Raw genomic sequence first — 288,358 nt, 5'->3', positions numbered from 1 at the left:
TTGAAGTTCATCGCTTGATAGTGGAAGCATTGATTTCGATTGACATAAGAAGCTGCCAATGTTCTCAACCTCCTCCACCATCTTTTTGAAAAAGAGTTCAATAACATTCGGTCCGCGATATATATATGGTTTATCTATCCTATCTTGCCAAACAACAATATATCCAAAACTATTTGGATCATGAAGCTGGTACGGTGTTGTGGAAGAAAATTCGGGATCCGGATCGCAATAAGACAATGGTTTGAGAAAAGCCTCAAAGTCCGCAATGATAACGGCCGGATGTTCCAGCAAAGCCTTGTGCATTTTAAATTCTTCGAATTCATTTGCTTTGGGCATCAACATGCGAGCCGGTCTGTTGACTCCACAGTAGACTTTATGTTCAGCAAGTTTTTGTTTGGCAATTTCTTGATTTTGGAAATCTTGGTAATTACGTTGGTCACGATCATCGAATACGGTTAAACACCTTGGACAAACTTCGATATGTGCTTCAAGCTTGGTTGTTTGGCTTCTGACTAAGCGGGGGAGTGAACGAATTAGTGTGAAATGATGAACATCATCGTCAGCAATAAGAAGCAGATTGATTTCTAAGGCTTCGTCATCAACAATATTAGTTATCCTAACAGGATGCACAAAATGCTTAATTGAAATATACGAATATACATTTATAGCTAATCGTTTTCCTTCTCTATTTCGTACCCTGTTTTCAAACTTTGTTATGTCGGAAATAGCAACAGGGTATTCGATGCCTGTCATAGCATATTCAATCTCATCAATATATTGTGTGTAGTGACTAACTTGTTCCGGATTATTTGAACAATGAATCGGGTGAAGTGCTGCTAAAATGCACCACATAAAACACTTATTGTCGGTGTTATGAATGTTCAGCACCGCTCTCTTATGCTGAATTTCTACCGGAAGTGGAATATAGCTCCAAGCAGAGAAAGGTGTAAATTTGTTTACATAAGCGATTAACCTGTGAGGACTTCCACATAGAGACCAACCTGATCCCTTAGCCTCGAATTTATCGTGTTTCCTAATCAATTCACTAGTAAGATTAGAATAAAAAACGTTCAAATTATCAATGTCTGCCAAATAAAAAACTTGGTTTCTCGTTTTGTGAAAGAAAATATTTCTTGTACCATTGGGTTTTTCATATTCACAAATTAGATCAACATATACTTTTATGCAGTTGTTTTCCAGTTTATTTTTCAGAATATTTATGATAGATGTTTTAATTTCACTCAAGAAACTAGAAATATCACAGCGTGGGTTCGAAGTAAAACAGAAATCCTGGAGTTGGTTGTTGAATGCAGATCTAATCGGCTTTTGGGCATTAGACATCTTAATTTGTTTAGAAGTAGAAGCTTCAGTTTCAGGATGATCAATTTTTCTTTTCAATGTTCCATGTCCGGATGATGCTTTGCAAATTTTCATGTGTTTACTTAAATTAAATGCTTGCTAATATTACTTTTGCAGATTAATTTCCCACAAATAGCACATTCGATGAACTTGGTAGATGACACTTTTTTTAATATGCTTTAAGTAAATAACAATAAGCCGCACAATCAACTCAAAATTCAATAAGATTCTTTTAAACTTACGATAATTGATAGAATGTAACTTAAAAAACACAATAGTTATAATTATAATAATTATTTTTTTCAGCTCAGGTATTTATATATAAATTTTCTCGGAAAAAAATACAAAATTCAATACAAATACAAATTCAATCTGTGTGAAAAACAACTTGAACCACTTTCAAAATAAAATAATTGTAGCTATTACGATAAAATATTCAGCCATGTTATTTATACAGAATTTCCACAGACAACAAGTAACGTCCGATCACATCAAAACTCAAGCTGATCGAAATTACTATGAGATATGTAGCTTTTAAAATAAATTGAATACTTAACTTTTAACAAAAAAATTATGATCAGCACTGCAACAACGCGTCCGCACTCTTCAAACACTCTCACGATACTCACTGACCTGTAATGCTTTCGCATTTAAGTAACCTAAGCGCGGACCGCGTTGAAAACATCAGAAACAGTGAGCCAATCAGAAAACAACACGGCATCGCATTACGACATAATCCAACCAATCAGAAGACACCACGTCATTGCTTTACGTCATAACCAACCAATCAGAAAACAACACATCAGATACGGGGTCATCATAATATTGCGTAATAACTTGTTGCGCAACATGATGCAATAGTTTACCCTTACGAGCCATCGCAATGTAGCGTAATAACTTGTGCATGGGTGGGTGTGGGTTGGCGGGGGTGTGCGTGGGTGTAGGCGTGCATGGGTGTGCGTGGGTGGGTGTGGGTGTAGGTGTGCATGGGTGTGCGTGGGTGGGAGTGGGTGTAGGTGTAGGTGTACATGGGTGTAGGTGTAGGTGTGCGTGGGTGGGTGTAGGTGTGCGTGAGTGGGTGTAGGTGTGCGTGGGTGTGCGTGGGTGGGTGTGGTTGTAGGCGTTACGTACTTTAACTCGAAAGAAATTATGACACTCGTACGAAGTATGAGATGAAAAATCACAGATTTGCAATACTATAAAATCGACAAAAACATCATCAAAATAGGTTTTCCACTGTGCTAAAATTAATAAAAATACTAGGCCTCGTACCAAGTATTACTTTGAACCCCCCTGATTACCCAAATTACCCCCAACTTTTGTTCCTGCAGTAGAGTTGTGCGGGATCCAGAAAAGTTGGGACCGGGATCGAGAAAAAAATTCCTGCCCCGATACCGACTTCGGGAAATAATTTCCCTACTTTTCGGGATTCCAAGCAGTAGAGAAATACCGAATGGTCATTTTGAGAAGTCTTCAATTCTCCACATTTTCTTCATTATAAATGTATGTCTGGAAGGTATCGGAAATTGTTAGTTTTTGTACCAGAAGTGCAAAAACAAGCACTTAAGATGAAAATTACGTGTAGAATTCAAGATTTCAAGAGCTCCGGAAAATTTCGAACATATCCCGTCCCGAAAATTTCCCGACTTTGTCGGGAAATTGAGAATGTTCCCCGTCCCGAATGTCGGGATTTAAAGAATTTCCCGTTCCGACCCAAAAAATTCTGTCCCGTACACCCATACACAAGTCGGGAAATTTTCGGGACGGGAAATGTTCGAAATTTCCGGAAGCTCTGAAAATCTCGAATTCTACACGTCATTTTCAACTTAAGTGATTGTTTTGCAGTTCTGGAATAAAAACAAGCAATTTCCGATAAGTTTCAGACACTTTCAATGCAGAAAACGTCGAGAATTAACAACTTTTTGAAATGACCATTCGGTATTTTCCGACGGCTCGGGATCCCTAAAAGTCGGGAAGTCATTTCCCGAAGTCGGGATCGGGACGGGAATTTACTTTCCCGATCCCGGTCCCGACTATTCGGGATCCCGCACAACCCTACTTATCTCCAAAGGGAAATAAACTGTCCTTGCCGTCACTGTACTTCAGTAATATAGTTTCATAAAAATGAGTTTTTTTTCTTTAACGACTTTAACTATAATTTACTGGGAAAAGGTTGACTTTATTTTGTTTAAAACATGTTTTTTTAGCTCATGTTTAAAACTATGTTTGAAACATAAAAATATATTTTAAACAAAAAAACATGTTTTAAACAAAAAAACATGCTTTAAACAAAAAAAAACAGTTTGTTTTGTTCTTTTTTTTAAAAAAAACACAAATTTTGCCAACCCTGGTGACCAGTCAATAAGGTTAGTTTTCCAGCTTTGAAGAAGGGGTGAATTTCGCGGGATCTACATTATACATAAATCTTCCTTGAACATGTATGATTAAGTGATCACTTCCACGCATATCCTCATCCACAAACCAGGTAAGTTGGGGGAAAATTTCATCAGACACTTTGGATAGGTCTATCACAGAAGGATTATTTCCGGATCGAGGAATATGTGTTATGGAACCATCATAAAGTATGATAAAATTATTTTGTTCTATCCAGTCCACTAAAATCTGGCCTAAACGATCTGATCGTGAACGGCCCAAATTGGGTGATGCCCGTTAAAATCTCCTACACAAATATAAGGACCTGGAATATTGTCCAGAATACCTTGAAAATCTTGTAGTTGTATTTTTTGAGATAACGAATTCGAAGGTATGTAAAAATTAATAATACTGTGTTACGTTCCTAGTAACTTTCCTCACCCTTTACTCCTATAGCCGGGAGCATTGAAGCTCTAAGGGTCTACACTGAAACCTATCTTCAGGGTAGGTGCAGAACAAATCCAACCAACGTCGTGAAGTTTTAATGAAATGTTTATTTATTGCTTGAATACTTACAGCCAGTGGTTAGGTAATTCATAACTGGAAGTTGGAGATCAATTGTTAATAGATAATTTCAAACTTACTGGAAAGGTCAAACTAGGGTGGCCCAAACCTAGGTTTTACAGAAGAGCGGCATACACCTATTCACTTCTTCCTAGACTTGGAGTTATCTCCCGAGATTGCCAATTTAGGTTTTACAGAAGAGCGGCTTCCACCTATTCACTTCTTCCTAAATTGGAACTTATATCCCATTCGGCTAACCTAGGTTTTACAGAAGAGCGGCATACACCTATTCACTTCTTCCTAGATTAGACCGTTCCTATTTGGCCAGTCTAGGTTTTACAGAAGAGCGGCTTGCACCTATTCACTTCTTCCTAGACTGACACCAGAACAGACCTCCTTACGGACCAAACTCCTTCGTATTTATACCCAAAGTTCCAGCCTCGAACACCTGTCTTTAGGTAATTTTTATTACAATACTCTAAATTACAACAGAAAGATATTTGAAAAATACATAGTTTGGCAATTAATAATTAACAAAGAAAGTTTACATATTCATTTGAGTTAACAATTATTTCTTTAACGTTGATAAAATCTTACATTTTGGAAATATACAAATTTAAATGTTCCGCCATTATTTAATTACAATTAGGTTAGTTCATCAACCATGGATAATCTTTGATTGGCAAATCTATATTTACATCATAATAAATGCCCGTTGTCTTAAGCGAGCTGTCTTCATGAGATAGTTACAGAAAGGTGAATACATTAGTTCAACAACGCCTTGATTGGCGCGTTCATATTTGCGTCACAACATGTAGTATCGCGGACATTAACAATGACTTGAGGTAACACTATATCAATTTTTCTTTTAACATGGAATCTCAAAGTTACAAAATAAGTAAGGTCGTAACAGGTTCCCCCCTCTGTAGTTTAAAGGAAAATTTGAGAAACGAAAGTGAAACAAATTTTTCTTTGTCTAAACTCTTAGCCTTTCCTATACACTTTATATATATATATATATATATATATATATATATATATATATATATACATACACCAATTGCGTTTATTATTTCAAATTAAATGGTTAGTTCAGTAGAACTAATAATCATATTGCTTTATCAACATTTATAACAACACACTAGAAATCATATGGTTAGCTTTTCAATTAAGAACATTTCTTAAATACAAAGTTATATTCAAATATTAAATAGAACTATTAAATCAACATATCATACAATTCTCAAACGTTATTACATGAAAGAGAAATATTTGAACACAACTTTTTAAACTCCTTTCTTCTTTTATCAAATAAACTTTTGTTAGTAACTCATATCTGAAATCTTTAACACATTTGGATTAATTAGAAAATTAGTTTTTAATCCAACACAACAGTTTTAACGATTTAACAAACAAATCCAACATCACAAACCTTTCGAATTATTGAAAATAACACAGAAATTGATGTTAACTTATTCAGTCATATCAGTTACAGATCAATCATCTTTGTTATGAGAAGTTTACAGTAAACAATAAAGCTTCTTTGTTACATGTTCAAGTTCAAAATTAGGACAAATATTTCCTTTGAATATCTAATCTTATTAACGTAATAAGCCTATTCAAAAACAATTTGGCTTTAAATATCATATTTTTCAGTTTATCCACATAATAGTTAACAAAATTATTTGATTCGTCATAATTTTGAATCATTCTTTTTCAAACCTTTGATCTGGTAATTATCTCAAACTTTATCTTTTACATAATAGGAAATTCTAATTCTCTCATTAGTTCTTATTCCTTTCTCAAGACTTAGCCCTTATAACATTTTTGACCCTTTTTTATTTGCGTAGCACAAAAGTAACATCAAATATATACTCATCCGTACAGGCTAGACCATTCAGTATTAGTTAATGACCCTTTAATGTCACTGTCCAATAGTAATTTTAGAGATTCTCACATTTCTTCAACATTAGACCATTCTTTATCAAATCTGGCCTTTCTTACAAACGTTTACAATTTAAGCCATTTTTGCTAACGCTATGAGGACTCAGCCTCTTAAATAACAATTTCTTCCTTTAAATTGTTACAATAATTTTCTCTTCTATCCTCGAAGAGTAAGGGAATCAACCTTTTCCCCTGGTAGCCTTTCCTTGGCTTACCAAGCAATAACGCTTACTCGGCTTATGGAAACATCCTCAGTTCCCTGTGATCTGTTTATAAGGTCTTTCTTTTCATTCCGGTTCTTCATTATTATTGAATTTCTGTTTTTCTAGGTTCCAGTCCTTCTCGGCTCGAGCTCCACTTCTCCATCAATTCCTTTTTACGATCGGCTGAACAATTAATTTTTTTAAGGTTGTGGAAATTCTCCTTTCCTAAAACTTCCTTCGTCCAGGGATCCCTTAGCAAAGCCACATTTTTCCCGATTTCTACTAGTTCATAGGGACCTAGGAAATATTCGAAAAATTTGGCGATTTCTTTGTTTGGTGCCGAACTCAGTTTACGATTTCTTTTTAACACTAAATCTCCGGTGTTCAAAATATATCCGGTTTGCCCGCCCTTCTTTTTCTGAGTTCTGGGTTTATATGAGGCCAGGAACAATTTGGTTTCCCATTTGATCTTCCTTCGTCTCCTTCGGGCCATTCTAAATGCTTCAATAAATAAGAAGGTACCGGCTTGTTATAAAATAGTTCAGCTGGGGCGTATCCTGTAGCTTCGGATACCGAATAATTAATCAGCCAGCATACTTTATTTACGTATTTGTGCCAAGAATCATGTTGCTTCGAGCAGAAAGTCCTCAGCAACCTTACGATTTCTTGGTTTACCCTTTCTACGGGATTACTTGCAGGATGATAGGGAGTGGTGAACCACGGAATTATCCCATGTTTCTTCAAGAAATTAGCCCACTTATGAGAAGTAAATTGAGTCCCTCTGTCTGATAAAACATATTTGGGTTTAGGATAATGAGCCATATATCCTTGTTCAAGTTTATTTTTTACTTCTTCAGTTTTAGCAGTCCTTAAAGGGTAAGCTATAGCGTATCGACTGCCTACATCCACCATGGTGAGGATAAAGTTAAAAGTCCCGGATCTAGGTAGCTTTCCCACTATGTCAATAGACAATACTTCATGGGGAAGTTTATTCATAATGCTAAATTGTTGCCTACAGATTCCTTTCCTGTCCGGTTTGTTTCGGGAGCATACCAAACATTCCCGCACATATTGCGCAATCTTCTCTTTCATTTTGGGCCAAATGAAATGAAGTCTTAGCCTTTTATACGTTTTGGTGAACCCGAAATGACCAGCCTCGTCGTGCTCGGCAACCATTACCTTAGGAATCAAAACGTCTGGAACTAGTAATCGGTAAGTTCCTCGTCCTTTCTGATCCTTGTAAAACAACAAGCCTTCATGTAGCAGGTAACCGGAATTAGGTTGCAATCGAACGTCTTCAGAGATGCTACGGCACCATTCATCCTGAAGTTGGGCGTTCCGCCACTCTTGCATTTCTTCTCCTGCTAAACTGGGTGCTCTCGTCAATCCCACTGAGTAAGTGACTTCATTTTCAGGATCGTTATCCACTAAATTTTCAGCTTGAGGATATCTACTTAGGACGTCGGCTATCCCGTTTTGCTTTCCACTAATATGAAAAATGGAGAAGTTAAATTGTTGAAGTTTTAAGGCCCAACGGGTTAACCTAGCACTCCAGTCACGGCTATTCTCTAGCCATATCAAATTTTTATGGTCAGTATAAACGTAGAACTTGGTGCCATACAAGCAGACTTTGAAATGATCTATTCCGAAAAGTACTGCTAAACATTCTAATTCTTGTACGGTATAGTTTCGTTCATATCCCTTTAGTTTCCGACTGGCATACTGTATAATGGCGATGTTTTCTAAGTCCGGAGTTTGTTCTACTTTCCCTTGGAACAACACCGCTCCTAATCCAGTCAGAGACGCGTCACACAGCAGGCAGAAAGGCTTGGTGAAATCAGGCTGCGCTAGGGCAGGTAATTGGACTAACTCCTTCTTCAGAATTCGAAAACTAGCTTCATTTTCGTTAGTCCATTCCCATTTGACATTTTTTGCTAATAATTTCTCCAAGTTTGCTGTCTTTCGAGATAGATCCTTTACGAACCTTCTTCTCCAGTTTAATAACCCTAAGAACTGTTGAAGATCCTTCTTATTTCGAGGTCTAAAAAATTTTAAGATAGCTTCATCCTTTTTAGGGTCGACTCGAACCCAACTTCCAGATATAATATGGCCAAGATACTTAATCTCTGATTTCACCCATTGGCATTTTTTCAGTTTTACTGTAAATCCTTCGGCCTTTAGCTTGGATAAAACCCACTTTATGTGCTGGAAATGATTTTCCAGAGTTTCATCAAAGATCAGCAGGTCATCTATGTAGATGGTTAGGAACTCTTCAGTCTGAGGTTCAAACAAAGATTGCATGGCATGCATAAATACAGCCACTGCGTTCGATAAACCAAAAGGCATTCTCGTAAAACACCAGGAACGTCCTTTATATGAGAAAGCTGTATATTCTTGATGTCTATTGTCTATAGGGATTTGCAGATATCCGGAAGCTAAGTCTAGGCAACTAAAATACTTTTTTCCTCTGAATTTTTGCAAGGCTTCCTGCAAAACTGGTACCGTGTTTTTTGGAGTTATTATCAACTTGTTCAACTTTCGGAAATCAATACATGGTCTCACCGAACCATCAGGTTTATTGACCACCAGCAAGGGGTTTAGATATGGAGACTGACATTGCCGAATTACACCCCACTCCTTCCATCGTTCCAACTCTTCTTCCAACTTCTCTCTTTTAGCCATCGGAATGGGATACGGACTAGAGTATACTGGTTCCTGGGACGTCAGAGGTATTGTACATTTAGCATTTTTTGCTAGTCCCGGTTTGCAGGAAAAAATCTCCTGGTATTCCAATAACAACTGCAAAAATTCTTCTCTCCTTTCAAAGTTGAGTATCTCAGGAGAATAGGCTTTCTGTCTTATTTCTTCTTCATTGGCCATCCAGTCATCAATGATTACTTGACTAATACAGTTTTCAAAGTCCGACGTATCTTTTCCCGTCAAAGTATTTCTTCCTAATAATTCTTCCACCAGCAGTCCTTCTTTCATTAAATACAGTCTTTGGTTCTTTGTATCTAAATTTGCTTGATATTTCTCCAAAAATGAGTAGCCCATCAATAAGTCAGCATCTAAATTTCGACTTACATAGACCAAATCTTCAAATACACATCCCCCAATTTCAAAGTGAATTCTTCTACATCCTTCTATTCTAGAACTTTCTTTTCCAGTAAAATCTCGTAGTTTCACTCCGGGACATTTCTGAAGTTTAAGTCCGGGTAACCTGTCCCGTAACTTAAGCCAAATTTTATATTTCATTATAGTGCATTCACTCCCTCTATCTATAGTGCACTTAATTTTTAATCCTAAAATTTGGGCGATAATTTCTGGTTTCTTGGACGACAATATTCCCCTATGTTCAGGTTCTTCTATCTTTTTCCATTCTTCATTTTCGACTTCTATTTCTAAATGCAATACTTCTAAAATATCTTCGGTGAGGAAATTGTCGGTACTCTCATTTTTGTCCGATGCAGTTTTCCCTTCCGTTGTAAATGAGAGAGCTTCATTTACAACGAGGGTTGGTTTAAATTTTGATTTAGGAGCATTGAACCTTCCCAAGCTGGAGCGACAGGATTTAACTCAGTCGGGACTTCTTCAGTTTGGCAGGAGATTTCCTTTGTATTAGAATTTCTATTGAAGTGGTTGTTGGGGAAACGGGATTGGTTCCATGGTCGTCTATATGATTGACTTCTATTGCCGTTGCTATAGAAATTCCGCCCTTGGTAACCCCTCTGGTTTCTATTATTGTTCCTATTAGGATTCTGAGGTGTTCTGGTCGCTCCTTCACTTTCGTTGTTAAATCTAGAAGAAACTATTTGAGTCTGCCTAACTCTGGGTTGAAACTGCCTTCGGTCTTCTATCTTGGGGTTATCTCCCCTACTTATCTCCAGTTGTTCGGAGGCTTCATATCGACTAAGATAATTTGCTAGTTTTTCCATGGTTTTTGGATCTCGAGTCAACACGAGTTGTCGAACTTTCACCGGAAGTTGGCTGATAATCAAATGCAAGACTTCACCTTGATTTACTACTTCCACCAGATTGCAGTTGTTTCAATAGACTTCCCAGCAGTATTCTTCTAACGTTAATCCAAGGGACCTCTGAAATTTCTTATTTCTCAACAGCTGCATTTCTCGTTGTTTAGCCTCTAAAGAAGCATACTGCTTTCGAAATGTATAACAGAACTGATCAAAACTCTTCCACTTCCTTTCATTTGCTATAAACCAGGATTTGGCCTTTCTTGTCATTAAGGAAGGTAAAATTTTCAACCTGTAAAATTCTGAAACTTGCATTATATCTAGATAGGTCTTTAAACTTTCGATGTATCGTTCGGCCGAGACTGAATTTATTTCTCCAGAAAACTTCTCTAAGGCTTTTATATCTGCCAGTCTAAAATACTGACACTTGGATTTCCTAACTCTGTTGTTAGTCTCTTCTTCCGAAAGGTGATTGAAGAATTCTTGTGACTTCTTCACTTTCTTCGAGCGCCGGCTTCTATTCAACTCCGAACCTTCGTCGCACGTAGCACTAGAGGATGAGAGGTTACTTTTTTCAGTATACTTCCTCTTAGATACACTAGCGATAGGAGTGGCCAAATTAGCAGAGTGAATCCTCTGACTTTGGTCTACTGAATTAGCACTCAATGGTAGACGTTCTAATTTCTTGGCTAAAGAATCTATTTCACTAGAAGTTTTGTGAAATTGCCATTGTACTTCCTTTCTTTCGTCTTCCATTTCCTTTCTTCTTTGCTGTTTTTCTTCCATCAAGCTTTTGGTACTTTCAAGCCTTAAACTTTCAAATAAGCTTGCTAATTCAGTTTATTTTGTTTTCCTCTGACTTTTTTCTTCATCTATTTCTTCCAATAAGGCTTTCTGGGTTGCTTCCATCTGATCTTTCAGTTCTTGACTTGTTACTTGTTTAAATTCTTCCATTTCAGCCCTCATTCCCTTTTGGCATTCTTCTACAGTTTTTTGTAACTCATTCTTATTGATTTTACACTCTAATCTTACTTGCTCTATTAATTCTTTCATCTTTTTACTATCTTCTTGTCTTTCTTTCTGTCTCTTCTCTTCATCTTCTTGTCTTTCTTTCCGTCTCTTCTCTTAATCTTCTTGTCTTTCTTTCTGTCTCTTCTCTTCATCTTTCTGTCTTTTCTCCTCATCTTCTTGTCTTTCTTTCTGTCTTTTCTCTTCATCTTCTTGTCTTTCTTCCTGTCTCTTTTCTTCATCTTCTTGTCTTTCTTTCCGTCTCTTCTCTTCATCTTCTTGTCTCCACGTTTTCAATAAATCTATCATTTGGTTGGCAGATTCAGATTTGTTTTGACAACCTTGACATTTAAAACTAGTTCTATCAACATCTTCATTCGTGGCATCCATATTCAAACAACTCAAGTGGAACAAACACTCGCATTCTTGACATTTGACTGTTCCTTCTTCGGACTTGGAGTCATCAGTGCAGCACTTGAAGGTCACCATGGTTAATTTTCTTTGTTCCCCCCTTATATACCTTTTAGACATAACTAAGTACTAATATTTGAGTTTTCACACTTTTAAAATGTAAGTCGTTTTTCTTGAAGAATCTTTTCAAACTAATGAAGTCTTTAAGTTATTGCTTCTTATAGTAATCTTCTACTCGTCGTTGGTCATCTTCTTCAACTGCAGCGGTCAGGATTCTTCAGCTTCTACGGCGCTACTGCAACGTCGCTTCTAACGAGGACCTCTTCCGTAATAGTCGTCTGGCTGGATTCTTCAATTGTCGAGCCTCTACGTTGTATGCCCAGTATCCAACGTCGGTGGTTGAAGTTCTAAACTGTCGTGGCCATCACGATGGGCGCCAAAAAGGATCTGTTACGTTCCTAGTAACTTTCCTCACCCTTTACTCCTATAGCCGGGAGCATTGAGGTTCTAAGGGTCTACACTGAAACCTATCTTCAGGGTAGGTGCAGAACAAATCCAACCAACGTCGTGAAGTTTTAATGAAAAGTTTATTTACTGCTTGAGTGTTTACAGCCAGAGGTTAGGTAACTCGCAACTGGAACTTGGAGATCAATGGTTAATAGATAATTTCGAACTTACTAGAAAGATCAGACTAAGGTGGCCCAAACCTAGGGTTTTACAGAAGAGCGGCATACACCTATTCACTTCTTCCTAGACTTGGAGTTATCACCCGAGATTGCCAATTTAGGTTTTTACAGAAGAGCGGCTTGCACCTATTCACTTCTTCCTAAATTGGAACTTATATCCCATTCGGCTAACCTAGGTTTTACAGAAGAGCGGCATACACCTATTCACTTCTTCCTAGATTAGACCGTTCCTATTTGGCCAGTCTAGGTTTTACAGAAGAGCGGCTTGCACCTATTCACTTCTTCCTAGACTGACACCAGAACAGACCTCCTTACGGACCAAACTCCTTCGTATTTATACCCAAAGTTCCAGCCTCGAACACCTGTCTTTAGGTAATTTTTATTACAATACTCTAAATTACAACAGAAAGATATTTGAAAAATACATAGTTTGGCAATTAATAATTAACAAAGAAAGTTTACATATTCATTTGAGTTAACAATTATTTCTTTAACGTTGATAAAATCTTACATTTTGGAAATATACAAATTTAAATGTTCCGCCATTATTTAATTACAATTAGGTTACTTCATCAACCATGGATAATCTTTGATTGGCAAATCTATATTTACATCATAATAAATGCCCGTTGTCTTAAGCGAGCTGTCTTCATGAGATAGTTACAGAAAGGTGAATACATTAGTTCAACAACGCCTTGATTGGCGCGTTCATATTTGCGTCACAACATGTAGTATCGCGGACATTAACAATGACTTGAGGTAACACTATATCAATTTTTCTTTTAACATGGAATCTCAAAGTTACAAAATAAGTAAGGTCGTAACAACTGAAATGAAAATTTTGTATTTTTATGCGCACTGCTCTGATTTCTACATGATATCTGTTTACTATATTAATTTTTTGGTATAAAAAAAGAGTTTGGTTGGCCACGCTCTCATAAATGTGTATGCTCACACCTCTTTCATTGTGTTGAAATGGCGGACCTAGTATTATAATATTTTAGATTGTAATTCTCGTATTGCTTCTCTTTAGTCTCTTGTAAACAGAGAATTAAAGGAAGGGATTCCTCAATTAGTTTATTTAATTCTAGTTTACGTGGGGAAAAACTATTTATATTCCACTGAATTAAAAATTCCATTCCCTACAATATACTTTTTATTTTTTTTATTTTTTTATACCTGGATTTATGAAGTTAAGTTTTGTAAAACAGTCAAGAGATTTCCTGTTAGCTCATGAATATGTTGAAGTAGTGGTTGTTGCCTTCTAAGTTATGATATATTTATTAGTGCCGACCACAGCTCTGGCAAAGTTTGCGTTAACGATTTATACAGTGCCTGAAGATTTTCCGCCGGAGGATTTGAAATGATCTGTCTATTTGATGATCTATGCTCGTGTAAATGTTGCGCAATGTGGTTAGATCAAGACTGGAGTTGCGCATTTCGTCTAATCGGGGATGATGGCGTATTCTCCTCGTCGTCGGATAAACTATCAGGTGATGAAGCGTCATAAAATAGCTCTTTAGGTGGTTTTGGAGTATCTTGTGTCCATGTATTACTTCTACGTGAGTGCAGCCCACCTTTGCTCACACTCGTGTATTTTTTCTGTTTTCGCACCGATGGTTGCGAGGATGTAACTATTTTAGGAGTTGTTGACTCTCTAGTTGTCGCAGATATTGATGGACGTGTCATTGTACATTGGATGACTTCAGCGTGAGAGGGGAGCGGTGGAAATTGTTTAGTAGTTAATGGAGGTGCCAAAATGTCTCTTCTGGTCAGAGGTGGTTTATATGTCTCCAATATTTTTGCCTTAGCTTCAAAGTAAGATAAGTTTTCCTCCGCCATCCTCGTCTGTATTTGCTGTTTGTCTTTGAGGGCAATCTGGGGATGTAGCTCTATGATTACCTCGACATATGACACAAAAAGAACTTCTGTGCAGGAATCTCCATGTTTTTCTTTTCCACAGTTGACGCAGATTGCTTTTGAACGGCAATTCTTACTTTGATGCACATAACGGAAGCAAATTTGACATTGTAAGACAGACCTCGTTCTAGGCCGGACCTCGAAGATTTCACTGTTTACTAGTATTCTTTCTGGTAAGACATTACCCTGAAAGGTTATACATATTAATTTTGTATCTCTCAGATCGAAAGAACCCGCATTATTCCATACTTTCTTCTGCATGCGCCTTGCACTGATAACTGGGATCGCCGATTGCACTCCATCCATTATATCTTGTACACTGATATCTATGCCAACCCCGAAGATGAGACCGTCTCGCTGTACAAGAGCTTGATTAATTCTAGCTCGAACCTGTAAATCCTTATGATACATTTCATTTTGTGTGAAAGCATTTGTAGCTTTTGCATTTGGAAAAGTCACACGGACTCTATTTTTGCCACACTGTTCGATCAATTCTATGTCTAGCCCTGTTTTTCGAAATTTATTCCCTAAACTGCCACCGGGCAGTTTTCATATATTTTTTCCTGTTCCCTCTAATAGTACTATACATGGACCAGATTGTGCATTGTCATATGTGTACTGTCGTGATGGAGAACTTTCATTCTCGTTCGATCGGATAATTTTATCTGGTTGGGCAGATGATTCTGAATCCGCCGATCTCTATTGTGCAGGATGTTCTTGTTTTTCTTCCACCCCTTTCATGATAGCATTCTCATCACTCACTCTTGGTATGTTAGTATGAAGAAAGACGGGAGTTTCACCACCGCTTAATGCTAATAGGTTATCAGCAGCACATAGGGCTGCTTCTTCCCCCATTACATTGATTAATAGCGTTCAGGTGAGTCAGTTTATCGTTACCTCTACTATACTCTTATTTACACAAATACACACTCTAGGTTAATAAATCCAAATGGAATGTCACTTCGAATACCTCACAAGAGGTATTTTATAGCCAACCACGTAATAACTACGAACAAAAACCGGATAACACAATCCCGATCCGAAAAAACCTCGTAACTGAACACAAGCTCACGATCGGAACTCACGAGATTCCGTTCAACTGATCCGAGATTGATTTGTAAGGTTATACCTTGGTTGGCTAAAACAAATTACAATCAAGAACCGCATAGAGTAGTGTGATGTGTTAACATCAACATGTAGGAGAAGGAAGTAATTCGGGCTGCAAACTTCTCTGCATTTGAGAGATGTACTAATCAACCTGGTCGACGAGTACAAGGATGAAGTAGAGTGTAAAAAAAAAAAAATAGAAAAAAGAACTGACGACACCACACTGATGTCTGTGGTAAGAATTTGAGTTTTTCATTTCTTAATTCTTATATATTTATATTGTCCTGTCGTGTAAATGGCCAGTAACATGTATTTTCGTAAATTTATACAATCACATTTCCAACACCATGTAGCGATATCGTAACATTGCTCTGTTCTACAAGACCTTGCACTTGCTTGTTTCATGTTCTGGGGTAGAAAGTATTTAGAAACATTACGACTTTGTACCACAGAACCACAAATTATTATTATTATTATTATTATTCTGGCAGCTTTTACACAGTTCAATATTGTACATCCAACATCTCTAGCGTTTGCACGCCCTCGATATCACGTTGCACTCTTTTTATATTAAAAACCAACAGCCTGCAGTCGAAGGGTCAGTATTCCGAACCAGGATCAGATAACAAAACGTAAGCGATTGGCCGATGAGAAGATGAACTCGTTTTCATGTTCCTAGATCGCGATCAAGTGTTGAACTGTCTTCGTGCAATGGAATTTTCCAATGATCCTTTCCCGCTCCGTGTTTACATTTTGATCTTCGTTGGGGCACTCGGCCATAAGTCGTTGAATGCTACTGAACCCCTTGCTTGATGTTCCTGCCCTCGGTTTCTCGCATCGGCGACGGTCGGATGGAGACGGGTGCACGCTGGAGAGATTGTTGGCGGCGATACGAGGCGGCTGGTGATTCGGCGGCTTAATTGACAGAGCACTGATTCTCCAGACTCGGGCTGGCTTTCGGCTTAGGGTTCTCTGTAGTCTGGACTGCTTCTTGAACTGCTCCCTCGTTGCCGCCTCGTAATGTCGCGATCTCTCAACTGGCAGATGTCGTGGTCTCGTCGATCGTGTAGCTGATAATATGGAGATTGGTTGATTGTCTCCAGGGGTTTTTATACATGGAATTTACGCCGTGATGTGGTGGACTTTGCACTTCCAACTGTTCACCTGGGGTATCCCTTGGTGCAGGTGGAAATTTATAGTGGAGGTGCACTCACAGCTGGCGAGGTCCTTTGCCTTGCTGACTGTGCAGAGCCGAGTGGAAAATTCTTGTTGGTCGGCTCTGCATCCGGTGGAATTTGGGGTGAATGAGCGTTCAACTGGCGAGCTTGAGGATGATGTTTTAGTAAAATTGATATTTCTACCTTCAAGCTCCCAATTCCTTCATCATTCCCATGGCCAAGATGTATCCGCTGTGAGTGCCACACTTTTTATTTTTAAAGCAGCTATTTTAAATATTAAAACCTATTTTGATCAGTCTTTGCGATGCTTTTGGTTTGCTTCATAGGCTACTGTTGAAGTTTCAGAAGCATCTTCTGAGAATGCAAGACGAGGTTGTTACATTCTCGCATTCAGAAAGTTTTTAACTTTTAAAAATTACTTTACATCTTGTTCTTGGAACTAACAAACATCAGAGAACAAGTTGCAACTCTGAAAAGTAACTTCGACTTTGGAAAATTGGCTTGAGATAGAAATCTACTTTGACAAAAAATGTTTCAACTTTTATAACTTTTCACTTTGAAACAAAAATTTTCTACCACTTTTTCTGTTATCAAAATGTTTAACTTTTAAAAATAACTTTTTACTATCTTTTTGCGACAAAGAAACATCAAAAAACAAGTTGCAGCTTGAAGAAAAAACTTCGACTTAGGAAAAATTGTCTTAAGATAGAAATCTACTTTGACAAACATTGGTAAATATTGGTTTTACAATTACATAACCAAAACATTTCAATATCTTACTTCCATTGTGCAAAGTTAAGCTTGGTTGCCTACGTTGCCTAGCACACGACACCCCGGCTCGGACCCCTCGAAAGACCAAGACCGGGCGTCGCGGCCTATCAATTATCTTTCTGTTATAATGTATGCCACGACTAATTCTCAGTTTCTGCGGATCATGAGAGTCCACATCTCAAGGTTCGGGTAAGGGTCTACTTTTTGAATAATAATAATAAAAATAATAATTTATGCTTACTTATCTAAGAACTCCAAAATAAGGTAACCATTCTCATGCTTAAACTTCCATCGTGATCGCACCCGCATCCCACTGACCAGTGAGGATATGCATGCGAGTCGCGAGTGAAATCAGCATAATCGAAACTGACGTCTTATGGATTGATAAAGCCTTTTCCTCACTGACCAGTGACGGCGGGACACCTCACCAAACCAAAAGAATGCCAGTTAATTTGTACTTATGAACCAAATTTACTATAAGGAAATATCTATTAACGACTACAAGTTTATTTACAAATCCAAACATAGTTAAGATAAAAGAAAAATATACAAACTTCTGATCAAAAGAAAACTACAATGCCAAAAATAAATTTAGATCAATAACGACTCCGTAACATAGACTGAAACTTGCTTTAGAGTAAACATAAAACCCAGAGAGCTCTCTCTTATATTACATGTCCATATCCCATCATAGAACTAACACAGCTTTAACTTGGTTTCAATTTACGGGTGACAAATTATTAACTAAAGGTCGACATACTATTAACCAAAATCAAAGAAAAATTTGCATAACATCTTTCCGTAAATTTCTATTCGTGCTTCTGTCATATTTTCACATCTGCATTATGTTCTCTAGAACTCATGAGGTAAACTACCATCTTCAGGGTCAACCTCCAAAAACATTCATAACAAAATATAAGGGGAGCCTTTCTCTACCCAATATCAAAGCCATATCTCGGCCACAAATTACAAATGTCCACGTGGAATTCCTTAACATAATAGGGGACTCTATGTCTACCCTTTTTGGTTACTCACATTGCAAAAGCAAAAAACAATAGAATTTTACATTAAATGAATTTCTATAAAAAACATATACTCGACCGGTCACCTATTTTAACTGTTTCAAAATTACATCTAATATAAACCTAAATAAGAGAAACCAATAAACTTTCCTTAACGTTCCGGATACTCAGACTTTAAAACGGACATGAAAATTATATATGCTATCAGATTTAAAAGACACCCTCTGACCAGAGGTATGCTCTCGGATTAAACTAAAAAGAATCAAATTTATTTAATTGAACCTCCTGACCAGGAGAATTCAGAATGATTTAGAATAAAAATTAACTCGACGAGAAGGATGTATATCTTTCATGAGTCTAATTTATTTAACTTGAATTTACATCGGAGCCACACTGACCAGTGACAACTCCGACAGAATTTATGAATCAAAATTTTAAATTATTAACATTAAATATTTATATATGAATCAAATTATTTATATGCCCGCTAAATCCCCTTTAAGGATCATGCTGACCAGCACAAATCCTGAAAGGTGGCTTACGGAAAACCTCGGACATTGTGGAAGGGAGAGCTGACCTCCCCACACAACGCCCGTATTCTCCCAGCCATGGACTTCGACAAGTGATTTAATCACCTAAAGATTCCGGAATCTACTGATGTACTGATTATGTTGCCAGCGAAACGGCTGGTATTTATACTCGCGGGATTACGCAATCCTATTCCCTGAACAAAAGATTTAGACCTATGTAAAGTTATTTTTAGCTTTCAACAATTACCCCGTTGAAAAAGCATATCGGGAAACACAATGCAGCAAAACTTACAAAACAGCGCAGCGCCGAACGAAAAAGAACCCATTGTTGTTAAGAAAGAAAATAATGCAAGCTTCAACTTGCTTTGCGTTCTTTTCCGCTTGGCAGAAACTGCGTTACAAATTTTAACAAGGATGAAATATACATTCAGAAAGATTAGACAAAAAAAAATTATACGAGGGCTATTGAAAAGTAAATTGAATAATAAAGAATTTACCAAAATTTATCAATCGTTACAATTGGGAGGGGAAAAACAAACTGAAACGAGTGCATGCGAGTTTGTGAAATGCTTTTATTAATAATTCGTTGAGTAGACAATAAACTAAGATACACATTTGTGAGATAGAGTGTTAGTGCAATATTGCAATACAATGGAATATGTAATTGACATAAAAGGTTTCAAAACTGAGAACAAAAACTTCGGTAGGCCTTGTTCATTCATTATATTGTCCAGAATCACAAAGCAAGCTTTAGATTCGCTCAGTTTGTTATAATCCGGGATTCCACTGCAATGCAACACTCCTGGAATTCTAGGCAGAGTCAAACTAGAATTTGTGTACGACACAATTTCTTTAAAATTGATCATCAATACATTTAGTTCTGTTTCCAAACAAATTGGAAACAAATGTTGATTTACCGCAGCCACTGGTACCTGCTACAGTTGTTTCCACTTCAGCGTCATGTTGTTGACTGGTTGTTTCGTTGATGTTTATTATTTTTTCTGTGAATTTTACTGGTACCCGTATGGCAAAGTATCGAAGGTGGATTCCAGCATTCGCCGCTTTGTGTTAACCACCTGGTAAGTCTTCTCCTGACGTTCGCTGACAAGAATAAAACGGCGTTTTCGAGAGATTTTCTTCAGGTAGAGGATGGTTATCTTCTTTTTCTCGAGCATATGCAGTACAAAATCTTTCACTAGGTTAAAATCCAGTTTGGCACTTGTGGCGTAGTCCAGGGTAATACTTTTGACTTTCACCACATGGTGGCGACTGGATCTTCAAAGCGTAGTTTTTTGACCCTCCTGTAGCTAATTCTTCGATGTAAGCATCATCGCCAAAGTCCGCCAATTCATCGGTCAAGTCACCGAGATAATAGCCCAGCTGCAGCTTCCCTTTGGATCTATCTGTCTCCTTGAAGATCACGCTGTCTGTGTCGCAGTAGAGACATCAAGCAGCTTGTACAATCGTAGTCTGGCAAACGTGTATGCCCCTATAGCGACATTGACCTTGTTGTTCTGGGATACGCACTCGTCCCGGTAGCACCAACTGACAAAAACGGTGTTGTCGTTGACGAACAGAAGCTGCTTGACTTCGACACCTGGTTCCGTCAACTTCTCGAATAAGTCCTTGGACTGTTTAATAATAGATGTCTGTGTCTTATTAATGTTCTGGCAGAACTTGCCCTAGTTGAGGCAGAGTTTCGCCACAGCACGTAAACCTGGATTTTTTTTTATCCGTTCCCGACGCAGTTCGATCCCCTCGTGGTGTTTGTAGGAGCGAAGACAGTCTTCTTTCTTCTCCTCTTCGGTACACCAGGCTGGCCAGTTGCTGCTTTCCTGTTTGATCTGCAGAAAGGTGTTAACATATTCCGCAAACAGTCCTCCTTCTTGGATCTCTTGATCATAGACGCTGACTTGATACGTCCACAGCTTGTACACATTAAGAATTGTGTACCCCTTCTGCACCGCGAGTCGCACCTCGTCAAGCACCCATGTTCCAGTGATAGCCCTCTCCTGATCTCTATGATGACATTCTTCTCCTTGGCAAAGCGACATGGCGCAGCTGCAGCATAATGGGAACAGAAGCTTACCTCTAGTTTTGAACGGCAGCACAGGTATATATAGCTGTCTTGGAGGGAGCACTCGTAGTTTTGCAATGCCGATCATCTATGGCTAGAACTGTGGTGCCGAAGAGTACCTCTGGATGGCCTATAGGTGTTTTGGAGAACTTGTTCACCGTCGGATACAGCGAGGTGATATCATAGTATCTGATTTTCACCCGGAAAGTGTATTTGAGGAAGATGAAATCTGAAGCTGTAGGGCATGCTTGTACTCAACAGAAGCGTCATGGGGGCCATGACCCCTCCCCCCCTTGAACTATGAAATATTATAATGTGGAGATATAAAAACGTACGAAAATAACATTCACGATTTTTCAGATTGTGCAACAATTTCGATTTCGTCCTTGCATATACCACCTTGGGGGGTGGCCGCGGTGCTCAGTCGGTAACGCGTCTGACTACCATGCTCAAGGTCCCGGGTTCGATCCCCGGCCGGTTCAAATCCGGGAACTTTTCTAACGGTGGAAGTGGCCCCGGCGCCAACCCAGCGTCGAATAACATGGGTACCTGGGGGGTAAAGGCGGTCAGGGGCACCTCGTCAAGCACCCATGTTCCAGTGATAGCCCTTTCCTGATCTCTATGATGACATTCTTCTCCTTGGCAAAGCGACATGGCGCAGCTGCAGCATAATGGGAACAGAAGCTTACCTCTAGTTTTGAACGGCAGCACAGGTATATATAGCTGTCTTGGAGGGAGCACTCGTAGTTTTGCAATGCCGATCATCTATGGCCAGAACTGTGGTGCCGAAGAGTACCTTTGGATGGCCTATAGGTGTTTTGGAGAACTTGTTCACCGTCGGATACAGCGAGGTGATATCATAGTATCTGATTTTCTCGCTCTCTGTTGTTGTTTCGGCGTGCATCTTGAATACTTCAACCCTACCCCCCTACAAAGCATCCCTCACAACAAGTGGCGACGACTCGAAGAGAGGATGCCTTTCCAACTCTCTGTCAACATCGGGGCGTTCTTTCAGGATGCGTCGGAACTCACACTCCCACATCTCAACGACAGTGTAACTCAGCCTGCGTAATTGAGTGGATATCCGCTGCGTTTTTTCGTACCTTGCACCCATAGTGTCCGAAGGATCGGCTTGAACTTTCTTGGATACTGGACGCGTTCTTTCCTTGTAACAGTTTGTACATCCGTGAAAGAAACAACCATGAAATTGATAGATGGTTCTGGAACTCTTGTCGTAACCGTCCACAGAAACACCATTGACCAACTTCTGCTCGCTAATTTTGCCAGCATACTGGAGATCCAAATTCTCGATCTTTTCCAGGAACAGCAACCATTTGAGAGCAATCTTCGACTTGTTCCCCATATGTCTGTACCCACCGTGAGGAATAATTCCAACTGTGTTTTCAGGAAGAAATTTCTTCCGGTAGACCAGAGAATAAGCGGAAGTGATAGTGAAACAATCCAGAAGAATGTCCACATCAGCTATATTTACGAAATGTTGACGGAACTTCAGCACCCCTATTCGAAACACGGCGACAACCTGAATGCAGAACTTCCGACACTCATGTGCATTGTCGTACACTGCACACTCCCTCCACTCTCGGGCGTACCACTTGTGGAAATTCTCCCTCTGCTGCGGCGACATATGATCGGATCGAAGAAACGTTCGTGAGGAGATGGACCCTTGTAGTCTCTGTTCGCCTTTGCGTTGAAGAAATGCGGGTAGAACTCTTTACTTTGTTGTAGATCAAAGGTCTTTGAGAAACTCGCTAGAGGCATCTGTAGGTAATTGAGCGAGTCTAGGAAGCATAATTTCTTGCCAACGCTCATATACAGTATATTTGTGCCATCCATAATAACTTCAGGTGCCTCTACATCCCTCTTCATCAACTTACCGAGCACAAACATACCGTCGTACGCTTTGAAATTATGAGCCACCAAAACAATTTTCTTGAAATAGGGACGCTCTACAAACAGATAATCGATAAACGGCTTCACAGGATCATCTTCGAAGCAGTGTTGCCGGATGCCGCACATAGCACAACTGTTCTTCATATCAGAATCAATCATGCAGTGACTGCAAACGTGCTGCACAACGCAAAGACACGCTTCGTGAACAACTGTGTTTGTTTTACCCACAAATGGAGTGCACTGTGTCGCCTCGAAGTCATAAAACATGAATAGGTATCATTTTATGTTGTGTCCTTCTCTATGCCCTAGGTGCGGTTGCATATAACTAGAGCCCGGAAGTTTGGTAAAATGTCTCTTTTTATCTACTGCATATATTGATAAAATTTTTCCGGATATACGTTTCTTATGTTGTTTCGAATGTTTTGGAAGCCTTTTCATTTTGCCTATTTTGCCTATTTCGGACCCCACTGCCTATTTTTAATTATAATGCCTTTTTTGGCCTTTTTCAATGAAATTTGACATTTTTTTAAAAAAAAATTTGTATATAAATTATTTTTCTCCCAAAAAAAACGTTGTTGGCATTTATTTTTCTTCCGTTTATTATGTGAATAATTTTCGCCTTATTTAAGTAATATTGAACTCACGCATGTTTCAACATTGCTGAAGGAGAAAAGTGTGACAAAAAAGTATTTCATGCTGAGTCAGGATATTGCCTTTCGGTTAACATTTCTTGTGCATGATTGACTGCTGAAGTGGACAGGGTGATTTCGAACACAAAGAAAATATTTCTGAAATCTCCCTTTCGAACCCGAAAATTTAAGGAAGTTGCGATTGAGCTTAGTTTACTTCAGCAACCAGTCTTGACGAGATAGGGAACTTGGATATCAGCAGCTATATATTATGTATTTTAGCAAAATACATATTGACGTATGTGGACCACTGACTTCAACATCTGACACAGGACATAAATACTTTCTATCCGTTATTGACAATTGTACCATATTTGCCATAACTACAACACTGCCCAACCATAATGCCAACTCAATAGCTAACGCCCTTGTATCATATGCCTTTCTCATTTTTGGTCTTCCGGAGACGATTATGCTCGACAGGAATTACCCGAACTGTAGCAAATTAATACAGGAATTATCAAAAATTACTGGTGTTACATTAAAATTCATTGACACTGCTGCCCACTTGACAAATGGTGTAGTAGAATCATCCTTTCACTACTTGAAATCCATTATGAAAACTTATGTGGTGCAAAAACAAGGAAAATCGCATGAACTCTTACCTAGCTCGAACCATGCTCACAATGTAAATAGGTATACACATCTTGGTATAACAACCTCCCCCTATGTTTTTGCTATTTGGACAATACCCTACACTAATTGTAGATGCAGTTCTCCCTACTAATCCAAACCCCACTATCCACTGAAATGAACACAGAATACAACAACTACAAGCCGCACGAGAACTAGCACACAAACATTTAGCAAAGCGATTTGAGCAGCAATAACAATGTGCCGACAAAAAGATACAACAAACAACCTATTCCCCTGGACAATTAGTGTATATTTTGGACCCGACCCCTCACCTTCACGTACCCAGGGCATTTTCCTCCTTCTACAAATATCAAGGGAAGATAATTTCACAAGACGACGTCAAGTCCTATTTGGTGGAGTATACAGACGAACGTGGCAAATGGAAAACCGACGCTTGAAAACAAGGTACCTCGACTCGGACGAGTCTGTCACTTAAACTCTTCCGAGTCTTTTTACAACGCTGTACAGTTCATTCACAATTTATAGATATTATATTCACACACACGTGTCAATTTACATCCGCTATTTGCATTATTTCATAAGCCGCGGTTTCTCAGTCGTTAGGGCGTCTGACTACCATGCGAGATACTCGGGTTCGATCCCGGCGGGCAAGAACCAGGACTTTTTCAACCTGTTCAAGCGGCTTCGGCGCCCACCCAGCGTCGTATATAGTGGGTACCTGGTCACATCACATCACACCCAGATCAAGAAAGTGTAGGGCCCTGACCCCACACCTCCTATTCGCCTTCATGGCGTCGTGCAAACCAGAGGGGAGCACTTTACACACTTACATTTGCATTTCAGCCGCACAAAAGAACGATCACATGTGAAGAACGGAAGTTCCGCCATTTTTTATTCAGGTAGTGCTCTCTCCATCCTGTCCCTTCCCTTTCCTCAACGCTGCACACATTGTCACAAATCTAACGAAGAAAGAAGAAAAGAACACTCAGGAATTAACTTTCAAAGCAAGTTCGAACACTAAAATAAACCTTTTAATATTTTACTTTGAAATAATAAAAAGGAAGTAAAAACTATAAATGGCCAACCAGGAACGTGATCTCTAAACTGACTACAGGTTGAGTACGTAATTTTCCGTTCGTTAGAAACAACGCGAGTTTTACTGTCTGCAGCAAGCAGATTGTCAAAAAAAAACTCGCACAAATACACGCGCATGCGCGAACTCTCCGTTGACGAATCTCGCACAGCTGACGATGTAGTAATCGCCTCGGCTCGAGCAAATAAATCGCGGAGCCCAAAACGTAATCAAAAGAAAACTAAAAATTCAAACAAAGCAAACATGCACAAGGCTATATTATAAACTATTCAGTCTCGAGAATCTCTTGCATTACCGCTTGTTATTCCTTCTCTTTTCTACTTTTATCATTAGTGACCCTTCCCATTTTTCGTAGTTTGAGTAGCTAACTCGAAAAACAAAACATGCTTAATAAATGCTATTTTTTATGTGCAAACTCGCTTTTAAAATTGTTTATTTGTCCCTTTCAAGGTTCACTAACGACAATGGCTGTACTCTTACTACTTTATCTGGAATCATTCCTTATGATTACATCATTCCCATATACTATAATGTGAGATTAGAAATGCCTGAACACCAACACTTCCCATCAACACTACATAATGCAAAGTGAGGAACATTCCAACCAGTATAAACTTGCACATACCACCTCTTATCTCTTCTTAATTTTCAGAGCTTTCCTGCTTCCTTGTATTTGCGTTACGTAAGCGTACTTACATCTAAAACGTCGCACTTCTTGCTGTCCATGTTGACACTAGCAAATCCCCATCTCCCCTACAACATGTTCCATCCCTAGTCCTCCTATTTCCTTATGTGTTATATCTCAACGTCCCACACATTCACCACCATCCCCTCCGACTCTTCGTCAAGTTAAAACTCCAACTAGACTAGCTCCTCCTCTTCCCATACATATCACCTTCGATAATGGCTACTGTCTACCCAAATCTGTCATTACCTATATGTCACCTTCCTTCGTCACTGACCTTTACTCTTCCCCAGTTAGGCGACCACCTTCTGTTATAACTTCTCCTTCCCTTCGCCTGTCGGCTACCCCTTGCACAACGTCACCATCTGGCCATGCAACACTCAGTTCCTTTCTCAGCCATCTCTTCGGCAGTTCAACATTCAGCCAGTCAGCCAGCAGTCATCCTGAAGCCGTTCCACATGCAGCCAGTCAGCCAGGAGTAATTCTGAAGCTGCTCAACATGCAGCCAGTCAGCCAGGAGTCATCCTGAAGCCGTTCCACATGTAGCCAGTCAGCCAGCAGATATCATGAAGCAGCTCAACATGCAGTCAGTCAGCCAGCAGATCTCATGCCGCAGCTCAATATGCAGCCAGCAAACATCATGTTGCAGCTCAACATGCAGCCAGCAGACATCATGCAGCAGCTCAACATGCAGCCAGCCAGTCATTCCAGTTCTTCATCATGCAGCCAGACCAGTGCAGTATCAGATATACAGACGGGATTAATATTTATATTTAATATTCATTTTGACTTTAGTTTCATAAAAGTTACATGAAAAAAAATCGACTTTACAAATATTTTCCTTTCGGTAAATATTGATTTTAAAAATGCATAACACAGAACTTGTTTTATTTTAGACTTCATCCATTTCGAAACACATGTCCCCGAATATCCCCTCTCAAGGTACACCACTGAACAAGCTGGTCGGCATCTTGCTTCTTTTCACTTCATTTTATGTTTATATTGGATAAACATAACCAAATCTACAGTTAAAATTGGAACTGATTCTAATCTGAAGTTTGCCTCCACGAGAAATCGAACACGCGGCCTTTTGAACCCATTAAATTTCGATGCACAAACACTTTCACACATCTCTTAGGTTATATATTCTCATTTCTTTGCGTCAATTTTATTATGCTTAGATAGTTTTATCGGGATCAGATCTACAAGTTAAATTTGAATTCGAACCACTATACAATTTTTCATCCACCGACAATCTCTTGATTATAAGAGCACTGAATTAATCAATAAGCTACTGGGAGACCATAAAACCACTTTAAAGCGATAAATAGAATCGAACCCATTTTCATCGTTACTATTTTAATTTTACTTATAACGATGCACATATCCTCTAATTTCCCTCTGTGAGTACGTTACTGGACACATTGACCGCTATTTTAATTGATTCAACTCCATTGTATGCTCAGATAGAATGATCGGGACCGTTTAGATTGCAATCAGAAGTATTGTGTAATTTGCTAAAACAAGGATCAAAGTTTTGGTGATAAATTAGCTTGCATTGTCAACTAGAATTGAATACACTTTTATTTATTCTTTGAACTTCAACCATTTTGAAATACATATCCCCTAAATTCTCCTCAGAGTACGCCACTGAACATGCTGGTCGCCATCTTAATTGTCTCAATATCATTTTATGCTGATATTGGTCAATCATAACTGAATATACAGCTAAAATTGGCACCCAGAACATATTTCCGTTAGTATTTTTAGTTTAAGCTTTCGAAATCCATTTAGATCATTAATTCCCATCTGAGGTATGCCACTGGACATTCTAGCCGCCATTTTCTTTATTTCAACTCCATTTAAGAATAGTTAACCATGAGCCCTGGCGCCTCTAGTGTGTACGAGACCAAATCTATTTTTATTTTTAAATGACTCGGCAGATATCTGACACATCCGATGTTATGTTACATCCGGTGACCTTGACGACATCCGATGTAATTCAACTTCTTTGACCTTGACGACATCCGGTGATGAGCGGAAGTACCAATGGAAAATTTTGACTTACCGTTGACCTTGACGACATCCGGTGATGAGCGGAAGAATCAATAGAAAATTATGACCTACCTGTTCACCTTGCAGACATCCGGCGAAGTGTAGTGTGGCGATGTGGAAGGGGGAGGGTTGAGTTGAGTTGAGTTGTTGTTTTAAGTCCACTTTATGCACAGTAAGGCTAATCGGGACTGGACCTACAGTTTAAAGTGGGATCCGAACCACTTGTGCCTCCATCGGGTATCGAACCCGGGACCCCTTGATTACAAGGCGACGACGCTACCACTGCGCCATGGGGGAGGCCCGGAAGGGGGAGGGGGTAATTGGTGTATGCTAACCTAATATGTGTGTATGTTTGTGTGTGGAGGATATACGCGCGCATCTAGTGTGTAAGATGCAAATATAGTGTTTTGCGTGCGGCGGCGCGGGAGCGGGTGCGGGCGAGGGCGAGGGCGAGGGACGCGGTCTACGGCGGCGGCGCGGATGATTTTATTACCCGCGAAATATTTAATGTCTTAAACATAAATTGGGTTTGCTTTGGGTCAGAAGGTCTAAGAATTGGTGCGGAAATAATTATGTCTTTTAATGTCTCAAATCTTTTTTGGTGCTCTTCATGCTAATGAAAGTTTACATTATTTTTTAGCAATTTAAACAAACATTCTGCGGGTTCCTCGAACCCTTGTATATAGCGTCTGATGAAAGGATATGCCTAGGAAAGATTTCAAATTCTTCTTAGATTTAGGTGGCGGAATTTCTTTGCGCGCAAGATGTGATCAGAAATTTTAAATCCCTTTTGTGACACAAGATGGCCTAAGACTGGAATTTCTTCAAAGCAGAATTTACATTTGTTCGGCCCTATTTTCAAATTAGCTGCGCCTAATTAAGAAAAGACTCTATTTAGAAGTTGTAGCATCGCGTCAACTGAGTTTGTGAAGCAAATTATGTCATTCGTATATGCAGATATCTCGGAACTATCTATGCCAGACAAAGCAATAGACATTGCATTGTTCATGACCTGGCTACTTGTCTTGAAGCCCATTGGCAATACTTCATACTCATAGGTTCCACAATTGAGTGGAACAATTTGTAAGTGACAAAAGCGAAAGTGTTGGGAAATCGCATCTTTCACCACATCCGCCCGTAAGAACGTCCACACTAGTGAACTCTTTACACGCCCTTTGAACTACTTAGAGGGCTACCAGCCACATTTCACGTTTACCACATTATGAAGCATGGCACATTTCACAGTATAACGTGGAAAACGGTGTTTGAATTATTGTGGCACTTACATCGTTTACCAATTTTAGTCTTCAATTACTAATTGCAAATGAGGTCATTTTCTTTTACTGTTCCGTTAGCTTTATTTGAAAGAATGGGGACTTAAGGCCAAGAGTTGTGTGGTATTTCTTACCTGCCATGTCTGCTAGAATATTATCAGTGTTAGGCGTTGGGGGAGAAGAAGGCTGAATAATTTTATTCAGCGCCCTAAGACCAGAAACCACGCGGAACGATGAGTCTCGCTTGCGTTCTAAGAGAATCGGGTGTCGGAATGGACTGCATTCTGACCTACGAATGATACCATCTTGTAAAAGGTTATTAATCTCAATTTTCATTTGCTCCCTAAGGTTCAGAGGGATGGGCTATTGTCTCATATAGGGAGGCGGATTGTTTCCAATGTCAATGTCACCAAGCTAAAACATCAGCGTAATCAAATACTAAGTTTCTGATTTTTTGTTTGTCTGCCTCTGATAAGTCAGTGTTAATAATGAGGCAAGAGGGATCAATTTTTTCTGACATTCCTTCAGTCTTGTGTTTTCTGTATTGTCTTCTGTGCATGTGTATGTAGCAGTAGTCATATCAGTGTTGGTCATGTCGACTATTGTCACAGGGGGTGGCTTGGCCAAGTGGGGTGTTGGATTTGAGTGTGATTGGTTTGTCAGAGGGGTTATGAACTAGTAAAGGGGGAAGTAGTGTTTAGGAGAGAATGGGGTATAAGGATGTTGTATGTTAAGAGTGTTTCCTGAGAGGGTGTCAGTAGGATATTGTGAGGGGAGGGGGGAGTAATGGTAACTGAAACATATGTTCGGGTTCTGGGTTTTAGGGTTACATTTTCTGGGATTGTTACTACACTGTGTTGGTTGCTAGGAGGGTCTAGTTTAGTAAAAATTACATCAGGGATGGTGTAGGTGTGTGATTTTGTGGGAAGGTATCTTTCGAAATATGGCCTATGCGTCAAAGTGTCAACAAGTTAGTATTGAGTGAAATGTCACATTTGTGTATTTTCAGTAAGTCATTACCAAGAAGGGGTGGTAGTTCTTTGGATTGCACAACACTGAAGGGAGTACTTTTATCTTCCTATGTGCAGGGGGAGTATACCAATTTCTGAAATAGGAAGTCTGTTACCAGTGACGCTGCGAACTTGCAAATATTTCCCGTCCCGGACGTCGGGATTTTGAAAATTTGCCATCCCGATTCTTTCCGAACAAAAAAAAATGTTTCGCCCACCCCTACCCGAACATGGGGGAAGATAATGTAAACCATTTGTTACATCTGTTATGTAAAGAAAATTGGTCTCTGGTATTCCAAGAATGTAGAACCGAAAATGCATGGGAGAAGTTTATGAACACTCTAACATACTACATGAACCTTGCATTTCCCATAAAAACAAAGCAGGTTCAATCTAATAAGAAAACAAAAACTTCGGTAAAAAATGAAATAATACACAAAAAGAACGACCTCAAAGACATTTATGACAAAATGCATACATATAACGAAAAATAAATGTGAGTTATACAAAATGAAGAAAAATGAATATAAAAAAACTAACAAAACGTGAAAAATCTAAACACCTCACAGATAATATTAGGAATAATAGCAATAATTCAAAGGCAATTTGGAATATCATAAGTGAGCAGAGAGGTAAAATATTCAATAAGTGCTATGAAAGTAGCACATTAGTTGATAATGAAATAGATATAACCAACATCCAACAATTGCTGATATCTTTAATAGGTATTTCACAAACTCATATGTAAACTGTCCTATTGACTCAAAAAAGTGCCTATACAACCGAAATTAAATCAAATACAGTATTGAACTCCATTTTGTTAGATGAAATAACCATAAAAGAACTAGAAACTACTATAGAAAATAAATAATAAGAAATCAGGAGGTCCAGGTGGTTCGTCAAATTATCTAATTAAAAATTGTTCATAGTACATTATATTACTATTACAATATGCAATAAACCCCTGAATAAGAAGTGGAATTTTTCCAAAAGTACCAATACTCAATAAAGGACTGGAGACTGAAATAAAGAACTACAGACCAATATCGATCACATCATCTTTCTCTAAATGGCTTGAGAAAATCATTTGTAATAAAATATAGTATGATTTCTGTGCCAAATATAACATAATAAGTCCACTACAACATGGGTTTAAAAAGGCAAATCGACAAGTACATCTACTTCACAATTTATTGAGATAATTATAGATGCTTTAGAAGATAATGTGATACCTTGTGCTTTTTTCTTGGATCTCTCAAAAGCCTTTGACTGTTTAAACGACTCTATTCCAATGTAAAAAACTGTACAATCTAGGCATTAGAGGAAACACACATAAATTGATAAAATCTTTTATCAGGGATAGACCACAGTGTTAGCAGATACACCACACTGAAAACTCCGTGGTTCATAAAATTGTATCTGAAACTGAATAGCAGTTCCTCAAGGCTCCATACTAGGCCCACTACTGTTCATATTATATATCAACTCCAGACAACACAATATTTTAACATACGCAGATGACACAACCATAACTTGCAGTGCCAAAACACAAGAACAATTAGAAATACAAACCTACACATCAGTAAATATAATAACTCAATACTTAAACTCATATAGCTTGAATATAAACTACCAAACAACAAGGTATATGGTTTTTCACACTGAAAAGAAACACAATTTTCATAATATAAATGTACGAATAGATGACAATGAAATCAATTATAAAAATCCAGTAAAATTTTAGGTTTAGTTATTGATGATAACTTAAGATGGACATATCATATTGACCATGTATGCACAAAAGTAGGGAAAAATTTATATATGATGATGTGTGTGAATTAAACAAAAATTTGTACTATGGACTTGTATATCCGTACCTAGTATATTACATAATAGCATGGGGAGGAGCTGCACAGGGGTACACTCAAAGATTGCTTATTCTGCAAAAAAGAGCAATACGGCATATGTTTAAAATAGCGATAAGAAGCTCATGTAGAGAATCATTTCGAGAAAACGAATTATAACTATATATTCCCTACATATTTATAAAGTAATTGCATACGCACCACTAACACATGGTGAAATGGATAAAAATTAGATTGTCTATCAATACAACACACGCTAAAGCGAGAACTTTCATATGGAAGCGCATATACTTGCTCTTTTAAACAAAGCACCTCATGTTGCACACACATCAAACAAATTACTGATACATACAAAAGACTGAAATAAATAAAACAGTACCTAATAGACAAAGAACTATACAATGAATTAGAGTAGTAAACTGGATCATTGAAATAGTAAATTTTAAATTGAAATTTGGTAATGTATTTTTATTTTTACAAATTTAGGATTTGTGATCTGGTCTTGTATAAATTATGTTAACTGTACTTAACAGACATATAACTGTTAACTGTATAACCCTAACGAATATTTGTATTTTTTCTTGCCTTTTCCTCCTTATTGTAATTTTTTCTATTCTGTAACTTTGGCATTGTATGACGTTTTCCATACCCATGTAAATGGGTAGGGGTGTGCGGAATCCCGAAAAGTCGGGACCGGGATTGGGAAAAAAATTTCCGTCCCGATTACCGACTTCGGGAAATGATTTTCCGACTTTTAGGGATCCCGACCAGTCGGGAAATACCGAATGGTCAATTTAGAAAGTCATTAATTCTCGATGTTTTCTATATTGCAAGTGTCTGGAACTTATCTGAAATTGTTAGTTTTTATTCCAGAAATGCAAAAACAACCACTTAAGGTGAAAATGACGTGTAGAATTCGAGATTTCTAGGACTTCGGGAAATAGCGAATTTTTCCCGTCCCGAATGTCGGGATTTAAAAAAATTCAGAGCGAATTTACAATACCGGACCCTCCCCGATTTTCGTAATATTGCGCATACTCACTAACTGAGGCATCCTAATCATGAATTCGAAGTTAGAATTTGGCAGTCACGTCTAAAAATTGCAAAATAAGCGAAATTGAGTGATTGCTCATCATTTACCGTAAAATGCCGATCGCACACCATTCAATTTAGCTTATTTTGCAATTTCTACACCTGACCACCAAATTTTAACTTCAAATTCGTGATTGGGAGGCCTCAATTAGTTAGTATGCGAACTTCGAAGCACCCGTACCGATCGATGTATGTCGAAGTCGGTTTTTCACAGGGACGTAGCTAGGTTCATCACTTTGGGGGGGGGGGGCAAACGTAAGATTTTTCTATCAAACTATTATAAATTAACAAACTATTTATACACCATCTGGGATCTTTCAAGATGCGAAAGAGAGAGTGGTGTGCGGAAAGCAACGGGAAGCTACCGCATATATCTTTTCCCTAGAAAAGCTGCAATCATGATGAGTCATTCCAAGGCAAAATATTCCGGACGTAAACTAGCCCCCCATTCGGATGTCCGGGAGGGGGATGTCTGGGAAGGACACGTTATGACAAATGACACTGATGGGGAAAAGAGAAGCAAACAGAAGGTAAGATTAAGGATTGGAACGTGGAATGTCAGAACCCTGTTACAGTCGGGAAAGCTAGAAAACTTAAAGGCAGAAATGAGAAGAAACAAAGTAGATGTTATGGGAATATCAGAAGTGAGGTGGGAACAAAATGGTGAAATAGTGAGTGATGAGTTCAAGATGTTTTATTCTGGAGGTGATCAACAAGGAAACCGTGGTGTGGGAATAGTGCTAGGACCACGTGTGAAACATAAAGTTATAGCAGTGCGTTATGTGGATGACAGGATTATAATGGTGAAACTTCAAGGAAAGAAGAAAGACTTAGTGTTAATTCAAGTGTATATGCCACATAGTGGGTTGTCAGAAGAAGAAGTGGAGGAAAACTATGAGAAGATAGAGGAATTGATGGAAAAAGAGAGAAAGGGTTCGTGCATTATCGTAATGGGTGATTGGAATGCTGTAGTAGGAGAAAGGCAGGATGGAAGTACAGTAGGAAGATATGGATTAGGCGAGAGAAATGAGAGAGGGGAAAGCCTGGTAAATTTCTGTAAAAGAAACTCCCTAATTGTTGGAAACACACTGTTCCAACAACATAAGAGAAGGAGGTACACCTGGATATGTCCAAGAGATTGTAAAAGATACCAGATAGATTACATACTGGTACAAGAAAGATTTCGAAATTGTTTGAAAAATGCGAAGACATTGCCAGGAGCTGACATTAATTCAGACCACATCTTGCTAATAGGAGAAATCAATCTTACATTGAAGAAGATAACCCAAAACCAGGTGAGCAAGAAACCCCACTTAGAGAAGCTAAGGGAAGAAGACGAAAGACAAAAATTTGCAGAACATTTCCAAGGAAACTATAATAAGTTTAAAGCTAGTTGTAACAATAAGGATGAGATGTGGGATGGAATAAAAAGCTGCTTACAGAAGGCAGTGGATGAAACAATAGGCTACAGGGAAAGGAAAAGTGCAAAGAAACCATGGATTACTGAAAGTATGCTGGAAAAAATGGAGGAACGGAGAAAATGGAAGAATGTAAATACAGAAGAGGGAAGACATAATTACAAGATACTGAATAACCAGCTAAGAAGAGAAACTGACAGGGCAAAAGTACAATGGATGAAACAAAAATGTGAAGAAATTGAAGAACTGGAAAAAAGAGGAAGGTATGACTTGATGTATCGTGAAGTAAACTGCTTGGGCTTCCAAAAGAAGAAATGGAAAACAATGTGGATGATAGAAGACGAGGAAGGATGTGAAATCACAGACAAAAAAGGAATATCGAATGTGTGGGGAAAGTACGTTGAAGAGCTCTACCAGAAAGAGAATCGCCCAGACAGTCTGAATGTAGAAAATGAAGACGACGTGCCTGACGATGAGAAAGGATACTATATCCTGAATGAAGAATTTGAGCAAGCACTCAAAGAAATGAGGAATGGGAAAGCAACGGGCACTGATGAAATTCCTGTTGAACTTATCAAATGCCTGGGAGATGGAAAAAGAGAAATACTGCACTTATGCAATGAAATCTATGAGAAAGGGGATTGGCCACAAGATTTCACGGAGACTGTTTTGGTACCTCTGCAGAAGAAAAGCAATGCCAGAAAATGTTCTGAGTACAGGACAATCAGTTTGATATCTCACTCGGCAAAAATTATTCTAAGAATTCTGAACAGACGCCTATACTCGAAGGTCAGTGGCGAGTTAGAGGGAGAACAGTTTGGTTTCAGGAAAGGAAGAGGTACAAGGGATGCAATTGGTTTACTGAGGACCATTGGGGAAAGATATTTAGAGAAAGGAAAGGAGGTGTTTGTAGTATTTGTAGACCTGGAGAAAGCCTTTGATAGAGTGAATTGGGTTAAACTTTTAGAAATTCTGAAGAAAATTGGTGTAGATTGGAAAGAGAGAAGACTTCTAAGCAACTTATACATGAATCAACGAGTTAAAGTGAGAACAGGAGACGAAATGACAGAAGGCTGTGAAATTGGAAGAGGAGTACGACAAGGATGCTGCCTATCGCCTACTTTGTTTAATATTTATTTAGAAGATATAGTGAAAACTTGTTTCCAGGGCACAGGAGGTGTCAAATTAGGAGGAAGAAGAATAAACTGCATAAGATTTGCTGATGACATGGCATTATTCGCTGAGGATGAAATAACCATAAATAGTATGTTAGAAGAGTTAAACAGCAGCTGTGAGCAGTATGGGATGAAGATTAATGTAAAGAAGACAAAGGCAATGGTTATAGGACGGAAACCAAGGAATATTAATGTAAGAGCAAACAGTGAAAGAATCCAGCAAGTGGATAGCTTCAAGTACCTCGGATGCACTATAAGCAGTGACATGAGCTGCAACCAAGAAGTGAAAATGAGAATCGCAATAGCAAAAGAAGCTTTCAATAGAAGAAAAAATGTTTTTTGTGGACCCATGGACATAGGTCTAAGGAAGAGATTAGTGAAATGTTTTGTGTGGAGTGTAGCACTATATGGTGCAGAAACCTGGACGTTGAGAAGAAATGAAGAGAAACGACTCGAAGCTTTTGAAATGTGGACATGGCGAAAAATGGAGCGTGTAAAATGGACGGACAAGGTAAGAAACGAAGCCGTACTGAAAAGAGTTGGTGAAAAAACATCTATACTGGAGACCATCAAGAAGAGGAAAAGAAACTGGTTAGGACACTGTCTAAGAAGAAACTGCCTGCTAAGAGATGCCTTGGAGGGAATGGTTGAAGGAAGAAAAGTCCGTGGAAGAAAGAGATATCAGCTTATGGATGATATTAAATTAACTGGGTCGTATGCTATTACGAAGCGTAAGGCAGAGAACAGGGAAAGCTGGAGATTGCAGTGAAAAACCTGCCAATTAGGCAGAAAACAATGAATGAATGAATGAATAGGCCTATACTGTATACATACATTATATATGTATGTATGTGTGTATGTATATGTATATATATATATATATATATATATATATATACACACACACACACACACACATACATACAGTGGCGTAGCAACAGATCGCGAGGCCGCCATCCGTTCATTAAATTTGAAATCTCAATGTAAATCGATAGTAAATGTTCATGGATACGTCAGCAATTTATCATATTTAAATTATAATAATAGATTACTGACGAAAATTATATTTAATAATTTCACTCACCCGGAAAGTGTATTTGAGGAAGATGAAATCTGAAGCTGTAGGGCATGCTTGTACTCAACAGAAGCGTCATGGGGGCCATGACCCCTCCCCCCCTTGAACTATGAAATATTATAATGTGGAGATATAAAAACGTACGAAAATAACATTCACGATTTTTCAGATTGTGCAACAATTTCGATTTCGTCCTTGCATATACCACCTTGGGGGGTGGCCGCGGTGCTCAGTCGGTAACGCGTCAGACTACCATGCTCAAGGTCCCGGGTTCGATCCCCGGCCGGTTCAAATCCGGGAACTTTTCTAACGGTGGAAGTGGCCCCGGCGCCAACCCAGCGTCGAATAACATGGGTCCCTGGGGAGTAAAGGCGGTCAGGGGCGTGATGCTGATCACATCACCCTCACTCACGACCGGATCAAGAAAGTGTGGGGCGTTACCCCCACAGCCTCTGTACGCCTTCATGGCGTGGTGCTATGCACAGGGGAACACTTTACCTTTTTATATAGGAATGGGTTGTCTGAGGAGAGAGAGTCAGGCTCCAGAAGTTTGCAGTCTGCAGCATTGAGTAATTTTTGTTTTATAACCATTGATACAAGGATAAAAGACATCCCCATTTAGTCGGGACAGTTCATTCATGTTACGCCCGTGATTTGACGTATTCATTCAAATTATAACGTTTAACTAGAATTTATAACCAGAGAAAAGCAGAATATTTTAATTTTATTACGCACAAAAATTAGCCTTTTCCATATTTTTTCTCACTTCCATTTAGGCTATTAGGCCTATAATTTTCGTATCAACCGTTTGGGACGGAAGGGCACTTTAGGCGCGAAGCTCCGGGCGGTCGCCCACTTCGCCCACCCCTTGCTACGCCACTGTGTGTATATATATATATATAGTCTTGGAAAGAAAAGGAGCAAGGGCCTCCTTGGTGGCGCATGGTAGCATCGTCGCCTTGTAATCAAGGGGTTCCGGGTTCGATACCCGATGGATGCTCATAGTGGTTCGGATCCCACTTTACACTGTAAAACCAGTCCCGATTAGGCATCTCATGTATACAGTTCATACCGGAATCAAATCCGGTATCTCTTAGTTCAAGGGGACCGCGTTAAGTACTATTCTGTATGGCGGGCCCGAGTCTTCTATGCCATCTGATTGTTCACTTGGGAAATGATGACGATAAGAAATTATATGCACACATCTAATTTCTTAAAATTAATCTTATTTGTGTGTGGAAAACTGAATATATGATGGCACTGGTTAAAACAAAGTTCGCACAGGCTCAAATGATTACGCTCTCGTCTTTGGTTCGGCAGGTTCAACAACCTGCCCGAGTTCGATTCCCGATGGAGGCACATAGTTGTTCGGATCTCACTTTAAACTGTAGGTCCAGTCCCGATTAGCCTTACTGTGCATAAAGTGGACTTAAAACACTAATTCAATTAATCAATCAATCGAAAGGTTCAAGGTTCGTTCCATGGTGGTCAGGCCGGTAGCCAGAATTTGATTTCGGAAGTGGCTTGTCACTAATCGGCAGCCGCCATCTAAAGAATAAAAGGTTGGGGGGAGGAGTAAATGCGCTGAAGATGGATTTCTATATTGTATATTGCAACTTACCATATACAAGATGTTTAATCCTGTGACTGAAGTAAATTTAATTACTACTACACATTATTAAAATTAAATATTTGTAGGATTTCGGGAAAGGACTGCAGCCCCGGAGCCCCTTCCCTGCGTATGTGCCTGCTTGTATTAGTTCCAAGCTTTGTATGCTGTTCCAACATCGTGAGGACAATTTGGGATGTACTTGAAAGCTATATGGAAGCAAATTCTGCTCTCGAAACTATATGCGACTCTATGAGATGACCACGTGCAACCGAATGAAAGAACTTTTCGCAGGCCTTGTCCCTCAATATTAATTTAACTGACTAACTGTAAGTTTTTCTCGGCCTCCTCGATGACTCAGTGGTAGCATCGCCGCCTTGTAATCAAGGGTTCCCGGATCCGATACCCGGTGGAGGCACATAGTGGTTCAGATTCCCAATTAGCCTCACTGTGCATGCAGTGGACTTAAAACATGAACTCGATAATTGGAAGGTTTTAGAAGAACTAAACATATCTTTTTATGCATTGTACAACTTTGCTTCTTTTCACCCTACTTTTACAGTTTTTCTTCCTAAGAACTTTACTGAGTATAACACGCTACGAAACCAGAGGTCCAAGGTTCGGACATTGCACAGGTATGGTTGTATCATGTCTGTCCCATCGCCATTTCTTCGGCTCATTATTCATCGTCATCGTCGCATTTAACCAAGGATTAGCAGGGGGGGTTGAGTGCATGTGAGAAGAACCGCTATGGCATTCATTCCCGCGCCGAAAAACGGACAAGCAATAGAATTCTGTTCTTGGAATTTGAAACTCACGGGGATTTCTTTTCTGAACCATAAAATAATTAACCCAGAAAGTTCTAGCCACCCGTAGATAAATCTTCCTGTTTGTGTCGTCCTTTCGGCGCCCATGGAGCCAGTGCAGGGCCAGATGAAGAGAAAGTGCGGGTTTTGGGGGGATCCTGGATCTGGTGTGCAGCAGAGAGGAAAAGTGCATTTTCAATAGGACTTCCCTGACCGGGGCGGACCACAAAACCATTAACTGCATCCTCTGCCAATACATCTGTTTGTGTTCAACAAGCAGGAAAGAGGGAAATAAGAAAGAAATGCCTTGCTTGAGTTCTTGCTACTGAAAATTGAAGAAGTGTTTCAAACTGCAAACAAAATTTACTGAAGAATTATTTTGCAATATTTGTCATCAAAGTAAAATTTCCAGCAAATACAGAACAGTTTCCCGGGGCCACGTGGGCGTTTGCCGGGGCCAGTGCCCCCGCGTGCCCCCCCCTAACGACGTCCCTGGTTTTTCATGACTGTACCCCAAGAAATGTCATGAAAATTGCTGTCAAAATTTCCCGCCGATTCCGGGCCCCGCACTTGGGGTAATAACCTGCCGCCTGCAACCGCTGTCGCGGCAACGCCTGTCTCTATAGATACGTTGGTAAGGAATTTAAATATTTAAAAAATGTAAGTTTCATGGCACGTAGAACTCCAAAAATTACTTTCCGCGCTCTATAATTTCTTTCCTCTCACTTTTCTAACCTAACCTTACCGAGAATGTTCAGTGCGCGTAGCAATTTAACCACAAACGTTACTCACCGAAGACGCCATTTACGATCCATGCACTGTTGCCAAACTCACCTGTAATTAAATCAGTTCGCATTCCACATCATCTTCTACATCGTGATTGTCACTTTCACTTTAGTCCTTCGTCCTCGACGCACCTTCCTCCACACTCCGACTAACGATCAATGCAACATTCGCAACTTTTTTACTACTGTCTTCTAACATCCTAACACGATCCGTGCTCTCTAAGTATCAAATCAACACTGTGCCAACGCTGTAGAGTGTAGACACAGCAGGGTGGGCAAAATTTGTGTTTTTTTAAAAATAACAAAACAAACGGTTTTTTGTTTAAAACATGAGTTAAAAAACCTTTTTTAAACATGTTTTAAACAAAGAAAGTCAACCTTTCCCCAGTAAATTATAGTTAACGTAGTTAAAGAAAAAAATACTCATTTTTATGAGTACAGTGGAGACAAGGACAGTTAATGATCAATTTCTGCACTTGACCGCAACATCTTAACCTTTAGAAGATCCACCGCGACTAAGTATTCCGTGACTATAATTACTATTATGGAAATTACAGAAAGGTTCGTTATTGTAAATTATAGCAAAAAAGACCCGTCCCAATCCAGTCCCGGCCCCAAAAGCAGGGACGGCGACAGGGGTGGGCACGGGTGGGCAAGCGCCCACCCAAAAATTCCTGTGCCCACCCGATTGCCCACCCAATCAAATTCAATAAGTACATATACTCGGGGATATATGAATGATTAAATATTCAAGTGTAACCTGGTGTTCATAACATGTACATTTTACTTGTAAATATTATCTAAGCTGGAAATGTTCACATATTATTAACCCATAAAAAGCCACTTTTGTCATTGTTGAAACAAAAACTGTGATCAAATTAATACTTCCATGTTTAAAAGCAGCTAGTAGGCTTAGGAGGCTCAAAATTATGCAGGATATGATCAAGATTAAATCAGAATTGAGGGTGAACTTGAGGGCTGCAGCTTCGGGCCTCCACTACGTATAATTATATATTCCGGCCTGGCTATGGTTAAAATAATCTCCAAATAAACAAATCTAAACATCATCTTAGCGTTACTTCCACCTACAACACAATAAATTATTTCGACTTTCTAATTAATATTAGAATAATTTAATCAAGAAGACTTAGTTAGATGGGCAGGCCATGTGACACGAATGGCAGAGGAAAGAATAGTTTACAGGATTCTTGTTGGGAAACCTGATGGTAAGGGACCAGTAGGAAGGCTAAGACGAGGATGGAGGGATAACGTTGAGATGGACCTAAAATAAATCGGTAAGGATGGGAAAGATTGGATTGATCTTGCCCAGGATAGGGACAGATGGAAGGCTTGTGTTGCTGCAGCCATAAACCTTCGGGTTTAAGTATGCTATAGAGCAGGCATGTCCAACGCGTCGATCGCGATTGACCGGTCGATCGCGAGGCGTTTGTTGGTCGATCGCAGTTATCTGTTGTAATTATACGAATATACGTTATTTGAATTCAACTTCTATAATGTATAATGGCTGAGTAGGTAAAAATTTTTGCAAGGATTAACGATTAATAGTAGCTCACTGCCTGTTGTGACAATAAAAAGTAGATAAGTGCTTGATTGAAGTTGGATATGCCTGCTATAGAGTATAATATAATTTTAATTAGCTCTGCATTGAAATTCCAGAAGTGTCCCTTTTATTTTCATTACAATTTTTATATACCTGTCATCTTCAAATATCAATATGATATACGAAATATCAACTTTATATTCGTTCTACTAATAAGAAGGAATCACAACAATCACTACAATACCGAAGTGAATAAATTTTAATAAATCAGTTATATATGGAAAAAGCTACAGAATTATTCAATTGCTAATGAGTGGCTTATCCTATTTAGAAATCCTCGTTCCACACATAAATTTTGTCACATGAATCAGCCGAAAATGTAAACAGAATCTGTAGATGCAGCTGAAGTAAAGAAAACAAAGTTATGTCACGAAGTATATAGAAGACGATTTTGATAGTTTGTTTCTAAGCCCACTTTTATGCTCAGATAGGCTAATCGGGACTAAACCTACAGTTTAACGTGTAGTCCGAACCCGTGTGCATTGTGCTTCCACCAGAGGACGGGGAGTCGAAACAGGACCTCTTCATTATAATGCGACAGCGTTATGCCATTGGGGGAAAATATACAGAAAGAACTCGCACCAAACGTGGCATTTTATCACCACAGAAGATGCGTCTATTTTAAGGGGGTGATTGCCTGAGACAAATATTTGAGACTTTCGGAAAACAACGTCATTGTTCACGGAATTAGCTGCCTTGATCCACTAATGAAACGCTGTGCAATTGAAACTAAAACCTCAACTTTCTAAGAGGTATGAACTAATGAAACTCCATTTTTGGAAGAGTAAGTTCTGGTTGATTTGTTTTGTTTTAAGTCATTTTTCTGCCAATTTTAATAATGACGACGTTATAAGGTTCAATGGTGATTAGATGAAAGTAACGAAGGTACGAAAACAAACGCACGCTGACACTCAAACTACAAATCCTCAAAAATTATTACTTTGACAGTGGTTCCAGGCGCCAGGGACTCGTTACCCTGAAAGAATAAAGTTTCCAGGGTATGCTGCACAGGATAGAGGCTAACATTCTAGTGTGTTCGAAATGGTCACGCCATACAACCCAATGAAAAATAGATGAAGTATTACTGGTACGATGATCAACTTCGATGAATTCCTTGTGTCCTAAATCATTTTGTTACCTCAAAAAATATGTTCATGTAACCATACGTGTATTGCTTCTCCCGCATTAGTAATATTACAGTTCTTCAGAAAACGAAGAGCAACTTAGCTAATAATCTCTTAAATTCTGAACAGATTTCTCAATCTTACTTGTTTATTACTTATGACGAGTGATATTTTGTCAAAATAGCCTTTCATTAGCCTAGAGATACTTAATGGACAATGAACAAATAATTTGTTTTCCGTGTGTGTTTTAAATCATTCCTAATAAAACGTTCATTTTAATCCAAACATTCAGTGGCGGCGATTAGGAGGAGCGGGAAGTGGGGGATGCAGTTCCCCAGCCACTTTTTACCCCCGCACTATGGCCTCTTTATGCTAAGCCTTTTATACCAAGAAAACGTATATTCAGGGGTGCCCACGGGGGGGATTATCGCGCAGGTTGCGCCATCGAGATTCTTTGGGGGATTTTTTCCCTTCAAATAACGTAAAATTGAACATTTACGTATTTTTCCAAAATACAGGTAAAAATTTTACACCTTAAATTCACCATATTTAATCCATTAGATGAAGAAAAGGAAGCGTTTAAGGTCATTATTGAAGGTGCGGGGGGGAAGGGGGATAAATATCCAATTCCTATATATTAGGCCTTAATTGACACGTGGGTTCTGGGGGAATTCTGAATTATACGTTGGCGGGGACAGTATTCAACTCTAAGTCTTAGATTATGGCGGGTATTTTAGTTAGAGGGGCATTGAGCATTAAGGTATCCAATTCTTGTGTATTATAATTGTCTTAGAATGTTACAGAAATTCTGGTGTGGAGACTGAGAATTATTTTTTTGGAGGAGGCAATATCCAGTCTTATATATGAACAGTAAGTCTAAAATCGGCATGGACATTTTTGTGGTAGGATTGAGTAAGAAATTTAAAGGGGGAGATAGGAAGCTCTTGATAAAGTGTTAAATCTTAGATTGTCAAGGGATTTCTGTAGTGAAGAGAGAGTTTGAACATTACATTTTGGAGACTGTATTTAGCGATATGGTATCCACACGTTTTCGATCACGAACGTGCCAAAACAGAAGTTGGAAAAGACTAAATATCCCGGGATCCTAAGAAAGTATTGACACCCCGTTAAATTAATATTCTTGAAAGCCTGCAAAGACATGGATGTAAAAATGTTCTTGCTTGCTTCGCTCGCAATAATGTGTTTGTTACAACAATGCGTGTTTGGCGCTTTACTGAGGTGGATGTGAATTTTTATGCTATAGCTGCATTACAAGACATGAGCGATATTCTCCATATTCATGAGTAACATCACTTCTTAAAATATAGTGCTTAGTGTTGGTATACTCCTTAGAGATTACGATATAGTTTCAGGGCGCAAATGATATGATTTGGAGGGGGACATGATTTTTGTGGGGATGCGCCATTGGCCTTGGGGGGGATGGGCACCTCTGCGTATATTGTCTTTGCCCCTCAAATGTTGGCACCCAATCGCTGCTACTACAAACATTCAGATAGATTTGTCAGTTGTACAAACCTTGTAAGCTAAGAAAAGTAACTCCCAAGGAGTAAGAAAACTCTTTCAGTCAAAAACTCATACGATAAAAATACTATGCTCAGGAACATGCATTTAAATTACGAGAAACTTCACGATTGTCTGCCATCGCACTTTCTATCATTGTCACCGAATACATAAAATCAAGTATGTGCCTTGTATTTGCAACACAAGCTTAAACCTAATTCACATTTATTTCACTGTATTAACATGCATGAAAGAATGTGATTAGAATGTATGGCTGGTGTATGGCTGCACATATGTAAACCAGGGTTGGCATGTTTAAAACAAAAGTGTTTAAAACACTTTGCTTTAAACGTTTAAAACACACGGCTTTGTTTTTTTTACAAATGTTTTAAACGTTTAAAACAATGTGTTTAAGGGCCGTTTTTTCAATGTTCAGTTAAGGTTCATGTTAGCACGTAACTGGAAGTTAGTGAAAATTTCTGTTTTTCAATGTACAGTTAGCTCGTAACTGGAACTCTGGTGGCGATTATCTTTACTGGTGCTTCTTCTTGCAGTTACCAGCCTAACTGGAAGTTACGAGGAAACATGGATGCCCCATGCAGCCAGGGTTGGCAAAATTTGTGTTTTTTTTTAAAAAAGAACAAAACAAACTTTTTTTTTTGTTTAAAACATGTTTTTTGTTGTTTTAAACATAGTTTTAAACATGAGTAAAAAACATGTTTTAAACATGTGTTTAAACAAAAGAAAGTCAACCTTTTCCCAGTAAATTATAGTTAAAGTCGTTAAAGAAAAAATTAGGGGTGTGCGGGATCCCGAAGAGTCTGGACCGGGATCTGGAAAAAAAAATCCCGATTTTTCGGGTTCCCGAGCAGTTAGTTTTTGTACGAGAAGTGCAAAAATAAGCACTTAAGATGAAAATTACGTGTAGAATTCGAGATTTTCAGAGCTTCGGGAAATGGCGACTATTTCCCGTCCCGAATGTCGGGATTTAAAAAAATTCCCGTCCAGTAGTATGATTTGTGATATAACCAGGACGAGAAAGTATGAACCCCCCTCAGGCAGATTTGGCTACACTTAAAACAAGCTCAACATGCCCATATGAGCTTTTTGCTCAAGTGTGGAACCCTGTCTAATCCAAGATTTTTGTAAAAATTCCCTCGGGAATTTCCTGTGAAATGATGACCCCCCCTCAGATTGATTTGCCTACACTTACAAAAGGCACTTCTGTGAGATTGTTGTCCATAAATTTGTTAAAAATATGCCCCTCTTGATATATTTTTTGGATACACTTAAAACTAGGCCAAAGGTATTAACACACACACACACACAAACACACACACACACACACACACACACACACATATTTACTTCCGGTTCACTTCCGGTTTAACTTCAATTGGGCACCAGGCTCAACTTGTATATCTAGTATTAAGATAATGTAATTCTTCTAGAATTGCTCTGTGACTCTCTCATTTCTTACATCATAAATATATGATTTTTCCCCTATAAGAATAACACTACATATGGTGTCATCGGGGAGTGTATCATGGAATTCACAGATAATTTTAATGTTTGTCCTGTCATTAACCACAACCTGTTTTCTTTTTGAAGTGTTGATGACAAACATGGGTCTCTGTGCTTTGAATTCATCTGGTGTGTAATACATGTCAGTATTGCCAGTAGTGACCCTTTTGTATGCTGTAAATGCTTCATATAATTTAAGAAAATCATCCTTGGACATGTCTTAATTATAATTTTCTCTAGGGAATACCTCATTTCTGCCATTTTTAAGATATATGTTCTTGATGTTGCAGTTATCAAATCTACTTGAATTTTTTTCCTGATTATTGTGTCTTCCAGTCTGAAACAGTACCACCACAAAATCCGGCATGTCATATTGTATACTGGAGAATGAATTTGTAGCATCAAACTCATAATAAGTACCAGCGGCAGGCTTCTGTACACATTGATATGTATAAAATTGTAAAGGAATATGTGGATTTTTTATTATATCTGCTTTGTATTTAAGAGCATAACTGGATTCATATTCAACAACCGGGATTCTTAGTTCCATAGTCTGAATAATGCATTTGCCCTCATCAGGTAGGGTATTAGGCAAAGCTTCCCCTGTAGAGTTTAATGTGCTGTACCTCATCAAAGCATTATTATCATTGGCAGCTCTTCTAAATGTGATTCTTAAACCACCCTTCCACATAATATCTTTGTAATCTGAGAAGAATCCTGGCAACAGGCGCATTGGGAAGAGCACTGTGTGGCTCTTGGATAATATTTTATCACCAGCCTCAAATCCACCTATTTTGTAGTATGATGCCTCGGTTTTGGATAATTTTAGTGTGGCCAAAGCTGTGGAGGTAATGCCGGGATAATCCACTCTGTTTATAACAACACCATGCTTTCTGATCTCAATTTCAGAGAACAGATGCGGCACAAAATTATCTACCAATCTTATATTTAAATTTGCCGGATAATCTGTTCCATCGAGCTTTACAACATCAAATTTGATGTATAGATCTGCTCTGTGGGGGTGTATAAAGCCATCCCCTACATCAAGATCAACCTCAATTTCTGTGTTGGGTTGATTTAAATTTGCAAATGTCCTCCTGTTTGGGGGGAATGATTGTAGCTCATAACTCTCAATATTTTCCATTTTTTTTTGTATGTATTTTTATTTAAATATTAATCTCTATGATAGCAGTTGTTGTGGCTCTAGCAAAATCAACTATATCTTCTTTTTCATTAGTGACCATCAACTCAATATAATCTATTCTATTATGGCACACAGGCAAATATAATGTTGGTGATGGAGTGTAGATGATGGGCTCCATAAATTCAGAGTTAGGTTTCAATGTTGCAATGATGCCAGTTTGTTTGTGAGTGCCTATGCCATTTGATTTGGTGATCATACCCTCGGCCACATTACAGTGAATATTCAGAGTCTCTATGGCTAAGAATTTAGGTATATTAATAGCAGTGTGTTTGATGGCTGGTTCAAGTTTTGTGTTGTTCTCAAAGCCTAACAGCTCTCCTATAGTACCCAGATCCACTGTTTCTGTAGCAGATACAATCTCTACTCTGTGAGTGACAGAATTTTGAGTTAATACTATACCTCTGGGTAATTGAGCATTTAGAGTGGACAGATTATATTGCCCTGGAGTGATGACAATATTTTTATCACCAACTGCAATTTTGTTGTTGTGGTGTGTAATATTAGGGATCAAGTACATGCCATAAAATGCTCTGAGAGCTATTGTTTTGGGATATACTATATCATCATGTAATTTGAGTTTCAATATTGAATTTTGGCTGGTGAGATGGAATACTCCCATGATGTTGTAAATCCACAGGGCTTTTTGAAAATTTTCAATTGATGGTTTATTTATTTGAAACATATATCTAAGAACAGATAAACACAAATGTCCACAATTAACATCTTTGAAGTTTTGAACACGGGCATTATTGTAATAAAGATTAGCTGATTTTAGATATTTTACTAAATTTTCAGGTGGAACACCTCCAAATGAATCAAACACAAATGCCTCATTTTTTAAATATTTAAGATAACAGATCCAGTGAGTGCCCTGATTTTTGTACTTATCCAAATTAACTATGCCACACTCTTTGTTGAGTGGTTGTTCTGGTAAAGAATCAGACATGTACACACCTCTAAAATTTTTGATGCCCAGTGGCTTGATTAAAGCTTCAATATCTTGGTTTGTAAGCGGCTCTTGTTTTTTTTAAACTTATTCATGGCTCTCTTAACACCTTTGCCTTGTTTCTCCATGGCCAGGTTATGGCGCTTCAATTCATCTAATTCTGCCCTATTTTTCTTGGCATCTATTACTGTTTTTGCTATGGCAGCTGATCCCCCCAGCCAAGCTCCCCACAGCCCCAAGTGCTGCTAAGATGGCCGGGATAGTAAATATAAATCCACCCACATGTGATTTTTTCCTGGATTGCTGTAATTTTTTTAATTGGGGGGTACTAAGCAACAATTTCATACCATGGCCCTTGGCAATACAAGAGCTTTTTTTCTTGCGCTGCTTTTTGGTTAAAAGACTATCAATAGTTTTAAGAGATTTAAGACCTGCATAAGGTATTTGATACATAACACCCTTGGCCTTCATTGTAGGTTTATTATATACATATTCACAGCCCCCACCCCAGTTTTTGTTTGGTGTTCATAGCTATGGTGGTTCCCAATGCTGCTATTCTCTCACTCAAAGAAGCATCTTTGCTTACAAATCTACCAAATGCAGCCTCTTCTAATTTCTTGTCTGCAAAATGTCTCTTGTCAAGATCAGAATGTGTGTTGTATGCTATGTCATGGTCTCTACAAGCAGCATCTAGGGGATTAACACCAGGGTCCCCTCTGTTTAATCTATGGTCCAATTTTGTGCCTGGACCACAATACTGATAGCCTGGAATGTGTAGTTCAAATGGCAGCTTGTTTATAATATCATTAACCAACCCCCGACCCTCAGAGATATTCCAAAATTTAGGTGGTAGAGTATTAATAATTTTTATAAGATATCCAATCCCCTTAGTGTCATTCACTATAAAATTAGACAATTTTGTGCTTATCATGTCCATAATTCCAACCTTTTCATTGTAAAAATTGTGGTTGCCAGCATTTTCCTCCCCAGCTATCACCAATAACCTATCTACAAGTTTCCTGACATCATCAACCCAGACAACTTCTTTAGGCAGGGTGTTGTATTGTTTGATTCCACTGCCTGTCTTAATTTGTGACCATATGGGCTTGTTTAAGTTGTTATATTTTGCTCCACTGCTAGACTTGACTCTTTTTTGTGTGGGATCATTGTTCTGGTATAGAGCATCTGATTTTATTAATATTTCTTTGTAATACTCATAATCTTGATCTGTATAGTTGCCAGGCCTTTTCCTAGTCATCAGTTCCCATAACCCAGGTGTGCCGGGATATTTAACAAAAGCACCTCTTTCTCCAAGATGAGATTCTGAATATACAATTATATCATCTCCCATAAATGTTACTCTGAAATTGCCAATTCTATGTATGATGCTACCATCACGCTCTGTGTCAGCATATAAGCCAAAGACCTCATCTTTGTTGTCTTTAGGTGTGCTTAAATATTTTTGAGCAAGAAGACCCAATTCAATAGGATCCAGAGTAGCTTCAATTCTTCGAGGAGCAACAGGTCTAGGTGTATGAATACTAGAAAGTGGGGTGATTGGATAATCTAATATGTTCCTAGCAGCTACAGGTACAAGCTCTGTGATCAAATTTTGATTTTGCTCTGTAACAGTTTTGATATTTTTACCTAATTCACTAATGGCATCAATAATAGGCTGTTCTGTTTGTTTGTGTTGTTCATAAATTCCTCGGTTCTATGATTTACATCCCTTAAATCTTTTTACAAGATAATCTCTTAATTTAAGATCATCAATGATTGGCCTTTTCATGGTTATTTATATATGTTTCAATGTCTAGAAAATTGTTGATTTTATTTCTGTATTTGCCACTATTGGGTTTTCTTGTCATATCAATTGTGACAAACCCATAACTGTCCTGATTCCAGCACCTACTGCAAAACTTGGAAAAATCATTGTAGCTCAAGTCCCCACCTACATATTCATCATGTATGTGTTTGAGGTTGGTATGATCTTGATGAAACACACATATAAAATTGCTGTTGTCTCGGATCAGCTGCTTCGGTATTTTAGAAAAAGTCTGTGCCAGGTAGAAGCAATCAATGTTTTTGTGTCGGCCCTGTGTAAAAAAAATTTCTAACCTTGTTTTGATTATCCAGTATAATGTCATCAAACACAACAACAGAATTATCGAGACATTCATGGAGTGGCTTCACATCTGATTCAAAAGTGGCAATATCCAATCCATCATATAGCTTCATCAGCTGCTGATATTTTAATTGTTCCAAGCTCTTAGAGAAAACATACAAGTGCCTGTTTTTCCAGTCTAACCAGTTGGGTGCCAATAAAAAATTATCAATCATTAGTGTAGTTTTACCACAAGCCGATGGCCCAACAATAAGACATCTAATATTATCAGGCAGCAACTTGCCATTTCTCTTAATCTGCTGTTCAGGTTCTGGCAGCCTCTTTATAACATCCCAGGTGCTCATATTATCACTTTGTCTGCATCGATCCAGCTGTGTTCTGGGAGTCCTAGCCATTTGACAAGTAACTTGTTGCCTTTTCTGCGGATGATTTTTTCTATGAGATATGTGTCAGGCTGTTTAGTTTTGTTGAGTTCTTCTTCATAGAACCGGCCTTTGAGAATTTCTCCTCGGTGGTCTTTTATTATATATGTGTTAAGGGTCCCAGGTTTAACTTGAACCACTATAAATAATTCTGTGCTCCAGTTTCTTGTAAAGCCTCTTTTGAATAAGTGCTTATATTTGCTGATTCTTACTTGATCACCCACCTTGTATTTGGCTTTTCTTGTTGTTGGCTGGTATCTAGGATAATAAACAGTCCTGATCAATTTTTGCTCATTAGATGAAGTTACTTCAGAGGGTTTCATGTTGATTGTGGAATGAACCGAGTTGTTATATCTATCTAAAAGTTCTGGAAGAATATTAAGCCATTTATAATTACCTTGAAGTGTAAATTGTTTATACATAAGATTTTTTAGGGTTTTGTTGAATCTCTCTACAATTGAGGCTTTGAGATCACTGTAACTCGAATAATGTTGTATTGACTGGCTTTTAATAAATTGTTGGAACACAGAATTATAAAATTCTTTGCCATTATCTGTTTGCAAATAGCGCGGTGATCTTCCACTCTGATTGATGATTGGCCTGAAGACTTCTGTAACACATTTTCCAGTCTTGGATTTGAGTGGCACAGCCCAGGCAAATTTTGAAAATGTGTCTATTACAGTGAGTAGATACTTGTAGCCCTTGTTGGTTTTGTCTAAGTTTTTCAGCTGTCCACTTGCCATCTCAATCAAGTCGCTCTGCCATAAATCATCTATGCCTTTTGTGACTACTGGTAGTCTCTTATAATTATGTCTGGCTTGTCTGTGTAATTCATCAACAATAATTTGTCTAGACATAATATGAAAACAGGAATATTGCAACTATGGGATGTTCAGCAGCTGACACTACAGGATTTTCTAAATATAATTTGTCTCCTATTTGTATATGAAATTCCAGAGAGCCTTCATCTTCAGCATAAGATGTTTCTAATGTATCGGGATCTGTAAAATCCTCTAACTCTACACTGGTGATTTTTGGTTTGTTGTCAGCATTTGTTATTGATAAGGTGGGGTAGTGGTGTGCCTGTGGTTGAAGCCAATATTTGATCTTGATTGGTCTCAGTGTGCCCCAACAAAAAACAGGTAATAAAATTGTGCAGGGGATAGCATATATATTTTGCCTCCTGGTGTAAATGGTGAATCATATTCTTTGTTGGGGATGCTGTACAATTCAAGAATTACTGTATGTTTAGGATTCTCGATTATGCCTGTTATTTCTTTTTCTGCTGTAAGCAATCTGCTTGTTACAGATTCAAGGTGCTCATTGATGGTCCTAACAACATCATCATGGCCTGGCTTGATTTTTATGTCCACAACAAGTTTCTTGTATTGTTGCACAATCTCTTGAAGCTGGGTGGCAAAAACAGACAGGGCATTTGCTTGATTGGATTCCATGGTCCCTAGCTGTTGCTTGATATTAGCTACAATTTGTTGCAAATTTTCAATAACTGCCAATTTTGAATTTTGAGCAGTAAGATCATGGACTTGTCTTCTGATATCCTCAAACAGGGCATGCAGTTTATTAATATGTTGATTAGTTGGTAGAGTGGCCACTGTCTGAGTAAGTTGTTTGATCTCTGTCTGGATATTCTTGATATCTTCTGATTTCAATATGCGATTCACTGCCCTCTTTATATTTTTAAGTTCCTGTGATGTAGGCAGATTTGATACAGTATTCTGCAAAGATTCAAGTGCCAATTTCACATTATTTAATTCAGAAGCATCAGCCACATTTTGCATAGCATTTTGGAGCAGGGCTATATCTGCCTGAGTGGGTGTTGATTGTTGTAAAATTTCAAGTTTTGTTTGGATATCATCGATCAAGTGATGAAAATGAGATAGCTCAGATTCAGTGTTGAGGTTTTCAAGCTTTGTGATCTGTTGCTGGACACTGACAAGTGTGTCTACAATACCAGGCAGGCGGGATTCTAGAGATTCTTGTACATTTGTCAAATCACTTTGCACTGCTGCTATTGTACCCTCAAGATGGGTTATGGTACTTTGAATTTTTCCAAAATCTTCATATGTTTCAAGTTGCAGCTTAATGTTGGCAACACTCCGAGTTATTGCACTCAAAGCATCAAAAGATGGCAAGTTGTTCATAAAATTTTCAAGTGTCTCAATTTTTTCTTTAACCTCGGCTATGGCATTGTTCAAGGGGTCCAGATTAGGTATCTGGAGTGATTCAATCTGTTCCTTTAGAGTGGAAATCACTAGATCAAAATCTTCTTGTGATTTTATGCTTTGGACAATTGTTTGAAGCTGTGCCTGGACATTATTTATCTGCTCTTCCAATTGCTGTTTCAATTGCTCAGAGTTGGTGGCCTGGGTCTTAAATTTGGCTTGAAGAGCTGCTACAGCTTCTTCTAAACTTTGAAAATTATCCAATGTGGCCAAAACAGTATATTTCTGAATCAATAATTTGAGTTCTGAGTCAATTTTAAGAAGAGGGTCCATGCATTGTGATTGCAAATTTGTAATTTCTAGTTGAAGACTGGCATTCAGTGTGGTTTGTAAAGCTTGTAAATCACTTCTTAATTTATTGACTCTGACATCAAGCATCAGAATCTCATCACTGTGATCTTCATGTCTTGTATGGCCAAATATATCATTAGGCATTTTGTTTTAGTGGTTATTTATTATTGAATATCTAATTCTTAATTCTATAAAAAAAAGTATAAGCTTGTCATAGGATCCAGGGACCTCAATATATAAGCAGTCACCAGCAGAAACAGTATATACAGTGCCAGAAATCATGTTTGAGTGCTTTATTCTATAAATATTTCTCCCTACTGAAATCTTGACATTACCCTCAGGGGTTGTAATAAATTGCAATTGACCACCTACAGGTAATTGGTAATGATTTAAATTATTGTTAAATATGTACAATAGTTTACCTGTTTCATCATCAACATCTGTAAGTATGCTGTTCAGATGAATAATTAACAAACCACTTAGTTTAGATATTACAGATTGTATATCAGAAGAGGGTGCTGGTGTTGGCAGGTCCATAATAGCCTGTTTTTTGAACCCAAATAAGTTCATAGGCATGTTTATTTATTTCAAATCATGCTCTGTAATTGGGCATTGATTGCCACTTTTCAAATCACAATGACTCCATGGTAGAGTATGTATGCCACATGATAAAATGCATCTCTTATCATCATGTGGGTCCAGAGCCACTTTTCTTACAATATTGCTAGTCAACAAGTGATCCACACTCTGAATTCTGGATTCTGATGTTCTGATTAAACTCTGGGATTTGAGACAATTTTTGTAATCTTCAAATTCAAGCTCTTTGTCCACAATTACTCTGCCAATGCCCTTGGCCTTTTTGGCAACAGCGCCACTACATGTTTCAAAGCTGTACATCTTGGCTCTTAACCCAGCAAATGCCACAATAACATCACCAAGTTTCTCATCTTTTAACTTGCCAGGCACCTTTTTGTTGTGGTGTTGAATCTCTGTATGTTCACTGGTATCAAAATATTTAAACAATTCAAGCTGTGTTATATCTTGATAAACATCTTCTGTTTGAATATCAAGAACAAAACTATCTGTGTCCATGTACATCAGTTTTACACGATCCTTATAAAAAGGCTTCAACACATTATAATACAATTTTAACATGTGTAATTTGGCCAATTCCAATATCACAGCCCCTACATAAATAGGCTTATCAAACTTAATTTTTGTTTTTTTCATATTAAAAAGTGCCATATTTTCATCATAAATTCTTCTGTAATTGAAGTTGGGCTTTGCTATCAATTTTTTGCTCCGGCTGGGGTCAGTAATTATTTTAACATCAATATGTTTTCTGACATTTTCAATTGTTTTGCCATACACTGAATTGACCATCAATTTAAACAAGGTCTTATCAAATTGGCTCATTGCAGATGTTCGAAGCTCTGTGTTTGTATCAATATATGGCTTCAACCATCTTGAGTGCCTGAACCTCAAAACTTTTCCAATTTTGGTTACTTGAACACCATGATGCATCATAAACTGGAGGTTTTTGTAATATATGACATAATCCTGTTTTGGCTCTAGAGTCATCATCAATTTCTTTTGTTTAGAGCCAGGTGAGCACTCAACCTCAGGAATTGGGGGCAGATCAGAAAATGTGTTGTGTAAATCATCAGGAATTGTCAGATCAACCTCTAAGAAGAGGCCATAGTTACTGTCATCAAAATCCTGAAGATCTTCAATATTAAAATCTTCAACCCACTCAAGCCCTGCATATGGCAATTTATCCATCATAGCATAACCATAGAGGCTGTTGGCATCTACATACAGTATATAATTTGATGGCAGTGCTGGATCATAATCAGGAATATACTTGTTATTTGCTCTGGCATATCTTTGAGAACATTGCACCATGCCTCCTCTTATACATTGTTCCATAAACAGATACATATCTTGATCCTGGATCAGATCCAATTGCATTTTAGTGTTTAAAAACATTGCAGACCATGCTAGGCCCGGAGCACTGTAAAAATACATTGGATCCAGCTTATAATTTTGCATGGAAGATTTTCTAAATGCCTGAAGTATATCAGCTAAGAGAGTGACATCAAGTTTTAAATAAGCCTTGTGATAATCACCAAATGTCTGGCATTTTAAATTGTTCCACATCAACTGGGCATGGTGATAATCTTCATCAGTGATTCCAGATCCTCTGATTTTGCTGTAAAACTCTTGTTGTGGTGGCAGAGAACACTCATCAAATTTAGAGAAATCTGTAACATAATCATATGGATATACACCCTTCTGCCTAATTAATTTCAGGTCCTGATTTGGAAACAAAGCACATGTGATTTTGAATTGATCATTAGATAATTGGCCAGGCTAGCAGACAGAATTCTGTATGAATCAAGAAATCTTAAGTGAATAGGAACACCATTAACTTTAATTATTTTGCTAATGGCAATATATTTCTCATTATTTTCAGCTAAAATATTTAAATTCTGCTTGTCAAACCCCTCGTACCTGATCAAATGATGAAAATCATAATTGGATGCACCATGGCAAAATATGGGGACAAATTTTGGTCTCTGGATCTTAATATTACAGCTATTACACAGGGCCATTAAGAATTTACCATCTGTATGGGAATGGTGTTTCACCTTGATATTTGCATCTGAAAATTCAAAATCTCATACCGGGCATTTTTCTGCATTGTTGAAATCTTCAATCTGTTTCTCTGTTAAAGGCAACATAGGTTTTGATTTTAATAAGACATTAGATTCTATGTCATGGCACTCATTTTCTATTCTATGTGCAAATTCTTTGATGGCATCTGCTCCCATGTATAAATCTTCTTTACTAACAACCCCATCCTGTACAACCACATAATAAAAACTAGAAGGTTCATGTAGCTGGTATGATGTAATTGAAGATTCATCAGGATCTGGGCTACAGAATGCAAGAGGTTTGAGATTTGATTCAAAATCACAGACTATATATGCTGGGTGTTCCAACAAGGCTTCAAATTTTTTGAATTTGGCATTTTCACTTGGATTAGACATCACCATATGAACAGGTTTATGGTTGCCACAGTATTTCAGATGCTCAATTAACTTGTTTTTAGCAATTTCTGCATTTTTTCACGAACCCCATTTACCATTTTTTGACCATCAAATACAGTTAAACATCTTCGGCACAACTTGAATATTGTCCTAGATTTGTCTAGTTGTGTTCTCACTAAAGCTTCAAGATTATGTATCAGAGTGTAATGGTGTGTATCATCCCCTTCAATTAAGAGCAGATCAATCGGAACAGCAGAATCATCATCAAATGTACTGATTCTGAGAGGTGCTATCAAGCAATTGCCACGGCCAGTAGAACAAATAAATACATTAATAGATAATTGTTTACCATTGATATTGCTGGCCTTTTTTTCAAATTTATCAATATTCTGAACAGACATTGGATATTCTAAACCCTCCATTGCTTCATCAAAATCATTTTCATGTTGTTTATAATAACTTATTCGCTCAGGATGCCTTGAAACTGGATACAAAGCAGCTAAAATACACCACAAGAAGCATTTCTCATCATTATTTTTTATATTAACCACGGCTTGTTTGTTTTTAATATTGGCAGGTAATGGCACATAAGTGGAACCTTGTAATGGGCTGAATTCAGAAATATTAACATAGAGCTTGTGTGGAGATCCGCATAGGCTCCATCCAGACTCTTTTCCAGCAAATTCAGAGTGTTTAATATTCAATTGATCTATCAAACTGCTTATTATTTTGTCTGAATTTGCATCTGAATAAATGGGTATAGTTTCTGTTATGTGGGGCTGTGTAAATTTTGTGCCATTTGGCTTCTTATATTGTGTAAACAATTTGAGGGACAGCTTATAAGAGCCATTTTGTGCATTTAGAATTGCCTGCACATCAGGATTTACACTGTTCAAAAAATTCTTAATATCACATCTTGGCTCTGATACAAAACGGTGATCCCTAAGTTGGCCGCCAAAACTGCTATGGATGGGTTCATAGCGTGGCTGCTTTGCTGCTCTAGCATTAACAGGTGCTCTTCATGCTTCCTTTTCAGACCAGATGTAGATGGTTGTGGGGGCAATGTTGATGACTGTGCAGAACAAGTACCTTTATGTTTATATGTGAAATATTCCAGACTATATTTTCTATGGCATTTTGGGCATATTTTTGTGGGAGTTCTGCATTTGTCTGGATTACAATTCTTTTGATGCTTAGCCCAATTGGGGCTGGTTATATTCTTATTGCATTGATTACAATATTTTTGATTTGGCATTTTTGTTGTTGGTTTATTATATATATTTCTTGGGATTCAAATCAAAATTCTATACTTAATAAAAAATATCAGTTGGGTTCAGCAGTGTGCTTTGTATATTTTGTGTGTGTATATGTGTATGTGTGTGTGTGTGTGTTAATATTTTTGGCTTTGGTATTTATATAAAATTTCTTGGGGTTCAAATCAAAACTCTATACTTAATAAACCTAAGACAGGTTGTCAAAAATTCTGTATATTAAATCAAATAGATTTGTAATTCAATTTATACAAATCTGCAATATTTTTGTGTTTAAAAAAATATGAGCAGCACTGCAACAACACACCCTTACTCTTCAACAACTCTCACAATACTGGCTGATATGCAATGCAAAATCTCTTTATATAGCCTAAGCACAGACCGCATTGAAAACATCTGAAACAATAAGCCAATCAGAATATAACACATCATCACATTATGTCATAACCAACCAATCAAAAAACAACACATGTCTAATAATTTGTTGCATAATATTGAGTAATAATTTGTTGCAAAACATGATGCAATATAAATAAACCAGAAATAGGCCACAAGTGGACCGGAAGTAGGCAAACCGGAAGTGGACCGGAAGTGGACCGGAAGTGAACCGGAAGTGAACCGAAGTGGACCGGAAGTAAATATGTGTGGGTGTGGGTGGGTGTGGGTGTGTGTGGGTGTATGTGGGTAGCTCTTATGAGCATCTTGGCTTAGTTTTAAGTGTATCCAAAAAAAATATCAAGAGGGGCATATTTTTAAGAAATTTATGGACAACAATCTCACAGAAGTGCCTTTTATAAGTGTAGGCAAATCAATCTGAGGGGGGTCATACTTTCACGGGAAATTCCCGAGGGCATTTTTACAAAAATCTTGGATTAGACAGGGTTCCACACTTGAGCAAAAAGCTCATATGGGCATGTTGAGCTTGTTTTAAGTGTAGCCAAATCTGCCTGGGGGGGGGTTCATACTTTCTCGGGTTTATAATATCACAAATCATACTACTCCGTCCCGACCAAAAAAATTCTGTCTCGCACACCCCCTAGAAAAAATACTCATTTTTATGAAACTATATTACTAAAGTACAGTGGCTGCAAGAACAGTTTATATCCCTTTGGAGATAATGTTTACCATACTTCAGGGAAGGGGTGTGCGGGACAGAATTTTTTGAGTCGGGAAGGGAAATACTTTAAATCCCGACATTCGAGACGGGAAAAATTCTCAATTTCACGACAAAGTCGGGAAATTTTAGGTACGGGATATGTTCGAAATTTCCCCAAGCTCTTAAAATCTCGAATTCTACACGTAATTTTCATCTTAATTGTTTGTTTTTGCACTTCTGGTACAAAAACTAACAATTTCCGATACGTTCCAGACATACATTTACAGAAGAAAATGTTGAGAAATGACGACTTTTTAAAATGACCATTCTGTATTTCCCTACTGCTTGGGACCCCTAAAAGTCGGGATCGGGACCGGATTCCCCCCCCCCCCGATCCCGGTACCGACTTTTCGGGATCCAGCACACCTATACTGCAAGGACAAAAGTAGGGGTTAATAGCCCCCTTTTTCCGCCACTGCTGAAGTAGGTTAGGATTCATATTCATCTAAATTTCAAGAAACTAAATATTATAGAATTACTATCTTCGTCGTGGAAAAGTAAGGGTGAAATATTTCCTGCTGTCTGAACAGTTTATAGAGGAGAAAACAACCTGCAGTGTCATAATAGATTCTCCAGATCAATTTATCTATCGAAAGACAAAATTGTGTTACCAGATGTAAGCGTCTGCGCTTCATTCAGTTATACAAACCAATGAATCATATCGCATGAGAAAAAAAATTCACGTCATGATCAAAATCACGCATTGTGTATTCAGATACTTCCACCAGTCTCAAACTTACAGAACGGTACGAAACAAATAACTGAGAAGTTTCGATTTCTACAGTAAAGCACGGGCCCTTCTTGTCGCACAACAGTGTTGCTACCTTGTGCCTAACCTAACAACGTAGGCATTTAGCCAAAATTAAAGGTAGTGTCTGCTGCCACGTTTTTTTTCTGCTGTAACCTCAAAGAGACATGCGCGTGGCAGCAGAGACTGTTTTATCGTGATTTCATCATGCTATGTATGCAATTACGTCCGTAACACATACTGTGAAGTTTTAGCAATTAATTACACAAAAATGTTTTAAGATTAGGTCCCTTAGCATTCTTCTAATAATAAACCTAAATGCTCTCGTAGTTAGGTTAGGTTCTGTTAGCATTAAAATAATATAACTAAATGCTTTCTAAGAAAAGGGTTCTAAATTACCTGTACAGTGGGATCCATGAGTATTACCCTGCAAATTGTCCATCACCATGTTCGTGCTCTTTATTTGACCCAATAAGAGCTTCAAGAACTTAAAGAAAACTCAAAACAAACTGTTGACAACTTCTGCACCAGCATACATAAAAATCTGTCGCTTAAAAACACACAGGATACAAGAGAAAAATTAATGAAAATAGTCATGGACAATTTGCACGGTAATACTCATGGATCCCACTGTACATTGATTCCCACTGTACATTGATTCCCACTAGTCATATACTTGCATTTTTATCGTCTTCATCTGTTCTTAAGATTTGTAACATCCTCTTAGCAGACGAATTACGTGGCAGGAGCAAATTTGACGCTTATTCTTACTGCTGACACGCGCGTGACAGCAAACTCGGCCAAAATTATAAAGCTGTCTCCCGTGATGTCAGAACATAGGTTGCTCAAGTGTTGTGCGATAAGTGAGACCCGTAAAGCACGGATTAATTAAATGATGGACAGGGTTGCCAAACAAAAAAAATATCACAGACTATAACATATCAAGTACCAAAATGTGTTTTAAACACTTTTTAAAAAAACATGTTTAAAACACATTGTTTTAAACGTTTAAAACATTCGTAAAAAAACAAAGCCGTGTGTTTTAAACGTTTAAAACAAAGTGTTTTAAACACTTTTGTTTTAGGGCCGGTTTTTCAATGTCCAGTTAAGGTTCATGTTAGCACGTAACTGGAAGTTAGTGAAAATTTCGGTTTTTCAATGTACAGTTAGCTCGTAACTGGAACTCTGGTGGCGATTTTCTTTACTGGTACTTCTTCTTGCAGTTACCAGCCTAACTGGAAGTTGCGAGGCAACATGGATGCCGCGTGGAGCTATCGAAGTTCCACACTCGCAACTTCAATGTCAGATTAAACAAGATATGATTCATAAAACTTTCAAATTGGCACAGAAAAAGACTTGTTTTGTTTGGCAGAGTTTACCAACGTCCATGCAAATATAGAAATTAAGCAGCGTAGTTGCTAGAATTCGCGGGCAAGGTTGTGTTAGAGAATTTGTGGCCAGGATATCTGGTCTACTAGGCGTGATAACCTCAAATCGGTAATTTGGTGTAGTTGTTAGCGGCACCAGCTTTCGGAGCGGGTTGTGTTTTGTAATACGAGTTCGAGTCCTGGTCACGGGTATTTTTTTTCTTGTCAATTATTTATTACGTGTGTTGCATTCAATTCACGCTTTATTGCTGAATGATCTTCTCGGATAAATACAGTAAATTTTAAAATTATTTTTACTCGTACTTTCATATGTTTAGAAAGCATGCTTACTGTTAACATGTTGTTTTTTCGCTCAACAACATGCATAGAGAGGTACAAAGCATGCAGTCAAATGTACAATATTTACATATTAATAATAATAATAGTGTTTATGTCAACAAACAGTTATTATTAATGTCTCGACTTTCGAGTTCTTCACGTTTCTTCTACAAGAAAGTATCTGGGCTTGCGCCTCATAACATCATTTCCCCCACGTGGAATTGGCCTTTATTAGAAGAAAACCAAATTTGTAGTGTTGTCTTTCGTTAATTTATTTCGTAAGCATACAAAATGGATGCGCTGCCATTGTTCATATCGTTTCACAATGCAATAATGTGCTTTCGAGCGCGCCGTGCTTGTAGTTTTACATTTAAACGCCAGGCTGTGTGCCAGGCGACGCGGTTTGAAACTATACTAACAGATGGCGCGCAGGTCGATTTCCTGTAATTTCCGTGCTTCAGAATTGCCAACACACTGTTTCGGAGAACGAACCATGGTTTAATTAACTGGTAGTTACTTTCACATTGAAAAACCCGGTGCTGGTTAAGACTGGCTGTTATCTCCAACTGGCAGTTAGTTAACAGAAAGATTAACAGGACATTGAAAAACTGGCCCTTAAACATGCCAACCCTGCATGCAGCTATCGAAGTTCCACACTCGCAACTTCACTGTCAGATTAAACAAGATATGATTCATAAAACTTTTAAATTGGTACAGAAAAATACTTGTTTTGTTGGGCAGAGCTTACCAACGTCCATGCAAATATGGAAATTAAGCAGCGTAGTTGCTAGAATTAGCTTGGTAATGTTGTGTTAGAAGATTTGTGGCCAGGATATCCGGTCTACCAGGCGGGACAATCTCCAATCGGTAATTTGGTGTAGTGGTTAGCGGCACCACCTTTAGGAGCGTGTTGTGTTTTGTAATACGAGTTCGAGTCCTGGTCATGGGTATTTTTTTTTTCTTGTCAATTATTTATTACGTGTCTTGCATTTAATTCACGCTTTATTGTTGAATGATCTTCTCGGATAAATATTAGAGTAAATTTTAAAATTATGTTTACTCGTACCTTCATATTTTTAGAAGTTTAGAAAGCGTGCTTACTATTAACATTATGTTTCTTTCGCTCAACAACATGCATACAGAGGTACAAAGCATGCAGTCAAATGTACAATATTTACATATTAATAATAATAATAATAGTGTTTATATCAACAAACCGTTATTATTAATGTCTCGACTTTCGAGTTCTTCACGCTTCTTCTACAAGAAAGTATCTGCGCTTGCGCCTCATAACATCATTTCCCCCACGTGGAATTGGCCTTTATTAGAAGAAAACCAAATTTGTAGTGCTGTCATTCGTTAATTTATTTCGTAAGCATACAAAATGGATGCGCAGCCATTGTTCCTATCGTTTCACAATGCAATAACGTGCTTCCGAGCGCCGCGTTCTTGTAGTTCTATATTTAAACGCCACGCTGTGTGCCAGTCGACACGGTTTGAAACTATACTAACAGATGGCGTGCAGATCGATTTCCTGTAATTTCCGTGCTTCAGAATTGCCAACACACTGTTTCGGAGAACGAACCATGGTTTAGTTAACTGGCAGTTACCTTCACATTGAAAAACCCGGTTCTCATTAAGACTGGCTGTTATCTCCAACTGGCAGTTAGTTAACAGAAGGATTAACAGGACAATAAAAAACTGGCCTTTAAACATGTTTTTTTTACAAGTGTTTAAAACACATTTTGGTGGTAGATATTTCATAGTCTGTGATTTTTTTTTGTTTGGCAACCCTGTTTTTCATTTAATCTGTGTCAATTTATTCCGTGCTTTACAGGTCTCACTTATCGCACAACACTTGAGCAACCTTATGTTCTGACGTCACGGGAGAGAGCTTTTTAATTTTAGGCTAAATATCTATGTTGTTAGGTTAGGCAGGCTAGCTATGTATGCACAAGGTAGCAAAATTGTTGTGCGACATGAAAGACCCGTGCTTTACTGTAGAAATCGAAACCTCTCAGTTCCTTGTTTCGTATCGTCCTGTAAGTTTGAAACTGGTGGAAGCTTGAAATGGAAACTAATTATCTAAATACACAATGCGTGATTTTGATCATGACGTGATTTTTTTTTTTTTTGCGATACGATTCATTGGTCTGTATAACTGAATGAAGCGCAGATGCTTACTTTGGTAACATAATTTTGTACTTTCAAAAAATTCATCTGGAGAATCTATAGTGACACTGCAGGTTGTTTTCTGCTATATAAACTGTTCAGGCAGCAGGAAATATTGGAGGGCTCGAGCCCCCCAAGCCCCATGGAGTCTGCGTCTATGCCTGCAGTAGAGGTGTGCGGGATCCCGAAAAGTCGGGACCGGGATCGGGAAAGAAAATTTACGTCCCGAACCCGACTTCCCGACTTTTTGGGATCCAAACCAGTCTGGAAATTCCGAATGGTGATTTTAAATCGTCGTCAATTCTAGAGGTTCTCTGCATTGTGGTTTTGTACCAGAAGTGCAAAAACAAGCACTTAAGATGGAAATTACGGGTAGAATTCGAGATTTCAAAAGCTTTGGGAAATTTCGAACACATCCCGTCCCTGACAATTTTCCGACTTTTTCGGGAAATTGAGAATTTTCCCCGTCCCGAATGTCGGGATTTAAATAATGTCCCGTCCCGACCCAAAAAATTCTGTCCCGCACACCCCTACCCTGCAGTATCTCCTTATACCTTATATATATACCTTAGCTCCAAAGGTAATAAACTGTCCTTGTCTCCATTGTACTCATAAAAATGAGTATTTTTTCTCTTTAACGACTTTAAGTATAACTTACTGGGAAAAGGTTGAATTTGTTTTGTTTAAAACATGTTTAAAACATGTTTTTTTAACTCATGTTTAAAACTATGTTTAAAACAAAAAAACATGTTTTAAACAAAAAAACAGTTTGTTTTGTTCTTTTTTAAAAAAACACAAATTTTGCCAACCCTGATGCCTACCCATAAAAGTTTGAAACACTGAAATCGATTTTTAACAGGGTTGGCATGTTTAAAACAAAAGTGTTTAAAACACTTTGTTTTAAACGTTTAAAACACACGGCTTTGTTTTTTTACAAATGTTTTAAACGTTTAAAACAATGTGTTTTAAACATGTTTTTTTACAAGTGTTTAAAACACATTTTGGTGGTAGATATTTTATAGTCTGTGATAATTTTTTTTGTTTGGCAACTCTGTTTTTCATTGAATCTGTGTCAATTAATCCGTGCTTTACAGGTCTCACTTATCGCACAACACTTGAGCAACCTTATGTTCTGACGTCACGGGAGAAAGCTTTTTAATTTTAGGCCAAATGCCTATGTTGTTAGGTTAGACAGGCTTGCTATGTATGCACAAGGTAGCAAAATTGTTGTGCGACAAGAAAGACCCGTGCTTTACTGTAGAAATTGAAATGTCTCAGTTCCTTGTTTCGTATCGTCCTGTAAGTTTGAGACTGCTGGAAGCTTGAAATGGAAACTAATTATCTAAATACACAATGCGTGATTTTGATCATGACGTGATTTTTTTTTTTTTTGCGATACGATTCATTGGTCTGTATAACTGAATGAAGCGCAGATGCTTACTTTTGGTAACATAATTTTGTACTTTGAAAAAATTCATCTGGAGAATCTATTATGACACTGCAGGTTGTTTTCTGCTATATAAACTGTTCAGGCAGCAGGAAATATTTCACCGTGATTTTTTCAGGACGAGGATAGGAATTCTATAATATTTAGTTTCTTCAAATTTAGATGAATATAAATCCTAACCTACTTCAGTAGTGGCGGAAAAAGGGGGGCTATTACCCACAACTTTTGTCCCTGCAGTCACGGGCGCCGACTTGTCAAAATTATTGGGGGGGCTCTGCTCACTGAAATAAATTACAGAATGACTCACTCTCTTCCTTTTTTAGGTTTTGGCCTCAGTGTTCGGAATCTCATAAAAGCTAGGGGTGTGCGGGACCCCGAAAAGTCAGGACCGGGATCGGGAAAAAAATTTCTCGTTCCGATCCGGACTTCGGGAAATGATTTCCCGAATTTTCGGGATCCCGTGCAGTCGGGAAATACCGAATGCTCATTTGAAAATGTCGTTATTTCTCGACGTTTTCTGCATTGTCAATTTCTGGAACTTACCGTCAATTGTTAGTTTTTAATCCAGAAATCACTTAAAGTGAAAATGACGTGTATAATTCGAGATTTTCAGAGCTTCGGGAAATTTTGAACATTTCCCGACTCAGTAGGGAAATTGAAAATTTTTCTCGTCCCGATCCCGTCCCTCACACCCCTAATAAAAGCCCATGAATTCCTCAAAAATATCATTTTTTTATTCACAGTTCGAATGCAGAATATTAAATGTCCACGGATGGATATGTCACAAGTTTCGTCAACCATAATAGCAAAATATTCCCAACTTTTATTATCTGTTACCACGGAGCGCAAAACAGATCTCCCTTTTATATCAATGATCTCGTTCAAATTTCATGCGAGAGCCATTTGTAGCCCGAACGTCCCATCCACTACCCTACTTCATGCACATCGTCTTTTGAAACTCCTTTTTAGTAAACATTTTAACAATACTCATAATTACATACTTAGTATATACTAGTAATAAATCATGCGTTTTGCTGTCTCTGGTCATAGACTTCCCAAAGTTGATGGTCTAGATAATTTTAAATGTATATTAGAAGTTAAGTTCATGTGGCACAATTCAGAGTAAACTTTACAAGAGAAGCAAAATAATACATTAGATCCTCTTAAGCAAAATTATTTGGGGGGCTCTGCCCCCACATTGTTAATATTGGGGGGCTTGAGCATCCCCAAGCTCCATGGAGACGGCGCCTATGCCTGCAGTAGAGGTGTGCGAGATCCCGAAAAGTCTGTCCCGATCCCGACTTCCCGACTTTTTGGGATCCCAAGCAGTCTGGAAATTCCGAATGGTCATTTTAAAACGTCGTCAATCCTAGACGTTCTCTGCGTTGTGGTTTTGTACCAGAAGTGCAAAAACAAGCACTTAAGATGGAAATTACGGGTAGAATACGAGATTTCAAGAGCTTTGGGAAATTTCGAACACATCCCGTCCCGAATGTCGGGATTTAAAGAATTTCCCGTCCCGACCCAAAAAATTCCGTACTGCACATCCCGACCCTGCAGTATGGTAAACCTTATCTCCAAAGGTGATGGCCGGTTCGCTCAACGCGCGTTAAATTTTAAAGAAGCGTTAAATCAAGTTAACGCTACATTAGCACATTGAGGCATTTCTCCAACCTTCGTTAAGGCTAACAGACCTCTAATGTCGTCGTTAAATCTAAAGGCACTCTTTTGCTTCATTAAAGTGGTTAACAGCGCGTTGTGTTGTGTCGGAAATAAGATGGCGATATTGCGTATGCCAGCTGTTGTGTTGAAAGGTTATCCCAAACCGATTTGAACACATTATTTGCATACCATCGCAAAACATACACTAGTTCGATTTCTTTCTACAGCAAAAATAATTTTCCCATTTCGTATTTCATATTATAAATTCGTACTGCAAATCAGAAATCACATGTAAGTTAAATGAGAAATATTGTATCAATGTACTTTTTAAAGTTTTGTCAATAATGGCATCGTGATCATCTCACATTATTCAAATTTTATTAATTTTGCCTGTCTAGCCAAAAATATATGCTTATAGTTAATTATACGAACTTGATGTTTTTAAAATGCATATTGGGCTTCCACCTTCAATGCACTGTAACCATAAACACAAAATATCGCATGACTTTTAAAAATAATGTAACCTCCTTTTACATATTTCAATTTGTATAATGTGAAGTTATTCACCAAAATATTCGGTGTCGTCGTCCACGCCGTTTTCCAGTGGATCACATAGAAACTGGAGAAAGTCGTGGTTTCTTGTGTTTATGCTTATGTCTGCTTATTCCAATTTTATGTTGTTTTTAAACTGAAAAATGTCAGAAAACGTAAGAGATAAAATTAAAATGAAGCAACTGTCCTAGAAATAGGCAATACACGTCCTGTACTCTCATTTAGTGTAAAATAAATTTGTGACATTAAACAATGTAGCCTGCAATCTTTCAAAGTAGTAGGGAATTGTTCCTTCGAACTTTTCAAATTATTATCCACCTATTCCAATTAACATAATGGGAAAAAATGATTTTGCAGTGACGAGAATGCTCGACACAAATGTTCATCATTCTATATTCTGAATCACAAGCGGCTAGGGATAGCTGTAGCAAACTGGAGATGCTAAAAGCACCAAACCTGACCTACCTAACCTAACCAAGTACAGAAATAAAGAAAACCTGCCTAACCTATTTACTTATTTAGCTCGTAGCTGTACGTAAGTACTGTAGAATAAAACATGTTGTTTAATATAATGTGAGTCTTAATATAATCACAAAATCAAAACAATTATTATGCAGTATATTGAAAATGGGCTGACATATAACGGTGCAAATGGAAATTAAATCGTATTCATAACAAACTGAAAGAGCACTTAAAAATTGAAAAAAATCATCAACCGTTACATGTACAAGGTACATTTACGAACGACTACCATCTCATCACGCAATATAGCTTACATATGTTGTTTCATTAAGAAAAAAAGCTTCGAGGTCCTAAGCAGTTTCAGGTATATTGTTTCGTGCATGGACATTGTAACATTTTGACATTGTGCAGTGACATAAAACACACTACCATCCATTCGGAAATTATTCCTTGTACATACGTACAAGTGGTAATGATATTGTGTGAGTGCACTTGTTATATTTTTTACCAGTTGTGATAAATTAAATGTAAAATATCATATTAATCAACCGTTCCATGTACAAGGTACATTTTCTGAATGACTACAATTTCATCACATAATGAATAACCAAACATATTGTAAAAAACCGTACTACACATGTATGTTTCATTAAGGAAAAAAGCTTCAGGTCCTAAGCAGTTTAAAGGTATTGTCGTTTCGTGCATGGAAATTGTAAGAGTATACATATTTGTTTGAAAAACACACTACCATGCATTCGGAAATTTTTCTTTGTACATACGTACAAGTGATAATGGTACCGTCTAACAGTGCACTTGTTTTTTTGTGCTTTTTTACCAGTTATGAAAAATCAAATGTATAATATCATATTAATCAACCGTTCTATGTACAAGGTACATTTTCTGAATGACTACAATTTCATCACATAATGAATAACCAAACATAATGTAAAGTATTACCGTACTACACATGTATGTTTCATTAAGAAAAAAGCTTAATCCTAAGCTGTGTCTGGTAATGTAGTTTCGTGCATGGACATTGTAAAAGTATGCATATTTGTTTGTAAAACACACTACCACGCATTCGGAAATTATTTTTTGCACGGTACGTTCGTACAAGTGGTGAGGATACTGTCTAACAGTGTACTTGTCCTTTTTACCATTTATGATAAATCAAATATAAAATATCGTATTGTATTGTATATTTTTTCTTTGAAAAATATTTGTACAAAACAAAAACACAACCATTCAGGAACGTCCCTTGTACATACGCATGAATGGTAATCATACTGGTAAACATTTTACGTGCCTTCTTTTTTTGTCAGTGATTATTTGGAAACAGTAGATTTCTTGTTTGCAAAGCCACATTCACATCAATCCCAATAGAAGTGACTTGCAATATTTACATATTATTTAATTGCCATGGCACAGTAAGTAAAGTTATGCATGGTGTACATTTCGTGAAATGTTCTCTTTTGTTGAGGAAAATTATTATAGCAAACACACGTTCATTTCCACCTTTAGGCCTCTTTTGCAATGCCATTTTCATATAATTAAATTTATCAAACTTCAAACAGATTACCCTAACCTAGAACAGTAGTTTTTATTTACATATTTTTGATCTTGTATTGGCAGTCGGTAGGCACTCATTTAAATCTAACTTACGAAATTACAATGTAACTGTTAATCCTAATACATAACATTTTCGGTGTGCGGACGTAAATACCTAACTAACATTCATTTCTTAAACATATGTTTATGTGTTACACATTATTTATTTTTGTTCCTGGGATTTCATACAAAAAAGCCCAAATCCGCTTATGCACAGTCTACTGTCCACGGTGCAACCAATGAAAACGTTGCATTTCTCGTATCAAAGTATGAGAATAGCAAGGCATCAAAGCAAAACGTCCCTAACATGTCGTTAGTTAACAGGCCTATGGCCGTGTGCACGAACGAAGATCAAATTTTAAACTCGGATCGGGAAAGGATCACTGGAAAATTCCATTGCACGAAGACGGTTCAACACTTGATCGCGATCTAGGAACATCAAAACGAGTTTATCTTCTGAACGGCCATTCGAGACCGTTTTGGTGGCCGATCCTGGTTCACGATACTGACGCTTCGACTGCAGGCAGTTGTTCTTGAATATAAACAAAGCGGAAAGTGATATCGAGGGCGTGCAAACGCTAGAGATGTTGGATGTACAATGCTGATAATTCGAGAGTTGTGTAAAGTAAACTAAAAACTGCCAAAATAATAATAATAATTTGTGGTTCTGTGGTGCAAAGTCGAAATTTTTCTAAATACTGTACTTTCTATCCCAGAACACAAAACATGTGCAAGTGCAAGGTAAATTAGAACAGAGCAATGTTACGATATTGCTACATGGTGTTGCTACACGACATGACAATATAAATATATAAGAATTAAGAAATGAAAAATTCAAATACTTACCACAATACAGTAATAATAATAATAAAATATCTTTATTGAGCGGGCGAGTTTCAGCGTACGCTGTTCTCTCGCGAATGCATTTCGTACGGCATTGAAGTCCCGTAGAAGAAGGTTCCATGCTTTCTCCTTATTCTTTTGTCTTATGCCGTCAGTTCTTTTTTAAGATTATTATTTCTTTACACCCTACTACATCCTTGTACTCGTCGACAAGGTTGATCAGTACATTTCTCAAATTCAGATAAGTTTGCAGCCCGAATTACTTTCTTCTCCTACACGTTGATACTTTAACACATCACACTATTCGGTGGGGTTCTTGATTGTCATTTGTTTTAGCCAACCAATCAGGTATAGCCTTACAAATTAATCTCGGATCATTTGAACGGAATCTCTTGAACGTCGTTTTTCGTTGGTGCAATGCAAATCTTTAAACCAAGTTCATTTAGAGTGGATCAAAATTGATCCCGCTCATCTGAACTTCGAAATAATCGGCGTTGGTGCACTCGGCCACTATAAAATCGCTTGAGCGAACATTAAAAGTTTAACAGGCTGCTAAGATTTTAGTGGTGCGTTAACTATCAACTCGTTAAGAACGTTTTAAAGATGGTTGAGCGAACCGGGCATAAATGTCGCCATTGTACTCATAAAAATGAGTATTTTTTCTCTTTAACGACTTTAACTATAATTTTCTGGGAAAAGGTTGAATTTGTTTTGTTTAAAACATGTTTAAAACATGTTTTTTTAACTCATGTTTAAAACTATGTTTAAAACAAAAAAACAAGTTTTAAACAAAAAAAAGTTTGTTTTGTTCTTTTTTTTTTAAAAAAAAACACAAATTTTGCCAACCCTGGTGTAAACACTTAGTTGAAATAAATGTGTCCATTAGAGACAAAACGAAAGGAAATGGAACAAGATGCGAGAATAGATTAGAAAAGAATAAAGAGGAAAACAAGGAAAGGGAAAAGAAGTAAGAGGAAAAACGGGAGTGTAAGAGAGAGGGGGGGATACATATTTCTTACGTACACAAACATGGTCTTACATTTATACTGCCCACCCTAATCTATCACTTTGGAGCTGCTGCCCACCCGGTCGAAAATTTCTGGCGCCGCCCCTGCCCAAAAGTTCTGTCCCGCACATCCCTAGAAATGGGTCAACTGAAATATTATCATTCCCCGACGAAAAATTTTCAGACCCGTACATCCCGAGTGAGTAAAGAAAGAAGGCAAAATACTTTCAAGGGCATGTCGTCATTCGCGGAAGAGTCGCCAGAGCGCGCACAAGAGGTCAGTTGTATCTATGCTTGTATTCCCTGGATAGTGTCAAGCAGACCGACTTTGGTAAGTACAAGTTATTGCATTTTTCAGTTAACTATAACTGTGATATCGATAAATTTCAATATGTAACGTTTCGATTTGTGCGTAATTTCTGTGGTACGTTTAATTGATACTGTTATACGTAAAGTTATTAGCTTAACGGCGTCAGACTTTCAAATTGACGTAACGTTCACAAGTCTATAATATTGCGCGCGCAGTCTTGCTTGTGATTTGCTTTACATATTAAACTTGTAGGTTATTTCAAAAAGCTGCGTAATGAAAGTTGTTTGTGGTGGGCGTTTTGTTTCCTATTGTTGGTTTTCATAGTTTCACTTCGTTAGCAAGAAATTACATGCACAAGGGGTGTGGCAATTATTCAATAATTACAAAAGTTAACTGCTAAATTTTTCAAGTATCTAATAAATGTCCATTTTTGTCACTTTTACTGTGTGAGATGTTCCAGATGAAACCTCCTCCGAATTCTTTTAAAGTATTAAATTAAATATAATTACGTATATGCTATAGAGCTGATAATATTTAATAGCATGCTCTTATTATGAACATCACCCCATAAGTGCACACGAATTCTTATTAAAGATGCAGACAGTATTCATTTGTGAGCATCAGGTGGAAGTGGAAAATGTTTTTTTTTTTTTTTTTGGGTCGAGCCTTGGTGTTGTCAAGGGGAATGCTTTGGGAAGTTTTTGCTAACTGGGTGTGGGGATATCATCACCTTGCATACCCGTCACCTCTAGTGCTGTTTGTGAGGAATGTATTATTAAAACGGTAACGGTTCCGAACCCCTCTCAGATTTTCTTCATATTTGACATACTCACTAATTGAGGCCTCCTAATCACGAATCTGAAGTTAAAATTTGTCTGTCAAGTCTAGAAATTGCGAACCTTTGATGCTAGCCTCACAAGCCATTGGCACGTGGTTAGGTTAGTTTCGGTTAGGTTAGGCAAACATAGTTGAAATTTGGTGTCGTGGTAGTATCAGGATCTAGAAATTGGAAATAATTGCGAACCATTGATGCTAGCCCTACGAACCATTGGTGCTAGCCCGACGAACCATGGACGGCAAGGTAAGGTTAGGTTCTGTTAGGTTAAGGAAACCTAGTTAAAATTGTTTTTTAAAATTAGATTTTTTTTGGGTTCGAAAACCCCACGGACCATGCATGTCAAGGTGAGATTCTTTTAGGTTAGGAAAACAGTTAAAATTGTTTTTTAAAATTAGAGAAATATTTTTTTTCGGGTTCAAAAACCCCACGAACCATGCACGGCAAGGTTAGGCGAACAGTTAAAATACAGTTTTTTAAAGTTGGAAATATTGAAGATAATTTATTTTTTGGGACATTCCAATTCATTCACAATTCCATGGTGAATTACAGTGAATTCTACTGGATCTTCAACGCTGTGCAATTTCACCACGCATCCTGTGCACGTCATGTTGTCGCAAGTTCGTAATCAGAAATAATGAACAGTAACGCACGTTTATTTACGTTCTACAGGGTGGCTCAAAAAGTCACTTAACACCCTCTGTACAAGGCCACTGCAGCACGCAACGTGGTGATGATCAATCCTTGCCACGCCAAGGGGGAACAACATTGACGCCACCCGTACGGTCGGCGGCCATCTTGAATTCAACTTCAGAATTTTAAATGGGAATGGGATGATATATATCAAATCAGGCTAGAATTTCACGAGAAATGCAATGGTGAAGGTTTTTTTTATGTATCTTTAACCAGTAAAAAGTTATGACTGAATTATTGTACCAATTTTCTCCTTTTCGAGGTGTTAGATAAATATATCTCCGATGCACAATTGCCGTTGCTTGTATTTGCTTCCTCTATGTGAACCGAATGTTGTGTATGTTTGATGACATAACCCCCTGCCAGTGTTTCCAACCACGCCATGATTTTCTGATATTGAATTCCACTACAAGCTCTTTTTTTATAACTATGGTTACCGAACCTAACCTTACCGTGAATGGTTTGTAGGGCATTTGTAGTTAAGAAGGTGGGAAACATTGAATTCCACAATGCTACTTAAGCTGTGCCTGCCATATTGTGTGTTACGGAAGCGAAAAAGGAAGAACAATAATTACTGTTAATATCAAAAAATTAAATTATTTTCGCGAAAAAAGCTAAATTCCACCGTAAAGAATGTTTAGCAATGTATGAATGTTAAAAATGACTAAATAAAGGAGTGAGAGGTGTTACCCCAAGATCAGACTGGTAATGAATATATTTTTGTTTTAATTTCCTTGTGGTTATCAACTTTAACTAATTTGGACAAATAAGTTATTCTTCTCAGTTCTTACTTACTTACTTCCATGTTGCTACAGCCCAGGATGGTCCTTGGCTTTTCTCAAGAGATTCTGCCATTCATCTGATTTGGCAGTTACAGCTTTCCAGTTCCCGACACGTAGCTCTTGCATCATCATCTTCAACTTGCTCCTCCAATCTCAATTTTGGTATTCCTTTAGGTCGGCTACCTCCAGGTTCTGAAAGAAGCAAGTTTCTTCCTGGATCGTGTTCATTGAGACACATAACATGCCCTGCCCACCTTAGTCTACTTAATTTTATAAATTTAAAGTCATCTTGGTACAGCTGATTCGGTTTGCCACCCTGATGTAAGGGTGTGTAGGTTTGATGTAGGATTTTCCCCTCAAAATAGCCTGTGATTCATCCTATTTTGTGAAGGAATTCTGCCTGATTTGACAAAGAGAGTGAATGGATGAAGAATTTGTCAAGATTGTTGAAGTTTTGCCAACTAGATGAAAATAGTAGGATGTTGCCAGGAAAGGACTATTTAAGTTGAACATCCAATTTAAAAACTAGAATTCTTATTATAAAATTGTCTTTTGTAAGTTCTGTTTTCTTTGCCCAATGTGATACATCTTGACTGGTCCCTCTGGCACCCACAGTGCTTGTGATTATCACCAAAATGTAAACTTGATGATGGACGGATCAAAGTTTAATATGAACTGTAAGGATTTGCTTGAAATCATTACTTGCAAGAGAGTTATGCATGCATGATGAATAAGTGTTTAAATTGTCCTGTTCCTGGTGTTGATATGAATATGGAACGTCTGTGAGGAGAAATGCATCAACTCACTGATCACAATGAAACTTCCCACAAACAATCGGTAAGCACTGACCGCTCCAGCATGGCAGATGTTGTTTAGACTATTGATGAATTTGTTGAAACACTGAAAGTAGAAAATAATTAGTCTTGAGGAAACATCACAACTTATCTAATTTTCAACCACAAACTTTAATAGAGAACCAAAAGAAACTAAGTGAAGCAGTGTGTTTAGTTTTGGTGGACTTTGCAAAGAATTATACTTTCATTGTGCAAGATGAGTTTCAAGGTGCTCGCTGGTCAAAGGATCAGTGCACATCCCATCCATTTGTTTGTTACTTCAAGAGCAATGAAAATATCAAAAGTGCAAGCATATGTGTTGTATGCAATTATTTGGACCACAACACAGTGTCATTCTATTGTTTTCAAAAACATCTGATGGAATATATCTAAGAAAATTTCCCTACATTAAACAAAGTAAGTGTACTCCGGTGATGGTGCTACAGGTGATTACAGAAATAGAAAGAATTTTGTTAATCTGTGCCATCATAAAGGGATTTTGGTTTCGATGCTGAGTGAAATTTTTTTAATTCTGTACATGGTAAAAATGCATGCGATGGCATTGGTAGCATCACAAAGAGAGAGACAGCCAGAGCAAGCCCTCAGCGGCCTTATTCAAACCAAATCCTTACACCTCAAGCACTGCTCACACAATATTTGAGGGGTGGAATATATTTATGTATCCACAGTATATTTATGTATCCAGGTTGTAGAGTGAAATTTTCTTAAAACAAGGGTTTGAAAGTTGTATTGAAATATCTCACACAAGACAGAAACATAGGTTTGTTCTTTGAGCAAATCAGAGATACGGTTTCTACAAAACATCTACAGCTGCAGATTATGATTACGTTGCTCCATCTGGATCACTTTGCTCCTGAAAAAAATATTTCAATACAGGAGAGTATATAGCTTATGTAGTATATGTCTAGAATGGTAGCTAGGAGATTATGTGAAGGTGCAGTTTTTAAAGGCCCAAGGGTTTCATTCAAAAATACACTTGAATAGACATGGGTTCCAGTAAATAAAATGTTGAGGAAGCTCACAGTTGTGGAGCTGACAACACCAACTGGACGTGGGTATCAATTAAATCAAACCCTTTGCAATAAGATTTCGCAGATGTTAAATTGTCATACTGAACGGCGCTAACGTCTTGTGAGAGAGGCAGTGTGTTCATCGAGTGTACCAACTTTACGTTTGAGACAATTTCCTATATACTATCGACAACAGCCAACTTCAATCTCTGACGTGTTGTCATGCACTTGTCATCTGAGTTGCGTTAACAAATCTTGATGTTCCTGAAGGGCTTGATTTGTGGTATTTATGGTCTCCGAAGTACAGTAAGTTCATCAGGAATGCATTGAACAGTTTCAACAATATTTGCAGAGTCTGGTTCCTAAAATGTCTTTGCTACTCCCTTTTGATAGTCTTCATGTCTTGCGTAATAGGTGGAGTACTGCCAGCGTTGCTGTCATGCTTTCAACACGAGTGGCTTGGTTCGATATCGCAGTTACAGCTTCTTGCGGTTGTGTTTGGCTTGGATTTCCGTGAAATCTCAAGGTTGCGTTTCATGTCATCGACGAGTGGTGAAAATTCGGTGAAATTTGTTTCGAGTTTGTTCTCCAATGCATGGATTTGCTTCTGAGGCATGCCAAGCTTATCTAGATGCTAACAATGCGGATGTTCGTTGTTTAAGTCTGCCGAAGGCCATGTATAAGCGCATCTATGATCGCGATTTAGTTATTAGCAGTACGTCACCGGCTACAACTTTATGTTCGGTAGAGGAAGGAAGGTTATTGATGGCGCCTCCAGCGTCTGCAACTTGCTTGAAACTTCGTGTATACTGTGCAAAAGTTCTGTGTGGAATTGCTCTTTTATGGTGTCTGAACAACCATGTTTTGCTGAAAAGCATACAATGCTTTGTCAAAATATATACGACAGTGTTTACTCTTGCAAAAGCAGTCAGGGGCAGACTATCCGGCAACCCTGTTATGCATAGTGCCATGCAGCTCTGTTAAGTTTATCTGGATGCTAGTTGCATGGTCCTGCAACTCTTGCTTTAAGAGCTCGACGTTTTGTATCTGGTCTTCCTGCAACTTAAAACTGTTGGCAATGCTCTGGGTTACATCTAGCAGACTGTAGACATGGTTTTGCAAGTGTTTTGAGTTTAGCGTGGATTTTGAGGACGAAGTCTTATAGTTGTACTTTGAAGTGAGCTATCCCCGTTCGATGGCTCGTGCTCAGGAATCTTTGTATAGTTTGTAGGTTGCTCTGGAGTCTTTCGTAGTCTGAATAGTTCAGAATCGGCGTTGTGATGGTTGTTGTGAGCAAAAATGTAGACACAATTTCACTCATTTATATAATTACGCTCGTGATAGGAAAAGTTATAAAATATTGAGGGAGCCCACAGGAGAGCTCGGCTCTCAGGAGCGTCAAAGTGTACTCAACATGCATTGTATACTACTGTAATTCCCCTAGCTTCCAACACATCAAACTTTATTCTGTACATACTGGCACTGATAAAGTGAAGCACACCTCATGTGACTGACACCATAATTCAAAATGTACCATTGATGGGCGTTTTATAAAAGTTGTCCGTGGTGTTGCTCGTTCTGCCTCCTAAAGAATGGCAATTAAGTGCATGCTGACAAAGCCACGGAGGGAGTCATGAAACTTATGCAGAGAAATTATCAGTAAATTTGGATTCATGAGAAATTTGCATTCATGGTGGTATTGGCGTAAGTATCCAAACTACGATCCTTCAAACCGAACACATTCCTTGCAGCTGGTAATCAGCGATTAGCATCCAGTACCATCGCAGGATGCCACATACACTGATTTTTTAATATAGCTAAAGCACGTCACACCATATCCCCTATCCATTTAGACTAATCAGATCAAGTTTTAGTATGGTTATTATTTTAGGAATTTCAAGGAATCTGAGTATGCGATTCCATCATTGCAATTGAGTATTGAGTCAATAATTTTTTAGAGTAATTTCCCCCTCCCATAACCAGCTCCACATCCTCTATGACCGTGATGCCATGCATGACGTCAACCTTCCTGGGACTCGAGCATCCTTTACACCAGTAGTTTCCAACATCAAAAGGTCCGAGGGCCAAAATTATATCCAGCAGTTGATTGGCGGGCCGAATTTTTTTGTGTGGTGGGGGGTTAAAAATTACAAAAATTGTAAGTACTGAACTGAAAATGTACTTTCGCATGACCTAAATTTCTAAAATGAGGCAATAAAAACAATGGAATCACAAATCAAAATTGTATAATTACAATTTATTTCACAAAAACTCAATACTTATGGATGAATTGAAAGAAATTAAAAACACACCATACAAATAAGAATCCATCATAGTAAGTGTTGAGTGTGAAAATTGAGGCCGATCTGCTTCTTTTATTAAAGTTGGAATGTCCACTTCAATTTCTGTATTTGAAAGTCTCAGAAGGTGAAGCAGTGAAGAATCGGCTTCTGTAGCGGTTCTTGATGAACTACTTCTTCTTATGGCGCTACAGTCCACTGATGAACCTTGGCCTCCTCTGTGATTTGTCTCCATCTATCTCTACCTTTTGCCACAACTTTCCAATTTCTATACTGGAGCTTCCGAACATCCTCATCCACTCCATCCACCCATCTTAATTTAGGCCTTCCTCGCTTCCTTTGTCCACCTGGGCTATCCAACATCACTCTCTTTGCAGGGTCACTATCACTCATGCGTATCACATGACCTGCCCATCTTAATCTAGCCGCCTTTATTACACCAATAACTGTTGGTTCTTGATATAAGTCGTAGAGCTCCTTATTAAATCGCTTTCTCCATTTTCCATTCTCACATACTGGTCCCAATATTCTTCGTAATAGGCTATCTTTCTTTCAAAGGTCTCTGATTCATTTCAATTCATCTTTCCTTGAATTGGTCCAAGTTTCCGCAGCATAGGTCAATACAGGTCTTATCAGTGTCTTGTAAAGTGTTAACTTAGTTGTTCTGGACAATATGGTGCTCTTAAAATGTGTCTGTAGTCCATAATAAGCCCTATTCGCTGCTATAAGTCGTGCCTTTACTTCCTCCTGTGAATCATTTTCATATGTCACAACAGAACCCAGGTAGATAAAGGCATCCACTCTATCAAAGGTATAATTAGCCATTGTTATGGTCGGTGATGGATTATATCCGTGTGCTTTGCCTGCTGCCATGTACTTAGTCTTCCCTTCATTCACCACCAATCCCATCTTCTTTCCTTCCCTTTCTATGGCCAAAAATGCCTCTTCTACTGCATGTAGAGATCTTCCTACTATGTCCACATCATCTGCATATGCAAGTATCTGGATTGACTTATAATATATGGTACCCCTAATTTGCACCCGAGCTTCCCTTATAACCTTCTCTAAGGCAATGTTAAACAACAAACAGGACAGCACATCGCCTTGTCTTAGTCCATTTTCTATTTCAACAGGTTCTGAGAGTTGTCCTCCTACTCTTACTATTGGAGCCCTCCATAGTTATCCTCACCATTCTTATTAATCCTATTGGAATTCCAAGATCTTTCATTGCCAGATATAGTTGGGTCCTGTTTATACTATCGTATGCAGATTTAAAATCAAGAAATAGATGGTGCGTTCCTATCCCAAACTCCAGAGTTTTCTCCAGTATTTGCCTTAAGGTGAATATCTGGTTAATTGTAGATTTTCCTGGCCTGAACCCACATTGATATGGTCCAATGCACTTTTCTACATATGGTAGAAGTCTTTTATATATAATTCTTGCAAATACTTTATATGCAACGTTCAACAATGTAATTCCACGATAGTTTGCACACTCCATCATGTCCCCTTTCTTGTGGATATGTACTATGATACCCGTCCTCCATTCACTTGGCATCTGTCCCTTTTTCCAGATTATGTTTATTATTTCCTTCAAGCCTCTAATGACACTCTCGCCTCCATGCTTAAGCACCTCTGCTTGCAAGTTATCTATACCAGGTGCTTTACTATTTTTCAATATCTTGTCTGCCTCCCACACTTCATCTAACTTTGGACTTTCTATGCCCTCTTCTCCTTCCTCTTCTTCATTTAATCCTTCTTCCAGCATATCTGCACTGCCATTCAATACATCATTAAAATGCCTTCTCCACCTTTCTAAAATTTCACTACTGTCACTAATTATATCGCCTGTTTCATTTCTACAGACTGTTGTCCTTGGTTTAAAAACATCTTTTGTATTATTTACCAGCTTATACATCTGTCTTACATTCTTCTGCTCATGCAGGCTTTCCAACTGCTTCATCTCTTGCTTCATCCATTCCCTTTTTTTTTTTCCTATGGACTTTCTTCTCAATCCTTCTTTTCTCTTGATATTCATCCCTAGCTCTCCTTGTTGCACTTCTTTGCTGCATCCTCTTATATACATCATTATTTTCTTTGGTTACATTTTGACATTCCTCATCGAACCACGTTTCTTTCTTTACTAGCTTTTGTGTTTCAAGTATTTCCTTTGCTACATTACTGATCCTCAGTTTATATCTATCCCACCTCTCATCTACATTTTCCACTTCTGCCGGTTTCATCCCGACGAATCCCTCTTGTAGTTTACTTCTGTACCTCTCAACCACCGTTGGATTTCTTAACTGCGTGACATTAAATTTAATCAGGCTAGTCGCCTTCATTTTTCGGCTATTAGATATTCTTGCTCTAATCCTTCCCATAATCAAATAATGGTCGGAATCGATATTAGCCCCTCTCTAACATCAATGATATCTGATCTATGTCTACAATCTATCAGCATGCGGTCAATTTGATTGCAAGTTTTTCCATCCGGGGCTCTCCATGTTATTTTATGAATATCCTTGTGCTGGAACAGAGTTGTTGTTATTACTTGATTCCGAGATGCTGCAAACATTATTAGCCTCATATCGTTGTTATTTGTTACTTTATGCATACTTTGTTTACCAATTGTTGGTTGATACACGTCTTCAATGCATATCTGGGCATTAAAGTCTCCAATTACTATTTTTATGTCATTTTTTGGGCAATCATCAAATGCTTTCTCTAACGCATCATAGAAATCTTCTTTTACATCATCTGTGGATACTTCCGTGGGTGCATGTGCATTGATTATACTGTAATTAAAGAACTCTCCTTTAACTCTTAATGTCGATAATCTTGAACTTATAGCTTTAAATCCTATCACTAGATGTTTTAGTTGTTTATGTATTATAAACCCAGTTCCTAGCATAAGCAGCCTTTCATCACAGCTATAGAAGACAGTTGCTTCTCTCTTTTCCAAAACTCCTTTTCCGATCCAACGTACTTCTTGCAATGCCACTATCGCAGGCTTATAATTATTTAGTTGATCCAGCAACATCCTCAATGCACCTGCCCTATACAAAGATAGCACATTCCAGCTCCCTACATATAGATCCCTTCCCTTTCCACAATTCGCTTGTCCATTGTTCACGCCAGTCCGTCGTCGGTAGATCTGTCCGGCTACATTTCTTTGAGGTCTCGTAACGTGGTTCCTTTTGTGGGATGGGGTTGTCGGCCCCACGCCCAACCCCCATTCTTGGAGGACCAGGATTTGTTTAGGGTTTACTCCCGTAGGGCAGCTGGCTTCACTATGCCTTACGAGTCTGCCCCACCCTTGGTTTTCTGTCAGGGTATCCTTCCCTTAGCCTTTGGGGATCCCTCCCCTCCCTGCAAGGCAGCAGGGGCTGAGCTTAGTTAGTGGCGGCTCTCCTCGCCACATCACAGGATTTTCATCGGAGCCTTGCAGTATTTACCGAGATGAAGTTGCCACTCCACATCTCACTGCCTCCTCCAATCCTGCTGCTGCTTGTCCGCGACTGTTTCCAGCTAGCCAACATATCTGCTGGCCGTTCCCCTATCCGCAACCTGGGGACGCGCCTGGTGGCATACAGCTCTGCCTCTGGGAAGATAACCCAGCCCAGGCTTGATGAACTTCATTGAAGAAAAAAACACTTTCACACATGTATGCACTGCTGAACATAGATGTCATTCTTTGCCAAAAAGTACGAAGGTTTGGAAAGCGTTCCTTTGAAAGGTATTTGAAAATCTCTGGTCCCATTTCTTGCCTAGTTTGAAGGAACACATCGCCTTGCAAATCACACAATTCAAGTTGGAGAGAAGCTTCCTGTTCTTCGATATTAACGCCAAGAGGATAGCTAAATAGCTGGATGCTGCTTTTAAGTTCATCAAAATCTTTAATTCTGGAGTAAAACTCATCTATTATTTCTTTAATATTTGCACTGAATTGAGAAAAGTCCAGTGTCTCTTCATCTTCTGCTAGCAGCCGACAGCTTGGAAAATGGACCAGGTCATTCCTCTTCAAAGTAACGTTGGAAATCTTCAGTTGATTACGAAACCCATTTATGTTTCCCTTAAATCTGACACCAGCTGGTTTCTTCCCTGCAGTTTCAAGTTCAGTTCGTTCAGATGACCTGTGATATCTGTTATAAACGCCAGTTGTTTAAGGAAGTCCATACTCTGAAATTGTTCCAGTTGTCTTGCGTCCGATGAGGCAAACTGTTCAAGGAACGCATGGATTTCATTCCTTACTGCAAGAAATCTCTGAAGGCATTTTGCTACGCTCAACCACCTCACATGCTTAAAAAGGACTAAGTCGTCATATTCTGCCTCCTTATCCTCCAAAAACTCACGTAACTTTCTATGTAGAAGGGCTCTCTTCCCCCCTCGAATCTCGTTTATTATTTGTATAACTGTGTTAAGTACTTAATTTAGTTTCACTGATTTCCCACACAAATCCAGATTTTTCTCCTGTCATCGATTTTGCTCCATCTGTTACAATGTATGAACGATCACTTATCAAAACCTCCATTCTTATCTACCGAGTTTTTCTTACCGCATCATATATGTAGTGGTTTTCCCTTTAGTGGTTCCATGAAGAGAGCAGAGAATTTTTCGTTTGTTGAAAAATCATCCTGCGTTATACGTATAAATATAAAGAGCTGACTCACATCTGTTTGATCTGTACTTCCATCCAGACACAACGAAAAATAGGAACTACTTTTAACCATGTTATACATTTTTCTGTTACTTGTTCTCCCATATCCATAACCCGTGTTTGTACAGTCTGGTTAGAAAGTGACACTGATTCAAATTTGCTAGCAACGCTAGCGTCCCCGAAAGCCTTTGCCATTTCAATTGCGCACATTTTCACTCAGAAAAAGGTCTCTTTGCCTTAGCAAGTTCAAGTGAAACTGCATAAGAAGCATGCAGAGCTGACGTCTGCCCCTTTGTAATACTGATAAACATACCTGTCTGCTGTTTGACTTTCTTCTTCAGGACCACAATTAGCAAATCCCTAGACTCTTCTTCATTTTCCGTATCTTACTTCATGCTTAGTTGAATAATGTCTCTTCACGTTATATTCCTTGAGCACTGATATAATTTGCAAACACACTAAACACTGCAGCTTTCCAGTGTTGTTTTTAACAAGGTAGTCTTTTTCCCAACGTTCTTGATAGGTTCTATTTTTCAATCTTACGTTTTTTGGAGATATTGCTCATTTCTATATTTGCACAAACTTGAACAATCAGTCACAGTACAATCCGAGTTGGAACACTGGAAATCTCTTCGTGCGTAGTAAAACATATCTCTATAGCGCCGCTCTACAGTTTGTTTCTAAACACAAAGAGTGAAGCGTTCGCGGAAGCGGGCGAGTTCATTCCGCATAGCGAAGGGGAGGAATGCATGGCGTGAAGAGAAATTTATGTCACTTTAGATTCTTGTGATGATCATTATTGACTGCAAAATCAATTCTGCCTGTGATATCGTCTTTCTTCACAAAGCTTCCGTTTCTTCAGTAAAAATAGGACGTATTTTAATAAAAATACAGAAAATTAATGTATTTTGCAAACTGGCTTCGCGGGCCGCCAGTTGGAAACCCCTGCTTTACGCGACAGCGCTCCAAGAGAAACTTGTCGCAACTTTCAGCTGGCCACAGAAAGGTCATGGCGCTTCACCACTGTCCCTTCCATTTTCTATGAAGAAGGGGAGGGACGTTGGTTCCCACACAAACTTGGTCACGAGGACATTTGTCGTTATGCGATTGAAACGTTCGTGCCACACTCGGACCACCCGCTTCCTGGTCCAATCAGCTTTTTGACTCATGCGATCGTGTCCGCAAAACACCAGGCGGCAGCTGCGCAACGCATGCGCATGGGCTTCCACAAAGGAAATAGGAGTGTCCCGCAAGACAAGTGAAGGGAAAGGGTAGCGATCGAAAACGGTAGGGACCGGACGGGGAATGGTACCTGCCAAGGAGACAGCAAATGCGTACTATTCCTATCTGTAAATGCACTTTTGCTTGGCAATAAACCTCCTGTGCCCGTAGTTTGCTGTGTTTGTGCTGCTGGCGCACGACCTCTGTGTGACATCCCCTCGGTGCTGCTACGGGGAATCCCTCGTCCCGCATTTGCTGTCTCCTTGGCATGTACCATTCCCCGTCCGGTCCTCTTTCTCTTTTGTTGCACCGTGCTTTGTTCTTGCTGCGGTATCTCCCCAGGCGCTGCACCGCCAGCGCCGCCATTTCTGCCCCGAACCATGTACGCGTCTGTTGCCTGTCGAGTGTCACGGACCACTTTGCTTGCATTCTCGGTGTGTTTCTTCGTCCTACGTCGTCCTCCCGTGGTTCTGCAACCCCGCACTACTTTTCTCGACTGCACTGCTTCAGTCATGGTGTTTGTTTCCCGCTGTGCAATTGTTACTTCATGCTTCAATGCTTCCTTTGTCCCTACCGTTTTCGATCGCTACCCTTCACTTGTCTTGCGGGACACTCCTATTTCCTTTGTGGAACCCCATGCGCATGCGTTGCGCAGCTGCCGCCTGGTGTTTTGCGGATCGGCGACTTTGGTGTTGCTTTTGACTTCTTTTGTTCCGCCTTTGTATCTTCACTGTTACTGGCTGTACAGCGGTGTGAAGTTCATTTTCACACGTTTTCGGCGTTGTCTAGCTCCTCACGGAGGCATCTCGACAAAGTGGAAGGGGCACTTTCGTCTCTATTTCATGGGAGGTATCTGTGGTTTTCGTTTGTACCCTACCTTTAGAATCACCCTGTATATGCAGTATTCGAGCAAGATCTCAAAGAAATTGAAATATTTTTGTAAGTTTAATTTAATTTTTATATTTAGAAGGCTTTAATTAAAAGTAAGTAGGAAAAACTCAAATACCCGCTAGAAAGACAAAATTGGAATTTGCAGTTCGATTATCTGCTGCTCGCGCAGTTCAACGAGCCTGTTTGGCATGATGGCACCACTGACCTTCAATTGACCAGTGTTCGGTACTTTTTGAACCGAACGCCGTGCATTTTCTCCCGTTATTTCAAGTAGAAGTTGGCTGTGATGCTCTGGCCATCCATGAGTATCGGGCGCTCATAGTTCCATCCCATAACAAGATGCTTTTATATTCGAATGTAGTATTTCTGTCCGATTCTCGAATTTGGTTGTGGTCGTGTGCTACTGGTACACAAACAGGCAGGCGCTTGGTATGTCTGCGTAAGCCATACATATTAAAGGAATTCCGATATTTGCGGAAATTACATATACCTTACATATACAACAGTGTTAAACAAGACGATAATCTGGAACAGTCAAATCTTGGCCTCTTCTCGAATTTACATACTTCTGTATTGTTCTTAGCTTCATCTTAACCATCTTGAATTCTGTCATTCGCCTTAAGCTCAAGATGAGTAATGTATACGACCATTCTTTGTAAGAATTAATTTAAAAAGTTTATGGAGTTTGGAAATGTGCAAGAAGGCAAAAGGTTGGATATTTACTTTCTTTGTAGTTCGCTTTCGCTTAGATATTCTCAAACGTTTAATAGCTAGTTTAGTTATTAAACGTTTGAGAATATCTAGATAACAGCGAGAGCAAACTATACGAACATTTACGTCAATACTCTAGAATAAATTCAAAGCGTAAGTAATTTTTCATATTTTGGAATATCAGCGGTTTTTCTAATGAAGAGGAAAATTTGAAAAATTCGCCCTTACGGCTGCCAAAGGTCTAGTCGAGCCTTAACGCTTGTCTACCAAGAAAAAGTAAGCTGTCCTTGCCCCTCCAGTTTTGGCAACCAATCACCGCTGTTGCTGGGATCTATGAATAACGACAGATGAAGTCACCACCTGATCTAGGTTCTAATATGGGAATTTACCTGCTGATTCATAAATACCATATATCACTGTGAATGAAATAGTGCTGTCATAAATACCATATATGACTAAAGGAAGTAGTGCTGACTTTGGACTTGAGCTGTGGTGCTGCTCAGCATAGTGCGAAGATTTACTATGCAGCAGAGTCAGCGTAAAAATAGCTTCGCACAGTTAACCATTGAGATTAGAGCGAAGACTAGACGCTCACATGAAACTGAAGGTAAAGTACTTCTTGATCGAATTGATGTTAGCTGGAGACAGGTATCAGCTGGAACTTGTTCAAAAGTAACGAATTATATATTTGCCACTCACTCGTATTGACCTGTTGCCAGCCATCGATAATAAATAATGCGGACTTTTGATCGTCATTGTTACTTACTATATATGCAATAGAACAACGGTAGAAAATCTATATTTGACAATTCCACCTCAATCTCCGCTCCTCCCACACTTTGTTTTTTCCGGTTACCACATTGTTGTAGCCTAAATTTTCAAATAGGCAAGGAATCAATAGTAATGTTGCCAGTATGGAGAAGATAGGGAATAATATTTGGAATTGCAAAACAAACCCAGATATATTCATAACAACAATGGATTTAATTCAAAATTACGATTTTTCTCTTAGTTTCCTCTTGTGAAGACACAAGCACACACAGCAGCAGCGTAACTTTGAGCTTAAAGTTGTGAGGGAGCGAGCAGCAAAACATGAACCTGAGGTCCCAGGAGATTAACGATTTATGAATAACTTCTAAATTTAATAAAAAAAATGTGGGGGAGTGGCCCCTTCCAAGTTATACCTACAAACATGCACTCTCTTATAGATGTCTGCAAATACGATTTATTACCCTCCCCTTCACTCCCAAAGCAGGGGTCTTGAACCAACCGGACCCTCTGTTCCGAAGGGAAAGTTTTTCACCTCCCATCAAAACTTGGAAGTCTGAAATGTATGTGGCGAACCTAACTTTAGTTATTATCATTATTATAATTTTAGTCACATGGTTTATCTTGATTGCTTGTCTATGCTTTTACAGTTCCATTAAAAATTTAAATAATCGTAATTTCTACAAAATTACAATATTAGGAATATTTATTATTATTATTTCAATTTGCAAATTCGATTTTATACATTGACGCTGGAAATGAAGTGAAGGGCTGGAGTGTAAAACATGGTAAGTGACATTTCAGTAATTTTTGAGTTGCAAAGTAAAATGTGCCATCCTTCAATTTTCGAGTGAAATTGCTATGTCATACAATTTGCATTGAACTCAGTGAAGCCTCCTGAAATTGGTAAACACAACACGAAAACAATTTATCTACTGTATAGCTTCAAATAACCTTTTTTCATAACAGTAGGTATCCTTTATTTTTATGGATTTAGCCTCAGTTGTATTATACAGTGTGTCCGAAAAGTCATGCAACCCGGTGTTTACGACCGTATAACGGAATAGCGAAACTGAATGAGAAGAAACTCTTTCTGCCAAGATAATGCCCTGAGAGAGAGAAACATTTGTAAGAACATGCATGTTTTAATAACAAATAAGCAAAGCGTTCCCAAAGGCGGAATTTTTTTTGTTGTAAATCTTGTGTATTGATGCACACAACTCACTGAGGTAAATTATTGCAACATTTCACAGTACCAACGAACAATTTGGATGGCCATCTATTGAATTTGGCAGAAAAAGAACTTGGACGAAGTTTCAAAAACATTGCACAAGGGAATAAATGGGCTGTTCCAAAAATCGATGTTTTCACAATATTACGAGGGACACTGGCAACACTGTTGCTGTCACGTGTCACTAACAGACGTGTTTACATACACCTTGCAACCCTGAAATGTGGGTATCCGTACAAATTAAAGCAAATGTTCGTAGTGTCCACACCTTTTTCTTAGATACATAAGTTGGATCGCTTGATCATGTTCTCAGATACCTTCCTGAGGGTTGCAGCACCGATATTATCAATTTCCTGTGTAATGTTTCGTTTCAGCTCCTCCAATGTTCTGGGTCTCGTTTGGTATATTTTCCCCTTTAAGTAACCCCACAGAAAAAATCTGCAGATGTTAAATCGGGCGAGCGACTGGGCCATAAATCCTTGGATAGTAGACGATCACCAAGAAATTCTCTCAGTATACGAAGAGATTCATTAGATGTATGACAAGTTGCTCCATCTTGTTGTAGCCAAGCATCACGTTCGTCTTCTTCCACGAAAGCAATGAATTGCATTGAGTTCCCCGTACACAGCGGTATCTACTGTGTTCTCAAAGAATAACGGTCCCACAATACGACGTCGCGATATTCCACACCATACACCGATTTTCGGAGAGTGCAAGGGTAGTTCATGCAACTGATGTGGGTTTTCTGTCGCCCAATGCCTGGAATTTTGGCTTTTCAATTCATGAACAACACGAACTCTATACGGGTAAAATTTCAATTTCCATATAGCCTTGTGAGCAGTTGGCTTGCGTAAGTCCAATTCTGAGGCGAGCTTCCGAACAGACTTTTGTGGCGACGTCACCGTTCTTTGTTCAACACGCTGCAGAACACCAGTTCCTAACACAGAAGGGCGCTCTGAACGTTGCCTGTCATCTACTGACCCAGTTTGGCGAAACCTTTGCACAAAACGAACAATTGACGACTTATATGGAGAGGAAGTAGTCTGAAACTTGACACTAAATGCTTCTCTTACTCCAGGATATGACGATGTTCGGATATGTTATTTAACAATAAACACTCTTTCCTGTGTAGAATATGGCATTTTGAAAACACACACACGTCGTCAGCATAAGTAGACACAATCTGGAATGCCGTACGCGGCAAACAACAACCACTTAAGGCACAGAAAACATAACAATTGATACACGTTCTTCTGTACCCACATTTCAGGTTTGCAAGGTGTATGTAATTTATTGCATATGTTCGAGAATAACCAACTTTTTCCTTTGTCGTCTGCTAGTGACACGTGACAGCAACAGTGTTGCCAGTGTCCCTCGTAATATTGTGAAAACATCGATTTTTGGAACAGCCCATTTATTCCCTTGTGCAATGTTTTTGAAACTTCGTCAAAGTTCTTTTTCTGTCAAATTCAATAGATGGCCATTCAAATTGTTCGTTGGTATTGTGAAATGTTGCAATAATTTACCTCGGTGAGTTCTGTGCATCAGTACACACGATTTACAAAAATCAAATTTCCGCCTTTGGCAACACTTTGCTTATTTGTTATTAAAACATGCTTGTTCTTACATATGTTGGTCTCTCTAAATTTTCCCAATATACAGGGCATTATCTTGGCAGAAAGCGTTTCTTCTCATTCAGTTTCGCTATTCCGTTATACGGTCGTAAACACCAGGTTGCATGACTTTTCGGACAGTCTGTATTATGACGATTTTTTTGTGGATTTTATGGCGTTCGACGACGTTCCAGTACAATTTTCACCGCAACTCTGTTTTCCCCAGTAGAAGGGAAAATACTTAGCGTCATTTTTTTAGATGTTCTGTCATTTTTAATTATGATTGATGGGTTTTTATGTTAATTATTCAAGCGCCACGTGTCGGGGGTGGGGGAGGAGATGAGTCATCGATGACTCATGCAAACGTGGGAGTTTGGAATTAATGGTTTTCCATTAGTGCACAAAAGATACTATTATGTATCCCGTTTTTACCCTAACCTAACCCTATTGTTGTACTTTATATATGCGTTACAGGCGGATATGAGTCATGGGTGCCTCATGCACACGTGGGAGTTTGGAATTAATGGTTTTCCATTAATGTAAAAAATACACTATTATGGAGTCCGTTTTTACCGTAACCTAACACTATTGTTGTACCGATGATTTATACAGACGTGGAGCTTTGTTTTAAGGGTTTTCCATTAGTGCATAATAGATACCATTATGGTACCCGGTACCGGCCTATTCTAACCCAAGGAACCCCACTTCCGGCCTATTCTAACGCAATTTATGCTTTTTTATACGTGTTACACCCGGATATGAGTCAAGGCTGATTCATGCAGTCGGGGTACTTGAAGTTAATGCGTTTTATTCACTAACGAGGAGACGGTTCCGGCCTATTCTAAGTCAATTGATGTCGTTAAGCAAGGTTTGCAGTCGCCGATGACGTCATGACCGGCCATTTTGACATCGGTGCTGGATCATATTAGGTATAATTAAGGATCTGGATTTATCCGGATTCAACCGGCCCTGAAGGGATCTGTGGTAGAAGATATTATAACACAATATATAGCGTTAGTCTATGTTCGCTTTAAAGTCGAAGAAATTGAACGATGTAGCCTATATGAAAACGAAGTATACGGGCAGAATGCATGTTATTAATAATAATTGCTTTTAAAAAAGGGAAGAATACGTTGACCGCAACTCCCCTCTAGAAGGTCGCGCACGAAATTCGCACCAGAAAAGAAGAATATTTCCCCCATCGTCACCCCAAACCGCGAGCGATCATAGCCCGCTGAGGGTGAGTAAGGGTCTCCATTGTCAGTTCCCGCGGCCCCACTACGGGAACTGTATGGGATAATAATTTGTAGTGGAAGTCATGTGCCGCCAATATTTTAACACGTTTGTATTGATTTTTTGTGGATCCAATTTTATTTTGCGGAAGTAATTTAGGAGGGTTATCTTCCCCCTTTCTTAACATTGTAAAGACTATTTGACCTAAAGCGTATGGGATTTGTCTGAACTAGGAACAATCAGTCCCAGTGTCTACAGATTGAAGCGGTTTCGAACTACTATTTGCCCTTATTTCTAGGTTTCGAACCATGGACCCTTTGATTATTGCCTTATAAACAGCAGGATTCACGTAAAATTGACCAGATTTTGACTCTTAGGGCCAATATGTCACATTTTTCGCGTATTTTTACTCAGAGAACGCTATTTGAACGATTCAATCAAGAGCTTGTATGGCAATTAGGCACTCCAACTGTGTTTCTTCAACTTTAGCTGAAGTTTAGGTTTATTTTTACTAAAATAACACTATTTATACTATTCAGGTAACATTTTTTTTATTAAATTTTGGACTCACAAGGACATTTTTCAACTTTTAACTTATTATTTTAAAAGTTTATTTCCATTTTTACTCAAATAACAATTTAAGCTATTCAGGCAGGGGTGTTTATTACATTTTGGACTTACAAAGAGATTTTTCAACTTTCAACTTATTTACAAGTTTAGGCTTATTTTTTACTCTAATATCACAATTTCTTCTATTCAGGCTACATTTTTTATTGCAGTTTAGACTCGCAAATATAATTTTTTCAGCTTCTTTTATTAATTTTTCTATTTATTGCCTTTTGTATCTTATATTTATTAATTTTTAACTTTGAGTTTTGTTTTTTATTTAAAGAATTTCTCTAATCACTAAGGAAGAAGTCCTTTTAAGTAAAACTTTAGCCACAAACTTTATTATTATTATTATTATTGTTGTTGTTGAATGTTGTTGTTGTTAGGGTTTATTGACTTACACTAAGCTATTTTTGGTTTGCTTCGTAGGAAAGTTTGTTTATTTTAGAGTTTCCTCGGTATTTTCTTACTGTTAGGGTAGGTAAAGTTTCATAAATATATGAGTAGGGTCCCATATATTCTTGTTCTTGCATGTTTTTCATATGATTTGATCAGCACGACTCTCCAAGTGTTTTTACTCTATGTTTCCATTTTATTGAGGCTTAGTGATTCCTAGAGCCACTTTATGCATGAGAGAAAGCTTGAAATTATCGATCTCTGATAACCATCAACCATATGTCAGAGTATTTTCGAGTATATTTTAGGCTTATTATGTTTCACTAGAATATCACTGCTTTCATAATTTTTAAGTATGTTGCGCAGTTATTGTATTTTTTTGCTTTTGCTTACTAGATAAACTGTACGAAATGTTTAATATTTGTACTTTTTTGCATTTATAAGAGGTCAAACTTTTACTGAAACTAAAAATATTGTGTGTCTTAGGACTGAAATCCCTTTACCAAGAGGTGTATAACTGGATGTTTATTAATATTGTTTATTTTCCCCCTTAAATATAACAATATAATGACAAATCACAGGACAAGTCGATGTTAGCAGATGACTACATGGCTCTCAAGTCCATCGGCCAAACTTTTTTTACCATTCTATATAGCCTTATTGTCTTTATTCAGGGTAATTTTCAAGTATTAATGACTTTTTGAAGTGATAGACTTAATATCAGGGGTTATTATTTGTATCTGTTATATCATGCGGCTAATTTTCTAGTATTACTGACATTTTGGAGTGATAGACTTAATATCAGGGGTTATTATTTGTAATCTGGTACAGTTGCAATGCAGCCGTTTTAGGACAGTTCTAGGTTAAAGATTGCAGCTCTCATACAGTATCTCACCAACTGCGATGTAGCCTACATATAGTAATCAGATTTTTGCACGCTCAAAATTTGGCACAGAGCCACCAGCAATCGCGTGAGGTGTACAGACCGGACGTCGTGAGTGATAGTATGGTCAGACGATGGTGCAGACAAGTGAATGTGCACAACCCCATACAGCTGAGTATGCATGGACCCTTTGCATCACTTCAGGTGAGAAATCTTGGACCACTCCCTGAACAGCCCTGGCTTTCAATGTACAGACTTTCACTTCTTTGCTTAACTGAAGAGGTTTCTGGCAGGGCAAGGATTTGACAGCTACACTGCGGTAGAGATGGTTCCAGTCTTTACTGTCAGACACATATACCGTGAACATACAAAATTTAGTGCCATGCTATGACAAATACCAGAACAACGGTGGTGATTATGTCAAAAATTAGGTTAGGATTCACTGTTACTAATGCAACAAATTACAACTGATATTCTTGTATTATTTATACCTAATCGGCAGACTCTTTGATTTTTTTTTTCAAATTGGTGTATTTTTTTATTTTTTACTATACGGTGTTATTTTTCCCAAAATTCACATTTTTATTTTAGCGCATTTTCTTGCAAATGTCTGAAATTATACCTTCATGGTGTTTTTAAACTACTGTTTCAAATTGTAAGTCACATGGCTTACTATTCTTCGTGAGAGTTTGATATCTTGAAAGTTATTTTGTGAAAGTTATTTTCCATACCCCTTTTTAAATTTGAAGGTAAGGATTTTACATAATAGAATTTTCCCCCTATATACTGAAGGGTGCATAATGACTAAGTGGCGACACACCCAAAAATAAAATCAATCAATCTCACGTGACAGATACCGATATATTATGGCACCAAAAATTGGCATTCTCTTTTTTTGACTTGTTAGTGTTAAGTTTCCCAAAATTCGCGTTTTTGTCTTAGAACATTTATCTGCCAAATATACCGAAACTTAATACTCCATTGTGCTTTTAAACTATTATTTTAAATTGTAGGTCACATGGTCTACGTATTTTCGTGACAATTTGATATGTTGGAACAGATTTTTGAGGAAGTAAAGGTAAAGTGCTCCCCTGCACTTCTCCATGAAGGTATATAGGGGGTGTGGAGTTAGGGTTCCACACTTTCTTGATCACGGCCTAAGGTGGGGGTGGTGTGATCAGCACCACGCTCCTGGCTACATTGATCCCTCAAAGTTTTTTCAAGGTACCAGCTTCATTTGATGCTGGGTGGGTGCCGGAGCAATTTGAATAGGTGGAAAACATCCCGGTTCTCCCCTGCAGGGGATCGACCCCGGGTCTCTTGCATAGTAGTCAGATGCCCTAACGACTGAGCTCCATTATTACTCGCTCGACAAATGCCGATGGTGCGCACTTAGCTTGGTAATTCAAAACATATATCGTGCGACAAATACGAAGATTTGGCTCTCGTGTGACGGTAGATACGCTCTCGATCTCCTGTTAGAACCCTGCCACTTTGCTCTGTGATGCAAATGGTTTCGATAGAAGTGGAAAAAATCATGGGAAATACATGATTTAAAGTGGCAGTCGGAATTATTTCATGTACGTATAAGTATAACACTATAGTTTACTCTTGAATAAAATATTGGAAAACATGCATGTTCTATGTACACAAAAATGGCCTAGAAAAGACAAGAATGTTGGATTTCATGGAATTTTTCGTTGTTTTAGGACATTTCTTTTAAAAAGAATGCTAGAAACGCCAACAATTCGCATTTTATGTCAAATTCGCATTATTTCGATATTTCGAACAGGCGAGAAATGTGTCCAGACATCACTGCACATTCCTAAACATATCTTCGCAGCGGTTCCCTACTAATCGGAAATTACTTTCTGGCCACCCCTTGTATAAATCAGTAGATGGAAAGTGAAAATTTGGCAGGGCTGGCAGAGAAAAGTTAAGTCTTGAAGAAAGAGATTTGCTTTTATGTTTGAATGATTCGAGTAAATATGATATTAAAATATTTACGTATTTATTATTAGTATTTTATTTCATAATATTGGACATTAACTTCACTCAGTGAGAGATTAATGACCAACTCTCATGAGTTTAAACAGACAAGACAGCGAGTGGCGTTAGTTTCATTGCAATACTAGTGTTGCAGTAAATTTGAGGTTGGGAGCATGCACTTGCCAATTTTTATAACGTTCACCAATGCAGATTTATGTTTCACTTTTTCGTGATAGTATTCAATATATATCCCGTTGTGTTGGATTCTTCTTGATATCTAAGAATAGTGCAATGTCATTGTAAACGTATGTTAACTTGTGCGAAACCAGTAATACGTCAGGATGATAAAAGAAAACCTTCGTAAGCACTGCTGCATTAAATAAGGTGAAGTGAGCCAGAAGAGTAATAAAATTCCAGCAGCATATTTTCAGTCTAAAGCTCTTCTTAATTATGCATGCGATTTTTGTTGGATGTTGCAGTCCAAGGAATTTCTGTCGCATGTTTTAGTGAGATACTTTGTCGAGTGGCGATATTCGACAAAAATAGTATGTATCAATAGAACTTATTTTTTTTTCCATGATCCTTCAGTTTGCCCAACAAAATGCCTTACTATCGAACGACGCCACCCGCTCTTATCCCCGCCATCTGTTGACAAGTCCCCTTACTACTCCCATACGGACAAGAAAAAATGATAATTCAATGCATTTTCCACGTAATATTTAGAGGCTAAACTAAACCTTTACTTCCCCGATGATACCATATGGTATCATCAGAGTAAGGTCGTACTACCCCGATGATACCATATGGTATCATCGTGCTGATTACGAAATGAATGTCGTTTTGGACCTTCGTACTCTTATGTTTGGGTGGAAACTCTGACACAGGTCTGGAGCAAGCCTGGGAAATTCAAACCTCGCCCCCTCTCCATGAATGCCACATTTCCGAACAGTTTCACATTTTGGCTCATTCAACTTGTATGGCACCCAGGAACATGAAACATGTTTCAATCAATCTCTTTGGAAACGTCCATTCCGAGAATACTAAGGTTTGCGCCTTCTCCCCAAAATAGCGGGAAAAGAGGGGCAAACTCCAGATTTTTATGTTGTTTTTTTTTCATTGAAATTCGGTGGTCGCACCCACCAAACCCTTCCTCGGTTCGGTGTTCTGAATTGTACACGGTTGCATGCTCTGATGTTTTAGCTGAAAAACAAAACTTATCCGAAGTAGATTGCTCCGATAGTGCCCAAGTTGTAACAATTTTCCTCCAAAAATGCAAATTACCTATTTTTCGTAAAAAAAACAATACCACATTTCGGCTTATTATTCAACTTGTATGGCACACAAGAACATGAAATATGTCTCATTCTCTTGTGAAATGTCCATTCTTTGAAAAGAATACAAAGTTCACGCCTTCTCCCCAAAATAGTGGGAGAAGAGGGGGCAAAGTCCAGATTCTTTTTTTTTTTCCATTAAAATTCGGAGGTCGCGACCACCAAACGACCCTTCCTCGGTTCGGCGCTCTGAATTGTACACAGTTGCATGCACTGATGTTTTAGCTGCAAAACAAAAGTTATCCGACGTAGATTGCTCCCATAGTGCCCGATTTATAACAATTTACCTCCAAAGAGTGTTCGAATTTAAAATTCCCGCCGAGAAAAATTTCTCTCTCTCTCTCTCTCTCTCCTCCTGCCATCACTGGTTTCTGGCGCCGTGGTTATGTTGCGCATAAAAGGGGCCTAAAAGTTGAGGCCGAAACTTCCGAACGAGATTTCCTGTTCCCGTGCAGTGTTCCATAACGATATCTTTAAATAAAAAATAAAAAGTCAATGAAGACGAAATTCCCTGACTTTTTTTGACACCTCAAATTCCCTGACTTTTCCCGGTTTTCCAGGTCTGTCGCCACCCTGCCAGGAAGACGGCAAAATTCACTAAACAGAATACTATAGTGTAGATGATTGCATGATAAGTAGAAATTATATCAACCACAAGATTTCGCTTTTTGCTTTTGTGAATAATCGCGACGCTGAGGATGAATGGGTGGCCAAAAATCTTAAGGACTGGATATATGTATTTTACCACTACAGACGCCTATGTAGAAACACTGGAGTGCTGTTAGCTTTCAAAATTGAGGTTATACTGTACTGTTTCTTAAATATTGTGTGTTTGGCACGCTTAACAAGTTACACTTATATCCATTTCAGGACAAATATTGCTAAAACTCTCAAATTTACTGTGTACAAGTTGATATTTCTGCTATCAGAGGAATTAACAACCCTATTTTACAAACAAAAGGTATTGTTTTCACTTTATTTACTTCAATCAGAGACTAATATTTTACAGTAATTGAATCATTCAGCCCGAGTCTCAATACTTTACTGCATCACAACGTTTGTTATTAATCTAATAAGTATGTTATTTTGTGCTATTCTAAGGCAAACGTTGTTTAATTTACTGGTTATAATGCAAAGTTTTGCACAATATTCGATATATTCACTACCTATAAACCAAACAATTGTACTTATTTAGCGCATTTCATTTATATTTCTTGTAATTTACTTATGTTTCTTATAATTAACAAACTAAACTAATTACTTTGTCATGTTAAAAACCTTATTTTTTTTTACTATTGCCTATTCTATCAGGTTCTATATTGCTGTTTATTATCAATTTATGTAAGAGCACACTCTGGTAAATACACATATATATTCTCTTTTATACACACGCACCACTTACACGAACATACATCTGACGTTTTTCAATATTTTACTATGAAGTTTGCAGGCAATGTAGTATTTATGAGTATTAATAAGCCCAAAGTTTTTTTTTTTTTTTTTTTTTTTTTTTTTTTTTTTTTTTGTCGTCTAAGTTCAGATGAGAACTGAGCTGAGAGTCTGCTATGTGCCTTTTTCATGGGATTGCATGTGAAGTGTATGCATATTAGGGTGGAGTGAAAATGGGCTAAAAGAATTATGCATTGCATATTGAGCATTATTGAGTGTGTATGCTTCCAAGTTTTGCTGTTATTTTCCTATAATTCTGCGAGACTGTAGAGAGTTCTCCCTTTTCAAGCAGTTTTCTTTCATTGATTGGATACTTTTTGGGAACTTAGCAGTTTTTTATATTATGAAACAGATTGTTGTAGAATATTTTGCATGGTCTTTTGAGATATTGAATGTCTGCTATAATGGTAGTAATTATCTTTCCCTCTTGTGTTGTTGTTCTTGTGTAGCTTTCCTATTTTCGGTCAAGTTGCAGTACTTTCGCTATTGTCTTATTGATCTATGAAGCTCTCCTGAATAATCATTTGCATGATGCCCTATACTCCAGGCTGTACTTTGTTCTGAGTGCTTTCTTTTGAAGTCTTAGTATTCTGGTAGTACAGTATTATTATCGTAGAGGTAAATTAGTTCGTGAAAATGTGTATTTTTCTGATTAACTATAGTCGCTTAGTTGATTTAGCAGGTATAAGTGGTTACTGCTGATGTTAATTTCCTATTCACATGTGCTATATATGATGTAGCTTATTTGGGTAATTATAATTCTGTACTGTAAACTGTAACTGTGTAACTGGTAAAGCACTCAAAAAAATCAACTTCGTTTCGTCGTAGTACTCCCTGAAAGTGCTTCTTGCACGCTAATAAGGCTCTGGCGGGTGTTCCTATGCCTCCTACAAGCCTCTGTAATGTTCATATTGACCTGTGATGAACAATTCTACATGCTATAGAGCCTAAGCTTTAAGCTTCAGTCAGTGGAATTTAGTCCTGATTGTAGCAAAATAAGACTCGCATGATATAACAGATACAAATAATAACCCCTGATATTAAGTCTATCACTCCAAAATGTCAGTAATACTTGAAAATTACCCACATGATATAACAGATACAAATATAATAACCCCTGATATTAAGTCTATCACTCCAAAAAGTCAGTAATACTTGAAAATTACCCTCAATAAAAGAAAAATGAGGCTAAATAGCATGGTAAAAAAGTTTGGCCGATGGACTTAAGAGCCACGCAGTCACCTGCTAACATCGACTTGTCCTGTGATTTGTCATTATATTGTTATATTTAAGGGGGAAAATAAACAATATTAATAAACATCCAGTTATACACTTCTTGGTAAAGGGGTTTCAGTCCTAAGACACACAATAATTTTAGTTACAGTAAAAGTTTGACATCTTATAAATGCAAAAAAGTACAAATATTAAACATTTCGTACAGTTTATCTAGTAAGCAAAAGCAAAAAAAATACAATAACTGCGCAACATACTTAAAAATTAAGAAAGCAGTGATATTCTAGTGGCATATAATAAGTTTAAAATATACTCGAAAATACTCTGACATAAGGTTGATGGTTATCTGAGATCGATATTTTCAAGCTTTCTCTCATGCATAAAGTGGCTCTTGGAATCACTAAGCCTCAATAAAATGGAAACATAAGAGTAAAAACACTTGGAGAGTCGTGCTGATCAAATCATATAAAAAACATGCTAGAACAAGAATATATGGGACCCTACTCATATATTTATGAAACTTTACCTACCCTAACAGTAAGAAAATACCGAGGAAACTCTAAAATAAACAAACTTTCCTACGAAGCAAACCAAAAATAGCTTAGTGTAAGTCAGTAAACCCTAACAACAACAACATTCAACAACCACATAAAACAACAACAACAATAATAATAGTAATAATAAAGTTTGTGGCTAAAGTTTTACTTAAAATGACTTCTTTTTTAGTGATTAGAGAAATTCTTTAAATAAAAAACAAAATTCAAAGTTAAAAATTAATAAATATAAGATACAAAAGGCAATAAATAGAAAAATTAATAAAAGAAGCTGAAAAAATTATATTTGCGTATACAGTATAAATAGTGTTATGTTGGTAAAAATAAACCTAAACTTCAGCTAAAGTTGAAGAAGCACGGAGTGTCTACATTGCCATACAAACTCTTGCTTGAATCGTTCAAATAGCGTTCTCTGAGTAAAAATACGCGATAAATGTGAAATATTGGCCCTAAGGGTCAAAATCTGGTCAATTTTACGTGTCTTTTCTAAATTTTGAGCAATTTGTGTAAACCGTTTTTCCAGTTCCGGTAGCCATTTTAAAAGGGAGGACACAGAGACGATGCTAACGCAAAAATCCCGAGCGATGAAAAAAAAAATCCTCAATTGATCCCCTCCCCCTTGAAGTTTGGACTCTAAATCACCAAAATCGACATGGAGTTCCTACCGGGGAGATTTTTCCATTTATTTATTTTCGTCCTATCTCTCACCGTTTTGGTGCGGAATTTGAGTTTTTTTAACGGTGGAATTGGAAAATATTTTTAGAAGGGGTCCATGACGACCTACGCCATTTTGAATTTTCAGCCGGAGAGGACATGCCAACGCAAGAAACCCCACGTCTCTGCGATCGTCCGTTCGAAAGTTACAAAAATAAAATTTTCGGCAGTCGACCCACCCTTGACATCAGGACCTCCAAATTTTCACTGCGTGCTCTACGTCGTCGAAATCGACAGGGGGTTATTTAGGAGGGATTATTTGAGTTATTTTCGCGATATCTCGCACAGTTTCCGAGATACGTCCACTAACGGTCGCCATTTTTATGATTTTCGAATTTTGAAAAGAAATAATTTCAGAAGGTTCGAATTTTTGATAGACGACGACTACAGAGCCATCTATGAGCAAACAGTTGGAACTCTCTGATGTTAGAATTTTGATAGGCGACGACCGAGCCATCTATTTTTTTTTTTTGTATTACTTACAAGGGTAAACTATTGCACAACATTTTGCAACAAGTTATTACGTAATGTGGTGACTCATATCTAGCGTGGTCTCTTCTGATTGGTTGAAAAACTATTGCACAACATTTTGCAACAGTTATTACGTTCCAGTGGCGAAGTTGAAAGCAAAAAGCGGACACAGAGTTTCGAGCATGCATGTTATACACAGGGTGATTCTAAAGGTAGGGTACAAATGAAAACCACAGATACCTCCCATGAAATAAGAGACGAAAGTGCCCCTTCCACTTTGCCGAGAGATGCCTCCGTGAGGAGCTCGACAACGCCGAAAACGTGTGAAAATGAACTTCACACCGCTGTACAGCCAGTACCAGTGAAGATACAGGGGCGGAACAAAAGAAGTCAAAAGGAACACCAAAGTCGCCGATCCGAAAAACACCAGGCGGCAGCTGCGCAACGCATGCGCATTAGTGTTGCCCACGAGACGAGACTTTGGTCTGTCTCCTCCCGTCTCGTTTTGTCTCGTATCGTCTCGTAAAAGTAATGCAGGATGATATGCCAACACAAGTTAAAACTGGAAGACATCACAAAATATTATTCCCGAAAGTGGGTAAAACCTTAACATATTTTGTTCACTGTATAGTGAGAATAAATAAGGTTTGTTAACCATAAGGACATTAATCTAATATATTAATATATATATAAAAATGGATGTGTGTGTGTGTGTGTGGGGGGGGGCGTGTGTGTATGTTTGTTCCGGCATAACTCTCGATCGCCTGGAGCGATTTCAACCAAACTCGGTACGCTTATCACTTGAAATCTCGAAAGAAATACTGTGGGGGTAAGACAGCCCTGGGGGTGGGGGTGGGGAGGGGGTGACATGTAAAAATAATCGAAAACGACCGATATTATTGTGGAATCCATAGTTTTCGGGGTGTCTAAGATGAATAGCGACACTTCTAATGCCGTTCAACTCCAGTTCATCACCTGTCGGGATGGGGGTTGAGAGGGGGTAAAAATTATAATGTCAAAAATTACCGAGATTAGTGTCGAATCCATAGTTTTTTGAGTCGTTAAGGTAATTAGTGACATTAACGATGGCCAAACTTAGTACACATATGAACTACACTCTGGAAAGAAATACTGTGGGTGTAAGACACCCCTGGCACTCCTAGGGTCGGGTGTGGGAAGGGGGTGACATTTAAAAATAATCGAAAACTACCGATATTAGTGTGGAATCCATATTTTCCGGGGTCGATAAGATGAATAGGGACACACCCAATGCCGTTCAACTCCCAAGACATCCCTGGCACCCCTAGGGGTGGGGTGGTAAGGGGGTGACATGTAAATATAAACGAAAACGACCGATATTAGTGTGGAATCAATAGTTTTCGGGGTCGATATGATGAATACGGACACTCCCAATGCCGTTCAACTCCAAGACACCTCTGGCACCCCAAGGGGTGGGGGTGGGAAGGGGGTGAAATGTAAAACGGCCGATATTAGTGTGGAATTCATAGTTTTCGGGGTCGCTAAGATGAATACTGACATGTCCAATGTCTTTCAACTCCAAGACACCCCTGGCACCCATAGGGGGTGGGGTGTGAAGGGGGTGACATGTAAAAATAATAAAAGAAAATGACCGATATTAGTGTGGAATCAATAGTTTTCGGGGTCGCTAAGATGAATAGTGACACTCTCAATGCCGTTCAACTCCAAGACACCTCTGGCACCCCTAGGGTTGGGGGTGGGAATGGGGTGAAATGTAAAACGACCGATATTAGTGTTGAATCCATAGTTGTCGGGGTCGCTAAGATGAATAATGACACTCCCAATGCCGTTCAACTCCAAGACACCTCTGGCACCCCTAGGGGTGGGGGTGGGAAGGGGGTGAAATGTAAAACGACCGATATTTGTGTGGAATCCATAGTTCTCGGGGTCGCTAAGATGAATAGTGACACTCCCAATGCCGTTCATCTCCAAGTTCATTTTACACTATAGTTAGAATTCAATGTTTTCCTGTTTAATACAAGATTGGTATAAATAAATACCCAAGCAACGACGGGCAATCAGCTAGTATCTAATATAATGTTTGTTAATTACCAATAGGTAGAGAATGAAATCTACTTTGTCGTTTCTCTGCCTTCAATCAACTCTTTTATCCATCGTACACTAAGGGAGCTTTCAGACCGAAGCAACAAGCGACAGGCGATAAGCCGCATGGGGAGTTTGCACCGAAGTTACGATCAACACTAGCCCCTTCCGTATATAGGCAAATATTCACCCCATAGTATGCTCTACCAACTAACAGACCGAGGCTACACTATGCACGATATTAACTTTCAGCGATAAAGAACACGAACACCTTGTCGTGTTACTTCGGTTCGGGAGGTCACATTTACTGAGTGTTCGATTCCAAGCGGTTGCTTGTCGCTTCTCACCTGTCGTGTGTCGCTTTCGTCTGCAAGCTCCCTTGAGGGAGCGTTCACACGTGACACAGACAACTTCAGTTTATTAGGAAGCATTCACAGTCCGAGGCAACATGACGCACGGTATTCAGAAAACTGTCCAATCCGTTCAACACACAAGCGACAATCGACCCCGAACAGTTTGTTGCGTCGCTTCGGTTGCAAGGTTTCATGTAAGGGAGAGTTCAAACCGATGCGACACGCGACACATGCTGTTTGGGAACTAGCCCATGAACAGCAGCATTTCACACCATGGCGGCATGAGACGCCGTGCAAGCCTGCGTTCGATCGGTGGAATCCCCAAGCGACACAAGGGTTTTGGCACCGAAGCGACAAGCGACAGAAGCTCCTTTAGTCTCTAAGCAGGCTTTCCCCACGCACGCGCTACCAACGGACAGAGTCGACACGATGCACTACATTAGAAAACTGTCAAGTCCGAGCGACACGAAAACGACAAGCGACACGTCCCGCTCGTCATGTCGCCTCAGTTCTGAAGGTTATATTTATTACTGAGGGTTCATTTCCAAGTAGCAGGCGTCGCTTCTTGCCTCTTGCATGTCGCTTTTTACTCCTTTAACTTCAGGCAATATAGATTCTTTACGTCAACGCAGAGTATCTAACTATATTGGCCTATTACCAGGTTTTTGGTGCGAAATCTTTAAAGTTTGCAACCAGTACCGAGGATGGAACTGTTGATTTTGAGAAGAGGGGTCGCAATGAATGAACTGTTTGTGCTGGCGAGAATTTTATGACGATTGTCCCCAATAAGGCTGGAAGAGGACAATAGCAGTGGCTATAGATCGACCACAAGGAAAAAAACCTTGGGAGGACAAGTCCCCGCGCAGCTTTCCCTTCTTCCCTCCACCTCGGCCATAAAGAAGCATGGTCCTCTCTCCCCCTCCCCTACTCGCGGGGGTACGGTGCACAGGACTCGCGGGTCTGCGCAGGTTGTTTTGCTCGTGGTTCCACTATACCTCCACATCGTTTGGAGCAAGGATGAATGGAAGGAAGCCCTTGGGGTAGCAGTTGTTGAGGAAATTTCAGGATTTTGCAAGTAAAGATACCTGCAACACGAGGCTATAGCCTGGGCAAATTCGATACGGGCATCGTGTGGCGAATTACGTTTTGCGAGGGGGAATCTTACAGAAATGATTCGAAAGAGCTTGCTAAAGAATCGAAATCCAGAAATATGGAGAAATAAGATAATGCTTAACCGAAGCAAGAAATTAATTAGAAATGAGATGTTGATATGGGCAGTGATAAAAAAAATACCTTTTCCCAGTGACACGTGCAGCTGGTCGTGCTACTTAGGTTCGGAAATTGACATATGATGTTACTTTGGTCTGGTCACTTCTTACTTGGGTCTGACTTATGCGATCAAATAAAACGCGGAATATCGATTACGGAACAGGTTCCTCTAAATAGAATAAAGCACCGCCAAATTCTTTGAGTTTCAATTGCTCCTGCTAGAACTGGCAGTGATAATAATAGGAGAGCAACACAGGACAGGCGAAAAGCGAGAAGTGTTGCTTGCGAACGAACCAACAGTAATAAATGCAATTCTTACTGCCGAAGCGCCGCGACAAGCAGGAGAGGATAACGATCACCCAGGGAAGTTATGTCACAAATTGATTACATTTCCTCACAGAATTCAGGTGTTTTCTTGCTCCAATTTTAGTTTCCATGTCTTCCCTTTTTTCCGAATCCCGTTTCGCCCAATTACCCAGAGGCGCAATATATCATATTTCCCATCCAAGTAAAAATTTCGGCGAAAGGGGAATTCCCGTTCCACCGATTATTTTGAAGGGAGGGAATTCTCCCTCCGCTGGGAAATTTCATGTTTAAACAGACAGAATGCTTAATAAAAAGTTAAAAGGTGAGAGATACCTAGAGAAAATGATTACTGACCGCGAGGGGGCTTCGATGGGGAAATATTACAATTAGCAAGGGAGGTTACATGTCAAAAATCACATCACTTCCATGAGAAGACTGCAAAAGTTGCTTTAGGTCCGTTCCTTAGGTGGCACGATTTTATGTGGAACATTCCTTATTCCTTGTGCGGGAATAATCGTGTTGTGAAGATAACAACTATTGTATGTCTCACTTAACTGTTCAGTGTGGTATTTAAGAATTTTCCAGTGGTGGGAGATTCTACTGACTGTCTAGGGACAGCATGAGATAATGACTTTATGCTATATAACATTTCCCCCCCACATGGTTCGGGAACTTTTCTAGCGATGGAAGCGACCCCGGCGCCCACCCAGCGTCGAATAACATGGGTACCTGGAGGAAACCCTGGGGTGTAAAGGCGGTCAGGGACGTGATGCTGATCACATGACCCCCACTCACGACCGGATCAAGAAAGTGTGGGGCGTTACCCCCACACCCCCTATACGCCTTCATGGCGTGGTGCTATGCAAAGGGGAGCACTTTACCTTTTTACCTTTATGGATAAAATTTATCAAGCAGAGGGGGATACAAGTACCAAGAGGGGGGGAAATCCCCCATCTCCCTACAAATACCATCCTGCGCGTTATAGCAGTAGTTTTTACTTTAAAGGCGATAAATATATTTAAGCTGTTTTAAGGATAAACAAATAATAAATTTCGTTACTATGGAAAAGCAAACAAAACCCGTAATTTTCGTAAGGTTTACAATATTTTTCATAAATTTTCTATTCAGAATACTTCTCTATCACAATATTTTTATACAGATAGATATCTGAATGTGTATTTTAGCAAAGTACTTCTATCTGGAGTACTATTACAGCTTAAAATTACTAAGCTTGAATACATTGAAAAATGGAAGTAATACTGGATTTCGGAAGAGTATAAAAACTAAATAAGATAGCCAGCCTTTTTTTATGTATTTTATAATAGACGCTGATTTGGGTTTCCAATGAATATCCTTTACTCCGAGTAAATAAATATTCGCGACTGATTAATTATTTTGTTTGTATTCTTTCGAGACATTCGAGACGAGACTTTTCACGAGCCATCTCGTCTCGTCCTGTCCCGTGTCTCGTCTCGTCTCGTCCCGTGTCTCGTCTCGAAAACGAGAAGAGACTGGTGGTCAGTCTCGTCTCGTCTCGAATTTTGAAACGCTTGTCCCATCTCGTGGGCAACACTAATGCGCATGGGGTTCCACAAAGGAAATAGGAGTGTCCCGCAAGACAAGTGAAGGGAAAGAGTAGCGATCGACAACGGTAGGGACAAAAGAAGCAATGAAGCATGAAGTAACAATTGCACAGCGGGAAACAAACACCATGACTGAGTAGTGCGGGGTTTCAGAACCACGGGAGGACGACGTAGGACGAAGAAACACACCGAGAATGCAAGCAAAGTGGTCCGTGACACTCGACAGGCAACAGACGCGTACATGGTTCGGGGCAGAAATGGCGGCGCTGGCGGTGCAGCGCCTGGGGAGATACCGCAGCAAGAACAAAGCACGGTGCAACAAAAGAGAAAGAGGACCGGACGGGGAATGGTACCTGCCAAGGAGACAGCAAATGCGGGACGAGGGATTCCCCGTAGGCAGCACCGAGGGGATGTCACACAGAGGTCGTGCGCCGAAATAATTTCCTAAGGATCTTATTTTCAAATACTCTAAATTTATGTTCCTCTTTCTATGCAAGGAATCAAGTTTTCGCATCCATATAATAATATAGCTAAAATTGTTTTATATATTTTAATTTTTAGTTTCTTAAATATTAAACGAGAAGACAAAAGTTTATGAACAGAAAGCAACATGCATTTCCCGAATGAAGCCTTCCTTTCATTTCCTCTTTAATATCATTTTCATTTGTTATTACTCATAAGTATTTGAATTTGGAAACTGATTCAAACGAGTTGTTACCACTTGGTCTCGGCCTGTAAGCATATATTTTTAGTTTACTCATTGCTAACTTCCAAACCTTTCTCTTTAGCTGCTTTGAAAATTTTTAGCATTATTCTTAATTATATTTACATCATTCCCCAGTAAGTCTACATACATCATCTGCATATGCTAACAGCTGAGTCGCATCGTTTAATTTTAGTACTTCGTTAGTTTTTTTTACCTTCCTAACAGCATATTCTAAGGCAAAATTAAAGAGCAATGGAGATAATGCATCTTTTTATCTTTTTTTTAAATCCATCATGAATTGTACATTTTGTCAGACATATTAACACCCACACGAATTTTACTTTCTGTTTAACTGGTGCATACTTTTATCATATTAACAATCTTCTTAGGTATTCCAAACTCGACTAATATATTATATACTTTATCTCTTTTGACCAAATCATATACTTTTTGAAATCAATGAATAGCTGATGGACACTTTGATTATATTCCCACTTCTTCTCACGTGTCTGTCTGATGAGAAAAATTTGATCTGTTACGTTTAAATCCACATTGATAATCACCTATAATTTCATTAGTATATGGGGTTAGTCTTGTTAAAGGATTGTTAGATAATATTTTATATGTTGTTGAGAGTAGAGAAATTCCACGGTAATTATTGCAGTTCATTTTACCACTTTCCTTAAACACAGGAACAATTATGGATTCTTTCCACTGTTGAGGGATTTCTTCTTTATTCCATATTAAACAAATGAATTTATGAATTTGACATATTAACGAATTCCCACCATATTTAATTAACTCAGCTGGTATTAAATCAATGCCAGGTGCTTTGTTATTCTTTAGCCTTTTAATAGCATCTTTAACTTCAGTCAAGTTAGGTTCTGGAACTAAAGGTTCTGCTGTGTGCCCTTAATTTACTTCTGATTTATCTCCTACATGAAACCGTTATTATCTTTTATCAAGTTTACTGTAGGTTGCCACCCCTTTCTAAATTCATTTACACTTTTGTATAACTCTCTGATATTTTTGATTTTTGCTCATTTTTACTTCTAAACTTGCAGTTAACTACTCGCTTTATTCTATTATAATTGCTTAGATTTGTCTAGCCTGATTTCTTATTTCTATTAAATTATGACATTCGTTATCAAACCATGGCTTTCTTTTTCTTGGTTTATGGTATTCTACACTTTCTTTAGCAGCTGATTCTATTGCATTACGTATGTGCTCCCAATTCTTATTTACGTCTGTTTCATTTATATTTTTATCATCATTTAAATCCTGCAAAACATCAAATCTATTTGAGTTTAATTTGGTAATCTTTCTTAATTCTTTCATCAACAAATTTTCCTGTATTATATTTTAGAACTTTTAGATTTTGTTGCTTATGAGTCTTTCTCTTAATTTAGGAATTACTAAATAATTATCACTGGCACAGTCAGCACCTCTATGTGAACGAACGTCAATTATACTCGTATGCCTTCCCTTATCAATAAGAATATGATCTATCTGATTATTAGTTTTACCATCTGTAGAAGACCAGAAGAAAATGGTACTTTCCACAATTAAATTTTTGAGGTTGCAAAAGTAATTAATCTTATACCATTATCATTACTTATTTCAAGAAGACTTTCTTTACCAATCGTGGGTTTAAATGTCTCATCTTTACCAGTCTGTGCATTATAGTCACCTAACAGAATTTTCATATCATACTGGGAAAATTGATCAAAGATCTGTTCTAACTCTGCATAAAAGTAATCTTTATCTTCCGTTGGTGCATGTATGTTTATTAAAATAATTTTACACCACCTACCCTGTAAAACTGCATATGATATTCTATTCTACTGTTTTAAGAGCTGAAATAATTCTATTTATGAAGAAGCCTGTTCCAAAATTTGCACACATACAGAAGTAGTTAATTTACGTTACTGGGCACTGTTAGTTCAGTTGTTAGAAGACTATACAGTGAGACACGACGCCTCGTTCACATCAACGCTGTTTACAATGGTAAAGGAAATGCAAAAAAATTGAAGAAGAGAGCAGTGGTGTAAAACCTTTTGTTATTATTTCAATCAGAACAAAAAATTATAGTCTATGCATTGATTCTGGACACCAGTTATTTTTTTGCACCTCTTCAAAAAAACATTGTCCAAAAAGCTCGGTCCTATCTGGAGAGTGTAGATGAATGTACAGAAGCAAAAATATTGCAACATTGATATGTGCGTTTATTCAGAGAACTGTGAAAGTTTTAACATCTATGGACAATTCTGTAATGCGACTTTTGGAAAGAGTCGCCCCCTTATGCAAAGTGTAAAGTGTTTACTTTTTTGTCATTGGCGGAACGTGAAAATGAGGATTGGAAGATATATATAACATCCATGCTCGAAACTCTCTGTGTACCCCTTTTGCTTTCAACTTCGCCACTGGAACGTAAAAACTTGTTGCAAAATGTTGTGAAATAGTTTTTCAACCAATCAGAAGAGACCACGTTAGATATGAGTCACCACATTACGTAATAACTTGTTGTAAAATGTTGTGCAATAGTTTATCCTTGTTAAGTAATGAGTCACCATATTACGTAATAACTTGTTGCAAAATGTTGCGCAATAGTTTACCCTTGTAAGTAATACAAAAAAAATAGATGGCTCTGTCGTCGCCTATCAAAATTCGAACATCCCCAAGTCCAGCGTTAAAAAACCTAAAATTGCAAATATCTCGAGAACAGTGAGATATAGGACGAAAATAAATCGAAAAATCTCCCCGTCGATTTTGGTGATTTAGAGTATGTGTAAAAAATTTGGGGGTCCTAACTTCAAGGGGGAGTGGGTCAATTGCCGATTTTTTTTTTCATCGCTCGTAACTTTCGAAAGGATGATCGTAGAGAGCTCGGGTTTTTTGCGTTAGCATCGTCTCGGTGTCCTCCCTTTCAAAATGGCGACCGGAAATGGAAAAACGGTTTACACAACAAAATTTAGAAAAGACATGCATACGTAGGTTACTTTAGTCCGTAATAGGTCGTAAAAAAAATGTTCTCGTGATAGATTACAACTGTGGAGTGAAAGAGAACGACCTGTATGTTACCTAACTCGTGAACGATCGTAGAAAAAATATTATAGGTTAAGTTATATCACGTAAGATCGTAAGAAAAAATAGACGTAACCATAAACAACCCTTGTAGGTTAACTTAGCCCGTAAAAGGGCGTAAAAATGTGAAAAGGTTAAGTTATATCACGTAAGATCGTGGCATACCTACAAAGGATGAGATGGGGAAAACCGAGTTGCGGTGAAAATTGTACTGGAACGTCGTCGAACGCCATAAAATCCACAAAAAAATCGTCATAATATAATACAACTGAAGCTAAATCAATAAAAATAAAGGATACCTACTTGGGATGGCGCAGAAGGAATAAAAATACACTACTCATAATGAACTCAAAAATGACCGAAATGTCATTTACCATGTTTTACACCCGAGCTCTTCAATTGTTTTAGAAATTATTAGCGAGTCACGGTTTGAGACTTTATGTAGTATAATGGTACTGGACTCGCGAACTCTTCACCGACAGTCCAGGTTCCAGTCCTCGTGTGGAAATGGGTGTTCTTTGTGAATGTTCCTTCATAAAATTCATCTAACTACCATTCATCGCCATTGTCTCAATTAACCTAAAGAGGCAGAAAGGCGTAATAAAATACGAATGATAAAAATGTGTATGTAGTCATGCATGAACACGATCCCGGATATTTGTCATCCCTATTGCGCCTCTGAAATATCTCGATTCCAAGGCGACAGCGCTATCAACTGTGCTCTTGAGAAGGTCCAAGTTTTTTTAATGGCACGACCGCATTTCACAAATCAAAGGAAAATTCCGAAAATTGCACGAGTTTAATCCGTTATGCAAGTTATGGCAAATTGACCGATTCGTAAGGCCCCACGTGAAGATTGTGAAGTTCGTTGTATCGTTCTATAGTTGCCTTTCGTGCGACGCGTCAAGTTCGTTCTCGCAGAAAACGCACATAGTGGAAGGAAAGTGTTGCTATGTGAAAATTGTCTTCTTTCTTAAAAATAATTCCGTGCATATTGACTTAAAACTGCACAAATATAGCATATTTCGAACAGAAAGCGATATGAAACAACATGCAGAAAATGGGCGTGCCTAAACTTTCTAAAATGTAATTAAGGTGAGCGTCTGCAATAGAATGTTCGAGGGTTATTTTTTAAGTACGGTCAGTTTTGCAATAAAAACGAAGTAAGTAAATGTTTTTTTTTAAAAAAAAACATTTATTTTCTAAATTTACATACACTTCTCTATTTTTCTATATAATTTCCTTGCCGGTTTAAACAATTATCGTAATGAACTACGAGTTTTTGGATACTTTTGAGTTTTAGAACTCATATATCGTAATTTCTGCTGGAACCAGAGTTTGCGTTAAAGTTTGACAGTAAACACAGTTTCGTGATTTTTGCCCAGTCAGTTTGTGTGTTTTAACTATCAAAGAAATATATGACTTCATAACGTTCATACATTATATCCTCACTCTGTTTAACTCCAGTCGCTAGAAAGTAAGGTCCGGGAACTTTTGGAAACATCTTGAATATAAGAATCCAAGTTCTGCGTATATAACTGTGTAAACAGCCAGGTGATACGCATTACCAGGTATGCTACATGATTCTCTTGCATTGGCCACTGGAATTTTTTTGCCCCTGACTGAGAAATTGTTTTCCCGTGACTTGGTGTGTCATGTAAATAGAACTCTTTATCGCGGTTTCGGAGTGAGGAATTTTATTACAGTGCCATTGTCATTTCCGCGGCAAATTCTTGTACAGAAGCTATTCGCCGGATGTTTACAAATTCCAATACAGAAGTACATGCTAGAGCAATATCGCGTTTGTTAGAATCTGTCCCGTTTCCCGCGCTAGCGATCGCTAGACAGTTTCGGTGCCAACGAGGAAAAAGTCGTCTGCTGGGCAGCGAGGAGCGAATGGAAGTCAGAAGAGGAGCTTACGTAGACGCTGTTGCCACGTTGGGCATTTTAATTTGTTGCCTGGCTTTGGCTTTCCCCAGCACGGAGTTCACGCGGTCTGCAGCAGCAACGCCTCGTGGTTTATGCTAAAAAAGCCAGCGATCAGCTAGCGCGGGAAGCGAGACAGGTTGTAACAAACGCGGTATAGGGTCGTCATTCCATGTCAAATCATCCAGAATTTTGTGAAAATGTCATCCACCATCTCCGATTTTGATGAAATTCGGTATACTTATAGAACTTTTGATGCTGATTATAAAAACGACAACTTTTTTTGAGTTTGGTCAAGGGGTTCAGAAATTACGCGTTTTTGAAAATCTCCGTGTACGCCACTTTGCGGCTCCACTTTGAATGACACGCATTAGGTTATAAATGATAGTGTCTTCTCTCAGGTTTGGCGTAGAAACTTCAAGTTTGTTTTCGTTTGCTCAGGATAGTGTAAGCTTTCATTTACATAAGGTTTCAGATCAGTGTATCAATAATCATGTATTTTATGTATAGTTTCATGTATTTTTTTAGAAAAATAAATGACTAACTTCAAGAGCGAATTTCGTGCAATGCCCCCCCCCCTTTCAATTTCCGCCAAATTTTATATACAGGTAACTCAGAGTGTGTACTAATGCCTGATGGAAAAATTGGGATGGGCGGTTCAGAGACAGGGTGATAAAAAATAATTTGCATTAAAAGTTAATCTTATTAGAAATGCGTATGTATTTAGCACAAAGTCTGAAGTACAATATGTTTTAAGGTATAATATTCAAAATTTCTGCTCTTTCGTGCACTCGTTTGACTGTGAACTGTGGCACCCGCCCTCTGCCCCACTATGATGCCACCACTGGCTCCGGCCCATAAATACCAACTTTTGCCATTAGTGTACATTTTACACGTGACGTGATATTCGTATAGCTATAGGCTGCGTCACCCACCTCTTCTTTCCTCCGCATATATTTTTATATATAGCGCTGTGGCTAAGATGAAGATGACAATTTTGTTATCCGGGAACCCTTTATTTTCGATTTTATACTAACATCATTGAATTATTGAAATAGGTGATGCCGCCAAATCTAGGCGGTGAAAACTAAGAATAAATTGCCATCACTTTAAAGCTAACGGTAATAGCAGAACCCCCACCCCTCTGACAACTAAAATTACCCTAGTAGGCACTTTATGCAGCCTTCGTTAATCTAGCTCCTTGAAAGTCCTCTTTAGCTATATTAATGGTGAAATTTAGCTCTATTATGCACATCAGGTTTGGCAACACTGCCAGGATGGCCGTAGGAGGCAAGGAGAAATGCACTAGGCTTATGGGACCATTATTTTATTCGTTCTCTCGGGAATATCAAACATCCGATGACGTAGAAAAGTACATGGACGGAAGAAGGACACGTTGAACTATATCATAGTAGTAGGAAAAGTCGAAACTCCCATTTGATGAGCCGTAACTTGAAGTTGATTTCCCATAAGGAATACATGGGATTCGGTAAATACTAATTCATCATATTTTTCAGAAATCGTATAAGGCTTAATAATCAACTTAGAAAACCGCTTCCACTTGCCACATGTGGAGAAATTCATGCTCTTCATTTCTGGCGGAGATTTAAGTAGCATTCCTCATTCCGACGATATTGGAATAAATGCGTGCCTGGTGCGTAATTGTCCCTCTTCGCCTTGACACCACAGGAAGTGCGAAAATTGGCTCATCTCTATGCAGTCTAGTTTGATATAAGTGCTCCTTCATCATGGTCGGTAAACGGAATGGCTGGTATTGAATGGTCCAGGGGATTACTGCCGAGAACAAATATGTTTCCGTGCTTTTGTCTGAATCAACGTCTATAGCAAGAATGTCCAGTTTCAACAAAGAAAATGTGCTCATGTTTTTTGACAAAGTTTCCGAAGTTCTGTCCAGAAACAATTATTCATCCTCAAGAATTTGGAACATGGATGAAACTGGTGTCACAACTGTTATGAAACCAAATAAGGTTGTAGCTTCAAGAGGAACAAACCGGGTTGGCATAGTGAGCAGTGAAGAAAAGGTGAACTTGTGACAGTAAGTGCTCAAGGGACTTTTATACCTCCAATGCTAATATTTCCACGTAAAAACGTTTGGAACCATTTCATTCGAGATGGCTCAACAGACTACATTGGAACATCTACTTGTTCAGGTTGGATGATTGAGGAAACGTTTGTCCAATTCATTCGACACTTCATTTCTCAGGTGAATCCTAACGAAAACTCCCGTGTGCTTCTTTTTATTGATACTCTTCCCATCTCAGCTGTGAAGCTTTAAATATATGCAAAAATAATAATATTGTCCTTTTGTCATTTGCTCCACACTGTTCTCTTCGACTACAACCCTTAGATGTCAATGTTTTCGGCCCATTTAAGAAAGTGTGTGGCTGAGCAATTGATTTTTGGCATAAGAATCATCCAGGAAAAACTCGTACAATCTACGACATACCACAGATAGTCATTTTTGAATGACGTTACCCCTACCAACATAACATCAGGTTTTGCTCAAACAGGAATATTTCCCTTCAATTCTGAGGTATTCCAAGAAAGCTACTTTGCGTCGTGTTTCGTTTCAGATCGACCAAATCCAGCAGGACAAGTACCTCCCGTATCTGATGACATAGTCCAAACTGCCAAGTGCGATAAACTGCCAATTACATCATCTTCAGGTGATGTTCAAAGTGAACCTTTGCATTCGCAAATTGAAATGTCGGGTCCAAGTGGCACACAAATGTCTTCAGTAGTGAGTAGACCTAAAGTTTCCTTCTCTCCTGAAAATGTTCGTCCAAAGCCAACGGCTGAACCCAGGAAAACTACGAATCGTAAACGTAAAGGAAGTACCATTCTAACAGACACACCTGAAAAAAGGCTTTGGAAGATGCAGAGAAGAGTAGAGCAAAGGAAAAGGGCAAGAAGAAAATAATGTGAAAGAAAACATTATTCCAAAGTTCTTGCAGAGAATTTCACTGTTTAGTGTGTGTTAAGAATCCTACAAAGAGGAAGAAGACTGGGTGCAGTGCAAACAATGCAAAATGTGGTCCCATTGGCTGTGTGCGGAGAGAAATCCTTATCATGTGTGCATTGATTGCAAAGAGTGTCATTCTGTAATTGCATAATCACTGTTGCAACGTACCCCAAACACTGTTTCAACTTACCCCATGCATGGGGCACACTCGGACCTGCTTTAAATTAACAGACTTTTATCGCTTGAGGTTCAAAATTACAATTTCATATTTGTTTCTTAAGTAGCCAAAAGACGTACCATTTCATAGCATATTTGTAACTTGTTCCAACTGTAACAGTTTTTGAAAAAAAAAAAAATTGAACTGAAAAGTGTTGCAAAGTGCCCCACCTTCCCATACATGTCTAAAGAATACCGTGACAGCCTTGTAATCAAGGGTCCCGGGTTCGATACCTGGTGGAGGCACATAATGGTTCGGATCCCACGTTAGACCCGATTAGCCTTACTGTGCATAAAGTGGACTTAAAACACCAAATCAACCAAATCTTTTAATTATTCAAAGAGTAAACCGTATATGTTTCATCCAATAGTATATTCGCATTTTCGTGTGCCCGCCATAGGAAACTTGATTTAAAAATGACCTTTTGGTATCAGTATCATTAATGGGTTTAAAAACTTACTGAACTATTCTAAAGACAACCTCTTTTTGTTACTACCTGTATATAAATAAAACACACTACTTTCTAGCTATGTCCAGAGCAAATCAAATATTCAGGTATTATATTTTAGGTGTATTGGTAATCACACACACTCACACTCTCTCACTCACTCACTCACTCACTCTTGTACTTTGAAATCGCTATGGCAACACGTTTCTGAAAGTGTCACTTTTCCCATCATTTTGCGAAATCGCACTTTTTCTGTAGTATCAATTATATCAATACATCTAAAAAATCATTAGAATATTCCTACATATTTGTTGCACTCAGGACATAGCCAGAAAGTAATATATTTCGCTTTTTCCTTATTATACATAGGGCAACACCTTCGGCCGTAGTTTTAGCTGTCACCTGGCAGGAATGCAAATGTGAAAAGTAGCACATAGGGGCCAACCTACTCTATTAGTAGGTTACATTAAATACCAGTAGTGTTTAATTCTGAAAGCCCGGGAAAGTTTTTCTTTTTCACATAGTTATTTACAATTACATATCATTTTCATCTGCGACAAAAATAAATTTCAAACAAAAATTCACATACTTGCTCAATATTTGTTGTCCAAAAGGAAAAGATTGCACACTTTAGAAAACAATAAACGACGTTGACAATATACTTATTGACCACGGTAAAGAGGACGCGCAAACCGGAATTGTTCTCTACTTTGTAAGTTCCATCCATTAATAAATATTAATTTCGCAGCGATTTATTGAAGATAAGTTATTTACCTATCTATTCTCTGAGATGTAACATCAATTTTGTCAGATTAGAAAAATCTTTCCCACCTAGATTGGTTTCCCGGGCCAGTTGAGCCGCTAACAAAATGGGAAGAAATAATACTAATTTAGGGAAAAATTACCACTCAAAGAGTAGACCCGTATAAATAAATACCTATCTATATGTTTGTATTAAACTTTGCGCATACTTGGCAAAACTGAGTTAGAACATGGACGCCGACATATAGAAAGTTGGAGATAATGGACATACTGGGTCTTGGACTGTGATACGTGTCGTTTTGTGCAACTTCAGCGAAAATTTCTCAACATTTCACAGCGTTGAATGCCCTGACCTATCATGAACTTTGATAGCGTTGCTCTTAGAAACGTATAAACAACACGGGGTGGATTCACTGTGTAAGTTATATTTGAAAGAACAGAACGTAGGTCTTTTCTATATATGTAACAGAAGCCTGAACGCTCTCTCGCCTGCCCTCAATTTGCGCAGTTTTGCAAAGTGAAACTGCGTGTTCGAAAGTAGGGCAGGAGAACGGTGTGCAGTGTTGCAAATGGAATGAATCTTTCATGAAATATGGTGTTTTTTCGATCTTGCCTTGTCGGTCGCGATTTCGGGGCTGGTTTGATGTATGTGATTGTACCATTGTGTTTGTTCTTTAATATGTTTCACCTAATCATCATCATCATCATTCTCATTGTTGTGAGCAAGAGCAATTTGGAATGACATAAAACTAATCGGTAAGGCGTGTCTCATTTAGCAAAGCTCGGTTTCAATCTCAAGGTGATTGGCCAGAAATTTTTCCGTCGAGGGCTGACCGAGCGCGGCGCTGAAGAAGCGCGGTGCTGATCACACCCCTTGCACTATTACTTCATGACTTGTGTGGAGCCTACCCTCCAGGTACCTTCATGGCCCGGTGCTATTCGAGGTGTAAGGGGTGAACTGAGGAGACCGAAATATCAACGGCGAAAGTAAATAGTAGGCGAACTGCCCATCACCATTGTCATCTTTGCCGTTGGCTTAACATCCCAATAACAGCAATCTGGCGGGTGGACCCACATCCAGTATAATCCTCTGTGGGGCTCGTGTTGTCCTGTGTTTGCCCTTAACGTGTAATGAGTGCCCCTTCACAGCCTCAGCCTGGAGATTTTATCCTCAAGGACAATATAGTTTTAGTTGTTGTAAAGAGTCTATGGTAGTGTTCGTTTCAGAAATTGAGGACGCTTTTAGCAGACATTTTATTTTCTTGTTTGGTCCCTATCCTCAATTTTGTTTTATTTAAGAGTCTTATTCCCGTATTGTGTGACTGATACAAATAGCCCACATGCTGATGTGCTCATAATTTAAATATCAATAAATCAATCAACCTTTACAAATGCAGATGTCCATGTAGACTACACGATCGAATTACTAATTGAGTATTGGAACATTGTCTTGTTTCGTGTCCATAATTTGTGGAACAGACTAAAATAGAATTGATCATTTTTTTAATATAATTATGATCCATGATGTACTATAAGGCTAATCGGAACTGGACGTGCAGTTTAAAGTCCAATCCGAACCACTATGTGCTTCCACCGGGTATCGAACCCGGGACCCCCTCGATTACAAAGCGACGACGCTACCACTACTATATCGGGGAGGCACATGCACATAGGCCCCATTTGCTGATTAGTAATAAGAAATACTAGTTTTTTTTTGTTTTTTTTTTCCTCGCGAAATTGGGTTATTGGTACTTCAAGTTTCACCTCACAAGACGGCGTATTTCAAAGCATAAAAATGACTAGAGACCGATTTTAAAGGGAAGTCCTTTTTTTATTTTTCAACACGAATCATGGAATAAATAACAGTAGTGTTGATGATTATCTTCCACCAACAAGATTACATGTTTTTGACTTTCCTTCCCCCCTCTTTTCAGCCCCCATTTTCCTTTTTAAAACATTTTCCTTCCTGGTCCTAGTTTTTCAGCCTACATTCCTTCCCCCCCCCCTAATTAAAAACCCAACATATTCCTTGGTCCCTTTATTGAAAAGGTATCAATTATTTTGAACGACTATTCTTTCCCAGGAACAAAACATTCAACAATTGTCTATTTCGTGCAGTTTATAGGGAAGAAAGAACAAGAGCCTTCTCCCATCCCTCCATGAGTGTTCGGAGTACTTTGCAGCGATTCTTGCAACAATGCGATCTGGGCTTAAGCAGCAACAGACGCATTGTAACCGGCACTCTTTTGGGTTGAAAATGTATTTATCTGCTGGATTTAGACTTTTATTGTGAAGTTTTTAGACTAGGGTCATTCCGCGCTAAATCACCCAGAGCAGGTTGCTTCATAGTCATGGGTTTGTTTCAATTTTTGCGGTAATTATGATAGCTCAGCTAAGAAAAATGATAGAAAGCTGTGGCAAACAACATTGTTTTCAGTACATTTCAAGCATTATTTTATGTTCTGTGAATTTTTTCACCACTCTAATGAAAATGGCTGAAATTTAAGGTCAAAATTGATATTTATGTTGATAAATTAATAATACAGCAACTTTGTACCAGGCAACCGTTAAGAGAGAAGCGTTAACTCAAGAATAACATACGGGCAAGCGCGTTTGTTTCTTTAACTCACAAGAGCAGTACCCCCAGTAATATACGGTATTTTCTTTGAGAATGAACAATATACAATGTCGTTACCCTTTCCTAATTTTTCGTTGAAATTTCTGCATAATAAGTGATGTATTTTTGGTTGTAACACGACGAATTATTTTGCGAGTCAGCCGCGCTGGTGTAGGTTTTCGTTTGAACCCCCTACAGGACAACTCCTGCCATAGTGAAAGCGACAGGCAGAAGCTCGAGTTGTGTTCACGGCCAAATACATGCAAACGGATGCGGGGTGCCGCGGGTTCCTCCCACACAAAATTTTATCCCCGACAAAAGAATATTATTTTTACCCCTGCCAGGGATGTTTTAATCCCCCTCAAAGAAAATGGTATTGAAACCATCTAGTATATCATGTACAATTCAGAACGCAGGACCGAGGAAGGGGGGCTTGGAGGGCGCGACCCCCGAATTTCAATGAAAGAAACTATAAAAATCTGGAGTTTGCCCCCTCTTCTCCCGCTATTTTAAGGAGAAGGCGCAAACCTTAGTATTCTCTTCAAGGAATGGACGTTTCCAAAGAGAATGAAACATGTTTCATGTTCTTGGGTGCCATACAAGTTTAATAATAAGCCAAAAATGTGAAACTGTTTTTTACTACAGCTAAAACATCAGAGCATTCAACCGTGTACAATTCAGAACACCGAACCGAGGAAGGCGGGTTTGGAGGCGCGACCCCCGAATTTCAATGAAAAAAACCTATAAAAATCTGGAGTTTGCCCCCCTCTTCTCCCACTATTTTGGGGAGAAGTCGCGAACTTTAGTATTATTTTTAAAGAATGGACATTTCTCAAGAGAATGAAACATGTTTCATGTTCTTGGGTGCCATACAAGTTGAATAATAAGCCAAAATGTGATATTTTTTTTCTTCGAAAAATAGGTAATTTGCATTTTTGGAGGAAAATTATTATAACTCTGGCACTATGGGAGCAATCTACTTCGGATAAGTTTTATTTTGCAGCTAAAACATCATAGCATGCAACCGTGTACAATTCAGAACTCAGGACCGAGGAAGGGGGGCTTGGAGGGCGCGACCCCCGAATTTCAATGAAAAAACTATAAAAATCTCGAGTTTGCCCCCTCTTCTCCCACTATTTTATAGAGAAGTCACGAACTTTAGTATTATTTTTAAAGAATGGACATCTCTCAAGAGAATGAAACATGTTTCATGTTCTTGGGTGCCATACAAGTTTAATAATTAGCCAAAATGCGATTTTTTTTTCTTTCGAAAAATAGGTAATTTGCATTTTTGGAGGAAAATTATTATAACTCTGGCACTATGGGAGCAATCTACTTCGGATAAATTTTGTTTTGCAGCTAAAACATCAGAGCATGTAACAGTGTACAATTCAGAACACCGAACCGAGGAAGGGTGGTTTGGGAGGCGTGACCCCCGAATTTCAATGAAAAAACTATAAAAATCTGGAGTTTGCCCCCTCTTCTCCCGCTATTTGGAAGAAGTCGCGAACTTTAGTATTCTTTTCAAAGAATGGACATTTCTCAAGAGAATGAAACATGTTTCATGTTTCATAGTTGTTGGACGTCGTAGTAAGGCATTTTATTGGGCAAACTGAAGGAACATGGAAACAAATAGGTTCCATTTATACATACGATTTTTGTTGAATATCGCCACCCGACAATGTATTTCACTACAACATGCGACAGAAATTGCATGGACTGCAACATCAAAAAAAAAAATCGCATGCATAAACAAGAAGAGCTTTAGACTGCAAATATGCTGCTGGAATTTTATTACTCTTCTGGCTCACTTCAACTTATTTAATGTAGCAGTGCTTACGAAGGTCTTCTTTCATCATCCTGACGTATTACTGGTTTCGCACAAGTTAACATGCGTTTACAATGACATTACACTATTCTTAGATATCAAGAAGACTCCAACCAAACGGGATATATGTACGAGGCTTGTCCGGAAAGTAAATATACAAACATAGTTGCACGTTAGGGGAAAAATGTGTACCAAAGTTGGTAACACTGGCAGTAACCGTGATCCATACGACGAGGATTGGGAGTGAGACGTGCTGCGCTGAGTCTTGTGCGAGGAACACGCGTTGGAAATGGCAGCGACGGTAGAGTCCAGCGCAGATATTTCTGCCGTGCGATGCGCGAAACAACTAAAGAAGCAGTGTTGCTAACGGAGCAGATAGAAAAATCGCTGCAGTGCGCCGATGCACAGCTGTTACGTACAACAATAAAAGTAGAAAATTCAGGTCTATCTAACGTTGAGTTTTAAACGTCATGCATTATATCAGGACTAGGATTAATATGTACTAACAAGTGGCTTTGTATGTAGTTACATACATATGGACTAAAAATTCGCAAAATATGAACTAACACATAAGTAAAATTACCAAAAATGCTGCAAAGAAGACTTCTTCATACGATTCCTTATTTGAGTGATTTCAAACAAATTTAAAAAAATATATATTCATTGCATTAATGCACTGGTGGCGTTCTAACTTTTCACTCCCAAAACCCGTATACACTGGTATGGAACTGCAACGGCAGATAATAACATGCCAACGTGTTAAACCGCTACAATTGCACCATAACACTCCTCCTCAAGCAGTATTATTATTTCCTCTCTGAGATCGGCGACAGTCGGTTGCCTTTGTTGTACATTTACAAAGGATGCCGGCTTCCACAACAATAACAAGTACATATACTGCCACTAGACGATAAGCTGCGCGGCTTTTTCTTTTGTTATGAACCAGGGCCGGCGCTAGTCATTTTGCCTCCCTGGGAGGTGGCGGCAGATGCCGCTCTATTTCGACCCCCCCCCCCGGTCATTACGCAGCAACGGAAAATTGAAAATCAATATATTCCTAACTAAAACATCAAAATATAAAATAAATAATGAGACTTATGCTATTTCAATACTATTCAGCGCAAAAGAATATCTCGCTCGATCACAGTTTTCAATAGGCTTATTTTTTTCTTCTCTTCAAATTTTGCCGCTCTGGGCGATGGCACGGTTCGCCCTCCCCTTCCGCCGGCCCTGCTATGAACTTGGTCACCCATCAGAGCATGGCAATTCTAACACAGAAAACAATATGTATCGCATTAAGTAGCAAAAATGACAGCCTCCTCTATGCAATTTCTACAAGAACACGTGCCGGAGCCAGAGTTGAAATGATGTTGGAGCCACATAATTTATTTATTTTGAATAATTCCAAAATTATGAAATATGAACAATTTGTGAATTAAACCTGTTGAAATATGTAAAATTAAGTATATTTTCCTTAAATATGTAAAAGTAAGTATTTATTAAAGTTAGAAATATGGAAAAATATTGACAATAAAATGTACCTTAAATCACTACAAACATTACTATTCGCACAGATATCACAAAATTTCAGCGATATTTCGTCAAACTAAAAGTATGTAATTTACCTATAAATCCTAGCCCTGATTATAACCAGTAGATAACATTGAACACAGCTATGGGTTCGGTAAATTGTCTACAGTTCAGAAAAAAAAACTGGGAACTTACCTCCAGTTATTCAGAAGAGAGTAGTTCCTCAGAACTGGAGGCATTATGGAATTTAACGTTCATTAGCAAACACACACTTTTACATACACACACGCAATACACGCACACAACGTCAAACCGGTCAAATACTTAGTATAAAATAAAAATATGGTGCTTCCAATCCAACAAAACTCACCGCCACTTTACCTGCCTTTCCCCTTCCGTGACAGAAACAGTGCTTCATTATTACAGTTGGCAACACTAGTTACTAGCTAGCCAATGAACATGCACTGCATAAAAGAAGCAACCACTACGCCGTGCTATATTGCCACATTACCGTCCCTGCCGAACGGTGGGAACCGCGAGCTGGAGCGCTATTGAATTGTTTTCAATTATGTTTGCGCGAGTGTGTCCAGGAATGGAATGACAATATGGCAACAATAGCGAAGGTTTTCGAGCAGGGTAGAACACGTGATGCTAAGAGAGAGGGAGACGAAACGAAAATTCGTTTCTACGCAACGGCAAATTTATGTGTGATGCACTCTACCGAATCCTGCCAAGTGCGAAGTGCGCGCCGTGATCAGGTTTTTGCAGTCGCAAGGAAAGCGTCCATCGGAGATCCACCGAGAAATTGTGACTGTGTACGGCAACTAATGAATCGTCAAAATGTGGCGAAATGGCGCCGTGCCTTCGCAGAAGGTCGACGTGATGTTCATGATTAAGAGAGAAGTGGGAGGCCGTCCGTGATCACTGACAGACAACCTTCGCAATCGTATTGAAGCAGAGGTGCCTGCGAATAGGTGGGTGACAATTCGAGAATTATGTGTGATGTTTCCTGACAGTTTGAAAACCACTATTCATGAAGTTGTGAGTGGATTAGAGTACAGAAAGTTGTGTCGACGCTGGGTCCCAAAACATTTGACTGACGAACACAAAACCAAACGACTGGGATATGCACTGGACTTTCTTACTCGCTAAGCAGAAGAGGGAGATGCATTCCTGGACTCCATTGTGACAGGTGATGAAACATGGGTGTTCAACCATACCCCTGAATCCAAGCAGCAGTCACTGCAGTGGCGCCATAACCATTCTCCAAAAGAAAAAAAATTCAAAACGTCAATTTCAACCCGCAAGCTGATGACAACCGTTTTCTGGGATCGCCACGGCATCCTGCTGGTGGAATTCATGCCGCCTGGAAGAACAATTAATGCTGAAACCTATTGCCAGACGTTGAAAGATTTTCGACGTGCAATTCAGAACAAACGGAGAGGCATGTTGTCAAGTGGAATCAGCTTTATTCATGACAACGCCCGCGGCCAACGCCAATTTGGCATAAAATGCGAATTGTTGGCGTTTTTAGCGATTTTTTTTTAAAAATGTCCTAAAACAACGAAACATTCCATGAAATCCAACATTCTTGTCTTTTCTATGCCATGTTTGTGTACATAGAGCATGCAAGGTTTCCAACATTTTACTCAAGAGTAAAGTATAGAGTTATATGTACATGGAATAATTCCGACAGCCATATTAAGTCATGTATTTCCCACGATTTTTTCAACTTCTATCAAAACCATTTGCATCACAGAGCAAAGTGGCAGGGTTCTAACAGAAGGTCGAGTGCGTATCTACCGTCACACGGGAGCCACATATTCAGTATTTGTCGCGCAAGATAATTGCACACCATTGGCATTTGTCGAGCGAGAAATAATGGAGCTCAGTCGTTAGGGCGTCTGACTACCATGCGAGAGACCCGGGGTCGATCCCCTGTGGGGGAGAACCGGGATGTTTTTCACCTATTCAAACTGCTCCGGCGCCCACCCAGCATCATATGAAGCTGGTACCTTGAGGAAACTTTGAGAGGTAGCCAGGAGTGTGGTGCTGATCACATCATCCCCACCTTCAACCGTGATCAAGAAAGTGTGGGGCCCTAACTCCACGCCCCTATACACCTTCATGGAAAAGTGCAGGGGAGCACTTTACTTTTACTTCCTCAAAAATCTGTTCCAACATATCAAACTGTCACGAAAATACGTAGACCATGTGACCTACAATTTAAAATAATAGTTTAAAAGCACAATGGAGTATTAAGTTTCGGTATATTTGGCAGATAAATGTTCTAAGACAAAAACGCGAATTTTTGGAAACGTAACACTAACAAGTCAAAAAAAGAGATTGCCAATTTTTGGTGCCATAATATATCGGTATGTGTCACGTGAGATTGATTGATTTTATTTTTGGGTGTGTCGCCACTTACGGTCATTATGCACCCTTCAGTATATAGGGGGAAAATTCCATGATCTAAAATCCTTACCTTAAAATTAAAAAAGGGGTATGGAAAATAACTTTCCCAAAATAACTTTCAAGATATCAAACTTTCACGAAGAGGCGTAAGCCATGTGACTTACAATTTGAAACAGTAGTTTAAAAACACCATGAAGGTGTAATTTCAGTTATTTGCCAGAAAATGCGCTAAAATGAAAATGTGAATTTTGGGGAAAATATCACCGTATAGTAAAAAATAAAAAAATAAAAATACACCAATTTAAAAAAAAATAACAATATCAAGGTCCCTACCGATTAGGCATAAATAAAACAAGAATATCAGTTGTAATTTATTGCATTAGTAACAGTGAGTCCTAACCTAATTTTCGGCATAATCACCACCATTGTTCTGCCATTTGTCGTAGCATGGCACTAAATTTTGTATGCCCATGGTATATGTGTCTGACAGCAGACTGGAACTATCTCTACCACAGTAGCTGTCAAATCAATGCCCTGCCAGAAACCTCTTCAGTTAAACAAATAGAAGAAAGTCGGCACATTCAAGGCCAGGACTGTACACGGAGAGCTCCAAGATCTGTCACCTGAAGTGATGCAAAGGTCCCGTGTGTACTCAGCTGTATGGGGTTGTGCACATTCGATTGGCCTTCCGTGAATTGTCTGCACCATCGTCTGACCATACTATCACTCACGACGTCCGGTCTACACACCTCACACGATTACTGGTGGCTCTGTGCCAAATTCTGATCATGCAATGTAGGCTACATCGTAGTCGGTGGGAGACTGTATGAGAGCTGCAATCTTTAACCTAGAACTGTCCTAAAACAGCTGCATTGGAACTGTACCAGATTACAGCTGCATGCCACTTCCTGCCTGCATGTGTGTGTGTCGGTCTCCGACCACGAGTGCTGCGTATAGACACGATTGGAGCTTTTTTCAGGATGCCCCTCGTATATGAACTTTCAGAAGCTTTTATTATTATAGTGTTCCTGTTTTAATGTGTGGTTAGCTAAATCATTTACCTATACAATGCAATTCTATAAATTCCTTGCGTTAAATTTCTAATACCTACATACGGTTTTCGTCAGCATTAATGGTATAACTGCATTTTGTCAGTTTCATAGTACTTCACTTGGATATACTGTACTGAAGCAGAAATCCCATTGATAATGTAAGGAAATATGACACATTATTTTGTTCGATTCAATTGTTTCACTTATATGAAAGAGTTAAGTTGTTTGCTTTACAGAGAACAGGGAAGTAGCTTTATGCATTGAAAAATGAGTCCGTACTCATGGTTCTTGCAAGCAGAGGGTTCCAAACCTCAGTGAAAATATCAACATATAATACCCAGAATGTATAAGGAGACTGATAAATTACAAACTGTATTTCTTAATCAATCACTCTTCACTCTTATCTCATTTAGTCGTAACTTTAAAAATAATCAAGTATTTTATTTTAAACTTACTGCACATGACAAAATTCCGTAATCCTTCCCTAGCTTGTGAATTGTAATAATTTTCCAAATTCACTATTTTGCAGTTTGAATTCAAATCATAGAGAATATAGAAATTAAGTCAATTTCATAGAAGATAATATTGATACTTAACAAAATGATACGTGGATCTGTATGAGTTTCGTATTTCCATTTGCAAGAACATCGATTTAGTTTAGTTTGTAATTGTCAGGGGAAAATGTAAATTTTGTCCTGGAAAAGTCAGGGAATTTGATTTCTGCGTGTTTGTAGCCACCCTGATACAGGCTTGTGAATTAAAGGACATCATTCTGCAACTGACCAACCTCACCGAGCCGAGACAACAGCAGGCTTTTTTACACTTTAAGTTTTCGTGGCATAGTGCTGATATTTTACATGTATTAGTGTTTACAAGAAACTTGTAGGTAGGTTAAATTTGAACTTGGCAACAGAAATTTGGTCAAGTTTTCGGTGTTACTAGTTCGATAGCTCTTTTCGTGCATGAGTTTGGGTTTTCTTTTAATGTAATTATACTAAGTGTTTCTAAATTACGTGTAAATGTTACCATAACATTAATTTAATGACCTAGTTCTAAGTAAGGTACTTAGAACCGCAAGGCAATAGTTTAATTTACTGACTGGTAACATACAAATTTGCTTACCCCCCAAAAAAACTGCCTCCCGAAATAAAATAACAAATACGCCTCCCAAATAGCATAAAGCTTAATTCGCACAGTGCTGCTGAACCTTGATATCCAAAAAGTACACATGTGCAGTTCATGCTCTCTCAGAAGCTGTAGCACCGTCCTTGCCGCTTTCCCCTTTGCAGTGTTGCCCTGTGGGCTTCAATTTTGAAGCTGAAACAATACACACATGGAATATTACTTTTGTGCCACATTTCTCTGAGTAATTGCAAGATTGTGGCGGAGAAAGTTTGAATTAGAGACGATAAATTAAATGAGATACATTACCAAAATAACTCGCGAATGCATTCAGACGTTTACTCTTGAAGGTGGAAACACTTCAGATAAGCAAAAGTAAAAGGCGCAATCCTAGACAAGAAGAAGACGCGAATAACCCTGTGTCAAGCTTGTTCGTTTTTGAAGTGCTTGAATACTTGTTGGAAAGTGTTAGATGATGAGTTCAGCGAATCGAGGGGTGATGAGGTTACATAATTTGATGCAATGTAGGTGTTGCTGTCTGCGTAGGTAAGAAATGACCCCTACAAATGGGTATAAATTAACGTAACAAACTTTCTCCTCCATTGAAAGGAAATCAGAAATATTGCGTATGGTGGTCCACCTACCCCAAACTTGAACAAAGCTGTCGCGTTTTAATCTGTAGGTCTCAGGTTCGATTTCTAGTGTGCGCATGGCATTGGAATAGTTCTGATTAGTCGCTTTTTTGCTTACAGGTATAGTTCATAATTGATATTTTGTGCATTATAAATTGGGATATATTAACGGATTTAGGTCAGTGATCCATCCCTCCAACACCTTCTTAACAGCTTGTCGTTCTTTTTCAAGACCACATATTTTTTCTAAAGGCTTAATTTATTGTCATTTCGTATACTACCGTATACTCCCAGATAAAGAAAATATCTGGATAAACCCTTCCAACCCCCCCCCCCTCCCCCTGTTTGGTGGATAAAATCTATTTGCGTGAAATGAATATGTATCACAAAACGTCGGTGAAACCCCAGGAAAACAATGGACGATCCGCGCCTGCATACGGGATAGCATTCTGGGGCCTATCTCAAAATGGAAACCATTTTCAAAGTCCAGAAAACAATTGTCAAAATAATAACTCAAGGAACCACTAGAGCACCAAGTAAATCGATCTTAAATTCTCTTCCGCATATTACCAGTGCCTTGTTTATATACAGCGTGTTCGGCTTAAAAGTAAAATAAAAGAAAAAAATCATTACGTGTATATGTAACCAAGAGCACCTTAAGCCTTGCGTAGTTTGAAAGGTAATCTCAAAATGTTTTTTTTTCTCCCGCGCTTGCAAAACGTCAGCACTCGTTGGATTGCGCGCGCGTGCGTGAACTGAACTGAACTGAACAGTCGTAGCGCCAATAGCCATGTGGACTCCTTGGTACTCCGCATCGAAAGGTGTGGTGTGGTGTGTTCTTGCTCTCGCCGAGTTGAAGTCCGTTAATAAGCTAGTGCAACGTCGTTTTCGACAAGAGTATCAACTGCGACCAGCAGACGATGCTCCGACGTACAATTCGATTGTGAAATGGGAGAAACGCCTTCGGGAAACTGGAAGTTTGCTTTCCATGTCCGGTAAACAACCAAAACGCAATGTTTCCGATTATGTTGTGTAGGAAATTCGTTCTGTCTTCCTGAGGAGCCTCAGGAAGTCAGTCAGACGAGCTAGCAGAGAGTTACATGTACCTCGTTCCACCATTCACGATGTTGTGTATAAAAGATTACGGCTAAGAGCCTACAAATTACAACTTCACCAAGAAATCTAAATGGGGGATAGGCCACTGCTCAAACAATTTTGGCAAAAATCGACGACATTGAGGCATTCCTAGAGGGAGTTTGCTTCTCGGACGAGGCAACATTCCACATTTCCGGGAAGGTGCATAAGCACAACTGCCGAATATGGGGAACAGAACCTCCCCACGAAGTGCGTGAATACCAACGTGATTCCCTCAAGGTGAATGTGTGGTGCGCATTGGCCCCTTTTTTTTTTTCGCGGAACGATCTGTGAATGCAATAATTTAACTGGACATGTTGCAGTTGCATTCTGTGCCTCAGCTTCCACCTGATGTAATCTTCCGGCCATGCCATTACACGCAAGAAGTAAGGGATTACCTGGACCGTGAGTTCCCTGGACGCTGGATTGGGAGAGGTTCTCCTTGTATCCCTTGGCCTCCTATATCCCCGGACATTACTCCTCTTGATGTTTGGGGGGGGGGGGGGTAAAGTCACAAGTGTACCAGACACGAGTTCATGACCTTCCTGATCTACAACATCGCATTTGTGTTGCAATTTGACTCCAGTAATGCTGTACAACACATGGGCGGAGCTTGAATACAGGTTGGATATCTGTAGAGCAACTAATGGTGCTCAGATTAATGGGAACTAGGTATGTAAAAAAAAAAAAAAACTTTTTGAGTTAACGCTATAGGTAGAAGAAAACTACGGAAATATCTTAATAAACTTCAAACTTATAAAATTTTCTTTTATTGTACTTTTAAGCCAGACACACTGTATATTAGAAATACTTTCATTTGTATACGAGCATGCACACTTATTTAACCAAAATTCCACAAACCTAATAGAAGAAAAAAAAGGTTTAATTTAGAAACTGTAAGATTACAATTAACAAAAACAGTAGTTACCACATAGGATTCAAACTATACAATAAATTACCCAATACACTAAGGAATTTAAAAAAAATAGAAATCGTGTAATTTCTCTTGAAGAAAATGTATTATAAAGTAGATGGATTTTTTAATGTGTAAAGATCAATTAAATCCTACCAGTGTCCACTTGTTCTGAGTGGTTCTTGAAGCGGTGACGAGGCAATGAACGTTTTTGCTGCTTGGAATAAGTTTGAAGTTAGTACAGAGCATTCCCTGACATTCGCTACGAGACTCGGCGGCAAAGTGCCCGGCGTCAGCGCTTGTCTTTTCCGGTGAACGGGGTCCGCGACAGTCGCACGCTACAGTCTGTTTTTTTTTCGCTCTCCCTGCCTTCGCTCTCTTTCCGTTTCTGTTGACGTTGCAGACTGACGCCAGTATAATCCTCCCTCAGAAGTTGTGTTGTGTTGTGTCCGCGTGTTGAAGATTGTGGCTTACTATGGCACCACAAAAATTTACATTACAACAAATGATTTATCTTGTCGAGTGTTACTTCGGAAAGAGGAATTGTGAAGAAGTGAGACGACGTTTTGCAACGAAATTTCCTGGTGTTCCAGTTCCACATAGGACCACTATATTAAACCTCGTAAAAAGTTTAGAGTAACAGGGTCAGTTCTGAATAAAAGTGGGGGGAAAGAAAAACCCACGTGTACTTACTGAGGAAAAACTCGATGAGATAGGACAAAGGTTAGAACAGTCTCCTCGGAAATCTATCCGCCGCCTCTCACAAGAAATGGGTGTTTCAAAAACCCTCTAGGGCCCCCGATTTGTCAGCCTGCTATTTTTATTTATTGGGAAATCTAAAAAATAAAGTATACAAAGAAAATCCGCACACCATCCGTGAGTTAAAAGAGAGCATTGTACGAGAAATCGGGAGAATTACAGTAGACGAACTTGCACATGTAAATGCCAATTTCCTTCGGAGATGCCAGGAATGTGTTGCAGCAGAGGGACACAATTTTCAACACCTTCTGTAGTCAAGGTTAGTACACAATATGAAAAGTGTAATTTTAATAGCCGACTCTAGCGACTGTCGCAGACCCCGTTCGCCAGGAAAGACAAGCGCTGACGCCGGGCCGCATGCCGCCGAGTTTCGTAGCGAATGTCAGGGAATGCTCTGTAGTATTTGGAATACGGAAATATCAACGACTATTTTACTAGTTCTTCTTAATTGGTTTTAAAATTAGTGTCGCTTAACGTCAATGATTTGTTGTGGAGTTTTCGCCCTCGCAATAAGCAGTAACGGTGACCCCCAATGTTGTGTTTCGGTGTGTTGCACAGCAGATGTTCAAATGCGTGCGTGGTGGAACAGTCTTATGCTTCGCTCCACGAGGCAACACACTCGCCGTAAATCCCATACCGTATTCCTAACTGGTGATCGCCAATCTGAAGACTGCTTCAAATCATTCAAGAATAGAAAACAAATATGGTCTCCACGCCGGATTTGTAGTAAAATCACAGGTCCATCGCAGGTTCGATAGTGATGATAATAAATTTGTTCACCTGAAGACAAAGCAAGACGTCCTCGTTCGAAACTTAATTTCCAATCAAGATTGGATGCTAATAATAGAACAGATTGTTCTCTTTACTTGAAGAATTCAATAACATTTCCATCAGGGTTGGCCTGGGTGGGCCCAGCCCAGTTTTCCCCACGTGGGTTTTTCAGAAAAACCCACCTCGAAAAAAAAAAACACAAAAAAAAAGCCAGTCAAATGTGTTTTTTTTTTTTTTCAGAAAATGTTGTAAATTATTGCTTTAAATACTTGTGAGGTTTCAATGATTGTCAATTTGTTTTGGAAAACTTGTAAAGAAAAGTCTTATCAGAGCTTATAATACTAGAAATAGTGAATGTAGACAAGTCATAGTGGGTTTTGCAGGTTGTTTTCCTCAAATCATGCTAGAAATGAACATTTAACACAAATAAAAAGATCATATATCCAAGAAACCAAAAAGAAAGAGTATTAGAAATTTTTAGATAAATCGTTTGCATTTATTGATGCAGCCTACTTGAAAAATGCTTATAATTTTGAAATGTGGGAGCACTTTGGTTATCAGTCAATTCCTTATGTGGGGGAATCCATAGTGGCACATCATAGTTTCAACTGTGATGATCAATTGATACAAGAAATTTTTGCATGTTCAAATATTACATGGGAGAATTGAGTACATTTTATTGAAATGTCGTTAATTGTGACAGATTAAATTGGAACACTCTTTAAATTATTTTTGTCATTTCTCATCCTAATGGGTTGCTTGCCTATGCAGTAAAATATTATTTTATGTCTGGTTAGGAGCTCTATAGCCATGCAAGTCGTGCATCTTCATAATTACTACAATGTCACCTTTGTGCACAAAACTTACAGCAGCATTATGTACTTGCACTATAATTTGACAATAAAATTATCAGAATATAGTGCATGATTTAGGAGGAGGATGAGTTAGGGTGGATGGGCAGAGAGGGATAAGTCATCTATTTAATGATGATGATAACTGCTGTAAATTTATATCATTTAGGTAAAATTATTTCTACAGTTACAAAAAAAAAGTGTGAATAAATTTGAACAATTTGTTTCAAGATGGTGGATGAAAAACTTATTTTCCACATGTTGCAGGCAGGCTCTACAATGTTTTTTTCAATGCTCTAGAATACATTTTCAGAGTATAAGGAATTAAACTTGAGTAATTTTAGATATATAATTGGTCCGAAATTTTATTTTCAAAAAAATATAAGCATAATTTAAAGTTGTCGTAAGACATATTAAACCAGTCTGTTGTGTACTATCTTTAAACATGATGACGAATATTTCTCAAATACAATGTGCTATCAATCCTTCAAGTTATGTTGCAACTCAAAAGCTTTGCATTTATGGCGGTTATCAAAAATGGAACGTGTGTGATTTTACACTCCTCTCCTAAGCTATGAAATACTAATATTACACGACTTTTATTTTAATTATCCAGTTCAACAGAATCCATTATGAACCGCATTTTATACTTTTTCCTTGCACTAGTCCTTCTGTTTCTCTAAATGAACCCACAACTCCTTGCTTATTACAACAGTTGCAGCTGTGTAAGAGACCAAAATATAAAAGCAATATTTCAGGTGGAATGTATACAGGTAGTAATACGTTAAATGCTGGAACCACCACCTCTACTCGATACAATGCTTAAGTGAATTTTGCGACATACACACAATTTACATCCATTTTGGCTGAAAATATGTCTTAAAATGTTAGTTGGCGTGAAGGCTTCAAATTCGCATTTTAAATATAATTCTTATGCGTTGCTATCGCTAGTACGCACCTCGCTATGTTTCCCTTGCTTATGAAATCGCTGTACATAGCAGGTGCGTTATTATTGTGTACAAGGAAGCCTGGATCTCGCATCGAACATCGTTGCACTCAATATTTCTGTTTAAATGTGCGACATAAAATAATACTATGAAAACGACGTTCATATATAGCTAAGTGGAGTTGTTTTCTCTCTCTTAAGTTCACTTTATGCATATGTAGGCTAATCGGGACTGGACTTAGTTTAAAGTGAAATCCGAACCACTATGTACCTCCACCAGGTATCGAAGAAGACTACGTTCATATGAAGTTAACAGCTAGAAGAAATCCCCCCCCCAAAAAAACTTGCAGTACAGCAGTACTCCATTTGCAATATGAGAAATAGTTCATTAATTATTTAACGCTGCAACAATACTGTCAGGAAGTCGCCTGCAGCCCGCGGAGTCTGAGATTGGCCGCACCCGGGCATACGTCATGCACCCGTTTACCATATTAGGAGTGTGAAAGAATAATTAATATCTGGAACCATATTTGAGGTACACACGCCAAACTTCTGGAATTTGATCATATGCGTTATATCAACAGTTTTTTGCAATTTCATTGAATTTGTAATTATGAATTTCAAGTTTGCACGTTTCCCTAAAACGCCAATTTTTGAGGCATCTAGTAAAAATATGCATTTAATTTTTTTCTACAGAGGTGCATAAATAATCAGACTTCAAGTACACAAGATCTTAAAATTATATGTACAGTCGATTATGAACTGTATGGTGTTAAGTTCCCCGTTCGTGAAAATTGGAAGAAAAAGCTACTTTTCAGTGATTTTTTTATTTAGCAAGATAACAAAGTTAAGATTAATTTTCAGATAACGCGTATTATAAAGTAGATACTTGAATCTTCCAATGATGTATATTTGAATTTTTTCCTCCCACGGAGTATAATTTTACAAGCGCGTAAACCGAGGGCTCAATATTTTTGTCACGGATAGTAGACATTGCAGTGCCTTTCATTGCGTTGCTGATTTTGCTGGAAGGCCTTGGACTTCGGAACGAGAACAGATGAAATGGCTTCACCGAGGAAAGAAACAAGAACACAAAGCATACACTTGCAAAAGCCTACAATGCTTCCCCATGTTTCTCAAACATCATTGTTCTTGTACCACTAATATAGATTCTGCCACACTACCAACACAGCATAAAGATCATTCTCAGCGTCACGTCGCATATAAACCTTATATTCGCATGCTTGGCGTTAACAGACGTAAGTATCTCCTTCATAGCAGAAGGGGTGCTAGAGCTGTTTTGTTAAAAATGTATGAGAGAAGGAGGGCCAGTCAAAGGTAGTTGCAGTAGCATGAAATAAAATACGGAACCTTTGTGGCCAATGTATTTATTTGAGAGTACGGGTGTAGAGTTATTTTTCTACATAATTGTAAATGCTCATTGTAGTGGGTAGTATTTCTATGCCTTCTTCGAAAAGTTCCTGTCCAATGTGCGAGTATAATATCAGTGCACTTCTAGTGTTGCCCACGGGACGAGACGGGACAGGCTTTCAAAAATTCGAGACGAGACGAGATTGACCATGTGTCATAAGACAAACGATTATTTTCGAGACGGGACAGCATTTCCACGAGACTCCACGAGACAGGCCAAAGTCTCGTCTCGTGGGCAACACTATGCACTTCCATGCAAAATTCCCAATTCATCCTCATTCTCGTCCACTGTGATTCGTCTGCTTGCAAATTTGTGATTTCTTGTTGGGGGGGGGGGGGGGGCAAATTTTTAATATATTGTGTCAAATTGGCAGATATAACGGTACACAGAGGCACTTGCCCCTTCCTCCAAAAGAGATAAGTAACAGAAAAGGGATCATATATTAAAACTGCAGGGAACAAAAGAAAAATTCGACCAACATCAAATATCAATGTAACGATAATGACCTTTCCAGATTGCCAAAGAATATAAAGTTTAACATAAATAGGCTAATAGGGACTGTATCTACTTGATATTTATAGGTCGATAATGTTAATAGACGATTAATATGTACCAACAGCTTTGGGCCTCTTTGCAGAACTGATTAAGAGAACCCTTTATAATTCATGCTTCATAATGATTCCCTCTAGTTTCCAGTATGCAAGGTTTTTACGCACAAAGGAATTAACGAGAATCCAACAACACCATTGTGTTGTATTATGCAAGAAAAATCGAATTAAATAATAATTGTTACATATTATCTACACTTTGATGAATTGTGCAAAAATTTGAAATACATTTTTTGTAATTGCTAAAACATTAAAACATGGGTCCCTTAGTCCACCACGGATCCTATTTCCTTCAAAGCGGAGACTCTTGCATCACTACAGACAATGTTTGCCTACTGGTTACATGAACCATTTGGCAAAATACTATTGTGTGAATTGTATTATATTATAGTTGAAATACATGTTTTGACACCTGATAAACAAATAGGAATCCCTTGATTGATCGATGGCTTCTTGGATTACAGTGTCATCATTAATATTTCATATTAAGTTTCATAGAAAGAAATTGTTTGAATAGGACGTAAATAATTTTACGGGGCGCAATGGCATTTTCTTTAACATTTTTTGTCATATAGATCGTTTGGCTCCCAGGGCCGACTCCAGCCGCTCCTCTGAACTTTGACCATAAGAATAGCAGATATTGCGAGCGAGAAAATTTTACGCAATGTATTTTTATTTGTATAAAATTTGAAATCGAGGGGGGGGGGTGCAATTGCCCCTTGCAAGTGTCCTTGGCCGTCTGGAAGAAAAATGCAAGAAACACGTAAAAACTAATTCCATCATGAGTATCCCCCTGTAGTTGCTGCACTGTTTCTGAGTGTCTCTTAATCAATTTCATGTCATCACTCATTGTTGCGATTAGCTAGAAGTGGCAGAAAAGCAACGCTAAGTAACAAAAATCAAATATCCACTCCCTCTCTCTACCACATGAATCACTATTACCCAAAGGTAGACTTGGGAAACAAACATTTAAGCAGTGTGACGTCATAGCAACACATCCAAGAAAAACATCCAAACACATTAGGCCCCTTTAAAACAAGACTACTCAACTGTTCTAGATACTGAAAATTGCGATATCATTTCCCGAAGTCTGAATCTGGAAGGGAATTATCCCCCCTCCCCAAATCCTGATACGACATTATACGGAATACCATACACCATAATTAATCACAAAATCAATATCTCTCTTTGTTATGTTGCTAGAGTAACAATTGTAAAGATTATGAGAATGCGAGGTAGGAATGTGTTCTTTATTTTTCACAGGGGGGCAGGTGCCCCCCTTTCCCCCTCTAGCTACGGGCCTGGGTTCATTCGTCGTCTAAACTGACATTCTTCGCCTTAAATCGTTTCGATATCTGGGCTACTGCGGGCTCGGTGGCAGAGCGTGTTTAGTGGTCTAGTTCCGAACAGCGAAAAATAGAAAATGGGCGTGGATAACTCGAACAAAAAGGACTGTTTTGAGTCTCTCATGTCAGGAAGTGGACACGGCCACGATCACGTGATTCGACGCTGAGTAACTCCGTGAGCGATATTATTTCCCTTTTTTCATTTGTTGGGGGAGCGCTGTGAGTCGACGCAGATTGCTCCCCCTTCCTCCATAAGGGAGTGGGGGAGGTTCCCTCAGAGAGAGAAAGAGGGGAAAAGTGAGAGGCTTGTGACCTACTTCTGTGTCGGGACAAGGCTGGGTGGCAAAGTCCACGTTCTTTCCGCAGCTAGCTGCCAATGGACTCAGTTAGTGTGACGTCACAGCAGACGAGGAGCTGGGACTGAGTATAAACAAATAAAAACGTGCTTTTTTCCCCTATTCAAATACATTGAGTTTCCCATTGCAAAGGTTAACTGTAAGAATCGTGACAGCAATTACGAGACAAAATTGTGATGTACATCATACATGCCTGCCTAGTCGATCTACGGCTCTCACGTGTCTAGTGCGTGGGTTGCGGATGACGCTGCGCATGTCTGAAGGTCGAACGAGGGTGAGGAACTCATGTGTTATCGATCTGCTCGATGGCCATGGGGCGGGGCGTCGCATCGATTGGATGACTCTGACTCACTGCAGTCTCAGTTTGGTTGCGCAGTAAGATGCAACTCTGTTCGGCGAGAGGAGGTATAAATACCACCGCAGACCAGCATACATTCACTTGTGCTAGAAAGAGGAGAACACTGAAGTTGTATCGTGTTGAGCGTGCTCCTTATCAACTCTGTATCTGTCAACAGGTAGGCTACTTTAATTTAAAGTGTTATTTAATAACATGCTGTTATACCGTGTACGCTAGAACACGAGTTCAGTCAATACTCGGCCAGTGCTATTACGCTGTTGCCAAACTAACTGCTAGCGGAAGGGAAACGCAGAGAATTCGCTGTCCAATATGTAACTGTAACTAAGTAGCAACTATTTTTTTATAAAGCATACACAGTATTGTATGAGTACAGTGAAATAATATAGCGAATATTTCTACACAGGATTATGTATATCATCACTGCAGCATATAACTCAAACTGACTCAAGACTCGTAATCTTCGAGTTCAACCACAACAATGAAAGGTCATTGTGTATATTGAGACGAATGTAACAACCCATTGTTTTCCCAAGATACAACAACTCAGCTGTGTCAACACGGTGACAAAGAAAGAAAAAAAACACAAGGAAAATGAAAGGGTCATTGTCTGTGTGTGTTGAGACGTGTTGTTTCACAGTGTTTCTTCAATAAACGATATAACTCCGGATGTAGGCGACGGAAATTTGTGGGGCTTGGACAGTCAGGTTCAAAATACCTTGCCCCATCTTATGATGAACCTTAAAGTGGCGAGTTCTGTCGCGTTCAAGTACGAGGGAGATGTGAAAACAAGTTGCACATGGCGCCACGTTGTGGTAGAATTGCGCAATTAGTGTAGCGCATGCGCAGAATAGAGTTCATATCCGTTTCACGCTAATGAGTCAGTTTCGTTCGCGTTGCGCCAGCAGTTTCGGCTTAGCAACAGTACACAATGGCTGGTCAGCTGGAAACTTACTCCAATCTCGAGGTAAGAGGAACTGTACGATCTCTGTGGACGAAATGCCAATCGTTCATAGATTCATCGTGAAATAAGGACGGTGTACGGGGCAAATGGCATGTCTCGTTCAGTCGTAGTGAAGTGGTGCCAGCAGTTCGAACGCGGTCATGCGGACTTCACTAATTCTGATAGCCAAGAAATGCCAGCAATCGCAGAAGACAACGTTATTCGCAATAATCGCAGAATGACTGTCACTGGAATTTATAAGAAGTTCGGTGTTTCGAAAACGATTTGCCAGTGGTGAGCAGGTGGAAACTGCAGTTTTACGATGGCTTCACAACTAGCGAGTAGATTTTCATAGCCAAGGAGTCGAACGGTTAGTCGTGTTTACACCAACTAGGTGACTGCGTAGGAAAATAGTGCAAGATATGTGCGTTCTATCATAGTATCATCCATACATCTAAAAAAATTAAAAACCTACAATTACAATATGTCTTCATTTTTTGTTGAGTGAATCACATGATCACATCTCCCTTGTGATCAGATCTAAAGAAACAATTAGGCCGTTTTCTAATTTCTGTGGTTCTTCCTGCACGTGGCAGTGACTTTTGCCAGTTGAGTGTTTGTTGAACCACTTAAGAACCAGTAGGCACCACCAAACTAATTTTACTTCTTCTAGAATGTATTATTGCCTTAAAATGGTATTCTAAAATTAATTCATCATAATTGCTTCAATACAATGTATTCCCAAAGGAAAAAAACCTCAGATTAATTGAGATACCTAGTCATATCATAAATACTGTCACAAGGTTTGCAGGAAATAGAAGACGGTTAGCGATAGTGTAATATCCCTAAAATATGTGGTACATGGATATGGAGGAACACAAAATGCCTATAGCTACTGAAAATGACATTTAGCACGCAGACAGTCCTTCAGTCTTTCTGGCCACACATCAATTGCATTAAGCACGATATCTGCAGGGAAGTCAGTCACTGCCTTCATGAGATAGCGCTTCAAAAAGGCGATGTTGGGATGTCTGTTCTTGCACGCAATTTCGTGAAGCACAGCCTACAATTTGTAGTCCAGAGGATGAAGATCGGGGCTACCAGAGGCCAATAAGACGGGGAAATGGAGTACAGCACATTCGTCTGGAGCCACTGCTGGGTCGTCTTAGCCTTATGGGCTGGTGCCGAATCCTGCTGGAAACTTCAGGCCTGACCGCGAAAGAGGATGTAAGCGAGACCCTTGACCACACCCTCAAGGACCTTCTCTTGGTACACCTTGGCCGATTATTTGATGCGATGATCGCAAAATGTAGCTCAGTGGTGCCCTCGCAGCTCAACTCCCACCACACCATAACAGACACTGGATGATGGCCCCTATGGAGCCTTGGAGTCATGTCGGCAACTTCTCATGAACTCGTCGCATATACCCTGTCCTTTTGGGCATTGAATACCTACAACATTGAACAGTTTTCCATCGCTGAAGAGCCCATTTTGCTGCGTACCGCGTGAGTAGGCACTTTGCTTTGACCAAACTCTGCCACTTTAATGCATCAGTGAGGAAAAGACTTGTACGTCGTTTGTAAGCTTGCAGTCCCAGGTCACAACGCTACACACGAGACATGGACATTTTGGATATCTTGTGGTCCCAAGCCAACACTGACTGTACTAACAGGATTTCGTCGCGCACACGCCACCACTGTTTTCACAACCTCTGACATCCGTACTGTTCGATGCAGCCCTGCCCTGGGCCGGTCGTTCACAGTTCCAGTGTATCGCTGAGTATGCGATACACAAACCTCTTTCACATTTGAAGCTTCTGAAGAAGTTTGAAAATCTAACCTGCTGCTGTCACTACCTTATGTAGTGCAATGAGAGCCCCTCGATTTTCATACTCTCACCATTCCATCCTGACCTGTATCATAATCACCTTCTCCAGTCCCCAGCTCACCACACAATGACTCAGGTGTTTCAGCTCCCCGTTGGCAGGTGCTGCCCATGGCCTGACTGTGTCCAGCCAGCCTCCAAAGCTGTGACAGTATTTATGATATGACTAGGTATAATCTTCCGACCTGCAACAGGAAATTTCTGCAAACGGTAATAACTCAAATTGATCCACTGCATCCAGTTTCCAGTTTAGTGGTCGATATAATAGATTTTTCCTATGATCAAAGGTTGATCAGTAATAGATGTAGATATACCAGTATAATTTAAAGTGCAAGTATGTTCTTCTTCATACTATTCTAATTGGGAAGATAATGAAAGCGGATAACAATAATGAACTTCAGATTAGACATGCCGCGAAGTTATTTATATTATTATTATGATAAGATTTAGGCGCGCCGTCTTTCATGTTAATCCGAACAAACTAGCCCACGTTCATCCGCGCCTTTCGTTTACTATTTCTTCATGGACAGAAGAGATGTATTCTTTACATGAAGGATACCTTGAATCGAAAGATGGTTCATTTGACCGTTGACAACTGGGGAGAAGAATATCCACAATTACCACATGTAGTGTACTATTGGCATGAGACAGCTAAGAGTTAAGGTGCACTGGAAATTGGTGTCTTAGCTGTTCAGTTCGGGTAGGAAATTTTGATATTGACAATCTTGAGTTCCTCGATTTTGGAGGAAATTTTGAGTTAACTGTACCATTACGTCTGCTGTAACGTTTATTTTCTGTATAGGCTAGGTTTCCCAAAAATATTATTCCTAATAAAAATCATCGATTTCTGGCTGGATTTTGATTCTTAGTTTTCAGAAACAGATGGAACGTGGTATCTTGATTTTTCTATTTTCATCGTTAGAAGATACAGAATTATACTATTGTTATATCTTACAACATTACGTGTTGCGCTTCGATCGCGATTTGTTTGATCTCGATTCGAAATTGACGAACGTTGAGCAACACTTTGAATTTTCAATTTTTCTCCTCCACTGTAACTATCGGTAAAATGTTTAAAATTACTTCATTCGTGTCGGAAATTTTTTGAACCTACAATGTCTCGAACATGAAAATCACTTTAAATTTACTAAACTTTATCTCTTTAGAGCAGCAATACCATAATCTATTTTACCTAGCCTGGCAGCTGATACAATTGGTGTATAGGTGTGGGTAATGGATTACGATATCAATGACTTCTTCCATCGGATAATATGCCAAATGCGTACGTAGAGCCAAAATTTCCATAGCACTCGTAAACTTAGGATTACGTTTACGACTTCTAAGTTCAGATTATTTAATGTGAGTTAACGAATAAGATGTGTTGTGTTTCAGGAATTCGTCTAAAAACTGTCTATGATCTGAACGTATCGACATGCGTATTACCAACTATCTGCAGGACCTTTGAAACAATTAATAATACACTCAAGCCTTTGCATGTGAGGAATTTGAAGAAAATCAGTTTTATAAACTTGATTTTTCAGGATCTCTGATTATTTAGGAAGCATGGTAAGTTCATTCTGGAGTATAAGCGATCGCACACAATTGTCAGGATGATCATAGCGATGAATTTTGGTTTACTTGCCTCCTTTTTTTTCTGCTTAGAACCATCGGAATACGGGTAACGGTGAATTGACATAACTTGTTCTCATTCGTTTATTTCTAAGGCGTTTGTGTCTGACGCAACGCGATCGTGTTCGTAATCGGGAACACCACACGCTTGCAGAAATACCAGATAGGCAGTTACCGTTCGCGTGAGAGTCCTAAACATGTACAATATTACTTGATTCAACATTAATAGAAATCTTACATGGTGAGTTATTATCCGTCTCACATGCTTCCATGCGCTTTATTTAGTCTTTGTTCACACAATCTTCAAGCATCTGCAGAAACAATCTTGGAACATTGCTCTTGATATTCTGTGACCGTAGTCAGAGCCACGGTGGGTGCCATTTAAATAGGGTGTTTCCGTGACCTTGAATCAATCCCCGATCCGGAACGTCGTTAAAAAAATATAGACCAAAATTATTTTGGGCTGCTTATTACAGTTGAAAAAGTCAACTGAAGGACGCGGCTTGTAGATTTAATATGGATGTGACTACAGTGTATCTTAGCACTCTACAATGAAAATGCTACAGTAGGTGTTCAAAATGGCACCCCCCTTAGTCCATGACATTGTCGCAAGAAGCTTTGTCACATCCGCTCTAACATGCCTGGAGTCGTTCTGAGGCAGCATGGATTCTTGCCGTCAGATCTTCTCCCACACACTACCGATGTCTCGTAGACAACATTTGACATAAGACCACAAGGAAAAATTGAGTTGAGAAAGATCAAGCGAACGAACTGGTCAAGAAACAGAACCTCCTCGTCCTATTCACCGTCGAGGGAAAGTCTCATTTATATGGCCACGATCACCATGTGCAAAGTGAACTGGGTCCCGATCATGTTGCACCCACATGCGTCGACGATCAAGTGGGACAGTTCCAATAACTCGGGCAGTGTATATCGCAAAAACAATGTGCACTGCTACAGTTAAGCGGCCTGGAGGCAAAAATGGACCTGTAAGTAATCATTGACTATGCCCGCTCACACGTTCACTGAAAATAGTTCTTGATGGCTTCACAGAAGTATAGCACTGGCATTTGTATGGACCCAGACGTGACTATTGCGACTATTCAGTATCCCGTCTCTGGTGAAACAGGCTCCATCGAAAAATACATAGGCATGAAACTTACGATCAACCACACAACACCGCAGTAACCATTCTCTAAACACGACGCGAGATTGGAAGTCTGTTGGACTCAAGGCGTGGTGGACTCGGTGTGGATGATAGGGGCTCAGCTGCTGTTCCCGTAGTACTGTCTAAACTGTGGGCTACACTCATTTAACCTGCTGCTGCCCTAGTGCTGATGGAGGGTTGTTCGCCCACGCGATCAAGCACTTCTTCTTCCTTGGTCGTGAAATTGTCGTCGCAACTGCCCAGTTTCCCGCAAACGTTGTAAAGTCTTTGAAACATTTTATTCGTTGGATGTCGCCTACGTGGATATGTGGTCCGATACAACGTTTCTTCGTCTCTACTGTTTCCATTTGCCTGTCTGTGCACAAACACTATGTCGGCAAGTTCCGCAATCGTTCACTCCATGTCACTGATAGCGTGTTCGCTCTTCAACAGGTAGACACAGACTACACTCGTGCCTCAGAACTGACGACGTCGCGATTGACGTCATGCCTTCTCCTGTGAATTGCGTGGCGTGCAGTGGCGGTTCATGCTACTTATTGTTAGGAGGGCTGCATTCATTAAAAAAAAACCAAAAAAACAACTCTACCTCAACTATTTGAAGATGAACTCCATGCGGCGGTCTTTCATTCAATTATTCATTTTTACTTGTACGATTTACCATTCTGAACACCAGATTATATAACTTACTGCCAGAAAACAAATAACTCTTGTAATCGATTCGAAAACTTAAACTATCACGCACTTACTGACAAACGAAACGGACGCTTTACATGGCCAGCCACCGTTTCTCTCAGTAATCGCATGTTTATGCGCGGTGGCCGCCGTCATAGTGAGAGCTTTCTATTTCTACCACTTGGCAGCGCCACCGTACATTGGGCTGCGTTGAATGCAAACCGCTTTTTAGCATTGACAAGGGCCTAGCAGGGAGGGAAGTGGAAGCAGTGCTTACGTTAGAGTTAACATGGAGATGTACTGGCAGTCCCCGAGGGGGAAGCGGCTTCATATACCAGTTTGCCGCTTGTCGCGCGCCAAGTGAATTTGAAAGCTCCACATAGCGCAATGGGACGCAGTAAGATAGCTGAAGTATAAATATTTAATTTTTGCACTTATGACTGCAGCCTCTCTTCATCGGCCGCCACTGGTGGCGTGTACTTCCCTCACCCCTTGTGATGTACCCCTACATTTTGGCGAGGTTGCGTTCCTACTGTTCGTACCTCCTGCTACCGACTCATAACCGGTTTGGCTTATAACTTGTGTCTGTGGCACTCCCGCCACGGGTTTTCCTGTCCCATAGACGATGCTTGTCATTCTCCATGAGCCCTGCACGTTCGCATCATGAGATCTGGAGGTTGTGCAGAGGATCTGGCACAATGACGCTTATAATGATTACAGGTGGATCGGGTACGGCAACACGTAGGCTATTTGTATCCGTCTATCACAGCAAGGCACAGTCCCGCCCCAAACAAGAACAGCAACTATTCAACATTTAAAAACTAGAAAACAGCTCAAACCAAGCGAGAACTAACATATTGTCACACACACATTTACAGTTGGCGGTTTAGTATGTAGAGCACACCAGCAAGGTACAAGAGACCATAGAGAAGCATCTGGAATACATCGGAGGTTCCGCTGGCGATGAACCCGGTTGCCATATTCCTATGAGCCTGCAATGCGTTGCAATTTTCAGGGTTCACTGCCTGGCAGTAACGGCTGACGATCGGATGCCGAACCGAGGGACATCCATTGAAACTTGAAAACCACCTACGTGCGTTTTATGTTCCACGTTTTCTACACCACACGCTGTAATCTATGCCATATTCAATCAAATTTATAACATCTTGCATGTAACAGCTCATCTAACTGCCTATTGAAAAGTGCCGTCAACAAATCATCTGAAAAGGGAAGCCTCTTTACCCACACATACATACATATTTTGGATTTTTTCCCCTCCATTAAACGGCAAAGTTGATGAACGATTGTTGTAATCTGTGCAATTTGGCATATTGGTTGTTGAGAAAAACTACTTGAAAGATAGCACTGCACAAAATCCAATATGGTGCCAATAATATTTGTGCCCTACCTTCAGACTTATTTCTATGTATGTGTAGATGAAATTTGGAGATTCATAATTTTTTTCTTCAGGAAGGAACTGTTTTCTATTACTACCTGTCATCATGGGCGTATGCGCGGTTCTTGCAGAGGGGTCAAGCAAAGCATTCCCTCCGCCGAACACTGCTTCAATTTGAAGTTGTCGTGTTTCTGCAACGCGCTGTATCAGTTTTAGTTCTAATCATCGGTCCCTTATAATAATAGATTTCAATTACTGTGCCCGAGATGAATGTGTGAAAGATATTTTATTCTGGCATTAATTTTCTATTAGCTTCTCCCCCTTCCGGATGCCAGTGCCTGCCGTGGATTTGTCTCAATGCACAAGGTGCCCCGATAGCACCACCATTGATGTATCATGTGACTAAAAATATGCTAAGAGTACCAAAACCTAACCTACAACGTGCATTACTTTTTGAATTGCATCTGGTTCTAATTAACAACCCATTTTAGTAACATGTCGACGCATCGTTTTCGCGTAGGTGGATCGACTCCCATATTAATTATGCATTATCATCATTATCTCTAGAGTCTGAAAACTGTACAGTCAAGATCACGCAACCTACCTACAGTGTTGCCAATAAGCAACAATTTCAACTTTCAATAATAATTCCGAAAAAAAAATGTTAGAAAATGTTACTTAATGTAAAGAACACGATGTATGTTTACACTGAAATACTTGCTTGCCCATTCAGAAATAAATGAAAACATGTTTGCACGAAATTCACTAGGAAAATATTATTTTTTACGTCAAACTAAAAGAATAATGAAAGCAGTGACACAATAAGGTTGGAGAAAAAAGTGAAACATTCTTAAGGTTTGTGGATGCCTACAGTATATATTTTATACACAAAATGTATAAGCATGTGAAGTAAAAAAGTAATATGTTCCAAGAATCGCAAAAAATTTCGGGTTATGTATTGCAAAATATCGTCGCTGGCTAATTCGCGTTCTACTATTTGATCACGTAAAAAACTTTCAGCAAGAAAGTTTGTAATAGAACATTGAAATTATTTTTATTTATGTTTTATTTTTTTGTATGTAATTTGAACGAATTTTGATGCGCATCGATCTTGCGCTCATCTGAGCGCTGCCTGTGACGTATGCCCGGCTACATTTACTTACTGGGGAAACAAAATATTTCCCTTAAGTCCACGTATTTTTAATTGGTCCACAGTAAGAACCATCACAATCTCTCTCTATAATAGTGGCGGCACCAGGATTAATCATCTAGGGGTGCTGAGGGGAATGTGGAATCAAAATAAGGAGCATACTATGTTATGTTAAATATAATAAAGAAAAGGGGAAATAATTCTTAACAGGAATGCTGGCGAAAGTGATGCAGCAGCCGCTGATCTTTGTAAGAGACCGCCGCTACCACATCAAAGCAAATGTTAAAATCTTCCAGTTCAGTGTTTTTGCGTTCCCGTTTGTAACTCTTTCTTGGTGACTCGGAACACAACATTCACACCTCGAGCCTCTGCCGAAGTTAAAGCACTGCTGATGCGTTGTACAGACTTTTCAGAAATCCCACAAGCTTCCGCCGTCAGTTTTTCTACTTGTGCAAAGTTGATGTTCTTCCTTGCTTCTTCGTTATGTGCAAGATTTCTGAAAAACTTGTAAACGTTTCCAGTGATTACCTTACTTTGTTTTTTAATGTCCGTTCGCCAGGCACGTACACCACCATTACTTCCACCTGCTATTGTACCGCACGTAGGACATTGCTTCTCAATGTCGTTCATGATGAATGCAAAACCAAATTATCCGTACATAATACACCATCAAAGACGCAATCGGCCGCATACGTACAAACCGCAAAGTGTCGACTGAGCAGCTTAGAAGACGTGTGGCAACCCTGGAGGTCCAGGGGTGTGGAGGACTCTAGTTCCGTTAAGCTCGTACACGCGAAGTGCGACAAAGTCATGTCTTAACTACTACCGCGAATTGCCTCTTTTCCGCGCACTTTAACAGGATGTTCTCTGTTAATTGTTTTCCAAATTTACGGTGACATTAGATGTTTAATATGTCCTTCTGAGTTAATTAGTGGAACTGATGTGCTAATATGGAAGACAGAAAAATAGCAAAAATAGAGGGAGAGAACTAAGGGAAAGCGTAAAATGTTAGTTTCTTTCAAACTAATTATATCAGTGTGTGCAGAATCAATTTATCCCGGCAGCTGTATGCTTGAAGCAACCATGTCACCCATCTCCTTACGTGTTTTTCATTCGTAGTTGATAGTCTCTATAGGAGGGGAGATTGTTATTGACGTTTTCGCTTTCATCATATTGATTTTTTTAAAAAGGTGTCTGAATAGCACATTTTTACGTAACAATGGTAAAATTATGTAGGCGTAATTCCGTATTGCATGCACTGAATCAAAGCTTGATCTTAAGTGAAAGGGTCATTTGCCTCGAGCGAAAGATCACTAAACCTGCATCTATTTGCATGCGTAAGGATAATGCGAAGTCACAGAACGCAGGAAGAAAATCGATCGTAGCTCCCTTACGTGCCGAAAGGTTCTTCTGGTTCAGTTAAAATTTAAATTACATGTAAACGACGGAGAGCAGTACTATTGTAGTTAAGGTAAGTGTTAAAGGGCACCAAGAGTTTATTAAAACGAGTTGGACTGTAGTATGTTCATGGGTGTTTTACTTGGAACGCACTTGACTTTGAAAACATTTTTTTAGACTGCTTTAAAAGATTGTTTCTTTCCATGTATTAAATTATTACATTCATAATAGTCTGATGTCATACCGCCTCGGGACTTACTGTACGGACGCGATAAGAAGCGGCGTGCAATCAGAACGCAGAACGGCAGAACGTGACCAAATTCTGTCTCCTCGTTGGCTGCCATCTGGCTGGGGGGTTTCTACGTTGCCACGTTCGCACAAACACATGGACAGGCTAGTCAGCTGTTGGCAAGCTCGGGCATTCTGGCAAGCATGAAACATTTTATCTTCCTGCTCTACACAGCAACCGAAAACCTTCACTGAAAGAACCTTTGTTGTGTTTTTATTATGCTACATTGCAAGCATCAGCTACCGGCATCTTTTTACTTATGTTGTATCGTATCACAATTACCAACAAAAGAAAAGGCTAGAATGTACAATATAAAGAAAGTCTCTAATTCACTTCATACTTCTTATACTTACTTCTTATGCACTCCAAGAGAGGTATCTCGAGTTACGAGACGGGGGTCGCGTGTTAAAATTGTATATTTATTTGTAGAAGTTGTAAAATAACGTTGTTAATTACCGCGATAATTATCCATAAAGAAACACGGGCACCATCTTCCATGTCAGAACAAATGACGTTCGAAATTCCTTGCGCCGTCTACAGCGTTGCCACACTGTTCAGAGCATTGGTCGTTGAAAGTGATAATTTAGGCGGGAGAGAAAATTATTAACGTGACATAGCCCCACGAACCATCACGGGGACGAGGTATGCCTACTAGGTTAGGTTAGGCCTGTTAGGTTAGGTTCCATTAGCACTCCTTTCGTTCAATTTAGCATATACGGACAACTACAGGTAAGTTTGGCAACAGTGTTTTAACGTTGCTTCCATGTCAGAACAAATGACATTCGAAATTCCTTGCGCCGTCTACAGCGTTGCCACACTGTTCAGAGCATTGGTCGTTGAAAGTGATAATTTAGGCGGGAGAGAAAATTATTAACGTGACATATCCCCACGAACCATCACGGGGACGAGGTATGCCTACTAGGTTAGGTTAGGCCTGTTAGGTTAGGTTCCATTAGCACTCCTTTCGTTCAATTTAGCATATACGGACAACTACAGGTAAGTTTGGCAACAGTGTTTTAACGTTGCTTCCATGTCAGAACAAATGACATTCGAAATTCCTTGCGCCGTCTACAGCGTTGCCACACTGTTCAGAGCATTGGTCGTTGAAAGTGATAATTTAGGCGGGAGAGAAAATTATTAACGTGACATATCCCCACGAACCATCACGGGGACGAGGTATGCCTACTAGGTTAGGTTAGGCCTGTTAGGTTAGGTTCCATTAGCACTCCTTTCGTTCAATTTAGCATATACGGACAACTACAGGTAAGTTTGGCAACAGTGCTTTAACGTTGATTTCAGGAAAGTATGGCGTCTCCTGTATTGATGAAACGTTGTTGGTCAGTTACGTGCTACAAAACTATAACTTTCTAATTGAAAGTGATCATTGGTTCACAAATCATTCACGGATAACCATTTCAGGTAATGTTAGGTTAGCTTTAGATATGTTAGGCAAGCATAGTTATAATATTTCGTTTGTAAAAATACGCAAATACTCCACCGCTGATTTTAGGAAAAATGGCATGTTTTGTGAAACATTGTTCGTCATTTACGTGCTACAAGACTACGAATTCCGTATTCAAAGTGATTATTCGCCCAAAAACCATTCACGGAAGGTTCGGTTAGGTTAAGTTAGGTTAGGCAAGCATAGTTATAACATTTCGTTTGTAAAACTTATAAAATTTCGTTCGTAAAACTACGGATATAAACCTTCATAAAAATTTTAAAAAAATATTTTTTTTTCAAATTTCCGACTTCGCCGCCGAGTTTTAACAACAGATTCGTGATTAGGAGGTCAAAATTAGTTAGTAAACCGAAAATTAAAAAAATTGGAGACTTTCTCTATATTGTAAATTCGCTCCAAAGAAAATGCGTCTTCTGTTATGAACAACACTGTGGCAAATCGTTCTCCTTTGATTTCATGCCGCCTCTTTTTGCCTTCTTTGTCACGCCGCGATTGTTGAAGCTTCAGAACGTACAAATGAAATGTATTTCTTGAAAATTACGTATAAACAAATTACGTACAACTTCGTTTCGTTAACACGTTTTTAAATTATATTTTGAGGAACCTACAAAAATTCACCTCCAAAACAGAATTTTACAGAACTGAGTTACTGTATTACGGAGAAGAATTTATCAAGAACAAATCAATTGTGTGTGAATTGATTGATTGAGTTCGTGTTTTAAAGTCCACTTTATGCACACTACGGCTAATCTGGAATGGACCTACAGTTGGAAGTGGGATCCGAACCACTATGTGCCTCGACAGGGTATCAAACCCAGGACTACTTGATTACAAGGCGACAACACTTACTGTACCCTACCACTGTGCCATCGCGGAGGCGCATGTGGGTGTGTGAAGTGAGATAATTTGGGAGCTATATGAGAATACAGGCTCTGGCAATACAGAGTTCAATAAATTACAACGAAACGCTTGGCAATTGCTCGATTTCCTTAACATTAATGATAGATACATTTGGTACATGTGTTATTAATGCTTTGAGCTACCTGTATGTAAAAACATAAAAAATGAATGAAAGAACAGAAGTAGTAGTTAAAGAATCAGTTGTTTTTGCTTACCGGCTACCATTGCAGTGGCGCTATCCCAATATCATCTTCATTGTTGGTTGGTAAAGGAACATCTTCATCTGAGCTACTACTTTCACTGTTGTCTTCCCGCCCAAGTGAAATTACAAAATCCTCCATTTGCTGCTCTTCAACTCCCTTCTTTTCCCATGCTTCGGAAATAATCTTCCTTGTGTGTTCTATAGCCGAACGCCACCTATCTGCTGTCACATCCCCGATAGCCTGTTCTGTCAATTGCAACATTTTAGACGGTGTAAAAGGTGGCAAAGTGTTCCTCTGTGCTACCAACCCTTTGACCTGTGCCCAAATAAGTTTGATTGCATTGTACATACAATGATAAGGCGGGAGACGGACCCCCGTATGTCCCGCTTCTTCTGCAAGCTTGTCTATTCGATATATGGGGAACTGGGGTTTGTGTAACATAAGGAGCTGCAGTAGTTCAGCCTTCCTCATGTTTCTGTGGGCTCGCGAAAATCCTGAAGTAGGTCAATCCGGCAACAGCGCGTCGCTACCAGAGTGGGTGGTCCCACGCCGCTTGCTATCGCGTCCCGACAATAACGTTCTCGCCATCGACTGTCCCGGGTTCGGGCCCTTTCGTGGGCACACTTGATCTTTCTTAGTGTCTTGTCATCATTTATATTTGTTCATACTTCACCTTCATGTTCACAATTAGCGTAAAGAGTCAGAAAAGAGAGGTAAAATAAAATTCAAATGCATTAATTTACATTCAAGTCCTTGCTACCGAAGGTTTCAGGGTTCGAGTCGTGGCATGGCCATTCCTTTGTGAGTATCTCTCTTCGTTCATCAATTTCATGCAATCACATTTACAGCCTCATTGTTGCGACTGCTAAACGCGGAAGAAATACGACTTAAAACAAAATACAAGCAAGACTTTCACATGAAAATGTACCAAGCTTTGTTTTGATCAGTGTGGGCCCTGCTTCAGTTCGTTCTTATATCATGGCGACTTGTAGTCTTGCAAACAAGAAAAAGAAGTGGAAGCAGGAGAAAGGAATAAGACCTACGAAATTTCTGAAATTGCCACCTTTATTACTTTAGAAAAAGAAAAAAAGCTTAAACCGGCAAACGGAGATAATCAGGTTAGAAAACTTTATTCCTAAACTAGTGAAAACGTTGCGAGACCAGGAGATAGATATTATACAATACAGAAGTGTATTTTAAGAGATCTTCAAACTCCCAACTTTTTAAGAATTGGTGGGTAGCTGAATAATTTGTACGGTAAATACAGTAGTCGTCAGACAAGTGCAGTAGCATGTAGATTGCTATTCATCCTTTACCCAGAGCACTTTAAATTATGGATTTTTCAGTGTAGTTCATTTTCCGAACCTAAAAAAATATATTTTTTTTCATGAAATTTCCCACTCCGTTAATAAGTGTGTGTACTTTTTTCTGTGCTGATAACTTCTTTAGGCGAATTTCACACCGAAGTGTCGCTTGTCACTTCTGGGTGTAATCTCCGTAGAGAATCAATACTATTTGACTCAGTGACGTACCTACAATTTTATTTGTGGGCTACCTTGACTCGAATGTTCTAAATTCATTGTGGTGGTTCCAACACTTTCATTTCTCTTAACTATTCTCACTAAACATCTCAAACCTACACTAAATAAGAGAGAAACACCGAACTTTTTGTTGCTGATGAGCTCTGCTCGTCAATGTAGTAGACGACCTTTCCGTTGTTACCCTTGAAACATTCAAGCAGTTCTCAGTTGCCACACGAGCATAAAGTTGTTATTGCGTTTTCAAACTCCAAACACACTGAAATGCAACATGATAAAGCCTGGAATCGACGCTTAATTTAAGAGCAACGCAAACCGATATTGATTAGTGGGAGTGGGTAGGCAATCAGCTAAACAACGAATAGCGGAGTTCACACCTGATGTCCTTGGTCGCGTATGGCAATACACAAGCTCTCTAAATTAGCAGATCTTAATCTCCGGTCCGCGGATCCCCAATGGGTTTCACTGAGTCTTGAAGAATGTTTCGAATTGTTATTCTTTCCGCAAAGGTTTGATGAAAATACGTCGTCTGTTATTTTAAAACACTATGAAAGAATTAAATATGTTCCATAGCTTGTTAGAGCTAAAAATGTGACACTATAAGAATATATGTTGTCGGTTTCATATTAGATGTTATGCATATAATACAAAACTTTTTAACGTCGTGGAGCTTTCATACGGAAGTGACAAATGGCACTCGTAACTAAGGGGAGGAGGGGGCGAATCGATACCACCACAAAGACTACACACCTGAATAGACACTTTCCCCTCCATTCTGTAAAAAAACATTGCACCTTGGTTTTAACTATAAGGTTAAAGTATTTCTCAGATACGCCAAGAAATTGCCTTGTCCACGACTTCAATTACTTATTCTATTTTGAGCTACTCGGCGTCAGTAAAGGAGGAAGGGCCACTACATGGCAGAGGCCATGGACCCTGTCGACAGGGCTGCGGCAAGCTTGTGTCAATGGCGGTGGCTGGTTCGATGACGTGATTGGTTTTCGCTGACACAGACCCGTATTGTCGTCTGTTCTTTTGGCGGGAAGCCAGTACAGCTGCTCCTATTGCCATATAAATGCATGCGTGCATAATCAGGGTTTCCTCACTCGTTGAAACATGCTGGGAATGGTGTGATGTTGCGTTAGGAATAGATGTTTATGTGAGAGAGAGTTATGTATCTACGTGGTCCCGTCCAATTACTAAAGAAAAAGTAAAAAGCAGTGCCAATACTGAGTCTCCCGAGAATAGAACAGGACATCACTGAAACAGAGATAACTGTAGTTGCGGTTGCTGCTACCTTGACCTCTAAGGCCGTTTGAAGAATTTAAGTGTCGCAATTGCCGTTTCTCTTGGGTCCAGTTAGAAGTGAAGCTGAAAGCTTCCAGCGCAACTTTTAAAACGTCCAATAACTTGGACACGTTTGAGAGAAAACGTATCTAACTGGCTGCTCCAAACGACAGCAGTCACATGCAAAGAACGCATCCACGTACCGACGAAACACGACGCGTACTTCCTTCCTGTTTTTTTACGCACGCTGCTTTGAGGAAATGGTGGGTTCACATTGATTTAAAGTATAGCTAGCTCTTTCTCGTTTCACAATTTCAACACAAGATTGTCATATCCCAAGATACTCATTTATGAAGAAGGCTACAGTAGTTAGTAGATTGTAACATAAAATAATTCGTTATTGTGTTATCATATGTACGACTAACAACGTGAGCAAAGATATTCTACATTTAATTGGATCCCTGAAAGCGGATCGCTTGCCAACGATATTGAATTTTTGTAACTCCTCATATATTTATTTTAATTAACATATTTCACATTTACAAGTAACCACGTACTTTTGTCACAGATGCTGTTGGAAATTTTTTGACAAAGTATAAAAATCGCCTTCTCACACTTCTCCACGGGTTTGTTTTCAGATAAGAATCTTACATAATAGTTATTTGTTCTAAGTGTGATTATTTTGCGGCATTGTATCAACACAAATAACACTCATCAACACTCAACACTTGTCGGTTTATCACTTGCCATGTTAGCAAACCACAAAAGCGATTATAACTTTTTCTTCAACACTGCACATCCACGTTTGTGAAAGCAAATACTGGCATTCACAGCAGATACAGAGCCACGTTGCAACGACATGGGCCTGTTCTCGATAACATGCCGTTGATCAGGTTGATCAGAGTTGGTTTTATTGCACAGTTCCGCAGTGTGTTTCTCGAAGATAAACTTAACGAATCTTTGGCTTGGCAAGGTACAAATGCTCTATGCACTTGAGTTTGGGATATGCATATCCGATTTCGTCGGCAAGCGATGTGTTTCCAGCCGCTACACGGGCACGCGTTCGAGTGGCACAATTTCCAAAGAGAATTGGCACTATCTAACAATGCACGATAATATTTCAGAGCTATTGGGAGATGTGAGATATAGAATGCATACATACTATTATTTTGAAACTTGAAAGATATGAACCGCAGCTAGTTGAGACCTTAAAAAATATATATGAAGGTGCAACCAAGTGTTCCATTTATGTTAGTGCTTTCTAGTATGAACAGAGGTGACAAGATATGAGAAAGTGAACATTTGTGCCTATGGCAGCTATCTTGAGAGCACTTATCCAGAAGTTGAAATCTAACTTTGACTGCTAAAATTTTATCGCGCATTGTCTTTTCTGTAGTCTATTATGCCTTTCTAGGCATGTGAAATAGACCACGAGGATTTTATTAAGATGGCTTGTCGTCTCTTCCAAATGGTATTTCTCTGTATCCAATCCATCTTGTCAAGGGCACCTGAAGATAATTTTTTCACCCAGACGAGATGTATTTTTCTTTACACTTCCAATAAATACCTTGACCATGTTACATATTTACGGTTTTAAATAAGAAAACTAACAGACTTATTTTTAAATTCCCAATAGTAACATGTATTAACACTAATACTTAGTGTTAGAATATGTGTTACTATTGGGTCATTCCATGTGAAATTAACAAGGTCCTCAACCTTAGTTTTTGATTTCGCTTGAAATTTGGCATACTGGAAAAGCCACCTGAGGTAGGAAAATGTGCAAAGTTACAAATCCGTATCTTTTGTATTTCCGAAATTACAGTGTTGCAAACTATGCGCATTTGACTATTTTTTCCAACATCTTGTTAGCTTTATATTGCAATATTTCGGCAGTCAGGTCACCTACAGAAGTGATTCTGACGGCGTTGGAAAGGTCTTGAAGGGCTCTTTTTTTCACGAGACATTGCAAGTCTATATCAGGGTAAAAAGCAATTGAAGGTGGTGTAAAGAAAGCTTTTGTATCAATTTTCTCAAAAACTTGTCTTTTCTTTTTTTTTCTTTTTCAAAATTTTACAGGTCACCTACACTATTACTCAATAACTGTACAAAATTTTAAAATGGAACGCCAATGGGATCCGGAGTTACGTTAGATTTACGGTAAAGGTAAATTCCTAATATTCAAAAGTAAAATTGTAACAGAAATTAGATACAATATATTAGGGTGGATCAAATGAAAACTTAGCAATGGATGTATTGGGTTATATTTATGTATGTGTGTGGCGACAACCCTGTGTAGAGGTAGAGCGGGAGGTAAGGAAGGAAACCCCTACTGCATAATGGACTCGCCCTAGATAGTTGCGCGTGAGCACGTAAAATGCGTGGGCGGTCAGGCAGCAGTTTCGTCCGAGAAGGCGAGCACAGGAAAGTGAATGCACAGTGGATGCCTCACCATCTCACAAATGATCAGAAGAGCCTCCGTATGGGATTGTCTATGCAGCAATTTCTGAGATATCGAACATATAAGAATTTCCTGGAACGGGTTGTGGCAGGTAATGAATCTTGGTGCCACTTCTTCCAACCCGGAAGCAAACGACAAAGCCAACAGTGGAGACATCCGAACTTTCCACTGCCGAGGAAGTCCAAGGTGCTGCTGATTAGTGGCAAAGTGATGCTGACATGTTTTTTCGATCATGAAGGACCCCTTCTCCTTGAGTTCCTGGACCATGGTAAAACTATGAACGCTGCTTGTTACTGCAGTACCCTCCACCGTTTGCGCGCAGCCATTAAGGACAAACGGCCCAGCCTGTTGTCATCTGGAGTGGTTTTGGTTTTGCTGCATGACAACAAATGATCATTTTCTAATATCCGAAACACATCCTATTTATGTTCACTGTTGAATATCCAGTCCTGGAACAATTCTAGCTATGTATTGGATATCCAGAATTGGATGTGTTTTGGGATACCAAATTTTGGACAAGATCTAGATATATTTTGGATATCCAGAATTTGTTGTGTTTTGGATATCCCTTTTTGGACAAGATCTAGATATGTTTTGGATATCCAGAATTTGAGGTGTTTTGGATTTCCCTTTTTTGGACAAGATCTAAATGTGTTTTGGATATCCAGAATTTGATGTGTTTAATACAAGATCTAGATATGTTTTGGATATCCAGAATTTGATGTTTTGGATATCCCGTTTTGGACAAGATCTGGCGATGTATTGGATATCTAGAATTTGTCGAGTTTCAGATATCCAGTTATGGATATCCCATAGACGTCAAATGGATGTCCAGAAATATATATTCATAATATCCATGGATCTGATCTGGACATTTTGGATATTCACCTGATATCCCTTGGAGATTTGTGCTATATGGGAGGCTTCCGGATAAGATTATTCTTAATTATGAAATCAAGGAGGTTCAACTGCGCATTAGACCAGTATTACAATGTAGACGCTGTTACAGATTTTCCCATGGTGCTAGTCAGTGTAAATCCAAACCAATTTGTCCCCTGTGGAGCTCCACAATATGGCGAATCTTGCAACAATCCTTCCCAATGTATAAACCGTAAAGGACAGCATAACACTTTAGATAAGAATTGTGCATCTAGGAGGGAAGCTACTGCCATACATATTCGTATGGCAGAGACAGAGCAACAGACTATGCTGAGCCAAGATACCATTTCCTGTATCCCTACCCTCCCTGTTACCATCTCCTTCTCCTCACACAATGTGGATGTTGTATGTTCTACACCTCCAGATCCTTGATCAAGAGTGCCACATACCTTGACCAAGAGTACCACATACCTGGCAGTGAGCGTCAAGAAGAAGAAAACTGCTAAAAGGTTTATTGTATCAATGAGAAGAATAAGTTGCTGAGCTAAGTACTGGTTATAGAACTGAATCCTCTGTTCAGTTGGATAATAAATGTTCAGCATAATAACCTGCGTTAGGGGTGCTAAAGTTAGTGCTACTTGCGATTAGGGGGCGTGGGAGGGCCCCACTTTTTGAAATGTTTACCCCAGCACTATGCTAAACTTTATGTATAAAGGGAAAGTAAACTGCCCTTGCCTTCTCAGTTTTCGCACATTGTCCCTGCAGTTTTGGAATCCATCGCCACTACTGGGATGGATATTGCTGACACATTTTGTTTATTGTTATTTTACTTAGTTCAGTGACGTTAATTAAATCCATGTATGAGTTGCAGCTCATGTTTTACCCAGTATTCTAAATATTGTGCTGTCTTGATTGATTTCCAATGGTTGCTTGCTGGACTATTCTACCTATGCTTCTGAGGACATTTTACAGGGTGGCGACAGACCTGGAAAACCGGGAAAAGTCAGCGAATTTGAGGGGTCAAAAAAAGTCAGGGAATTTTGTCTGGTTTGACTTTTTTCTTTTTCTTTTTTTTCGTCGTTGTCGTTATGAAGCTCAGCAAGTAAACAGTAAATTTTGTTGCTAAGTTTCGGCCTCAAATTTTAGGCTCCGTTGATACGTACATACGATTTTTGTCGAATATCGCCGCCCGACAAAGTGTCTCACTACAACATGCGACAAAAATCGCATGTACATGGCACTCATATGGAATTGATTTTTGTTGGATGTCTTTGGACTGCAACATCCAACACAAATCGCATGCATAAACAGAGCGTTAGACTGCAAATATGCTGCTGGAATTTTACTTCGCTTGTCTCACTTAACATTATTTAATGTAGGTAGCAATGCGTACGAAGGTTTTCTTTCATCATCCTGCCATAATACTGGTTTTGCACAAGTTAACATAAGTTTACAATGACATTGCATTATTCTTAGATATCAAGAAGAATCCAACAAAACGGGATATATATTGAATAATATCATGAAAAAGTGAAACTTAATCTGCATTAGTAAATGTTATAAATATTTGGCAAGTGCCTGGTCCCAACCTCAGATTTTCTGCAACATTCGTATTGCAATGAAATTAATGCTCCCCCCCCCCTCTGTCCTGCCCGGTTAATGTCCAATATTATGAAATAAAATACTAATAATAAATACGTAAATATTTTGATATAATTACTGGCGTCATTCAATTCTAAAATCATATCACTTTCTTCAATAATTGACGTTTCTCTGTCAGCCCTGCAAAATGTTCACTTTTCATCTACTGATTTATACGAGGGGTGCCCAGAAAGTAAGTTCCAATTAGTAGGGACCTTGATTTTTCGAATCAAACGCGAAAACCGTGAAAAATGTTAATTGCTGCGAAGTAGTGTTTATGAATGTGCAGTGATGTCTTGACACATTTCTCGCCCGTTTGAAATATCGAAATAATGCAAATTTGACATAAAATGCGAATTGTTGAAATTTTTCGCGAACTTTTTAAAAATGTCCTTGAACAACGAAAAATTCCATGAAATCCAACATTCTTGTTTTTCTAAGCTTAAAGAAACAAAATGTGTACATAGAATGTGCAAGTTTTCCAACATTTTATTAAAGAGAAAATGCTAACGCATGTTATGCATGGAATAATTTTGACAGCCACATTAAATCATGTATTTCCCACGAGTTTTTCAACTTCTATCAGAACAATTTGCATCACAGAGCAAACTGGCAGGGTTCTAACAGGAAATCGTGTGCATATCTACAGTTACGCGGGAGCCGCATCTTTAGTATTTGTAGCACTATTTACCGAGCTAAGTGGTGCGGTTTTGGCGGAGATAGAGTGTTCACCTATCACCACAGGGAAGTCGCAACATCGGCATTTGTCGAGCGAGAAATATTGGAGCTCAGTCGTTAGGGCATCTCACTACCATGCGAGAGACCCGGGTTCGATCCCCAGTGGGGGAAAACCTGGATCGTTTCCACCTGTTCAGGCGATTCTGGCACCCACCAAGCGTCGTATCAAGTGGGTACCTGGAGGAGAAACTGGGAGGTAAAGGTGACCAGGGGTGTGGTGCTGATCCCATCACCCCCACCTTCGGCCGTCTTCATGATGTGGTGCAAAGCACTTCTCAAGAATCGGTTCCAACATATCAAACTGTCACGAAAATAGGTAGACCATGTGACCTACAATTTAAAATAATAATTTAAAAGCACAATGGATGTATGAAGTATAACTTTTGGTATATTTCGCAGAAAAATGTCTAAAATATAAATGCGAATTTTGGGAAACATAATACTAAAAAGTCAAAAAAAGAGAGTGCCAACTTTTGGTGCCATAATATATCTGCATCTGTCACGTGAGATTGATTGATTTAAAATTTTTGGGTGCATTGCCACTTATGGTTATTATGCACCCTTCAGTATGTGCGGGGAAAATTCCCTTATGTAAAACCATTACCTTTAAATTAAAAAGGGGGTATGGAAAATAACTTTCCCAAATTAACTTCCAAGGTGTCAAACTCTCATGAAGAGGCGTGGGCCATGTGACTTACAATTTGAAACTGTAGTTAAAAGAAGTCCATGAAGGTATAATTTCAGGTATTTGCTAGAAAATGTGCTAAAATTAAAATGTGAATTTTGTGGGGGAAAACTTCAAATAGTATTAAGAAAATAAATAAATAACAAAAATCAAGGTCCCTACCAATTAGGCATAAATAAAACATGAATATCAGTAGTAATTTATTGCATTAGTAACAGAACCCTAACCTAATTTTTGGCATAATCACCACCGTTGTTCTGGCATTTGTCCTAGCATGGTACTAAATTTTGTATGCCAATGGCATATGTGTCTGAGATCAAAGACAGACTGGAACTAACTCTACTGCAATATAGCTATCAAATCCTTGTCCTGCCAGAAACCACTTCAACTGAACAGATTGAAGTTGGTACATGCAAGGCCAGGCCTCTACAGGGAGTGGTCCAAGATCTCTCACTTGAAGTGATGCAAAGATCCTACATGTACTCAGCTATAAGGGGTCGTCACATTTGATTGGCCTTCCGTGAATTGTCTGCACCATTGTCTGATCATACTATCACTCACGCCGTCCGGTCTGCACACCTCGCACAATTGCTGGTGGTTCTATACCAGAATCTGAGCCCACAAAAATCTGATTACTGCACGTGCCTCGCAGTCGGTGGGAGACTTTATGAGACCTTCCATCTTTAACCTAGAACTGTCCTAAAACGGCTGCACTGCGACTGCATCAGATTACAGCCACATGCCACTTTTCCCTGCCCGCATGTGTGTGTCGCTCTCCGGCCACTAATGCCGCGTACAGGTGCCATTGGACCTCTTTTCTGAACGCCCTTCGTATATGAACTTTCAGAAACTGTTATCAACAGTGTGTTCCTGTTTTAATATTTGAATATCTAAATCAGACACCTATACAAAGCAATTCTATAAATTCCTTGTGTTAAATTTCTAATACCTACATACCCTTTTCATCAGCAATAATAGTACAATTGCATTTTGTCAGTTTCACAGTACTTTACGTGGATATACTGTACTGAAGGAGAAATCCCGTTGATAATGTATGGAAATATGACACTTTCTTTTGTACAATTCAGTTGTTTCACTTATGTGCAAGGGTAAAGTTGTTTGCTTTACAGAGAAAAGAAAAGTATGTTTATACATCTATAAATGAGTCTGCACGCATGGTTCATGCAAGCAGAGGGTTCGAAACCTTAGTGGAAATATCAACATATGAGAATGGCTAAGGAGATTGATAAATTACATTTCTTTCTTCATCAATCACTCTTCACTCTAATCTCATTTATTCGTAACTTTAAAAATAATCAAATATTTTATTTGAAGCTGACTTTGTATGATAAAATCCCATAATGGCTCTCTAGCTTGTTAAGTGTAATAATTTCCCAAATTCACTATTTTGCAGTTTGAATTCAAATTATAGAGAATAGAGAAATGAAGTCAATTTCTTGGAAGATGAACACAATACATACCTGGATCTGTATGAGTTTATAATTTCCACTTGCAAAAACATTGATTTAATTTAGTTTTTTAATTGTCAGGGAAAAATGTAAGTTTTGTCCTGGAAAACCTGGAAAAGTCAGGGAATTTCATTTCTCCTTGTTTGTAGCCACCCTGTTTTACTGAATTGTTTATGTTGTGTATTGCCACAGACTAAATATGACAATAGATTCCTTTTCTGCATGTAGCTATACTAGGTGAATGTCAATGACAACATTAAGAAATGTTGAGAGAACAAAGATAAATGAAACATCAAAGCAGGATACGAAAAATGAAAAATTTCTACTTCCACAACACACTGAAATTTCTGCAACATATTTCAATGGCATTTTACAAAATTTAGCATTTTCTTATTATTTTTTTTTTTTTATGATTGTAGACAGCAGCAGCGATTGGGTGCCAAAACTGGGTGGTAAGAACAGTTTGCTATAGTGCGGGGTCACAGTTGACCCCCTATTCGCTGCCACTGATTTGGCAGCAATGGCTTTGTGGCAAAAAAAGTTGACCAGGCCTAACGTACTCACTTAAGTAGGTCCTGGAATACAACAATGTTTTATTCCCCCCCCCCCCCCTTTTGGGAAACAGTTTTGTTTCACCACGCAGTTGCCGACGAGTTGTGCCATGAGTTTTGCCCGAGCTATCTGGTGGACTGACACCTGGCGGGAAAGAACGGAACCAAATCGCATTTACCACAAGCTGTCACTTGCTGAAAGCAGACACTGCATTGTCGATGTCTGTCAACGCCTATTGCTTGAAGAAGAATATGCTACACAGAGTGGGTATGCACAAATGTATTTAAAAGAGAATACCACGCTAATTGCGCAAAATGAACATCTTAAATGACTTTAAAAGAAAGGCTAGCACGGGAAAGGTGACCGGTTGGAACAAATGCAATTTATGCATGAATTCTATGTGAATTTTTCTCTGTAGACGTGAAAAATTTCAAATTTTATTAATCCAAATCCCATTAAATTTATACATATTTATTAATGCTCTGAGGCACATTCTTCACAGTTCAGCTTTTTATCAAAGAAGGAAAACAAAATAAAGCTATGTGGAAAATAAATAAAAATTCTCTCAATCTGTTTACTTTCTTAGTGTCCTTTGCAGAACAGTCTTATCTGACAGACAGAAGTTTATTGCAAGATATCTTGAAGTTGATTAGGTAAATTTCAGTTTGAAATTCTTATATAAAAAACAATGTTTTGTTGAGGAACATATCCTGTAACATTTGTGACTTGTGTTGTAGATGTATTGTGGGTCTGAGTATGTGACATGGCAAATGTAAACTCCATACCTTAAATTAAATAAATAAATAATACCGTTGAATTGAATTAAAATTTGTGGATACATTGGAATCACACAGACCCCCCCCCCTCTCTCTCTCTCTCTGTCTCTGTATGTGTGTATATATATATATATATATATATATATATATATTGTAAGGTGTGCATTCCAAACCGATGAGGACATTCCATCTCTGTAATATGCTTTTCTTATGAACACCTTCTAATTTTTACTTACAAGTCAACAATATTGTTAATATATTTGTGTGTGTCTATGTGTAGGTGAGAGGCTGCAATATGTAAGGTTGAAATTGAAGAAATGGGTGTTATTCAGTCGCCTGATATGTGTTCTGAATAGACATGGCCTTGGAATTGTTTCCATGTAAACTTACTAGGTGACAGGGCTGAGCTTAGCAACCCACTGTTCGGCTTGTTTGCACATTTAGTTGGAAGTTACACGAGTGACATGATGGACGTGGATTCCGAGTAGAGAGTTAGCATTAAGTTCTGAGTTAAGCTAGAAAAAACTCTAGTGAAACATGCAATATGATACTGCAAGCATATCGTGACCAGGCATTATCGAGAAGCCATATCTTTGAATGGCACAAAAGGTTTCGGAAGGGCAGAGATTCAGTGCAAGATGATCCCAGATTGACAAAGACAATGTCGATTGCATTTTTGATGCTAAAGGTTTGGTGCACCATGAATATCTGCCTGAAGGACAAACGATAAATCAAAACTTGTATATTGATGTCCTGAAATGTTTGCATCAAGCAAGTCGGCAGTGCAATCCTGATTTGTGGCATCTGGGCAGTGGTTATTATTGCACGTCAATGCAAGACCCCATACTGCTTTATCAGTCTAGGAATATGTGGCCAAGCATCGTATCTCCTGCTCTACCACATTCCCCATATTCACCCGAACTGTCGCCATGTAATTTTTTTTTGTTTCCCCGTGTAAAAATGCCGCTCAAAGGGAACCGTCATGAAGATATTGGAGCAATCCAAATGGCTGTGACAGATGTGCTGAGAAGCATCCAAGATGAAACTTTCTCTGCTTGCTTCATCACCTCCAGAAATGGTGGCAGCTGTACATAGATGGATAGCCGAGGGGACTATTTTGACAAGACCTAGGACCATTATTAGTTCATAAGTTGAATGAATTATTTATTTTTTACAAGCTCAGTCCTGGAACGTTTCTGACAAAGGTTGTAGTGAGCCTAATTATTGCCTGTGTTTGTGCAGAGAGTACTCGACCTATATGGATAGCACTTTCATTCCTTTGTCAGGCTCTTTTCTCCACTTAGTATGCAAATAGGTTCATTCTTCCAAGCAAGACCTCGTAATTTCATTCCTTTTATTCAAAGATATTTTTTCTCTGGTTTATGAACAGGTTCATCTCCATGAGAGTAGCCATTGCATTGTTTGTTCATATGCACTGCACTAAACAAGTAAATTTACAGTGACTACTCACTGGGACTTCCTTGAATTCCAGGAATTATGTGTGAATTATTTGCTCCTGGAATGGAGCATGAAAAATTGCAAAGTTTTATTAATCCAAATTCCATTGAATTTGTACACATTTATAAATGCCCTGAGGCAAGTTTTTCACAGTTTAGATTTTATTTTATCGAGAAAGGAAAGGTGTGTAGAGAATAAAACAGAATTCTCTCAATCCATTTACTTTTATAGTGTCCTTTGCAGAACAATCTATCTGACAGACAGAAGTTTATTGCAAGAAATCTTGAAGTTGATTAGTTAAATTTGAGTTTGAAATTCTTATAATAAAGAATGTTTTGTTGAGTAATATATCCTGTAACATTTGTGACTTGTGTTTGTAGATATATTTTGAGTCTGGGTATGTGAAATGGCAAATGTAAACTCCACACACACACTTATGTACATACATACTCTTTAAGTATAATTGATTTGAATTAGAATTTTCTGATGCAGACCTTTTATATTAATAATATATTTGTGTGTGTATGTATATGGGTGGTCAGAAGCGGTAATACGTAAGGCTGGAACAGAAAAAACATCTGCTTGAATACCCTTGAATTTTTGGAAAGTTTGCCTTGAAAACTGGGAATTTTACTTGAATTTTATCATGGTTCTAGAGTGGCCACCCTGAACATTAGTTTCAAAATGCGCAGTTTGGTCTTCATGCATATTGTACTATTTCCCCATGCTTCATTAAGCCTCACAAAGGTGTTTACATTTTGAATGCACTGCAAAGCATTGTCAGTCCCTCCATTTTCAGCAATCACACTACCCAGGTACAGCCAACGGCAAAGATAATAGTAGGCAAATTGTCCATTAGTATCTTAGTTGTCTTTTATTCAACATCCTGCGTTGTTTTAAGATATGGAATTCTGTTGATGCAAGATAGATATTGTCCTCTGGTTATAATTTCAATTCGTGATCATCACATTGTTGAAAATGTAGTGAATGAAAATGGTGATGTTGGTGTACGTGAAGCTATCCACATTTTCAATATCCTCTTAACCGATGGTTTTATGATGACCATCTTCTTCTAGTTAATTACAACCATTAGTTTCTTTGCTTTCTCTATTAGACTTTCAAATTTTGTCTGCATATCAACATGTACGTCAGAAGACTCAAGTTGTCTGCAAAATCTAGATCTTTCTTATTGAAACTCCACTGTATACCACATCTCTTTTCTGCTGTCATACTTTGCATTAATATATCATTCCCAATCACGAGCATGGTAGGTTATAATATACAACTTTGTCTCATGCCACACTGAGCTACAGAACCACAGGCCTGTGTATTACTCTATACATGTAATCATCATTCATTTCTCAAATGAGATTATAAATAGTGTATGGAGTGTTGGTACTCCATAACATTTCACTTATGCCTTTTCTTTGACCGAGTTAAATGCTGTTTTGAAACTAACCAAAAATGTATAGAGATGATATGACCATTCTCTACATCGTTCCGCAATTATTCATAAGGTCTTGATTTGATGAATGTTACATAACATCCCACGTGAACACAGTTCAATGGTTCAAGTCCCGCTGAACCGATCTGTACATAAAGTGGACTTAAAACAAACTTTGTCAATTCTTAATTATCATTTAATTTTATTGTACTTTCTTTATTTTATACAATGTTCTGATATATGAGGGTTTTGTTTAATAGTTATACATGAATGCATGAAAAATATTTTAATCAAGGCGTTCGATATATCTTCTTAATTTTTGATTTGATTGTAACACTTGTTTTTTTCTGTTTTTCAGATATAAAGTTCCTGGAGAAGGCAAATGAAGTCAGTGTAAACCAAAAAAGAAGCTTTTCTTAGCTGCAGTCATGCTGAATTTGCCATGGTGCACAAAGAGTGAATAGAAAACAGTTAAGAGCATCAGTAGATGCAGACATATTTTATTAGTGGAAGGGAAACCATGTTTGTGCACAGATATTGCACAAAACTTTTTAAATACATCAAAATGGAAAGAGGTCTACGTGGTGTTGTGGGAGATAAGATATTGTGCTAAAATGAATAGATGGGAATTTAGCACAGTAACAGAGAAAATTTTAGCATCACGTTTACCACTCTTGATTGCAGATGGTTACCCTTCAGATTTGAAAAGGATAACATTGGTAAGTAAGAACAAAAGGAATATGGTATTTTTCTTGAATTGATTGTTAGTGGCATTGTGCCATATTTTATGGTAGTTGTAGAATATCATCTGTACTTTTCTTATTTTGAGATGCTTTTTTATTTGTTTTGCTTCCTTTGGCTAATTGCAATGATAAGCCTGAATGATGATTATCTGAAATTGATTGAAGGGGACTTACCATTTGAGGAGATAAAATGAAACAATTAACATCCTGTGTGAAGTGCACATGTTTTAATATATAATACAGAAAGATTACTAAATATATTTATGGAAAACTATAATTTATGTTTAATAATAATAAAAAAAAAACAGTTTTGAAGCAGTGATGCTAGTGTCAAATGGGGCAAGGAAGCCTTGGTGCTTAGGGACAGGGGCTGCTGGAACCTGATTTTTCTAGGAAGGTGAAATTTTGGAGCCGAAAATTACATAAGAGGGGAAAAATGGTTAAACACCACACCAAAAATGTGCAAGAAACAGGGAAGGGAAATTAGACACTATGCATTAATGTACTACACAATTGCTTATTTCTGACTCATGATTGCTTCCGTTTTTATCTTCTAGTGTAATATAAACACACACAATATTGTATTTAGTTTCTTTCTGAACTTAGCTAATTAATTGTAATGAATGGTGTAAGAACCTTCGAGTTATAAGTTCATTAATATTGAAGACTCAAGGTAAAGCAAATTTTTCCAACCTCCATGGCAGAGCACAGTGTGCTACGATGCCAGGGGTCCCAGGTTCAAATCCCAGCTTGGGTTTGTGAGTGTCCCTTCATCTCATAATTAGCCAAAAGTGGCAGAAAAGCGAAGTATAAAATAAATCAAATTTTGTAAAATTTAATATAGAATTCAAAAAAAGGAAATAAAGGGTCATTCCGTGTGAAATCACCCAATTTTTTAGGAACTACTTTCTCGACCATTTTATTATTTTTTTTATATTTTCACCATAGGCACCCTGTTAGTAACTTACTCAAAAATATTTTTATTTTTTCTTCTATCTTGGATTTATGCTTGCTTTTCTTTGCCGCAGCAAGCAAAAATAAGCATGCTACCGCATGGGATCTGTTAAAGATAAACAGTTCTGGTTTTCGCTGTCTTAATGCAGAGGTCCTACCTAACCTTTCAGAAAGTGTATATACATAAAAGATAAGACTTAGGTGACTGTAATTTTACAGGCAGTGAAGTTAGTCATCAAAAGGAAGAAATTTGCTGATTTAGATGGCCTGTAAAATTCAAAGGGCTTTAAACCAAAGAAAAGGTCTGTAAAATTCAAAGGGCTTTAAACCAAAGAAAAGGACTGTAAAATTCAAAGGGCTTTAAACCAAAGAAAAGGCCTGTAAAATTCAAAGGCCTTAAAACCAAAGAAAAGGCCTGTAAAATTCAAAGGGCTTAAAACCAAAGGTTGGCAATTTTTGTGCAAGAACTATGACTGCCGACACCTGTGGCAGAGTGGTTAGCACATCGTGCTCAAATGCCAGGGGTCCCGGGTTCGAATTACGACCTGGGTATACATGTTTGTGAGTGTCCATTCATCAATTTCATCATATAATCACTCATCCCCATCTTCGCAAATTAGCCAAAAGTGGCACAAAAGTGGAAGTAAAATAAAGCAATTAAAAAAGAAAAAGAAATATGACTGGAAAAGTTTTGAGAAATGATGAAATGGAGATCAGGTTCAAAGTCAGTCATGGCCATTTTTCACTCCGAAATAGGGAGTTTTTTAAAATGTTTAAATTTCAAGGTCAAATATCTCAAAAGGGGGACCTGCCAAATATTTGAAATTTTGACCATGGATAGTCCTACTAGTACTTAGTAAAACTCGAGATTTTCATTTTGTGGTTCACACTGATGTACATTTTACATGCTCTTAAAAAACTGTAAAAATGGCAATGCTAAAACAAACATGATAAAAGACTTAAAGAGGCCTCATTCAATTTTATTTTTAATTAATGATTTTATATCACTGTAAAGAACCTTGGATTATTGTATTATTGATCATAAGAGAAGTTAGACCATGTGAACTCGGGCTCAAGTTGTTCATTCTGGCTGGAGGTAGTGGAACTCATTCTGTGTATGTTTGTGTCATTCATAAAAAATGTGTGTCATTCATAAAAAATGTGAAGTTGATGGCTTCGATACCAAATATCAATGACTGGAAATCTCTACTTGCAAAATTAGTACGTGATGTTAACAATGAGAACTGCATGATAGGTGAATGTGCAAATTGCCCTGGTATTTAAGGATTACAGTTAGAAGAACTGAACCCTGAAATTGAGGATTCTGTTGAAGATGATGATGAAATTAATTCTTACAAACGGTGGGTTACAACAGGTTGTTGCAAACTTAATCACTGCTGTAGAGACTGTGAAAGAGTTTGAAGAAAATTTTTCATCAAAATTACGAGAACTAAAGAGTCACCACTTTATTGCCCAGAGTCAATTGACGTTTCTGAGAACTACAAAAGAAAATCTCTGCAAGGATGATGTATAGTGATAGCAGATTTCTCTGAAATAATAAATGTAAGCATAAATCCAAGATGGTGTCAGATAGAAAAAAAAATAAAAACATTTTTGAGTAACTTGTGGTGAAAATATAAAAAAAATTAAGATGGTCAAGCAACCAACCCTACTATCGAATTAAATATTATAGATACTAGCGTTTAGACTGCAATTAAAAATTAACCAATAGGCCTACAAAAAACTAATTACATCGAAATTTAGCTTATTCAATTTGTCGTTAATCTATGCAAATCATTTTTTTTCTTCGAGTATTCTTTATATTTTTAATCATCATGAGAACAAGAATAGGGCAGGTTTCTTTTTTAGTTTTGCAAACGATTGCTCTCTTTGAAATTCTATAAATCAAAAATGGCTTTTCTGATCATGATGACATTTTAGTATGGTGCAGGCAGAAAGGTTTTGAACACAATTATTAATTTTCAGATTTTTAAAATTTGTCCAAAAACAGTTTTTCTCAATTTTGCGAAACAACTTTTTCTTAGTATTGGTTCGATCGATCTGTTTTTAAAATCCATGATCATTGTCAATTCACATTGGGAAACCGATTTTATACAAATGTGTATTCAATGGAACGTGGCAACATGGCACACAGCGATGTCTGTTGAACCGTGCAAACTGCAGGCTGGCATTGCAAGTAGGTGCTTGCGATGTTGCCACGTTCCACGTACATCTTTACTCTGCTGAGTAAAAATCTATTTCGCAATGTGAATTGACAGTGACAATGGATTTTGAAAACAGATTCAAAGAGCTTCAAAACAAGACCACTATTGTATTTGTACAATGAACTGTTTTTTCACAAGTTTTAAAAATCTGAAAATTAATAATTGTTTAAAACGTTTCTTCCTGCACCATACTGAAATTTCATCTTGATCAGACAAGCCATTTTTGATTTATACAGGGTTCCCACATACCTGGAAAACCTGGAAATCTCAGGGAATTTGAAAAAAAATACAAATCTCAGGGAAAATCTTGTAATTGATTAATGGTTCCCAATGAAGCAAAACTGAGGGATTATAATATGCTCCTGTCTGTGGATAATCCAAGCTGTTGTAGCATTTCTCTTTCAGCAAGGAACTTGTATCTATTTGTTTGTCTGTTTCTTGTTTTTAAATGTGATTCCAGGGCTGGTGACCAAGTGTATACCCCCATAATTTTTGCACTTTTTAAAATTTAATTAGCCGATTTCGATGTTTTACATGACGTAAAGTATATTTCAAGATGTGGAAAACGCATAATAAAGATATCCAGTGTTCATCTGATTTCCCTTATTAGGGAGTAGTTTTAAGTTTTTTCTTCCTTCTTTTTTTTTTACAAAATAGTAAAGAAATGGAGTGTCTTGTTTAGGGAAATATTTATTTTCTGCCATCTTTTGTGTACAATATTGTTGATTGTGTATTTACTGCATTTAGAACAGAATTTTAAATATTTACTTATGAATTATGTATTGTTCATAAATACTTGTCCATATTTTAAGTTTTTGATCATGTTCAACTATTGTTATAGTCAGTGCTCGAAAAATCTTCTTCACAGCTAGGTGCCAGCTCTGAATATCAGGCACCAGGAAACAACCTACTTGCAATTGTGCACACTAAGGTGTTTCAAAAGTTGCGCAACCCAAACTTTGAAAATGTATATCTTGAAAACCGTACGAGATATTTACACTGGTTTTCCTGCATTATAAAGCCTCATCCATTTGAGATATTTTTCAATGCTAAAAAATTATCAGTTTACGCCACACAGAAAATTAGATAAATAAATAACTGGTGAAAGGCAGTGTTAAAACTTTTCCAGAAATGCATTTTTGAGTGAGAAAAATATGTAAGAAATTATCAAAGGGTCATAATTGGATGTCTGATGCCATGTCAATCTGTCATTTGCAAAAAATATTGATCATGTGCAGCATTTGATTGATTTTTGACTGGCGATTTTATGGGTTGAGTGGTAACATTTTTGGGACATATCCTTCGTAAATAGCACCACTAGCAGGTCGAAATTTTGTCAACAGGCACATGCAACATGTGCTTAAATATTGGCCATACTCCATGACATGGGTTAGGTGGTAGAACAGCCTCAGGCTGAACCTCGCCCACAGAAATAAAGAATGAAGAATCTTCAAAATTTTGTACATAATAGCAAATGATCACAGTCGCCAGGCTGAAAATTTTAGTCGCCATGGCAACCTGGCGACCGTGATTTTTCGAGCCCTGGTTATAGTCATGACATGAAATGTGAATTTTTACATGCCTATCACATGGCAATGCATATATGGAAAGTGGGTTTTCTGTAAATAAGCAGGTTTTAATAGAAAACTTGAAAGAAGAGTCTGTTGTGGCTATTCGGCAAGTTTATGATGCAGTGAAAGTTGTAGGAGGAGTGTCAAATGTAGGAGTAAGCAAAGATATGATCCAGAGAGTTAAAGGTGCACATATTAGATATGAAGAAGCATTGCAGAAGATGAGAAAGAAATGTGATCACAAAGAAAACAAAAGGAAAGAAATGAAACGTAAAGCAAGGAGATCCGTGCTTTACAAGCCAAACAACAAAAGATGCAAGAAGAAGCAAAGGCTATTGCAAAACAATTAAAAAAAACTTGAAGCTTCTGAGAAGTAAAGTTTCTTAATTTGCTGTATCAGACATTAAGTGCATTTCTTGTTTTATATTTCAGTCTCGGTAACTTATTAATTCCTTTTTAAATCGGTACTAATAATTGTCACTTCATTTTTATATGTTTTAAAAATTCCAATAATTTGTTTGTCTTAACTATTATTGTACGCATTACAGATAAATTGATATTGTATCCATTTATAAACATGTATGAAAAGTGTGAAAATATTTCAATGTTCTATATCAGATATGTTAGAAATTGTTTCAGAGTTGTTTAAAGTTCTAGAAAACTGGTGATCTTTGTTCTTAATTACATGCAAAGAAGTGTAATGTTATTTTATTATTGAACTAGTTTTGTTATTTGCATCACAAAACAACAGTAATAAAGAAGGTGAGGATTGTATGGCTATGAGGGGAAATGGAGGAGCCAATTGTAAAATTATAGTAGTCATTTACTGTGCATTCAATACTCTGGAAAAAATATGAGGATTCTGGAAAACTCAGGGAAAATGGATTTGGAGTTTGCGTGGGTACCCTGTTTATAGAATTTCAAAGAGAGCGATCGTTCACAAAACTGAAAAAAAAGGACAGCCTATATTTTGTTCTCACGACGATAAAAAAAATAGAAGACTTAGTACTTGAAAAAAGAAATGGTTATCATATATTAACGCAGAATTGAATAAGCTAAATTTTGATGTAACTAGTTTTACTATGGGCTACTGGTTAATTTTTATTTGGAGTTCACTCTAGTATCTATAATTTTTAATCCAACAGTAGTTGATATCACGTGGAATGACCCTAAATTAAGTACATAGTATGGTACAAATAAAAGATTTTTCCACCCCCAATTAACATACCAATAAATTTTCTGTGATATGCACCCATAAAAGTGTTCACAAAAGTCTAATTTGAAGCTGAATTTGCCTCCACCACCCTAAAATCATTCATATCCCTCCTAGATCAAAATCTCTGGATAAACCCATAGTAAGTGGTTTTATTGTATTTTTTGTTTGACAGTGAGGAAGTTTTTAAAGTCAAAAGAGAAATTTCCTTCTGGTCCAGGAACATAACTGGCTGGAACGTATCGTATCCTTTTGTGCTGCCAAATCTACTGTCGGATTAAAAACTATTTTTTATTGTCGTGAAAAAAAAGTGCAGTTTTCTTAAAATGTTTTGCAAACTATCGCTCTCTGAATTTTTTAAAATAATAAAGGGGTTGTCCAATGATGACATTTTAGTATGGTGCAGGCAGAAAGGTTTTTTTTAAAAAAAATATCTTAATTTTCAGATTTTTTAAATTTGTCAGAAAACCACTCTTTATCAATTTTGCGAAACAACTTTTTTCTTAGTATTGGGTAGTCCTACAAATACAATATTGGTCTTGTTTTGAAGCTCTTTGCATCTGCTTTTAAAATCCTTTATCATTGTCAATTGACATTGTGAAACATATTTTATAGAGATTTGTATTCAATGGAGTAAAGAGGAACGTGGCAACACTGCACACAGCAATGTCCATTGAACCATGGAAACTGTGGGCTGTCAGTGTGTCCGTTGTTGCCATGTTCCACATACATCTTTACTCCGTTGAGTAGAAATCTGTATAAAATCAACCAGTTCTTTTTATTTGTAGAATTTCAAAGAGTGATTGTTTGCAAAACTAAAAGACTGCACTTTTTTTGTTCTCGCGGTGATAAATAAACTAAGGCATACTTCAAAAAGAAATTGGTTAGCATAGATTAATGCAGAATTGAATAAGCTAAATTTTGATGTAACTCGTTTTTATGTAGGTCTAATGGTTAATTTTTAATCGAAGTCCAATAGCACAGATGTATTACTGTAAAATTCATTGTTATGGGGAAGATACACACACTCACTCACTCACTCACTCACTTAAAAACACTCTCTCTCTCTCTCTCTCTCTCTCTCTCTCTCTCTCTCTCTCTCTCTCTCTCTCTCTCCCCTCTCCCCTCTCCCCTCTCCCCTCTCCCCTCTCCCCTCTCCTCCCCTCTCCTCCCCTCTCCTCCCCTCTCCTCCCCTCTCCTCTCCTCTCTCCTCTCCCCTCCCCTCTCCTCTCCTCTCCTCTCCTCTCCTCCCCTCTCCTCTCCTCTCCTCTCCTCTCCTCTCCTCTCCTCTCCTCTCCTCTCCTCTCCTCTCCTCTCCTCTCCCTCTCTCTAGACAGAATGGTCTAGAAATTGAAGTAAGTCTTCAAGCTTTCCTGGCGACAAGTCTCACCTGGTCGATAGTCCGAGAAAATCTTATCATCGCTGTAGAAATTGTTTTGAAGACACCTGAAGAAAACTGTAAAAGCTAGGGGAATTTTTTTTAGCAAAATGAGTTGGAATCTTGCTAGACTTACTCTATATGTACCATTCTCTATGATGGTGTCAAAGTATTATTATTATTAAGTTAAAGTAAGCATGGGGAGATGGTTATTAACAATTTAGAGTACACTAAAATAATTTAAAAAGGTCCTTCAGGTGAGGAGCTTCTTTATGACCATTTCCAAACCCGATGTTTTCTTTCTCAGGATCCTGGACAACAGCTTGCCACTCATCTCATTAAAAACATTTTAGATCTACATGTAATTTTTTTTCATATTCAAAGTTCCATGAGAAAGAAGAAGACATTGGGTTTTCGAAACAACATTAACAACAACTTGATAAAGATACTGAAGACACTAAGCACCTTTTTAATCCTTCTAGTAGACTCAAATTGTGGAGCAGTGTGCACGTTCAGTAAATTTTTACCATAAAAATTGAAAGGCAGAACAAGTATTAAAACAGGTAAACAAATGCAACTTCAACTTGTTTTCATCAGAATAGAAGTTTATCTTGTATGTATGTATTGTTTGCATTGTAGAATTATTTTATTATTAAAAATAAATGTCTGATGAAGGGAGCATATGTTCTCCCGAAACGTTGCAACAAGACTGTTTTTATGCTTGTAACAGCCATGAAGTACAGGAGAAATTATAAGAAAAGTTACATCTATATTCCAATTTTTCACCTATTAATAATAATATATTTTTCAGAATCATTTGCGGAGTTTCATTTTCTTTATGATCAATTGCTCCTCCGGATATGACATAAAAAGGCATTTTGTCATTGAAAAACCTTTGTGGTGGCCACCAAACTTGCTGTTCCCTTGTGGCCTGTTTTTGTATAAGGATGCCCCACCTGTAAGTATTTTGAAACACAATTTTTGTTTGTATGTAAATCCAATTTAGTGCACAGTTCTCAGTTGGTATCTTATGGCTAACTAGCATGCTAAAGATATATATTTTTAATGGCTCTCTCATTGCTAAGTACTAATAATGATGAATTTCTTCAAGTCCAGTACTCAAGTATATGTGGGGTCTCCCTGAAGACATGGTGGTTGGCACTCTGAACTTATAATCAATAAGTTCTGAATTTAGTTCAGGGTAGTGGAACATTTCATTGAAATTGATACTATTTTCAACTGTAGGACTAGCTCTTATAACTTTTCTCTTTGGAAAGGGGCTAAGAAAACAAACTTTGAAAGTTGTTGTTGTTGCATTTCTCATGTATCGGAAAATTAAATTCTGAGGGTGGATCAAATGAAAACTGAATAGTGGATGTATTGGGTTATATTTATGTATATGTGTGGCGACAACTCTGTGTAGAGGTAGAGTAGAAGGTAAGGAAGGAAACCCCTACTGCATAATGGACTCGCCCTAGATAGTCTTGCGTGAGCACGTGATATGCGTAGGTGGTCGGGCAGCAGTATCGTCAGAGCAGCAATCAAAGCCTAACGGCCCGGCCTGTTGTCCTCTGGAGTAGTTTTGCTGCATAGCAACGCACACCAACATACACCAGACGTTACAAAGAACACATTGGTGATGTTTGGGTGTACAGTGTTGGAACACTCACCGTATAGCCATGATCTATCGCCATGCAACTTCCATATCTTTGGTGTGTTGAAAAATGCATTGAAGGCTTGGGGCTTCCGCTCGGACAATGAAGTCGTGGACAATGTTCGAAACTGGTTCCAATCTCAGCCAAAGTATTCACCGCTTGGTGAAACAGTGAGAAAAGTGCTTGTGTAACTTTGGAGATTATGTTTGAAATAAACCTTGTTGATTTCATTCTGTGGCCCCTGTTCCATTTTAATTTGATCCACCCTAATACTACACATGTTTACAGTGAATAAAAGATCAAAATGTGTACGTAAGATGGCATTTTGGTGTTCGGTAAATGAAATCCCAAATTTGATTTTAAAACTACTTATTATTATATGTTTAGAAAATATAAATTACCATTCAAATAGCACATGTGTGTAGTTATTGGAGAATTATTAAGTTTGTTCCTGTGCACAGTAGTTCATTTTTCCACTCCAAATTTAGAGCAGAATGAATCAACATCCCAGTATTGTGCATAACTCTCAGAATAATTTTGAAGTTGGAATCTCACATTTTGTGTTTTGGAGGTGGTGCGAGGGTGGGGGATGCTGTCCACACGTAATGTATGAGGTATTGGTCATACATATACAAAGACATATTGTACTGTAATTGCTATGTAATTGATAGCGATAAATCTTTATTAAACCAGTTGTGTTTTCATCAAGGAACACTCATAACCATGTCTATGGAAAGGAAATGTATGAAACTCAGAATGTGTAATAAATGTGTAATAAAACTTACGTTAGTAGCAATATGATGACAATAACAATACAGTGGTGGAGTATTTTTAATTTGAACTTTGATATTTCAAGTTACTCGGGAACAGAAGTTCATTCCCCTTAAAATCATCATTAATGATGTGATGTTTTTGTTAATTTAAATTGTGGATAATTTGAACCTCTTTCATGTCCCCTTGGAGTTTGAATTAATTTAAAAGATTCCACTGTTATAGTAGAAAGGAAATATAAACAATCTAAGACCAGCATCTTGATTACTTTCACCTTTTTTTAAGTAGACTTACTTTGGGCTCAAAATACTAAAGGCAAGGAGGCACGATGTGAGAACATGCACATATTTAAAAAATGAAAAACAAAGCTTTATAGCTTATTATTTTCTTTCTACGTGGAAAGTTGTAAATAGGTGTTCTGTTCTTCTGTAAGTATGGAATCAGGTCTTGAATTTTTCCCCTTACTCATTGACAATCACTGTAGTGTTTGTAAACTAACCTAAGAAATTTATTTTCCTAATAATCACATTATCTTTTACATGAACTCATCTAAAGTTAGGAATTTACTAAATAACTGAGTAGCATGTTACAGAGGAATGTGACTAAGCTTATTAGATGTATGAATATCAGCCAAAATTGGCATATTTGAACCTGTATCAGCATTGGTAAAAATCTGATGTTTATACTGATACTTATACTATTAAATTTCTTTCCTTCAAAATTGTATTATTATTATTATTATTATTTAGTCACATGTCACATTAAACTGTGGTTCATCCATGAACAGGATTTAAAATACATAAAAACAACACAAATCCAATTAAACATAAGTAGGATAAACTTGATGGATGTCTTCAAAGCTAATATGAACTTGCACTGTTGCAGAATCTCAAATTTGTTTCAATATGTTGCATTGGTAAGTAATTTGAGGTGTATAGTGTTTTATTTATAATTTTCAAAATTCAGGTTTTATTCATTTCTCATATTATGCGAATTACACATGAAGGATATTTTTATAGCATATCTATTTTTGTCATTCTGATAATGGCACTTAATTTCTAATAAACAGGGTGGCGACAGACCTGGAAAACCGGGAAAAGTCAGGGAATTTGAAGTGTCAAAAAAAGTCAGGGAAATGTCAGGGAATTTCGTCTTCATTGACTTCGAACACTCTTTTGACGAAAATTGTTATAACTCTGGCACTATGGGAGCAATCTACTTCGGATAACTTTTGTTTTGCAGCTAAAACATCAGCGCATGCAACGGTGTACAATTTAGAACACCGGACCGAGGAAGGGGGTCTTGGGGTCACGTCCTCCGAATTTCAATGGAAAAAACAAAAATCTGGAGTTTGCTCACCCTTCTCACACTATTTTGGGGAGAATGCGCGAACTTTAGTATTCTTTTCAAAGAATGGACATTTCTCAAGAGAATGAAACATGTTTTTTGTTCGTGGGTGCCATACAAGTTGAATAATAAGTCAAAATAAGATTTTTTTTTATGAAAAATAGGTAATTTCCATGTTTGGAGGAAAATTGTTATAACTCGGGCACTAACGGAGCAATCTACTTCGGATATGTTTTGTTTTGCAGATAAAACATCATAGCATGCAACCGTGTACAATTCAGAACGCCGAATCGAGGAAGGGGGGTTTCGGGGGGGGGGGGGTGCGACCCCAGAATTTCAATGGAAAAAACAAAAATCTGGAGTTTGCTACATTCTTTTCAAAGAATGGACATTTCTCAAGAGAATGAAACATGTTTTATGTTCTTGGGTGCCATACAAGTTGAATAATAAGCCAAAATGTGAAACTGTTTTTTTTACGAAAAATAGGTAATTTGCATTTTTGGAGGAAAATTGTTATAACTTGGGCAATATGGGAGCAATCTACTTCGGATAAGTTTTGTTTGCAGCTAAAACATCATAGCATGCAACCGTGTACAATTCAGAACGCCAAACCGAGGAAAGGTAGTTTGGGGGGGAGCGACTACCTATTTTCAATAAAAAAAAATTGGAGTTTACCCCCTCTTCTCCCGCAATTTGGGAAGAAGGTCCGAACTTTAGTATTCTTTTCTAAGAATGGACATTTCTCAAGAGAATGAAACATGTTTCATGTTCTTTGGTGCCATACAAGTTCAATAATATGCCAATTTTTTTTTATTTTTTTTAACGAAAAATAGGTAATTTGCATTTTTGGAGGGAAATTGTTATAACTTGGGCAATATGGGAGCAATCTACTTCGGATAAGTTTTGGTTTTCAGCTAAAACATCATAGCATGCAACCGTGTACAACTCAGAACACCGAACCGAGGAAGGGGGGTTTGGGGGCGCGACCACCGAATTTCAATGAGAAGAAAAAACATAAAAATCTGGAGTTAACCTTCTCTTCTCCCGCTATTTTGGGGAGACGGCGCAAACCTTAGTATTCTCTTCAAAGAATGGACGTTTCCAAAGAGATTGAAACATGTTTCATGAATAATGAGCCAAAATGTGAAACTCTGTTCGGAATGTGGCATGGATATGTTGCGGAGAGGGGGGAGGTTGTCATCAATATGAATTTCCCAGGCTTGCTCCAGACCTGTGTCAGAGTTCCCACCCAAACATAAGAGTAGGAAGGTCCAAAAAGCACATTCATTTTTTAATCAGCACCATGATACCATATGGTATCATCGGGCCAGTACGACCTGACTCTGATGATACCAACCATTTGGTATCATCGGAGGAGTAAAGGTTAAGCCTCTAAATATTACGTGGAAAATGCATTGAATTATCATTTTTTCTTGTCCGTATGGGAGTAGTAAGGGAACTTGTCAACAGATGGAGGGGATAAGAGCGGGTGGCGCTGTTCGATAGTTGTCGGACGTCACTATTTATATTTTGAGGCTTGGCAACACTGATTGAAGTTAGGCGCGATTTGACGTTTGCACGGAATCGTCTGGCATTATTGACCATAACGTACTTCAAATGTTTTGTCAATAGCTTCATTTGTGTTGTTTATGTTGCCTTGGAGATTGCGTGACAACAATAAAATGGAATTAACTCGTGAACATTTTCGTGCGATGATTTTTTACGATTTTCGACGTGGATTATCAAGACAAGAGTGCATTGATCAACTTACTTCCACATTTGGCGATGAAGCCCCATCCTTTGCCACTGTGAAACGCTGGTATAACGAATTTAATCGTAGCCGCCATTCGCTCACCGACGAGATTCGCGAAGGTCGTCCAAAATCAGTTGTTGTTCAAGAAAACATTGATGCTGTGCAAAACTTAATACTGCAAGATCGTCATGTGACATACTGTGAGATTGAGGCAACCATAGGCATTAGTTCCACCAGCATATATAAAATATTACATGATCATTTAGCTGTGGGAAAGGTATGTTCTCGTTGGATCCCACACAATTTGACAAAAACTCAAAAAGACGCTCGCGTCAATTGGTGCAAACAAATGCTCAATAAATACAATCGTGGTGCTTCAAAAGGCGTACAGTATATAAGATTGTAACAGGTGACGAATCATGGATATACGCATATGAGCTGGAACGTAAACAGAAGTCGACTGTATGGGTGTTTCAAGATGAACCCAATCCAACGAAAGTTGTTCGCGCTCGAAGCACATCGAAACAAATGGTCGCCTGTTTTTTCGGGAAAACTGTTCATGTGGCAACTGTGCCTTTAGAGGAACGTAGAACGGTCAACTCTGAATGGTACACAACAATTTGTTTGCCAGAGGTCTTCGGTCAAATACAGAAAACAAACAAATGCCGTCAGATCATTCTTCATCAATTCTTCACACATCTCGTCTAACAATCGACTTTATGAACAGTCAAAAAATCGAATTGATGGGTCATCCGCCGTACAGTCCTGATTTGGCACCCAATGACTTCTTCTTGTTCCCGAATGTCAAGAATAAATTGCGTGGACAACGACTTTCGTCGGCGGAAGACGCCGTTGATGCGTTCAAAAACCATATTATTGAGGTGTCTCATGAAGATTGGAAAAACTGCTTTGACAAATGGTTCGAACGAATGCAAAAGTGTATTGACCATAAAGGAGAATACTTCGAAAAACAATAAAGCAGTTTTCAATGCCAAATTCCTGTTTTTTCATTGCTAGGCTCAAAATATAAATAGTGACCCTCGTAGTAAGGTATTTTGTTGGGCAAACTGAAGGAACATGCAAACAAATGTGTTCCATTGATACGTACGATTTTTATCGAATATCGCCACCCGACAAAGTATTTCACTACAATATGTGAAAGAAATTGCATGGACTGCAACATCCAACAAAAATCGCATGCATAAACAAGAAGGGGTTTATACTACAAATATGCTGCTGGAATTTTATTACTCTTCTGGCTCACTTCATCTTAATGAATGTAGCAGTGCTTACGAAGGCTTTCTTTTATCATCCTGACGTATTGCTGGTTTCGCACAAGTTAACATACGTTTACAATGACATTGCAATATTCTTAGATATCAAGAAGAATCCAACCAAATGGGATATATATTGAATACTATCACGAAACAGTGAAACCTAAATCTGCATTGGTGAACGTTATAAAAATTGTCAAGTGCATGCTCCCAACCTCAAATTTACTGCAACACTAGCATTGCAATGAAATTAACGCCACTCTCTGTCCTGTCTGTTTAAACTCGTGATAGATGGTCATTAATCTCTCACTGAGTGAAGTTAGTGTCCAATATTATGAAATAAGATACTAATAATAAATACGTAAATATTTTAATATCATATTTACTCGAATCATTCAATCATAAAAGCAAATCACTTTCTTCAAGAATTGACTTTTCTCTGCCAGCTCTGCTAAATCTTCACTTTCCATCTACTGATTTATACAAGGGGTGGCCAGAAAGTAATTTCCAATTAATAGGCACATTGATTTTTCGCAAACGCCAAAACCGTGAAAAATGTTAATTGCTGCAAAGTTATGTTTAGGAATGTGCAGTAATGCCTGGACAAATTTTTCGCCCGTTCGAAATATCGAAATAATGTGAATTTGGCATAAAATGCTAATTGTTTACGTTTTTAGCGATTTTTTTTAAAAAATAAATGTCCTAAAACAACAAAAAATTCCATGAAATCCAACATTCTTGTCTTTTCTAGGCCATATTTGCGTACATAGAACATGCAAGTTTTCCAACATTTTACTCAAGAGTAAACTATAGAGTTATACGTAAATGGAATAATTCCAACAGCCACATTAAATCATACATTTCCCACGATTTTTTCAACTTCTATCAAAACCATTTGTATCACAGAGCAACGTGGCAGGGTTCTAACAGGAGATCGAGTGCGTATCTACCGTCACACGGGAGCCACATCTTCGTATTTGTCGCACGAGATATGTTTTGAATTACCAATCTAAGTGCGCACTATTGGCATTTGTCAAGCGAGTAATAATGGAGCTCAGTCGTTAGGGCATCTGACTACTATGCAAAAGACCCGGGGTCGATCCCCTGCGGGGGAGAACCGGGATGTTTTCCACCTATTCAAACTGCTCCGGCACCCACCCAGCATCATATGAAGCTGGTACCTTGAGGAATCTTTGAGGGATAAAGGTAGCCAGGAGTGTGGTGCTGATCACATCACCCCCACCTTTAGCCGTGATCAAGAAAGTGTGGGGCCCTAACTCCACACCAAAATTCCATTATCTAAAATCCTTACCTTAACATTAATAAAGGGGCATGGAAAATAACTTTCCCAAAATAACTTTCAAGATAAGGCGTAAGCCTTGTGACTTACAATTTGAAACAGTAGTTTAAAAACACCATGAAGGTATAATTTCAGATATTTTCCAGAAAATGCGCTAAAATGATAATGTGAATTTTGGGAAAAATAACACCGTATAGTAAAAAATAAAAGAATACACCAATTTGAAAAAAAAAACAAAACAAAATATCAAGGTGCCTACCAATTAGGCATAAATAAAACAAGAATATCAGTTGTAAGTTATTGCATTAGTAACAGTGAGTCCTTACCTAATTTTCGGCATAATCACCACCGTTGTTCTGGCATGTGTCGTAGCATGGTACTAAATTTTGTATGCCCATGTTATATGTGTCTGACAGCAAAGACTGGAACTATCTCTGCCGCAATGTAGCTGTCAAAGCCTTGCCCTGCCAGAAACCTCTTCAGTTAGACAAAGAGATGAAAGTCTGTACATTCAAGGCCAGGGCTGTACAGGGAGTGGTCTAAGATCTCTCACCTTAAGTGATGCAAAGGGCCCGTGTGTACTCAGCTGTATGGAGTAGTGCACATTCGATTGGCCTTCCGTGAATTGTCTGCACCATCGTCTGACCATACTATCACTCACGATGTCCGGTCTGCTCAACTCACACGATTGCTGGTGGCTCTGTGCCAAATTCTGAGCGTGCAATGTAGGCTACATTGCATTCGGGGGGAAACTTTATGAGAGCTGCAATCTTTAACCTAGAACTGTCCTAAACTGGCTTCATTGGAACTGTACCAGATTACAGCTACATGCCAGGTCTTCCTGCCTGCATGTGTGTGTGTGTCGCTCTCCGACCACTAGTGCTGTGTATAGGCACCATTGGAGCTTTTTCAGGATGCCCCTCGTATATGAACTTTCAGAAGCTTTTATTATTAGTGTGTTCCTGTTTTAATGTGTTGGTTTGCTAAATCAGGTTCCTATACAATGCAATTCTATAAATTCCTGGCGTTAAATTTCTAATACTTGCATACCTTTTTCGTCAGGATTAATGGTATAACTGCATGTTGTCAGTTTCACAGTACTTCACTTGGATATACTGTACTGAAGCAGAAATCTCATTGATAATGTAAGGAAATATGACTCTTTTGTACCATTCAATTGTTTCACTTATATTCAAGAGTTAAGTTGTTTGCTTTACAGACAAGAGAGAAGTAGCTTTATGCATTGAAAAATGAGTCCACACTCATAGTTTTTGCAAGCAGAGGGTTCCAAGCCTCAGTGGAAATATCAACATATAATACCGAGAATGTATAAGGAGACTGATAAATTACAAAATGTATTTCTTAATCAATCACTCTTATCTCATTTAGTTGTAACTTTACAAATAATCAAGTATTTTATTTTAAACTTACTACGTATGATAAAATTCCATAATCCTTCCCTAGCTTGTGAATTGTAATAATTTTCCAAATTCACTATTTTGCTGTTTGAATTCAAGTCATAGAGAATAGAGAAATTAAGACAATTTAATAGAAGATAATATTGGTACTTAACAAAACCATACGTGGATCTGTATGAGTTTATTATTTTCATTTGTAAAAACATCGATTTAGTTTAGTTTGTAATTGTCAGGGAAAAATGTAAATTTTGTCCTGGAAAACCTGGAAAAGTCAGGGAATTTCATTTCTGCTTGTTTGTAGCCACCCTGAATAAATAATTATACATATTTCAGTTGGTAAATATTTTCCTTTGTTGCATCACTAACGTTACACAACTCATACTTTGTACTAACACTATTTGATAATATAAAATACTCAATTTTATATGTAATACACACACCAAAACCTCTGTGCTTAGTTTGGCGTAAAACCTATTAATTTGAAAGATGCTAATAAAACCTCAGATACTGATATAATAGGAGTATAGTTGCTTAATAACAAAAGGTGGACTTGTTTCCTCACTCAACTTGAAATTATTTTGTCACTTTCATTTTATCCTGTTGATAGAAGATGGCACAAATTTATTTATTTGGGAGCTTCTATGTGTTTCATAATATTGCATACTTTAATGGCCACTAATTGACCAATACATATGGTTTACTTGCACAAAATTGTGATGGTCTGCAGTACAGACCTAGATTCTTTAGTGAATGGTGCATTTATGTTGCCGTTTGGGTGTGAATTAACGTAACATACAGTGTGTTCAGATAAATATCAACTAATAAGAAATTAAAATATCTCTGGAACCAATAGTGATAAGGCCCGACCCTGCGGCCGAGTGGTTAGCACATCGTGCTGTGATGCCAAGGGTCCCGGGTTCGAATCCCGGTCGGGCTTGGTTGTTTGTGAATGTCCATTCATCAATTTCATCACTCATCCCCATCTTCGCAAATTAGCCAAGAGGCACAAAATGCGAAGTAAAATAAACTAAATCAAATCAAAACCAATAGTGATAAGATCGTCCAGTTTCATTTTTCTGAAACAGAAACTCATATAAAGTTCTGTCATCAACAAAAAATTCACTGCACTCACCTCAACAGATCTCCACGTGCGCTTCTTTGGTTGCTTGACAAACATGAAGGTGGTATCAACTTCCCTGTAGGTGTTCTGTAACATTTGAGGCATCACAGATTCACACATTAGTTCTTTGTCGAAGATCATCCTAGACTTGCACTGCTGTTCGTCACACAAGAGTCTTGATGTACCCCCATAGAAAAAAGTCTAGCGAGATCAAATCAGGCAGCCTGAATAGGGCCTGCGCTTCCAATCCAATTTTGTGGGAAATTGTTATCGAGGAAATTTCTGTCATTCTTGGCATATTGAAACGTGTATTCAGCTTACAGCATAATGTTCAGACATTTCCAAGTACGTTTCTCCTGTAACTGTATCCTTTGCAAAGAAAAAGGGCCCGATCACAGAATCATGAGTCAATAATAAATGATAACAATAAACACACCACACATTTAATTTGAAGCTGTTCTGTTCATGTCCCATCACAAAGTCAGGATTTTCCTCACCACATATCCTGCCTATTCACTTTACCTGATGTATGGAAAGAAAATGCTAGAAGTTTCAGGAATTCACTATCTTCATCAATTTGCGATAAGATTTTAATAGTGAACTCGTTCCTTCGAAGTCTGTCATTACGCTGAATATTTTGAACGAGCTGTCTCTTTTAAGCTCTAGGCTGCAACCTTTTGTGCATGTCATGCACAGTCGATCGAAGGATTTTAAGTTGTGCACTCACCCATCGAATCAATTTCTGTGGGCTACATTGAAAAGCTTATCAAACTGCCTCCATTTGTTCCTCACTCACTGGTTTCTTGCCACTGCCTTCCTTCCTCAACACAGAACCAGTTTCCAACAATTGTTTATGCCACCGAACAAAGGAATGACTTTGTGTCCGTATTGTGGTCTGAATTTTCTCTGGATGGTAACAGGAGACTTGAATTCAGCAAATCAGAAACAGCACTCGACTTTCTGATGCACCATAAACAATGCCATTTTGCTCCCTTGTAAACAAACTCAAAGCACATGCACTCTAGCAATGTTACCATCTTCCACCTCTTGGTGAAAAACATTTTTGCATGTTAAAAAATGCATTCTTTATGGTTTTGGTTTACTTTTTTAAGAAAAGAAATTACTTGTGCTTTACTGAAGTATGTATACTAGTGTGCTAAGTAGATATTACAAAAAGAATGCTTTACTTCTGTCTCTATGAGGGTCAGCTAAAAAATTATTCAGACCAACCCACTTGTAAATGTTGCATGGCAATTGACTTTATAAATATTTGCACACCTTTATAGCATGTTGGTGAAAAGTAGAATCCATATATGTTAAAAAGATACAAAGATACAAAAGATTTCATTTGATAAATGAAATTCCCATATTTTATATTCCCACAATATACATCAAGGAGTTATACATGGTGAAAATCGGGTACCTGTATCAGAGCCACCTGCTGAAAATAAAGTGAACCATGAAGATGACGGTACCCAGCCAGTCTGCCACCTACACAGAGATTACCACACACGAAAACCATACATAAATCAGATGACTGCTTCCATTGCATTTCAATTGCTGAAGATGAGTGATGTTACAGGAACATGTAATTAGGAAGACAGCAAAATGGTTCCTCTCAAGTACATGAAAATCAAGCAGATAGTGGTCGAGCCCTGTTGTCCGTTTTTCACCCTATTAATGTAAGTGAAGGGGAAAAAGATAAAAAAGGACCCCACAGTTCTTGGGTTAGGTTGTGTATACTCAGATTTTAACTCGACCAATGAAATGCACCGAATGTAGCAGATGACAGAATCCTGCCTCTGGATTGCGAATATGTGTGGCATTTTCTACATCTCATCGTTACCTTGATTCAGTGCCAAGTGTTGTATCGTCATGAAGCAGAGACGTAATATTTAACATTATTCATTTTCTTGACGGTAAAGCAAGGAAGGAAAGTTATAAATATGGTAGAATGGGGACACCATGGAAGGGGAACATTTCCATCTGTTGTGACTGCGAGTAAGAAACAAATGACTGTCCATTTTAGTTCAAGAGTTGGGCCCATTCTTTCTCTTCTTGGTATGACTGTGTTCTCATTTTCGTATCATTTTATGTGTTGACCAGTGATATTGGTAATGGAATTCAATTGGGCACTTAACAATACCCCTAAAACATGCTGCCATAATGTAAACAAACTAAGAATGTGATGAAAATAAACATGATGCCATAAATGGATCACAGGCACTTATACGAGTACAATTAGATTATCAGTCTGTGAATTTTTCAGCTGACTCTCATAACCTGCTTAACGACCACTTATATTAATATTGTGCAAAATGTTTAATAGGAAAATGAACTGGAATTTCTAAAGTTCTTGGTGCGCCAGTGCTATGCATACCATCGTTGCAACAATTTGCTGAGGATTTCTTCTATCCTTGCCGACTTTCCTGTAGATCGCCTTATGTTTAGGGACAATTGTGATGGTACAAGCTCCTTGATTGACACCAGCACGGGAAAATTGATTCTTAAGCTCCGAAATGAAAACAGGGTGAGTTCATTTTTAATTTAAGCTACTACTGTGTGCAGTTTTAATTTCGAACTAATTTATTTTTTCATAATTGGTAAATGAGAGATGCAGTAGTAGATAAATACAGAGAAACTAGTACTCACTTTTTCCACAAGACTGTTTTATTTGTAGAGCTATTAATTTCAGTGACCACTGCCACCATACAACACTGACAGATTTCCATGGCACGTAGAGGACATCAAGTCATACTATCTTTCTTGGTAACTTTCAGCCCATTGAAGCCTTGTTTCGATGCCATGAGTCTTCAAAAGACTGCATTTTTATGTGCTGTATGGTGGCATACATATAGGATGATAAAAGCATTTTTTCCCCCCCTGCCCTCGTAACATTAAAATAAAACCTTAGCCAGTAAATATCAACTGATAACTAATACTAAATGACAAATGTTCAGTGAAGAACTTGTATGATGGCTTCACCTCTTTGATTACTGTTTGCAACAGGGCTGCTGTTGAAAATATTGATACACCGAAAAGATACCAACCTTTGAAAATACCAAGACCTTTATATTCACAACGCTGAATCATCAATATACCAAAGATTGGATTTTTCATTTTTTTTTCAACAACTTCAGTATTTCTGCCATGTAGTTATGTTTTTGCCCATTCTATTGACTAAATTTGATAAAAACTTTTTAAATTGTTAAATAAGTTTACAATGTAAGTAATTTGGTATCTCCATTAATTCAGTACCTTCTGTATTTTTCATGTGCAACAAATACTGCAACTTGGTATCATGAACTCAAAAACTAGGGAATCATGTTATGTAACCAGGTGAATGCAATGAGTTTCCGTAGACAAAACTACAAATTCAGGAATTTATTGACAAGACTAGGATATGTGATTTATTATACAGTCACTAAAATAATAAGAAATGACAAAATTGTGCCCTTGATTGCAGGAACTCAGTACCCAAATTTCAGTTCTAAATCTGGTTACCCAGTTTATGGCTCTAAATCTGGTTACCCAGTTTATGGCTCTAAATCTGGTTACCCAGTTTATGGCTCTAAATCTGGTTACCCAGTTTATGGCTCTAAATCTGTGTACCCAGTTTATGGTTTCAAATCTGTGTACCCAGTTTATGGTTTCAAATCTGTGTACCCTGTTTGCAACAAGATCTAGATAATTTTCGAAACCGGGTAACCTGGATTCAAAATTTTTTGTCCATTCCTAATGTGAATGAATCGTTGAAATTTTTCATGAAATACTTGCCATTTTATATCAGATTGGTCATTAGAATCGATAAACTTTTTATTTCTGTACTCTGTTGGTATTAGCATTAAATTCCACAGTATTTACAATATTGTATAATTATTTTAGGAGTATGATTTTCATTTTGGTAACACGTGGAAGAAACTCTCCAGCAAAATGGGACTGATAGGGTCAAAATCAAGTAAAACTAGTGAAACTACCACAAATGATGTCTACTCTTGTCCAAAATGCCGTGTTGGCATCAATTCATTCAAGGAAATTCAGGTAAGTGTTTAACAAATAATTGTTGTTAATAACATGGGGAGTTGCAGATAAAACTTTTCACAGAATTTTCAGAGCAGAGATCTGCATGCTGTGTCAAATATTGGGAAGTTTATAATTTGAAGATAGAATTGTGTGAAGAATGAACGGATCTTGAAGAGTCAGCAATTTTATTGTTAGTGCAACAAAATTCCTGACAAGAGTACAAGATGGTACACTCTTGCACACTGCAAAGTATAACAAGGGAAATATATATCTAAAACTCTTACATAGAGATGACACCAAAAATAACACAAAAAGGTGTAGATATTTTAGTCTATGTGCTTCCATAAATTGGACTTCTCACTCAAAATTTACTGGTAGAAAATGCACAGAACAAAATTTGTGTCTCTGTCAGAGATTGGCAGTGTTGATTACAGCTAGTGTTGCACGAGAGACTACTAGTGTTTCCAGGTATGCCGAAATTTACAGTTGAAACTAAAATTGTTGGGCAAAGTTGTGATTTATGATATGGTCGGAGTGTAGGTACATGTTGAGTCCATAGACAAAATTTTCAACTGCTGTTCTCTTGCCAACAAAGAGTATATGCCAATGAAATGTCACTTTTTACTGTCCCCATATTTCCAAATACATCAAGTGCTGCATGTAACCCTCATTGGGTGCAAAACCCAGATTATCTTTATACAAGTCACAAAACATTGATTTATGGCTCTCCATTAATTTCTTTTAACCTCCCCCCCTCTCAAATTGGCATTCTGGAAAGGAAAATTTCTCTGCCTTGAACCATTAAGTGATTTTTTAGAATTCACTGTAGAGTATATTGGTAATCTCGAGTATTTAAAAATATCTCTATGGATGAGGCCTCATGATGCACAAAACCCTTTTTAATTATACCTTAGAGTTTAATATTATAAAATGATCAAACCTAGGGTTGTGAGATTTTTCAAACACACTATATTGTTATAAGCTGATTTGATTATATTGTATATAATTTAATTGTAAATTTATTACTTTAGGAACACAAGAAGATGTGCTTTGTATTTGAAAATGGAGAAAAATCCTTGCATCCTGATGGTCGACAAGATGGTCTACTTCGCAGAAAACCAGTAAGAAAATTCATATTTCTTTCGTGTTTATTCTTAGGCAGCTTTCAGACGAAAGTGCCATTTGGAAACTAACCTTCAGAAATAAATACAACCTTTCGGACCGATGTTCAACATGACAAAGCTGCATATGCCACTTGCATGCCACTCTTATTGGGCCATTTTCTCAGTGTGCATGATAAGATTTGTTGCTCATGCATGAATGTGAAGGCTTTTTGTAACAGACAGGAGGGGTCTGTGTTACCAGTCGCAGGTCACTTTAGTGTGAAAGCCTCCTTGGAGGTACATCTTAGTACTGAAGCAACAAAAAAACGAATTTTCAAATTTACTTTAGATTTCTAGGCAATATATGACATTTTACAAATGAATCTGCAAAATTTTGAAGTTGTAATAAAAAGTACAGTGCAAAATGTAACTGGGACATATTTTTTTAAAATTTTGTTTTTTTTAAAACTAGAAGAATTTCATACTTTTTAATTATTGCAGACCTTCTTTTGCACTTAGATGTTACTGTGACCTGGTTTTATGATCTTCGGAAAATAAAAATAAATCTTAACCTTCACCAGGCTTGGCTTTCCAGTCATACACTTTTCAAATGTGTTTCAATCTACAATAATAATAATAATAATAAAGACATAGACAAGAAGTAATTGCCGTAGAGCTGAAATATTTATTTTAACTTTGTGCCAAATGACAGTCCTCTCAATGGAAGTTATTTTATGCAGGATGCCGACAGACCTGGGAAACTGGGAAAAGTCAGGGAATTTGAGGTGTCAAAAAAATTCAGGGAAATGTTGGGGATTTTTGTCTTGATTGACTTTTTATTTTTTTAATTTTTTTTTAAGATGTCGTTATGGAACTCTGCACGGGAACAGGAAATCTTGTTGCCCCTTTTATGCACGGACAAACACGGTGCCAAAAATCAGTGATGGCAGGAGGAGAGAGAGAGAAATTTCCGGAGGGGCAGAAAAATGTGTTAAGCCTCTAAATATTACATGGAAAATGCATTGAATTTCATTTTTTCTTGTCCGTATGTGAGTAGTAAGGGGACAGAACTGTCAACAGATGGAGGGGATGGGAGCTGGTGGTGCCGTCTGGTAGTTGTCGGACATTGTAGTAAGGCATGGAAACAAATAGGCTCCATTGATACATACTATTTTTGTCGAATATCGCCACCCGACAAAGTATCTCACTACAACATGCGACAGAAATTGCATGCATGGCACTCATATGGAATTGATTTTTGTTGGATGTCTTCAGACTGCAACATCCAACAAAAATCGCATGCATAGACAAGAAGTGATTTAGACTGCAAATATGCTGCTGGAATTTTATTACTCTTCTGGCTCACTTCACCTTATTTAATGTAGCAGTGCTTACGAAGGTTTTCTTTCATCATCCTGACGTATTACTGGTTTCGCACAAGTTAACATACGTTTACAATGACATTGCACTATTCTTAGATATCAAGAAGAATCCAACAAAACAGGATGTATATTGAATACTAGCACGAAAAAGTGAAACATAAATCTGCATTGGTGAACGTTATAAAAATTGGCAAGTGCATGCTCCACACCTCAAATTTATTGCAATACTAGTATTGCAATGAAATTAACGCCACACGCTGTCCTGTCTGTTTAAACTCGTGAGAGATGGTAATTAATATCTCACTGAGGGAAGTTAATGTCTAATATTATAAAATAAAATACTAATAATAAATACGTAACTATTTTAATATCGTATGTACTCAAATCATTCAATCATAAAAGCAAATCACTTTCTTCAAGAATTAACTTTTCTTTGCCAGCCCTGCTAAATTTTCACTTCCCATCTACTGATTTATACTAGGGATGGCCAGAAAGTAATTTCTGTGTAGTAGGGACATTGATTTTTCGCAAATGCGAAAACCGTGGAAAATGGTAATTGCTGCAAAGTTATGTTTATGAATGTGCAGTGATGTCTGGACACATTTTTCGCCCATTCGAAATATCGAAATAATGCGAATTTGACATAAAATGCAAATTGTTGACGTTTTTTGCTAATTTTTTTTAAAGAAAATCCTAAAACAACGAAAAATTCCATGAAATCCAACGTTCTTGACTTTTCTAGGCCATGTTTCTGTACATAGAATGTGCAAGTTTTCCAACATTTTATTCAAGAGTAAACTATAGTGCTTGTTATACATGGAATAATTCCGACAGCCACATTAAATCATGTATTTCCCACGATTTTTTCAACTTCTACTAAAAACCATTTGCATCACAGAGCAAAGTGGCAGGGTTCTAACAGAAGGTCGAGTGCGTATCTACCGTCACACGGGAGCCACATCTTCAGTATTTGTCACACGAGATGTGTTTTGAATTACCAAGCTAAATGCGCACCATTGGCATTTGTCGAGTGAGAAATAATGGAGCTCAGTCGTTAGGGCATCTGACTACCATACGAGAGTCCTGAGGTCTTTCCCCTGTGGGGGAGAACTGGCATCTTTTCCACCTATTCAAACTGCTCTGGTGCACACCCAGCATCATATCAAGCGGGGAACCTGGAGAAAGCTTTGAGGGATAAAGGTAGCCAGGAGCATGGTGCTGATCACATCACCCCCACCTTAAGCCGTGATCAAGAAAGTGTGAGGCCCTAACTCCACAACCTTATACACCTTCATGGCAAAGTGCAGGGGAGCACTTTACTTCCACTTTTACTGCCTCAAAAATTTGTTCCAACATATCAAACTGTCACGAAAATACGTAGACCATGTGACCTACAATTTACCAGGTGTGCCGGTTAATAATTCTTAATTTCGTCGCTGGATGGTGCTGGAAGCAAGGGTTGGTGCGCAGTCTCAACTGTTACGTCAGGGTGTTGCCAGGACAGTACCTGTCAAAATGCCGTGAATGTGCAACCGAGTGCGAGTAATCGTGATATTGGGTTTGTGTGGGAAACATTTTGACCTTCATACCAAATAAGGAGCATGTGTGGCACGGCACATCCTGCTTTTCTTGTTCAATCAAAAGAACAACGAGAGTGAAAGCCATTATATCCTTGTGGAAACGTACGGTGACAATGTCCTAATGCAAGACTCGTGTGTGCGTTGGTTTCGACGATTCAAAAGATCGCCCGGGCCAGTCGAAAAAATTCCAAGACCCCGAATTGCAAGCACTATTGGATGAAGACGATACGCAAACGCAACAACAACTGGCAGAAAAGTTAAATGTTGGTTGCCAAACCATATCTGATCGTCTTCATGCCATGGCAAAGTTCCAGAAGGCAGGAAAATGGGTCCCACGTCATCTGAACGACAGACAAATGGAAAAGCGAAAAACTGTGTGTGAAGTGTTGCTTTCTCAGCATGAAAGAAAGTCTTTCTTGTATCAGATAGTGACTTGGGACGAAAAATGGATCTACTTCGAGAACCCAAAATGCAAAAAGTCATGGGTTGACGCAGGACAAATCTTCAACATCGACCGCAAAACCAAATTGCTTCGGAAGGACGACAATGCTGTGCATTTGGTGGGATCAGAAGGGTGTGGTGTACCATGAGCTTCTAAAACCAGGTGAAACAGTGAATGCCATTCGCTACCATCAACAAATCGTCAATTTGAACCATGCATTGATCGAAAAGCACCCAGATTGGGCAACAAGACACGGAGAAGTGATTTGGCAGCACGACAACGCCTCATCACACACAGCGAAAGGAGTCAGACACCATTTCTGCACTTGGCTGGGAATTCTTGCACCACCCACCATACTCGCCAGACTTAGCCCCTTCGGACTACCACTTGTTTTCATCGATGTCTCACTCACTTTCCCAGCAACACTTCAACAATTATGAAGATGTCGAATAATGGCTTGCTGACTGGATCACCTCAAAATGTGAACGATTTTTCTGGAAGGGCATCCACAATTTAACGGACAGATGGGCACAATGTATAGCTAGCGATGGCACATACTTTGAATGAAGCATTTGTTACCTTTCTCCCCAGACACACTTGTTTTCTTTCGGATCAATTAGGAATTATTAACTGGCACACCTGCTAATATAATACTTTACAAGCACAATGGAGTATTAAGTTTCGGTATATTTGCCACAAAAATGTTCTAAAACAAAAATGCGAATTTTGGGAAACGTAACAATAACAAGTCAAAATAAGGTAATGCCAATTTTTGGTGCCATAATATATCTGTATCTATCACGTGAGATTGATTGATTTACATTTTTTGAGTGAGTCTCCCCTTATGGTCATTATGCACCCTTCAGAATATATGGGGAAAATTCCATTATCTAAAACCCTTACCTTAAAATTGAAAAGGGGGTATGGAAAATAACTTTCCCAAAATTACTTTCAACATATAAAAGTCTCACAAAGAGGTGTAGGCCATGTGACTTACAATTTGAAACAGTAGTTTAAAAACACCATGAAGGTATAATTTCAGATATTTGCCAGAAAATTCGCTAAAATGAAAATGTTAAATTTGGGGAAAATAACACCGAATAGTAAAAAATAAAAAATTACCAATTTAAAAAAAAATGACAAAAATTTGTCATAGCATGGCACTAAATTTTGTATGCCCATGTCATATGTGTCTGACAGCAAAGGCTGGAACTCTCTCTAATGCAGTGTAGGTGTCAAATCTTTGTCCTGCCAGAAACCTCTTCAGTTAAACAAAGAGATGTAAGTCGGTACATTCAAGTCCAGGGCTGTACAGGAAGTGGTCCAAGATCTCTTACCTGAAGTGATGCAAAGGCCCACCTGTACTCAGCTGTATGGGGTTGTGCACATTTGATTGGCCTTCCGTGAATTGTCTGCACCATTGTGGACCATACTATGTCTCACGAGGCCTGGTCTGCACACCTCACGATTGCTAGTGGCTCTGTGCCAAATTCTGAGCGTGCAAAAATCTGATTACTACACGTAGGCTACATCGCAGTCATTGGGAGACTGTATGAGAGCTGCAATCTTTAACCTAGAACTGTCCTAAAACGGCTGCATTGCAACTGTACCAGATTACAGCTACATGCCACTTCTTCCTGCCTGCATGTGTGTGTGTTGCTCTCCGACCATTAGTGCTGTGTATAGGCACCATTGGATCTTTTTTCAGGACGCCCCTCATATATGAAATTTCAGAAGCTGTTATTAACATTTTTTTTTTTCGCGTTAAATTTCTAATACCTACATACCCTTTTAGTTAGCAATAATGGTATAACTGCATGTTGTCAGTTTCACAATACTTCACTTGGATGTACTGTACTGAAGCAGAAATCCCATTGATAATGTAAGGAAATTTGACACTTTCTTTTGTACAATTCAATTGTTTCACTTATATGCAAGAGTTAAGTTGTTTGCTTTACAGAGAAGAGAGAAGTAGCTTTATGCATAGAAAAATGAATCTGCACGGTGGTTCCAAACCTCAGTGGAAATATCAACATACCTAGGTATAATACCGAAAATGTAGGAGGAGACTGATAAATTACAAATTGTATTTCTTAATCAATCACTCTTCTCATTTAGTCGTAACTTTAAAAATAAGGTATTTTATTTTAAACTTACTGCATATGATAAAATTCCGTAATCCCTTCCTAGCTTGTGAATTGTAATAATTTTCCAAATTCACTATTTTGCTGTTTGAATTCAAGTCATAGAGAATAGAGAAATTAAGTCAATTTCATAGAAGATAATATTGGTACTTAACAAAACCATATGTGGATCTGTATGAGTTTATTATTTCCATTTGCAAAAACATCGATTTAGTTTAGTTTGTAATTGTCAGGGAAAAATGTAAATCTTGTCCTGGAAAAGTCAGGGAATTTCATTTCTGCTTGTTTGTAGCCACCCCGTTTATGCATATTCCTTTACAATAATAATAGTTATGATAAGAACAATCTTGAAATTGATGGAACAAAATTATTTGGCAGGCCACTAAGGCTACCACAAAAAAATGAAGTGAATGAAAAAATTCAGTATGTAGTACTGTAATGTTGCTACAATCATGTGAATTCACATTAAAAGTAGTTAGATACTAATTTGGAAATAAATATTAATAAATGCTCTTGAAGAGAAGCAGTATATCAATCTTAGTATGGAAATTTGGATGTAGCTTCAGTCCAATGAATGCAAATCACTGAATGACAAAAGACAACTCTTCAACAACACATCAGTCACGTCCTCATATTTTTTATAAAAACACCTTAAGAAAGCATTTTTTGAAAGAAAGAGAATAAAACAAATGCAACCATTTCTGAAATCGGGCATCTTCTGCTGGGCTCCTAATTGTCACGAATTGAAAATAATGGTCTCATCAGGTTATCACAAAATTCATCTTGTCGATGACATGTAACTCTTTGTTTCCCACCTTTTGGAATAGAAAAGCCCTTGATTAATGGCCCAACAGGAGATGCTTGATCTCCGGAATTTTCTAATTGGTTTCAAATGAATGTTCGTTTTCTTTCCCCCCCCCCCCCCCCCCCAAAATGTGGAGTTGCAAGTGATATGTTGTTGAAGAGTGGCCTTTTGTGGTGATTTCCTACTATCTACAGCCTATTTATGTACACAAGACTGATCATGCAACCAAATTTCGTTGTAACTCTGTTTATCAATGCAAGGCAGCTTACTTGTACTAATTACGGATTTTTTTCTAAAACTTCCGATCCTTTATTATTGGAGGGACATTGGTGAATTGGTTGTTACATGTATGTACTATCAGATGGAACAGTTATTTTTTATTGCTGGCAATTAGAGGGCCAGGCAAGATATACCAAATTTCCAAAATTTCACATAATTTAAAATTCTTCTCCAGTAAATTGTCTTCATATCAATATTTTTTTTCACCCAAAATTTGGGGACGGGAGTGTCATGTCATTAAAGAGCGGTCTTTTGGTGTGATTACCTGCAAATTTCAAGCAACTAATACCCATACATCCGATGACAATGCTATCAAGTAGTGCTGGGTGACCCCAAGAGGTTAAATAAATTGGAAGTTAGTAACCTCAGTGCAAACTTAATAAAAATATTAAATGTAGTAAAACTGATGGAATTAAAAAAAGAAATAGGCGCTGAAAAATTATGCCTCTGTTCTTGATAAAATATGGAATAACTGTAAGCATGCATAATTGAGAAGCATGTAGCAAAATATTATTTTGAGTTATCAATCACAAAATTATTTTTTTACTTAAGATTTTTTGGAAGCAGGTTAGCTGATTGCACTAGATAAACAATATTTTGGAACTGAATTTTTAGGTTATGAATAAAGATTATTTTATAAGCTACATGCATTCACACATTCTTGATATATTTATAAAGTTTGAAATATCTCAATCTTATAATTAATGAAAATATTGATGTTTTTCTCAGGACCAAACGATCCTGTATCGGAGGAAGCCAAAAGCTTCAAACAAGAACCGTAAAGAGGAACTATTGTTCAGAGATCAAGTAAGATATTTTTCAGTTTTTTTTTCTATGTTTAGTAGTAATTTTAGTTAATGAAGTAGGATTGCAGAAACACGGAGATTTACAAAACTTTCAGTTTCCAAATGCAATACAAAATATCATCTTCAATATATATAAAATTTGCTTTATTATACTAAATAACTCTGATGATACAAATCTAAACAATTATAATAGAATAAAGCGAGAAGTTAACCGCACATTTAGAAGTAAAAAAGAGATTACTTGAAAAGCAAAATTAACGAAATTGAAACAAACAGCAAAAATAAAAATATCAGAGTTTATATAAAGGTGTAAATGAGTTTAGAAAGGGGTGGCAACCTAAAGTAAACTTGATAAAAGATAAAGACGGTGATTTTCTAGCTGACCCAAGCGATATTCTAAATAGATGGAAGAACTACTTTAATGACCTTTTTAAATGTCCATGTAGGAGATAAATCAGAAGTGAATGAAGTACACACAGCAGAACCTTTAGTTCCAGAACCTAACTTGACTGAAGTTAAAGATGCTATTAAAAGGCTAAAGAATAACAAAGCACCTGGCATTGATTTAATACCAGCTGAGTTAATTAAATATGGTGGAAATTCATTAATTTGTCAAATTCATAAATTAATTTGTTTAATATGGAATAAAGAAGAAATCCCTCAACAGTGGAAAGAATCCATAATTGTTCCTGTGTTTAAAAAAGGTGATAAAATGAACTGCAATAATTACCGTGGAATTTCTCTACTCTCAACAACATATAAAATATTATCTAACATTCTTTTAACAAGACTAACCCCATATGCTAATGAAATTATAGGTGATTATCAATGTGGATTTAAACGCAACAGATCAACTACAGATCAAATTTTTCACATCAGACAGACACTTGAAAAAAAGTGGGAATATAATCAAAATGTCCATCAGCTATTCATTGATTTCAAAAAAGCATATGATTCGGTCAAAAGAGATAAATTATATAATATATTAGTAGAGTTTGGAATACCTAAGAAGCTTGTTAGTATGATAAAAATATGCACCAGTGAAACAGAAAGTAAAATTCGTGTGGGTATTAATATGTCTGACAAATTTACAATTCATGATGGGTTAAAACAAGGAGATGCATTATCTCCATTGCTCTTTAATTTTGCCTTAGAATATGCTGTTAGGAAGGTAAACGAAACTAAAGAAGGACTAAAATTAAATGGTGTGACTCAGTTGTTAGCATATGCAGATGATGTAGACTTACTGGGGGATGATGTGAATACAATTAAGAATAATGCTAAAATATTTTTCAAAACTGCTAAAGAGATAGGTTTGGAAGTTAACAAAGAGAAAACTAAATATATGCTTACAGGCCGAAACCAAGTGTTAGGTAATAATCAAAATCTAATTATTGATAACAACTCGTTTGAAACAGTTTCCAAATTCAAATACTTAGGAGTAATATTAACAAATGAAAATTATATTAAAGAGGAAATAAAAAGTAGGCTTAATTCAGGAAATGCATGTTACTTCTCTCTTCATAAACTTTTGTCTTCTCGTTTAATATCTAAGAATCTAAAAGTTAAAATATACAAAACCGTAATTTTGCCTGGAGTATTATATGGGTGTGAAACTTGGTCCCTTACATTGAAAGAGGAACATAAATTGAAAGTATTTGAAAATAGGATCCTTAGGAAAATCTTTGGACCTAAAAGGGATGAGGAGACAGGTGAGTTGAGAAGGTTACATAATTTAGAACTACATAATTTGTATTCATGTCCAGACATTATTAGAATAATTAAATCTAGAAGACTTAGGTGGGCAGGCCATGTGGCACGAATGGGAGAAGAAAGAGGAGTTTTCAGGATTCTTGTTGGGAAACCTGATGGTAAGAGACCAGTAGGAAGTCCAAGACGAAGATGGAGGGACAACGTCGAGATGGACCTAAGGGAAATCGGTAGGGATGGAAAAGAGTATATAGATCTTGCTCAAGATAGGGACAGATGGAAGGCCTGTGTTGCTGCAGCCATGAACCTTCGGGTTTAAGAAGGCTAGAGAGTTAGTTAGTTAGTTAGCTTTATTATACTTTGAGGAAGTTCCATAGAGAAATATTTTTGTGCTTATGCTGTGTTTGTAGTGAATACTTGCTTGTTTCCTGATCTACTATGTCATCAGTAAAGTTCACGTTATTGAGTTTGAGATTTTAAGTCCACTTTATGCACAGATAGGCTACTCCAGGGGTTTCCACACTTTTTCGTTTCATGGTGCTCTTAGTGTTGACAGATTTTTCCACGGTGCCAAAGTCAGAATGTAGGCCTATCTAACACTTGCAAAGCTCAGTGTGGTTAGTTTGATTGCCTTAAACACACATTTCAAATTCAGAAACATTTTTACATGTGAAAAACAATAAATAAGCACATATTTGGAATAAGTGTCATTTCAGTGAAAAATATTGGAACATTTTGCGGCACCCCTGTAAGCCAGCCCAATGATACCACAGCGCACACTGAACCACTATGTGCCTTCACCAGATTTTAAACCTGGGACCCCATCATTGCATGACAACAGCTTGCTACAGAGCATTCCCTGACGTTCGCTACAAGACGCGGCGCTTCTTTCCTGGTGAACGGAGTCTGTGACAGTTGCACGCTACAGTCTGTTTTTTTTCGCTCCCTGTTTCACTCTCTTTTCCTTTCTGTTGACGTTGCAGACTGATTCCAGTATAATCCTCCCTCCGAAGTTGTGTTGTGTTGTGTCGTGTCCGTGTGTTGAAGATTGTGGCTTAATATGTCACCACAAAAGTTTACATTACAACAAAGGATTTATCTTGTCGAGTGTTACTTCCGAAAGAGGAATTAAGTAGAAGTGTGACGATGTTTTGCAACTAAATTTCCTGATGCTCCCATTCCATATAGGACCAATATATTAAACCTCGTAAAAAAGTTTGAGTAACAGGGTCAGTTCTGAATAAAAGTGGAAAGATAAACCCACTTGCACTTACTGAGGAAAATCTCGATGAGATAGGACAAAGGTAAGAACAGTCTCCTCGGAAATCTATCTGCCGCCTCTCACAAGAAACGGGTGTTTCATAAACACCATCCGTGAGTTAAGAGAGAATTGTACGAGAAATTGGGGGAATTACAGTAGACGAACTTGCATGTGTAAATGCCAATTTCCTTTGGAGATGCCAGGAATGTAATGCAGCAGAGGGACATCATTTTCAACACTTTCTGTAGTCAAGGTTAGTACACAATATGAAAACTAATTTTGATAGCAGACTCTAGCGACTGTCGCGGACCCCATTCACCGGGAAATACAAGAGCTGATGTCGGGCCACTTGCCGCCGATTGTCGTAGCGAATGTCGGGGATTATGCCATCAGGGAGGTCTAGAATTTATTGAAAAGTTAGTGAAAATTGTTGTACAGCCAGGTTTGAACCTGCGACTTGTCGCTTCTACTTGCCCTACAAAGTCAACATCACATAAAAACTCTGATATTAGTGTGTGTGTGTGGGTGTTGTTATCCAGGTTGACTGTAATTTTCCATTGTCATTTGGCTTGAGAAGTCCAGTACTGTGTGTTGTAAGGTAGTCGAATTTCAACCTTTCATGAACACTTAAATACCTTTTGTCGTGTACAGACTAAAGATGTACACCAGACCTATGTTATAACATAGTTCTTTTGTCTCGTTTTCATCATGTATGCTGCAAATCTGAATTGTCCTTTGTGAAAGGACGTGTACTGTCTGTATTATGATGTAAGTTGTTTATGCATACATCTTGATGAGTTTGTGAATTGCACACTTTTGCTTGTGACTTCAATCTATTTGTATTCTTTTCTCCACACTCCAGCATACTGAAGAACCTGCACTTAACACCTTTCAGACTGTTTTTCTGCAGGTTAAGATTGTCCTGGCATCTAACCTTCCATCAAGAATAATCCTCTGCTAGTTTTGTGTGTTTTGCCCTTGTTTGTACATCTTGTTCCTACATTGCCTCTGTTTTTAGGCTCTGTTACCTTCTATTATAACTTAGATGTTACAAAGTAACAGAGCTTAATTTCTATCATAATTTTGTGTGGAGAGTTCAGTGGGTGATAAGTGACTTCTTACTTTCAAACATTTATTTCTCCTAAAATATTCAAAGTAGCACTCCACAGATGTTTCCTCATGTGTAGTTTATTGTTGACATTAGTTCTAAAGTTACAACTCAATGTGTGCTCCTACACACGTTCTTGAATGGACAGGCACATTTTCCACAGCCCTCTTTTAGACCTTGACAGATCTTGCATTCAAGATCATTAATTTTTCTGTTTGTTTTTGCATCCACAACAGCATGTCTTGCCATCGTCGCACTTGGAAAACAGACTGCAACACCTCTTACCTTGCACCAATTTCAACTCTTTCCTCAATGCCCAATCAACAGGCCATCTCTACGAGATTTCAAAATGAAATTTCTTAAACTCTCACTAGATACTGCAAATCTTAAAATTTTTGTGGCCACATCTTAAGGAAAACAGTGGAAATGCAATAAGTATTGAACCTGTAAGGTTGTCACAAAGTTTGCACAAAAAATGTGGTTCTCTCGCCAGTCTTACCAAAATGTGAGTGTGGCTTGGTGTATGTGTATGTGAAGGGGGAATCCATGTGAGGAGCAGGCAGGAGGGGTGGGAATGAGGGTTGGGGCTGAGATTTGGGTTGGATGTTATTGGGTGCCCTTGTTCAGGTCAAGGAAAATGGGTGCATTCATGACTGATACCTAAGCTCTTTCCAAACATTTTCATGCTTAGATGTTGGTGGAATGGGTTAAAGAGCAAATGATCGCTACTCAGAAGCTGCCATTGCCGTGGGTATAATAAGTTAGGAATTGGGTAGCTTCTCAATAAACAACCCCATATAAGTGAACACAGGTGGAAGAGTCAGGAAGTATAATGCGAAATTCGGTGAGTTTCCTGTTTCATTCCCGTTGTATACCAGGTGAGTTTTTTAGCTTCACACAACGAAATCTCTCAAAGTGTGCATCTGATAAAAAAAGTTCTGAATGAAATTTGTTTGTCACGAAGGGGCTCATCCAATGATGCCAAACTCCACCCCCCACCCCACGTTCTGGGTGTGGGGTGAGGGGCAACTTTAAAATCTCAAATGGGAACCCCAATTTTGTATTGCAGATTCGGATTCTCCAGACAAAAATACGTAGGTTTTGTCTTAAACTTGTTTGTGGATTTGTGATAGATGGCGCTGTAATCGCAAAAATGAAATATTGCGGAAATGGTAAAAAATGCACTTTTAATCGCAAAATGACTTGAGGCATGTTGAATTTTTATAAGAAACTGCATTTAGCATAACCCAGGAACAACGATTTGGATGTAGCAGTATTTTGTTCGCATTGGGGTGCTTGTGTTAGGTGAGTCCCCTTGCCTCTCACCATTGGGTGGGGTGCTTGTTTTAAGTGAGTCCTCTCACCTCACCATCGGGGTGCTTGTTTTTAATAATCATTTTACAATAAGTGCTCGAAAATGTCACCACCTGCTTCGATACACTGATTTATCGGCACTTGGAATGATTGGACACAACTGAGAAGCGTGCCCGGTGTAATCTTTCGACACATTGGTGATTCGCTCAATCATGTTCTCATGCGTTGTTGGCAGTTCATTATAAACTTCTCTTCACGTAGCCCCACAAACGAAAGTCAGGCAAAGTAAGATCTGGCGATCTTGCAGGCCAAGACACTGGACCACCTCTTCCGATCCACCGACGGTTGTACACGCAATCTAATACTTCCCGTGCTGCAATGGAATAATGTGCTGGACAACCGTCATGTTGAAACAACATTGTTTGTCGCACATCTAAGGGAAGGTCTGCAAGCAATACTGGAAGTTCGTTCTGCAAGAAGTTTTGATATTTCTCACCATTTAAGTTCCCATCGATAAAATATGGACCAATAAGTTTATCGCCAATTATTCCACACCAAACATTTACATTCCAAGGGCGCTAATGTTCAACTTGGCGTAACCAATGCGGGTTTTCGACACTCCAATAATGCATGTTGTGTCGATTAATCGTACCGTGGTTTATAAAAGTAGACTCGTCAGAGAACAAAACTCGAGCAAAGAAATTGGGGTCTCCTTGTATTTGCTGAAGCGTCCATTGACAGAATGTCACTCGGTTCAGAAAATCATCGCCATGAAGTTCTTGATGCAAGGAAACATGAAACTGATGATATTTTTTACGCTTCAGTATTTGGCACACAGTAGTCTGCGAAATTCCCGATTCACGACTTATTTGTCGAATACTAACGTGAGGGTTATGAGCCACTGCAGCTAATACCGCAATTTCATTATTTTCTGCAGCAATTGTTCTTCGTGGATTCCTTTTTTTTTTTGGTAGTACAGTTCCCTCGGTGGAGAACTGTTGAACAACTCTGCGAGTTAGTAATCTTCACAGCTAATGTTCTGCTGCTGATGTTCTGCTGATGTGCTGCCGATGGCTGGTACTGGCCCCACCCACTTGCTTTGTCCCTCACCCCTCCTTTTCCTCGCTACTTCTGCATTATTATGTCATCCCTCTGCCTTGGAACTCCTCTATCATCATGAACACTCATGTCATTTCTTTCGTTACATTAAAGCCTATTTGTTTTTATCTTCTTCACATCTTTCCTCTACATTCCCTTCAACATTTTACAGTTTTATAATTGGTTAACCTCGTTTTTAACAGATTGCCGAGCATGTTTCAGGACCGCATGTTTTATCTTACAAACCATTACATTACACCTTGTTTCCCGGTCAAACAGACACGGCACAATCTGCCACGAAGCCTGACAAAGAGGACAGTGTCTTTCTTGAGAATTGCACCAAATCTTACTTTTTGCGATTACAGCGCCAGCTATCACAAATCCAAAAAAAACAGTTTCAGACAAAACCTACGTATTTTTGTCTGGAGAATCCGAATCTGCAATAAAAATGGGGGTTCCCATTTGAGATTTTACAGTTGCCCCTCGCCCCACCCCCAGGAGGTGGGGTGGGGAGTGGAATTTGGCATCATCGGATGAGCCCCTTCGAGACGAACAAATTTCATTTGGAACTTCTTTTTGATCAGATGCGTACTTTTCGAGATATTTCATTGTGTCAAGCTGAAAAACTCACCCGGTATATGTATATACTTTGTTGCTAAACTCATCTAGCTAGGAAATGTGGTTGTAATACCTAAATTATGACATATTTAGGAAATAGGAATTGTTCCTTCATTATAGTAAATAGGGAAGTGATTTTAAGGTGCAACACCTTTCCAAAAAATATAGCTGTTTTCATACCTTTCATTTGAGATGTATTTTAGGACATGAAATTAAGTAAAATGAACAGTTTGTTGCAGCTTTTTGCAACTGTTCATGAGATTAGCAGATTTTTCCTCTTTTTACCCCCTCTTTCATGCTTCGGCACAGTTTTCCTCTCTTTTCTTTCATGTTTTGTTAAAAAAAATTGATAGTCTCATTTTGTAGAGCAGAGCGAGAGCTATAAAATGGTATAATATAATCATTGCAGCCTAAAAATTTCTCAAGCAAAACCTGCGAGAGAAAATGCAAACTCCAACAAAACCTATTCAGCAGAACCACAGTGCTCTATGCGGTCCACAAACATTACAGAAGGTGCAGAAAAAGAGAGCATTGAATAAAGGCATTTTATCAACACCTTTTTTTGCATCTTTTTGAAAACATTTTCAGAACCTTTTTTATCCCCCCTTTCCTGACCATAATTTTGCACCTTAAAATCCTTTCCCTAGTAATAAAGAATTATTTTACACGCAAGTACAGGAGTTACCAGGTATGGCCAAGATAACTACATTTCAAATTAACTAGCACCCATTTTGAAAGCAACAGAAAATATAAAAGATTGTTAGGTGCAATATCTGGATACAATTTCATGTATGTGACCTTTCATAATGTGCAAGTAGATATGCTAGTGATTTTGTTTTTACCTTAGGCACAATTCCTGAGTAATGTGGCCTTGCGCCCACTGGAGGATTGTATCGAGAAGGAAGCAGATCAGAAGACTGACATAAACATGAATGGCTGCACAAACATTTCGGTTTCTTTCCCTTTGGGCAAAATAGCCTTACTGGACACTATAAATACACCAGCCTTTAAATTCTATCACAATAGTGATTACGAACATTATTGCAGTAGCAAGGATTACCATGAAATTAATGGCAGGAAACTGAGAGCAATACCTAGTGAATTGTCATGGCCTGTGATGTGGAGAAATACTGGCAGGAGGAATGAAGATATATGGACCCATTTGTACAGTTTCACTAAGCGTCAGAAGGAGGAGAGGTTGCGAACAATTGCTACAGGTATGTCAATTATTGTTAGTGCAATACTTTAGTGTTTCTTAGGCCTACCTGATAAGTACAACAAACAGCTTACGAGAAGATTCCCAAACAATGGGTGATGGGGTAATGGGAAGGACCATTTGCAGATTTTAGGGGTAGCAGGAAGCATTCCACTGTGGTCAATGTCCTTTTTTCTTTTTTTCTCAGTGTCCAGAATAGTTTTGTATTGTTTATCTGGTACAATATTTAGTCTCCATTTCAAAGAACTTCATAAAGAATATATGGCAAAGACTTGCATCAGTGCACCTGTTACAGCAAGACCACGTGTGTTTCTGACTAAGGATGCACTACCCCAACCCTAATAGTGGAGTCTCCTGTCGTAATGCCACTGCACTTCCGTCGGGGATCTTCTGAGTGGTCAGCTGTACATTTATTATGCTGTCACCTTGTGTTCAAGCTAATGAAGCCCTGGCGCCCTCTTATGTAAGGTTGTAATTTTGTCACATCTGTGACAAGTCCCCTATACAGTAGGCTGTAGTGAGGAGTAATTGTACAAAAACATAGGGTCAAAAGTTGCATCTTGGCCCCAAATATTTACAGAAATAATTTCAGAATTGTTATTGAATTTCTCACCCTGCCTCATCAGGGTTGAAGTTTCATATTTCATAACCAAATCTAAAAAATTGTATATCCTTGCATTGCAACTTATAAAAGCAATTACTCATGTGCATGTGGATTGATAATACATTGGTAATGTGTGAGTGTATGCTGTGACATAATGAATAATCCCAACCCTGAAGAGAACCTTATGGGGCCTCTCACTTAAATTTTGTTCAGTATGTCCTTCACTTTGCTAGTTCCTTATTCTTTTAGATGTATAGCCATGATAAATACCGTATTTGCAGGTACCCTTTTTCGTACACATTTTTGAGGAAGCAGTTTTATCACTGAATTTACAATTAATTTACAGTATTTGAAATATAAAGTAATTAATATGTAGGTTTACTTTCAACAAATAACTTACCTAATCTGACTAGAAAAGAATACATTTTTAATATTCTTAGTCTCACACCACAAGGAAATTGTCTAACTCAGAACAGAAAATTTCTAGAAATGAATATAATCAAAAACTGAGTATCAGCATGTAAGACACACCCTGTTTTTTGCCTGAGGTAATGTCTTGCTTCATGTAGTCATTAGATCTGTCTGTATTTCTTATGTTCATATTATTATTATTAAAAAGCAAAGGAAAGTTGTTAAAAAATGGATGTTCTCTAACACCTATAGTTATTAAAGATGATGATGGTTTTTAACTTTTAGTTATTGTGACATTAAAAACTTGAAATAATTAACTGAATAATTTTCAAAATAACTCTTTTCATCTAAATATGAAGATTTCAGATTATGCAGGTGTAGAAATTTGGAGAAAATAATGTAAACTGGGGGAGGGGAATACAATTTGTAGACATGTCCTTCAAAATATTCATAGTGGATTAATCATCCCCTTAAGATACAATATAACATAATCCCGAATATCAGCCAGTTAGACTTTGAGACCAAGATGTTCATCATATTTTCCCACTTTGACCAGAAACTAATAGTGTTCCTATCAGCAGTGTCTTCTCTAAATGTATCAAGGTTGGAGAAGTGACACACATTCCAGAAACAGCAAATCTGAAAAATTATTGGAAACGTTCTTTGGACTTTATCACATGTGTTGATTTTGAGATGATCACATTTCCATTTTTAAAAATATGACTTACCGGAGAGTTTTTGTTTTGTAAGATTTTTTATTACCATATATGGTGAATTACAGTTATAGTTAGCAGCTGAGTTCCACAAGTGGTACTGGAGAATGTTGTGCATGTCCGCTAAGGTTGAATTCTATGCCATATTCACCCTTATTCCTGAACTCAAATTGTTCTCTAAAGATGAAAAAAGTCTGAAACATTTTGTTTGTTTTGTTTCTTGCAATACATTTAGAGAAGGACTGATGCAACACATTTCCCTAATTTTCTGTAATTTTAGTACCTAGCCAGTTAAATATAATGAAATGTATTGATATGTTCAAACAAGCAGTATGTTCTTGATTGCAAATCAACAAACAGTGCAGATACTGTATTTATGTGTGTATAGTGCGCTTGCATGTATAATGTGCACTCTGGTTTTGGATGGGTAAAAGTGACAAAAAAATTATATCTTGTATATAATGCGCAGTACAATCCAGTTTCAAGTAATGGCTTTCTTAGTTGTAGGTTGTAAATATTAAATTGCTCATTCCTTCTTTTTCAAAATATGTACTTTTTCTTTCCGTGACTAATGTAACATTTATACGAGGCACATTCAGGATCTTCCAAATAGCAGTTAGCAGTACAAGATTTCTTCCATTAAGGAATTTACACACTCAGTGTGTGTCATATTTTTTGGCCAGTAATACATATTAATTTTTATTATATTTTACCTTATGTTGTCTTCCATCCAAAGTACCATAAAAATCAGAACGTTTCTTCATTTTTTGATGAACTTATTTCAACCGCATTTCACATTAGTGTCGTTATCTTGTATGGAATACTGTTTCCATATTCAGAAACTGCAGGATTCAAGCTTTACAATGATATATAACATGATAGGGTTCCGTAAACATGAAAAATCAATGCAAGTGTCCCAAAATCATGTAATGACCTTGTACGGTTTCATCTTGGCTGTCTGAATTATTCCGTGCTTAATACGCACCACAGTTTTTGGGGGCAAAGATTTTGGAAAAAAAGTGCACATTATAGATGAGTATGGTAATTAAGAACTGTCTAGCCAATTATAATATATATGTCTACATACATTTTTTTTGCTTTTTTTAACAGGGCTTAACAAGAAAAGTCGCTTTCACCTAAAGCAATGCAAAGACTTGAGAATAGTTTTAAACAGGTTAACACCTGAAGAAATAGACTTTTACACTAAGCCAAAGAAAGGTGTGAAGGGAGCACAGGTGAAACACTTGAATGTGAAACCAGGCTCATGTACAACATTCCTGCCAAATGGTCAGTGCAGTGCTGCTATGGACAAGAATGGTGAACATGGGAAAGTGTTACAGCACAAACTAAATGGTGTACATTATGATTGTGTGGTTCCTATTGTTGACATATTTTCTTCCAAATGTTCAAAATACAGATTGAATCGCATAAAATTGTCCCCTGTAGATAAAATCAAATTGTGCAAGAATGTTGCTTATCAGGTGAATGGGAAGAAAGTAAAAATAAATTTGTGAGCAAGATTTTGTGTGTGTGTGTGTGTACAGGAACAAAGAAATAAAAGGTGCTTCAAGAATATGTCTCATGGAAAACGTATCAAAAAGAAAGAAAAAATAGTACACTTCCATAAGTGCCAAGAATATGACACTACTCCGACACATCATTCAATTAAGTTTTTGTAACTGTACATCATTTTATTTTTCTAGCTACTAAGACAATATGTGGTAGTTTTGACATATTTATGTAGGAATTTTTGTTTCATTAAACATTTTATATACTAAACATGTAACTGTTGCAATTTTGTGATATTCCAGAAAACAAAAGTGTTTCACAAACAGGAAGACCAATATGGTAACTAAAGATACAAATTTTTAGTAATGCTGTACTATCGAACTTCAGGGTTGTAACTTGTAGTGTTGTGTAAAGTATTATATGTACACGTTCATGGTATGTATGTTGTGTATATAGATATATATATATGTGTGTCCTTTTCTATGAAAAAAAAATAATGGTGATGTCATGTTATTGGAAGTTTGAGACTCATTTTCTGTTTTTCTAATATGGGAGAAGCACATAGTCTTGATATTGATAATCCATTTTTCTTGGTGAAGGAAGAATTAAGCAAGAATGAAGACAATATTTATCTTGAACATTTGGTAAACGTAGTTAAGTTGTTTAGGTTCCAGTGCAAATTTGAAGTTGTTTTTATGATGGTTAAAGTTATTGAGCTTTCTGAAGAAAGTATACTTTAAAATTTAAATTAATAGTTCCAGTGTTTAAATACTTACTATGTCCATATGCTGGAGGCTGGACAATACACATAGGCAAAATTATGTATTTCCATTTCATTGTAAATTGAATATTTTTGTATTGAATTTTTCTTCCTTGTAAAATGATAATTTCAAAACAAGCTTTCCTAAAAAATTCAACAAATATTGTTTGTTCAGAACTGCGGCAATTATTTGTAAGTCTACAGAAATCTGCCACTTATTAAAATATTTTTATATCTTTACTGTGAATTTTTGTTTTTAGCTGAAATTCATGGATTTTTTTTCTTTTTTCAAGTGTTTTACTTCCACTTACAGTGCTTCCACTGCCAAATAAGGTGTAGCAGTAGACTTCAACAGTGGTCACTAAGACTTCCATTGAAATTTCACAAAAAAGATCCTGTTAGAGAAGGGGAACCAACAATTTGGTTTACACATATACTTTTGTGCTGATTTGTAGATTCAGTGTAATTTGTACTAGGCAGAAATGCCAGTGTTGGGTATTTACTTACCTGGCATCCAAATTTTTAAGTTTTCTAGATACTAGAATTATCTAGATATTTGGGTAATTCATTGCTTTCTACATTGACATGATAATTGAAGGGGCCTAACATTAGTATATATTGGATACTTTTGCTAACTTATCATGGTCTCTATACATACCTGACTATGAGTATTCATGTAAGTAAATAGGAGTTTTTACTTGCTTAGCCTTGGACCTTTTGTCATGGTTCTTGTTACATAAAGGCAAATGGTGACTGTTTAATATGGAATTTTTATTGTGAATGTTTTATTCTTATCTTCCATAAAGGCTACTCTCACAATATGTCAAAATGCCTACACCTTTGCAGTTCTGTATAATGTGGTTATACTTTTGCGTATTTCTATGCAGCTTTTAATCATAGTTACTGTAATTTAATTATACTTTTTGAACAGGAGTGGGATCAATTAATTGAAGACAAGGTCACATTTTGTTCTAATTTGATATTTCTGTAAGTAGTTGTAATATGCATGGAAAGAAACTTTGTGTGGAATTGAGGTAATGTTCTTGAAACACATTGTTTCATTTTATTAAATTTCTGTTAATACCAGATACAAAAAGGCAATATACTGCATTCTCTTTTTCTAATGTTGCAGTAGTTCTATGCTGACAAAATGCATTGTATTTATTTTTAAAATTAAATTTTGCTAAAGTAAATATATTATCTCCTTACATGCTAACATATCTGTGGTAGATACAAGCTTCCTTCCCATAACAAATCCATGTGTGTACTTCGTTACATTTTAAGAAAGAAAACTTAATGACACAGTGAAATGGAAATACATATACAAATATACATATATATTGTAACAATTAAAGAGATAGAACTGCATAATGTAACTGTCTCAACTTACAAAGACTTGCCTTATTTTTTTTTCTGAATTGAAGGTAATTCAGGAATAATTTGAGAAGACTAAACTCCCTTGTATCGGGTTAAATATCCAAATGCAATTAAGAGAAAACCTTTACTATTCAATCAAAATTTACTAAAATGAGTCTGGTAATTCATGTGGTATATTTAGTTGTCGAGCTAAAACTTCTTGCTTGCGTAAATTTGAAATCTTGTTTCTTACTGGTCAGAAGTGAACAGTATTGTGGTAGTGTTTACAAATTTTGCTGAAAAACTATTCATGGTTTTGTGAAGAGATTACAAAATTCTGTATTTTGTCCTTGAAGGACTCATCAGTTTTTATTATTGTTATGTATGTATGTATATATATATATCTATATATGCTTGCTTTTATCCATTATAATATCTATATATATATATAAAATGCACCACAGGGTGTTCTGTTCTCAATAGAATAATATCAATGTGAGGATGTTACTATAAAATGGGCTAAATTGTTCCTTATAGAAAAAAAATCAAGATATTTGTATAAATAGTTTCCTTATAATTTCAAATGCAGTTTGAATAGTAGAATGAACAGCCCTTCAATAGTCATTACAAGTTGTTTTTTCCCATGTTTCTTTTACAGTACTTTGCATGAGAACCATTAAACAGCAAACATCATAATATGGCACACCTTAACTTTCTTGCAAGTTTCCATTTGAGAGCACCAAACAACATACTATACAAAAATAAAATGCCAAAGCTAGTGTTTCATTGGCATTGTGTGAACATGTGGTGAATGACACACACACATTAAATGGACAGAATTCCACAATTCTATTGGTTTCTGGTAGGGAAAAAAAAACATATCGAATTAGCAGTATTTTAGCATGCAAGCAATGCATAAAAAATTATGTAATGGCAGTTTATCTGTTTTAAAAAAATATATTTGAGAATAATCTTATACTTAAACTGCAAGAATTTGAATCCTCCAGACGAATTTTGTTTAACTTACCAACAAAAATTTGAAAATTTGGCCACTCTTGGTTATCTTTTATCTTTACTCTTTTTAGTACAATCTTCTAAATGGTTCAAGTCAATTGCTGAAATTAAATCCTTAACATTTTGTCTTCCATTAATCAATGATTTCTGTTTGATAATATTAGTTCATGTAGACATTCATCAATTTGTAAAAGCATTATGAATTGGAAATTTCTGTAGAAGTTAATCAAATAATTGTCATGGATCATACATGTGATCAATCAACTGATCACCTGATCAATTTATACCGAAACAAATGTCAAACAAAAGAATACTAGATTAATGGAAAACAAAGTGTTAAGGCTTTAATTCTAGCAATTGGTTTAAGCTCAACAGGTCATTTAATAGGTATCTACTAAAAAGAATAAAATATAACATTCTTGACAAACTGAAATGGTTCTAAGAAATACATCGATCATTTGTGTGTTGACTTAGGCCTTAATAAAAGTTGGGAATTTATTATTTAAAATCCTAACTAAAGTACATAAGAGGTGTGGAAATAAATCTCACAAGTTTACCCATGTACATTCTTCACACTTGCAACACTTCTTAATTTTCCTTTCTATTCTAGAATATGTTGACTAATTCAGTTAACTGTAAGGTAATTTTAACAATCAGTAGTGCACAGGAGGTTGATGTGATAATGTGCTCAAGCTGTCATTAATTTTACATTCAAGTGTGAACTATATTGGCACATAGTGAAAGTAGGTATTGTTATTAAATGGATTTTTTTGAAATGTTGCTCTCAGCTCGTGGTGCAAGCTAAACTTTCAAAACAAATTTGAAAATCAGCTTACTTTCTATAATTTAGTGAGTATTTATAAATTACATTGTGCAATGATCTCAAAATGTGATAATTTATGTATACATGATTATAGGTAAGTAGATTATTTAAGTTCTCTGAGCATGATTATGTATTGTAATTTTGCTCGCAGGTGTTTTGTAATTTTCCTTTGTCATTTAGTTTTACTCTGTAGCTGTATGCATAAACGTGATAATTTATGTGTACGTGATTATGCATTATAATTTTACTTTTGGAATTTTATAGTATTTCTTTGTCATTCAGTTTTACTCTGTTGTTGTAATGGAAAGTTGTTGGAGAAGTGATGATGGCCCAGTAATCCAGAAATACAAATTTATAGAGTGTATGATGTCTCCTCTGCAATAATTAAATGCTAGTGTGCATGTCGGATAAGTTATTGCTAGTAGTAAGAAATTTTTGTTCCAATTTATTACTTTAGGGTTCAGTAAGTACAAGTTTATTACCGAAATGAAGGTTGAACTTTTGTATATTGTACTTCTTTATTTTGAGTTTTGCAGTGTGATTGTAATATTCAAAAACTAATTCTAAATAAAATATAATTACAGTTTCAGTTAAGAATGAAAAGTCTGTATGATGTAGTTTGGTGTATTGATTGACATACAAATTTACAAATGTAGGTACTGAAGAAATTTAAAACCTGATAAAAGAATGAAGTCCATTGTTTTCCAGTAGACAAAAGTTCCATTTGTCTTTTTTCTAGTAGCATTTCTTATTGAATACAAGTGTCCATCTGTCCACATGGTAAAATTTACTGAATACATGCATTGTGCCACTGTATGGATACTCCAAAAACAGTGAAACCCCGATTTTACATTTTCCCCGCATTATAAAGTAAAGTTTGATGGTCCCAACATAACAAAATGTTAAGAAATTTTCCTCGATTTTACATTTTCCCGCATTTAAGTTTTTTCAGCTTAGTCCCCTGAGAAACGTAAAATCGAAGTTCCACTGTATTTTAAAAAATACTTAACAGTTTCAAGCCTCTTCTCTTGATAGTTGCCTATGTTTTCTTTCTCAAGACTTGCAGATGTGTGGTCACATGTTATAATTCCTTGAATGTATGGTCCTGTTAAAATTCCTTGATGATGATGTTGGATGTATGGTTCCATGTTAAAATGTCTTCCTTCACATCCTAGGAATTTTAATATGTGGTCGTCAATCAATCAGCAAGCCGTGAAAAATAAAATGTATGTTCTTCAAATTATAGCAACCATTGAGAGAAGAGGCACCAAATTGTAAATACTTTTTAAATATTTTTGCAATGTGTTCAGTTATTTGCTGTAGCATTCATTACAACTTTGCCAGTTATGGCCTTTCTTCCTGCCTTTCAAAGCCCAGCCTTCAAAAACTTTTTGTTCTTTCTCCTTTCAGTATTTCTTTTATCTGTGGTGCACTCAAAGTGATGCAAAGGTTCAGTTCCTTCAAAATTTATCATGGGAAAACTTGAAATTACACTTCTTGCTTTGTCACTAAAGAAGTGTCAATTTTGTTATGTAAATTCGTAATATGTAGAGTTGTAAATTAGTCTCTCTTTTCTTTCTAATCAAATTCATACATCTCAAAGTCACAACATGTAATAATATAACAACTAAATGCAATGTGTCTAGGTATTCAGTGGTAATTCAAATCCCCCCCCCCCCCCCATACTCAGTGCATAGTTGTACTTAATCATACTACACAAGTACTAGAGTTGGGGCAGATTAGTTGGTATGCTATTAGCATATTGGTTTATTTCTAAAATTCCAGATAATTTTACAGTTCCAATATTTCTATAAACAACATGTAATTTAGTGTAAAATTCTTCTATTTTGATATGCTTTTAAAGCAATTTGTAAATGTCCAAGTCCACAGGTTAATTTTCCAAGTGAAAATCCATTTGAAATACTTGGTGGTGTTGGTTAATGAAGGAAGTGAATGAACATGGAACATTTTTTTTTGTCTGCAAAATTTCATATCCATTCATTAATAATTGCAAGCAACAATACTTTTACTAGCAGCATTTCAGTTCTACACATTAAGGTTTATATCAGATCAAATGTCATTATTAATAGATAAAATACAAAGGAGGATGTTTTTGTCTAACAATAATTGTAACTATTTCCATATATGTTCATTTTTTCGATAATATATCCAATATTTTTCCAACCATACTACAAAAAATTAATGGGCACATATGAAATTGCTACTGATAATGATAAAGTACCTATATAAAATTTGTTAATAAGAATAGCTGATAATACACTAAACCTTTATAAAATGACAAATTTTCCATGATACTGAAAGGTTCATTCACCTCCTTAACTGCTCTTGCCTTATGAACAGAAACTACGCATTTTGAAACTTACAAAATCAGGGTACATGATGAATTGTACCTCTATATGTGTAAAAACAATAAAAAAATTAACAGAATTTTGCACTAATTTACAATGTTGTGTAATAAATTTGTAAGATAATTGAAATCGTCCTTCTCCCATGTATGTTTAACTCAACCTGTAGCTATAGTTTGGGATATACCGTAAGACTTAATGGCACTTTTGTCTATCTGAAAGTAATGGAGTTTACTGTATTTTCAATAATGTTTTATAGCTATATTTTAGAAACCTTCATGTCATTTCATATGGACTATGAAATAAAAAAAGTCAATTTCTAATTAGAAGGAACTATGACTTTTCTTCTTTGGGTACAAATTCAACATATACAGAAATACAACCAAAGTGAACTGAATGTAGATTTGTGTAATGTGTGTTCCACAATTGTCACTGTTTAGCATTCTTGATAGTACAAAGTAACCATGGTAGCATACAAGACAATTTACCTTTGTACACTAAGAACCTATTACAAATATGTTAATTGCTTTCCAGTGTAATTTATTTTAATGGAACAAAAACATTTTTTCCCCATTTTAGTAACATTAAAGAGATTATACTTTTATTCTGTTTGTGTTTGAAGATTTATTGACCTTTTTTTTTTATTATTATTATTTCCATGCTAGATAATACTGGGTGGTTAGACAAGCGGAAATTAAATTCCCTGAACTTTTCAGGACAAATTTTGTGTTTGTGTCTGACAATTATAAACTAAATTCACTTATTTGTAAATGGAAATAAACTCTGACAGCTTCCAGGTATGGATTGTATTAAGTACCTATATTAGTTGACAAGAAATTGACTTAATTTCTCTGATTCGTATACAAACTGGACAATACGAATTTGGAAAAATTATTACAATTCACAAGCCGAGAGATTTTTCATGTGTAAAAATATGATTATTTTTAAAGCTATGACTATGGCTTGGAAGTTGATGAGCTAAAAAATGACCTAAAAAATAATTTTCTGAAAATAGCTTGATTTCTCATATTTTACAAACGAGAGTAGTTTGGTGGTACTACTGAGGCATAGGAATAAAGGCAATTAAGTGATGATGTAGTTTTCTTTATTTTTGCTTTAAGTTTACATAAAATGCACTGCAAGGTTTTTCTGTCATTCACCTCTTTTCAGAGTGGTCTGTCAGTCAGTCAGCATCTGGAAATACAGCGGTGTTTCATGTACAGTCTCTCTCAAAATTTTTAGGATAACGACATTTTAAACTAGGCAACCCAATTTACACAAGGTGTTGGTGGGTTGCGTGTAGAGTTAGGCTCAATTTCAGGGTTGCCACATGCACAATAAATATTTATAAAATACGCGAAAGAAATAAAAACAAGTATTAGTGTATAAAAAGTATTAAAAATATCAATATTATATCGCAAGTGACAAACTTCTTTCTGAAAGAAAAATAATAGGTTTTCTATCATTTCATCGCTGATGAGTCTACAGAAAGGAGAAGAGGTGAGAGAAAACGAGAGGTGACAAATGACAGGAGAAAGAGAGGAGAAGAGGAAAAGTAGAGGAGAGAAGAAAGAGAGGATAGACGAGGAGAGGAGATGTAGTGAGGAGAATGGAAAAATATTCTAGAAGAGATGAGGAAAATGGAGCAAAGAAGAGAAAAGAGAAGGAAAACGAGATGAGAGAAGAGTGGAGAGTGAGTAAAGGAGAGAAAAAGATAAGAACGAAGAGAAGAGGAGAAAAGTGCTTGGAGTCGGAAATCTAAGACAGGAAAGGAGATACGAGGAGTGGAGATGAGTGGGATGGAGATAAGATGCGAGAATAGTAGGGAAGGCGATATGAGATAAAAGCAGAGCAGAAGGAGGGGAGAGAAGAAGGAGAAGAGAAGAACAGAAGGGACTGAAGAGAAGAGGTAGTTGCAGAAAATATTGTCTCAGCGTCAAGAATTGATGCATTGGTCAAATTATCGACATGAAACATTCAATAACATTTTGAAATGTATTGGAGAATGTATTAAATCGGTGCGAAATGCCTTTTGGCTTAGTTCAGAGCAAGGTAAAATCTTCCATGTAAGATCTTTGATTTTACCTGCGATTATACCTCTAAAAACATGATTGTATTTTTAATATTTATAAGAATTATCCAATTTTTGTCCAATTCTCGGTTCTTTGAAATGGAGATTTTGTAATTTAATATTTCCCCTCCCCCATCGTTAATTCCAAACTGAATCATTCCGTTTCACACGGGGTGAACAATGAACAGAATGGGATAGGTCTAAAAGTTACGAAAATTTTCTGCCACCGGAAGGGTTTGAACCTACGACCATCAGATTGACAGTCCTGAACATTAAACACTACACTACAAGCTTTCGCTCCTGAAAGAAAGTAAAGGGTTTTCCAATAAGGGCGGGTCGATGTTGAAATGGAATAAAACAAGCTGTGTGTGAGGTATGAACGAAATTCTTTTTTTATTTGAAAGGCCCATGTATGCCATTATGTATGGAATATAACATCGTTCAAATGTCCACCGTGGCTTCTCACGGTGGCACTTATCCGAGTGGTCCAATTTTCAATGACACTGCCGCATAGATCCGGCTGAATTTGAGCGATGGCCTGGGTGATGTTGACTTTAAGGGCATCGGTCGATTGCGGCTTATTGGCATAGACCTGCGACTTCAGGAAACCCCACAAGAAAAAGTCTAGTAAGGTCAAATCGCACGATCTTGGTGGCCAATTCACGTCACCTCTGCGAGAGATAACCATACCTTCAAATCGTTCATGCAGAATGTCCACTGTGTGGCACGTAGCGCTATCCTGCTGGAACCACATGTCGTCTACGTCCATATCGTTCAATTTGGGCCAAAAGAAATCGGTTATCATCGTTCTGTAGCGCTCGCCGTTGACGGTGATGGCCTCACCAACGTAGTTTTCAAAAAAGTACGGACCAATGCTGCCGCCGGCCCAAAATCCGCACCAAACAGTAACTTTTTGTGGATGCAATGCCACCTGGTGAACCTCGTGTGGGTTGGCGTCGTCCCATATACGGCAATTTTGCTTATTAACACAGCCATTCATCCAAAAATGTGCCTCGTCGCTAAAGATGATTTTTCGGCCAAAATTGGGGTCCTCTTTCAAACGCTCCGAAGCCCAGTCAGCGAACAAACAGCATTGTCTATGGTCATTAACTTTGAGCTCCTGGGTCAGTTGGATCTTGTACGGGTGTAGGCCCAAGTCCCGATGCAAAATTCGCCAAGTTGAAGTCTGCGAAAGGCTGAGTTCTTGTGCACGGCGAGGAATTGACTGCCTCGGGTTCTCCTGCACACTTTCACAGACCGCGGCGATGTTCTCAGCCGATCTGGCGTTCCTTTGACATACGGGTGTTGGCTGATTGTTTACCGAACCGGTCTTCTCGAATTTGGCCACCAAATGTTGGAGAGTCGACTTTGAAGGGCCACCGCGTCTGCCGTAAAATGGGCGCAACACGCGCAACGTTTGCACTAACGAACACTCATTTTGATAATAAATTTTTATCATTTGGACGCGCTGCTCAATCGTGTAACTTGCCATGGTGATTTGGCATCAGTGCCTGAAAAGGAAACAATAGATTAGACAGACGCCACCAAAACAACATGGCCACCACAGGCTGCCAACATCGACCTGCCCTTATTGGAAAACCCTTTAGAAGGAGCTGACCAATGTGAAATGTAGATGCAACTCTCCTCCTACATGTAATGTGCAAACAATACTTGTTTGTAACAAAGAAAACGAAGGTAGTAAAACATTTAATGGAGAATTGCACATGATGAGAACTTTTCATTCGATATTTGCGGAGGTATCCTTGCATTGAACTCGAGTGGGAAAAGGGGTAAAATTAGTATGTCCTGAATTGCCACAATTTATAAATAGTTATTTCATTAATATTTGTCAATGTATTTGAAGCAGTACACAATTATCATTAAAGTATTATAATTCACGACCTTATACATGAAAATATCCCTATGAACGTGTGTCAATTCATTTATTTGTTTATTTTTTTATAAATTCCATTTGCAGAACAATGTAGCTACTATACACTGCTATTACAATTAATGTTACCATGCTCTTGTTTGTAATAAAAGGAGAATTAAAAAAAGAACACCTCCTAAGGAGGATCGAACCTGGGACCACAATCAATGCTTTCAAGAACTCTAACCACTACATCACGCCCTTACTTTCGATTGAAACAACAATTTTTAAGTATTCTGTGTCTCCAATATTGTAAATGAAGTTGGGTATACATGTGGTTGAACTTTTACTTTAATTTTGGATTGTTTTCTTGTAGTATAGCAGATATCTTCGAGAAATAATTTTCGAAGTGATGAAGAAAAATGAGAATATTGGTAGTTGTGAAAATGCGAGTTATTTCTTCTAACTTATTATTGTGATTAAACATTATTAATGAAAACTATCTATAGGCTTAAACATTGCAGGACGATATTCTTTTCCTGCGATACTGGAACAGACGAAATGCTTGTTTCCTGACGCAAGTCTCGTGTTCAGAAACATATTTGCTGTTGCGTAAGGTAACACGAAACAATTACATCATTTGCGAACTACCAAATCTGCGCAACGTTAGACGTAAACAGGCGGAAAATTTTATTCATAAAATCACTTCACATTTGACAGTATTAGTCAAGAGAGACTCGTGGGACACTGTGTTAAGGTGCTGGAGTAAATCCTTCTTATTTTTCTTCCTCGAAGAACAACAATTTTTAAAGTAGAGCAACAGTCGTTCCGCTCTTTCTTATTTCTTTTAAATTCTTCCACATTCCTTTAATTGGGTTAAAAATAAATAAAAATATTCCTTGCATTTCTGACATTGACGTAGACCAGGCCAGTACGCAGTATTTCTTTACGGGAGTGGCCAGACCCTAATGTGTGTGTGTTTGTATATATATATATATATGAGAGAGAGAGAGAGATATTACAAAATAGTTCAAATAGTGCGAGCGCAAAAGCCATGATAATTCTATGTTTAGAAAATAATATATTTATAAATTAAATGTTGCGTACTAGGAATTATTATTACAATAAAGAACATGTCCAATTGTGAGTTAAGAAAACAACAATAACAAAGAGACATTCTCGCATCACGATTGAAGTTCGAAAAAGTCGGGTCAGGGATTGAAAGTAGCGCACTGTCCTGACTAAATCGGTGAATCGGACGTCTGCTAGCCTTGCATTATAAAACTAAAACCATCCAATATGCAGCCTGAAGACTTTTGCGCAAGAAACAGATTCATTTATGTAAGAACAAAATTGAAATGTTTACACATTTCTAAAATAGACGATGTTATTTTCGTAGTTATTGATAGGTTCACATTTAAATATTTCAGGGTTCGAGGGGGGCATGGCCCCCATGCCCCCCCTGGATACTGGCCTGACGTTAGTGACGTAGACAGTGGGAGAGAAATTTTGGAGAATCTTTGTATTAAATTTATTATTTACATCCACCTTATGCTCAGATAGGTTTATTGGCAATCGTGAACTTTTCGTTTAATAGATAATATTTGGTTTTAAATGATGGGAGAACATTGGTCTAATTTTCTTTCTTGCTCTTTTGTGAGAATATATACTTCTACAATAGCAATCGCGTTCGGAAACGGTGAAAAAAAATGACTTGGTTTTCAAAGACAGACAACCTTGGTAGCGTAGCTTGCTCACGTTCACGCTATTCAAGGCCGCTTCTTATCGCAAAACATTGTCCGTCGATGCACCCAGCAGCAAGTTACGAGTGACCAGAGTCGAAATTTAAAGAGAACCTGAAGAATGATAGATTTCATCAGAGGCGGCTAGGTGGGCACTAGCTCAACATGCAATAGTTTAAGTGATAATTTCTGACAACCAAGAAACCTTATTGAATAAGTATTGGGATAGTAATACGCGTACCCGCTCTTTTTTAACAATGCAAGCTCGAAGACAATCTGTATTCCATTTGTTTGTATTGGCAACTTGGTCAACCTGAGGTTATTATAAGGAACTATTTCCTAGATGTTCATGTAACCATTATAAAATTACAAATAAAATATATTCACAAGCTTAGATATACTAACAACGAAGAAATAAATTCAGAGTTAATTTTCAAATGCATGTGTATAGAGTAATTCTAGAAGTACAGAGCTATATCAGAGTATTGAACTTCTTTTTGCAGGATAACGTTTACAATATTGACGCGACAGAATAATTAAGAACTGTTTCTCCAAGGGAAGCAAAGGGCGTAGTGTATTGGTTAGAGTTCTTGAAAGCATTGATTGTGGTCCCAGGTTCAATCCTCCTTAGGAGGTGTTCCTTTTTAATTCTCCTTTTATTACAAACAAGAGCATGGTAACATTAATTGTAATAGCAGTGTATAGTAGCTACATTGTTCTGCAAATGGAATTTATAAAAAAAATAAACAAATAAATGAATTGAGACCCGTTCAAAGGGATATTTTCATGTATAAGATCGTGAATTATAATACTTTAACGATAATTGCGTACTGCTTCAAAGACATTGACAAATATTAATGAAATAACTATTTATAAATTGTGGCAATTCAGGACATACTAATTTTACCCCTTTTCCCACTCGAGTTCAATGCAAGGATACCTCCGCACATATAGAATGAAAAGTTCTCATCATGTGCAATTCTCCATTAAATGTTTTCTCCAAGTCGTACTACCTTCGTTTTCTTTGTTACAAACAAGTATTGTTTGCACATTACATGTAGGAGGAGAGTTGCATCTACATTTCACATTGGTCAGCTCCTTCTACTTACTTTCAGGAGCGAAAGCTTGTAGTGTAGTGTTTAACGTTCAGGACTGTCAATCTGATGGTCGTAGGTTCAAACCCTTCCGGTGGCAGAAAATTTTCGTAAGTTTTAGACCTATCCCATTCTGTTCATTGTTCACCCCGTGTGAAACGGAATGATTCAGTTTGGAATTAACGATGGGGGAGGGGAAATATTAAATTACAAAATCTCCATTTCAAAGTACCGAGAATTGGACAAAAATTGGATAATTCTTATAAATATTAAAAATACAATCATGTTTATAGAGGTATAATCGCAGGTAAAATCAAAGATCTTACATGGAAGATTTTACCTTGCTCTGAACTAAGCCAAAAGGCATTTCGCACCGATTTAATACATTCTCCAATACATTTCAAAATGTTATTGAATGTTTCATGTCGATAATTTGACCAATGCATCAATTCTTGACGCTGAGACGATATTTTCTGCAACTACCTCTTCTCTTCAGTCCCTTCTGTTCTTCTCTTCTCCTTCTTCTCTCCCCTCCTTCTGCTCTGCTTTTATCTCATATCGCCTTCCCTACTATTCTCGCATCTTATCTCCATCCCATTCATCTCCACTCCTCGTATCTCCTTTCCTGTCTTAGATTTCCGACTCCAAGCACTTTTCTCCTCTTCTCTTCGTTTCCTTCTCTTTTCTCTTCTTTGCTCCATTTTCCTCATCTCTCCTAGAATATTTTTCCATTCTCCTCACTACATCTCCTCTCCTCGTCTATCCTCTCTTTCTTCTCTCCTCTACTTTTCCTCTTCTCCTCTCGCTTTCTCTTTCTCCTGTCATTTGTCACCTCTCGTTTTCTCTCACCTCTTCTCCTTTCTGTAGACTCATCAGCGATGAAATGATAGAAAACCTATTATTTTTCTTTCAGAAAGAAGTTTGTCACTTGCGATATAATATTGATATTTTTAATACTTTTTATACACTAATACTTGTTTTTATTTCTTTCGCGTATTTTATAAATATTTATTGTGCATGTGGCAACCCTGAAATTGAGCCTAACTCTACATGCAACCCACCAACACCTTGTGTAAATTGGGTTGCCTAGTTTAAAATGTCGTTGTCCTAAAACTTTTGAGAGACACTGTACAACCGGTTATATTTTTTTATATTGTGACTAACTTCAAAAACCAAATTAAAATGACAATAGAGGCCAAAATCCTAAAATCCCTTGAACCTGCTTACATTATCAATAGGACTTCTCCATCAGTACAGACATTCACAGTATATCCAAGTACTGTGAAACTGACAACAGCCAAATTTATAGTAGTAGTTACAAAAAGTATTTAAATTTTAATAATCCAGCATGTACTTCGAATTATTGTATTTATTAGTTACACCATGCAAGTATCATAGCCATTACTAACCATTACGAATGAAAAGGTGTGCAAGATAGAGGTTTCTTTATTTCTAACACATAAATTTGGCTGTTTTTGACTAAATTTCCCCTATTGTAACTTTGCTACTCTCATCATCAAACTCCATTTTTTTTACTGGCATCCCTCTCGACATTCTTATTAGGCCCACACCAAAGATATTGGGGTTCAAATTTTGAAAAAAATAAAAATGAAAACTAGCATTTTCAAAGAGCTATAAGAAAAGAGAACCAGTAAGTGTGTTCAAATATTTGGATGTATATCTACTTTCTAAAAAAATATAGCTGATATTACGGCCCTTCCCTGCTAAAAAAAATTTCTAAACACTCATTTTTGCTGGAAAGAATATCAATTTTTGCCCTAAATTTCAGTATTTGCATTAGAAATGGTAAAAAAAAAAAGTACAGGACATAGAATTTAGCTTGAAATGTACTGAAAACAAAGTTTTATACCCCTCTTTACTATCATTTTTCTTAGGTATCAAATTTATTGTAACTGTCCATAAAGGCCAAAAGTACTGGAAGTCATGAAACAGTCGTATAAAGAAACAATGCTGGTTTTGAACTACCCTTACATAGGGGTCCAAGAAGAAAATGTCAAACCATTTTTTTTTTTTTTTCCATTTCATGTGGATCGGTCCACATGTAAGTTTTCAGTTCTCCATAGCTTACGTTCTGATGGTTCACTGACATGAAAGAACATTACCTTGTTCTCCCATCATGTCCTGGAACTGTAAACTTGAGCTGATATCTGTGATCATTGTGTGATAGTTGTTGCAGTAAAGAAGACAGTTTTATTTTTATTTGAAGGACAAACACTTGTAGAAAACTCTCCATACTGTGGTTTTTGTTATCAGTTCTCTAACTGCAGTTCTGATTAATTTTCACGGGTTCTGAAGCAGGGTGGCTACAAACAAGCAGAAATGAAATTCCCTGACTTTTCCAGGTTTTCCAGGACAAAATTTACATTTTTCCCTGACAATTACAAACTAAACAAAATCGATGTTTTTGCAAATGGAAATAATAAACTCATACAGATCCACATATGGTTTTGTTAAGTACCAATATTATCTTCTATGAAATTGACTTAATTTCTCTATTCTCTATGATTTGAATTCAAACTGCAAAATAGTGAATTTGGAAAATTATTACAATTCACAAGCTACGGAAGGATTACGGAATTTTGTCATACGCAGTAAGTTTAAAATAAAATACTTGATTATTTTTAAAGTTACGACTAAATGAGATAAGAGTGAAGAGAGATTGATTAGGAAATACAATTTGTAATTTATCAGTCTCCTTATACATTCTCGGTATTATATGTTGATATTTTCACAGGTTTGGAACCCTCTGCTTGCAAAAACCATGAGTGCAGACTCATTTTTCAATGCATAAAGCTTCTTCTCTTTTCTCTGTAAAGCAAACAACTTAACTCTTGCATATAAGTGAAACAATTGAATCGAACAAAATAAAGTGTCACATTTCCTTACATTATCAATGGGATTTCTGCTACAGTACAGTATATCCAAGTGAAGTACTGTGAAACTGACAACATGCAGTTATACCATTAATGCTGACGAAAAGGGTATGTAGGTATTAGAAATTTAACGCAAGTAATTTATAGAATTGCATTGTATAGGTACCTGATTTAGCTAACCACACATAAAACAGGAAAACACTAATAATAAAAGCTTCTGAAAGTTCATATACGAGGGGCATCCTGAAAAAAGCTCCAATGGTGCCTATACACAGCACTAGTGGTCGGAGAGCGACACACACACATGCAGGCAGGAAGAAGTGGCATGTAGCTGTAATCTGGTACAGTTGCAATGCAGCCGTTTTAGGACAGCTCCAGGTTAAAGATTGCAGCTCTCACACAGTCTCCCACCGACTGCGATGTAGCCTACATTGCAGCTCAAAATCTGGCACAGAGCCACCAGCAATCGTGTGAGGTGTGCAGACCAGACGTCGTGAGTGATAGTATGGTCAGACGATGGTGCAGACAATTCACGGAAGGCCAATCGAATGTGCACAACCCCATACATACATACACGGGCCCTTTGCATCACTTCAGGTGAGAGATCTTGGACCACTTCCTGAACAGCCCTGGCCTTGAATGTACCGACTTTCATCTCTTTGTTTAACTGAAGAGGTTTCTGGCAGGGCAAGGATTTGACAGCTACACTACGGTAGAGATAGTTCCAGTCTTTGCTGTCCGAGACATATATCATCGATATACAAAATTTAGTGCCATGCTACGACAAATGCCAGAACAACGGTGGTGATTATGCCGAAAATTATGTTAGGACTCACTGTTACTAATGCAATAAATTACAGCTGATATTCTTGTTTTATTTATACCTAATCGGCAGACTCTTTGATATTTTGTTATTTTTTTTTAAAATTGGTGTATTATCTTATTTCTTTTATTTTTTACTATACGGTGTTATTTTTCCCAAAATTCACATTTTTATTTTAGCGCATTTTCTGGCAAATATCTGAAATTATACCTTCATGGTGTTTTAAAACTACTGTTTCAAATTGTAAGCCACATGGCTTATGCCTCTTCGTGAGAGTTTGATATCTTGAAAGTTATTTTGTGAAAGTTATTTTCCATACCCCTTTTTTAATTTTAAGGTAAGAATTTTAGATAATGGAATTTTCCCTGTATATATTGAAGGGTGCATAATGACCATAAGTGGCGACGCACCCAAAAAATTAAAATCAATCAATCTCACGTGACAGACACCAATATATTATGTCACCAAATATTGGCATTATCTTTTTTTGACTTGTTAGTGTTAAGTTTCCCAAAATTCACGTTTTTGTTTTAGAACATTTATCTGCCAGATATACCGAAACTTAATACTCCATTGTGCTTTTAAACTATTATTTTAAATTGTAGGTCACATGGTCTACATATTTTCATGACAGTTTCATATGTTGGAACAGATTTTTGAGGAAGTAAAAGTAAAGTGCTCGCCTGCACTTTTCTATGAAGGTGTATAGGGGTGTAGAGTTAGGGTCCCACACTTTCTTAGAGTTAGGGTCCCACACTTTCTTGATCACGGCCGAAGGTGGGGGTGATGTGATCAGCACCACGCTCCTGGCTACATTTATCCCTCCAAGTTTCCTCAAGGTACCAGATTCATATGATGCTGGGTGGATGCCGGAGCAGTTTGAATAGGTGGAAAACATCCCGGTTCTCCCCTGCAGGGGATCGACCCCGGGTCTCTCGCATAGTAGTCACATGCCCTAACGACTGAGCTCCATTATTACTCGCTTGACAAATGCCGATGGTGCACACTTAGCTTGGTAATTCAAAGCATATCACGTGCGACAAATACGAAGATGTGGCTCTCGTGTGACGGTAGATACGCACTCGATCTCCTGTTAGAACCCTGCCACTTTGCTCTGTGATGCTATTGGTTTCGATAGAAGTTGAAAAAATCGTGGGAAATACATGATTTAATGTGGCTGTCGGAATTATTTCATGTACGTATAAGTATAACTCGATAGTTTACTCTTGAGTAAAATGTTGGAAAACTTGCATGTTCTATGTACACAAACATGGCCTAGAAAAGACAAGAATGTTGGATTTCATGGAATTTTTCGTTGTTTTAGGACATTTCTTTAAAAAAATCGCTAACAATGCCAACAATTTGCATTTTATGCCAAATTCGCATTATTTCGAACGGGCAAAAAATGTGTCCAGACATCACTGCACATTCCTAAACATAACTTCGCAGCAATTACCATTTTTCACGGTTTTGGCGTTTGCGGTTCCCTACTAATCGGAAATTACCTTCTGGCCACCCCTTGTATAAACCAGTAGATGTAAAGTGAAAATTTAGCAGGGCTAGCAGAGAAAAGTCAATTCTTGTAGAAAGTGATTTGCTTTTATGATTGAATGATTCGACTAAATATGATATTAAGATATTTACTTATTTATTAGTATTTTATTTCATAATATTGGACATAACTTCACTCAGTGAGAGATTAATGACCACCTCTCAAGAGTTTAAACAGACAGGACAGAGAGTGGCGTTAATTTCATTGCAATACTAGTGTTGCAGTAAAATTGAGGTTGCGAGCATGCACTTGCCAATCTTTATAACGTTCACCAATGCAGATTTGTGTTTAACTTTTTTGTGATAGTATTCCATATATATTCCGTTTGGTTGGATTCTTCTTGATATCTAAAAATAGTGCAATTAGTATGTATCATTAGAACCTATTTTTTTCCATGTTCCTTCAGTTTGCCCAACAAAATGCCTTACTATCGGACGGCAATACCCACTCTTATCCCCTCCATCTGTTGACAAGTCCCCTTACTACTACCATACGGACAAGAAAAAATGGTAATTCAATGCATTTTCCACGTAATATTCAGAGCCTTAACCTTTAGTCCCCCGATGATACAATATGGTATCATGGTGCTGATTACGAAATGAATGTGCTTTCTGGACCTTCGTACTCTTATGTTTGGGTGGAAACTCTGACACAGGTCTGGGGCAAGCCTGGAAATTCATATTGATGACCAACCTCACCCCCTCTCCGCAACATATCAATGCCACATTTCCGAACAGGGTTTCTTTTATCTCATTATTCAACTTGTACGGCACCCAGGAATATGAAGAAACATGTTTCCTTCTCTTTGGAAACATCCATTCCTTGAAGAGAATACTAAGGTTTGTGCCTTCTCCCCAAAATAGCGGGAGAAGAGGGGCAAACTACAGATTTTTATGTTTTTTTTCCATTGAAATTCGGTGGTCGCCCCCCCCCCCCCCAACACTTCCTTGGTACGGTGTTCTGAATTGTACACGGTTGCATGCTCTGATGTTTTAGCTGCAAAACGAAAGTTATCCGAAGTAGATTGCTCCAATAGTGCCCAAGTTGTAACAATTTTCCTCCAAAAATACAAATTACCTATTTTTCGTAAAAAAAACAAAATCACATTTTGGCTTATTATTCAACTTGTATGACACCCAAGAACATGAAATATGTTTCATTCTCTTGTAAAATGTCCATTCTTTGAAAAGAATACAAAGTTCGCGCCTTCTCCCCAAAATAGTGGGAGAAGAAGGGGCAAAGTCCAAATACTTATTTTTTTCCATAGAAATTCGGAGATCGCGACCCCCCCAAACCCCCCTTCCTTGGCTCGGCGTTCTGAGTTGTACACGGTTGCATGCTCTGATGTTTTAGCTGCAAAACAAAACTTATCCGAAGTAGATTGCTCACATAGTGGTCGACTTATAACAATTTTCCTTCAAAAATGCAAATTACCTATTTTTAGTAAAAAAAAAATAAAAAAAATCACATTTTGGCTTATTATTAAACTTGTATGGCACCCAAGAACTTAAAATATGTTTGATTCTCTTGAGAAATGTCCATTCTTTGAAAAGAATACTAAAGTTTGCGCCTTATTTCCAAAATAGTGGGAGAAGAGTGGGCAAACTCCAGATTTTCTTTCATTGTAATTCGGGGGACGTGCCCCAAAGCCCCCTTCCTCGGTCCGGCATCCTGAATTGTGCACGGTTGCATGCTCTGATGTTTTAGCTGAAAAACAAAACTTATCCGAAGTAGATTGCTCACATAGTGCCCGAGTTATAACAATGTTCCTCCAAAAATGCAAATTACCTATTTTTCGTAAAAAAAAAAACCATTTTGGCTTATTATTCAACTTGTATGGCACACAAGAACATGAAATATGTTTCATTCTCTTGAGAAATGTCCATTCTTTGAAAAGAATACTAAAGTTCGCGACCTCTCCCCAAAATAGCGAATCAAGAAGGGGCAAACTACAGATTTTTACGGTTTCTTTTCCACTGAAATTCGGGGGTCGTGCCCCCAAGCCTCCTTCCTCAGTCCGGCGTTCTGAATTGTCCACGGTTGCATTCTCTGATGTTTTAGCTGCAAAACAAAAGTTACCCGAAGTAGATTGCTCCCATAGTGCCAGAGTTATAACAATTTTCCTCTAAAGAGTGTTTGAATTTAAAATTCCCACCGAGAAGCCCGGGTGAGAGAAATTTCTCTCCCCCCCCCCTGCCATCACTGGTTTCTGGCGCCGTAGTTGTGTTGCGCATAAAAGGGGCCTAAAAGTTGAGGCCGAAACTTGCGAACGAGATTTCCTGTTCCCGTGCAGAGTTCCATAATGATATCTTTAAATAAAATAAAAAAAATAAATAAAAATCAATGAAGACTAAATTCCCTGACATTTCCCTGACTTTTTTTGACACCTCAAATTCCCTGACTATTCCCGGTTTTCCAGGTCTGTCGCCACTCTGTGAAGAAAACATGCCTACACAGGTAACCTCTTTCTGTAAACTGTATCACATGAATGGAATTGTCACTAAATGCACTTTGCAGTGATTACAGATCTGTGAAGTGAAATTCCAACACACACAGTGATTTCTCCACATGTGTAGCAGCCAGTGCTTACTAATGTGAACAACAGATCAATACACAAGTTGCTCCATCCTTGACACCAAGGTACATTTGGTAGTTTACTCAGAACAAACATTTGCAAAAATAAAGATTTTGGCAAACATTGAGCTGTACACTTAAAAAAAATGTCAAGAATACAATGCCTGCATCATATAATTTAAAATCACCCAGATTTCCCTATAGGAACCTGTATTTTATTAAAATAACTTTAAAAAAATCAAAGGCATACATACATACATAAAAGACTAGATGCTAAACTAATACATCATATTGGATTAATTGATTCATGCTAAAGGCAGATCAGATTCAAAGAGTACTATAGAAAATGTGATATAGTGGTGCCAGGAATGATACTTATCACGAAGAATGAGTATTTAAGACATTGACATAGTTTTACAGAAACCATTTTATTGAGTTCTCAAAATTATAATTTACACAAGGTTTCAATACATGTTTGTAATTAAGATACCTCTTCTGTCTCCATTTTTTCGGTATCAGATTCATGGACTTCTTCAACGAAACGTTCTTCCAAAGCCTTTCTCTCCTTAAGACCTGCAGCAGGTGAGCGGATGACATTTATGTTCCTTTGTACTTCCTTGATGTCTTGTTTACGTTCCAGCTCGTAGGCCTTTCTCAACCTCTGCATGACGAAGGTGTCTTGTCTGCGCTGTCGTATTTCTTGTATCTTCTCAACTGCTTTTACTGAAAGATGGAGAGAAACACAATGATTTTGTAAAATGCCAAAATCATGACCCTAAATGAATACAACAAACTAACTTATTCCAGTTTGTAAGAATGGCTCTTATTATTCAGCAAATGTCCTTGCCAACTTATCTGGAATATGGGTATCCTGTGAAGAATGCAAATGTATTCTGCCTGTTCATGGGCTCGATCAAAGGGGTATCAGGTTGTTAATAACAAAATTACTAAAATATGTAATGTACAATAAAGCTTAAAATAAAAATTAACCGGTGCTCATTACAATCTCCCCCATTGCCATTTATTAAAAGGCAGGAACAACGTCGAAAAATTCCTACCGGAGATCAACCAACCAGTCTCCTACGTGCATTCAAAATGCCCAACTGATTGTACCACCGTGGCTCAATATAACATACATGTAGTGGTTAGGCAGATGGTAACATGGATAACTGAAGAACCTCAGGTTGTTAAAATAAAACTGATTAAATAGCGATAATAGTGATGGCTAGGGAGTGAATGTTTAGATGCTAAAAAACAAAAATATTTTCATTCAAAAACTGTCGAACAAATAAATAAGATACAAGTGACTTTTACTTTTGGATTCAAAATTAACCAGTAGGCCTACACAAAAACAGGTTACATAAAAATTTAGCTTATTCAATTCTGCATTAATCTATGGTAACTAACTATTTTATATCGTCGTGAGAACAAAAGTGCAGTTTTTTTTTATTCTGGAAGTTCTATACATCTGTTTTTAAAATCAATTATTATTGTCAATTCATATTGTGAAACAGATTTTTTTCAATGGAGTAAAGATGTGTGATAAACATGGCGACACTGCATGCAGTGGCAGCCTGCAGTTTTCATGGTTCAGCAGCCATTCCTGTGTGTGGTGTTGCCATGTTCCACACACACTACTCTGTTGAATAAAAATCTATAAAATTGGTTTTGCAATGTGAATTGACAATGATAAAGGATTTTAAAAGCAGATGTAAATAGCTCTCAAACTAATACCAATATTGTATTTGTAGGACTACCCAAAACTAAGAAAAGTTGTTTCACAAAATTGATAAGAACAGTTATTGACCATTTTTTTAAAATTTGAAAATTAAGAATTGTGTTTAAAATCTTTCTGCCTGCACCATATTTAAATTTCATCATGATCCGACCACCTGCTTTTTATTTATAGAATTTCAAAGAGCAGTAATTTGCAGAACTAAAAAACTGCATTTTTTTGTTCTCACGATAAAAATAGAAGGCATACTAAAAAAATGGTTACCATAGGTTAATGCAGAACTGAATAACCTAAATTTTGATCTAATCTCTTTTTATGCAGGTTGCTGGTTAATTTTTAATTGGAGTCCAGACCAGAGTATCTATAATTTTTAATCTGATAGTAGTTAGATGCTTGTTGCATTCTATTTCTTACAATGAACAAGAAAGCACATTTCCAAATTGTCCATTGAAAATGCATGCCAATTATCTCTGAAAAATGTTGTGTTGCAAAATTCCAATCACATGTGGTCAAGACGTGCATATTTGAAGTGAGGGATGTCATGCACACTCACTCCATCAATATCACCTTCATGTTCATTCTCCAGAACCTGAGCAACTTTACACAGTTTTTAGTACCCAGTGTTTTTTTTTTTCCGAACAGATTTCGGAATTTGTCTCTAAGCATTTGCATGCGTATCTGATCGAGTTCAATTCATTTCAATAGTTCTATCATGCTACATCAAGAGCTTAGATTTGCAGACACGAAATCCAAATCGATTTGTAAACATCCATCTTTCAATAAATCTTGAAGTATCTCAATCAATGATGTGTTAGTTGTCAAACTCCTTCACTAGACAGGCAAAAGCCTCAAAATTATTATGGAGTCCTGAATAGGATAGAAATTTACCATATGTTTCATTTATTGTATGCATTAACAGCAAAATATTTGTTTTCACAAACAATTCAGAAACTTTATTTGGTGTAGAATGTCTAAAATATGTACAATTTTATGTTCTTTCCTCGAAATATGTGTTTTAAGTACTAAAGGTAAAATTATGCATTTTTATAAGACTTGGCAGATTACATTGCAACCATACGATCAGCACTCCTACCGAGTTTGGCCAGCTCCCGAAGGATCCGAAAAAATATGTTTTTACCTAAAAATACGCTCCCTAGTGATAACAATACAATAAATTGAAATTTACTTTCTTGCACAACAGGACTAAATTTAATCCTTTCTTTTCATGTCATTTACTAGTAACTGAAATCACTTTCATGGAACTGTAATGATAAGTAATTCATAAACCATAAAAATAAATACAGGAATTGGTGAAGATGTAACTTTACAATCACATGGTGGGTAATCAATGCTTATGACAAATTATTTGAGATATGTGGAAATGTAACATTTAACAAGTGTACAGAAGCATGAAATTTGATAAATCTTTCAATATCATGCTTCGGATACATCCATTATAATGAACCCCAAGAAATTCATAAAACACTCATTTGATTTTACATTACCACTGATGAGAAGGAAGTGCAAAATCATCTTACCACTTTGCATCATTAGAATGGTCCTTCAGTGCACAGTAAAATTTTAATATTAGATAGATAAAGAGAGAGAGAGATAGTGTGTGTGTGTGTGCGCGCGCGCACAGGGTGTCTACAGACAAGCAGAAATGAAATTCCCTGACTTTTCCAGGACAAATTTTGCATTTATAAACTAAATCCACTTTTTTGTAACAAAGTGATTAACTCATACAGCTTTAGGTTTGGATTTTATTAATAACCTATATTAGCTTACAAGAAATTGGCTTAATTTCTGTAACATTTGTATTCAAACTGTAAGATGGTGAATTTGGAAAATTATTATGGGATTTTTTTTTTCATATGCAAGCAGTTTTACATAAAATATTCGACTTTTTAAAGTTAAGACTAAATGAGTTAAGGGTGAATTAGATGTTTTTTAACAAGTGCCATATGAAATATAGGGTGATTTCATCTCCGATCATGCAGGTGCTGTCCAGTCACCATCACAGATTTTGTTGGAAAAAATATATGTTAAAGGACCACATGACACATGTCCAGAAATAAAATATTTTCCTTTGCTAATGACTTGTTAGTGTTACAAGCTCACAAAGAAAGATACTATTTGACAAAAAAATTTACGGAAGGGAAATTATGTAATTTTCAAGCCACTATAAATCAAAAACAAAAAATGGTAGAGACTTAAGGTTTCTTTTATTTGAAAGTTTATTCAAAGCACTTCCAAAACCTTATTAAGGTGAGATGTGACGATTTCGCACCAGGCATGCATTTCTTTAAATATCGTTGGAATGGGCACTGCTACTAAAGAAAATCCATGCATAATTTGAGAGTATGAATTTCTCCCCATGTTGCAAGCGGAAGCCGTTTTCAAAGTTGATTATTAAGCTAGAAAGTTTGAAAAATATGATGAATAAGTATTTACAGAATCCCATGTATTCCTTATGGGGAGAACTTCAAATTCTTCAATGGATCCTCTACCGGGTCATATGTTTTCTTCTGCCATCGGAAGTTTGATATCCTCAAGAAAACTAATAAAATAATGCATTTTTCCTGGCAGTGTTGCCAAACTTGATGCACATAAAAAGAGCTAAATTTCACCACTACTTTGAGCTAAAGTTGACTTCAAGGAGCTAGATTTACGAAGGCTGGATAAAGTGCCTCCCATGGTAATTTTAGTTGTCAAGGGGGTGGGGGGTGCTGCTATTATCGGTAAATTTAAAATTATGACAATCTATCCTTAGTTTTCACCGTCTAGATCTGACAGCATCACCCATCTCAATAATCCACCGGGGTCATTCAATGCCAAACGATCCAATGGTGGTTGCATGACCATTTTAGAAAAAAAAATCATTTTTAGTACATACATTTGTACATGTTTCTAGATATCAAAATCAATAATCAAAAACATTTATTGTCTTTAGTTCTCCTGGGGCAGCTATTTTCCCTACATGGCACGTTGCGTTTTTTCTCATGTAGTAGTATACAGAAACCTTAATATCTCAAAAACCATTACAGCTAGAGACCTGAAACAAAATTCATTTTGTAGCTAATGAAGTATACTTTCTATGATATTCAAGTATATTTTGCTTAAAATTGCATCGTAAGTACGAAAATTATGGTGGAAATAGGGGTAACAATAGTTAAAAAATTGGATTTTTAAGCCCGATTTTTTCAATGAAGGGGGTTTAGTCTAAGGTTTGATTTTTTTTTCATGTGTAGACTTGCCTGCAGGGTGTCTGCAAATAAAATATCAGTGTTTAGAAATGCAGCAACCCTTTTTTACAGCATGGGCTCAAACATGGTCGTTCATTGAATTTTGACAGTTTTCGGGGTTAAATATCTCAGATGGGTCCTCTTGAAAAATTCTGAAATTACTGTACTTACAGGAGGTGCAATCAGACCTAATCAGATGGGTGTTTTTGAGAAAATGATTTCTTAAAAAAGGTCAAAATGGATTTTTCATTCTTTAGAAAAATTTTGCTACATAACGTTAGATGTTAGTGCATATATAGCATTGCAAATAGTTAGTTCAACTTCCATATTCTATTATCATAGCAAGACTCGTGTCCTGTGGTTCCTCACTTATTAAAAAAAAAAGTTAGAACTGAGAAAATTTACAAATTTATGTATTTGATTTTTAATTTTAGAGTTGAAGAGGGTTTCATAAATATGTTGCTTAATAAGGTTTTGGAAATACTTTGAACAAGCTTTCAAATAAATCAAACTTTAAGTCTCTACCATTTTTTGTGGTTTGAAAATTGCATTATTTCCCTTCCATAATTTTTTTTATCAAATAGTGTATTTTTTTGAGAGCTTGTAACACTAACAAATCATCACAAAAGGAAAATATTTTGTTTTTGAACATATGTCATGTGGTCCTTTAACATATATTTTTATCAGCTGATTTTGAAATTTGAATGTGACACATTCATTATTTACCTGTATGATTTGAGATGAAATGACCAAATATATATTTTTAATGAAACCCCCTGCTTGCAAGAATCATGACTGCAGACTCATTTTTCACTCGTATGCTACTTCTCTTTCCTCTGTAAACCAAACAATCCTTGGACACATAAGCGACATTTTGGCAGGATTAATTTGCAACTTGTTCAAAGCACACATACCAAACATAGAATCTGCTTGGAGCCAAAAAAAACTAAAATCCCTTACACATGCTTATCGGGAACAAAATGTTCTGAAAGTAAAACAATGTAATCGTACAAAACAAAGTGTCATACTTCCTTACATTCAATGGGACTTCTTCATTTATAGTATATCATTTATAGTATATCCAAGTACCGTGAAACCGACATCATGCTTTTTTTCAAAGAGGAGATGTTCGCCCACACTCTATACAGCCCTGACCTTGTGTGTAGCTGCCTTCAGCTGAAGTGGTTTCTCGTACAGCGATGCTGAAGAACAGACTGTTCCAGTCTTTCTCAGCAGACACATGACACAGTCATACATAATTTAGTGCCATGCTACAATAAATGCCTCAAAAATGGTGGTGAATATGTTGAAAAATAAGTAAATGCACTTTGGTGCACAGAAAAACTAATTGGGACTGAGCCTACAGTTTAAAGCGGGATCTGAACCACCATGTGCCTCCACCGGGTATTGAACCTGGGACTCACTTGATTACACTGCAAAATGTAAATGTGAAATGTTTCAACTATAAGTATTTTTGTGAATATATGGTGGTTGTTTAAATGCTTCCTTGTAAAAGTAGACATCACAATTCTTGTGCAAATAATACAGTTGGGTCCTTTCAGTGAACAAACCAATAAAAATAATTCGGATGGTGTGAGTGTTGTGTCCCCCCCCCAAAAAAAAAACAATCCAAAGCACCATCTCCTTACTGTTCCCAGAGGGACAGTAAGCAAAAAAGATAATTCGGTGTATTTTACACGTTATATTGGGAGGTTTATCAAATCTGTCTGGCCCTCTTGAAATTTCTCCCTATCCCCCTCACTTGTTTCTGACCGTATGCTGAATGTATAAAAGAGACCTAAAAGTGTACGCCGAGGCCTTGCAACAAGCTATTCCATGCAGTATTTCATAGCAAATTATTTAAAATAACAAAGAAACATTTGTCAACCAAGACAAAATTCCCTGACTTTTTTTACCTCTGAAATTCCCTGACTTTTCCCAGTTTTCCAGGTCTGTCGCCACCCTGACACAAAATTATATCATATACTTATGGTTGTAAGTGCTTTCTGATCTCTGGATACCAGTGAGAAAACAGTTTTTTGTAGTAAAACTGTAACGTGAGTAAAATGTTTGGGGGTCCTCATATCATATTGGGGAATGTTCTTAATGTTCCCAGTCTTACCGATGAAATAGCAGCGGAGGATGCTTTCAGATGTGTTAATATTCCATGGATATATTGTGTACACGAAGCATTAATCATTGTTCTAAATGACCACCTTTGGCATGCAACATGCCCTAAGTCTCTGTCGCCACTCATGGATTGCATTACACACCATATTGAGAGGTTAATTGGCCACTGCCTTCACAAGAGAGTGCTTCAGACTATAGCTCTTTTCAGTTCTTACAGCGGGCACTCTAGAAGCTGACAGGGGTAGTGAGGAGCGGAGAACATGCTGCTGACCAACCAGAGAACAGACCCTAAAGTGGTTCCGGCCAAAGAATGGACTTGGAAATTCTATTTTTATATTTTCTGTCGAAAGCGAGGGAGGGTCAAATGAACCGCTGAACCATTCGACTTTGTCCAGTTGCCGTGGCGAGGGGAAAAGCTCGTGGTATTCTGCGTTGCCAAATTTTTCGTTTAGAGTCGTTTTCGAAACAGGTGGCACCCTCAACAATGCCAAGCCTAATGGTTGCCGCCACGTAGCAAGCGAATGGGTCTCCGATTGCTTGCCTCTCCCTGAAATGCGAGCGAAGGGGCAATGTTGACAGGAAGAGGTGTCGTGTACGACTGGACAAGAATCAGGCATGTAGCAACCGGTAGCAACATCGCTTTTCCCCCCCTTGAACTGGAGGCGGAAAGTCTCAGGAGGAAGCTGAAGCGCTAACCTCGTTCTGCACATTGCTGTGTAGCCAATTTGTCGCGCTGCTGATGGTGTTTTGCTCCAGTGTTGATTCCTCTTTGTTATGAGCGGAATGTAGGAATAACAAGCGTGGGAGTAATTGTTGTCGCGTCGTGTATTGCCTAACTGCATTGTTTCGTTGATAAACGTGTATGTGGCATGTGATGTGACGTTAACTTGTACTCTCGTTGTTCCATTGGGAGCTTTGTGTTTATCAACGCAGTAAGTATCGTACTGTGACCGATTGTTAAGTTGTCCGAAAAGACTAAACTGAAGAACTATAAACACCCCTGCTAAAAATGGACTAGGTCTCATGGGAAACAGCCGTGTCAGTTACTTTTGGCGCTAAGGAGAGTAGCGAGCGAGTGAACGAGCATGGGAAGCCTTTGGAAGGCCGTGCAGTTTTCTTCGTGTTAAGACTGAAAATGTAGTCTTGTCGACTGAACGGTAGTTCACAATCACGTTAAGAAGAAGTTAAAACTCTGAATCGGTGACTGTCCGTTGTTAGTTTTCGATATCCATGAAAACTGTAGGGTCTAAGTCGGTCGGCCCGGAAGCTGCAGTGAGGAAGATGGAAACGTGTGCCCAGAAGCATGGGTCTGAGATGATGACGTGATCATCTCGAAAGGATTTTGTCAGCTGTTCCAGAGAGTTTTCTTCTAATTGGATCCAAGTTTGCAGAAAGGAAAGTGAAGTGAAAAACTTAGTGCTAAAGTGAGACGTGATTACTTTGATAATAAAGAGAGCTCTCGTATTCAGTGATTAAAGTGGTTGTTACAAAAGGGTGAAGGAAAAGCGATATTCACAAAAAAGGTAGAGATCTCAAAACAGGCTAGCCTTTGGTCATGTAAGTAAATGTAGTAATATTCAGTAATTATTTTAAACTCAATTATTATAAGAGTGTGTAGCTACAGAAATTTATTTTGTTTTTTCAATACAATCCAAAGTGCCGCTTTAATCCTAGTATTAAGTTGACTTTTATAAACCGAGGACAAGCAGGAACTCAGCGGCCTTTCACTTTGAATTTTATACTTGTTTACTAAAGGTTATTCTTTAATAAATGTAATTTTTATTGGATACGCAACTTGAGAGTATTAATAAAACCTGAAAAGGAATTGTTTCCCGCTGAACGAAAGCTAGAAACGACGCAAAATCCAGTTTTATTGTTACAGTACGATGGCGAGCAGGAAGGAGGTAGTTCATAGCCAACGCAGGAAAATAATGAGTAGGGTTCATGAATATTTTCAAAAGGAAGCAGAAAACAGTGGTCCCTTGGTTAGTGTGCACAAAGTGCAACAGAGAGTGTCGTAAGCTTGTGGAGTATGTGAACTGTGCAGCGTATTGTTAGGGAAGGCAAAGACAGTCTTGAGGCGTTATTTGAATCACCCTGCAAACGAATCAAAAGGAACAGTATCACAAAGGCAATCAATGGTTGCAATAAAGATATAATAAGAATTATTCTCTGGTATTATGTAAAGGGTGAATATCCAACACTGAACAAGTTACACGTTTTTCGGTCTCTTGTCAATGAACCTTTTTATACACTTGATATCATACACTTATCGGTATTCTACTGATCACAAGATGGGAATAATACGCATACTCAGGCCATACGCGAACAATGAGACGTCTGTATTTCATGGTTCTATCGATTTCAACTAACCTTTCCCGCTACTCTGGCAACACTGCAGTCTCTCTCTCTCTCTCTAACCAGCCTGTCTCGTTGCGCTGGATAGGTTGTTTCCCCACTCCCCACTTCCCTGCCAGCTTCTAGTGCGCTTGCCGTAAGAACTGAAAACAGCTATAACAATAATTGGGTGTGTCTTCTTGCAAGTCATGCCTTGAAGCACAGACCATGATTTGTATTGCAAAGGGTTATGGTCTGGATTGGCAGATGACCAATCTGTTCTGGCCACCTTTAACCAGTTTGCAAAATCTGGGGGGACAGGGGGAAATTCCCCCTCCCCCCCACCAGCGATCTTGTCCTGAAATTTCCCACCCAACAAACTTTTCCAGGGGAGAGAGGTTTTGTTCCAACTCCTCACACAAACTATTAGTTTGGGAGTGGAATATACTTTCACTGAAATAATATGGAAAACATGCACAAACAACGGACAACAGAGAGCCTCATCTCTAAGGACACTGAACCCAGCAATTCCCAGAACACAGAAACTAGTCAGACTTGTTATTTCTTCTCCATTTCACATCGCCTTTCGTCAGCTACCGCAAAGTATATAAAAATATTAATAAAACACGTAATATGATTTACATGGCCGCGATGGCTCAGTCGGTAACATGTCTAACTACCATGCTAAAGGTCCTGGGTTCGATCCCCCAGCCGGTTCAAATCTGGGAATTATTCTAACGGAAGAAGCCACGGCACCTACCCAGCGTCGAATGACATGGGTACTTGGGTGAAACCCTGGGGGGGGGGGGGTAAAGGCAGCCAGGGGAGTGATGCTGATCACATAACCCCCACTCATGACCGGATCAAGAAAGTGTGGGGCGTTACCCTCACATGCCTTCATGGCATGATGCTAAGCACAGGGGAGCACTTTTTTATATGTCAATTTTATGTAGGAAACTATTATCTTCTTAATGTGTTTTAATTATTGCCCTCCCCCTAGTCACCCAAATCATTGTTCATAAGTATATTTAAATCTTCAATTTGTAATCGAACTTCGATTGAAGGACAGTTGATATAATATATTGTATACCTTATAATATAATTTGATTATGTAATAATTGATACATAGTTAATGATACCATATCCACCGGACTCAACCTAGCCACACAATAAGTATTTCTTCATCCCCTCCCGAACCACAACTCACACACCATCCCCCCCCCCCCAACCCCCAGTATACACTGGTGAAAGGATCTGCTGGCAAAACCAGTGTTCTATCACTTCTTTCTGGCACCACTGTGCAGATGCTGACTTCAGTATTCTGTGCCTCTACGCCAGGGCATGAAATTTCAAGTTTGAAGTCAGTCGCCGGACTAAAATCTTTGGTCGCCACTATTTTATATTTATAAATAATAAAAATATGAGCAATTATTAAAAAGAACATACCTTAGGAATTAATGTTTATGTAGCGCTGTCGTTCAGCACTGAAGTACCACTTAACAATCGCAACTGCTGGGTCAAACACTGATGGGGGGGGATCATTTACGGAAACTCTGAGCAAATCATCCAGTGTCTCAGTCTTTAGAGAGTTCCTGTAAATAGTCTTGAGTCTGTTGTAACAGCTGAAACCTCGCACACATGAAGCTGTGCTCACTGGTAAACAGCTCAAAATGTCAAAATCTGGAGCAAATTGGGGAATCTTGCTGAACACTCCTCACTGTAAATCTTCTCCAGCATCTGATTCAAAGTCAGAGAAGGAAACAAAAGTTTGTATTCTGTCCACTCTGCTAACAGAACATCCATTTTCTCATTATAAAAGCTCGGGTTCAAGTACATGTAGAGCTTCTTTATTTCTTCTATCCCAAACTGAAGAATATTTTCTTTGGGAGGCCAACCCAAGGTGTCGAAAACATGCAGAGATGCAATCACATCTGTTGATATAGATTGCAACCTTTCTGTGATGTACACCTTCTCATTGTTAATTAAGTTTCCTCTAACAGTCTGAAACTCTTGCTCTCTGTTTTGAATGTTTGTGAGCTGCACATCCCTGATCTTTCCTGAAATGAATGCATGGTCCAAGAAATCTTGTTCGCTTGGTCCAACATTAGATTCCAGGTCAGCCAAAACTGAAATACAGTGTTCAATTCTTATTTTCAGATGAAATCAAAAGACTCTTTATTTTGTAGTGCCACGCTTAAAGGGTTCAGTTTCATCTAAAAATCCAAAAGGAAGTACAGAAGCTTAACAGATTTAAATTGCTTCAAACTTTTCAGCAAACCCTTAGGTTTAGTACTTTCATTGTCTTTTCCATGGGTCACAACAGCTCTCCATGATTGCAGGAGATCTCTTACAGCACTTTCTTTGCTGGCTAACCACCTAATAGCGTGGATATCATTCAGTTTTAGAATTTCTTCTCCTATAACTTCTGCCGTTTCTCTCAAGAGGTGAAGTCTTTAGCAGAGCCATGATAAAACTGAAAAATATTCCTAATCACGGAATCAAATGCTCTAAGATATTAACTCCACCACAGCTAACTGCAAACGGTGTGCAAGGCAGTGAATATTTATAATTTTATTACAAATATTTTTCATTTGCACACCCAATCCTGATTTGTGCCCGACCATGTTTGCTGCACCATCAGTACCCAAGCCTACAATGTAATACTTGTTTCTGTATTTATTTGAACCTATTGCCCAATCTAAATACTAAATAATCAGTTATGGCTGTGAAGTGACCAGCAGAAGTAGCGTTTGGGAGCTTATTACTCCTAAAATGTCCTCTTTGATGTAACCATCAATTGCATCCACGTATCGAACATACACATTTGCATGCTCGACTGACTATCTATCTGTGGATCCATCAATCAGAAGGCTGATGTATGTACTTTTCTTTATTTTCTCCACTAGATCTAACTTCAAAGTTTCAGCTATGAAATTAATAAATTCTCTCCATTGCTTTTTGTTGCCATACTTAGATAGAACACTCACACTTAATTTACCTGCCAAACACAGCAGATCTGCAAAGTCTTCAAATGGCTTCTCATGTTCAGCTACATAGTATGCTACATTAAATAATTTGTAAGATGGGGTCGGCATTGAGTGGACACGGGGTTTTCAATCGGCTCGCTTTCCAAAACCATGTATGAATGTTGGATTGAGATGTTCAGGCATGTTTGACACACATTTGAAACAACAAAATTTTAGTCGCCAGCCCCAAACTTTTGGTAGCCAATGGCGACCTGGCGACCGGAAATTTCGCGCCCTGCTCTACGCTTTTGTTTACTTCCATAATTTCTACCTACATGTGACAATGAGGCTATAGCCTCGAAATATCAGACTTTTCTTCAATTGCGGTTAAGTGTCTACCGTCTCCTATGCCATTTACATATATACAGGGTGACAATTAACCTTTTGGTGACCAAGGCCATTTTCACATGTAACCCCCTTGATGTCCAAGCCGATTTTCAGCAAAGTGCAGAGTTTCAATTAAGTGAGTGCAGATCGGAGGCTAATTGCCCTAGAGAGATGAGTGATATACCGTTGTACACAGAATGAACCAGAGATTCAGACTATATAAAATTTAAGCAAATTTGGCGTATATGTGGCGGGGGGGAGGGGGCTAATTCTCAAAATTCCAAAATTTCGAAGAAAAAAAAAATGGTTCCCCCACCCTCCTCTTGAAATGACTTTAGCCCAGAGACTATTTGCCCTGGAGATATGAACAATATACCGTTGTACGCAGAATGAATCACAGATTCAGATGATATATAATTTATGCACATTCGGCGTATATATCGAGAGGGAAAGGGGGGAAATCACCTGAAAATACTTTTTTTTTTAAAAAAAAATGTGGTTTCTCCCCTCCGCCCCCCTGAAAAAAAGGCTATGAAAAGTTCAAAATGCACATAGAAATTATCGCTGGCACATAAGAAACAGAAAAATATCATTGCATCATTGCCGTATGACCAATGTAACGCCAGTTGTACTCCTGAAACGAAAGGCTTGTACGCCACTGTCTCAAGCTTTGGAATTGAGCGAAATGCAGAATTACATTGAATTGACTACAGCTCAGAAACTAAATGCCCTAGAGATATGAAAGATATACCATTGTACGCAGAATGAATCACAGATTCAGACGATACATAATTTATGCACATTCGGCGTACATATGGAGGGGGAAAGGGGGGAAATCCCAAAAAAAATACTTTTCTTAAAAAAAAATTGTGTTTCCTCCGCCCCCCCCGGGAAAAAATGTCAAAATGCACAAAATGCAAAATTTATGCAAATTTGGTGTATATATGGAGGGGGAAGGGAGAAAACTCCCAAAAATTATTTTAAAAAATTGTCACTTCACCCAAAAAATGTCCTCGCACTTGGGCACAAAACTACACCTTCGCACAACATTCACGGACGAAAAGCTAGAATGCAGTGAAAAATGAGTGCCGATTCTTGCAGCTGCTTGAAATTCTATTTTTAGACAATGCAGGGTAACCCCTGTTGCAACTTGTGCTAAAAAAAACAAAGGTTTCCTTCAGCGTGCTTCGAAATTCCATATTCAAAATGCAGATTCAACAACCAGTCTTCTCCCTCCCCCCACCCCCTGCTTGCGCCCTCACGGAAAACTTTCATTTTGACATCGGATACTGATAAGCATTGCTTTAGAACAACAAAGCCGGTCTTCCTTTGTTGGCAAAAATTTGCCCTTGAAAAGAGACGCAAAAGAGAAGTCCCTTTTCCCGCCTTTTCCCCTCCATTTTCATGAAGACAAAAAAATGCAAAAAAACATTTCTCTTAAATACATGTGTTAGGAACAATATAAAAAAAAATCGAAATTCTAGCCAAAAATAGAAAAGTTATAACGTAAAAACTATGACCTTGACACAGCGTCTCGATTGAGACGCTTGGTACCGGGAGGGTTACATTTGGGTATCTCGATCGAGACGCTTGGGTCCCAAAAAGTTAATCAACTACCAGGTAACCAAGAAAGTTCATGCAGTTTTTACAACTGCCCGTAGTTTCCGTGCGGTAGTACGCAGTTCAGCCACCAGGGTACATGTATGTGTGATTGGCGGAAAGCTCATTCCTTGGCACATCGGCTAACGTAGATAACAGGTCACAGTCGATAGTTCGGGAGCAAGTATTCGCAGTGAACCATGCTGTGTCGAATGCAGTAATCAGGGCGTGTTTACTGTATGAGTACAAGTTGGGCACAAAAGGAGCGGAAGCAGCAAGAAAAATATGTGCAGCGTTTGGAGAAGGTACAATTAGTGAACGGACAGCGCAAAAGTGGTTTCAGACCTTCTCGAGTGGCGATGAGACACTGGCAGACAAACCTCGATCGGGCAGACTGAAATCTCTCGATGTGGACCAACTGAAGGCAGCAATTGAAGAGGATTCAAGTCAAACGTGTCAAGAACTCGCTCAACGATTTGCGGTAAGTGCTGAAACAATTCGTGTGCATTTGCATGAGCTTGGCAAATCATGGAAACTGAGTAAGTGGGTCCCGCACGAGCTGACTGCTGCGAACCGTCTCCAACGACTGAACATTTGCGCTTCCTTGCTCACTAGGAACAACAACTGTCCAATTTTGGACCACATTTTGACGTGTGATGAAAAGTGGGTAATGTACGATAACAAGAAACGCTCATACCATTGGCTATCGTCAAATGACACCATACCTTTAACTGCAAAACCTGCTCTTCATCAGCGGAAGGTGCTGCTGTGTGTCTGGTGGACTACGGCTGGGATTGTGCATTATGAATTCTTGGAAAGTGGTAAAACCATCAACAAAGAGGTGTACTCCGCGCAATTGCAAAGAGTGGCCGAACAGCTTGCAAAAAACAACCTGCATTAGTGAATAGGAAGCGTGTTCTTTTCCACCAAGACAACGCTAAACCGCATACAGCAAAGATGACCCTGGAGGTGATTTCTTCTCTCGGCTGGGAACTTCTGCTACATCCAGCGTATTCACCCGACATCGCTCCATCAGACTACCATATTTTTTTGTCTATGGACAACCATATGCGCAATCGACATTTCCAAACTCGCGAGGAGGTTGAAAACGCGGTGGTGCAGTTTTTTGCGGCCCTACACAAAGACTTTTTCAAACATGGCATCTACAAGCTTGTACAAAGATGGGAGAAGGTTGTAGAAGCGGATGGTGGATATTTTGCAGAATAAATATAAGGTAAACACATTTGTTTTGGACCTTTTCTTCTTTGTACTAAAACCGCATGAACTTTCTTGGTTACTCGGTATATGAAATAAATCCGTCATAATTTCTGAACGGTTCGCGTGATGACATCCAAACTGCGTGGCTGGCCACAGGGCATGATTGCAATTCGTATGCGTATGCGCACGCAACATGTTGATGTCGGCCATTTGCAAGTGAAAATGTCACGATCAGGAGTATTTTGGGGACTACATTCTGGCTCTGGGGTACCCAGAGGCCACTGGAAGGGGACTCGCTTGGCTGCCATATTCCCCGGATCTGAACACATGTGACTCATTTTTGTGGGGCTATGTTAAGGACAAGGTGTACAGAAATAACCCCAAAACCATTTGCCAAGCTGAAAACTGCCATTCAGGAGGTCATCGAGAGCATCGATGTTTCGACACTTCAGAGGGTCATGCAGAATTTTGCTGTTTGTCTGCCCCACATCATCGCCCGAGATGGCAGACAAATCGAACATGTCATAACCTAAATCCAAATGTGTGTAGTGCTGTTTACATGTGCAATACAGTTTGTGTACTACGTGGTTTGTCACTAATTTCCATTTTATTTCATATAGTTCATTAATTGTCACCCTGTATATATAGTGTGTGTGTCTGCTCCTTCCCCCCTCCCATCAATCTGCTGTGATTTCGCACCCTGCCTTTACCCTCCAGGTATCCATATATCTGAGGTTGGGTGAGCCCTAAACCTAGCTGCTTTATGCAGGGACAAGGCTGGAAAAAATCCGACCTTAGATCACCCTTTTGTTTTATTGCTCTCTGGCACTTCAAATGTTCAGTTCACTGGACATCACTGATTGCTTCCGTACAGGATTCCTGGGCATACAGGCTGCCACTGATGTCAGTACTTAAGGTGCATGGTTATCTCCCACCTGTGTCCGTTATTTACTGTTCCAGTGTCAATGAAACTACATAGTATGATACATGAACCTCTTGGCGATTTGAAGCTTCTGAAGGGTCTTGCTGACCTTGAACACCAGGTGGGGAGCCACCTTTGAAAGTAGTGACAGAATTTATGGTAAGACTGGGTACATATTCAAATTAAAGAGATTAATTTACTGCTAACTACTGTACTATTTTGTAAAAAATACAAAATATTAATATTGGCCTTACATGTATCCTGCCACAATTCTCTGTTGTATTTAACAGGGCAGTTTCTCCTCTTCTCGAATTCAAAAGATGGGTCCACTGCAAGTTCTTTCCCATGTGTTTTTCGATATGCTTTCGTCCACCTAATCTTTCTGGGATTCCTCTTCTTCTTGAATGCCAGATGGCATTTGGGTCTGCAGAACCTGAAAATCTGGAAATATAAATTCGCCAGCACATTGAAAGTCAGTATCAACAACAAAATTGCTGAAAAAACAAATAATTCAAACATATTAGGTATTTGTTGTAGTATTCTTAAAGCTTTCAAGAAAAACAATTTATTTTTTTAAGCTTACTCCTGCTATATAGTGAAAAAATTTGGTTTCTGAAGATCATGTTGTATATGAACATTCTCTTTTTTTTTTGCTTGTAGATGCATTTCAGTGAAGTAATGCATGTTTCTATGACAGTATTTAATGTAATTTCATCCCTGTCAATTCAAAATAAGATAAGCTACATGCAGGGAATTATGTATTGTCTCTTGTTAATTGCAGCATTGTTTATAAAATGTTATTAGTTTTTTTTCCATGGTGGCTTACAGACGAATAGGAAATGAACCGGAAAGCAAGTTGCATGTGGTCACATTATGTTTCGTTTATATTATAAAAGGATTATTGCAGGGCCACAGCTAGGAAACGCAAGGCCCTACATATTTTGGAAAATGAAAATATAAACAATAAATATGTATGTATTGCAGGTCGATATTGTAATTAGGTTGCAAATATACCAAAGATAAATGTGAAGCATGCTATTGCAGATTTTTGTGCAAAATTTAAAAATGTTGATATTCACTTGTTACATTTTCACTGTAATTTGCAAACGAACGTCTTAATTTGATTGTCTACGTTGACGTTTGATCAACAGTACTGGTTGCACATACAAGAGTGCATTGTTACAAAAGTATTGAGCTTGTTAGATTGTTTTGTGTCTAAGATCCGAGCACATGGTTGCAGTCGGAATGTATGTAATTAAAAAAAAAAAAAAGAGATTCTCAAACGTTATAAGATGAATAAAAAGGAAATAAATGCATGTTTGATCATTGGTTAATTAAAATTCTGATCATCTTATTAATTAAACAATTTATGATGATGAAATCATGTACAGTACATGGTAAGTTGAGCAACGTAGTGGATTAGTAATTTCGGGTTTACTTGTGTTTGCTGCAACGACATCTTGTTTGGCATTAATACACACAATCTGTTGTGTGCATTTTCCAAGTGTTATTCTGGTTTTTACCCTGTGATATTATATGAACATTTCTGCTGTGGCCCAGCAAGTTGAAGTTCCCATTGGAACTTTGAGGTGCTTCGAAAAACGGGGCAATCAACTCAGTCACGAAATACTTGTATATTCTACTGCAATTTAAAATCTAATATCCTGGCCTCTGTAATTAATTCTGCACTTACCCAAATTTAAATAAGTTAACAGGCACGTAGAACGTTACATTGTTTACATTTTTTTATGGGAGGGGTGTAAGAGATATTGGCATATTCATGAGAACGAAACTTTGGGGGTGTAAAAGGGAAATTTAGCAAATTTTATAAATTATACACAAGTAAAAAAGTGAAAATTATGAATCTTAAGTAAATAATACCTACAAATCAATTTTGGTTATGTTCTCAGTGTAATATGGCCTGAAACATGACATTTTGTATTTCTTGTAATCACTTAAAATTGTACCTTAGTATTTACAATTTTGAAGAAAAAAAAAGAAAAAAAAACCTGTGGGTAGCTTTAGTTTTATAAAGCTAGGTTCACTTGGTGTGATGCATATTAATTACCATATTTGCTGGCATATACACATTTTGGGGGCAAAATCTCTATCACTGAATATTATAATTAATTTACAGTATATCAAATATAAAGAAATATGTAGATCTACTTAACTTACGTAATCTAAATAGAAAAGATTATCTTGGGCTATCGGTCAGGTGAGTTGTGGAAATGATTCCAAGCTTTCAAGAGCCTATGTCACTCTCATCTTCAGAATATCATTTCCACAACTCCCTGGTTCACTTCTACCCTGAAGATAAGAGCAACATTAGCTCTCGAAATCTTGGAATCATTTCCACAACCCACCTGGTTGATAGCCCGAGAGAATATTTTCGTCATTTGTCGCCAGGAAAGCTTCAAGTCTTACTTTAGGAAAGAACACATTTTAATTTTCTTCCACAAAACACAGACATTCATTTCCAGAGCTAAATGAAGAGTCACTTGAAACGTCTTCTAAATCAGAATTTGAATTCCCATACCCTAAAACAGAGATGCACCTTAAATTTCATACCTATTTTAAAAGCGAAAAAAGTATGTCCTATACGACAGCAAGTATGGTAACCATTGCTTAATCATCCATGTTCATTCCTTACGACATACTTTGGGATCAAATATCTTGGTTATATGTGGTTTACGTGTCCTGAAACACATTTTAAATTGCATAAAACGTTGAAATCTATTAAAAAGAATTTGATAATTCTCGAGAGGGGTAGAGTTGGTTAAGGGTTCCATTGAAAAATAACAATAAAATATCTGAGTAAAATTCACAGGATTTTTAAACCTTAATTAGATCTTAAAGTTAAGGGAGTTTTTCTTGTCACAAGCCTACCATTCTTTAAACTAAAGATTACTATTATTTACTAAAGGATTTTCTAACAGGAAGGTTTTACTCCAATAAAAACTGGGGGCCGTTTACCCACTGTACCCCCTTGAGAATTAAGTTGATTTTTTTTTGGTAATGGTTCCGATTGTTTTATAATTTCTCCAAGCAATTTTGGAAATCACTGTCACACGAAATTTGAACCATCCTTAAAGTAATGAGCACTGTTTGGACTTGAAAAAAAAAAAAATTATGTTGAAAAAAAAAACAACTTGAAAATTACCTTATGCAAGCATGCGTATTTCTCATGGACAAGATATTCTACGTCGACAAGCGACAGTAAATGTCATAGAAGCGTGGGAATTAATGTAGAAGTAAATCGGAACCTTAGGAGAATGCATTTAGGGACTTTATTTTAATGCTATGGGAACCTAACCACAAAAGCATATATTGAACCAAATCTCATGTAATCGCTAAAACTCTGCAGTATGTGTTAACAGACACACATCGAAATCCAACATGTAAAAATTGAAATCGTAGGATGATGAAATCGCAAGAAAACAAAAGGAACTTGGGCCTTTTTTTAATCGACATATTTCAATGTTTTACGTAATGTAAAAGTGGTTCCAGCATTAGGAAAGCACAAGTACCGGAGATATCTGATTCCAAAGAATGGCCCACCTAAGTTAAAACCTGCAATTTCGGAGTACTTTAGCTGCTTTTTGTTAGGAAAACCTGCTTGTATGTACACTAAAATAGCGAAAGAACATGCCAAAAATAACTATCAGTAGCAAACCTTACAATCCTAACCTAAATACGTAAAATTATAGCTGCTGTTGTGGAAAGCCTTTTTGGGTGCTATATTCACTTGCACAAAGCCTTTGGGCCATTCTGCTTCGCAGTAAAGTAACATGCTAAAGTAACAGATGCACTTTACTTCACAATAACATATTTCCGAGAGCTAAAATGGCCCAAGTTTATTTTGCTTTATTGCGATTTCATCATGCTACGAATGCAATTTGAACATGGTTTGATTTCGATTTACGTCTGTTAAGGCTCAGCTGGACCTTTGGCATTCGAATGGGCAAATTTTTTTTCAAATTTTCCTCTCCATTCGAAAAACCTCTTGGATATTTCAAAATATGAAAAATTACATACGCTTAGAATTCCTTCTAGAGCATTGACGTGAATTTTCGTGTAGTTTTCTTTCACTGTTGTCTAGATATTCTCAATAGTTTCAAGATTATGTAAGTCTATTAAACTATTGATAAACATGTTTAAACGATAACATTTCCATATAGGGGTGACGGATTTCTTCAAATTTACAGGATAAAGTACTTACGCAAATCTTTTCTGTAGCGTTGTGGAAGTTCGTGAATGTAGTTTTGATCAATTTTAATGCGAATGCATGTTGTTTTCTGTGAAAATCTCTTGTCCAACACGCTGTTGCTGCTACTGCCATTTGCTTTCTGCACGAGAGCACAATGTTCCGTGTGTTAGATGATGTAAACCCCATAGTCAGTGTTTCAAACTTGCAGTGTTTTCACTATAACATGACGTGTCTAGTATTTTTAATTTTTTTAAAAAATGTTTTAACTCTGCTTGCTAACCTAACGTTACGGAAAATGGTTTTTGAGGCTAACGTCAATGGTTTGCGAGGTATTAGCATAATTCCAAAACCAGCCCCCAAAAGTAGGTTTTTTCTGGTGAACAAGGTTACAACACTGCATAAATCGACAAAACACTCACAATGCGCGATGAACCAGTACGCTATCGCAATAATGTGTGTTACAGAATGGAAATAACGAGTAACAGTAAGTACTCGTAAATGTAAGAAAGACATTACTTTCATTACAAAACCATTATTTCGACTAAAAAAATGTTCCGCAATGCAGAATAGTACGTTAGCAATGTAAAAAAGTGTGAAATAAATGATTTATGTTAATGTTAAATTTTATGGCATAAGTGAAAAATTGTCTCTGATGGTGACAACAGCGATGGCGAACATGCCAATTTCATAGTAAAGTAATGTGTGGTTTTATGTGATATTATTTCAATTAAATATATTGGGAGCGAATTTACAATACCGGAAGTATCTTCAATTGCCATCAAATTCGGCATACTCACTAACAGGGTGGCTACAAACAAGTAGAAATGAAATTCCCTGACTTTTCCAGGTTTTCCAGGACAAAATTTACATTTTTCCCTGACAATTACAAACTAAACTAAATCGATGTTCTTGCAAATGGAAATAATAAACTCATACAGATCCACGTATCGATTTGCTAAGTACCAATATTATCTTCTATTAAATTGACTTAATTTCTCTAATCTCTATGATTTGAATTCAAACTGCAAAATAGTGAATTTAGAAAATTATTACAATTCACAAGCTAAGGAAGGATTATGGAATTTTGTCATACACAGTAAGTTTAAAATAAAATACTTCATTATTTTTAAAGTTACAAATAAATGAGAAGAGTGAAGAGTGATTGATTAAGAAATACAATTTGTAATTTATCAGTCTCCTTATACATTCTCGGTATTATATGTTGATATTTCCACTAGGTTTGGAACCCTCTGCTTGCAACAACCATGAGTGCGGACTCATTTTTCAATGCATAAAGCTACTTCTTTCTTCTCTGTAAAGCAAACAACTTAACTCTTGCATATAAGTGAAACAACTGAATCGAACAAAAGAAAGTGTCATATGTCCTTACATTATCAATGGGATTTCTGCTTCAGTACAGTATATCCAAGTGAAGTGCTGTGAAACTGACAACATGCAGTTATATCATTAATGCTGACGAAAAGGGTATGTAAGTATTAGAAATTTAACGCAAGGAATTTATAGAATTGCATTGTATAGGTACCTGATTTAGCTAACCAACACATTAAAACAGGAACACTCTAATAATAAAAGCTTCTGAAAATTCATATACGAGGAGCATCCTGAAAAAAGCTTGTACGCAGCAGCACTACTGGCCGGAGACCGACACGCACATGCGGGCAGGAAGAAGTGCCATTTATCTGTAATATGGTACAGTCACAATGCAGCCGGTTTAGGACAGTTCTAGGTTGAAGATTGCAGCTCTCATACAGTCTCCCACCGACTGCGATGTAGTCTACATTGCACGCTCAGAATTTGGCACAGCGTGTCAGGTGTGCAGACCGGACGTTGTGAGTGATAGTATGGTCAGACGATGGTGCAGACAATTCACGGAAGGCCAATCGAATGTGCACAACCTCATACAGCTGAGTACACACGGGCCCTTTGCATCACTTCAGGTGAGAGATCTCAGACCACTCCCTGTACAGCCCTGGCCTTGAATGTACAGACTTTCATCTCTTTGTTTAACTGAAGAGGTTTCTGGCAGGGCAAGGATTTAACAGCTACATTGCGGTAGAGATAGTTCCAGTCTTTGCTGTCTGACACATATACCATGGGCATACAAAATTTAGTGTCATGCTAAGACACATGCCAGAACAACGGTGGTGATTATGCCGAAAATTAGATTAGGACTCACTGTTTCTAATGCAATAAATTACAACTGATATTCTTGTTTTATTTATGCCTAATCGGAAGGGACCTTGATATTTTGTTATTTTATTTTTTCATATTTGTGTATTTTCTTACTTTTTATTTTATACTATACTGAGTTATTTTTCCCAAAATTCACATTTTCATTTTAGCGCATTTTCTGGCAAATATCTGAAATTATACATTCATGGTGTTTTTAAACTACTGTTTCAAATTGTAAGCCACATGGCTTATGCCTCTTCGCGAGAGTTTGATATCTTGAAAGTTATTTTGGGAAAGTTATTTTCCATACCCCTTTATTAATTTTAAGGTAAGGATTTTAGATAATGGAATTTTGGTGTGGAGTTAGGGCCCCACACTTTCTTGATCACGGCTGAAGGTGGGGGTGATGTGATCAGCACCACACTCCTGGCTACCTTTATCCCTCAAAGTTTCCTCAAGGTACCAGCTTCATATGATGCTGGGTGGGCGCCGGAGCAGTTTGAATAGGTGGAAAACATCCCGGTTCTCTCCCGCAGGGGATCGAACCCGGGTCTCTCGCATAGTAGTCAAGACGCCCTAACGACTGAGTTCCATTATTACTCGCTCGACAAATGCCGATGGTGCGCACTTAGCTAAGTAATTCAAAACATATCTCGTGCGACAAATACGAAGATGTGGTTCCCATGTGACGGTAGATACGCACTCGATCTCCTGTTAGAACCCTGCCACTTTGCTCTGTGATGCAAATGGTTTTGATAGAAGTTGAAAAAATCGTGGGGAAATAAATGATTTAATGTGGCTGTCGGAATTATTCCACGTACGTATAACTCTATAGTTTACTCTTGAGTAAAATGTTGGAAAACTTGCATGTTCTATGTACACAAACATGGCCTAGAAAAGACAAGGATGTTGGATTTCATGGAATTTTTCGTTGTTTTAGGACATTTCTAAAAACGCCAACAATTCGCATTTTTTGCCAAATTCGCATTATTTAGATATTTCGATAGGGCGAAAAATGTGTCCAGACATCACTGCACATTCCTAAACATAATTTCGCAGCAATTACCATTTTTCAAGGTTTTGGCGTTTGCGAAAAATCAATGTACCTACTAATTGGAAATTACTTTCTGGCCACCCCTCGTATAAATCAGTAGATGGAAAGTGAAAATTTAGCAGGGCTGGCAGAGAAACGTCAATTCTTGAAGGAAGTGATTTGCTGTTATGACAATGATTCGAGTAAATAAGATATTAAAATATTTACGTATTTATTATTAGTACGTATTTATTGGACATTAACTTCACTCAGTGAGAGATTTAAGACCATCTCTCACGAGATTAAACAGACAGGACAGAGAGTGGCGTTAATTTCATTGCAATACTAGTGTTGCAGTAAATTTGAGGTTGGGAGCATGCACTTCCCAATTTTTATAACGTTCACCAATGCAGATTTACGTTTCACTTTTTCGTGATAGTATTCAATATATATCCCGTTTGGTTGGATTCTTCTTGATATCTAAGAATATTGCAATGTCATTGTAAACGTATGTTAACTTGTGCGAAACCAGTAATACGTCAGGATGATAAAAGAAAGCCTTCGTAAGGACTGATATATTCAATAAGGTGAAGTGAGCCAGAAGAGTAATAAAATTCCACCACCATATTTGCAGTCTAAAGTTCTTCTTGTTTATGCATGTGATTTTTGTTCGATGTTGCAGTCCATGCAATTTCTGTCGTATGTTGTAGTGAGATACTCTGTCTGGTGGCGATATTCGACAAAAATCGTATGTATCAATGGAACATATTTGTTTCCATCTTCCTTCAGTTTGGCCAACAAAATGCCTTACTATGACGTCCGACAACTATCGGACGGCGCCACCCGCTCTTATCCCCTCCATCTGTTGACAAGTCCCCTTACTACTCCCATACGGACAAGAAAAAATGATAATTAAATGCATTTTCCACGTAATATTTAGAGGCTTAACCTTTACTCCCCCGATGATACCATATGGTATCATCAGAGTAAGGTCGTACTGGCCCGATGATACCATATGATATCATGGTGCTGATTACGAAATGAATGTGCTTTTTGGACCTTCATACTCTTATGTTTGGGTGGAAACTCTGACACAGGTCTGGAGCAAGCCTGGGATTGATATTGATCACCAACCTTCCCCCTCTCACCAACATATCCATGCCACATTTCCGACCAGAGTTTCAATTTTTGGCTCATTATTCAACTTGTATGGCACCCAGGAACATGAAACATGTTTCAATCTCTTTTGAAACGTCCATTCTTTGAAGAGAATACTAAGGTTTGCGCCTTCTCCCCAAAATAGCGGCAGAAGAGGAGGTAAATTCCAGATTTTTATGTTGTTTTTTTTTTTTCATTGAAATTCGGTGGTCGCACCCCCAAACCCCCATTCCTCGGTTCGGCGTTCTGAATTGTACACGGTTGCATGTTATGATGTTCTAGCTGCAAACCAAAACTTATCCGAAGTAGATTTCTCCCATAGTAGCCGAGTTATAACAATTTCCCTCCAAACATGCAAATTACCTATTTTTCGCAAAAAAATAAATAAATAAATAATTTAAAAAATCACATTTTGGCACATTATTCAACTTGAATGGCACAAAGAACATGAAACATGTTTCATTCTCTTGAGAAATGTCCATTCTTTGAAAAGAATACTAAAGGTCGCGCCTTCTTCCCAAATCACGGGAGAAGAGGGGGCAAACTCCAGATTTTTATGTTGTTTTTTTCATTGAAATTCGGTAGTCGCTCCCCCAAACCCCCTTTCCTCGGTTCGGCGTTCTGAATTGTACACGGTTGCATGCTCTGATATTTTAGCTGCAAACAAAACTTGTCCGAAGTAGATTGCTCCCATAGTGCCCGAGTTATAACAATTTTCTGAGCAATATGCAAATTACCTATTTTTAGTAAAAAAGAGTGTTTCACATTTTGGCTTATTATTCAACTTGTGTGGCACCCAAGAACATGAAACATGTTTCATTCTCTTTGGAAACGTCCATTCTTTGAAGATAATACTAAGGTTTGCGACTTCTCCCCAAAATAGCGGGAGAAGAGGGGGCAAACAACAGATTTTTATGGTTTTCTTTCATTGAAATTCGATGGTCGCGCCTCCCAAGCCCCCTTCCTCGGTCCGGCGTTCTCAATTGTACACGGTTGCATGCTCTGATGTTTTAACTGCAAAACAAACTTATCCGAAGTAGATTTCTCCCATAGTGCCCAAATTATAACAATTGTCCTCCAAAAATGCAAATTACCTATTTTTCGTAAAAACCAGTTTCACATTTTGGCTTATTTTTCAACTTGTATAGCACCCAAGAACTTGAAACATGTTTCAATCTGTTGAGAAATGTCCATATTTGAAAAGAAAGTAGCAAACTCCAGATTTTTGTTTTTTCCATTGAAATTCTGGGGTTGCACCCCCCCCCCCTAAACCTCCCTTCCTCGGTTCGGCGTTCTGAATTGTACACGGTTGCATGCTATGATATTTTATCTGCAAAACAAAACATATCCGAAGTAGATTGCTCCCTTAGTGCCAGAGTTATAACAATTTTCCTCCAAAAATGCAAATTACCTATTTTTCGTAAAAAAAAAAAAAAAAATGCACATTTTGGCTTATTATTCAACTTGTATGGCACCCAAGAACATAAAACATGTTTCATTCTCTTGAGAAATGTCCATTCTTTGAAACGAATACTAAAGTTCGTGCCTTCTCCCCAAAATAACGGGAGAAGAGGGGGCAAACTCCAGATTTTTGTTTTCTCCATTGAAATTCGGGGGACATGCCCCCAATCCCCCCTTCCTCGGTCAGGTGTTCTAATTGTACACCGTTGCATGCGCTGATGTTTTAGCTGCAAAACTAAAGTTATCCGAAGTAGATTGCTCCCATAGTGCCCAAGTTATAAAAAATTTCGTCAAAAGAGTGTTCGAAGTCAATGAAGACGAAATTCCCTGACATTTCCCTGACTTTTTTTGACACCTCAAATTCCCTGACTTTTCCCGGTTTTCCAGGTTTTCCAGGTCTGTCGCCACCCTGACTAATATTGTCCTCGTAATAACGAATCTGTAGTTAAAATCTGGCGGTCACGTCTAGAAATTGCAAAATAAGTCGAAAAAGGCAGGTCCGTTTTTTTCTTGCAATGATTAGCATTTCAAAACTATTTTTATGATGACCCTTAATTTTAACTATGCTAGCCTAACCTAACTTAACCTAACTGTGAATGATACGTGGGGCAAACATGTTTTCCACCTTTACGCAAGATGCAATTTTCTTACATGCAAATCAATGCTCCATGCAACGGGTCTCACTTATTGCTCAATACTTGAGCAACGTTGTGCGGAAAGGAAAGGAAGACCACATCATATCAGAAAACATGGATCATAGTGGTAATTGACAAGGTTATTTTGCAATTTCTAGACGTGACTGCCAAATTTTAACTGCAGATTCGTGATTACGAGGCCAAAATTAGTGAGTATGCCGAATGTGAAAGCAATTGAAGATACGGTAAATGTCTTGTTATATCGGAGACACATTTCTATAGGATATTCAGTTTTAAATGGTTCGTACTTACCAATTGTGTATTGCGGAACATAGTTGAAGGTGCCATTATGCTTTTTACACGAAAATAACTTCAATTTTTCACATTACGAATAATTCTTTTGGGTCCTTTCTCCGTTGCGGAACATACAATATGGCACGCACAGCTGTGGATCATCACACGGAGTGTTATGTTTTGTCGATTTGGAGTGGGTATGCAGTGTTTCAACCTTCTTAACCAAAAACTACCTACTTTCGTGTTCATTATGTCATCACAAACCATTGACGAATAGCCCCACAAACCATTTCCGGGAAGGTTAGGTTAGGTAAGCATAGTTAAAAAAAATTTAAAAATAAAAATGGTAAATGTCTTGTTATATCGGAGACACATTTCTATAGGATATTCAGTTTTAAATGGTTCGTACTTACCAATTGTGTATTGCGGAACATAGTTGAAGGTGCCATTATGCTTTTTACACGAAAATAACTTCAATTTTTCACATTACGAATAATTCTTTTGGGTCCTTTCTCCGTTGCGGAACATACAATATGGCACGCACAGCTGTGGATCATCACACGGAGTGTTATGTTTTGTCGATTTGGAGTGGGTATGCAGTGTTTCAACCTTCTTAACCAAAAACTACCTACTTTCGTGTTCATTATGTCATCACAAACCATTGACGAATAGCCCCACAAACCATTTCCGGGAAGGTTAGGTTAGGTAAGCATAGTTAAAAAAAATTTAAAAATAAAAATGGTAAATGTCTGTTATATCGGAGACACATTTCTTCATTTTTACAGAAGAAACTACTTACGGAAATGAGTTTCTGTAGTATTTTGAAAGTTCATGGAGGTATTTTCTCACCGTAGAATGCTGCACAACAAGAAATAAGCACTTTTGATATAATAAACTTGCATTCACAGTATAAAAAGTATGTATGGGAGTATGGGTACACCATTCTTTTAGAATTATCTCTTAGCCTACATGGCATTTTTAACTTCATGTAATTTTAACCATACTGAAAAGAAATACCTGAAGAAGCGAAGCGTAGCTTCGTGAAATGTCGTCTGCAAGTAGTTTTACAACCATTATACTCACTCACGTAAGTTTCTTATACTTTTTATACTGTGAATATATTTAGTGAGTAAACGCACAAATTTTCAAAATGTACATAAACTTGCATTTTGTGCAAAGCGACAACATTATGCCGTTGTTTCCATTATGTACCTGCAGACGGCGGGAGCGTCGAAAGTCACGCGGTCTCGCCAGTATTTCCAAATGTACCTTTTTTTACCAGAATTTTTATGGTAACAGTAGTATAAGCCGGAGACACATTAAACTCGTTTGTTTTCAAATAAAAATCATTGCTACTTACCTCATATTCATAGCGGAAGATTTTTCAAGCTGGGGATCACTTTTTTTCCCATGAAAAAAGCATAATTTTTTACATTATAATCATTTATTGGTTGTTGCTAATTTGGCGGGCAAATTTTGACTCACGTTGTCTATCGTCAGCTGATATGCAGTATCGTCAGCTGATGTGCAGTGTTTCCAAACTTATGAACCGATAAATGCCACACAAACTATTCACATAAGGTTTTTAAGCGAAAATTGAGGCTATAGACTACTTTACGTCCTTATCTGCATGGTGATTGCTTCTTTGCGTTCGCGGTGCGGCACCCGGCATCTCTTCGGGTAAGTACCTTTTTCTTTTTACACTTTCTGTTCACGATAGCCCCACTATCCAATCACGGGGTCGAAGTATGCCTACGAGGTTAGGTTAGGTTCCATTAGCACTCATTTCATCCCTAAATATGTGCTTCATCATCTAAAAAATTCCTCAGTACGTTCAATTGCGCATATCTGGACAACATCGGTTTTTCTCGATTTGTTCACGATAGCCCCACTATCCATTCACGGAGTCGAGGTATGCCTACGAGGTTAGGTTAGGCCTCTTAGGATAGGTTCCATTAGCACTCATTTCACCCATAAATATGTGCTTCATCATGTAAAAAATTCCCCATTACGTTCAATTGCACATATTCGGACAACATCGGTTTTTCTCGATTTACTCCTTCAGGAAATTTTTGTTCGCTTTGGGATTTACGTTGTTGAATTCCTTATAAAATAAGCTTTCCAACGATATATGACACGTATTCCTTAGGAAAAGGACGTAAACTAGAGTCTTACCTTACATGGGAAAAAAAAACCCGCTCACACGTCATCTTGTCAAACTTTCGCGTGGTTGCTACACTGTGAGGGGGTTACATAACCGAACGCACGGAACAATTGATTCACGTAGTCGACGGTAATGGCGGCACGAGCTATCGTACAACGGAGATGCATGATTGACGAAAAATACCTTATTTACAGGCAAAATACGTTGCACGATTCTAAAAAACAATTTCCCCGGCTTCAGAAAGTCCTCAAGAACGCAATTCCGTAAGTACTTTCTCGTCTTTTCTACTGCAAATTTTAAGAAATCCGTCTCCGGCTTATACTACTGTTACCGCACCCGGCATCTCTTCGGGTAAGTACCTTTTTCTTTTTACACTTTCTGTTCACGATAGCCCCACTATCCAATCACGGGGTCGAAGTATGCCTACGAGGTTAGGTTAGGTTCCATTAGCACTCATTTCATCCCTAAATATGTGCTTCATCATCTAAAAAATTCCTCAGTACGTTCAATTGCGCATATCTGGACAACATCGGTTTTTCTCGATTTGTTCACGATAGCCCCACTATCCATTCACGGAGTCGAGGTATGCCTACGAGGTTAGGTTAGGCCTCTTAGGATAGGTTCCATTAGCACTCATTTCACCCATAAATATGTGCTTCATCATGTAAAAAATTCCCCATTACGTTCAATTGCACATATTCGGACAACATCGGTTTTTCTCGATTTACTCCTTCAGGAAATTTTTGTTCGCTTTGGGATTTACGTTGTTGAATTCCTTATAAAATAAGCTTTCCAACGATATATGACACGTATTCCTTAGGAAAAGGACGTAAACTAGAGTCTTACCTTACATGGGAAAAAAAAACCCGCTCACACGTCATCTTGTCAAACTTTCGCGTGGTTGCTACACTGTGAGGGGGTTACATAACCGAACGCACGGAACAATTGATTCACGTAGTCGACGGTAATGGCGGCACGAGCTATCGTACAACGGAGATGCATGATTGACGAAAAATACCTTATTTACAGGCAAAATACGTTGCACGATTCTAAAAAACAATTTCCCCGGCTTCAGAAAGTCCTCAAGAACGCAATTCCGTAAGTACTTTCTCGTCTTTTCTACTGCAAATTTTAAGAAATCCGTCTCCGGCTTATACTACTGTTACCCATAAGGTACATAAAACAACAAAATATGTCGATTACAAAAGTTCGACGTAATTCTCGAGGGGGTACAGTTGGTCAAGGACCAATCCAAATGCATATTTATGCATGCCTTGTCCATACTCTTGTGCAATGCACACGTCGTTAGAATGATTCTCGCACAGACACTTCCTTTGCAATACCGAAATTCAACATTTACACGAAGTTTGAATTCTCCGCATCCTATGCATGAACAAATGTCATCCCAATAACATATGCATCCAAAATTATAAGATGAAGCCAGGTTCATCTGTCAAGTTTACATGCAAAGATAACACCTGCATCAACCTACCTTGGAATCATTTCTTACAAACACTATTCCGTGTCCTGGATATATTTTTGACGAACAAAAATAGCATGTTTCAATGCGCATGGTGGTGAAACGATAATTTGTGTATACTATACAGAATTACAAGAAATATGTATAAATGTTTTTCCTCTTCAAATACCGTTTTCGTTCAACCACATTGCCGATATGAGAGAAATGGTGAGGGACTAGTGATGGGTCGTTCGTGAACGAGTCGTTCAAAAGTAACGACTCTCTCTTGTGAGCGGTGAACGACTCGTTCACCAGAATTGAACGACACGTTCAAAGAGTCGTATGTGTCAATGTGTGCCACGACTCCTGCGCCCGCCAAGCAACTATTATTCCATTATTCCCTCTCCTTTCCACGAATTTTGCGAGGAAGGCGCATGCGCAAGTGTATACTCGCCTGGCTGCCGGAATTTTTGAAAGAAAGCAAGTCGATTCTGCGGGCAGCAAATGGGGACTGGAGAGGAGAGGAAGGGGGGGGGGTCCTCTCTGTTCCTTTTCCCGTAAAGCTGGCTGAAACGTGCCGTGTACGATGAGAGGGGAAGGAGCATGCTCGCGAGTCGACTCTTTCCTTCGTTCAAAGAGTCGTGGCACACTTTAGCGACTCTTTGAACGAAGGAAAGAGTCGACTCGCGAGCTCGCGACTCGCGAGTGTTGTTTGCAGAGAGAGAGCGCGCAACCTCAGCCCATGACGGGCAGCGAAGAACAGCCAACAAATTTGTCCTGTAGTTTCAAGTTCGGCCAAACCATTAGCGCTAAAATTACAAGAAATTAAATGTTAGTAAAAAATATTGGGGGAGTATTGTAAAAATTTTGGGAAGGTGTTAGGCACAGACCTCTTGATTACAATATTCCGATTAGCCTATTCTGAGTTGTTATTGTTTAAGTCCACTTTATGTGCAGATAGGATAGTCGGGACTGGACCTACAGTTTAAAGTGGGATCCGAACCTCCACTTGATTACCGGCGACGTTATCACTACGCCATCGGGGAGACCCGATTAGCCTATTGGAGCATAAAAGTGGACTTATAACAATTTTTGCCAAGCAAACCATTTTAATACATGACAGCGTTAACCACTATGCTATTAGGGTGAATCAGAAAAGGGGGGCAGTAATTTATAATTTGCAACACAAAATACTTAGTGTGGAAAGCGATTGTTACTTTTAATTATTTTCTAAAGCGCCGGCCTCCAAGGTGGAGTGGTTAGTACACCTCATTACTCATCCTGATCTTCGCGATTACCCAAAAAATGTGACAGAAAAGCGAAGTAAAATAAACCAAATCAATCAACCAATCATTATTTTCTAAAGCAAGATCAAAGACAATAAACATCTTTTGTTTTCTGTTACTCCAAATCCAAAAATGACGTAATACAAGCAGCAAGCACAAGTTCAAATGATAAACCTTTAGTGAAAATAACAAACATGTATTAAAACAAAAATTATAACTTACAATTTTTTATATTCAGTTAAGAATTACCTAATAGAACAAACCACATGATAATGAATTAATTATAAGTGGACTCGTGAAATGAAGGTCTTTTTATATTTGAATACTACATTATGTTCTGTTTTTCTGATTTTTTTTATAAAGAACCTGAGAGACAAACACACGCTCACACACGCAGTTATACATAATTTCTTATAATCCGATCTATAATGGATATTCAATTTGTTATAACATTAATTTAATATATTTTGTGTAATACAAGGAACAAATTTGAAATTATGCGGGGAACGGTGGGGATTTCCCCTCTAACGATCATATCATGCAATTTCCCAATACAATCGCTCTCTCTTTCTCTCTGTATGCATGTGTACATACATATACTTACATATTATACACGTGAGATTAGAAGATTAACATTTAAATCACATTGGAATGATAACGTTATTAGAGACGAATCACAAATTTACACCAATAGAAACACAGCATTATATACAAAATAAAAGTAAAACACAAATGAAAAGCAAAGATAAATATGAAAATTCAGTGCGCAAAATCATTGCAAAACAAAAATGCAATCAATAAAATTAATATTGACAAAACTAACTCAAGAATTCTATAATGTATGCCGGCGTGGTTAGCACATCAAGGGTCTCGAGAAATATAGTTTAAGGGATGTAAGGGATGATCCTTCCACGTAGTACACCCAATTGTCAACCTCACTTCCACATAGTACACCCTGGACTGCATTTTGCAGACTAACGAGGCTCTGGCGTCTATAGGGGTTATCCACCGGAAGGAAGTGCCTTCGCGCGGACGCCATACTTGTAGCACAACAACTTCCGGTTCGTAGGCTCACAACATGCCGCTAAAGGGAGCTGAGATTGTGTCATGTATGAAAGGAACGAATGAGTGTGTACAAGGAGGATGTAAACTACGATCAGGGCTAAATAATCTTTCATGGATCTCTCTTCATCCATTTCCTCGAGATCTAGGCGCCAAATTATTGCATTCAAGCTGTCAGGCTTGAAAATTGGAAGACCATTAGCAGGAGTAGACTCCGCAGTAATGACAACGGATGTGCAAAAACCCAAAAAGTCGGGACCTAAAAAAAAAAAAAAAAATAATAATAAAAAAAAACATTCCGATCCAGACTTCGGAAAAAATGATAGTTTAAAAGTAGTTTATTCCCTACATTTTTTTGTACTAAATGTCCGAAATTTATTGAAATTAGCAGTTTTTATTCCAGTGTGTGTGTAAACAGAGGAAATAAATTTTTGTGCAACCAGAGGAAATATTTTTTGTGTAGCCAGAAAATTAAGTGCGGGTACTATTATTAATTTTCGTCTTTTGCAATGGAAATCTTTTCAATATTGATAGATAGAGTGCCTCCCCGATGGCGCAGTGGTAGCCTCGTCGCCTTGTAATCAAGTGGTTCCGGGTTCGATTCCCGGTGGAGGCATATAGTGGTTCGGATCCCAATTTAAACTGTAGGTCCAGTCCCGATTAGCCTTACTGTGCACAAAGTGGACTTAAAACACCAACTCAATCAATCAAGTCAACATTGATGGAGAAGAGGTCCTAGGCTTGAACACCATGGTGAGGCAATGGTGTGTCATTGTGTTTGTCCCATCATTAATTTTTCCAGTTTATTATTCATCTTCATCGTCATGTTTAACACAAATAGCAGAAAATTGACTTAAAATAACAATGAGCGTTTTGTATTTCTGCGTTCAAACGAGAACGAAACCAGCAAGTGTGCATTATCGCATCCCTCTGATTCGTCCTGACTGAAGAAAGAAGAAAAGAAGCTCCTTTTTCCGTTTTTTATATGTTCGTACATCTCGCACTTTTTCACTTAAAACATAAATGTATGCATTTAAGCGCTCGCGCTCTGTAGGAAAAATTACTTTCTATTTAATATGTAGGCTACAAATATCGCCAATGAAACGACGATCAGCAAATGGATCTCATCTTGGAATAATGCCGTATTACTTCCTAGTTGCTCATCCAATTGATATGCAAAGGCCTCTACTTTGCCCTGATATCTCTTATTCTCCTCGTCGTCAAGTGCTTTTATATGATCCATTTCATCCGGTATACAAAACGAGAAGAAAGGCCACAAGTACGCGCTTGAATTACCCGTCCGCCGTGAACCGGAAGTTGTGCTACAGTTCGACAATCGATTGTGCCGTTCGATATGTTTTTGTTTACTCGTGAATAGCCCCTATACCTATGGCCAGTACATTTTCGTAGGAATGTGTGTGTGTGTTGTCCTGTGTTTTGTCCTTATGTGTGCTGAGTGCCTTTACAGCCTCAGCTTTTAACTGGTCAGATTATTTTAATATTTTAGTTACTACAGGACATTACAGTTATGTTATTGTAGTTCTGCTACGGGGCTGGATCCTGTATAAAGTGAAGGGTGCAAAATAGCCTAAGTGACGCACACAAAATTTTAAATTCATATTCAATCATAGCCTTTAGTATAAAACAGAGATGTGATGGGGAGGGCCGGCCCCCGTGGCGGAGTGGTTAGCACATCGCGGCACGAGGGCAGGGAGTCCTGAGGCCGATATTCGGTGGAAACACATAGCGGCTCGGGATACCACTTTTGCCCAGGCTTTGCTCTTCTGTCACTTTGGCTAATCGCGAACATGAAAATCAGTGATGATATAATGAAATTGATGAAGTGACACTCAATTCCGAGATTCCTCTTAGCGCACTGTTCTAACCACTCCTCCACGGAGGCGACTGAAATTGTTGGAAGTGAATCAGTTTCGCAAGTAGCAGGACATTACAAAATCGCAATAAAAACAGGGCCAACCCTTCCAAAGTTGGTGAGATGATGAGAGACACTCTGTGTAAAATGTACTGTTCGAGAATCTCGTCTCATTGGAGTAACGATACCGATTTATGCTTTGAAATCGATAAGCGAACAAGACCAGACAGGTGTTTTTAACTTGAAATCAAATCGCGAACAAGATATGCATTCTCATTCACGAGTTGAAACGATGTGCCAAGTCATCTTGTCTCACCACGATACTCGATCGAGTTGCTCTTCCGCTTCGTGCACATGTAAACCTTTTAATTTACACGTTCAATTTTATTTATCCAAGAAAACAAATCTGTTAACATGAGAATGAACAGAAGAAATAAGCTACTAGTTATTTTCCCATTAAGGAACAAATAAATTTTAAAATGCTGTAATTCCTTATAAATTAGCATGTAGTAATTATATTTTATAATTTATTAATTCAATTTTAATATTTAACTGCCTAACACGCTTTGTTGTATTTTATGCATCTTTTATACCTAATTACTTAGTATCGACAGCGAGGATGAATGAATTTTACGTACAGATAAGCTAATCGGGACTGGATCTACAGTTTAAAGTGGGATCCACCAGGTATCGTTACAAGGCAACGACGGAGGATGGATGGTGATTAGAGTAATTGACAAGAGGTTAAATACAGATTACCACTCATCTCTGCGCTGGGGTTCGAACCCGGAACTTTCGGTGTCAATAGGCTTACTTTGAGGAGGGCGACACCACTTATCTGTCACTCCAAGATTATTTCAAGCTGGCCAACATAGAAACCAAGAAACAAAGAACATGCACCATGGAGTATGTTTTATTTATGTTATTCAGCCATCCTTTCATTCCTTGTTAAATCCTGGTAAGGAAATCGCTTCCTGTCTCGGATTCGATCCTCTGTGGAGGCACCTTGCCCAGTGATTTAGACCCCCAGTTTAAAATGTAGCTTCAATCCCGAGCATAAAGTGAACTTTAAACATTGTCTGACAAAATCGTTTTCATATGACGTGAAATATTTCATTAACATTAACGTGTAAATATTTTACTAATGAAAACAGCATTAAAGAATAAATATAGAAGTTTAATCATAAATCTCATCGTACATGATACTGCAAAAAAGCTTTTATTGAATGACTGCAGAATTAGGAACAACTACCTAAGATGGACATGGGTCATGTTCACGAGTGATATAAACAGCTGTTGGCCATCTGCGGTGAGCCTACGTGTTAAGGTGTTTTACTAGTAGAAAGCAACATTAAAAAAAATACATACGTATAATTTGGCCCGCTTTATAGAAATTCGATCATACATTATGATATTGGCAGAAACTTATATTGAATGACTGTAGAACAACAAAAAGCTATGGACATGGATAATGTTCAAGACCCATATATATTTCTTAAACACAGCTGTTAGCCATCCGCGGAGAGCGAGCGGGTAAACTGTAGATCCAGTCTGCTGGCGAGACTGCCGCCGCCGCGCCTTGTGTAAGAGAGCTCGCGACTCGCGAGCGAACGATGAGTGAGGAGAAGAGTCGCTAAGGCGAGCGAGTCGTTAAGGTGCTCCATGACTCTTCGTGCCGTCTCGAGAGTCGTGAACGATGAGGGAGGAGAAGAGTCGCTAAGGCGAGCGAGTCGTTAAGGTGCTTAATGACTCTTCGAGCTGCCAGGAGAGTCGTGAACGAATGATGGGGAAAGAGTCGTGGGACTGTGTTGTGACTCTTCGTGCTGTTTCAAGAGTGGTGACCGAGCGATGCTCGTGGAAATGCAAGCATGTGTCGCAGCGCAGATCTGGAGTGCATTTTGTTGACTCGCTTTCTCACATTTGTTGCGATATTAAAACCAGTGATCGAATGCAAAAAAGGAAGAATATGTAAATGCACGTTATTACTAATAAAAGGTTGATATAATTATATAGCATTTCTGTGTATGCTATCGTACTGCATAATTTGCATTATCCGCAGCATGAAATGTAAACTGAAACAAGATACAAATATAGAAAATCTCACTCATGAGGCAGAGTAATGAAAACAAGTATGTGCAATAAATTTTGTTTGTGTGTGTGTGTTTACTGTTTACACATATATGTATATCCACACACATACAGAATCGTATTTGTATTTTTCTTATTTTATGCAACTTTTCTTCAAATTTTAAGTAATCGCGACGATGATGATGATGCGTGATGATACAGATGAAGGGACACTCGTAAAGAATATTCTTGCCCAGACCGGGACTAGAACCCGGGAACTTCTGTGGCAAGATCAAATGTCGATTACTTCAGAATCTTGGCCATCTAGTCGGCTACACGCACACACACATGCACAAAAATGCAATACAATTTATTAATCTTGAAGGACGTACGTTGTGTTTGTTTACTTAAATACAATCATCTGCTTCAACACCTCCTACCCCCTTCCCCCTCTTCAGGCATGTGTTTCGAGAAAAAGAAGCTTGGCGACTCTTTTGAATGACTCTTCTCAGTGAGCGAGCGCTCATGAGTCGACTCGCACAAATGAACGGCGGCTTGGACAGATGCAAAAGGACGCCACAGACCAGCCCTGGCCCAAAACCATGGTAACGGTTGAGGTTTTTGCGTGCGATGACGTGTAACCGGCCAAGTGAATGCATCACTTCAATGTGAAGTCACGTGAAATGACAAAACGACAGTGTTGCAGTATGCAGATATTAAACACCAGAACAAGAACAATGTCTAGATGAGGATGTGTACTACAGGCTATGGAAAAGGAGATGCGATAACCACTAACGCCGTCAAACGGTTGGGCGGGAACTTTACGTCACATACCATGAAGAAGTAATAGGATCTGAGCAGATTATGTCCTTTGCGATTAGTCCATTCAGAATTAGTTCACTTCATCAAATGATTTACTAAATCTCATCAATTTACGTTGTCGAATTCATTATTTGAGTTTTTTTTTTTTTTTTTTTTGGTTTAGGTACAACATCTTCACCGAAGAGAAAATTATGCTCATTTCTTTGTTTTCCTTGACCCTGTACATCCAGGGTCAAGGAAGTCAGTAATAATGTGTGTTATATACAGTGTACACCTATAGATTGAATTGTATCTTCTCCAAATATGATGTATAAAGAAATAAACTGCCGGAGAACTAAGTGAGGTGAGTGTACAATTTTATATTACTATTATAGTGGAACCACAAGCAAAGAAACCTGCGCAGACTCGCGACTCCTGTGCACCGTACTCCAGTGTGGAGGGGAGGGGGAGAGTGGAGCATGCTCTCTTATAGTCCGAGTTGAACGGAAGAGGAGGAAGGTTCTTTTTCTTGTGGTCGCTCTTGTAAGTAAGGGGAACTGTGATTGGCCATTCATCTATTTTATCACTTCTTCATAATCTCAATTGACTTAAATGGCCGGAAGAGCAAAGTAAATTTATCAAATATAAATACAAACACGTACAGTGGGATCCATGAGTATTACCGTGCAAATTGTCCACCACCATGTTCGTGCACTTTATATGACCCAATAAGAACTTCAAGAATTAAAAGAGAACTCAAAACAAGCTGTTCACAACTTCTGCATCAGCATACATAAAAATCCATTGCTTAAAAACACACAGAATATAAGAGAAAACTTAATGAAAATAGTCATGGACAATTTGCACGATAATACTCATGGATCCCACTGTACCGTTTAATAAATAACCAAAATGGAATGAAAAGTTAGCAGTTTGTATTTTTATTGCTTTATGTGAATATGTAGGGAAAAAGCGAGAGAGAATTGTACACCAATGGCAAAGAAATGGTAGGCGAAGTATTTACCAGGATTATACTCCCTACATTCCTGCTCATAATAAGGAGTCGAAGGTATCTTGCTTAAGGATCTTTCTTCGATGTAAACCTAAAAGTTGACTTTTCAGATTACGTACAGTGGGATCCATGAGTATTACCCTGCAAATTGTCCATGACTATTTTCATTAATTTTTCTCTTACATCCTATGTGTTTTTAAGCGATGGATTTTTATGTATGCTGGTGAAGAAGTTGTCAACAGCTTGTTTGGAGTTTTCTTTTAATTCTTGAAGCTGTTATTGGGTCAAATAAATTGCACGAACATGGTGATGGACAATTTGCAAGGTAATACTCATGGATCCCACTGTACATAATCTTCTGGGCAGAAATGCGCACTGCAGATTCTAGCATTAGCATGATTCACGTTAGCGTTTCCACACGAATCCAAAGCTCGGTGACCGAAGAATCCTTTTGAAAAACGTATATAACGTATATATTATGTTCAACGTACTTGGAAGATGTATATTGTGCTGAACTAAAATAAATAATAATAACAAGTGGTGTGCGGTAACTCGGAAAGTCGGGACCGGGATAGGAAAGAAAAATTCCGTCCCTATCACGACTTCAGCAAATGACTTCCCTAAATTTCTGGATCCCGAGCAGTCGGGAAATACCGAATGGTCATTTTAAAACGGTATTAATTCTTGACGTTTTCTACATTGCAAGTGTCTGGAACTTATCGGAAATTGTTAGTTTTCATTCCAGAAATGCAAAGAAAATCACTTAAGGTGAAAATGAGAATTTGAGATTTCCCGACTAGTCGAGAAATTGCGAATATTTTCCGTCCAGAATGTCGGGATTTAAAAAAAATTCCCGTTCCGATCAAAAATATTCTGTCCCGCATAACAATAAGTACCTATCTATATTTATTTTCAATTTGTCTGAAGCCACAAAATGTAAATGGGTGGAAATGCTCATTTGTGTACTCGATTTCGTGTGTTCAGTTTCTGGCATGGTTTCCTATCTGCATAGTGCAACACTAGCGCATAGATTTGGAATTCATTTCATGGATAAATTCACCTCTTACCGTCGTTTCGTCATTACGAGTAAACAACGGATTGGCCCAACCTATACTTCTAATAACCTTGCCACAGACCATTCTCTGCACAGATGGAAATGAAATGTAAGTAAACTGTGGGAAGATACAATGATCTTTTTCTTCTACGACATAAATTCGTACAAGTCGTGGAATTACATTTTCATCGTGTTTATTAAGAAAAACGTACTCTTTTTACAACAGTCCATCCATTATCCATAAAAAAATGGCACACACACACACAAAAAAAAACAAATCCCATGCCTTTCCATGTGATGGCACAGACTACGTAGTCTGAGATGATGGCAATAATCCGATAATGGAAAGATGGATGATTTGAAATGTATATATTGAGTACGGTGACTGCAGCTGATCAAATTGTTTGCACAAGCAGTAAGTAAGTGTATTCATGTAATATATATTATACAAATATATGTCTACGTATATGTGTGCGGGAAGTAGTTCAGAAAAGAGATTCAAGGGGTGACCCTTTTTTAAGACCCCCCACAAATGTCAATCTCTTATCCACGCACTACAACCACAGCTGCATATTGGAGACTAACGAGGCTTTGGCGCCTGAACTCGCAGCGATTATTATCCTCTGTGGGTCTGTTGTGTTGTCGGTAACAGTATCCTATACGCCGAACACGTCTCACTTGTTTATTTCGTCACTTTTCACATTGGTACTAACCTATTGTGCATTGGGAAACATTCTTTTATGTGTTACTTCGCTTTTTTCACGGAAATAACTTCAATTTCTGACATTAGCAGTTAATATTGTTCTTCTTTTTTTCGCTTTCGTAACACCATATAGTCTGGCTGCGCAGCTTGACTTGCGTAGTGGATATGCAGTGTTTCCAACCTTACTAAAAAAAAGGGACGTCATTTTCTTGTAAAACAAAGGCGTGGTTGGAATCAGTGACAGGAGATTACGTCATGAAACGTGTGCAACATCCGGTTCATTTACAGAAAGCAAATGGAAGTAATGGCAATTGGGCGTAGGAGAGAGAATTATTTCTCTTCAAAAATACATGAGTTAGCCTACCGGTCAAACAGATTCAACGATGAAAGAAAACACCTCTACGAACCTTCAAAATGCTACAGAAACTCATTTCGTTAAAAATGAAGAAATCCGTTCGGCGTATAGGATACAGTTACTGTGTTGTCTATATACGTTTGATTGTCCCATCATCCATTTCAATTTTCCACCATTCATCCGATTGTTGCAATTAGCCAAAAGTGGCAGAAATGTGACATGAAATAAGCTAAATGAATCAGGTGTATGTGTGTGACTGTGTGTGTTTGTGCACATTCCGGACCAATTTTACAATACTGGGCAATTCCCCGATTTCGTTCATATTTCGCATATTTAATGATTTTGGGCTCTTAATCACGAATCTGCAGTTTATATTTGGGGGTCACGTGTCGAAATTCGAAAAAAGGGGGACCCTGATCACAACCGACAATGCACGATTGCTCATTATTCACCAGAACCCTGTGTCAGTGTTTCCAACCACCCCGTTGTTTTGCAAGAAGTGAAGTTGATTTTTTAAAGCTTTATCACATTGTTTTACGAACAAAATTTTAACTATGCTTGCCTAACCGAACCTTGCCGGAAATGGTTCATGGGGCTATCCGTGAATGGTTTTTGGTGCTATCTGTCAATGTATTCAGGTATTTTTCGGTTACGAAGGTTGGAAACACTGCATACCCACATGATCCAAGATGCGACAAGCTGTGCCGTGCATATATTGTGTGTTACGGAAGCCAAAAAAGGAAGAACAATAATTACTGTTAATGTGAAAAATTGAAATTATTTTTTGTGAAAAAAACAAAATGCCACCTTAAAGAATCTTTCACAATGCAGAATGGGTGTGTAAGTACGAATGTTAAAAATGACTAAATAAACGAGTGAGAGGTGGAGATCGCACAGTCACCCATCCTTTGATTTATCAACTTGAAATATCATTACGTACACAATGTACAATATACTTCAGAGATCTAAGACTACATGCATTGTACAGAGAAAAATGGCCATCACACGTAATTATGTGTAACACCGATGGTTCAAAAGATAACCAAGGGATAAGATGCGCCTAGAAAGGAAATTTACCAGCAGTTTAGATTACCTATAGACAGTGATCGGAACGCTACATTTTAAAAGTAGCTTCGCTATAGCTACCACTACTTGTCCAAAAATGTAGCTTCGCTACAGCTACATTTACCAAAAAGTAGCTCGCTACGCTACTCATATGCTCTACTTCGCTAGTTTTGTGCTACTTCTGCATAAAAAAAACTTAAAAGCAACCATATGGGCATTAAAAATCTCGTACTACTGGTAAATAAATTCTGTTATTTATTAATATGATTCCAGTCATTCAATAATTTTGATAGCATTGTTACTTCTGTTACTTATTTTTACTATAGTTTTTGAGAATACCATACCTATGCAAGTGGCATATCCATTCAAATTTGATATATGAATATTGCAATTAGGGTGTTACCCAAATTAATGATTACAACTATACACAAATAAAATTTGGTAGGATTGCACATTTATGTTCACATCAATATATTTTTCTTGAGAATAAATATTTCATTTTTTATAGACTGATAGGAAGGCAGCATTTTGAATGAAAAGTACCTGGAGCTCTTTGATTACAAAAGGGTTCCAGGTTCGATACCCAGCGGAGGCACATAGTGGTTCAGATCCAGTCTCGATCAGCTTATCTATGCATAAAATGGACTCAAAACAAAAACTAGGAAAGATGCCAAGTTGGGAAGGATGGGATCGTCCTGCTCCTCCATTCCCCACACTGCTCATCATTCAACATTCTTCCTCGTACTTACAATTAGTCAAAAGTGGCAGAAAGCGACTAGATAAGAGAATAATTAAATAAATTATTCATCCTCATTGTCATGATTGAGAGAAGTGGAAGAATAGATGAGGAGGTAAACAGAAGAGGACAAATGGGTGGTGGACTATACGAGGGTCACTATTTATATTTTGAGCATTGGCAACACTGATTGAAGTTAGGCGCGATTTGACGTTTGCGCGGAATCGTCTGGCATTATTGACCATAACGTACTTCAAATGTTTTGTCAATAGCTTGATTTGTGTTGTTTATGTTGCCTTGGAGATTGCACGACAACAATAAAATGGAATTAACTCGTGAACATTTTCGTGCAATGATTTTTTACAATTTTTGACGTGGATTATCAAGACAAGAGTGCATCGATCAACTTACTTCCACATTTGGCGATGAAGCCCCATCCTTTGCCACTGTGAAACGCTGGTATAACAAATTTAATCGTGGCTGCCATTCGCTCACCGACGAGATTCGCGAAGGTCGTCCAAAATCAGTTGTTGTTCAAGAAAACATTGATGCTGTGCAAAACCGAATACTGCAAGATCGTCATGTGACATACTGTGAGATTGAGGCAACCATAGGCATTAGTTTCACCAGCATATATAAAATATTACATGATCATTTAGCTGTGAGAAAGGTATGTTCTCGTTGGATCCCACACAATTTGACAAAAACTCAAAAAGACGCTCGCGTCAATTGGTGCAAACAAATGCTCAATAAATACAATTGTGGTGCTTCAAAAGACATATATAAGATTGTAACAGGTGACGAATCATGGATATATGCATATGAGCCGGAATGTAAACAGCAGTCGACTGTATGGGTGTTTCAAGATGAACCCAATCCAACAAAAGTTGTTCGCGCTTGAAGCACATCGAAACAAATGGTTGCCTGTTTTTTCGGGAAAACTGGTCATGTGGCAACTTACCTTTAGAGGAACGTAGAACAGTCAACTCTGAATGGTACACAACAATTTGTTTGCCAGAGGTCTTCGGTCAAATACGGAAAACAAACAAACGCCGTCGGATCATTCTTCATCAAGACAATGCCAGCTGTCACACATCTCGTCTAACAACCGACTTTATGAACAGTCAAAAAATCGAATTGATGGGTCATCCGCTGTACAGTCCTGATTTGGCACCCAATGACTTCTTCTTGTTCCCGAATGTCAAGAATAAATTGCGTGGACAACGATTTTCGTCGGCAGAAGATGCCATTGATGCGTTCAAAAACCATATTATGGAGGTGTCTCAAGAAGATTGGAAAAACTGCTTTGACAAATGGTTCGAACAAATGCAAAAGTGTATTGACCATAAAGAAGAATACTTCGAAAAACAATAAAGCAGTTTTCAATGCCAAATTCCTGTTTTTTCATTGTTAGGCTCAAAATTTAAATAGTGACCCTCGTATCAAAGCTTTTGAAGATTAATATGGAACAGGGATGTACCTATGAAATGCAAGAAGGTTATATGTAACACATACTATGTGCCAGTAATTAGGTATGGAGCAAAGACTTGAACAATGTCATAGAGAAACAAAAGGAATATGCAGGCAGTGGAGATGAAAATTTTAAGGAGTGTTTTGAGGAAGACTAGAATGGGCGATAGAACAAGGAATGAGTAGATCCGACAGAGAGTGGGTGTGGTGAAGCTTCAGGACAGAATAGATCAGGCACTGTTGAAGATTGTATATAGTATTGCTTTCCGCTCGTCATTTGTTTTTATTTTACTTCCGCTGGGAGCTTCTGGCAAGAACGCGGAATTCTGGGAGCGTGATATTCTAACACAGCAGCATGGTGCATGTATAGGCTCGCGGCAGCGGGAAGAATATTTTTCAGCTAGCCTATCGGATGTGGACTTTTGTGTATCTTATTCAGTGTGCAAACGTATTTAATTACTGTATAATGCTAAGTGAATTAAAGGACATGTATGATATGCAAATTTGTTGCTGTATCCATTGTTCCAGCTCTATGGTAAGGTATTCAATATGGTGTCATCCCCAGAGGTGCTAGTTTTCTTTCATGGTGATACCTGGAAGGAATCTAAAGACAGGCAGAGATGAGATGTTTCAGACACATGAAGAGGATGAATGCAGAAAGACTACCAGTAAGCTTACAATGTACAAGGAGTGGGAATATGGCCAAGGGGGAGACCAAGATGTTGGTGAAAAAAACAGATAGTGGAGAGTGTTAGGAGAAGAGGACAAGATTGGAACACCATGGAAAGAGAGGAGTGGTGGAAAACCAGAGGCTTGACTTCTATGCCGACCCAGCCAGAGGCAGGAAAGTGCGAGGGATGATGATGATGATGTCATGATTAGCAAAAGTTACAGGAAAGTAACGCTAAAGTAGGAGAAATACATAAATTTGAAAACAATATATATATTAACTATAGAAAATTGTCGTTTCTGCATACTTTTTGCAATATGATAAAATATATTTAGGAAACTGTCGTGTAAAGCTGAGTGTTCTAAACATATTGTAATTTTAAAATTTGTGAACAAAAATTATCGCAACAATAATTGTAATTCCAGAAACTCTTTATCATTCTTGTAACAATAATTTCTTGCTGGTGAGATCCTATATACTGACGATGATCAATGCTGTTAACGTACTGAGCCATTTATTGCTGGCACTATTCCTTTGTCAGTGGAGTGGAAAATCCATCACTCGTTTTTGCACTGCAAGTTGTGTTTTACACAGCAATTAATGACATTTTGGTGTCTAGTACACCATGAATATCCACAGGATTTATTCCGGTGGTGAAGGAAACGAGGTACTTTTTCCAGCGGTGCAGCAAATGAGGCATGTTTCTCTCTAAAATAGCGATGTAGCTAAAAAAAAAAGTAGCTGTTAACTGGAATATATTCATATATGTCAGTTAGTTATGTGGATATTTGAATTATTCAGATACTAATTAAATAAATTACGCAGATATCTATAATCTACAATCTAGATAATCTGTGTCTTCATGTAATAGACTGTCTTAATGAACCTCCTTCAAAATTAAGGGTTATTGTCTATTTTTTCTGGCGCTGTTGCCACATTAAATTAAACTCAAAATGCTGAGAAAAAATGTAGCTGTAGCGAAATTTTCGCTACAACTACAGGAATTTTGTAGGTTCGCTACCGCTACAACTACAATTTTCAAAATGTAGCGTCGCTACAGCTACAAATTTTGTAGCTAGCTGCAGTAGCTGGCTACTTCTGACCACTGCCTATAGATTCATCTATTTTGACCATGGAAAGTTACGCACTATACAGAGCTTTACAGTGTGGAATATCCGAAAATTATAAAACAAATTCTTCTCCTTACATTATGCTTTAAGTGCATTACATGCTTTATCTACATCTTATCCTAAATGGTATGACTGAAGATGACCGGACCCCTCTCCGATTTTCTTCATATTTGGTATAGCTACTTACTAATTGAGGCCTGCTAATGACGAATCTGAAGTTAAAATTTGTCGGAAACATCTAGAAATTGCCAAATAATTGTGAACCATTGACGCTAGCCCCACGAACCATGGACGTGTGGTTAGGTTAGGCAAACATAGTTAAAATTTGGTGTCGTGTTAGTATCAGGAATATATTAGGTCAGTCAAAAAGTAAATGCAATAATTTTTTTTATTTTTCACAACAACAATAGAAAACTTACAATGGTCTGTCCAATAATTGCTGACAGATTCTCACACAATTTCGCTTGTTCTCGTCAGTGAGTTCTTTAGGGACCCATCTCGCACAAACTTTATGAAAGTTGAGCCTGTTATGGATAATTTCTTATGCAGAACCATGAGTAACATGCATATGGTTTGCCACTTCTTCAACAGTCACTCGTCGGTTATTCAGAACCATCTCACGGACTTGCTCAATGTTGTCATCAGTAGTGGATGTGGCTGGACAACCTGCTCTTTCCTCGTCCTTCACACTTGTTCGACCACTTTTGAACTTTTCAATCCACTGGTAAACACTTCACAGTGGTAAAACATTGTCACCGTATTGTGCTGAAAGTCTTCTATGGATTTCAGCTCTTGGTACACCTTCAGACCACAAAAAATGGATTACAGAACACTGTTCTTCTGTGGTGCACATGGACAGTGGCACAGACATGTTTACTTGGCAACACTGCAGAGCGAACTGAAGTGATGAGGCTGTAACCTGCCACAGGCGAAGACAACGATACTATCTATCGGCTTGCGAGCACAGAAAGCTGTACAGCCAACCTACAGAAGAAAAGAAAAACATTGCATTTACTTTTTGACTAACCTAATATATATATTTGCTTGTGAAACAAAAAAAAATTGCGAAAATCGACGGTTTACATTCCAAAAACTAATGCTCTATTTTGCTATTTCTAGACGTTTCCGACAACTTTTATCTTAAGATTCATGATTAGGAGGCCTCAATTAGTGAGTATGCCAAATATGAGGAAAATCAGAGGGGTGTCCGGTAATCTTCAGTCGCTCCTCCTAAATTATGCCACCAGTCTATATTCAATATTCTAATAATTCAAGAAGTTTTAGTTGCTCGTAAAAGGAACATTGATATACAATTTAGTTATGTTAAAGCACATGATATTAATGTGGGAAATGAGTGGACATATATGATGAAGATGACAATGAATGATGTGAAATTGATGAGAGGACCATCATAAAGAACACACATGGCCAGTCCGGGATTCGAACCCAGGACCCCTGGCATCGTAGTGCACCTTGTTAACCACAGCACAACAAATAGAAACAGAAAATGCTTCATAAGTAATTCACCCATCCTGTCTAAGATGACCTTTGCTAAAGCATCAAAGTTGGATCCTACAACATCTGGTTATCCTTTAATCTTAAATGGATCAAAGGATTGATCACACTGTCTACAAACATACTCTTGGTTTGTAGTGTCAAATATTGTCCAATGCTGTGCAGTAAGCTGGAGACAATCAGTGTGATACCATTTACCACAGCTATCATATGCAACACACCTTGGATCTTTATTTGGATCTTTACAACACTCAATTTCTTCAACGGATGATAAATCTATGTTACCTTGTTGAAGATTCGACCTATAAAAAGTAGAAGATGACATGGCCTTCTTTCCACTTCTTCCAGATTTTCTATCAGTCATTTCATAAGATATTGTATCCTGTAAATGGGTCGCCAAAAAGATGAGACATAATAGCATTTTGTAGGTTTCATGCGTATTACTCACAATTCCAGAATATAAAAAGACGTTAAAACCTGTACTTACGTATGCAAGTATGTTGTTCCTATTTTTCTTTCTTTAGAACTACGTTTCGGAGATTAACTATCCCCTTCTTCAGTTGAGCAGTAATGGCCGAACCTGCAAGTTGTATATAGTGATACACACAGGTTTTTTAGTTTTTTAACATGAGAATAGGTTTATTGTGCAAGTTTTTAGTGAATGACGAGCTTTTTATATACGTCTGGGGCGAGGATATAATATCTTAAATGTATCCACACCAACCCTTGTCCACAATCCTTTTATTACATTTCGACGTGGTACTATGCTAAGTAGAAAAGTTCCCGGATTTGAACCGGTGCCCAACCAGCGTCGAATAACATGGGTACCTGGGGGAAACCCTGGGGGGTAAAGGTGGTCAGGGGGGTGATGCTGATCACATCACCCTCACTCACAACCGGATCAAGAAAGTGTGGGGCGTTACCCCCACACCCCCTATACGCCTTCATGGCATGGTGCTATGCACAGGGCAGCACTTTACTTTACTTTTACTATGCTAAGTACCTAGTTTTTTCATACGAACCTGAAGAAGGGGATAGTTAATCTCCGAAACATAGTTCTAAAGAAAGAAAAATAGGAACAACATACTCGCATACGTAAGTACAGTTTTTAATGTTAATTTTTTAACATCTTTTTATATAGATGAGACATAACTACTATTAAAATCTCATCAAGTGATTTACAATTAAGATTTCTAAAGTCACTGAACTAAGCAATACAAAAATGAACAAAATATCGTAGCAATGTCTATCCCAGTAACACCAACTTTCAGATTATCTACGCAGAATATTAGGATTAATATTCTTTATCTGACCGATGAGAAGATTCAGCCCTATAATTAGAGGCACATATTTTTGGTAAATAAAAAGGCAAAATTTCGGTACAAAAACTGAGTCAATTTCGGTACAAAAACTGAGTCAATTTCGGGTTCAAAAGTGGTAAATAAAATAAAATATCGGTGTTATAGCGGTGAAAAAATGGATGAAAAGTGGTATATAAAAAGACATATTGGTTTTAAAATTGTGAAAATAATCCTAAATTTGATTTAAAAACTACACTTATTCCACAGAATTAACATTTCACTTCTAATAGCACATTTATGTAGTTATCAGAGTATTAAGTTTATTTCTGTGTAAAGGAGTCCATTTTTGCTTCTCCAATATTAACAGCAGAATTAATCAATTTTCCGGGAATTGCATAACTCTCAGGATAATTCAGACCTCGGAAGGTGTCGCGTCGGTGAATAAACCCTGAATTTCGTGTTTAAGAGTTAATTTCGCTTTTTGCAGTTCATTTCGCATTATTTCGTGACAAAATATGGTCACAAAATGGACCTCACACCTTTCAAAAACATGAAAAATTAACACTACAATGTGATTTTTCAAATTTCGTTTTTTCGTCAAAAACGAAATATGCATGCCCCTACGCTATAATCAATACTTAGCTCAGCATTTAGTCTTCTAGTTAAATAAAATAATTATTTTAGAAACTGCAAAACACTTTTTTAAAATTCATGGTTACACATTAATACAATATTACACTTCATTTGTTAAATCAACAAGAATTATAAAGAAATAAAAGAAGAAGAAAATGTACATTCTGCTCAATTGGCAGTTTCAGCCCATAATTGCGTTTCATATTACCACAGTATTTCAATAGAAAATCAAGATATATATATAAACTAAACATATTAAATTATTTGATAGGATTGGTCTCGTCTCAATCAAATAGACTCCACGATGAAAGAAAATACCTCGACGAACGTTGGAAACCTTAGAGAAACTCATTTCTGTAAGTAGTTTCTTCTGTAATAATGAAGAAATGTGTCTCCGATATAACGAACTGTTACCCTTTTTATCTGCACACCTGAATTTGGAAGAACAGCAGAAAGTGTACCGGTTGGACTGCTGACTGCTAATGCATCACATGACGTAGGCATGAAATGGTATTACATTTCTAAGTCCTAAATGCTTTCATTGTTAGGTTAGGCAGGTCAGGTTTAAAGGTGTTAGCATTAATCACCCGAGAACACCTGTTCGAATCACGTCGCCAAGAAAGGTACAATTCCTACTCTGTTTTCATAACAATAAATTGCATGGCATTTTCTCCAAGATAATTCGTCCAATTGTTTGCGGTGCAATGGTGCACGATTAATTAAATAATTATTAATATATTACTATCATATTATATTATTATTACTATTCTGAGACACTTGGTTTGGATCCCTCCCCTCGAAATATATTTCTAGATACGTGAACGTTGTGTGACCAGTTTGTGTAATTTTCACTGTTGTTCAGTTTTAAACATATTCAGCAAATTTGTATGGCTGTATGTACAATTCTCATTGCAAAAAACAGAACCTATACTTTCTTTTCTGCTTTAAAAAGGCGTATCTAAAATAACATTGAAACAAGGGACTCTGTGTTTTGAAAGGATAGGAGCCAGGTCATGCCGTGAGAAATTGACCGTATGCAATGGATGGGCGAAGCCAAGAAAATGCAACGAAAAATGAGTGACCTTGATTTTCCAGTGTGCAACTATTTGACTCCAGCTTTCGGCAATCGCAGCTTCTCACCAACGGCAAAGTAGCATTTCCCTCTCGTTTTCTTTGTAAATGGATGGCCCGCTTTAGACTTATAAAGACAAAATGTACAGTGGGATCCATGAATATTACCGTGCAAATTGTTCATCATCATGTCCGTGCACTTTATTTTACCCAATAAGAGCTGCAAGAATTAAAATGAAACTCAAAACAAGCTGTTGACAACGTCTGCACCAGCATACATAAAAATCCATCACTTAAAACTACATAGGATGTAAGAGAAAAATTAATGAAAATGATAATGAATAATTTGCATGTTAATACTCATGGATCCCACTGTACCATATAACTGCACGTTTTATACAACAGAAAACTATAGTACATGTACATAGGATAATTCCAAAAGCTACATGAAACCATGTGTAAATCCATGATGGTGTGATGCTCATACAAAAGTAAATGTAATATGTAAACTGTGTACACAAGTAAATTTCTCTTAAAATAAACTTCAATAATTTTTATGTGCAAAGACAGCAAACATTTTGTGTAGAAAAATATACAAAATACGAATCATGTTAATCCATAAATAGTGTCATTATCATTAAACTGTAAATATACATAGCAGCTGATATTTTGCAAACTTTCATTAAGAAATTGCCAAAGTTCAGCTACAAAGACCATCCATGTAGAACTGCCTTCACGGGGCGAGGGGGCTTAGTAGGGAGGCCATTTTCATCTCATCATTTCACTCATTCTTCACATCCATATCTCACGTTATCACCATTCCATCACTTAATTTATCTCCATATCTTTGACCTCCCTATAACTAAGGGTCCTGCTAGAGGAGACAACCTCGATAAAAAAAAAAACCTATCCCAAGGTGTGAGTTGCACGTGCTGATGGGACAGTGTTGGCTGCAGGGGTAGGTGCAGTCGCGAACATGGCCTCGGGGATTTCGGTTTGGTCCTCGAGTAGCCTCCATTTTGGGGGGTAGGCGTTCCTCGGCATAGAGGGCATGTCGAGGCGACAATTTATGGACCCTCCACACTAAATATTAATTGTATATGGGTACAAAAAACAACACAAACAGGGAGAACCCCCCAAAACGAGCGTGGCCTTCAAGCCCGCTTCATTTGGTGGAAAAGACAAGTAACGTGCCACGTTACCTTGTTATCAGTATTGTTCAGAAGACCGATAGTAGCGATGATTCTGCAACAACAAAGAAACATGGAGCTGCTACATTGAAGGACTTGTCACCATTTCTTATCAAGAAACAGCTAGACTACGTCGCTGGTTCAGACGTACCAAAAATAAAAAAGCTGAGAAACGGGAGTCTACTTATCCAGACCAGCACAGATCGCCAGACAAACAATCTATTAAAGCTAAGATCTTTGGGCGACTTTCCTGTTAATGTTGAACCCCATCGTCAACTTAACAGTAGTAAAGGTGTGATTCGCCACTGGGATCTGCTAAATGCTGAGGAGGATGAGATTCTTGAAGCACTCTCAGACAAACATGTCACCGCAGTGCAGTGAATAAAGATGCGAAAGTCCGGAGAACTTGTACCAACTGCTTCCATTATACTAACATTCCAGACAACCACTCTCCCAGATAGGGTATGGGCTGGATATTTGAGACTGAAAGTCCGGCCGTACATCCCTAACCCGATGCGGTGTTTCAAATGCCAGCACTTTGGTCACACTCAGCCTTCCTGCAAGGCCACTACCGCCCTTTGTGGTAAGTGTATTAAGCCTGATCATGGGACCGAACCTTGTTCTTCTGGTCCCAAATGCATTAATTGCCAAGGCGAGCACCCAGTCTGGCATCGTGACTGCCCCTCTTTCCAACAAGAGAAGAAAATCTGAGAGTTGGTCGTCACAGAGAAAATCTCCGCTGGTGAAGCAAAACAACGTCTCCGTAAAAGTATACGCACCACTTTACCTGTGCCATTTGCTACAGTTGCTGCAGCTGCTCTTACCCGTCGCAGTGTAGGTGTACAAACCAGCGACGTGTCCACTCAAACTACAACGCTTCCCGTAGTAGCTCGCCCTGCTTCGAGGAAACAAGCAACCACTCCTCGCTCCACTGAAAAGAAGTTCAAGCAGGTACACACAAAATAATATTTTCTGATGTCCAGTAGCTCTCCAGTCAGGGCGGCATCGACCACCCTGAGACTTAAAGCGCAGCTGAAAGCTGCCTGGCGGGCGCTAAAAGCACCCACCCCCACTCCCCCTTCTTCATCCCCTTCGCCCTCTGTGTCCTTACCCGAGGACATGATACAGGACGAAGCCGCGGATGAAGAATTTATCAAGGTGACAGGGCCTAGAAATAGAGTACGCCTTAAAAGGTAACTATCATACCTACAGCTATGGCTTATTGTCTCCAATGGAACCTTAACGGTTTCCGTTCGCATCTCGAGGAACTGAAAATCTTAATATCTGAATTTGACCCTGCCATCATATGTCTCCAAGAGACACATTTTCGTCCAAATGAATCAGTGATTCTAAACGGATACATGCTTTACCGCACCAACAAGTTTCCTGAGGGTCGTCGTGCACACGGTGGTGTTGCAATCGGTGTTTGAGATACCATCTACTCAACGCCAATCTTCCTCACCACCCCCCTCCAAGCTGTCGCTGTGCGGATCCATCTACCACAGCCAATATCTGTGTGCTGTGTCTACATCACAAGGGAGAAGCGATTCTCTCTTAAGTACCTCCTTTCCATATTCGAACAACTTCCGTCTCCTGTAGTTCTTTTGGGCGATTTTAATTCCTACCATCGTTTGTGGGGCCCCTTTCGTACAGAGCCCCGGGGTCAAATTGTAGATCAATTCCGTGAGGCATCAGGTTTAACGTTGCTGAATGATGGGACTCCCACATATTTCAGTCCTTCCTCAGGCACACACTCTGCGTTGGACTTGTCCTTCTGCAGTCCCAGCCTTGCTCCTACTACATCTTGGAGTCTTCACCCTGATCTCTGTGGAAGTGATCACTTCCCACTCATTCTTACTTTCGAACATCTTCAGCACTCATGTGAACAACACCGTCACTGGCATCTCAGTCGGGCTGACTGGGGTGCCTTCGAGCGTGCAGTGGACCTTGAAGTCGATCTTGTGTTGACTTTGCCAGCCTTCGACGCCTTAGATATCTTTGTGTCACGAGTACATGATGCTGCACGCACGTCCATTCCACATCCCAGTGAACCTGCGAGGCGACGCCCAGTCCCCTGGTGGACTGCGGAGATCAGTGCAGCCATCAAGGACCGCAATCATGCCCTAGATCGGTTCAATAGGAACCACACTGCCTCAAACCTCGAGCAGTTCTGCATTAAACGTGCCCGTGGGCTCATTTGAGCCAGTAAGAAGGCGTGCTGGGTCCAATATGTGTCTTCTCTCACGAAGCAGGCTTCGTCGAAAGCTGTTTGGACCAAAGTACGTCACATCCAGGGGGGTGCATCTACTCCCCTGAGTGCTCTGGAGTAGGGGTGGCCAGATCCGGATCCTCGCGGATCCGAAATCCGGATCCGGTTGGTTCCGGATCCTTAGGATCCGGATCCTAAAATTTTTCGGATCCGGATCTGTGGATCTGGATCCGGATCCGCGGATCCGGAATTTTCAGATCCGGATCCGGATCCGTGGATCCGGAATTTTCAGATCCGGATCCGGATCCAGAACTTTCGGATCCGAATCCGCGGATCCGGAATTTTCAGATTCGGATCCGGATGCGGATCCAGAACTTTCGGATCCGGATTCAGAACTTTTGGATCCGGATCCAGAATTTTCGGATCCGGATCCAAAACTTTCGGATCCGGTACTTTCAGATCCGGATCAGGTACTTTCGGATCCGGATCCGGTACTTTTGGATCCGGATCCGGAATTTTCGGATCCGGATCCGTTTTGCCATCCCACATGCGCTTCTTTGGAAAGTAAGAATGTGCTTATAACATATTGTTACCTGCTAATATACATATATATATAATATACATACACACACATATATATATATATAGTGTGTGTGCTCGCGTGCGCGGTTTGTAATTAATTAATACACTTACTTACTAGGGAGGTCTAAGTCTCCCCCTCCGATTTCCATGAAACTTGGCAGGTGTATAGAGCCCCCCCCTCAAATGTCAAGATGAGGAGAAATTGAAGTCCCCGAAACCACGTAAATATGGCATAGGAAGAAACAGGGGGCATACGGCCTGTCTATACACCTGTCAAATTTCATGGGAATCGGAGGGGGACACAGGGGTCAGATGATTCCCACGGCAATTTGTCCTAATCTTGACATTTGAGGCAGGTTTTGCCCCCTAAAACAGTATTTTAGCCGAAACAAAAAAACACGTATTTCTTCCTTTGGGCCCCTCTATACACCTGCGAAGTTTCATGAAAATCGGAGGGGAACACAGGGGTCAGATCCTTACTTCAATTTGTCCTCATCTTGACATTTGAGGGGATTTTGCCCCCTGAAACAGTTTTTAGCTCAAACAAAAAAACACGTAATTCTTCCTTCGGGCCCCTCTATACACCTGCCACGTTTCATGGAAATCGGAGGGGAACTCAGGGATCAGATCCCCACTTCAATTTGTCCTCATCTTGACATTTGAGAGGAGGTTGCCCTCTAGAACAAATTTTTTTCCGAAACAAAAAAACACGTATTTCTTCTGCCAAGTTTCATGGAAATCTGAGGGGGACACAGGGGTCAGATCCCCACTTCAATTTGTCCTCATCTTGACAATTCAGTGGGTTTCGCCCTGTAAAACCGTTTTTTAGCTGAAACAAAAAAAAACAAACATGTATTTCTTCCTTTGGGCCCCACTATACACCTGCCAAGTTTCATGGAAATCGGAGGGGGACACACAAATCAAATGCCCACTTAAATTTGTCCTCATATTGACATTGAGGGGGGTTGCCCCCTAAAATCGTTTTTTAGCCGAAACAAAAAAAACACGTATTTCTTCATTTGGGCCCGTTTATACACACACCTACCAAGTATCATGGAAATCGGAGGGGGACACAGGGGTCCGATCCTCACTTCAATTTGTCCTCATCTTGACATTTGAGGGGGTTGTGCCCCCTAAAACCGTTTTTTAGCTGAAACAAAAAAAGCACTTATTTCTTCCATTGGGCCCCACTATACACCTGCCAAGTTTTATGGAAATGGGAGGGACACAGGGGTCAGATCCTCACTTCAATTTGTCCTCATCTTGACATTTGAGGGGGTTTTGCCCCCTAAAACCGTTTTTTATCTGAAACAAAAAAACACGTATTTCTTCCATTGGGCCCCACTATACAGTATACACCTGCCAAGTTTCATGGAAATCGGAAAGACACAGGGGTCAGATCCTCACTTCAATTTGTCCTCATCTTGACATTTGAGGGGGTTTTGCCCCCTAAAACCGTTTTTTAGCTGAAACAAAAAAAAAACACGTATTTCTTCATTTGGGCCCGTTTATACACACACCTGCCAAGTATCATGGAAATCGGAGGGGGACACAGGGTCAGATCCTCACTTCAATTTTTCCTCATCTTGACATTTGAGGGGGTTTTGCCCCCTAAAACCGTTTTTTTATCTGAAACAAAAAAACACGTATTTCTTCCATTGGGCCCCACTATACACCTGCCAAGTTTCATGGAAATCGGAAAGACACAGGGGTCAGATCCTCACTTCAATTTGTCCTCATCTTGACATTTGAGGGGGTTTTGCCCCCTAAAACCGTTTTTTAGCTGAAACAAAAAAACACGTAATTCTTCCTTTGGGCCCCACTATACTGCCAAGTTTCATGGAAATCGGAGGGGGACCTTTAGATAACCTCCCTTGTTAGTCTTACACTTTGTAATTATTTAACACTACATATATTATAATGTTTTATTTTAATTTGTAAAACTGTAACTGTAGAACAATTGTATAATTTTTCTATAACATTTCTATCTTGTTATATGTGTTAAAGGTTTCATCCTGGAATGGAATGTCTCACATTTATGTGTGTTTTCATTTCCAATACATTCGAATGAATACATATTCGTTTCAATGTCATTTACAAAATCACTTCGGACATTTGTGCACGAGTGTGTTAGCCGATGCGTAGCAAAGTATTTTAGGAACAACACTTGAAAAAAAATTCTTGTAGGACTAAGGTGTGGTAATATTATAATGGGATTGAGATACGAAACTCTTGGATCCGGATCCGGATTTTCGGATCCGGATCCAGATCCGAAACTTTCAGACCCGGATCCGGATCCGCGGATCCGGAACTCTCGGATCCGGATCCAGATCCGAAACTTTCAGACCCGGATCCGGAGCTCTCGGATCCGGATCCAGATCCGGAAATTTCGGATCCGGATCCGCGGATCCGGAACTTTCGGATCCGGATCCAGATCCGGAATTTTCGGATCCGGAATTTACGGATCCGGATTTCTCGGATCCGGATCCAAGCAGATCCGGATCCGGATCCAAACGGATCCGGATTTTTCGGATCCGGATCCGTTTGGCCATCCCTACTCTGGAGCACGATGGGACGCTGTACACAGATTCCGGAGACATAGCTAATATCTTGGCCACACAGTTTTCTGATGCGTCTAGCTCAGAAAATTATGAACCACGTTTCCGCCGTGAGAAGGACCGTCAGGAACGACGCCCTCTAGTTTTTCGAAGTCATAATACCGAACCATACAACTCTCCTTTCACTGAATGGGAGTTCGATCAGGCACTTCGAGATTCTAAGAATACAGCTCCTGGAGTGGACAAGGTCCACTATGAGATGCTTCGTCATCTGCCCATTGTAGCAAAACATTTCCTTCTGGCGGTATTCAACAGGCTTTGGTTGGAGGACTCTTTCCCTACCTCCTGGAAAGAAGCAATTATCGTTCCCATCCTGAAACCAGGTAAACAACGCACCGCAGCCTCGAGTTATAGGCCTATTGCCATAACTAGCTGTGTGTGCAAGTTGATGGAACGCATGATCAACAAGCATCTCACCTGGTTTTTGGAGGAAAACTGTTTGATAAGTAATTTTCAATGTGGTTTTCGCTCCAACCGTTCCACACTGGACCATCTGGTTCAGCTGGAAACATACATTCAGGATGCATTCCTCAACAAGGAACATTTAGTTGCAGTTTTCTTTGACCTCCAAAAAGCATATGACACAACGTGGCACTTTGGCATCATAAAGCAGCTCCATTCTTGGGGCGTCCGTGGCAATATGGTGTACTTTATTCAAAACTTTTTATCTGATGGTTTTTTTCCGCATACGTGTTGGGAACTCCTTTTCAGATCTTCACGAACAAGAGAACGGTGTCCCGCAGGGCAGCGTTCTTAGTGTGACTCTGTTTGCCATAGCAGTGAACAGTGTTATGGCAAGCATTGTTGCCCCTGTACATGGTCTTCTGTATGTAGACGACCTCACGATCTTTTGTCGCTCACGGAATCTCGCGTCAGCTTCTCATCAACTCCAACTGATGATAAACCGTTTGGTTGAGTGGTCTTCCCAAACAGGTTTTACCTTCTCATCCGAGATATCCGTGTGTGTCCACTTTTGTCGTCAGCGTACATGTCATTTAGATCCTGACCTGTCCATGGGAGAATCCCCCCTGCACTTCGTGAATGAGGTCCGCTTCCTGGGCCTCATTTTCGATAAGAAATTAACATGGCCACCTCACCTTCGCTAGTTAAAGTTCTCTTGTCTTCGAGTTCTCAACCTTTTATGCGTTTTATCTCATACTTCTTGGGGTGCTGATAGGATGGTACTGCTTCACCTGTACCGTGCACTCATCAGGTCGAAGCTTGATTATGGATGTGTTGTGTATTCTTCTGCCCGCCCATCTAGACTTCGCATCCTAGACACCGTCCACCATGCAGGTATACGTGTGTGCTCTGGTGCCTTTCGTACCAGTCCAGTCGCCAGTTTATACGTAGAGGCATCTGAGCCATCGCTGGCTCTGCGAAGACAGCGGCTTTTAGTGAACTACTTCCTCCATCTTCGCTCGATGCCTTCACATCCTTCATTTCACACCATCTCAGACGAGAGTAGGCTGGCAAGGTATCGCCTCCACCCTAGTGTCACTAGACCATTTGGTGTTCGTGCAGACGAGATCCTGTCAGCACTTTGTGTTGACAGTGATCTTCCTGGCGTCTCTCCACTCATTCCGCCTCTCCCGACCTGGGAGTTTCCTGCACCTTCTATCGATCTCTCTCTGACTGCCCTTCCAAAGGCAGAAACACCAATGGTTGTATACCAGCAATGGTTTTTAGAACTTCGTGCAAAGCACCCCAATTTTAATGTGTTTTACACGGATGGGTCCAAGACAGTCGAATCAGTTGGTTGCGCCTTCGTCCTAGACTCAAAGTTCCAGTTTCTCACTACATCCTGCCTGTTCCATATTTACAGCAGAGTTGTATGCCATTCTAAAGGCACTGGACTTTGCAGACGTGAATGGGCTGAAGAAAGTCCTTGTGTGCTGCGATTCGCCCAGCGTGTTGCAGTCTCTGGATTCGCCGTATTCCCGGCATCCTGTAGCGCAATGCATATTCAGACGGCTTGTGTCCTTATCTGCCAGTGCCGATGTACACTTCTGTTGGGTCCCTAGCCACGTGGGCATTCAGGGGAACGAAGCAGCTGATGCTGCCGCCAAGTCTGCTGATGCAGATGGCGACGTTCTCGTCCACCTTTTGCCAGCTAGCGACCTGCAGAATGTGTTCCGTTGTTGCCTTCTTGACACTTGGCAGGCCGAGTGGGATGCGGAAATGGGGAACAATTTCACGCTGTTAAGCCCACCATAGGTGCTTCGCGTTCCTCATCCTGTCCGTCTCAGCAAGAAGAAGTTATTCTTACCCGCATGCATCTAGGACACAGCCGTCTAACGCATGGTCACTTGCTGCAAGGGTTGGACCCTCCGTTGTGTCGTGCTTGTAATGTTATTTTAAGCATTCAACATATTCTCGTTGAATGTGTCGATGTTGCTTACCTCCGGGAGACTTTTAACCTTCCTGGCTGTTTGTCATCCCTCTTGGGTGATGACAGCAGTATTTTATCACATGTTTTTAGATTTTTGCGAAGAGCTGGACTCTTCCACCGTCTGTAAGGACGTTTTTAGTTTGTTCTGACTTTTTAATGTGTTGTGTTTGTCTCATGCAAGTCTTTTTACAACTTTGCACTTTTAGTGTTTCCCAAGGGGCTATTTACACCCCTTTTTTAAGTTCTCAGTCAGAATTTTAGATAAGGGATATTTCCCCGTATACATAGAAGGGTGCAAAATGGCCTCAAGTGCCGACGCACCCAGAAATTTTAAATCAATTCAATTCAAATATATAGTACATCCAGAATGTTTTATTTTCATTGGAAGAAAAGTAACTGAAATTATTAAAGTTTCACTAACACACTCAAGAAACATTTCCTTATTAGGTTCATATATACAGTATGAGAAGGGGAAAGATGTATATTTACATATATTTTTTTTTTACTTCTATCA

The 288,358-nt window shown here is 38.2% G+C and overlaps 2 protein-coding genes across 4 annotated transcripts; one reads left to right on the top strand and one right to left on the bottom strand.

Annotated features, from left to right (window-relative positions):
- Positions 1 to 71,218: 71,218 nt before the first annotated feature.
- LOC145984963 (uncharacterized) lies at positions 71,219 to 214,332 on the top strand. Of its 2 annotated transcripts, none has more exons than XM_083118407.1 (9): positions 71,219 to 71,301; positions 164,475 to 164,835; positions 173,012 to 173,158; positions 185,168 to 185,368; positions 186,724 to 186,879; positions 187,893 to 187,982; positions 195,326 to 195,403; positions 203,359 to 203,728; positions 206,566 to 214,332. In XM_083118407.1, exons 2-9 carry the CDS (start codon positions 164,731 to 164,733, stop codon positions 206,967 to 206,969), a joined length of 1,551 nt encoding a protein of 516 aa, XP_082974533.1. In that variant the 5' UTR covers positions 71,219 to 71,301; positions 164,475 to 164,730; the 3' UTR covers positions 206,970 to 214,332. The 2 variants fall into 2 exon arrangements, with proteins under 2 accessions (XP_082974533.1, XP_082974534.1); XM_083118408.1 differs by lacking the exon at positions 71,219 to 71,301 and adding an exon at positions 136,168 to 136,254.
- Positions 214,333 to 228,312: 13,980 nt separating this feature from the next.
- On the bottom strand, positions 228,313 to 259,283 carry RpL24-like (ribosomal protein L24-like). Of its 2 annotated transcripts, none has more exons than XM_083119797.1 (3): positions 259,083 to 259,283; positions 244,697 to 244,883; positions 228,313 to 228,626 (listed from the first exon to the last, which is right to left on the bottom strand). In XM_083119797.1, exons 1-3 carry the CDS (start codon positions 259,161 to 259,163, stop codon positions 228,385 to 228,387), a joined length of 510 nt encoding a protein of 169 aa, XP_082975923.1. In that variant the 5' UTR covers positions 259,164 to 259,283; the 3' UTR covers positions 228,313 to 228,384. The 2 variants fall into 2 exon arrangements, with proteins under 2 accessions (XP_082975923.1, XP_082975924.1); XM_083119798.1 differs by having other exon boundaries at positions 244,697 to 244,875.
- Between the last annotated feature and the right edge of the window lie 29,075 nt (positions 259,284 to 288,358).

The sequence above is a fragment of the Lepisma saccharinum genome, chromosome 3 (genome assembly GCF_977018435.1).
Source record: "Lepisma saccharinum chromosome 3, izLepSacc3.1, whole genome shotgun sequence".
NCBI classification, from domain to species: domain Eukaryota; kingdom Metazoa; phylum Arthropoda; class Insecta; order Zygentoma; family Lepismatidae; genus Lepisma; species Lepisma saccharinum.
Note: the sequence above shows the minus strand (reverse complement) of the source record. Positions and strands in the feature narration are given on the sequence as shown.

Bases quoted from the DNA above. Each gene is read 5' to 3' on its own strand.
- LOC145984963 (XM_083118407.1), top strand. From the start codon at position 164,731: ATGAATAGATGGGAATTTAGCACAGTAACAGAGAAAATTTTAGCATCA. The intron at 164,836-173,011 runs GTAAGTAAGAAC...TATATTTTTCAG, and splicing joins ATTTGAAAAGGATAACATTG to AATCATTTGCGGAGTTTCAT. The intron at 203,729-206,565 runs GTATGTCAATTA...TTTTTTTAACAG, and splicing joins GTTGCGAACAATTGCTACAG to GGCTTAACAAGAAAAGTCGC.
- RpL24-like (XM_083119797.1), bottom strand. From the start codon at position 259,163: ATGCGCATTGAAACATGCTATTTTTGTTCGTCAAAAATATATCCAGGA. The intron at 244,884-259,082 runs GTAGGTTGATGC...TTATATTTCCAG, and splicing joins TTGTAAGAAATGATTCCAAG to ATTTTCAGGTTCTGCAGACC. The intron at 228,627-244,696 runs GTAAGGCCAATA...TCCATCTTTCAG, and splicing joins AGAATTGTGGCAGGATACAT to TAAAAGCAGTTGAGAAGATA.